Source organism: Choloepus didactylus, chromosome 7 (genome assembly GCF_015220235.1).
Source record: "Choloepus didactylus isolate mChoDid1 chromosome 7, mChoDid1.pri, whole genome shotgun sequence".
Taxonomy (NCBI): domain Eukaryota; kingdom Metazoa; phylum Chordata; class Mammalia; order Pilosa; family Megalonychidae; genus Choloepus; species Choloepus didactylus.
Window position 1 is genome coordinate 32097227 of NC_051313.1, and position 288358 is coordinate 32385584.

Here is a 288358-nt window from a genome sequence, read left to right on the forward strand (position 1 = left end):
ACGATGCCGGGTCTACATTCCTCCCCGGGAGTCATATTCCACGTTGCCAGGGAGATTCACTTCCCTGGGTGTCTGATCCCACGTAGGGGGGAGGGCAGTGATTTCACCTTTCAAGTTGGCTTAGCCAGAGAGAGAGGGCCACATCTGAGCAACAAAGAGGCATTCAGGAGGAGACTCTTAGGCACAAATACAGGGAGGCCTAGCCTCTCCTTTGCAGCAACCGTCTTCCCAAGGGTAAAACTTATGGTAGAGGGCTCAACCCATCAAACCACCAGTCCCCTATGTCTGTGGTCATGTTAGCAACCATGGAGGTGGGGTAGGTGAATACCCCTGCATTCTCCACAGGCTCCTCAAGGGGGCACTACATCGTTTTTTTTTTTTCCTTGTTTGTCTTTTTTCTTTCTTTTTTTTTTTTAACTTTCCCTTCTTTTTTCAAATCAACTGTATGAAAAAAAAAAGTTAAAAAGAAAACAAACATACAATAAAAGAACATTTCAAAGAGACCATAGCAAGGGAGTAAGAAAAAGACAACTAACCTAAGATAACTGCTTAACTTCCAACATGCTCCTACTTTACCCCAAGAAAGTTACATACTATAGCAACATTTCAGTGAACTTGTTCCTACTACATCCATCAGAAATTAACAGACCATAGTCATTTCTGGGCATCCCCAGAACGTTAAATAGCTTATCTGTTCTTCTTGGATTATTGTTCCCCCTTCCTTACTTGCTCTCTACTGCTAGTTCCCCTACATTCTACATTATAAACCATTTGTTTTACATTTTTCAAAGTTCACATTAGTGGTAGCATATAATATTTCTCTTTTTGTGCCTGGCTTATTTCGCTCAGCATTATGTCTTCAAGGTTCATCCATGTTGTCATATGTTTCACCAGATCATTCCTTCTTACTGCCGCGTAGTATTCCATCGTGTGTATATACCACATTTTATTTATCCACTCATCTGTTGATGGACATTTGGGTTGTTTCCATCTCTTGGCAATTGTGAATAATGCTGCTATGAACATTGGCGTGCAGATATCTGTTCGTGTCACTGCTTTCCGATCTTCCGGGTATATCCCGAGAAGTGCAATCGCTGGATCGAATGGTAGCTCTATCTCTAGTTTTCTAAGGAACTGCCAGACTGACTTCCAGAGTGGCTGAACCATTATACAGTCCCACCAACAATGAATAAGAGTTCCAATTTCTCCACATCCCCTCCAGCATTTGTAGTTTCCTGTTTGTTTAATGGCAGCCATTCTAACCGGTGTTAGATGGTATCTCATTGTGGTCTTAATTTGCATCTCTCTAATAGCTAGTGAAGCTGAACATTTTTTCATGTGTTTCTTGGCCATTTGTATTTCCTCTTCAGAGAACTGTCTTTTCATATCTTTTGCCCATTTTATAATTGGGCTGTCTGTACTATGTGATTGAGTTGTAGGATTTCTTTGTATATGCAAGATATCAGTCTTTTGTCAGATACATGGTTTCCAAAAATTTTTTCCCATTGAGTTGGCTGCCTCTTTACCTTTTTGAGAAATTCCTTTGAGGTGCAGAAACTTCTAAGCTTGAGGAGTTCCCATTTATCTATTTTCTCTTTTGTTGCTTGTGCTTTGGGTGTAAAGTCTAGGAAGTGGCCTCCTAATACAAGGTCTTGAAGATGTTTTCCTACATTATCTTCTAGGAGTTTAATGGTACTTTCTTTTATATTGAGATCTTTGGTCCATTTTGAGTTAATTTTTGTGTAGGGGGTGAGGTAGGGGTCCTCTTTCATTCTTTTGGATATGGATATCCAACTCTCCCAGCCCCATTTGTTGAAAAGACCATTATGGCTCAGTTCGGTGACTTTGGGGGCCTTATCAAAGATCAGTCGGCCATAGATCTGAGGGTCTATCTCTGAATTCTCAATTCGATTCCATTGATCTATATGTCTATCTTTGTGCCAGTACCATGCTGTTTTGGCAACTGTGGCTTTATAATAAGCTTCAAAGTCAGGGAGTGTAAGTCCTCCCACTTCGTTTTTCTTTTTTAAAGTGTCTTTAGCAATTCGAGGCATCTTCCCTTTCCAAATAAATTTGATAACTAGCTTTTCCAAGTCTGCAAAGTAGGTTGTTGGAATTTTGATTGGGATTGCATTGAATCTGTAGATGAGTTTGGGTAGAATTGACATCTTAATGACATTTAGCCTTCCTATCCATGAACATGGAATATTTTTCCATCTTTTAAGGTCCCCTTCTATTTCTTTTAGTAGAGTTATGTAGTTTTCTTTGTATAGGTCTTTTACATCTTTGGTTAAGTTGATTCCTAGGTACTTGATTTTTTTAGTTGCTATTGAAAATGGTATCTTTTTCTTGAGTGTCTCTTCAGTTTGTTCATTTCTAGCATATAGAAACATTACTGACTTATGTGCATTAATCTTGTATCCCGCTACTTTGCTAAATTTGTTTATTAGCTCTAGTAGGTGTATCGTTGATTTCTCAGGGTTTTCTAGATATAAGATCATATCATCTGCAAACAATGACAGTTTTACTTCTTCTTTTCCAATTTGGATGCCTTTTATTTCTTTGTCTTGCCGGATTGCCCTGGCTAGCACTTCCAGCACAATGTTGAATAACAGTGGTGACAGCGGGCATCCTTGTCTTGTTCCTGATCTTAGAGGGAAGGCTTTCAGTCTCTCACCATTGAGTACTATGCTGGCTGTGGGTTTTTCATATATGCTCTTTATCATGTTGAGGAAGTTTCCTTCAATTCCTACCTTTTGAAGTGTTTTTATCAAAAACGGATGTTGGATTTTGTCAAATGCTTTTTCAGCATCTATTGAGATGATCAATTGATTTTTCCCTTTCGAGTTTTTAATGTGTTGTAATACATTGATTGTTTTTCTTATGTTGAACCATCCTTGCATGCCTGGAATGAACCCCACTTGGTCATGGTGTATGATTTTTTTAATGTGTCTTTGGATTCGATTTGCAAGTATTTTGTTGAGGATTTTTGCATCTATATTCATTAGGGAGATTGGCCGGTAGTTTTCCTTTTTTGTAGCATCTTTGCCTGGTTTTGGTATTAGATTGATGTTAGCTTCATAAAATGAGTTAGGTAGTGTTCCATTTTTTTCAATGTTTTGAAAGAGTTTGAGTAAGATTGGTGTCAGTTCTTTCTGGAAAGTTTGGTAGAATTCCCCTGTGAAGCCATCTGGCCCTGGGCATTTATTTGTGGGAAGATTTTTGATGACTGATTGGATCTCTTTGCTTGTGATGGGTTGGTTGAGGTCTTCTATTTCTTCTCTGGTCAGTCTAGGTTGTTCATATGTTTCCAGGAAATTGTCCATTTCTTCTACATTATCCAGTTTGTTGCCATACAGTTGTTCATAATATCCTCTTATAATTTTTTTAATTTCTTCAGGATCTGCAGTTATGTCACCTTTTTCATTCATTATTTTGTTTATATGGGTCTTCTCTCTTTTTGATTTTGTCAGTCTAGCTAGGGGCTTGTCAATCTTGTTGATCTTCTCAAAGAACCAACTTTTGGTGATATTTATCCTTTCTATTGTTTTTTTGTTCTCTATGTCATTTATTTCTGCTTTAATCCTTGTTATTTCTTTTCTTGTACTTGGTTTAGGATTGGTTTGCTGTTCATTTTCTAGCTTCTTCAGTTGATCCATTAGTTCTTTGATTTTGGCTCTTTCTTCCTTTTTAATATATGCGTTTAGTGCTATAAATTTCCCCCTTAGCACTGCTTTTGCTGCATCCCATAGGTTTTGGTATGTTGTGTTCTCATTTTCATTCGTCTCTATATATTTAGCAATTTCTCTTGCTATTTCTTCTTTAACCCACTGATTGTTTAGGAGTGTGTTGTTTAACCTCCAGGTATTTGTGAATTTTCTAAGTCTCTGATGGTTATTGACTTCTAATTGTATTCCATTGTGGTCAGAGAATGTGCTTTGAATAATTTCAATCTTTTTAAATTTATTGAGGCTTGTTTTATGTCCCAGCATATGATCTATTCTGGAGAAAGTTCCGTGAGCACTAGAAAAGTATGTGTATCCTGTTGATTTGGGATGTAATGTCCTGTATATGTCTGTTAAATCTAATTCATTTATCAGATTGTTTAGGTTTTCAATTTCCTTATTGGTCTTCTGTCTGGTTGATCTATCTATAGGAGAGAGTGATGTGTTGAAGTCTCCCACAATTATTGTGGAAACATCAATTGCTTCCTTTAGTTTTGCCAATGTTTCTCTCATGTATTTTGTGGCACCTTGATTGGGTGCATAGACATTTACGATTGTTATTTCTTCTTGCTGAATTGCCCCTTTTATTAGTATGTAGTGGCCTTCTTTGTCTCTCAAAACATCCCTGCATTTGAAGTCTATTTTATCTGAGATTAATATTGCTACACCTGCTTTCTTTTGGCTGTAGCTTGCATGAAATATTTTTTTCCATCCTTTCACTTTCAGTTTCTTTGTGTCCCTGTGTCTAAGATGAGTCTCTTGTATGCAACATATTGATGGTTCATTTTTTTTGATCCATTCTGCGAATCTATATCTTTTAATTGGGGAGTTTAATCCATTTACATTCAACGTTAAAACCGTGAAGGCATTTCTTGAATCGGCCATCTTATCCTTTGGATTATGTTTGCCATATTTTTCCCTCTCTCTATTAATATCCTTTATTGTACCCATACCGAATCTCTTTAGTACTGAACCTTTCTCCAAGTCTCTCTGTCCTGTCTTTGTTTCTCTGTCTGTAGGGCTCCCTTTAGTATCTCCAGTAGGGCAGGTCTCTTGTTAGCAAATTCTCTCAGCATTTCTTTGTCTGTGAAAAATTTAAGCTCTCCCTCAAATTTGAAGGAGAGCTTTGCTGGATAAAGTATTCTTGGGGTGGAAATTCCTCTCACTCAGAATTTTAAATATATCGTGCCACTGCCTTCTCGCCTCCATGGTGGCTGCTGAGTAGTCGCTACTTAGTCTTATGCTGTTTCCTTTGTATGTGGTGAATTGCTTTTCTCTTGCTGCTTTCAGAACTTGCTCCTTCTCTTCTATGTTTGACAGTGTGATCAGTATATGTCTCGGAGTGGGTTTATTTGGATTTATTCTATTTGGAGTTCGCTGAGCATTTATGATTTGTGTATTTATGTTGTTTAGCAGATTTGGGAAGTTTTCCCCAACAATTTCTTTGAATACTCTTCCTAGACCTTTACCCTTTTCTTCCCCTTCTGGGACACCAATGAGTCTTATATTTGGACGTTTCATATTATCTATCATATCCCTGAGGTCCATTTCGAGTTTTTCAATTTTTTTCCCCATTCTTTCTTTTATGCTTTCATTTTCCATTCTGTCATCTTCCAGGTCACTGATTCGTTGTTCAACTTCCTCTAGTCTTGTACTATGAGTGTCCAGAATCTTTTTAATTTGGTCAACAGTTTCTTTAATTTCCATAAGATCATCCATTTTTTTATTTAGTCTTGCAATGTCTTCTTTATGCTCTTCTAGGGTCTTCTTGATTTCCTTCATATCCCGTACTAGGGTCTCATTGTTCATCTTTAGTTCTTTGAGTAGCTGCTCTAGGTGTGTCTCTTCTGGTCTTTTGATTTGGGTGCTTGGGCTTGGGTTATCCATATCGTCTGGTTTTTTCATATGCTTTATAATTTTCTGTTGTTTTTGGCCTCGTGGCATTTGCTGACCTTGATAGGATTCTTTTAGGGTTTGTAGACCAGTTGAAGTCCTTATCTCTAATTTATCAGATCTACAGCTTCGTGGAGTACACTTTCTCTAACTAACCAGCAGGTGGCGTCCACGAGCCACCTGTTCTCCACAAGCCAGATCTCCCCTGCTTAGCCTTTTTGGTGAGTGGGGGAGTGAGTCTTGTGGGGCCCAATTGGTGTCCCAAGCTTGCGTGTGTAGTTGGTGTTGCCTGCCCTGTATGTGGGGCATGTTTCTGGGCAGTCGGGGAGGGGGGGTGGCCCTAACAATCAAATCTCCCTGATGATCCTAGAGTTTTAAAGCTACTGCAATAGTCTAATCCTTCAGTTCAGTCCTGCCACAGTTTGTTTCTGCCACTGACCCACAAGTCTTTGGTATTGGCGTATGGCTCCTGAGACTTGCAAGTGGGCCCCTCTTCCAGGCTGTGCACCCCAGGTCCTCTGTTGAGGGATGACTGTGCTATGTCACAGGTGAGTGCCGTCCCCCCAGGGCAGTTCTGGGCTGCTGGGCTGTGTTGGGAGGCTCCCAGTCTGCTCAAATGATGGCTGAATGGGGCTCTGTTAATTCACACTGCTCCCCCTTCCCAGCTCTGGGACATTCAGCTGAGGTTGCAGGGAAGGCTAATGTCCACGCCCAGTTTTGTGGTGTGTGCCTGTTATTTGAAGCACTTCCGTCACACTGGGTTGTCTGGGGCAGCTCTGGGCTATGGGGCTGGCGATGGGCAGGAGTGTTTCCTGTCCACCAGGATGGTGGCTGTGAGCGGACACCCCCCTTTTCTTGGGAAGTTGTGTTGTTTAGTGAATTTTCTCAGCCACTGGATTATTGCCTTTTGTCTCAGAGCTCTCTTAGTTCTGCTCTTGACTTGACATGCCCAAATTTCAATTCTTTGAAGCTTTCTGTATTGAGCTTCTTAGAGTAATTGTTTTAGAAAAAGCAAAAAGGATTTAAAAAAAAAAAAAAAAAAAAAAAAAAAAAAAAAAAAAAAAAACGGCCCTCCTCAGAGATCTAATGGGTTATTGAAATGCTAATAGACAAAGCAACCAGGGCCATTAAGGAAAGGTGCCCAGGGCAGAGAGATCAGCCTTGCTTCGGGATTTGCATATGCGCCTCAAGGCCTGATCTCCGCCCTTCCCCTTTCTGTGTTCACCAGAACTCCAAAAATCCTCTGCTTTTATTTTGGAGTTTTTCGAGTTGTTTTTTTTCTATGCCTGTCTCCTCTCTGCTGGGCTGGCTGCTCTCAGAGTCTCTGGTGTCTGGCCTCAGTCTATCTATGGTTGGAGTTTGAATCAGTAGAATGAGTTTCCGGTAAGAGCAGCCACTGCAATTCTCCCTTCTCCTTCCTGGAGCTGACAGCCCCTCCTCCCCCGGGACTGAGCCTGGCAGGGAGGGGCGCGGGTCCCCTGGCTGCAAAAACTTACAGATTTCGCTGATCTCAGCAGTTCCACGTTTTCATGAGTGTTGTATGAAGTATGCCCAAAGACAGATTGCTCTGTGGTGTCCAGTCCACGCAGTTCCTGGCTTTTTACCTACTTTCCTGGAGGAGTAACTAAAACATACAGCTCACCAGTCTGCCATCTTGCCCCGCCTCCACTATCCATATATTTTTACTTTGAGTAATTCTAGGATAAATTCCTTTTCTATATTTTTTCTGTGTAGGAAAAAAAATTCAACTAATATAGGCGGTAGTAATGTAAACTTTCATGAGAACAATAGCTGCCTCTGACAAAGCAAGAAATGCTTTTGGGATGGTTGTCGCCAAGTTCTTTGGGTCTTGAATAGATACACAAGCTTAACTTTTGCCATTTTAAGCTTTCTGGCACATTAAAAAGGTAAGTAATTGATCTCTGTTGATCTGCAAAGAAAATTCTTGGCATTTCAAGTGGGGTAGTGTGAAAATAAGTAGAAGGGTAATTTTCAATATATTTTCAAATTTCTATTCTTGATTGAAGTGAGAAAATATTTACTAAATAAATGGATTAAAATGGCTTCAACAAGGATATTGTAATACTTTCTCATCAATTGAAAAGATAAATGGTTCTAAGTTCATTCATTCATTCATTCATTCATTCCATTGTTGTTTGGTTAGTCTTCCCATCTATCCATCTTCCTATCCACCATCCTCTCACAAAGTGCTGTTTGAACACATTCTCTGGGCATAACTTTGTGGGGGATATTTTAAAAATATAAAACTAATGTTAGCCCCAAAAAGCTAAATATCAATAACCTAGTTACAATTCTGACAGTTGGATTTTTGGGTAATTTTTTTTTTTAAAGGTTATAAAAATGATTTGTATGGGCCTTAAGAGAATTGCCTAGGAAATTAAAATTAGAGTTGAAAATTTAGATCTTAAAGCTCTACCCTGGAAGAGCTTGATTTAGTACGTCTGGATCTGGCAGTTACTGTGAGTCCTTGATCAAATAGCTTTATTTTTCAATGCTGGATTCCTCATCTCTAATAGCAAGATAATAAAACCTACTACTGCAGCTTATCAGGAATCTTAAACAAGATACTATATATGAGACCTTTGCAATTCCCAAATGTCATGCAGTTCTAAGGTATTAGTCATGTTTAGTGTATCTCAATGAAACAAAAACACATTTTCAGTGTTTTTTTTTTATTTTATGAAAACACCATTAAAGACATTTCTAGCGATCTGTCCTCATGTAGTCAGTCAATTTCGGTGAGCCAAGATAAATCCGTATCTATTCTCCATAGTTGATTTAAGTGTGTTGGGAGGCTGGAACTGGGGAAGGGAGGGCAGGTGAGAGAGGAGGTATTGTAATGTGGGGTGAGAAACAGGAGTGGGCAGGAAGAAATGGTGTGGGATGGTAGCTGAACAGACCTGCCTTAACACAGATTGTATTATCCAGGGGATTCTTCTGGGGTTGATCATTTTCGTCAACATGAGGGTCCATGGAAAGTTTGAAACTGTATCTTAAAATCTTACAATGTTAGCTCTAAAAGAGGATGTGCAGTCATCCCTTCCAACCCTCCTGTTTTATAGGGTGAGAGCACATCAGAGATGTTAAATGACTTGTCCCAAGACACACAGCTTGTTAGTGACAGGGGAACAGATATTTTGGCATAGTCAATTTGATAAGTCATTTTAGATCCTAAAAAATAAATTCTTGAGCTTTGATCTGTTATAACTTTTTAAATAATGTATGTGACAGAGTGTGTCTCCTCCTATACCTGAGTCACTAGGGTGTCAGCGTTCACTGTGGAGGTATGGGATGAGGTTGGGCTCAGGCATGTCCTGGTAGACCGTATGTAACCAGCAGCTGTGTGTTGACCACACTTGCTCACCCCAGAGCAGCCATCATTCTCTGAGAGCTCTTCTCTTTCCCCTGGGTTACATCTCACGTTCTATGATGTCACAATGTATATTTTTATTTACTTGCAATTAATGAACACATTTGCTTAATGAAGGAAACAACTTTAATTTTCACTTGAAATTCTAATGTGTGTCTCAGTTAACTCTAACCTTATTTGATTGGGTATATATTAGATAGCTGATATTGGGATCACAGAATGATCCCTTTGACTCAGTTCCAGACTGCTCAGAAAATCCACAATTCAATTTCTATCATTTCCGTCACTACTTAGTAATGTACATTATATTTAAAACTGTCAGGTGTCTCTGTAAAGTTGGTTTTGGCCAATCTCTTTGCAACAGACTTTTAAAAATGTATATTCATTGCTTTAAAAAATTATGAAAGTGATAGATTTATTAAAAATTCAAATAATATAGGAATGAATAAAGCAGAAAGACCATAGAAATGGTGCGGGTTTGGGGAAGCATAAGAATCAGGGATATCTGTAATAAAAATCAATGGTTACATTTTGATGGCAGCCAAGTGTTCTGTGCTAGTAATTCTAGGGCTGGAGCTGGAGCTCTCTAGCTCTCTAACTTGTAAAACTGGTCCTGTGTGGTAGGACAAGCCATACTATCCCTCGTGTAATGAGTCCCAAGATAGCCATGCACTGCAGTGAAAAGAGCACCACATTAGCATCAGGCCTGTGTTCTAATCATGCTCTGGACTGGGTGATTTATTTAGTCTCACTTCCTCTTTTTCCTTATCTGCACACGTGGATAATATCCATTTTGCGCTGTTGTGAAGATGGGATGGCGGTGTTAGTAAAGTGCTCATAAGTGGTTGCACTCATAATTGCCACATGCAGGGAGTTCTAGTTTGACCTTCAAGATGCTTGATAGCAACCCAGACAAGGATACCCAACAGGCAGCTCCGGGGGAAGTTCCTGGGGATAAACCTTAATGGGCCAAGGAGACAGACGTTGCATTGGGAGGCCACCAGCAACAGGTGAGTTCTCAGAACAGGCCTTTGAAATTTGTTCTAAAGATACGCAACCATCCCTAAAAGAAATATCAAAGACATAGTTCTCAAAAGCATCATTCATATCAGAAGAGTGCTTGTACTGCCCTGTCTATCAAACAGGAAAGTTGTTTTATAAATTTCAGGTTCTATTGAGAAACTCTCTAAGTGGGAAGTTCTCGTCCTTTTTATGGAAGAGAGGGTAATTGTGTTAACTAATTAGTGACAGCTTCACACATCTCAGGTAATACTATTTGGAGAACATATTATTTAACCCAGACAATACATGATTTTTTTTTTTTTCCCCCAAGGAAAGCAGTTTTCACAGTCCTAGGTACGTATTTTATATCTCAAAGATTCTCTGCAGCAAGTGGATGGAAGTTCTGGAGAGCACTTGGTAATATTAAAAACAAAACAAACAGTAACAACCCAGTCTAATTGTAATTATTCACTGATTTCTGTTTAGAAGACTTGTAGAATGGGCATTTTGAATCTCAAGACAAAAGTTCACAGGCAAATCAGGGTAAGGAATTTTAATACCAAAGTGTTTTCTTATTCTCTCTTTAATTAGATATTTGCTGCCTGTATGTCTGAATTTCAGCTATGCCATGATAAATATCTGAATCAACATGGGCAACTATAACACAAACTACTAAGATTAGGACTGAAGAGTCCTAGAAGAAAACATTCTACAGCATGAAGGGCATTTAGAGATCAGACTGCTTTTTATTCCCTGGTCATTGTGATCTGACACAGAAAGAAACTGGGCCTCTATCTCACTAGGTTCATAGTCCATCTATCTTTTCTTTTCTCTCCTTTGCTAAATTATCTTTCCCCAGTTGTAAAGTCTGTAGTGCCTCATTATTAACAGAAGTCGAAAGCTGGCTGGTTTGTCTGCTAAACCTTAACAGAGAAGAGTTTTCTCAACAGCTTCAGTGCTTTTTATCATGCAAAAATAAGTCTCTTTTTCTTGAAATGAGTGCACACTAAAATGGCTTCCAAATTCCAGCTCTATTGCTATTTGCAAGAAAAAAATACATTTGCCTCTAGGTTTTTTTTTTTCCTGGGGATTGAGGAAGTACATATAATTTATGAATATTAGGCCAGTAAACACTCGGTTTATGCTAATAGAGTCAATGCAAATTAACAGCGGTTGCTTTTATTCCCACTTCCCTGAGGGTAGATAACTATCTGTTAAGAATGTTGCAGAAAGGGGTCCAAGCATTCAATGAGTGGTTGTGCTAAAATCGTGTTTTCTCAAGTTTAAGAATTTTCTTGCATATTGAGATAGGCTGTACAGCATGTAGAGTAATATACTTCTGAAAATAAATTATTGCGGTTAGCTGATGATTAACTTAAAAAATAAAGAGTCCAAATTATCCATGCAATGTCCCTTTCATTCACCTGCATTTTGAAGTCTTTTCTTCAATAGAGGGAAAGAGGGGAAGTTATACTCCATGAAATGTCGTGGGTATGGATAGTACTTAAAAACTGACCTGTTCTGTGTTTCTTGGATGGGAAAATGGCTGCAAACGTTCAATTTTGTGATTTCTAAGGCTCCTAAATTGCTGTAATTCTACTGGAAGAAATGAAAAAACAAAACAAAACAAAAAACAAACACATCTTTAAAGAAGGTTTGAATCAATAACCATTGGACTGTTGGATCAAATTTGGATTTCTTGTTTTAAACCTGTGGTTGGGAGACTTCAATAGTTGGCATTGACTGTTTACCAGTATTATCAAAGTCATTAATCTCACAAGTGGTTGATTGGTTTTATCCATTTTTCCATAAAATTACAGAGTTCAAGATGAGGTTTTCTTAATCTAGTTTTTCCTTCAACTCTGGGTTTGTGGGATGTCACACTGCCATCCTGTGGACACAAGACTTTTCAGCTTTTAGCAAGGACTTAATAAATAGCTAGCACTCCACCTAAAAAATGTACAGTGCAAACACAACCCCACAGATTATGACTTTAAGATTCGTATATTTGAAAAATTCAGGTATTGTTCACTAAAATGAAACTGGCACAAGCCAGTTTCTTTAAATATAATTATCCTTTTACCAGAAACAACAAAACTCATCCCAGGAAGTTGACTTTTCTAGAATTGCCTTAAAGTTAAATCCCAGTCTAGCATATCCAGGTGTCTGAGTTTGCCTGGGACTAAAAGTTTCCCTGGGGTTCGGGACTTTCAGTGCTAAACCTGGGAATGTCTGGGGGAAACCAGGAGGAGTTGATCACTCTAAGTAGGACACACATATTGCTGTCTTGCCCAGAGCCTTTGCACTTCTAATAATTTGTTAGGTACTGATGGGATCTCACAGCAATCTCTTCTGGGCGAAGAGTAATCTGATAATTAAAAATAAATGGGCCAATGTTCATAGCAGCATTATGCATAATAGCCAAGAAATAAAATTAACCCAAATGCCCATCAACTGATGGATGGATAAATAAAATGCAATATATTCACATAATGGAAAATTATTTAACCATAAAGAGAAATAAAGGATTTCAGGGGAAGATGGCCAAATAGGGAGTTCAGGACTCAGTTCTCCCATCAAAACAACTGTTAAGCAGGCAGGAACTGTCTGAAATGACTATGTTGACACTCCAGAGGCCAGAAGAACACTGTGCAGCATCCAGGGAAGAGCAGGAGGAATTATGGTAAAGAACTGTAATTTGCTTTATCTGTCCAATGGCTACTGGCACCAATCCCAACTCTCGCAGCAGGCCACTGCGGGGCCAGTCCCGGGCTAGCTGCTGGTGACAGAAAGGAATATACAATTCCTCTTCCTCAAGAACAGGGTGGGCACAACGAATCGCTGATCATGGCTTTTGATTAGCGAATTCAGCTCTCTGGTTGCTGGCTCTGAGGGCAGCCATCGTTTCAGCCCTCCACACAGAGGGTGGAGGCAGCGGAGATTTAAAGATGCAGCACTTCCTCAGAGCTGCAGGGGACAGTTAGCTGAATGATTGCATTTGCTGGGCAGACCAGGAGAGCTCAGATTTGGGGAGTGTGCTGGTTTGTATATTTATGTCCCCAAGAAAAAGCCATATTCTTTAATGCATTCTTGTGGGGGCAGACGTATTAGTGTGGATTGGGTTGGAACCTATTGGTTCAGTGTCCATTGAGATGTGACCCACCCAACTGTGGGTGATGACTCAGATTGAATAATTTCCATGGAGGCGTGGCCCCACCCATTCAGCATGGGCCTTGTTTAGTTTACTGGAGCACTATGCAAGGTCAGACAGAAGGAGCTCATAGAGAGCTGGAGCTGAGACAGACATTTTGAGGATGGCCATTGGAAGCTGATGCAGACATTTTGGAGAATGCCATTTTGAAACGCAACCTAGGAACAAGCAGATGCCAGCCACATGCCTTCCCAGCTAACAGAGGTTTTCCAGATGCCAATGGCCTTTCTGCATTGAAGGTACCCTTTGTTGACGGACACTTTATGGTCTTTAGACTGTAACTGTGTAACCAAATGAACCCCCTTTTATAAAAGCCAGTCCATCTCTTGTATTTTGCATTCTGGCAGCATTGCAAACTAGAACAGGGAGTGTAGGAGAAGGTTTTGGTGCCCTTCCTGATTCCCTCCCCAGGGCACTTTGGAACCAGTCTGCACCCCCTTCAGGGTCCCTTGCCCTGTTTTGTCTGGGAAAGTCCTCTCCAGGGTGACCCTCCTCCCAGAATTTGCCCTCCAGTCAAAAGCAATGTGAAACAACAAAAGGAGTGGAAAAATCTATAGAGGCAGACACTCTGGAACAATAGCCTGCAAGGGTCAATTACCTGGGAGAGAGAGGTCTGTCTCCTGGGAAACAGAGGGTACAACCAAACTTCTGTAAGCAGAAGAGGAACTCCAAAACAATTAAAAAGCAAAAGCCCATGACAAGACAGAGGCCCAGAAAGACAGGGAAAATCCTCCACACAGCATTTGTCTTGGGCAGACCTTCCTGATAGGAGGGCTGAAGCTAAAGAAAATCTCTGGGTTATCACCAGCTAGTTGCAAAACCAAGAAACAGACTTCCCAGGGAGTAAATCCCGGAGTTAGCATTTTAAAATATTAAAATGTACAGTGTGCAAAAAAAGAGTGCAAGACAAACAAAGAAACAGGAAGAGGTGAACCATACAAAGGAAGAGTAAAAAGACACAGAAAACATCAATGAAGAAGATGAGAATGTGGACATACTAAACAAATTGTTTAAAAAAATGATCTTAAAAATGCTCAAGGAGATGAAAGAAAGTTCGGAGAAAGAACTAAAGGACATCAGGAAAACAATGAATGAACAATATGAAAGTCTAAGCAAAGAGATAGAAATTTTAGTAAGGAACCAAACAGAACAATTAGAATCAAAGACCACAATGACTGAAATGAAAAATACCCAGGTGGGTTTCAAGAACAGATTGGAGCTGGCAGAAGAAAGAATCAGTGAACTTGAAGACAAGACACTTGAATCAGGCTGAGGAGCAGAAAGAAAAAAGAAATATTAAAAGCAAAAATAGCCTAAGCCAGCTATGGGACACCATCAAGCACACCAGTATATGCATGGTCCTATGTACAGAAAATCCTGAAAAATCCACAAAAAAGCCCCTAGAGCTAATAAATGAATTCAGCAAAGTGGTGGGGTACAAGATCAACACCCCCAAACCACTAGTGTTTCTGTACATAAGCAATGAGTGATCAGAAGAAGAAATCAAGAAAAAAACCCATTCAAAATAGCAACTAAAAGAATAAAAGATCAAGAAATAAATCTAAACTTGTACAAGACTTGTACACAGAAAACTACAAAACATTGCTGAAAGAAATTAAAGAAGACTGAATAAATGGAAGGGTATTCTGTGATTGAAAGACTAAATATTGTTAAGATATGAACACTACCCAAATCAATTTATAGATTCAATGCAATCCCAAGCAAAATTCCAACAACCTTCTTTGCAGAAAAGGAAAAGCCAATCATCAAATTTACATGGAAGTGAAAGGGGCTCCAAGTAGCTAAAACCATCTTGAAAAAGAAGAATGAATTTGGAGGACTTAAACCTAGTGATCTTAAAACTTATTTCAAAGCCACAGTATTCAACACAGCAGGGTACTGGTACAAGGAAAGATATATAGACCAATGGAATAGAATTGAGAGCTCAGCAATCAATCCTCACATTTATGACCAACAGATTTTTGACAGCGTGTCAAAGACCACTTAATCGGGGAATAATAGTCTCTTCAACAACTGGTGCTGGGAAAATTGGATCTCCATTTGCAAAAAAAAAAAAAAAAAAAAAGAGAAGGGGAACCCTTACTTCACACCATATATAAAAATCAACTCAAGATGGATCAAAGAGCTGGAACAAAGAAATTCCTACAAGAAAATGCAGGGAATCATCATCAGGACTTTGTGTTAGGCAATGGTTTCTTAGACTTTATACCCAAAGCACAAGCAACAAAAGAAAAAAATAGATAGATGGGACCTCATTGAAATTGAAACTTTTGTTCCTCAAATGAAAGTAAAGCGATAACCTACAATGGGAGAAAATATTTGGAAACCACATTTCTGATAAAGGTTTAATATCCATTATACATAAAGAAATCCTTCAACTTAACAACAAAAAAGACAAACAACTCAATTTAAAATGGGCAAATGACATGTACAGACATCTCTCCAAAGAAGACATACAAATAGGCAGAAACTACATGAAAAGATGCTCAACATCATTAGATATCAGGAAATGCAAATCAAAACCACAATGAGATAACATTTCACATCCATTAGAATGGCTGCTTTTTTTAAAATGGAAAATAAATGTTAGAGAGGATGCAGAGAAATAGGAACACTCATTCATTTCTGGTGGCAATGTAAAACTGTGGAAGACAGTTTGGCGTTTCCTCTGAATGCTAAGTATGCAGCTGCCATATGACCTGACAATCCCACATGACACTACTAGGTATATACCCCAAACAATTGAAAGCAAGGACTGGAACAAATATTTGCACACCAATGTTCACAGTGGCATTATGCACAATAGCCAAAAGATGGAAGCAATCCAGTGTCCATTAACCAATGAATGGGTAAATAAAATGTGGTATATACATACAATAGAATATTAGTCAGCCATAAGAGAGAAGTCCTGATACGTGCCACAACATGGATGAACCTGGAAGACATCATGTTGAGTAACATAAGCCAGACACAAAAAGACAAATATTGTATGATCTCACTGTTTTGAAACAATCAGAACAAGCAAATTCAGAGTCAGAATCTAGAATATAGGTTACCAGGGTTGGGGGTTGGGGATGGGTGAGTGGCTGGGTAGGGAATGGGAAGTTAAGGCTTAAAATGTAGAGGGTTTCTATTTGGAATGCTAGAAGTGGTTTGGTAATGGATGGTAGTGATGGCTGGCACAATATTGTGAACTCAATTAACAGCACTGAAGTATATATTTGAACATGATTAAAAGGGGGAAATATCAGATTTTATATATGGCAACAGAATAAAATTTTTTAAAAAACCCATGGAACTACAGAACACAAACAGTGAACCCTAAGTCAAACCATGGACTTTAATTAATAGTACAATTATAAAAATGTGCTATCATCAATTTTAAAAAATGCTCCACAGCAATGTAAGGTGTTGGTGGTGGGTGGTATATGAGAATCCTGTATTTTATGCATGATTGTTCTATAAACCCACAACTTCTCTAATAAAAAACCAAAAAGGAATGACGTTATGGTACGTGCTGCAACATCAATGAACCATGAAAACATTATGCTCCGTAAGATAAGCCAGTCACAAAGGACCACGTATTGTATGATTCCATTTATGTGAAATGTCCAGAATAGGCAAATTCATAGAGACGAAAAGTGAGTTAGTGGTTTCTTAGGGCTGAAAAGAGGACAGGGGTTTGTTGGATGATGTCTAAGGGATGCCATGTTTCTTTCTGGGTGATGAAAATATTCTGGGATTGGTAGTAATGGTTGCAGAATTCTGTGAACATAATAAAAATAAAAATCACTAAGTTGTACAGTTTAAATGGGTAAATTGTATGGTATGTGAATTATAGCTCAATAAAATTGTTAAAAAAAAAAGTAAATGGATCCTTGGTGCCGTGTTTCCGCTGTGGCAGACTGTCAGAAAAAAAAAAAAAGAGTGGGAAAGCATTATATGAAAAATTAATTTATATGTAAAAGTTTCCATGATTTACTCCTTTCGGGTCTATAAACTATGTAATCAGTTAACTTGAAAATGACTTAAGACAGTGAGGAAGCCGTCAATTTCAGATGCAGTCTTTGCCTGTATAGAGATTTTACGATTTTGAATCAGATGCATCTGACTCCTGGCTCAGGCACTTAACTGCTCAAGCCTCAGTTTCCTTAACTGTGAAATGGGTTTGACAATAGTGTCCACTGAGTTGAGTTGTAAGGATTAAAGGAGTGGGGTCTCCGGAGTGGGCACCCCCTCTTGTTGCTGACACAAGCCAAGCCCAGCCCAGTGCTAAGTCTGGGTGAAGGAGGGGCGCCCCTCCTCTCGGGCCACAATAGGCCTTTGTGCTCCGGAGGGCAACTGTAGGCTGGACATGCTGATGAGCTCCTCTGAGCTGTACATTCATCAGAAATTCAAATCAGGAGTTGGCGACTGAGAGAACTTTCCACCCCAAGCTCTCTGGGTGAGGCAGGACCTCAGGGTGCCCTGGGTCTCTAGAAATTCTTGAGGATGATAGACAGGGTGTGTTGTTCTCATGAATCTTCTTCCTGAAGATTCCTACACTGTTCTCCCCTCATCTTTGTTTCCTGCTGGCAAGGTATCATTGTATGACCCAGAGTAGTCTCTGTAGTGCAATTAGCAACAGCTTCATAGTGTTTCAGTTGTCTTCTTTTAGCTTGTTCCTATTTTTCTCTATATCATCAGCTCACCCCTTTTTCTTTGCCTCATTTCACTAGATTTAGGCTTCATGAGCCAGGAAGCCAGTGACTCAAAGGGGCTGCCTAACACAGGGCTGGCACACAGGACTTGCCTGTTGAAGGGTTGTTTGAGGCCAGCAAACAGTGTAATTCCTAACACTCAGCCTTTGGGGTAGGGGACAGAATTCTAGGCATATTTGTCATCTCCTCTACCTCTGCCTTTTACCATTCTCCCCAGTGTTTTCCTCACTTAATATTCTCCACATCCAAAGTGTGAAGTTTGTGAGTTCGAGTCCTGGAATGACCTTAACTTAGATCTACCTCAGACTTGGCATCACCAAGTGTGTTGCACTTAAATCAGAGGACTTTTGTGGAGTTATAAATGTTAGGGGAGTTGGGACAAGGCATTTCTTGAGATGAGCTCCTGAGTGTGAGAATAAACTGCTGTTTAAACAGTTAGGTCCATTTCAGGAGGACAAAATGAAGAAGGGCTTCCAGCCACCTCTGTCCATCCTAATGCTCAGAGTGGGAGGGGAGGGGTTGGCAGCACAAAATCTAGGTCTGGTCCTGGCACCACCTTCTGCAGCTCAGAGGAAATCATGCAGATGTCACTTGCAAGGAATTCAGGGAGCTCCAGAGATGACCATTTGAGCTAAATCTCACAAATCATAAAGAACATTCAGGAGAATAGAAAATTGACCTAAGATCAAAGCAGCCCAGAGAAATTGCTAAACCTGTATTTTAGAGTTCAATTGTGCAGTTTGTTCCAAGTATTTATCATTAAAAAAATCTTTTAAAAACCCAATAAAATAAATTAGCGTTTTCCATGGATTTTCTTTCAATGACAGCTCAGTTCACACACCTCCCCAAGAGCTTATAACCACAATGAATAGTTTGTTCATGCATTTATTGAATATTTATTGAGCAGATATTACATTGAGTTATATGACTGATTTTTTTTGAAATAAGCATTTGAATATTAGCAATTTCATGTGGTTGATAACTTAGTAGCCAAGGTAGTTAGAAATCAGCAGTGAAAAATTCTCCTCTATTTAAGGGATTTATAATACAGTGTGGAATACAGGCTTTAAACAAATAATTAAGAGTGAAGGATGTCACAATCCATAAATATTACAAGTGGGAAAACTTAGCAAAAAAAAAACATGCTAAGGGTCGTGGAACCATATGCTGTAGAAACAAAATCTTGTCTCACAAATCAGCAAAGGCACCCCTGGGGCAAGTGATGTGAAGGATGGGTAGGAATGAGTCAGACTCTTCCAGGCCGGGGCAGGGGTGGGGGTGGGGATGGACGTGGGAGGCCATTTTAGTGAGGGGAAGAACCAGAAGGAGGGGGCTGGTTGGAGGGTAGTATAGGAGAAACAGCAAGGGAGATGGGCTCAGCAGGTAGACTGGGGAGAGCCTTGTAAACCACATCAATCTTAAGGATTTTAGATACATTGTCCTAAAGGTAATAGAAAGGCACTCAGTGCTTTAAGCAGGAAAGCAACTAACTTTTACACTGTGTATTGATATAAAATTCAGCAGATTGTCTTGCTAAAATTTCCAAGTGCTGCAGTAAATTACAAAGAAAAAAGTTTCCAAAATCTGAGTTGGTGTCACTCAAGTCTCAGGACTGCAGGAAACTTTGCACCCGTCCCTCTGGAAAGAGAGCACACCCCTGATGAAGGCAGTGCTTAAGACTGTGAATGTAGAGGCAGCCATCTTGCCATTATTACTCACAGCTGGGTCACTTGAAAGTCACAGACTCTCTTGTTCATCTGGGAAATCCTGACTGCTTATTTTCCAGAGGAATAGATGGATGTAGAGTTTCAGATAGAGGTGGGGGGAAGGAAGAGGCAATAGTTGTCTGGTAACACCTGAAATAAATGGCTTGGGGTGGATCAGCTATTGAGAAATCCCCTCAAAATAACTGAGCAAGAGTTTTGGAGTGAATACCTCAGTGAGAGTTCAAGGTAAATATAAAAGCAACTGGAAAGGCACAATAATGACAGCAGTGTTGCTTTGTGTTGTCCATACTCTTTATACTATTGGAACACACAGTCATCTTGGCTGCTGGCAGTGTGCTGTAGTTGGGTGTTCAATGTCTGGAACAAACCTTACTAGTTAAGTAACAGCCCTGTGGTTCTGAGGCTTAATTAGGTCCCATTCCCGTCCTTCATGTATTGGTAGAATGAGCTACCAGAAAATACATAAACCTCCTACTGTGATTTGACTCCCCATCTGATACCCATATTCGGCATCCATTAACATTTATGGATTATCTCTTAAATGCAAGGTACTTGGCTTCGTCTTCAGCAGTTAACATTTTATATTCTTCCTGTTTTTATCACAGTGTATCAATGAAGATATTGTTGACTAAGTGTCTGAACAACAAACTGAAAATGTCTTAAAACAGTACAAGTATTATATCCTTTAAAGAAGTCTGGAAGTACGTGGGTTGGTCCAGTGTTAATTCATTTGTTCATTTATTTTTTTTTTTTTTTTTTTTTTATCATCATTTTATTGAGATATATTCACATACCACGCAGTCATACAAAACAAATTGTACTTTCGATTGTTTACAGTACCATTACATAGTTGTACATTCATCACCTAAATCAATCCCTGACACCTTCATTAGCACACACACAAAAATAACAAGAATAATAATTAGAGTGAAAAAAAGCAATTGAAGTAAAAAAGAACACTAGGTACCTTTGTCTGTTTGTTTGCTTCCCCTACTTTTCTACACATCGATCCATAAACTAGACAAAGTGGAGTTTGGTCCTTATGGCATTCCCAATCCCACTGTCACCCCTCATAAGCTACATTTTTATACAACTGTCTTCGAGATTCATGGGTTCTGGGTTGTAGTTTGATAGTTTCAGGTATCCACCACCAGCTACCCCAATTCTTTAGAACCTAAAAAAGGTTGTCTAAAGTGTGCGTAAGAGTGCCCACCAGAGTGATCTCTCGGCTCGTTTTGGAATCTCTCTGCCACTGAAGCTTATTTCATTTCCTTTCACATCCCCCTTTTGGTCAAGAAGATGTTCTCCATCCCACGATGCCGGGTCTACATTCCTCCCCGGGAGTCATATTCCACGTTGCCAGGGAGATTCACTTCCCTGGGTGTCTGATCCCACGTAGGGGGGAGGGCAGTGATTTCACCTTTCAAGTTGGCTTAGCCAGAGAGAGAGGGCCACATCTGAGCAACAAAGAGGCATTCGGGAGGAGGCTCTTAGGCACAACCATAGGGAGGCCTAGCCTCTCCTTTGCAGCAACCGTCTTCCCAAGGGTAAAACTTATGGTAGAGGGCTCAACCCATCAAACCACCAGTCCCCTATGTCTGTGGTCATGTTAGCAACCATGGAGGTGGGGTAGGCGAATACCCCTGCATTCTCCACAGGCTCCTCAAGGGGGCACTACATCTTTTTTTTTTTTTTCCTTGTTTGTCTTTTTTCTTTTTAACTTTTTTTTTTTTTTAACTTTCCCTTCTTTTTTCAAATCAACTGTATGAAAAAAAAAGTTAAAAAGAAAACAAACATACAATACAAGAACATTTCAAAGAGACCATAGCAAGGGAGTAAGAAAAAGACAACTAACCTAAGATAACTGCTTAACTTCCAACATGCTCCTACTTTACCCCAAGAAAGTTACATACTATAGCAACATTTCAGTGAACTTGTTCCTACTACATCCATCAGAAATTAACAGACCATAGTCATTTCTGGGCATCCCCAGAATGTTAAATAGCTTATCTGTTCTTCTTGGATTATTGTTCCCCCTTCCTTAATTGCTCTCTACTGCTAGTTCCCCTACATTCTACATTATAAACCATTTGTTTTACATTTTTCAAAGTTCACATTAGTGGTAGCATATAATATTTCTCTTTTTGTGCCTGGCTTATTTCGCTCAGCATTATGTCTTCAAGGTTCATCCATGTTGTCATATGTTTCACCAGGTCGTTCCTTCTTACTGCCACGTAGTATTCCATCGTGTGTATATACCACATTTTATTTATCCACTCATCTGTTGAAGGACATTTGGGTTGTTTCCATCTCTTGGCAATTGTGAATAATGCTGCTATGAACATTGGCGTGCAGATATCTGTTCGTGTCACTGCTTTCCGATCTTCCGGGTATATACCGAGAAGTGCAATCGCTGGATCGAATGGTAGCTCTATCTCTAGTTTTCTAAGGAACTGCCAGACTGACTTCCAGAGTGGCTGAACCATTATACAGTCCCACCAACAATGAATAAGAGTTCCAATTTCTCCACATCCCCTCCAGCATTTGTAGTTTCCTGTTTGTTTAATGGCAGCCATTCTAACCGGTGTTAGATGGTATCTCATTGTGGTCTTAATTTGCATCTCTCTAATAGCTAGTGAAGCTGAACATTTTTTCATGTGTTTCTTGGCCATTTGTATTTCCTCTTCAGAGAACTGTCTTTTCATATCTTTTGCCCATTTTATAATTGGGCTGTCTGTACTATTGGCATTGAGTTGTAGGATTTCTTTGTATATGCAAGATATCAGTCTTTTGTCAGATACATGGTTTCCAAAAATTTTTTCCCATTGAGTTGGCTGCCTCTTTACCTTTTTGAGAAATTCCTTTGAGGTGCAGAAACTTCTAAGCTTGAGGAGTTCCCATTTATCTATTTTCTCTTTTGTTGCTTGTGCTTTGGGTGTAAAGTCTAGGAAGTGGCCTCCTAATACAAGGTCTTGAAGATGTTTTCCTACATTATCTTCTAGGAGTTTTATGGTACTTTCTTTTATATTGAGATCTTTGGTCCATTTTGAGTTAATTTTTGTGTAGGGGGTGAGGTAGGGGTCCTCTTTCATTCTTTTGGATATGGATATCCAACTCTCCCAGCCCCATTTGTTGAAAAGACCATTATGGCTCAGTTCGGTGACTTTGGGGGCCTTATCAAATATCAGTCGGCCATAGATCTGAGGGTCTATCTCTGAATTCTCAATTCGATTCCATTGATCTATATGTCTATCTTTGTGCCAGTACCATGCTGTTTTGGCAACTGTGGCTTTATAATAAGCTTCAAAGTCAGGGAGTGTAAGTCCTCCCACTTCGTTTTTCTTTTTTAGAGTGTCTTTAGCAATTCGAGGCATCTTCCCTTTCCAAATAAATTTGATAACTAGCTTTTCCAAGTCTGCAAAGTAGGTTGTTGGAATTTTGATTGGGATTGCATTGAATCTGTAGATGAGTTTGGGTAGAATTGACATCTTAATGACATTTAGCCTTCCTATCCATGAACATGGAATATTTTTCCATCTTTTAAGGTCCCCTTCTATTTCTTTTAGTAGAGTTATGTAGTTTTCTTTGTATAGGTCTTTTACATCTTTGGTTAAGTTGATTCCTAGGTACTTGATTTTTTTAGTTGCTATTGAAAATGGTATCTTTTTCTTGAGTGTCTCTTCAGTTTGTTCATTTCTAGCATATAGAAACATTACTGACTTATGTGCATTAATCTTGTATCCCGCTACTTTGCTAAATTTGTTTATTAGCTCTAGTAGGTGTATCGTTGATTTCTCAGGGTTTTCTAGATATAAGATCATATCATCTGCAAACAATGACAGTTTTACTTCTTCTTTTCCAATTTGGATGCCTTTTATTTCTTTGTCTTGCCGGATTGCCCTGGCTAGCACTTCCAGCACAATGTTGAATAACAGTGGTGACAGCGGGCATCCTTGTCTTGTTCCTGATATTAGAGGGAAGGCTTTCAGTCTCTCACCATTGAGTACTATGCTGGCTGTGGGTTTTTCATATATGCTCTTTATCATGTTGAGGAAGTTTCCTTCAATTCCTACCTTTTGAAGTGTTTTTATCAAAAACGGATGTTGGATTTTGTCAAATGCTTTTTCAGCATCTATTGAGATGATCAATTGATTTTTCCCTTTCGAGTTTTTAATGTGTTGTAATACATTGATTGTTTTTCTTATGTTGAACCAGCCTTGCATGCCTGGAATGAACCCCACTTGGTCATGGTGTATGATTTTTTTAATGTGTCTTTGGATTCGATTTGCAAGTATTTTATTGAGGATTTTTGCATCTATATTCATTAGGGAGATTGGCCGGTAGTTTTCCTTTTTTGTAGCATCTTTGCCTGGTTTTGGTATTAGATTGATGTTAGCTTCATAAAATGAGTTAGGTAGTGTTCCATTTTTTCAATGTTTTGAAAGAGTTTGAGTAAGATTGGTGTCAGTTCTTTCTGGAAAGTTTGGTAGAATTCCCCTGTGAAGCCATCTGGCCCTGGGCATTTATTTGTGGGAAGATTTTTGATGACTGATTGGATCTCTTTGCTTGTGATGGGTTGGTTGAGGTCTTCTATTTCTTCTCTGGTCAGTCTAGGTTGTTCATATGTTTCCAGGAAATTGTCCATTTCTTCTACATTATGCAGTTTGTTGCCATACAGTTGTTCATAATATCCTCTTATAATTTTTTTAATTTCTTCAGGATCTGCAGTTATGTCACCTTTTTCATTCATTATTTTGTTGATATGGGTCTTCTCTCTTTTTGATTTTGTCAGTCTAGCTAGGGGCTTGTCAATCTTGTTGATCTTCTCAAAGAACCAACTTTTGGTGATATTTATCCTTTCTATTGTTTTTTTGTTCTCTATGTCATTTATTTCTGCTTTAATCCTTGTTATTTCTTTTCTTGTACTTGGTTTAGGATTGGTTTGCTGTTCATTTTCTAGCTTCTTCAGTTGATCCATTAGTTCTTTGATTTTGGCTCTTTCTTCCTTTTTAATATATGCGTTTAGTGCTATAAATTTCCCCCTTAGCACTGCTTTTGCTGCATCCCATAGGTTTTGGTATGTTGTGTTCTCATTTTCATTCGTCTCTATATATTTAGCAATTTCTCTTGCTATTTCTTCTTTAACCCACTGATTGTTTAGGAGTGTGTTGTTCAACCTCCAGGTATTTGTGAATTTTCTAAGTCTCTGATGGTTATTGACTTCTAATTGTATTCCATTGTGGTCAGAGAATGTGCTTTGAATAATTTCAATCTTTTTAAATTTATTGAGGCTTGTTTTATGTCCCAGCATATGATCTATTCTGGAGAAAGTTCCGTGAGCACTAGAAAAGTATGTGTATCCTGTTGATTTGGGATGTAATGTCCTGTAGATGTCTGTTAAATCTAATTCATTTATCAGATTGTTTAGGTTTTCAATTTCCTTATTGGTCTTCTGTCTGGTTGATCTATCTATAGGAGAGAGTGATGTGTTGAAGTCTCCCACAATTATTGTGGAAACATCAATTGCTTCCTTTAGTTTTGCCAATGTTTCTCTCATGTATTTTGTGGCACCTTGATTGGGTGCATAGACATTTACGATTGTTATTTCTTCTTGCTGAATTGCCCCTTTTATTAGTATGTAGTGGCCTTCTTTGTCTCTCAAAACATCCCTGCATTTGAAGTCTATTTTATCTGAGATTAATATTGCTACACCTGCTTTCTTTTGGCTGTAGCTTGCATGAAATATTTTTTTCCATCCTTTCACTTTCAATTTCTTTGTGTCCCTGTGTCTAAGATGAGTCTCTTGTATGCAACATATTGATGGTTCATTTTTTTTGATCCATTCTGCGAATCTATATCTTTTAATTGGGGAGTTTAATCCATTTACATTCAACGTTATAACCGTGAAGGCATTTCTTGAATCGGCCATCTTATCCTTTGGATTATGTTTGCCATATTTTTCCCTCTCTCTATTAATATCCTTTATTGTACCCATACCGAATCTCTTTAGTACTGAACCTTTCTCCAAGTCTCTCTGTCCTGTCTTTGTTTCTCTGTCTGTAGGGCTCCCTTTAGTATCTCCAGTAGGGCAGGTCTCTTGTTAGCAAATTCTCTCAGCATTTCTTTGTCTGTGAAAAATTTAAGCTCTCCCTCAAATTTGAAGGAGAGCTTTGCTGGATAAAGTATTCTTGGCTGGAAATTCCTCTCACTCAGAATTTTAAATATATCGTGCCACTGCCTTCTCGCCTCCATGGTGGCTGCTGAGTAGTCACTACTTAGTCTTATGCTGTTTCCTTTGTATGTGGTGAATTGCTTTTCTCTTGCTGCTTTCAGAACTTGCTCCTTCTCTTCTATGTTTGACAGTGTGATCAGTATATGTCTCGGAGTGGGTTTATTTGGATTTATTCTATTTGGAGTTCGCTGAGCATTTATGATTTGTGTATTTATGTTGTTTAGAAGATTTGGGAAGTTTTCCCCAACAATTTCTTTGAATACTCTTCCTAGACCTTTACCCTTTTCTTCCCCTTCTGGGACACCAATGAGTCTTATATTCGGACGTTTCATATTATCTATCATATCCCTGAGGTCCATTTCGAGTTTTTCAATTTTTTTCCCCATTCTTTCTTTTATGCTTTCATTTTCCATTCTGTCATCTTCCAGGTCACTGATTCGTTGTTCAACTTCCTCTAGTCTTGTGCTATGAGTGTCCAGAATCTTTTTAATTTGGTCAACAGTTTCTTTAATTTCCATAAGATCATCCATTTTTTTATTTAGTCTTGCAATGTCTTCTTTATGCTCTTCTAGGGTCTTCTTGATTTCCTTCATATCCCGTACTAGGGTCTCATTGTTCATCTTTAGTTCTTTGAGTAGCTGCTCTAGGTGTGTCTCTTCTGGTCTTTTGATTTGGGTGCTTGGGCTTGGGTTATCCATATCGTCTGGTTTTTTCATATGCTTTATAATTTTCTGTTGTTTTGGCCTCGTGGCATTTGGTGACCTTGATAGGGTTCTTTTAGGGTTTGTAGACCAGTTGAAGTCCTTATCTCTAATTTATCAGATCTACAGCTTCGTGGAGTACACTTTCTCTAACTAACCAGCAGGTGGCGTCCACGATCCACCTGTTCTCCACAAGCCAGATCTCCCCTGCTTAGCCTTTTTGGTGAGTGGGGGAGTGAGTCTTGTGGGGCCCAATTGGTGTCCCAAGCTTGCGTGTGTAGTTGGTGTTGCCTGCCCTGTATGTGGGGCGTGTTTCTGGGCAGTCGGGGAGGGGGGGTGGCCCTAACAATCAAATCTCCCTGATGATCCTAGAGTTTTAAAGCTACTGCAATAGTCTAATCCTTCAGTTCAGTCCTGCCACAGTTTGTCTCTGCCACTGACCCACAAGTCTTTGGTATTGGCGTATGGCTCCTGAGACTTGCAAGTGGGCCCCTCTTCCAGGCTGTGCACCCCGGGTCCTCTGTTGAGGGATGACTGTGCTATGTCGCAGGTGAGTGCCGTCCCCCCAGGGCAGTTCTGGGCTGCTGGGCTGTGTTGGGAGGCTCCCAGTCTGCTCAAATGATGGCTGAATGGGGCTCTGTTAATTCACACTGCTCCCCCTTCCCAGCTCTGGGACATTCAGCTGAGGTTGCAGGGAAGGCTAATGTCCACGCCCAGTTTTGTGGTGTGTGCCTGTTATTTGAAGCACTTCCGTCACACTGGGTTGTCTGGGGCAGCTCTGGGCTATGGGGCTGGCGATGGGCAGGAGTGTTTCCTGTCCACCAGGATGGTGGCTGTGAGCGGACACCCCCCTTTTCTTGGGAAGTTGTGTTGTTTAGTGAATTTTCTCAGCCACTGGATTATTGCCTTTTGTCTCAGAGCTCTCTTAGTTCTGCTCTTGACTTGACGTGCCCAAATTTCAATTCTTTGAAGCTTTCTGTATTGAGCTTCTTAGAGTAATTGTTTTAGAAAAAGCAAAAAGGATTTAAAAAAAAAAAAAAAAAAAAAAAAAAAAAAAAAAAACGGCCCTCCTCAGAGATCTAATGGGTTATTGAAATGCTAATAGACAAAGCAACCAGGGCCATTAAGGAAAAGTGCCCAGGGCAGAGAGATCAGCCTTGCTTCGGGATTTGCATATGCGCCTCAAGGCCTGATCTCCGCCCTTCCCCTTTCTGTGTTCACCAGAACTCCAAAAATCCTCTGCTTTTATTTTGGAGTTTTTCGTGTTGTTTTTTTTCTATGCCTGTCTCCTCTCTGCTGGGCTGGCTGCTCTCAGAGTCTCTGGTGTCTGGCCTCAGTCTATCTATGGTTGGAGTTTGAATCAGTAGAATGAGTTTCCGATAAGAGCAGCCACTGCAATTCTCCCTTCTCCTTCCTGGAGCTGACAGCCCCTCCTCCCCCGGGACTGAGCCTGGCAGGGAGGGGCGCGGGTCCCCTGGCCGCAAAAACTTACAGATTTCGCTGATCTCAGCAGTTCCACGTTTTCATGAGTGTTGTATGAAGTATGCCCAAAGACAGATTGCTCTGTGGTGTCCAGTCCACGCAGTTCCTGGCTTCTTACCTCTGTTCATTTATTTTTATATTAAAATGAACATGTCATGGAGTGAAAACCTAAAATTGCATGAATTTTAAAGCCAAAACTTGGGAGAAAAAGAAAATTTGATCTCATGACCCACTCAAAGCTCAAGACTCCAAGTCCAAGTCCAGACTTGCGTTGCTAGACACTATTCTGATTCATGAGCAGCTCATTGAGGGGTCAGTCCCACTTGGCACTGGCTCTCCTTTGCTGCCAGAGGTTCTCCCAGGGAGAGCACTTAGAAACACAAGGCCCAGCAATCCTGAGACCATGGGGGTGTCAGGATAAGGATAGATCGGAAAGGTCTAGTTTTTTCCCCACATGTTAGGATGATTTCATTGAAGCAACTTTTTATAATTCTAGAGATCAGGGTCAAATAGTCTGAGCAGTTAAACTGATTGACCTAATGCCTTGGGTTCAGGTAGATAAGAAATTCCAAGTCTATGTTTATAAAAATGATTTTAGTTCCCAACACATCAAAGCTTAGTATATTGTTCAAGCCATGTTCAGTCTTAGATCTTTTGTTTTGGTAACTCCTTTTGAATGTAGGTAGTATATTTCACATATTCTGAGAAATACCTAATACAACATAAATATTTATTTGAGTGTTACTATTATGACATAATAATATACCTAAAACCATTACCTCCAAGAGCTTTATTGAAATCCCCAAACTGAGAAATGATTCATTACTGCAACAATTGAAATGCAATCTCCTGTAGTTCAGGGTTTCTCTCCTGTGTTTTTTTTTGGTTTTGTTTTGTTTTGTTTAGGGGTGGGGAAGAAAAGAGCTACTCTTAATTTTAAATTGATAGTGATTAATAAAATGTATTTCCTTCTTAAAGAAGCAAGACTGTTCTTTTTAGATATTCTAGTCCGAAAAGATGAAAGGAATATTGGTGACCCCCTTAAAAATTACCTGGTTAAAACCCATTAATGTTAAGGTTGTGGTTAAAATTATGGACTTTAGGGTCAGAGAGATTAGAGTTTTGTGTCCAATTCTGCCACCTCCTTGCTGTGTGAACCTGAGAAAATTTTTTTTACCCTCCTCAGGTCTCAGTTTTCTCAACCGTGAAATGGATATGCTAACAATGATTTTACTGAGTACTTAGAGGGTGGAATGAGCTAATGCACATAAACCATTCCCCAGTGCATAGTACACAGACAGAACTTGGTGTAAGTCAAGAGAAAAGGCCTTATGTCTGACTCATAAAAGTTATAATTATGTGTCAACCCAAAATTCATGGTGGAAGGAACTCACCAGAAACATTCTGAATTACGTGAATATTTCACAATAGGGAATTAAACTTTGGACATATAAATATGAAAATTAATGTAGTATATTTTCTAAAATCCTTTTGCAGACTCCCTTTTCTCAATAATGACCATCTTTTTACTAGTGGCCGAGACTGGGGCCCCTAAAGCAGTTTATCTCCCTCTCCCAGGCAGATTGTGGGCATATCACCTTCTCCCATGGTGGAGTCGCCACTGCACTCGGCCCCTCCCTCCAGCCAGTTTCTCTCCTACTAATGTTCTGATGGTTTGAAGTAATCTACTTCTCCAAGTACAGTCTTTGAAAGGGCAAAGTAAATACACATTGTTCTATTTTAGAGCAGTTTTGCAACCATTTTGCAGTTGTAAATTTTCTTTGTATGGAAGGATACAAGTCGAATCTTTGTCTGAAACATATGTCGCAATATTTGCAAATGCAGATAGGGTGATTGAATAAAGAAATGCAGACCCTTGCTAAATCTCAAGACATGGTTTCCTCATTCTCCATGCACTATGAAGTTTAAGCAGTACTTCAATCATAACAATAGCAACAACAGCTTCTAGAATAAAGCACTTCACTCTCACAGGTGATCTTTACCTGTAAGTGGTCAAAGTGCTCTCACTGAAGGTTATATTGAGAAACCTTTTCCTTCAACATAAACAGCTGAAGAATAAAAATGTGCAAATGTTTTAAAATTGTGAGCAAATAACCTTGTATTGTTAGCCAAGACTAGTTCACTGTTCCAATTAAATATCCCAACTTTGTATCTCATTAAATAATAAAAAATTCTGTGAGGATTATGTAATGTAATTACATGCAAAATAGCCATCCCACCCCCACAAACCAGAACTGCATTTTTCTTTTTAGAACTTATTATTATATAATAACTTAGCATGTGTTTTTTTTGTTTTTTTTTTTGTTTGTTTGTTTATGACTGTCCTATCCACCCCAACTCCCAATCTCAAATGAAGACACAGATTTTTGTCTGATTCACTGTTATCCCCACAGTGTTTTGTACAATCTTTTGCAAATAGGAGTCACTCAATAACTGTTTGATGAATGAATGAACAAATCATCAGGGCTAATTTCACCTCTGGTTGGAAAAACCTGAACATCTAAAATGACAAAATTCTTAACTGTGTGCAGTAATTACTGGGAATTTACTATGTGGTACTTTGAGGTTGAATCTGTTACTATCTCCATATATAGAAGAGGAAATTGAGGCAGATGGAACTTAACTCCCAAGATAACTCAGCTCCTAAATGGTGAAGCCAGGGTTGGACACAGGCTCACTTGGGAGTCTGTGTTCTAACCACTGTTCTATTTCGAGGATACAGAAAGGATAAAGACTTTGGTGTTAGAGACCTGTTGTGGGGGATAAGTGAAATCAAGTGCCTTGAAGCACCCAACACTGTATTTTACCACTTAAAAAACAATCCAGACATGTTAAGTTTTGAAAACCATTTCCTGATTAGCCAAAACCTCTATTTAACACTGCATAATTTTTGAAGCAAAGAAATCTGAATTGGAACGTTAGAGTGGATTTGTCATGTAAAGACATGCTCATCTACCCCAGGAATTTCCAGAAGACACACCTTTCAGCAGGACTGGGAGAAATAAATTTGTGAGACTAACTCCATCATCTCTGAAGAGCTCTGTGGTTGTTCTTCTCTGCAGGTCAGGTACTTGGATCCTTAAATACAGTGTGGATGATTGGACCCCGGGTTGGCAGAGGCAAGTGGCAGCACTTAATCGCCAAAGAGAAGGTAGCATGGCTACCATAATGGACAGCAGACTCAAAGCAGCAATCAAAATAGTCTGATTCACGGAGTCCTATGGTGTTGGCTATTAGATCATGGGGTACCTTGAAGTAAAATAGATGGACAGTCTGCTACATTCTTATTCAACCTGTATGAGCAGAAGAGTTCTATGTCAAGTGAGCTAAAGTCTAACCTGAATTACAAAACCAGAGGGTCACAGCCCCATAGTCAATTCTCAGACTTGAGACAGTTTACAGACCCAGAGTCCTTTGAATGGAAGAAAGACTGGGACTTCTTAGGGAAAGACCCTGTTGCACTGCCAAAAACTTATACAGTTAATCTTCCGCTCGGCCTTCCCCCAAAAGACTTACGGCCTTTTACCAGGGTAACTGTACAATGGGGAAAAGGGAATGATTAGACATTTCAGGGATTATTAGACACTGGCTTAGAAGTGACATTAATTCCAGGAGACCCCAAATGCCACTGTGGTCCACAAGTCAGAGCAGGGGCTTATGGAGGTCAGGTGATCAATGGAATTTTAGCTCAGGTCCATCTCACAGTAGGTCCCAGGACCCATTCTGTGGTTATTTCCCCAGTTCTGGAATACATAATTGGAATAGATATCCTTAACAACTGGTAGAATCCCATATTTTTTTAATGACTTGTGCAGTAAGGACTCTTATGGTAGGAAAGGACAAATGGAAGTCACTAGAACTGCCTACACCTAGCAAAAGAGTAAATCAAAAGCAATACTGGATTCCTGCAGGGATTGCAGAGATTCATCCCATCATCAAATACTTGTAGGATGCAGGGTTGGTGATTCACACCACATCCCCATTCAACTCTCCTATTTGGCCTGTGCAGAAAAGAGATGGATCTAGGAGGATAACATTGGATCATCATAAACTTAACCAGGTGGTCACTCCAATTGTAGCTGCTGTTCCAGATGTGGTACCATTGCTTGAGCAAATTGGCACATCCCCTGGTACCTGGTATGCAGGTATTGATCTGGCAAATTTCTAGGTGTCCAGTGGTGTGGGGCATGTCAAGATATTCCTTCCAAGGTAAGGGATAAGCTGTTGTATCTGGCCCCTCCTGCAGCCCCAAAAGGGACACAACACCTAGTTGGCCTCTTTGGGTTTTGGAGACAACATATTCCTCATTTGGGTTTGCTACTCTGGCCCATTTACTGAGTGACCTGAAAAGCTACTCATTTTGAGTGGGGGCTGGAATGAGAGGTGGCTCAGCAACAGATTCAGGCTGCTGTGCAAGCTGCTTTGCCACTTGGCCCATATGAGCCAGCAGATCAGGGGCAAACAGAGAAGCTGTCTTGAATCTCTGGCAAGCCCCTACAGGAGAATTACAATGTAGACCCTTAAGAATTTGGAGCAAAGCCTTGTCATCCTCTGCAGATAACTACTCTCCTTTTGAGAAACAACTTTTTGCCTGCTACTGGGCCTTGGCAGAAGTCAAGTTCTTAACCATGGGCCACCAAGTTACTTGAGTTGCCTATCATGAACTGGGTGTTGTCTGACCTGCCAACTCATAAAGTTGGGTGTGCCCAGCAGCACGCCGTCATAAAATGGAAGTGGTATATATGAGACAGGACTCGAGCAGATCCTGAAGGCACAAGTAGGTTACATGAGGAAGTCACCAAAATGTCCATGGCCCCCACTCCTGCCACATTATCTTCTCTTTCCCAGCCAACATCTATGGTCTCTTGGGGAGTTCCTCACAATCAAGTTGACTGAGGAAGAGAAAAATTGGGCCTGGTTCATAGATGGTTCTGCATGATATACAGGTACCACCCCAAAGGGGACAGCTGTAGCACTATAGCCCCTTTCTGGTACATCCCTGAAGGACAGTGGTGAGGGGAAGTCCTCTCAGTTGGGGGGGAACTATGAACAGTGCACCTAGTTGTTCATTTTGTTTGGAAGGAGAAATGGCCTGAGGGGTGTGTGTGTGCATGTGCACGCGAGCGCCTGTGTGTGTGCACTGATTCATGGACTGTTTGCCAATGGTTTGGCTGGATGATCAGGGATTTGGAAGGAACAAGATTGGAAAATTGGTGACAAAGAGGTCTGGGGAAGAGGTATGTGGATACACTTTTCTGTGTGGGAAAAAGCATGAAAATAATTGAGTCAATGTGAATTCTCACCAGAAGGTGACTTCAGCAGAGGAAGATTTTAATAATCAAGTGGAAAAGATGATCCATTCTGTGGATACCAGTTTGCCTCTTTCCCCAATCACTTCTGTCATTGCTCAATGGGCTCATGAAGAAAATGGCCAAGGTGGTAGAGATGGAGGTCAGGCATGGGCTCAACCACTGCTGAGCACCCAATTTGCCAGCAGCAGAGACAGACACTCAGCCCCCTAAATGACACCATTTCCCAAGGTGATCAGTCAGCTACTTGGGGGTGGGTTGATTACATTGGACCATTTCCATCATGGAAGGGGCAGTGTGTTTTTCTTACTGGAATAGACACATACCCCAGATATAGATTTGCATTCCCTGCACACAGTGCTTCTGCCAAAATTACCATCTGTGAACTCAGAATGTCTTATCCAACATCATAGTATTTCATATAACATTGCTTCTGCTCAAGGAACCCATTTCACAGCAAATGAAGTGTGGGAATGGGCACATGCTCTTGGAATTCATGGGTATTACCATGTTCCCCATTATTCTGAAGCATCTGAGTTGATAGAACAATAGAATGACCTTTTGGAGACCCAAATACAGTGCCAAATAGGTGGCACTACCCTGCAGAGGTGGGACAATGTTCTCCAGGAGGCTATGAATGCTCTAATCAGTGTCCACTCTATGGTGCTTTTTCTCCCACAGCCAGGATTCATGGGTTCAGAAATCAGAGTGGAAATGAGAGTGTCACCACTTAGTATTACCCCTAGTGATTCAGTAGAAAAGTTTTTTCTTCCTGTCTTTGCAACCTTAAACTCTGCTGGTCTTAGTTCCAAATGGAGGAGTGCTTCCACGAGAATACACAACAATGATTCCATGGAACTGGAAGTTGAGACTGCCATCTGACCACTTTGGGCTCCTCATGCCTCTGAATCAACAGGCAAAGGAGGGAATTATTGTGCTGTGTGGGGAGAAGGATCTGACTATCAAAGGGAAATAGCACTGCAACTACACAATGGAGGTAAAGAAAAGTTTTCCTGGAAGAAGGAGATCCCCTTTAGGAGTATCTTAGTACTACCATGCCCTGTAATTAAAGTCAATAGAAAACTGCAAGAACCCAATCAAGGCAGGACTACCAATGGCCCAGAAACTTCAGAAATGAAGATTTGCATCACCCTACCAGGCAAAGAATCATGGCCAACTGAAGTGCTTGCTGAGGGTAAAGGGAATATGGAATGAGTAGTGGAAGAAGGTAGTGATAAATATGAGCTATAGACCATGTGATCAGTTACAGAGATGAGGACTGTAATTTTTATGAATATTTCTTCTTTTTTGTTATAAGCATGTTTGTATATGTACATAAAACAAATATCTTTTCTTCCCTATCTTATCCCTTATCATATAACATGTTGCATCAACTTCATATCATAGTATTTAAGTTATAGGATATCAAATTTAAGAGTGAATATTACTGTGATGGTTAGGTTCATGTGTCAACTTGGCCAGGTGATAGTACCCAGCTGTCTGGTCAAGCAAGCACTGGCCTAACAATTGGACGTTTGTGGCTGGTTAATAAACCAACAGGCTGGTTTATTAAATTATCAGTCAATTGGTTGCAGCTGTGACTGATGACTCATTGAAGGGCATGTCTTCTGCAATGAGAGAATGCAATTGGCTGGATTTAATCCAATTAATCAGTCGAAGACTTATAAGTGAGACAGACAGACGACCTTCACTTCTTTGGCTGCCCAGCAAAGTGTTTCCTGAGGAGTTTGTTGAAGTTGCTGGTTCATTTCCTGAGGAGCTCATCGAACATGTTCGTCGAAGATCCCAGTTCATTTCCTGAGCAGTTCATCGAAGTTGCTGGTTCATTTCCTGAGGAGTTCATCGGACATCTTACTTGGAGTTGACAGTTTGCTGACTGCCCTACAGAATTTGGACTTGTGCATAACCACAGTTGTGTGAGTCACTTTTATAAATTTTATAGTCATAGGTACCTCTCATTGATTCTGTTTCTCTAGAGAACCCTAACTAATACAATTACCCAAGGACTTATACCCTATTCTGGGTAGAGTAAGTGTGTTTCTGGTAGGGTATTGTTAGATGAAAATATGAATTTTATTGTTTTATTTAGAGATTAAGTACTTTTTAAGAATATGTGTATGGTGCCAAGTTGACAAGAAGTGTATTGTGATAGAGGCTTTGGTGTCCAGGTGTCTGGTCAAGCAAGCACTGGCCTGACTGTAACTGTGAGGACATTTTGTCAACTTAAATCATCAGTAAGTTGATTGCATCTATGGCTGATTACACCTACAATCAACTGAGGGCATTGCCTTCAACAATGAGAGACATTTCATCCAAACAGTTGAAGGCTTTAAAAGGAGAAGTGATGAATTCAGCAGTCAGAAGAGAGAATTTCTACCTCTACTTCAGCCAGCCAGCTTCTTCTGGGGAATTCATTGAAAATCTTCATCAGAGTTCCCAAGTCGCAGTCTGCCCTATGGAATTTGAACTTGTGTACCCACACAGTCACATGATAAAATTTGTATAAAAATGTCCTAGTTTGCTAATGCTGCAGAATGCAAAACACCAGAGATGGATACGCTTTTATAAAATGGGGGTTTATTTCACTGCACAGCTATAGTCTTAAGGCCACAAAATGTCCAAGGTAACACCTCAGCAATTGGGTACCTTCACCGGAGGATGGCCAATGGCGTCCGGAAAACCTCTGCCAGCTAGGAAGGCAGCTGGTGTCTGCTCCAAAGCTCTGGCCTCAAAACGGCTTTCTCCCAGGACGTTCCTTTCTAGCAAGCTTGCTTCTCTTCAAAACATCACTCCCAGCTGCACTTTCTGAGTTTTCTCTCTCTGAGTCAGCTCATTTATATAGCTCCACTGATCAAGGCCCACCCCGAATGGGTGGGGCCACGCCTCCATGGAAATACCCCATCAGTTATCATCTACAGTTGGATGGGGCGCATCTCCATGCAAACAACCTAATTCAAATGTTCCAACTTAATCCCCACTATTCTGTCTGCCCCACAAGATTGCATCAAAGAATATGGCTTTTTCTGGGGGACATAATACATTCAAACCAGCACATTCCACCCCCTGGACCCCAGAAAAACATATTCTTTCCAAATACAAAATACATTCATCCTACAATGCCACAGAAACTTAAATCATTTCAGTAACAATAGTTAAGTACAAGATACCATCAAAACCAAATATAGGCGTGTTCAGTCCTAAGGCATACTTTTCCTTTAGCTTTGGATCTGTGGACTTAGAACAAGTTATATGCTTCCAGTATACAAAGGAGGGACATTCATAGGATAAACATTCCCATTGCCATAAGGGGAAAGAGTAAGGAAAACAGTGTTCACAGGACCAAAACAGTTCCTAAAACCTGCAGGACAAACTCCATTAGATTTCAAAGTCTGAGAGTTATTTATAGAACAACATTGCATCCTTGGGGCTTGAGAGAGTGGGAGTCTAACCCTTCCTAAGGGGCTTTTTGGCAGCCCTTTCCTCTCCAAACGCTTAGGTAAGCGCTCCAACATACCCACACATTGGGGAGACCGCCTTCTCGGCCCCACCCTCCTCAAACATCGGAGCTGCCCCCAGATTCCCTTCCATCTCCGGGGCACATGCTCAACCCCTTCAGAACAGTGTGGTGGCAGCCAGGCTCTCCCCAATTCCCTGGGAATGTGCTCCACTCTCTTTGGGACCTCGGGTGGCAAAACTCTTCCAGAGCATCGAGGTGGAATGCCCACCCTCGACCTCTGGGGCAAACTCACCCTTTCCATGCATGTGGGCTGCTCCACTCTCCCAGCCCAAGGCCTCTTGACTCCAGACCTCAACCTCCATGGCTCTGTCTTTGAAGAAATTTTTCCTGCAATTTGTTCCTTGTCTGTCTCCTCCACTCCAGACTGGCAGCGGCTCTTTCTATAAAGTTCTTGCAAAAATTCTGTTGGCTTTGCATGAAGCACACAGGGGTCAAAGCCATCAGACAATATGAATTTCCACAAATCCTTTCTGGATAATTCCATCTCCAATCTTGGGTTGTACTGAAATGGCGGCTGGGTTCCATGTTCGGTTACATCCTCACGTTGGGCTGTAGCTTCTGGGAATCCAACCCCTGGAAGCTCGTAATTTCCCAAGCCATCAGCTTCTGGTTTCTTTGAACCCAAGAGTTCAGTTCTAAGTTTATCTCTCTCTGCTCGCATTTTACTATAAGCTGCAAGAAGAAGCCATGGTACCTCCTCCACATGTAGTCTGGAGATCTCCTCAGCTAAGTATTCCAGGTTGTCACTTTCAAATTCTTTCTTCCATCTGACACTAGGACTCAATTTTGCCAAATTCTCTGCCACTTTAAAACAAGGATCGCCTTCCTTCCAGTTCACACCAATACATTCATCATTGCTGCTCAAGGCCTCATCAGAAGTATCTTTAGAGTCCATATTTCCACAGTCTCTTCGAAGCAGTTTAGGCCTTTTCTATCAAGCTCCTCACAATTCTTCCAGAGTCTTCCCTTATCCATTTAAAAAGCCATTCCAACATGTTTGGTATTTGCAAACACAGCAGCAAAAGCACCCCACTCCTGGTACCAAAATCTGTCCTAGTTTGCTAATGCTGCAGAATGCAAAACACCAGAGATGGATACGCTTTTATAAAATGGGGGTTTATTTCACTACACAGTTACAGTCTTAAGGCCACAAAACGTCCAAGGTAACACCTCAGCAATCGGGTACCTTCACCGGAGGATGGCCAATGGCGTCCGGAAAACTTCTGTCAGCTAGGAAGGCAGCTGGCATCTGCTCCAAAGCTCTGGCCTCAAAACGGCTTTCTCCCAGGACGTTCCTTTCTAGCAAGCTTGCTTCTCTTCAAAACATCACTCCCAGATGCACTCTCTGAGTTTTCTCTCTCTGAGTCAGCTCATTTACATAGCTCCACTGATCAAGGCCCACCCCGAATGGGTGGGGCCACACCTCCATGGGAACATCTCATCAAAATGATCATTACCCACAGCTGAGTGGGGCACATTCCAAGCAAATCTAACCAGCACCAAAAATGTCTGCCCCACACAAGACCACAAAGATAATGGCATTTGGGGGACACAATACTTCAAACCGGCACAAAAAATCTCATATTTACAGATATCTCCTGTCGGTTCTGTTTCCCTCGAGAACCCTGACTAATCCAATTGCAATTCTTCCCATTCCTAGATGAAATTTGATGTACCCTTGGAAGGCCATTTTTTAAAAGGTTGGGATTCAAAGCTAACTGATTTGGTGTTCAGAATAATTAGTCACAAAGGTGAACAATCATAAATAATGTAATTAGTCATTAGTAGGATTTCCTTTATTTTTATTTTTCCTTTTTAATTTTTTTCTCAGTGTCTGTACTAAGGCCAATATTGGAGTTTTTTCCTGTGTCACTCATGCTTATTAATCGCAATTATGACTGTACATCTCTTACAGTTTGTGACTCCATTAAAGGACAACAGTCCTGGGGCTTGGTCCTCCATGGCCAAAGTTTCAGCCTCCCTGACCTGCTCCCATCTCTCTGAAGTTCCTGCCCGGATGCTTCTCATCAGGGCTCTCCCTGCTCTCTTTGCTCAGCAGATGGTTCTTGGGCTGTTCCTTTCTTTTTTTTTTTTTTTTTTTTTTTTTTTTGTTTAAACATCAATTGTCTTGAGATTTATTTATTTATTTTTTTAATCATCATTTTATTGAGATATATTCACATACCACGCAGTCATACAAAACAAATTGTACTTTCGATTGTTTACAGTACCATTACATAGTTGTACATTCATCACCTAAATCAATCCCTGACACCTTCATTAGCACACACACAAAAATAACAAGAATAATAATTAGAGTGAAAAAGAGCAATTGAAGTAAAAAAGAACACTAGGTACCTTTATCTGTTTGTTTGCTTCCCCTACTTTTCTACACATCCATCCATAAACTAGACAAAGTGGAGTTTGGTCCTTATGGCATTCCCAATCCCACTGTCACCCCTCATAAGCTACATTTTTATACAACTGTCTTCGAGATTCATGGGTTCTGGGTTGTAGTTTAAAAGTTTCAGGTATCCACCACCAGCTACCCCAATTCTTTAGAACCTAAAAAAGGTTGTCTAAAGTGTGCGTAAGAGTGCCCATCAGAGTGATCTCTCGGCTCGTTTTGGAATCTCTCTGCCACTGAAGCTTATTTCATTTCCTTTCACATCCCCCTTTTGGTCAAGAAGATGTTCTCCATCCCACGATGCCGGGTCTATATTCCTCCCCGGGAGTCATATTCCACGTTGCCAGGGAGATTCACTTCCCTGGGTGTGTGATCCCACGTAGGGGGGAGGGCAGTGATTTCACCTTTCAAGTTGGCTTAGCCAGAGAGACAGGGCCACATCTGAGCAACAAAGAGGCATTCAGGAGGAGACTCTTAGGCACAAATACAGGGAGGCCTAGCCTCTCCTTTGCAGCAACCGTCTTCCCAAGGGTAAAACTTATGGTAGAGGGCTCAACCCATCAAACCACCAGTCCCCTATGTCTGTGGTCATGTTAGCAACCATGGAGGTGGGGTAGGCGAATACCCCTGCATTCTCCACAGGCTCCTCAAGGGGGCACTACATCTTTTTTTTTTTTTTCCTTGTTTGTCTTTTTTCTTTTTTTTTTTTTTTTAACTTTCCCTTCTTTTTTAAATCAACTGTATGAAAAAAAAGTTAAAAAGAAAACAAACATACAATACAAGAACATTTCAAAGAGACCATAACAAGGGAGTAAGAAAAAGACAACTAACCTAAGATAACTGCTTAACTTCCAACATGTTCCTACTTTACCCCAAGAAAGTTACCTAATATAGCAACATTTCAGTGAACTTGTTCCTACTACATCCATCAGAAATTAACAGACCATAGTCATTTCTGGGCATCCCCAGGACGTTAAATAGCTTATCTGTTCTTCTTGGATTATTGTTCCCCCTTCCTTAATTGCTCTCTACTGCTAGTTCCCCTACATTCTACATTATAAACCATTTGTTTTACATTTTTCAAAGTTCACATTAGTGGTAGCATATAATATTTCTCTTTTTGTGCCTGGCTTATTTCGCTCAGCATTATGTCTTCAAGGTTCATCCATGTTGTCATATGTTTCACCAGATCGTTCCTTCTTACTGCCGCGTAGTATTCCATCGTGTGTATATACCACATTTTATTTATCCACTCATCTGTTGAAGGACATTTGGGTTGTTTCCATCTCTTGGCAATTGTGAATAATGCTGCTATGAACATTGGCGTGCAGATATCTGTTCGTGTCACTGCTTTCCGATCGTCCGGGTATATCCCGAGAAGTGCAATCGCTGGATCGAATGGTAGCTCTATCTCTAGTTTTCTAAGGAACTGCCAGACTGACTTCCAGAGTGGCTGAACCATTATACAGTCCCACCAACAATGAATAAGAGTTCCAATTTCTCCACATCCCCTCCAGCATTTGTAGTTTCCTGTTTGTTTAATGGCAGCCATTCTAACCGGTGTTAGATGGTATCTCATTGTGGTCTTAATTTGCATCTCTCTAATAGCTAGTGAAGCTGAACATTTTTTCATGTGTTTCTTGGCCATTTGTATTTCCTCTTCAGAGAACTGTCTTTTCATATCTTTTGCCCATTTTATAATTGAGCTGTCTGTACTATTGTCATTGAGTTGTAGGATTTCTTTGTATATGCAAGATATCAGTCTTTTGTCAGATACATGGTTTCCAAAAATTTTTTCCCATTGAGTTGGCTGCCTCTTTACGTTTTTGAGAAATTCCTTTGAGGTGCAGAAACTTCTAAGCTTGAGGAGTTCCCATATATCTATTTTCTCTTTTGTTGCTTGTGCTTTGGGTGTAAAGTCTAGGAAGTGGCCTCCTAATACAAGGTCTTGAAGATGTTTTCCTACATTATCTTCTAGGAGTTTTATGGTACTTTCTTTTATATTGAGATCTTTGGTCCATTTTGAGTTAATTTTTGTGTAGGGGGTGAGGTAGGGGTCCTCTTTCATTCTTTTGGATATGGATATCCAACTCTCCCAGCCCCATTTGTTGAAAAGACCATTATGGCTCAGTTCGGTGACTTTGGGGGCCTTATCAAATATCAGTCGGCCATAGATCTGAGGGTCTATCTCTGAATTCTCAATTCGATTCCATTGATCTATATGTCTATCTTTGTGCCAGTACCATGCTGTTTTGGCAACTGTGGCTTTATAATAAGCTTCAAAGTCAGGGAGTGTAAGTCCTCCCACTTCGTTTTTCTTTTTTAGAGTGTCTTTAGCAATTCGAGGCATCTTCCCTTTCCAAATAAATTTGATAACTAGCTTTTCCAAGTCTGCAAAGTAGGTTGTTGGAATTTTGATTGGGATTGCATTGAATCTGTAGATGAGTTTGGGTAGAATTGACATCTTAATGACATTTAGCCTTCCTATCCATGAACATGGAATATTTTTCCATCTTTTAAGGTCCCCTTCTATTTCTTTTAGTAGAGTTATGTAGTTTTCTTTGTATAGGTCTTTTACATCTTTGGTTAAGTTGATTCCTAGGTACTTGATTTTTTTAGTTGCTATTGAAAATGGTATCTTTTTCTTGAGTGTCTCTTCAGTTTGTTCATTTCTAGCATATAGAAACATTACTGACTTATGTGCATTAATCTTGTATCCCGCTACTTTGCTAAATTTGTTTATTAGCTCTAGTAGGTGTATCGTTGATTTCTCAGGGTTTTCTAGATATAAGATCATATCATCTGCAAACAATGACAGTTTTACTTCTTCTTTTCCAATTTGGATGCCTTTTATTTCTTTGTCTTGCCGGATTGCCCTGGCTAGCACTTCCAGCACAATGTTGAATAACAGTGGTGACAGCAGGCATCCTTGTCTTGTTCCTGATCTTAGAGGGAAGGCTTTCAGTCTCTCACCATTGAGTACTATGCTGGCTGTGGGTTTTTCATATATGCTCTTTATCATGTTGAGGAAGTTTCCTTCAATTCCTACCTTTTGAAGTGTTTTTATCAAAAAGGGATGTTGGATTTTGTCAAATGCTTTTTCAGCATCTATTGAGATGATCAATTGATTTTTCCCTTTCGAGTTTTTAATGTGTTGTAATACATTGATTGTTTTTCTTATGTTGAACCATCCTTGCATGCCTGGAATGAACCCCACTTGGTCATGGTGTATGATTTTTTTAATGTGTCTTTGGATTCGATTTGCAAGTATTTTGTTGAGGATTTTTGCATCTATATTCATTAGGGAGATTGGCCGGTAGTTTTCCTTTTTTGTAGCATCTTTGCCTGGTTTTGGTATTAGATTGATGTTAGCTTCATAAAATGAGTTAGGTAGTGTTCCATTTTCTTCAATGTTTTGAAAGAGTTTGAGTAAGATTGGTGTCAGTTCTTTCTGGAAAGTTTGGTAGAATTCCCCTGTGAAGCCATCTGGCCCTGGGCATTTATTTGTGGGAAGATTTTTGATGACTGATTGGATCTCTTTGCTTGTGATGGGTTGGTTGAGGTCTTCTATTTCTTCTCTGGTCAGTCTAGGTTGTTCATATGTTTCCAGGAAATTGTCCATTTCTTCTACATTATGCAGTTTGTTGCCATACAGTTGTTCATAATATCCTCTTATAATTTTTTTAATTTCTTCAGGATCTGCAGTTATGTCACCTTTTTCATTCATTATTTTGTTGATATGGGTCTTCTCTCTTTTTGATTTTGTCAGTCTAGCTAGGGGCTTGTCAATCTTGTTGATCTTCTCAAAGAACCAACTTTTGGTGATATTTATCGTTTCTATTGTTTTTTTGTTCTCTATGTCATTTATTTCTGCTTTAATCCTTGTTATTTCTTTTCTTCTACTTGGTTTAGGATTGGTTTGCTGTTCATTTTCTAGCTTCTTCATTTGATCCATTAGTTCTTTGATTTTGGCTCTTTCTTCCTTTTTAATATATGCGTTTAGTGCTATAAATTTCCCCCTTAGCACTGCTTTTGCTGCATCCCATAGGTTTTGGTATGTTGTGTTCTCATTTTCATTCGTCTCTATATATTTAGCAATTTCTCTTGCTATTTCTTCTTTAACCCACTGATTGTTTAGGAGTGTGTTGTTTAACCTCCAGGTATTTGTGAATTTTCTAAGTCTCTGATGGTTATTGACTTCTAATTATATTCCATTGTGGTCAGAGAATGTGCTTTGAATAATTTCAATCTTTTTAAATTTATTGAGGCTTGTTTTATGTCCCAGCATATGATCTATTCTGGAGAAAGTTCCGTGAGCACTAGAAAAGTATGTGTATCCTGGTGATTTGGGATGTAATGTCCTGTAGATGTCTGTTAAATCTAATTCATTTATCAGATTGTTTAGGTTTTCAATTTCCTTATTGGTCTTCTGTCTGGTTGATCTATCTATAGGAGAGAGTGATGTGTTGAAGTCTCCTACAATTATTGTGGAAACATCAATTGCTTCCTTTAGTTTTGCCAGTGTTTCTTTCATGTATTTTGTGGCACCTTGATTGGGTGCATAGACATTTACGATTGTTATTTCTTCTTGCTGAATTGCCCCTTTTATTAGTATGTAGTGGCCTTCTTTGTCTCTCAAAACATCCCTGCATTTGAAGTCTATTTTATCTGAGATTAATATTGCTACACCTGCTTTCTTTTGGCTGTGGCTTGCATGAAATATTTTTTTCCATCCTTTCACTTTCAGTTTCTTTGTGTCCCTGTGTCTAAGATGAGTCTCTTGTATGCAACATATTGATGGTTCATTCTTTTTGATCCATTCTGCGAATCTATATCTTTTAATTGGGGAGTTTAATCCATTTACATTCAACGTTAAAACCGTGAAGGCATTTCTTGAATCAGCCATCTTATCCTTTGGATTATGTTTGCCATATTTTTCCCTCTCTCTATTAATATCCTTTATTGTACCCATACCGAATCTCTTTAGTACTGAACCTTTCTCCAAGTCTCTCTGTCCTGTCTTTGTTTCTCTGTCTGTAGGGCTCCCTTGAGTATCTCCAGTAGGGCAGGTCTCTTGTTAGCAAATTCTCTCAGCATTTCTTTGTCTGTGAAAAATTTAAGCTCTCCCTCAACTTTGAAGGAGAGCTTTGCTGGATAAAGTATTCTTGGCTGGAAATTTTTCTCACTCAGAATTTTAAATGTATCGTGCCACTGCCTTCTTGCCTCCATGGTGGCTGCTGAGTAGTCACTACTTAGTCTTATGCTGTTTCCTTTGTATGTGGTGAATTGCTTTTCTCTTGCTGCTTTCAGAACTTGCTCCTTCTCTTCTATGTTTGACAGTGTGATCAGTATATGTCTCGGAGTGGGTTTTTTTGGATTTATTCTATTTGGAGTTCGCTGAGCATTTATGATTTGTGTATTTATGTTGTTTAGAAGATTTGGGAAGTTTTCCCCAACAATTTCTTTGAATACTCTTTCTAGACCTTTACCTTTTTCTTCCCCTTCTGGGACACAAATGAGTCTTATATTCGGACGTTTCATATTATCTATCATATCCCTGAGGTCCATTTCGATTTTTTCAATTTTTTTCCCCATTCTTTCTTTTATGCTTTCATTTTCCATTCTGTCATCTTCCAGGTCACTGATTCGTTGTTCAACTTCCTCTAGTCTCGTACTATGAGTGTCCAGAATCTTTTTAATTTGGTCAACAGTTTCTTTAATTTCCATAAGATCATCCATTTTTTTATTTAGTCTTGCAATGTCTTCTTTATGCTCTTCTAGGGTCTTCTTGATTTCCTTCATATCCCGTACTAGGGTCTCATTGTTCATCTTTAGTTCTTTGAGTAGCTGCTCTAGGTGTGTCTCTTCTGGTCTTTTGATTTGGGTGCTTGGGCTTGGGTTATCCATATCGTCTGGTTTTTTCATATGCTTTATAATTTTCTGTTGTTTTTGGCCTCGTGGCATTTGCTGAACTTGATAGGGTTCTTTTAGGGTTTGTAGACCAGTTGAAGTCCTTATCTCTAATTTATCAGATCTACAGCTTCGTGGAGTACACTTTCTCTAACTAACCAGCAGGTGGCGTCCACGAGCCACCTGTTCTCCACAAGCCAGATCTCCCCTGCTTAGCCTTTTGGTGAGTGGGGGAGTGAGTCTTGTGGGGCCCAATTGGTGTCCCAAGCTTGCGTGTGTAGTTGGTGTTGCCTGCCCTGTATGTGGGGCGTGTTTCTGGGCAGTCGGGGAGGGGGGGTGGCCCTAACAATCAAATCTCCCTGATGATCCTAGAGTTTTAAAGCTGCTGCAATAGTCTAATCCTTCAGTTCAGTCCTGCCATAGTTTGTCTCTGCCACTGACCCACAAGTCTTTGGTATTGGCGTATGGCTCCTGAGACTTGCAAGTGGGCCCCTCTTCCAGGCCGTGCACCCCGGGTCCTCTGTTGAGGGATGACTGTGCTATGTCACAGGTGAGTGCCGTCCCCCCAGGGCAGTTCTGGGCTGCTGGGCTGTGTAGGGAGGCTCCCAGTCTGCTCAAATGATGGCTGAATGGGGCTTTGTTAATTCACACTGCTCCACCTTCCCAGGTCTGGGACATTCAGCTGAGGTTGCAGGGAAGGCTAATGTCCACGCCCAGTTTTGTGGTGTGTGCCTGTTATTTGAAGCACTTCCGTCACACTGGGTTGTCTGGGGCAGCTCTGGGCTATGGGGCTGGCGATGGGTAGGAGTGTTTCCTGTCCACCAGGATGGTGGCTGTGAGCGGACACCCCCCTTTTCTTTGGAAGTTGTGTTGTTTAGTGAATTTTCTCAGCCACTGGATTATTGCCTTTTGTCTCAGAGCTCTCTTAGTTCTGCTCTTGACTTGCCGTGCCCAAATTGCAATTCTTTGAAGCTTTCTGTATTGAGCTTCTTAGAGTAATTGTTTTAGAAAAAGCAAAAAGGATTTAAAAAAAAAAAAAAAAAAAAAAAAGGCCCTCCTCAGAGATCTAATGGGTTATTGAAATGCTAATAGACAAAGCAACCAGGGCCATTAAGGAAAGGTGCACAGGGCAGAGAGATCAGCTTTGCTTCGGGATTTGCATATGCGCCTCAAGGCCTGAGCTCCGCCCTTCCCCCCTCTGCGTTCACCAGAACTCCAAAAATCCTCCGCTTTTATTTTGGAGTTTTTCGTGTTGTTTTTTTTCTATGCCTATCTCCTCTCTGCTGGGCTGGCTGCTCTCAGAGTCTCTGGTGTCTGGTCTCAGTCTATCTATGGTTGGAGTTTGAATCAGTAGAATGAGTTTCCGATAAGAGCAGCCACTGCAATTCTCCCTTCTCCTTCCCGGAGCTGACAGCCCCTCCTCCCCCGGGACTGAGCCTGGCAGGGAGGGGCGCGGGTCCCCTGGCCGCAAAAACTTACAGATTTCGCTGATCTCAGCAGTTCCACGTTTTCATGAGTGTTGTATGAAGTATGCCCAAAGTCAGATTGCTCTGTGGTGTCCAGTCCACGCAGTTCCTGGTTTTTTACCTACTTTCCTGGAGGAGTAGCTAAAACTTACAGCTCACCAGTCTGCCATCTTGCCCGCCTCTCCCTTTCTTTTCTGTATCTCCATATTTCATGTCTGAGTGAGGGTTTGAAACAGCAATTCTGGCCCAAGAGGGTGTGTGCGTGACATGTAGTGGATCATGGATGGTGCCATGAGAGACAGCAGGATTCCAGGACCCCAACATCTCTGGGATGGAAAATGGCATTAAGAGCAAAGACTTGGGGCACCCTTGGAGAAGGAGCATAGTGAGAACCCGTTGTAGACTTGACATTTCTCTATCTGGAGGCTGGGAAAGAGAAGAGGCTCAGGAGCCCGACTTTACTTGTGAAAACCTCTTAGCATGGCTACTTGAGCAGTATTCCCTTCCAGGCTAGCTTTTAAAATCTTTAAGTGACCATCCAATATCTGGTCTCAATTTCTGGAAATATCTTCCATTAGGACTCAAGGTATTTTTTTTTCTTAAAGTAAAAACAGCAAATGTTTAATATACTTAACATAGCACTCAGGAGAATAAATTTATTTGCACATAGATTGTCCAACAAAACTAATGCCCATGGGCCATGGCCTTTGAATCGTGTAGGCTGTAACAGTGATTTGGTTTGTTGCATCTTGCACACCCTTCTTCTAGGCCAAATCTTTTCATTAAACTCCAAACATTTTGCAAAGGGGCTGGTGTGCCTCTATTCAAAACCTGAGGTGTGAGGCTTATTAGCATCACCCTCTGGCTGACTGCTACCCCACCCAGAGAATCAGGGCACTCACCCCAGTCAGGGGGAAACCTAGAATCCTCCAGAACACATCCATAATGTGTGACAAACATAAGTTGTATCTGAACAGGTTGTGAGAGTTCAAAGTGAGACAAGCTAAGTAAGACCATAGACTTGTTGGGAAAACAGATTGAGAAAGGCTGTCAATGATGGATGAATGTTTGGTAAATCAAAGACATCACCAGCTTATGCTGAGAGCCTTGTTGGAGAGCGTTTGGTCACAAATGCAAGGCATGTTTTGCTCCTTAGATACAGCGGGACTGTCTGCTGCAAAGGGAGCATGGCTATCAAAGCCGCCAGAGAAAGAATGGGTAAGATGAATGGAGATCAAATTCCATTATAACCAATTCCATTAAAGGAAATTTCACCTTAATGAAAATCTATTCAAGCCCCAGGCATCTGACCATAATAATCATATGGTACACAATGTCTTTTAACCAATAATTAGATTTAAAAGGCTCAAAAAATGCAAATTCTTGGGAGAGTTAAAGAAAGAATAAGGCTTTTGTTAGGAACCCGCAGTAAGAAGGCACTGACAGCTGAGAGGAATGGTGCTAGGTGGTCCCACCTCTGGGCAGCAGGATCAGGACAGGCTGTAGGGCTGCCAGCACGTGGAACACCAGTCCTACCCTCAGAGGCTAGAGGATCTGAGTAGAGACCATTCAGCCAGCAGCCAGTGTCTGGGATCCAGGTGTCAGGGAGCAGATTATTTACAAAGGTACAAACTTAGGGACGTCTAGCAGTAGTTTATTGAGCCCCAGTCTCTGAGTAGAGACTCATCAAGTGCAAGTGAGTCACAAAGTTGACTCGTTGCAGTCTTCATCTATGGAATGGGTGCCTTACATTCCGGCCAAGGGAGGAATGAGAGGCCTGATCTGGGGGTTGGGGGGAGCCAGCAGGTGGGGGTTCACCTAGGAGAAGTTTGGGACTATGAGCACAGGGAATCGGGAGCAGACAGGGAAGGTGCTGTATAATACACTCCAAGAAATCTCTAAAACTGATAATTGGAAGCAATGCACTCTCATAGTGGAGGTCTTATAGACAATATGTAAAGCAGAGAAAATTATAAAGAGAAGTTTTTTTTTTTTTTGAAAGAGAAAAATACTTTGTTATATCTCTACCCATTTCATGTTTTATTTTACATAGCTGAGACCTGTTTCGGACTATATATATATAATTTTATATGCTTCTTTTAACTTAATACTACAACATTAACATTTCCTCAAGCCATGAAAAACTCTTCATGAGGTTGATTTTTTAACTGTTAAATATACTCATATTAAGAAACAATGACCACTTAAAAATCAGCCTTCTAAAACTGTAAAAGCTGAAAAATCTTCAGACTTGGAAACAGTGGGGAAAAATGCTTTTTGAAATAATACTAATAAAAAATAATAACATCCCCTGAGCACTGAGAAATAGATAAATACTTGAAAAGAGCCCCAAAGACCCCAAATCGTGCTTAACATCCTGGTTTTATCTTTCACTTTATAAAACAAAAGGCCTGTGCGGAATGACTCAGTTTCCATCTTTGATCCTCAGGGAAGGAATGGTGCTGCCGAATGCAGAGACCAACAATATCAGGTATCTTAACTGGCTTTTAGGTGTCAAACACCAAGGTCTTAGCTGAAAATAAAATTTTAATTTGATGATAATATTGTGGGTACACACTGCAGACCACAAACTGAATTTAATTTCTGTTTTCAGCTTCTGTTCCTCTGAGCTAGGACCCTGGCTTTTGAAACTCAAAAGCCGTTTAGCTTTTGAAACTCAAAAGTCGTTTAGCTTTTGAAACTCAAAAGTCGTTTAGCTGAGTCGGCTCGAGAGCTCGCTGCAGCAAGGAGGCGTCTCGGGCTCTGCGGCCCGCCTGAGCCCGGCTGCTCCTCCGCGCTGTTGGCCGCCTCCACCCCGCGGCCGCGGCTCATCTCGCAGCCCTCACACACACACCATGACCAAGACAGACAGGAAGACCTTAACGGACAGCCTGGCCCAGCGGAAGCTCTTCGTCTGCAGCCCGACCACCGGAGAGTTCCTGGGGCGCACCGCCAAGAGCTGGGGTTTGATCTTGCTCTTCTACCTAGTCTTCTATGAGCACCTGGCTGCACTCCGCACGTTCACAATGTGGGTCATGCTTCAGACTTTGAACGGCGAGCTTCCAAAATATCGTGACCAGATTCCTAGTCCAGGACTTAGGGTTTTTCCAAAACCATTTACTGCATTGGAATATACAATCAGTTTGTCTGATTCAGGCTCCTATAAAGCATACATTGAAGACCTTACTAATTTTCTAAAGCCATATGATTTAGAAGAACGGAGGAATCTCACAGTCTGTCCTGATGGAGTACTTTTTGAACAGAAGGGCCCAGATTATCAGGCATGTCAGTTTCCTGTTCACTTACTTGAAGAATGCAGTGGTAGGAGAGATCCTGATTTTGGCTATTCCAGAGGAAAACCTTGTGTTCTTGTGAAAATGAACAGAGTAATTGCATTAAAGCTTGAAGGAAAACCAAGGATAATGTGTGTTCCCAAGGATGGAAACACTACAGTTTTATCAATTTATCCTTGCAATGGAATTGTAGACTTAAAATATTTTCCATATTATGGAAAAAAATTGCATGTGGGATATTTACAGCCAGTAGTTGCTGTCCAGCCAGTCTTTAACAGCACCAAGAAAAGGTGACAGTTGAGTGCAAGATTGCTAGGGCACCCAACCTAAAAAGCCAGGATGATCACAACAAGTTTTTGGGATGAGTTGTGTTCAAAATCACAGTGAATGCATAGTATTAGTAGAATATTTCCACAGAGTAAATTTCATGTTGTCTTGTCTTCATTTTGTATCAGTTGAACCTCCCATTCTAGAATTATGAGACCACCTTGGAGAAAGGTGGGGTGGGTACCTGACACTGGCATAACATCATAATGTGCTTCCAGATTGTACTGTTCAGTGTCCTCCAAAGCAACTGCTTATTGCCTCTGTTACCCTTTGAACCAGTGTAAGGTGTAAAGACATTGCATTGGGGACTGGTAAATACCTGATTCAGAACATGTGTAATGGGAGTCTTGTCCTGTTTTTATGGGTTTAATTGCCAGGTGTCTAAAGCTTAATGTGCTATGCTCTGTAATTATTTTATGGATTTAACACTGGTTAACTGTTGCATTTTGATGCCAACAAGTTTTAGGGATAAAATGATAAAAGAATAAATGGTACCTGACCAACATCAAGTGACTTTATAGCTGCAATAAATGTGGTTGTGTGGCGATCCTGAGGTTCTGTATGTTGGGGAGGAAAAAAGAAAATAAAAATTCATTTGAAAGTGTTAAAAAACAAGTCAATTAGTTGACATTTTGGTTCTCTGCTTTCTGTGGTATAATTCCTCCCCTGAGGCATGAAGATGATATGCACTGGGTGCAAGGGACTTAAATGGGGGACAGGGCTCTTTGATTAATGTTGCAAAATATTATCCCACCAGAGTTTATATTATTGCCTCAATGATATCCATTTGTGCTGTGGCAAATATGACCAGGCTTGTGGCTCTGAAAATGCAGTGAGACGAAGGCAGGAGTATGTGCTTGAATGTTGACATGGCCTCTTGTGCCAGTTTGGATGTATTATGTCCCCCCAAAAGCTATGTTCTTTGATGCAATCCTTTGGGGGCAGATGTATTAGTGCTGATTAGGTTGGAATCCTTTGATTGACTGTTTCCATGGAGATGTGGCTCAATCAACTGTGGGCAAGAACTCTGATTGGATAATTTCCTTGGAGGTGTTACCCCACCCATTCAGGGTGGGTTTTAATTGAATCACTGGAGTTCTATAAAAGGGTTCACAGAAGAAAGAGGTGCTGCAGCCAAGAGAGACACTTTAAAGAATGCTCAGGAGCTGAGAGTAGAGCAGTAACACAACCTAGGATCAGCAGACACCAGCCATGTGTCTTCTTAGCTAACAGAGGTTTTCCAGAAGCCATTGGCCTTCCTTCGGTGGAGGTTTATTTGTGTTGATGCCTTCATTTGGACATTTTCATGGCCTTCAGACTGTAACTTTGTAACCAAATAAAACCCCTTTTTAAAAGTCAATCCATTTCTGGTATTTTGCATAACAGCAGCATTAGCAAACCAGAAAACCCCTCTCTAGCATAATGATGCAAAAGACAGTGAGTCTGTATTTTAGGGTTTCTTTAATGACTGTAAAATTTCTTTTTCTTGGAGTTCTAGAGTGTTGACATAGAGTGCAACTGAATTTGTAATATACACTTTACATTTCTAAGGAAATATAATTTCAGATCTCATAGAAGCATTTGATGATACCAAATCTATTCTGTTGCTAACCAGTTTTAGAGCTCATTCACATGAAGCTGGGGTAGGAGATAGGGATCCTATTAGCAATTTCCCCTTTCAGGATACCACTCACTGATTCAATCTACGAACAAAGCCATTATTTCAGAATGTGATCTCTTAACTGCAGAATTGATCCCATGGTAAAGTTGATTAATTATAAGGGGCTATACAGAAGTTTCAGTCTTTTTTTGTTGGAATAGAAATTTTAATGCTTATGCCTAAAATTTTGTCCAATGACCCTTTGCAGAAGCACATATGTTTTGGTGAAATCTTGTCATATATTTAGAGTATACTGATTTGAGAGGATTTTGGAGACTGTAAGTCCTATCCTGGTGCAGAATATTTTAAAAATTTCTGTTTTTTTTAAAATTGGTGAGACATTTACATGGTTCAAAATTCAGACATTACAAATGGGTAATCAGAGAAATCTCTCTCTCTCTCTTCAAGAGACAACCACAGTTGCCTGTAAACAGGCAGTCCTCACTTCTAATGGCAGTGCAGGCCTGTGAAAATGACTGTGCAAGCTGAAATCATGCAAAGTGATCTTAATAATGAATAGGAAAATTTTACAATTGTCCCTTGCCTCTTCTAATCCTACAATTTAGGATTCAGAGCAAGCATGTTTTCCATGCCTCAGCAAATTGTCATACTCCTTTCTAAGTTTGGATCAGCTTCCAAAATTTTATCCACTGCATTTTCAATGTCATGAGATAGCTCCAAGAGGTCCTTTAAGGTGAAGATTTTTGCTGGTGTCATTTTATCTTGGACAGCTTCATCCTTATTGTCAAAACCACTTTCCTCAATTTCACCAAGTTCCTTTTCACTTTGTTCTTCTGGCTGCACATCTACAGACTGGGGAACGGCAGCAGTAGTGACATTCTCACACTCACCTGTGTCTTCTATACTTCCATTTATGTTCAATTTGAATTCTACTTCCAGTGTTATCTCTTTACATTCTTTGCTGCATTTTTATCTTTATTGGCTAATTCCCTCTTTCAATTAACCATTTTTGAAAATGCTGTTTTGCAAAATTTCACATGCAAGTTTCCACTGGGAGACAAGGAGGCCACAAATTACAGGCTTTGCTATCCGTGTGTGAACTGAATAACTGATGAGCAGTGACCAATCTCTGATGGCTTTTAAAGGAGCAATGTGATGGGTCACTGATCATGATGTGCACATGATTTGTGGACTGAAGAGCTGGTAGCTGAAGCTTGGACTTCATAATAAGTACTTTACGTAATTACCCATGGTGTAATCATCCATGGAGTACAATAAACTTGTTCACTGCACCATCATATAGTTGTGCATTCATCACTACAATCCATTTTTGAACATTTTCCTTACACCAGAAAGAATAAAAATAAGAATAAGATATAAAAGTTAAAAAGAACACTCAAATCATTCCATCCCCCAACCCCACCCAAGTTTTCATTTAGTTTTTATCCCCATTTTTCTACTCATCCATCCATACACTGGATAAAGGGAGTGTGATCCACAAGGTTTTCATAATCACACTGTCACCTCTTGTAAGCTACATAGTTATACAATCATCTTCAAGAGTCAAGGCTACTGGGTTGGAGTTTGATAGTTTCAGGTGTTTATTTCTAGCTATTCCAATACGTTAAAACCTAAAAAGGGATATCTATATAGTGCATAAGAATGCCCTCCAGAGAGACCTCTCAACTCCATTAGAAATCTCTCAGCCACTGAAACTTTATTTTGTTTCATTTCACATCCCCCTTTGGGTCAAGAAGATGTTCTTAATCTCACGATGCCGGGTCCAGATTCATCCCCGAGAGTCCTATCCTGTGTTGCCAGGGAGATTTACACCCCTGGGAGTCAGGTCCCACGTAGCGGGGAGGGTAGCACATTCACCTGCCAAGTTGGCTTAGCTCGGAAGAGGGGGCCACATCTGAGCAACAAAGAGGCACTCAGGGGGAGACCCCCTAGGCAGAATCACAAGGAGGTTTAGCCTCTCTTTTGCAGTAACGAGCTTCATAAGGGCAAGCCCCAAGATAGAGGGCTCCACATACCAAACTGTCAGTCCTCAATGTTTGTGAGAACATCAGCAACAACCCAAGTGAGGAAGTCCAATACTTTCAAATCTTCCCCCGGCTCCTCAGGGTGGCCCTGCATATATATTTTTATTCTCTGCCCAAATTACTTTGGGATGTGTTGCTTTTTCACACTAACCTATACAAACCTACCAGATGTCACTTGTATTCAAAGTTCCATGTAATTATGGTGTTTGAACAACTTGAGTGTACAAATTAAATTGTTTAGAAAGTATAGATCCTGCACCAAATAAACATCTCTTCCCTTGATCTCACACAGAAGTTGAAGTTTTAAAACAGTCAGGATCATCCTTTGCCCTTTGGCCCTTATTTGCCCTAGTTCTAACCAGATCTGCTTCATTCATATCTCTAATTGAAGTCTGGATTCTTTTTTAGCTTTTTTGCTGTATGCGCTAATACTGACATTCATATCTGCCAAGCTCTAGCTCTTGTGTCACACAGATACCCAACGTTCCAGAGACTGACCAGGTTATATACAAAGGGATCAACATCTCGGAATTTGGAGATAGCTATTACAACTCAGGAATAGATGTGACTGGTGTAAGAGCTTACAATCTAGGGACCATTGCAATAAGCATTCCCCTGATAAGTTGTGCTCTAACATTCAATTCTGAGTTTGCACATTGTAGTTAGTCCATATTAGTGAGGCATTATAATGTTTGTCTTTGTTTCTGGCGTACTTCACTCAAAATGCTGTCTACAGGATCCATTCACCTTGTTGCCTGTCTCACAGCTTCACTCCTCGCAGGTGCTCAATATTCCATTGTATGCATACACCACAGTTCACCATTCTGCTCCTCTGCTGATGTACCTTTAGGCCACCTCCACACATTGCAAATCATGAATACTGCTTATATCAGTGTGCAAATGTCCATACATGGCCCTGCTCTCAGATCTTCCAAGTACATACCCCATAATGAGGTTGCAGGACCTTATGGCCCCCACATACTTAGCTTCTTGTGGAACCACCAATCTGTCCTCCAGAAAGGCTACACCATTCTGCCTCCTAACCAACAGTAAATAGGTACATCCCTTTCTCCATGTTTTCTCCAGCACTTGTATCCCATTTATATTTTTTCCTACAATTTTGTAGAGATATATTCACATACCATACAGTTATGTACAGTGTACAATCAATTGTTCATGGTATCATTATATAGTTGTGCATTTATCACCACAGTCAGCACTTGAACATATTGATTTCTATGAAAAAAGTTTTTTTTTTTAAAAGAAGAATAAAAAAGATAATAAAAAGAAAAATAAAATGTCATACAATACAATGTAATAGTAAGGTCAGACAACAACACTGCTATGAAGAATCCCATATCTCTCCCTTATATCCCCATCTCATATACATTTAGCTTTGGTGTATTGCCTTTGGGTTACTGAAATTTGAACCATGTAGTTAGGGGTCTGATGTTATTTAACTAAACCACAGTAATCGAAATTTGTGCTTATCAGAATCATGCAAAGCAACAACTGCCTGTAAGGTGACATACGGTATTTTCCAAAAATGGCACAACAATCTCTCCGGTCCTCCCTGTTCTTCTAGAACCTTGCCATTCCCACATCAAGAGGTGAGTCTAATCCTCCTCTCTGCAGATCTGGGCAGGTTTGTGATTCTCTTGTAATCAGTAGAATGTGTCAGAAGCGACTCCTGTGCTTTTTGATGCTGGACCATACAAGACGGTACAGCTTCTGCTTCGGGAGCTGGGATGCGTTCACCAAAGCTCTAAGCCGCCATATAAGCCATCTGATGAGCCAGATACCGCTGTGCTGTGAGGAGGTCCAAACAAGCCCACGTGAAGAAACCGCATGGAGAAAATTACATGGATTTATTGATCCAGTATCCTATTATTAAAGCTTTTGTTTGTTTCCAATTTTTTGCTGGTACAAACAATACTGCAAAACGAAGTGGACACACTTCATTTTACACAAGTACAAATCTATGTGCAGGTTACCTTCTAAGAACCAGAATCAGCACACAACCTTGAAATGGGAAGGGTACTTCTTGTTCACATCCCTCAAAAATGTCAGATGAAGTGACATAGAAGAATGAACTTAGGTTTTCAAGGAAGTGTTTGGTGGGTCCATTTTGCTAGCGAAGTAAAAGTTACAAATGTTATTTGTGCTAATAAGGCAAAAGACAGCCAAAGCCACAGGAAGGAAGATAAATTTGGGGGCAATGAGAAAAACTTCTTGGGCAAGGTATTTAATTCTTTGATCCAAGTGTATTTTGTAGAAAGCTGGCCATATTCCAAACAAGAAATTGGGTGGCTGCATATTTTTAAATCTATATTCCTTAAAATAAAGAAAATGAACAAAGAACAGGTTGACCTCAGGAAATTAAAAAAAAAAAAAGATTTAAACGTCAATGTGGGGCTCAGCGTCCATTCATCTTTAAGTTGTATGCCAGTTTTGTCTATATTTACTGAAAAAAAACATTCAGCTCAAACCAAAAACTCTTTGTTGCTCATAATTAAAACCTCATGACATTAAGGAATAGCATTTGGTGTAATTTATTTAAGAAGACAAGGAAATTCACTTGGCACATTAGATTGTCATAAAAAACAAAAAACAAAACAAAAAAAACCACCACTGCACAAAAAATCTGGCTTTAAAGAGTTAATAGTCAGCAATCTAAAAAGTAGCTTTCCAGAATGACTCACTTCTGTACTTGCAGACTTCAAATTCTTTGTCTTAGGCTTCAGCTTAACTGTGTTATCTTGATGCTAGGCTAATTGAACTTCAGTACACTACTTCTCTTTCAAGGCAGCCACACTTGGACATATCTTGGAGCTCTCTGGTGGCTGGTTTCAGCTCTGTGTCTCACCAGACCTGATAAGGCAGTGTTTTAGTTAATATGTAGTAAAATTCTGAGAGTGCTTTAATAAATGTCCTTGACTTTAACTCACCCTCAGAGTATTTGTTTCCTAATTGCAGCTTTATTTGTTCTTTAGTTTTAAAATATGAGTTTAGTTTCAAAAGCTCTGTTTCCCTTTCTGCTGCATTGCTTGATTTAGTCACTTGTATTTTTCTGTAATTTTTATTATAATCATGCAGCAGTTTGCTAAAACATAGATGGATGGTCAAAACCCGATTTCTTGCATAGCTGAACCAACCCACACAGGAGTAAAGTGGTGAGCGATCCACCGACGCGTTCCAGGTTCAAGTGTGCACGTGTCACACGCTGAAATGCAATTTGCATTTTTTACTTTATTTACCTTCCATGTGAAGTGCTCTTCTAAGATCTAACCTTTAGTCAGTGAGTGACTTTCATTTATGGGAGTAAAAGGAAGTTATGAAATAGCTGTATGTGAATGTTACAAGTTATCGAGGATCTCTAAAAGGCCAAAATATTCGTTTAAAAGACAAAGATATTCTAATATGTCAATACAAAACAAAAAATCTTCTGACCACTCAGTTGAGGTGATGAAACCCAAAGAATTCATGTAGCAAAATGGAGGAAATTAGAAGAATGGCCATCTAACAATCCGTCATTGGGGAAGTGATGAAGAACATTTACTGGCTTATTCTGAAACTTGTTAAATTTGCGACTCTTGGCTGCATATGGATTTCTGTGGTGCATTGTACAGTCTTAAACAGCTGCCTAAAGTCATGTGTAGTTAACCTGGTAAGTTTTACTAGTTTAATATTTATCTTTGCAGGTGCCAGAACATGCAGAATTCAACTTGTTATAGCTGATAGAATTATTTTGTGATGTTTTCTCATGAGAAGTGTGTCAAGGCAAGAAAGATTGTTTTTCTGAAGTATGTTAGGAATTCTTATAATTGCAAAAAGTGGGGCAAGGCTATTTTATTTTCTTAAGTTATCTGTTCATAGATTTTTTTTAGGGGGGGAGGCTGGGGATTGGGTAAAGAAGGCTTAAATAGAATCAATTTTGCATGCTTTAAAAAGTCCCAATTCAAACTCATTTATTACAAAATCATTTATCTTGGTCTTGAAGTGTGAACTAGATTTGGCCACAGGGTAATGCCTTTTAATTAGTTCCAGACAGATTATATTATTCATATTGTGAATGGATGACTATTTAGGGAGTTGGATGACCAAGGAAGCAGATGTATTTGCCACATAAAACAACATTTTCATTTAAAAGCAAGACACTTGCAAATCTCTTTATTTCTATGTGTGCATTTGAACTTTTTCAGTGAGTTTTTTGATAAGGAAATTTGTGTTTTCTTCTCATTTCTGGGTGTCTTGTCTCCTATACAAATAGTATCAATTTTTTTTTTCAGTTACAGTGATTTACTTGTGCTTAGAACAGCCACTAATTCAACTTTAAAACCCAAATATCCAAAATATAAACATATATACAAATATATACAAAATATACAAAGATACACAAAATATTACAATTAAAAGTACAATCTTTTGTGTCCCTTATGTGAAAATATCCAGGGAAAGGCACACTTCTTGTATCTAAAGAGAAAGGAAATAGCATGATAGCTTACATTTGACACTATTTAGAGTTATACTTTTAAAAATAATGAAAGCACCAAATACAGTATTCATCATTGTGCTAAACTATTGGAGAAGGAATCTTGTGGTACATTAAAAAAGAAATTAACTTGCTACATTCTTTTGGTTTAATTTAAACTGCAGTGTAAAACACTCCTTAGGCTTACAATGGGTAGTAGCAATTTTGTTTCTTACAGTTTGATATTTCTTATGGATCTTTACAGCAGACTCCACTGCCATATTAGTCCAGAATTGTGTACGTCAGTGTTTTATAGTTGTGACCCAAATTGAAAAATGGAAATGGGTGTTCTTATATGTTTTATTTCTTTAAAATATATTTTTATTTTTCTCTAATAATAACAGTAAATCATCTTTGTTGTGAAATATTTATAGTAGAGAAGAAATAGAGAAGTATAAAGTTAGGAAAAAACTACAATTCCACCACTATTAATGTTTGGTTGTATTTTCTTTCAGTATTTTTCTTGCAAAAATATATACATATATATATATATTACACACAGTTGTGCACCTAGCTTTTTCACTTAGCTTTTCCCCATGCCCTTAAGTTTTTTTTTGTTTTGTTTTGTTTTGTTTTTGTTTTTGGAAACAGGGTCTTTAATATATTCAGAGCGTTCAATCATATGAATGACTACCTTAAAATGTTTGTTAATTCCCCTACTATTGATTGTTTCCATTATGACAGTCCTCATTTTATTTTATTTATTTTATTTTAGTTTTGTCTTTTGTTTTCTTATTTTTCTGTGTGGGCTCCTTGATGTCAGGGTTTGGCAGTAGCAGTAGACAGTTTGTTCCCTTGTGGAGTCGCCTTCCGTTCGCCGCCTCCAGACAAGCACACAGCTGATGTGGCGACTGCCAGAGAGACGGTATCTGCCAATCTGGCAAATGCATGTAGTAAACGTCCCCCATCTGGGCCTCCCACTTGGGGGCTGGAGGGACAAAAACGAAGTGGCTGAGCATTGGAATAGACCCATGGATCAGGGGAGGGTATTTTAAAGTGTCACATTTATTAAATTGTTTGAAATTTTCATCTGTGCCATCTTATTTACATTTGCTTTGAAGGTCGTCTTTGAGTTCACTGGGTGGTTCTTGATATTGAGGCATCTTTTCTTTAAAAACAAAATAAAACGAAACAGTTTTTTTTTCCGAGGAATGTTAGAATTGCTGGAAGAAGCACAAATCATATTTCTGTGCTTAAGCGTGGATATTGTGCATTAATTGAGGGAATGGCATGTATTAGTTGCATGTATAAGCTGACAACATTTTCAATTCTATATGCCATGTGCTGCCAAAAAAACAAACAAAAATATAAGTTAAATTTCTTCAGAACACTGAGATTGTGAGATCCTTTAAGAAAAGGAAAAAAAAATCAAAACACTTTTTCTGAGTAATACTTCTCAGCAACTGAGAAACCAGTGTTGAGAAGTACTGCCTTAGAATTATCAGTTCAATTCAGTGAAGGTTCCTGAGCTTCTATGTGTAGTCCTCTCCATGGTGGGTGAAATTGGGAATACAAAATAGTAAATGATGTAATAGCTGCCCTCAAGGAGGTTACAACATGTTGGCATGTTGAGAAGTTGAGGTTTCAAACACTAAATAATTAGAAGTTATTACAAATACAAGGTGTTACAGTTTTTACAATACTGGAGAATGATGCCAGTACATTTTTATTTTGATACGCATCTATAGTTTTGAAGGAATCAGTAGAAAGACTATTAGAAACAATAGAGTTCAGAAGTTTTTTATGTTAAAAAGTAATGTGCAACAATTAATACCTTTTTAATATATCAACTTAAAACTTTAAAACCAGATGATGGAACAAAGTCATAATTGAAAAATTCTATGAAATATCCAGAAATTAGCACAGCTTGTACTGGTGTAGGAATAGGCAGGTCATTAAAATAGAATACAGTACAAAAATAAAACCACAGATATAGGGGAGTGTGGAATATGACAAAGATGTCAATTCAAACCAATGAGAGACTAGCCATTTCGAAAAGAAAGTGAATCCTGACATCACTCCCAGATTCAAATAATTTCCAAGTGATATAAAAAAAGATATAATTTACATACAAGCAGACAAATAAGAAAAACAAAACAAAACTACATACCATGAAAATATTAGAAGAAATAGGAGTGAGTATTTTTATAATCTTGGGATAGGGAATGATTTAATAGCCTAATTCAAAAATCCAAAATCCCTAAGAGAAAATATCAGTAAACTTGACTACTTAGAAACTTAAACTATTTATTGTATGATGATAAATAAATATAATACAATAAAAACAAAGCCAAAAAAAATGAAAAAAAAATTATTGCACATGTTACAACTTTAACAACCCTTTATACATATAAAAGCATTTGCAAATCAGTCAGAATGAGAAAGCAAGCTTAGAATAGGAGCAACCATTTCACAAATGAAGAAACATAAGTGGCTACAAAGCTTGTGAAAAATGTTCAACTGTGCAATCACAGAGTTGCAAAATAAAAAGATTTTTCTTTTACCAGACTGGCAAAAATAAAAATATTTATAACAGTATTGGCAAAAGTGTAGTTAAATTGGCACTTTAATTATCCATTGGTTGGGATGAAAATGGATAGATTTCTAGAAAACAATGTATTACTAAATAACAAAGCTTAAAAGGGAAAATATTTTAACCCTTCAAGTACATGTCAAGACATTTATCTGAGATTATTGCATAGCTAATCAAAAACATGTATGTAAAATATTGTTTATAGCACATTTGTTACATATGCTGAACTATAAAAATTGATACATTATTTAATTAAATCCTCACAAAACCTTATGAATTAAATAGTATCCTATTTATGGCCCAGATGAGAACACTAAGTTTACACACTACAGGTAACTTTTAAAACATCATATCGGGAGCAAGTGGTGTATGTGGGATACAAATGCAGATCATTTCTTCTCTGTTCCATTTATTAGTGTAGGAAGTGAAGAATGAATTTAGTTCCGGCTAAAGTGGGCAGGACGGAAAAGCTGGTGCCAAGAAGTTTGTGTTAGATTCAGAGGATTTAAGACCTGGGACTGAGATTGTTTCTTGGAAGCAGATCATTGGAGCCGCTGGAGCTAGGGTGAACTGGTGGGCAGCTGCGGTCGGGGTTACTGCTTCTAGGGGGAGTGGCGGCCGGTAGCCGAGCCCTCAGCTCTCGGGGCTGCTTAAAGGTTACCGGCGGCGGGGGCTCTTTCCCGGAGGCGAGGGCGAGGCGGAGGACGTTGGCCAGAGTCCTCGGCGAGAGGCGTGCAAGGAGGGCGGCGATAAGGACAAAAACACTCTTCATCCAGTAGGGGTATGCGCCAAAGAGATTTATTCAGGGGTGATTACAGGTTATATAGGCTGGTAAGAGGGGCAGGGCTGGAAAGGAGGTGAAGTAGCCTAAAATGGCAATATTGAAGGGAGAGGGGCTAGGATTGGTTCTGAGAGGATTCAGGAGCCGTTGCAGCGGGCGGGGGTTGTTCTGGCCACGGTGCATGCGCGCTGGCGGTGGCAGGAGTGGCCTTGGCACCCGGGAGCGAGTGGGTAAGATAAGGAAGTGGGGAAAGGGCAGTTGGGAGAAAGGCGGTTTCCTCCGGCAAGCCTCCCCTGCCAGTGGCATTTTGGGTGAGGAAAAGGGAGCTGCCTTGACCTCGCTCCTCAGGCTCGGGGGGGCTGCAGAGGGCACTCACGCCCGTACCTACTACCCTCCCCAGGGGGTGATCAGGTCCCCTGGCCCAGGCCTGGTAAGTCGAGGCACAAGCTCAGTCCCCGCAATTCCCCTTTCTTTTCTAATTAGAGGAAGAGGCTTTACCGGAGAGGTCCGCTAAGGGTGAGGGAAGGGGGAGGTCAGGGAAGGGAAAAAGGGGTTGACGGTGGCTCAGCGAGGCTGTAGCTCAGTGTTGGTGTGGTGCCCGGGCGCTTGACAATGGCTCCGCTGCAGCGGGCTGGGAGAAGGTGAGGGGTTTAAAGTTCAGGGGTTTAAAGTTCAGGGGTTTAAAGTTCAGGGGTTTAAAGTTCAGGGGTTCAAAGTTCAGGGGTTCAGAGAAGCTGGAACTCGAGGTGAGAGCGATGTTCAGGTGATTGAGAAGGGCCTCGCGGTCGGCGGGTTGACCGGTGGCGTTGAGGTCGCGGAGGGTTGGCTGTCATCTTGGAGTGGGGGGCGTCAGAGGTGGCGAGTCGCTGATACTGGATTTGCACGAACGAGGAAAAAAGGGCATCTGTTTGTTTTCTTACAAGCTGGACAATTTTGCGGATGATGCAGGGTCCTAAGATGAGAGCTAGAATAATTATTAATAGGGGGCCAAGAAAAGGAAGGATGTATGGGAGGATGGGAGTGAAAAAACTGGACCAATAATTGGTGGCTTCACGATCTCTTTTACGCTTTTCCAGTCCCTCTCGGACCCTTCTCAGGCTGTCCTCGACGAGACCTGTGGAATTGGCATAAACACAGCACTCTTCTCCTAGGGCAGCGCAGAGGCCTCCTTCTTTGAGGAGGAGAAGGTCAAGACCTCGGCGGTTTTGGAGCACGACTTCAGAGAGGGAATTGACAGAATTTTTTAGATGGTAAATAGCGTTTTGTAAGTGACGAATGTCCTCGTCAACAGCCGCCCTGAGGTGAGTTAGGGCGGAGCCTTGACTGGCTAGTGCAGCGATTCCGGTGCCAGCGCCGGCAAGACCTAGGAGGGAGGCAATTGTAAGGACGGTGATGGGCTCTCGCTTTTGCAGAAGGGCAGGAGCTGCAGTTCTTTCCAGACGGAGGAAGAAGTCTTCTTCGCTGTGGTATAAGACCCTAGGGATAAGGACAATTAGGAGGCAAGTTTCTTTATATTCACTGATGATATTCGTGCTGAGACAGGGAGTAAGTCCTGTAGAGGAGCAGAGCCATTGGGAGGAGTTATGAGGAATGAGAAATTTTGCCGAGCTGCTGGGAGATGAGTAGCTGGCACAGGCAGTGAGGTCGGGAGAGTTACTGGAGCGAGGGCGGACGCACTTTCCCGTATAGGAGACTGAATGAAAGGTCAGGGGGACGGCAGAGGTATTCCAACTGCATTCCGAGGGGCTGTCTTCTGTGTTTTCTGAAAAGGAGAGGTTGGAGGCAACGGGCTCGTACAGTGAGGAAGAGGTGGAGAGGCAGAGCCAGCAGGAGGAGGTAAAATTGGGGTTGGAGGAGTTCACTGAGGCAAAGGCGGCTTGGATGAGGCTGAGGAGGGGAGAGGAATAACGAGAAGGGGGCAGAGGAAGCTGGGGTGGTGGAGTCTGAGATGTAGTTGAAGTGCGTTTAGTTGGAACTAAGGTGCGGCTGGAGAGCTGTGGAAAAAGGGGGTTAATGACTTTATTGGGACCAATGTTAAAGGGCTTTTTTATAACAGTATCTTTTTTTGGTTGGTTTAAAGCCTCCTTTCTTATGATTATAAGGGTTCCCCGATCGAACCCCGATAGCCAAATTCGGAAGCCCCAAGTTTTACCTAGGAGCCAAGACGTATCGGCAGGGTTTTGTATGGTGAGCATTAATCTTTTAGGGCAAAGGTACCTGTTGAGATAGTGATAGCCTGAATTTTGGCAAGTATACGGGATTACTGCGAGGTTTAGAAATTTGTCAGGGACAGAAGGTTTCCAGCCAGTGGCTAAAGTTTCACACCCCCAGTACGGGCAGTAATAGTCCTTTGGGGATTTACAATATGATTTTCCAGGATTTGAAGCTGGACACATATAATAATCCTGAACATAATAATCTTGAATTTTTAGGCTGCCTGGATAACCAGGAGGTTTTGGATTAGGAGGGATAAACAGATCAATGGCATAAAAGACGAAGGAGGGAGATCCCGCTGTGGTGTTGGAAAAAATTACTGTGGAGTCTTTCCAACGCGCAAGAGTCCACTTCCAAGGCTGGTGGGGATCGCCCTGGGTAGAAGAGGCAAGAGCTAACATGACCATTAGAAGGGAGGTTATGCTTGGGTGAGGGTTGAGAGGGTGTATGACATTGGTTTTTGCCTGTTTATAGAGGCGTATAATTTTTCTAATTTCTCGCCGCTGCTGCGCTCTGCTCGGACTGGGGTCCAGGCCCAGGTATACTGTTGTCATCTGGTGCACCATGCTGCGGAGACGACGGCGTTCCCGTCTCGTTGGACGCGTGGTTGCTGGTGGCGGGCCGGATTGCCCTTCCTGGGATCCATATTGGTTGTGCTGCATCATCTGGAAAAACACAAGCAAACCCGCGCCCCTGGGCGAGAAGTGGGGAGGGACCTTTCCAGGTATTATTCTCCGGGTCCTTCCAGTAAACCATCGGGGCCTGGGTGGGCCTATACGAGGGCCCCCAATGTTTATGTAGGGGCGAAAGCCCTTCCTTATTGAATGTGAGTAGATTAAGGTGAATAAGGGCTGCTATAACAAGGTCCCCTGGAGTCGCCTGGGGGAGCATTGCCCTTTCTTTTTCAATTTGTGTTTTTAAGCGGCGATGGACTGCTTCCACAATGGCTTGCCCCTGTGGATTATAGGGGATGCCGAAATGATGGGTGATGTTATATAACTGAAGAAAAGCCGCAAAAGAGGCACTGCGATAGGCAGGCCCATTGTCCGTTTTTAGGTCCCAGGGGACTCCCATGAAGAGAATTCCCTGTCTCAGGGCCTTGATACAGTGTTTGGCCGTTTCCCCGGCGAGGGGGACTGCATAGCACATGGCTGAAAAGGTGTCAATCATTACATGCACATACTTGAGGCGCCCAAAGGACGGAACATGAGTTACATCCATTTGCCATCTAGAATTAGGTTTTAAGCCTCGTGGGTTGACTCCTTGAGGTTGTAAGGGGCCTAGTGGCGCAAAGGGCGCACAAGTTGCACAATTGCGGACAAGATGTTTACAGGTATCTAAGGGGAGGCCAAATAAATGATGTAACGACGTAGCCGAAAAGTGAAACCTGGAATGCAATAACTTGGCCTGGTTAACAGTATCCCCCGGAGGGGCTGCCGTGTGGGTTAGCATAGCTTGGGTATGTTGAGTTGAGACTGCTTGGTCTACTATACTATTGCCATTAGCCAGGGGCCCCGGAAGGCCTGAGTGACTACGAATGTGGCTAATGAACCAAGGATCCTGTCGATGTTCCAGGATGCTTCTGAGGTTAGAAAGTGCTTTATCAATGGCCGAGTTTCCGGGGAAAAAGGTGGAAAACGCGAGGACTCGGCAGACCTGATACGTGTAGAGGCTGTCTGTGAAAATGTTTACTGGGTGGTTACAGTGGGCGTTCAGTGCGTAAGACACTGCCAGGATTTCCCCCACTTGGACTGAATGAAGGTTGACATAACTAAATAGGCGGGGTTCTGGATGGTCCTGTGGATAAGAGAGGAAGGCGAAACGGGTTTTGGAGGCGTCAGTAAAAACGGTGTTGGCACCCGGGATGGGTGCAGAGGAGGGGAAAGGATGGAAGGGGCTGCGGAAGGGAAGCTTGGCGAGTCCCTGTAACAGCCGATGGCTGGGATAATGACAGCTGAATTCCCCCTGAAATCCTTCTAAAAGGATTTGCATGTCCGGGTTGTCACGTATAAGCAGGCGGGTTTGGCCTGTGTCTAGGGGCCAAACAATTTTTTCTGGCGGCTCTCCGAATACATGAACGGCCAAGGTAACTAGATCTGAAGCCAGGCTGATCCAGAGCCGCACTGTAGGGCAAATTTTCCTAAGTCGACTTTTAGCGGGATGCGCCCAAAGTAGAGGGCCTTCCTGCCACAGGCAGCCCATAGGTGTGCCGGGCGTAGGGAGGATGAGTGCTATAAGATTGCCTTCCTTGGTGTTGAATCTGTTGAGACAGCAGGAAACGAGTGCCTTGTTAATTGCGGCAATGGCTTCCTTTGCCTCTTGGGTAAGCTTAATGCGCCGGGAGATTGCTAGCGGCGGGGTTTCAGGGACACTCAACAGCGTAAAGAGTGGTTGTAGCTGTGCGGTGGTGATCGGCAACGCAGAGCGGAGCCAATTGATCTGACCGCAGAGCTGTTGAAGCTCAGTGATAGTGACCCGGTCCGGTATGTCCAGCTGAGGAGCGGACGGAGCAATGGTTTTATCAATACTAAATCCTAAGAAGGTTAATGGTGGCACAATTTGAACTTTATCGGGTTGAATCGTAAGGCCGAGGTCAGCTAAATTAGTGGTGAGGTCTTTAAGGAGTAGAGGAAGTGCCTCGGCGTCCTCAGAGGCCACCAGGATGTCATCCATGTAATGGATGAGCATGGCCCGCTTTCGCAGGGGGGCCACTGCGTGATTAACATACATTTGGCAGATGGCCGGACTGTTACGCATCCCTTGAGGGAGGACTTTCCATTGATACCTGCTAGCCGCGCCCGCGTGATTGGGGACAGGAACTGTAAAGGCGAAGCGCGGGCGGTCTTGCTCATGTAGCGGAATGGAAAAGAAACAGTCTTTGATGTCAATAGTGGCTACATGATAATGGGCCGGGATAGCCACCGGATGGGGGAGGCCAGGCTGCGGGGAACCCATGGGAAGAATATGCTTATTGATTTCCCGCAGATCATTGAGGAGCCTAAATTTCCCTGTGGCCTTTTTATGAATAACAAACACTGGCGAATTATAAGGACTAGTAGAAGGCTCTATGTGGCCAGCGTCCAATTGTTCTTGTACGAGGGCTTGGAGTACTACCAATTTATGCGTGGGAAGGGGCCACTGCTCCACCCATATAGGTTCCTCAGTATCCCACTGCAGAGGAACGGGCGTTGGAGGTGTTAAACGAGCAGTGGCGCACATTATTGGGGGGGCTGCGCGGTAAGCACTGCCCCAAAAGCGGCAAGGATATCACGGCCCCATAAAATTTGGTCTATGGTGTGCAGAAATAACGGGCGGAAGGTGCCTGAGTGGCCCTCTTCCTCTTCCCACTTAATGGGTCTCATGGCTTGAAGAGAAGTAGAGGTACCGGTGGCTCCCACTACCGAGGGACCATCAAGAACCATGCACATGGTGGCATACTGAGCGGGCATGCAAGAGATTTCTGCCCCTGAATCGAGCGTGCCTGTGTACCATTGCCCTTCTATTCTTAACTTACGAGTAGGTTTTTCTGGAGTGATGGGGACTGTCCAGAGAAGCGTTTTATTGTTGGAGCATTGGTTAGTTTTATTGGAACCGGCCGGCATGCTGCCTCTTAGGGGCGGGGCTGAGGCTTGCCCCGCTTGGAGTTTAAAGCTTGCCCAGTGCTTTGGTGTTGACTACCGCCAGGGCACCAGGGATAGCAGAATTTTTTTAAATTTTTCTCGTTAAGGTCTCTGTGGCTGTTTTTGCAATCGCGCGCCCAGTGATAACCACGTTGGCAACGCGGACATGGAGTGGAAGGGGGGCGCCCATTGCGCTGCATGTGAGGCGGGCGTTTGACCTCCGCATTGGGGCACTCTCGGGCAAAATGACCGCTCTGCCCGCACTTAAAGCAACCGGTGGTGGCGGCTAAGGCAGCAGTGACAGCACCAGAGACAGCTTGGGCTAGGGACGCAGCAGCTGGGTCAAAGGCGCTGCAGGCGAGAACCCAGTCATTAAGTGTTTTTTTCCCGCAAGGGGAGAATGGCTTGCTTACAGGGGGGGTTAGCCCCTTCTAGAATGAGTTCACGGGTGAGAGCTAGCTGGGCTTGAGGGTTGGTTACTTTTCTAGCACAGGCTTCTTCAACCCTGGAAACAAAGGTGGCGAAAGGTTCGTTTGGCTCCTGGAGGAGCTTGGTAAAGTTGTCAGGTCGACGGGCAGAGCAGTTGGCAAACGCGCGTAAGGCGATGCCTCTGAGGACAGTCCAGAAGGCAGCAGGGGCATTAATATAAGCAGACGCATTTAGAAACGCTCCAGTGCCCAAATAGGCTTCGGGGGGATGATAGACTCCAATGGCTGCATCTTGCTCACTTTGCTTAGCTGCTTCTGCCTGGAAGTGAGCACGCCAGTCAACAAACTGACCGGGGTTAAAAATTGAACGGGCAAGCGAGGCCCAGTCTTGGGGGATGCAATAGTTCATGGCGAGATCCTGTAGTATTTGGGAAGCATATGGGCTACCTAACCCGTCCTCCTTGACGGCCTTGCGAAGCTGCTTGATAGTATCTAAGTCAATGGGATACCAGTCATGCGGCCTCTGTGGGGTGGGGGCAAGGTTAAGAGGAAAACAGCGAAAAGCACGAGAGAAAGGAGGACACGCTTGCAGAGGACTTGGCGCGGGAGTGGGGGTAGGGGGAGCGTTGCCCCAAGGGTTGCCTTGAGGTGCTGAAGGCAGCCAGGGGTTGTTAGTCGGCAGGGTGGAAGGAGCGGCGGCAGCTGCCGGTAGCGGCTCCGAGGGGGATCTCGCCGGAGGGAGAGGCGGGAGTGGGAGGCCCCAAGCGTCGCAAGATGGCGGCGCGGTAGGCGTGGCTAAGACACAAGATGGTGGATCAGCCCCGCCCTGTGAAAGGGTGGGGCCCAAGGCATAAGATGGTGGACTAGCTCCGCCCTGTGGAAGGGCGGGGTAAAGCGCATGCGGTTTCCGGTCCAGCTTAGGGCTGATGTCATCGCCGGAGCATTTCCTCCCCTCGATGGAAGAAGAAGGAGGAAGTTCGCCATCTTGGCGTGGCGCAGTGTTATTTTGCTTTTTGGGAGTCACCTCGAGCGCGTTGTTAATCTGCTCGACTAAGGACTCCGTGTCCGAGTCATGATTTGAATTAGTATCGCTATCTGAGTCTGTTGGCTGGGTTGATAGGGCCTCTTTGGATTTAACGGGGCCTCTATCAGGGGGGAGGGAGCCTTGAAGGCAGGAGCGGATGGTTATCAAGGTGGGGAGCAAGCCGGGAGGGAAACGCTTGCTCTCATGTTCCATGGCATTAGTGACTCGATCAATAAGGCGATCATAAGTAACAGGGTCCCAAAGATGGCAAGTGGTGAGCCATGGGTTAAAGGGCAGCAGGAGATCCCAGTATATCTGCAGCTGCCGGACAGACACTTTACAGCTATGCGTGTCTAGGAGACCCGCTAGAGCACGAACTTGAGGTGCCTGACATGTAGATATACGATTACCCATAGCTGAGGGGAGAGGAGGGGGAGTTGCTCCCGAGCCGGGCCTGCCGGCTGGCAGGGAGGAGAAGGAGGAGTTGTTTATCGAGCAGAGAGAATGAGATAAACTGTGGCTGCAAGGCCGAAGGAGACGGCGAGAGCGGAAAGCAGTGCCCTTTGGCAACGAGAGCAGTCAGGGGGGGCAGTTGCAAAGAGGCACACGGCACCAAATGAGGAAATAAAGATACAAAGAACTACAGCAAAGTAATGGAGGGGAAGAGGGAGAGTGTTAGGAGGAACGGGGGTCATAGAAGTGCGCATACAAGAGGACGAAGAGAGCGTGGGGGAAGGGAGGAGTTCCTACTGGATGAAGAGAGCGTGGGGGAAGGGAGGAGCGGCTTCGGAGCAAGAAACCTCCCACGGCTCCGGAAGCGGCGAGGGAGAGGCGGCCCTACCTTGCAGGCGAGGAAACGGGAAGCTGGAGGGGCGTCCGGGCGAGCGAGTGACCTGCCAAACTGTCGTGTGGAGACGTTCCTCACACGGGGCACCAGTTGCGGTCGGGGTTACTGCTTCTAGGGGGAGTGGCGGCCGGTAGCCGAGCCCTCAGCTCTCGGGGCTGCTTAAAGGTTACCGGCGGCGGGGGCTCTTTCCCGGAGGCGAGGGCGAGGCGGAGGACGTTGGCCAGAGTCCTCGGCGAGAGGCGTGCAAGGAGGGCGGCGATAAGGACAAAAACACTCTTCATCCAGTAGGGGTATGCGCCAAAGAGATTTATTCAGGGGTGATTACAGGTTATATAGGCTGGTAAGAGGGGCAGGGCTGGAAAGGAGGTGAAGTAGCCTAAAATGGCAATATTGAAGGGAGAGGGGCTAGGATTGGTTCTGAGAGGATTCAGGAGCCGTTGCAGCGGGCGGGGGTTGTTCTGGCCACGGTGCATGCGCGCTGGCGGTGGCAGGAGTGGCCTTGGCACCCGGGAGCGAGTGGGTAAGATAAGGAAGTGGGGAAAGGGCAGTTGGGAGAAAGGCGGTTTCCTCCGGCAAGCCTCCCCTGCCAGTGGCATTTTGGGTGAGGAAAAGGGAGCTGCCTTGACCTCGCTCCTCAGGCTCGGGGGGGCTGCAGAGGGCACTCACGCCCGTACCTACTACCCTCCCCAGGGGGTGATCAGGTCCCCTGGCCCAGGCCTGGTAAGTCGAGGCACAAGCTCAGTCCCCGCAGGCAGCCTGAGCTCCAAAGTGAGGAACGTGCATTTGGTACAGATTATGGGAGGCCTCCCATGCCAGAGTTAGGAGCACAGGCTCTGGAGGCCACCTCTCTAGATTCCAGTCCCAGCTTTTGGACAACTTACTAAACCTCAACTATAAACTGGGAGAACCTACTGTATAGGGTTGTTGAGATGAATGAATGAATAACTCACTTGAAAAACACCTAGAAGAGTGCCTGGACCATAGAACAACTCAGTAAATGTTAGCTTTGCTGACAATGAGGAGGAAAATGGAAAATGAGTGCAGATTAGGGAAGAGTGTTGAAAAAAAATCTGCTTGCTCAGATTTGCCTTGCCCGTGACCACTTGAGGGGCACTCCTTTCAGCCCGTTACATTTAATCTTGAGAACTGCCCAAAGTAGGACTCAAGACTGGTATAATGCGACTTTATGGTCATCAAGAAACATCTCTGGTGTCTTATTGTTTAAAATAGAACACAAAAATTACACAGTGTCCACCTTTATTCATTTATTGTTCTTTTTTTTTACTTTTCAAAGGACTTTTATTATGTTGTCTTGTGATATCTGAAACCACCCACATGCAAGAAAATGCGTTCTAAAAAACACGTTACTGATCAGAATACCATAAATTAAGGAGGTGACCAAAAATTAATATTTTCATGGAAAGTAAACATTTTACTTTGTGTAAGATAGTTTCCCACATCCAAGAGTTATCTTTGAAGTAAAATTCCCCAAGGATTTTTTTAAAAGTAGTCCAGTATTTACATGAGCATGAGTTTTATCTCCATCGTCTTTACAGTGTTTTGCCAAAATATACTTATTTACCTATTAATTAAGTAAATTTATCTATTTATTGTATTTATCTATTAAATGGGGTAACAATACCTATGGAACCCTCGGTAGTGAGAGTAACCGTCTGCGATCAGATATTCCCGGCCCTCCCAGTCAGCTGTATAACTTTGGGCACATAATTGTTGTCTTTGAGGCTCAGGTTCCTAAATTCTCACAGAGGGTCAATAGTGACACAGACTCCTAGAGCCGAGGACCTCTGAGCTACTGCTCCTGAGGCAGTAAGGGGAGTGCCTGGCCCATTAACACCCAAAGCGTTATTTAGTTGGACACCTTCGTTTCATGATAAAGGAATTTGAAATCCTGTATGGGCTAAGTGACTCCCATCTGTTTCTTACTTTCCTTAGAACTGGGCACCTTGCATAGATTATTTCCTTTAATTTTCACAATCTGTGAGATATGCTATTATCCTCATCTCAAGGATGATGAATGAGGCTCAGGAAATGTAGATAACTTCTCCAACACCACATAAATCATAAGTTGCAGATTTACGATGCAAAGTCAATGTCTTTTACTCCCTTTGAGGTTGACTAGGCTCCATCTACCACGGCAGGCAGGGTCTTTCTTATCATGCTACCTGACATTCTAAGATGGTAGTGATTTTAAGACAAGAGTGGGGAGAAATACAAAGGGAATGTACGAGGGTGATGCATAAGAGGGAAGGAAACTTTGACCTCTTTCTACATAAAGGGGCTTCCAAATGAATAGTAAGACTTGTAGGTACCAGCAGGAGCTATAGATTCCAAAATTTAGTCACTCACAGGAGAAATTTGTCATATTCTCAACCATCAAGGGACAGGACAAAACTGCCCGTGTCCTAGACCATCTGTGTTCACCCATGACTAGAACCTCTCCAGCCAACCTGATTAGAAAGAGTAGGGATGTAGAGCAATGTCAGAAGGACAAAAGGAAAATTATGTTAAGAAAAAGTTGAACCTCATTTCAAAAATGGATATTTCCAAATGTAAGAACAAAGTGTGCTCTGAATCCTGGATGCCTCTCCCTCCATCATGGCAACCAAGAAGGGGCCTCTCTGGATTCTCACAGAAACACATTCACAGAGGACAGAGGTGAAAGCACCCATCCGTGAGGTTCAGAGAGATCCAAACTCTATTTACAATGAAATATATATCATTTACAAATATGCTATGCATTCAACTGAGGAATGGGAAACAGAGAAGGCAATGTCCAATCCCATTCTGAAAGACCAAGGTGATGGGACACTGTAAGGTGTTTTGATAGAAACTCCAGGTATGTTGGTTTTGAAAATTTCAGGGCAAAAATATGTGCCTGAATTGGATGGGTCTCATCCTTCTTGATGCATTTTGATATTCTACTCCTGTCACTTTTTGGTGGGTGCAACTGCCAACCCCATTCACAAAGGAGAGGAAAAAACTGGACGAAATCATAGGACAGGTTGCATCAAAGGCTGCATCATCAGGCCAAGACCTTCAACTTTTCCTGGGTGATACGGTTTTTCTCTGCCTCTTTTTTTCTCTCCTTTGATCTTCTCTGCTTTTCATGTTATCACAACTTTTTCCTTCTTTCAATGGGTTTGAGGACAGAACTCCAAAATCAAGGTGCCTGCAAAGTCCTGCTTTCTCCTCAAAGTCTGTAACATTCTGGTGCTGGCTGCTTGGGGTTCCTTGGCTTGTATCCCTGCCTCATTTCTCATGATGATGTCCTCTCCTTTCTCTCTCCACCATAAAGGCTTTTTTTTAAACAAATTTTTTTCAGGGGTAGGAAAAATTCAATCATGAATTCACTATCTTCCACCTGAATTTAAATCATTGCAATGAGGGAAGGGGGACAAAAAGCTTCATTTTGAACAAAATCTTGGAAACAGAGTACTATTAAGCACTTGGTTATACAATGTATCTAAAAGATACCATTCTTATTTGCTATGTTCTTACTATCTAAAAGCAAAAACATAACCATCTTTCTCCTTTCCCTACAAATGTTAAGTGGTGAGGGAATGGTGATTAGGGGAGTCTTCCCTCACACATCACATGAGAGCAGTAAAAGGCAACATCTGTTCTTTGGTTCCAGTGGCTGATTACTTCTAAGATAAATCCCCACAATCTTAGGGCACTGGGTGGTGCTTCCAAGGCACAAGTCTTCTGGAACTAAGTGGAAGTGGGAAAAATCATGCATTTTTTCATTCGATAAGTATTGTTGAACACCTGTTATCCACCAGATGCTGTTCTAAGTGCTGGGGATAAAATGAAGAATAAAGTGGACCTTGCTTCCATGGAATGGGGGGAAAGTACCTAGGGACTTTAGTGGTGGAGTGTCTTCTCTCCACTGCTGAAAAGTGCAGCTGTTTGGAAGGTTTAAACCACTCCCTGAATCCCCTTTGGACTTTCTAGCGTTTCTTGGGACATATCTTGCCTGAAGGGACAGATGCCATGTCCTTTGTTGGATTAATTGCCTCTCCAATTCAATGGGTTCTGATTCAGCAAGATTTTGAAGGGGAGGTTCTGATCAGTACCTACTAGATTTACTAGATACATTCGCTTAGTTTTCCCCTGCTTACAATTCTATTAGGTCATATCCATGGAACAATATTCAGAGACATATCTGATTATGCAAGGCCTACACTGGCATTCTTTGTCAGCTCTCGTGTTTGTGAAGGGCTCCACTCAAATTATAACTGGGAAGATGATGAGTGGGTATATAGATTTCTTTTTCCATTAGACCCCATTTCTTTTATTTTCCCTTACTACAAAAATGTTCTTAAAATTGGTGAATATGTGAGAAATAAACAGAGTAATCACATAATTTAATATATAGTATTCTGACTTTGTTTCTCTGCTCTTAATAAGACTGCTTTATAAAAAGAAAAGTCTGAACACTACTCATCTCTAATGCAGAAGTCTGCCAATGACTAATGCCACAAGTTGATGAATTCTGCTTGAGAATCTCTCAACTGTCCTTAAACCACCCCTTAAAGCCACACTCTCCCCTTCTCCTTTGGATTTTCTGCAGAATTCTTAGGTGCTTACAACCATAATTTGCACTGGCATTTTGTCTGACTTAGTGACTGATTTATTTTTTTAATTCATTTTTATTGAGATATATTCACACACTATGCAGTCATACAAAGTATACATTTAATTGTTCACAGTACCATCACATAGTTGTGCATTCATCACCAAAATTAATTTTTGAACATTTTCATTACCACACACACAAAAATAATAAGAATAAAAATTAAAGTGAAAAAGAACAATTAAAGTAAAAAAGAACATTGGGTGTTTTTTTTTCTGCCCCCATTTTTCTACTCATCCATCCACACACTGGACAAAGGGGAGTGTGGTCCATATGGCTTTCCCAATCACATTGAGTGACTGATTTTAAAATATTTGTTACCTTACTTTACAGTTAGAAAACACTGAGAAGGCCACACTATTCCAGGAAGCTCTTTAAAGAAAGGTGTGGTGGTTACGCTGAACACAATGCCGAAAGCTGGTGTTTATTACCCCCTTCTTCATTTCAGGGAAGGCAACTTGAAATTGGCACACCATATAATCTGAGTGAACCGGTGAGTAATTTTTTCCCTTGTCAAGAACTTTACAGTGTTTGCATCAATAAAAGAGGGACAATGGTCAGGTTTTATTACAATAAGAATAATTGCTAATTTATACTTGTTGAAATAAGGTCAACCTAAAATCCTGAAAAGTCTGAATTATAGCGTATTTAAAAATAAAGTCAGTGGCCCCTTGTGTTGAGGTAGAAAGAGCACAGAACCAATATAAGTCTGTGATTTTCGACTCTACATAGCTGGGTGGCTTTGGGAAAATTGCTTAATATTTCTGAGACTTAGTTTTCTTATGTGTTCTCTGAGTGAGTTGGACTAGACAACCTCTAGTGTTTCTTCTGATGATTACGTTTTATGATTTTATTACTTTTCTGCATATGTATTTATGTTTCCAACAAGAGTTTTGTGACTGGCCACTCAGTGTACAAGTATGAAGCAGACACTGTACCAGGCATTAGAAATTGAAGAATGAATAAAATAGGGTCATTCTGGTGGGGGGGTAGCTACATACATAAAACCGTGGCCAGCATAGAGGGGTATGTGAGGGGCAAAGAGAATACGCAAGAGGAAAAGCACTTCACCTGCCTGCTTGACCTTTGAATGAAACTTGCAAGATAAAGAGTGTTCTAGAAGGCCTAGAGGGAGCCCCTGTGGCACCGCACAAAGGTAAGAGGCAGCCTGGCTTGTTTAGGACACTGAGAATATTTCAGTTTGCTTGGAAAGTGGGGCATGCGTGTGGAGGGTGCAGAGGTGGGAGAAGAAATTGGGAAGTTAGGTGGGAGCCAGGTCATAAAGTGCTCTGCATACCGTACTTGCTAATTTAGTCTTGATCCAAAAGGTGATGGAGAGACACCTAAAAGTTTTAGGTAAGAGAAAGGTGTGATCAGGTTTTGTTTTTTTGAAAAAAGAGCACTCTAAATGTGGAAGCAGGAGAGGGGTCTCACAAGGCTGTTGGCAAGAAAGGGGTGAGGACAGAAGAAAAGCAGGGGCCAGTGGCTGAGGAACCCAGAGGAATTTCAGCTAATGGAGAGGTGATTCAGTAGGACTTGGCAATGGGTTGCTCAGGGTGGCACAGGGAGCGAGGAGAGGGGCGGGTTGTGAGAGAAGGAGAAGATGCGCTGGTTCCTGGGCTGAGCAGCTCAGAACTTGTAGCACATTAATGGCAAACGAGGAGAAAAAGAGCAGATTTAAGGGCAGAAAATGAGGAATTTATGGTTTCACATGCCACATTTCGGGTGTTTATTAGGGACTTAAAGGGAGGTGTGTGACAGGCAATTGGATATCAAGGTCTGGAGCTCAGAGGTCACCTCAGCTGAAGTTACAAATTTGGGAGTTGTTGAGGCCTTGGGTAGGTGTAGCTGAGGTAGTAGAAGAGCTCGCTCAGGGAGAACTTAATGAGCAAGAAGAGAAAAGCAGAAGAAAGAACCCTGATGCATAACGGGTGGGAGAGGCTAAAGGAGGCAGCAGAGGAGATTGAGAAGGAACTGAGGAGAGAAGGGGATCCAGGTGTCACCGTGGCCCATGGAGGAGACGGTTCGTACCAGTCTCAGGTGCAGACAAGTTAAGTAAGGTAAGGAGAATCGGGTCTAGTTTGCCCAATAGCAGGTCAGGGGCCGCTTTGGGAGAACATTCTCAGGGCATTGTAGGGTGAAAGCCAAATCCACGATTGAGTAGTGGACTAGGAGATCAAGTACCAAACACCCGGATGTGAAAAGGAGAGAGAGAGAGAGAGAGAGAGAGAGAGAGAAGAGAAGAGGAGAGGAGAGGAGAGGAGAGGGGAAGGGAGGGGAGGGGAGGGGAGGGGAGGGGAGGGGAGGGGAGGGGAGGGGAGGGGAGGAGAAGAGAAGAGAAGAGAAGAGAAGAGAAGAGAAGAGAAGAGAAGAGAGGAGAGGAGAGGAGAGGAAAGAGAAGAGGAGAGATATAGGACACAGGAGAAATCTTTAAGATGAGAAAGATGTTTGATATTTCAAACCAGGCTAACAGATGTTTGCTTTAGGGAAATCTTATTTTCTTGGGAGATAGTTTATGGATAATAAACATTTTAATAAATATAATAATTATATTGATGTAGGTATTTCTGAAAGTGATGGAAATATTTCTTCTCTTAATAACTTTAAAATTCTTTTTTACATATTATTTAAATTGTTAAAGATTGTGAACTGCTTGGGGATAATAGCTGTCTTCTTTATTTCTGTGTCCCCTGAAGTGCTTGGTACATTCACTCTCTGGCACATGGCAAACAATAATTGTTAGAGAACGAACAGGTGTGCATTGCTCCTCAAGAAAGTCCTTACTAAGGAAAGTAAACTTCACCCAATCAAGGCTCATGCCCTCAAAATCCCTATCAGTGAGGCTTTACCTGTTGGACTTCATCAGAATTTTTAGGCTTCCTTACTTTTGGAGTCCCTACCTTGCCTTATAGTAAATATATTTAAATGCTCTCCTATCCCATATTAAATATAATTTACATACAATTAATAAGAACTGAGTTGAGTTGTAGATAATTAGTTGAAATAATGTTATGTTTGGCAGAATTTAATTGTTATGACTCAGCAGTTTTCTTTTTCGTTGCTGAAGCTCATGTTTTCTTATTCATCTGAATCATTTTCATAGGCCCTTGAAAAAGTCTAAGTATAGGCTCTATATTAGTAAGTGTTCTCTAGCAAAACAGAACCAACAGGAGATAATCTGTAAATATGAGATTTTATGAAAGTGTCTCATACAGTCGTGGGTGTGCACAAGTCCAAATTCCATAGGGCAGGATGCATGAGTCCAAATTCTGTAGGGCAAGCAGCGAGCTGGCAACTCTGATGAAGGTCTTTGATGAATTCCCCAGGAGAGTCTTTGATGAACTCCCCAGGAGAGGCTGGCTGGCTGAAGAAGAAGTGAAAGTTCTCTTTTCTCTTAAAAGCCTTCAACTGATTGGATTCTCTCATTGAGAAAGACATTCCGTTAGTTGATCACAGATGCAATCAGCCACAGATGCAATCAATTGATTGATGATTTAATAAACCAGCCTTCTGGTCTATTAACCAGCCAGAAAATGTCCTTGCAGTAATGGTTAGGCCAGTGCTTGCTTGACCAGACAACTGGACACCATCACCTGGCCAAGTTGACACATGAACATAACCATCACAAGCCCTTTTCCTATAATGCCTAAAATGACTAAAAGATCCTGAGTTTTACTAACATATTCTCAATCTGCATTTTATTTATGTAGAAGGTAATAGGAACCATTCATTTTCTCTTTGAGGATATGCCTATGGACTTGTGTAAACCTGTGAGAGAGCTCTTGGTTCCCCCATCTGGTCCCTCACTGTCTCCAAAGGACAGTGGCCGCCTGCAGACAGTGGATGTTTTTCTGAAGAGCAGAATGGAGCTGGTACCTGGGCAATGGCAGTTGCCATTTCCAAGGCTGGGTTATCTGGGGCAGAGAAGCCAGTGTTCCTATGCTCCCAGTGGATAAGTCACTGTGCTATAGGAGGGAAGATACTTTCAGTCTTTGAAAGATTGTCCCCTCCCATTAATTTGAGAGCCATTTTTAATGAGAAAGCAATCTTCTGTGATTTCCTTTGGCTTTGGAAATAGCAATTTTGCCTTGATGTGGATTTGGAGGCTCCTATTAGGCCCAGTTGAATTCCAAGAGTTGTAGCTGACTGCCTCTGCTGCAGCCCAGTCCTGCTGCAGGGTCTAGGACTCACTGCTAACCGGATAAGCCTGGTTCTCAAAGTCCAAACATGCTCTCCTTTTTGTGCTTTTGTCCTCCTATCCTGATAACAGGGCTTTTAGTTTGTTCCTGAAATGCAATCCCCACCTTATATGTCATTTGTATGATGGGAACCCTACCTGTACAAAGAGCCAACTTTCCTCTTACCAGACCTCTGACTTCCTCCTTTCTGTAAAGCAAATGGAACCCTGTGGCTAGTTGACAGCAGACATCCCTGAAATGTTTATCCATTTATGTTTTGCTTGTTTTGTGACAGACACTTCATGGGCCTATGATGCACTTGATGCCAACTAACAACCCACTGGACAGTGTGCACCCTGAGGTTGGGTGTTCTCTAGGTTTGAGGTTCCAGAGCTTAACAGAACCCGGAACAGGGCTTAATTCCACTCATCCCCTCCCCACTCCCCTGCCCGGCAGTGAACCACACCAAGTCCTCTTCTGTCTGTTAGAATCCCACAGGTCCTGGGCCTCTGGAAGCCTCAGCTTCCTTGGAAGATTTCTATTCTAAAACACAGGGCTACACTTTTGGTAATATTGCAGTTTCAGGAGACAAGAAAGAGTCTCATTTCTTCAGCTTAACATTTTCTCCTATTGATTCTTGCAGTGCATCCAAGGATGTCATTTTTGGGACTCTGCTGATCAGGAAAAGTGTGCTTTAAAGTGTGTAAGTATGAATTATGCTTCTGCTTTGACATGGATACTTCCCTCAAGACAAAACTTCTCTAAGAGGATTCCCATTGAAATTGCCTTTGCTTTTTAATGAGTTTGTTTGACTCTAAAGGGGAAATATGGCAGCCTGAGTAATACATAGCAATAGAAAAGAAATAGAGATCACTCGATGACTGCACCTGGAGGCCAAGCAAGCCTTGTGCAAGCCATGGATGTAGCCTGGGGTGGCCAGCGGAGCCCAATTGCTCTAACTGTAAAGGACTTTTTGTAGATTGAGGAATGTTAGGTATTTGTTAAATTTCCCAGGCTTGTGCTTCCTGAGTTTTATTTTTATTTTTTTACTTTTTATTTTATTATTTCTTTAATTTAATTTAATTTTTTTTTTTTTACTTTTTATTCCCTGAGTTTTAATTATCAGGGTATCTTATAAAAATGCAGATTCTGACTCAGTAGAACTTGAGTAGAACCTGAGATACTGAATTTATGACAAGTTCCAGGTGGTGCCTTTGCTGGTGGTTCGAATAGCGGGGCCCAAGGTCATTTTCAAAGCTTCTCTGTAGGGAACATGGTAGCACTCTAACCCGGAGGTCACAACACCCGGGTTCACCCCATTTTAGTAGGAAATACATCCCCAGACACTATTTTTCATTTTTAATTTATCCTGGCCTTGCCGCTTATTGCCTGACTTACTCAAGGTTCTTCACCCTTTGATACTTTAGTTTTCTCATCAATAGATTAGGATAATGGAATCTTCCTCCTATGGACAATGTGTGCATATTATAAGTACCCTTATCTTGTGGATAAGGATTTTGTCATTTACAAGTGTGTACTTTTGTTCAGGTTGTTTAGATAAGCGGTTAAATCATTAAGAATCATTGTAACATTAGGTAACACTAATATCTTTTCTATTAAAAGCTGAATTAGAGTGTTGAGACTTAAATGAGGGCAGTAACCTCTCCTTTTATGTAGACCTAATAGTTTTCCTTATATAGTATGTGCTCACAGATCTCAATTATGGAAGTTACTTATGCCCACTCTCACATTTGAGGCTGTGTGCCTCATAGAATGGAAGTTACTAAAAGATGGGGAAAGGTATGTGCCCCTTCTAACAGCACTTTACCTCTCCTTGGTAACTTCACAAACTGCAAGTTAGGTAAATATGTGTCTACTTGTGTATTCAATGTCTCTTGCCCCAAAATGTAAGCCACATCGGGGCAGGGCACTCTGTCTTTCACACACTGTATCCCTGCACCCAACACAGTGCAGCACCTTGCATGTTCTCAGTCAGTTCTTGAATGAATGAATGAATGAATGGGAGGCACCATTTGTTGTCTGGCAACAGTCCAGGAAGTGGGATGGGCACTGCGGTGGATGAGAAGAGGAACTAGCTGGCCTTTGCTAGCTGGAGCTATTGGCAGTTTCCATTTCAGGTTTTGTGTCCCCTGGGTGTCTGAAAATACCCCTTGACTCGCTAACCTGGCCCGTTGCAGATTACCTCTTAGTTGACTGGGACTTCCTGGTAGCCATCATGCTCCTCCATTTTTCCAGTGACACAGACAACAATATTTACAGTTATTGTCCTGGTGGGCGGACAGAAGGCCCCAGCTCTGGGTGCCCTTGACTTTGGATTGTATTTTCTTGTTGGTTGTTTGTCAGTGGTGGGGCAAGAAATGAATTTGGAAGAAATGTATAGCTGAGTGTCATCAAAATTGTTTACACTTGAAGGATTTTAAGTAATTTTACTTTCCTTTTGTTTCCTATGCAGAATGATACCTTTGCCACCATTTGTGAGGTGAGTTGGCAATCACTTACAAAGATGTCATCAAATCTCAAGTCTTTATCACTTTTTTTTTAAACAACTTTTAAAATAAGACATTAGGTATTCTTATGAAGAAACTTGAGTCATTCTCAATGTGTAGAAATATTCTTCCTAGAGGTACTATTTCACTGGATATAAAAATGACTTACAATTCTATTTTTGGCACATATTTTTGCTACATTCTATTACTTCTATTACTCTAATCTGGTTCCTGGAGCCTAGGATGGAGAGGAGAAAAAGCATCTAGGGATACCCTTATCTCTGCTGATTTCATTTTCATCCCCACAAATTATAGTGCTTATCGTTAAATACAGTACATTACAAGAGAACCCTTTAATTTTAATTTTCTTCTTTCTTCAACAAAATCCTTTGGCAACATCTTGAAACACAGCTATTTTTTTTCCTGCCATGAGAGCTAACATGAGACAAAATAGTAAGAGAAGTGTTTGCCCTTGGCGAAAAAAGTCCTGTCATTTACAAGTGACCCTCGCTGCTTCCGGCCGCCCAGTTTGATGCATTGTCCCTTTGCACTTGATTTCCTTTTCTTCTTCAGAAAAACCTTAGCTTTTAACCTTTTCCTATTCAACTTTCAACTAAACTTAGCTGTCCCAGGCCCCATCCCCTCAGAATCCATCTTAGGTTACCTGACAATAGGTGCTTATGAAGACACTACATTATTTTCCAGTTTAAAAACTATGTTTTGTTCTATTTAAATGCCTTTGAAACCAGAGGACAGAACTCTCTATCCTGCCTGTGCTGGATCAGAAAATGGGGGAAGGAGTCTAAATTATCATCCATTAGTTAAGTAGAAGCATTCACTTGTAATGGAGAACACAAATAAGAACAAAAACTACCAAACTGGAATATTTTCTCAATAGTCATAGTCTGTGGTTATTTTGTACGAGTGATTTTTTTTCCCTCAGGAGTGGGTGGAGGTGGGGGTTGGCTAAGAAGAGATAAAAAGGAGGGGAAAAGTTGCCCCATATGTAAGTAGATAATTAAAGGTCTCTCTTGATTGAGATAAAAAAAAAGAACAACTTTCAAAGAACAATTTTATGTGATTAAAGCAAAATTACCCTAAAGAACAGCCCCTAGGAAGATTGTGCCAGTGTCAGGAAAGCCAGGGAAAACTAAAGCCTGGGAATGTGTAAGTAATGAAAGCTCCTGGCTCCCTTAATCACTATGTTGCCCAGATATCTGTGATTATATAGTGCAAATATTTTCTCAGTGTTATGAAGTATAATTATTGTCTTCTTTTCTTTTTATACTTGCTATTTTGATAAAATGTTACACTTTAAAGCAGAACTGAACAGTAATATATGTCATATTTATATATGTTTATATATAAATTCAGCTGACCACACCTTTAGGAAATTAAACTCTTCAACCATTAATGCTTCAACCTAGGAAGTTGGGAAGTTTTGTAGTTAACAGCCCTTAGAGGAGATAGTCTTGGAATTGAAAGCTTGGCAAAATAATACTTGGGAAAATGATGATAGCCAGTGAGATGGCTTATCCCTGATCATTTAAAACAGAAATTATATCATCTCATTCCTGAAAACACCTTTATGGCTTCTCATTGCAGTTTGAGAAAAATACAAACCCCCGAGGTCTCCCGGCTCCTCTGCCTCCCCGCTGCCTGGCCTCAACTGGCAGCACTCCTCCCTCATTCTCTGTGCTTCTCCCTCTTCCTTGAGTATCTAGGCACCTTCCTGCCTCAAGGCTTTTGTTCTGGCGATTCCTTCTGCTCCTCCCCAGAGCTCTGCAAGCCCAGGTCCCTCTCATCACAGATCTTGGCTTGAGTATCCTCCCCGCACAGTTCTGATTACCCTAACTAAATCTCCTTCCTGTCCAGTCGTGCCCTGTGCCTTTGACCTGTTTTATTTTCTTCATAACACTTATCATTATCTGGATGGATCATATTATTATTAATCTTGTTACTTGGTTATTGTCTATCCCCTTCTAAGAGAATGTAAGTTCCACGAAGAAAGGGAATATACCTGTCTTGCTCATTGCCATATTCTTAGATCCTGAACAGTGCTTAGCACAGAAAAGGCACTCAATAAATATTCTTTGAATGAATGAATTATTTTTTAGGAAACAATGCCACAATGTATATGGAGAGGCTGCTCTAGGGCCACCTTGGGAGGCACATGGGGTGTGTACTCCATGTGTTAAAGAAGAAAAGGCACTGGCAGCCCCTGTGCCCAATCTGTGAAACACAAGGGTAGAGCCAGAGGGGCAGTTCTAGAGATGGTGTTACTGCTGTGGCCCCAGTGGGCACATGGCTGAGAGCAGAGACAGCTGGCTGCTCTAGCCCCTGGGAAGACTGAACTTGGCTTCCGCAGGGGTAATGGCAGCTCAGGAGCTGGGAATATGCTGGTAAGGGCCCCGCTGAGGGACTCCAGTCTCAGATTCTGTGAATGCCTGAAAGCCAACCACCTCCAGATTCTCTGTATGCAACTCTCAGCCTGCAAAACGCTGACTTCTCATTTGAAGTCCAATGTTAGATTGCCTCCATGTGGATTTCAGGATTGGATTTAAAATGAGAGAGAGACAGACAGACAGAGAGCAAAAACCTAGTCAATAGCTTTGCCTCCATTTGAGATGACAGACGCTCAGAAAGATGGGAATGTTATTATATATTTTCCCTGGAAAAACTCCAGGAAAAATAAACCCACAATTTCCTCCTGATGGTCAGAATTAGCTAGATCTCCACATAAATATTTTTCCATCTCCTTTCCCCTTCCTTGAAAAATTATCACATTATGTAATAATTTCTCTGCTACTTGTCTGTTTATTCTCCACAGTTAATAAATGTCGAACATGTTGTACCGAACCGTGCAAAGAGGAAGTGAAAAGTATAATAAACCCTTAAGTTAAATAAGTCCAAACTGAGGTATTTAAATTAATCCTTAACTAAGCAAACTCTGACTTATCAGGTTCCACTTCCTTTTAGTGCCCAGATCAAACATTAGCGGGTTACTATTTGAAAGTTACAGCCCTTCCCATCCTGGAATGTTAGGGCAAATGCATTGTGTCATGGTTTCCACTATTATCATGAAAGACAATAGCATGTTTTCCTAGGTATTATAGTTATAAATTGAATGAGAGTAGGAAGATTGATCACCTTGTGCTGAAGATTTACGAGTGCTTTTTCTCTGAGTTTTTTTGTTTTCATTACTAATGCTAATGCATATGTTAAGAGTTTTAGGAAATTTGTGTCAGTCATCAAAATGTTTACCGTTTTTGGTTAATGAGGCAAAATGTTAATCAACATTAAGTTTACGAAAACCCTAAAATTCAACATTGGTATTAAAACATCCCTTAAAAAGTTCAGCCACTATAAAATTTATAGTCACTTTAAATTTCCCAAGGAAGTTATGCATATACAAAATAAATAGGCAATCCTTAAGCATCGTTTTTGGTTACAGCCATAGTTTATTAGCTCATCAAACATTTGACCAAGATGGCAAACATATAATTGCATTGTTGAGCTGAGTGTTTTTGAAAACTATGGGATCCAACTCCATTAGACGGTCATGAACTCAATTTAATGAGAATCACATTAAAGTAATTAATATCACTGAGCTGTATATTTGAATGTGGTTAAAAGGGGGGAGAATTTTAGGTTGTATATATATTACCAGAGTAAAAATTAAAACAAACAAGCAAATCATGCACTTTAGTGCCTAAAAAGCAAACCACACTATTCTATCAAACAAAAACCAAGGATTACTATACTACTCAATACTGTAAAACTAAAGTAATTTTTCATAATCATATAACATGAGAGAATTCCAGTTTGGAACCAAATACTGTGAGATTCTTGTGTAAATACTTATTCTTTTGCGATGCTGCTGTTATTAAGAAATTTTGCCCTGTTTTTGGCAGCTATTCAACCTGTGGCTAACAATAACAAAAAAGAGTGAGATTAAACAAAATGAAACGGAATAGAATGGAATAGAATCTAACATTTAAGAATGCAACTCAGGTATAAGGTTTTTTGGGGGAGGGAGGATGAAAATTTTCTAAAATTAAATTGTGGTGATGATTGCACAATTCTGTGAATGTTCTAAAAGCCACTAAACTGTATTTTTTAAATGGATGCATTTTATGGTATTGAAGTATATCTCAATAAAGCTGATAAATTGGAGGGAAAAAGTAAGTACGGTTTCAAGAATCCTTTTTTTCTTTTCAACAAATATGTATTCTAAGTATATGTACTAAGTTGTTTTGTTCAATGTATTTACTTTGGGGGACATGGTCAAACAAGTCTGAAAAGTGCTGATCTAATCCCGTGAGCAAATGGGAATGTTATTAGAGTTGAAATAATTGATACACAGGTATTCTTAAGCATCAGCCATGCAGATTACAAAATTTATGTGGGCTTAATGAGGCCCAGTACAAAGGCTGCGCTAACGGCATGCTACCCGCCTTCCATAGCGAGAATCCTGTGAGGTTGGCTGCAGCAGTGCTGAAGGGGCATATGAAGAGGAAGTACTAGGTAAGAAAACACATGTGACTTTTATTGCATAATCTATACCACTCTAGGGACTTGTGCTTATTTAAGGATAATGAGCCCTATAGTAAAATGTCTAGGCTTCTATATCTCAGTATGATGCACACACACACACACACACACACACACACACACGGGAAAAGTAAGTACTACTGCAACATTTTTTTTTCCTTTTTCAGCAATTATGTGTGGACTAAGTTGTTTTGTTAAATGCATTTTTTACTCTGGGACATGGTCAAACAAGTTTGAAAAGTGCTGACCCAGTCTTTCTTTTTACAGAGAAAGGGATGAGGAGACAGGTCAGTAATTTTCAACACACAGGGCACTTCTTTTTTTTTTTTACTGTTAATTTTTTTTCCTTTGCGTCAGAAAATCAGTATGCGGTAGATCCAAAAAATAAAAAATGGCAAAACAACAATACAAATATAAGAAAAATAAACTTCAAATAATCATCTAAATAAAATTACAAAAAATTAATACATAAAGCCCAAACACATTTTATAGAATTTTAAATTCTATTTTACATTCATAACAAAATAACAATGTAAGACAAATAAATTTATTTAGAGTACAGAAAATATCATAGTGAGAATAGAGTTTTTTTTTTTTTTTGCGTATCAAATATTTTCTTCCTTTCAAAAACATGGAAAAAAATACTAAGAAGAGATGCATCGGGTAAATTGGAATGTAAATAGTTAAACTTATTTCAGCTTATATATTCAGAAGAAAAACATCTGCAAAAGGTTGAAGAATGATCAATACCATTCAATAGATTGTCAAAATCCTGAGGCATTTGTTCCTACACTTTATATACATGCCGACCTTTGCCAGTTGGAAACTTTTGTCAATAAATAGGTTGCAATGAAAAAACAAACAAAAGGAATGAGAGTAAATGCTTGGTTTATTTTATTTGTTCCATCTTCCTCCTTCACTTGAATTTTACTTTACTGTTTCATGACACTACATAGGGATTATATAAACTAGTTCTGAGTATGTGACTATTTGATACAGGCATAGATCATTTTAAAAAACATGGAAAATACTGGGCTTTGCGTGAATGTTTGTTTTGTTTATATATCTTCTTACATTAACCATTTACTTTGTTTCCCTCTCCAAAACAAAGAGCTTAATTGCATTGAGGAAGCTTATAAGAGAAATAGGAGAAGTAAGTTTTTCCTTGGAAATGGCCCCATGACTCTCATTTAAAATTAATAGCATAAAAGAATTTAGCTTCTTACAGAAACTAAACATGCACTCCTATATTTTTAGGATGAGTTTGGGATTTCTTACCACTTAGAAAAAAATATTCCACTTCTCCTAAGACATAAAACTGTTAATACCTGTAGAATTTAATAGAATGTCAAAAAAATGGGTATTTGATCAACTTCTTTGTGTACTTCTTGAATTCCTACTCCACACAGGCCATTTTGATGTGAGAATCAACCAGACTCTTCTTTCAGAGCAAAAGAGGGGAAATGTTACACATGACTGATGCTTAGGATCAGAGTTTGCCTTCATATTAAGTAGGTGCAATCACTTCTATCTTAATGAGGGAGCTGACTTGACGTTCAGGGAATGCCACTGTTTTAATGAATGGAAAGAATAGGACTATTTTATTTAATGTGCATTTCATTATTCAGCTAACGGTTTTTCAACAGAGTGCTTATTATGTTCATGGCTCACTGCACGACTCTGGGAAGTTGGTAAGAGGTATAGAAGTAATGTATGCTTCTTGGTTTCAGATTTTGAGTAAATAGGGGGCTTGGGCATATATGTCTCTGGCTCTCTATGCCTGGAGTGAGAGCAGACTGGGTGTGTCTAAGTGGCTTTGCCCTGGTGTGTTGATTGCTCTGGAGGACCAATGTTTTGATATGTCATAGCTTGGATGTTAGCAGCTCTCTTTTCCAGAATTCCCTAGGCAGAATTCCCCTGCCACTGGGAGATAATTTGCTCCAGATTGGGAGATGTGAGGCTCTTCCATAAATTGTAGTCCTTGTTTCAATGGCTTGCTCCTTGCTCTTAGTGGCTCCTGGAAATTGGGAGGATCTTGTCTTGTTGTCCTGATTTGCTTCTGCCCTTTAGTGCCCCACAAATGATCCTCCACGACATTTCTCTGGAGAGGTGGTGCTATTAAGGTTTTTTATTCTTCTTTGTAGTGAGAGTTAGCTGTGGATAAAATTTACATTTGGTGGTTTCCAAACTGTGGTATCCCAGGGCTCACATCAATCTCACAGGGACCCATGGGGCATTTTCAGTTTTAGAGGCACACAGGGCTACTAGACATCCATGGAAATAGTTCATGGGATAACTAATAGATTGTGTTACATTCCTTTCTATGATATTGCCTCTTTGCCAGGCTAGGATTTTGGCGATTGCTGTTTTAAAAAAAAGCAGGTATTACACAACACTCAACATGGAATAGGAAATGAAGATGGCAATGTTCAATCTGACTCCGTGGTTAAAGAAGTTGTGCAGTGCTCTACAGGCAAACAGGTCCCATTAGTAGGTAGTTGTAGTTATTTAAGAATGAAGCAAATATATTGCTTTTTCTTTAAATTTATGTTATTTTTCAAACATCTAGTTATTTAAGAATGAATCAAATATATTGATTTTTCTTTAAATTTATGTTATTTTTCAAACATCTAAGTTGTTAGGACATACATGCTTATTAAGTTATAAAACTTAAAAACTGGATCTATTAAGTATTTCTTTTGGCTCTGGGACCCATGAAAAAATTGAAATAAAAATAGCTAATATTTTTTAGGTATTTATGAGTCAGACACTGTTCTAGGTAATTTATAGGTATTAGCTCTTTTTGTCCTTCAAGGTATAAGAACTACTATTAATCTCATTTTACAGATGAGAAAATTGGGGCACAGAAGGTTTAAATACTTGCTTGGGTTCGCATTGCTAGTAAGAGATGTAATTGGAATTACAAGCCAGCTTTCTGAGTCTAGAGCCCTCTTTTGTGCACTCTGCTATGTACTGAAAGTAGTGTGTAGCTCAGTCTAGCTTCTCTTCCTCATTGGGTTTATTCTCCCTTTGATATTTTAGAATAAATCTGCTTTACCTCTGTTATTCCATATGTATCACCATGGCTCTGAAATATTTGTGCACATTTAGCTATGACATTTACATTTAACTGTACTTGTGTAACTCTGGTTCCTTCTACCCAGTCTTTTTTAATAACTCCTGGATCTTCTTCCTCAAACTGCTGACAACTCCATCATCGAATTCTTCAAGGTGCCCCCAGCATACTCCAATCCCTGCTTGGAGGGTTTCGTGCCATAAAAGGGAAAAAAAAGTGGAACTGTGCTTTGCTTGGATAGTTGTAATAGCCAAAACTGAACCACAAATTGAAGCAGAAGCAGAGGTGGTGTCTCCATGGGCGGAGCCCTCAGATGACAACGGCTTTCACTTTTCTGGTCATGGGCTTTTGTTAGCCCAGATACGATATCTGTAGTGATCGGAATTGCATCGACTTTTCTTTTAACCAGAAAGAGCAAGGTTGTGGGAGTTTGTATTTAACCATTTTAAGCTCCCTACCAAAATCTCCACACTTTTCCAACCAGAGTGTGATTTATCTCTCTGCAAAGAGAGCCGAAGCATTAAGTTAGTCACAATTTTGGAAAAATAGAAAAGGTAAAGTAAGATAATTTTTGTCGCAGTGATACAACACCATTCAGAAATATGGCACCTCGTGCAGTGCCTGGCAAGCAGCACCTAATACACAGGTGCGGTCAGTTGCAATGTCTGTACTGATTAGAAGTCATGAAAGATTTTGCAAGAGAAAACAGCTGAATGTAGGGAGTCCTTTGGAGTGAAGGAGGTAGCTTACTCTGTACATACAAAAATAATTTGTTGAGAATGTGGGCTGTAACAGCAAATTTATGGTGCAAAATTTCAAAAATATCCTGGGATACATGTTCTGGGGCAATGGATGTCTCTGCTGTGCCAGAGACAGCTCTCAACACCCATGCCCACTGCCTTAAAGGGAGTGGTATCATAAGAGAAAACTGGACGGTTGCAAAACACACCATGTCACCTGCCTGTAGGAAAGGCCATATTCAGAGATAACAGTGAATTCTGTGTGGGGGTTGGGGGATGTGGGAAGCTTCCAGACACACTGGCTGATTTTTAAGATATAGCAAGCAATTGAACGCATGAATCACTTATTGTTCAGGCTGGATATTGTGGCAATATGTAACAGGATGCTGAGAGCACTAGATGAAATGCACATTCTCTCCTGCTTTGGTGGACAGCGGTGCATGGTGAATGAATTCTTGTTTTCTCCCCAGAAAATGCAGACCTTCCTACTGCTCCTTTTGCTTCTTCTATTGGAAGCCACCATGTGACATTACGATGGAATGCTGCCAACATCTCTGGAATAAAATATATCATTCAGTGGAAATATACGCAACTTCCAGGAAGCTGGACTTACACTAAGGTATGAAAAACTGTCTGGGTACGTGAACACAGACTTTTTTTTCCCCAAATTATTAAAAGTGCTTTATTACTACATAAAAATATAGGCAAAAAAAATCATTCTATAGAAGTTTCAAGCATAAAATGAGTGACTGGGTTAGATGAATTTTTTTTTTTTTTTTAATTCAGTTTTATTGAAATATATTCACAAACCATACAGTCATCCATGGTATACAATCAACTGTTCACAGTATGATCATATAGTTATGCGTTCATCACCACAATCTATTTCTGAACATTTTCCTTACATCAGAAAGAATCAGAATAAGAATAAAAAATAAAAGTGAAAAAAGAATACCCAAACCATCCCCCCATCCCACCCTATTTGTCATTTAGTTTTTACTCCCATTTTTCTACTGATTTTTTTTCAATTTTTTAACTTTGTTTATCAAAAAATTAAAAACAAACAGGCAAACAACAACCAAAAAAACCCCACAACATTTCAAACAAAGCAATGGATTAAGGAAAACAAATAACCTAAAATAACTACTTTGCTTCCAATATGTTCCTACCATACCCCAAGAAAATTAATAAACCATGTCCAAACAGAGGAGTAAGAAAAACAAATAATCTAAAATAACTACATTGCTTCCAACATGTTCCTTCCATACCCCAAGAAAATTAACAACCCCTAAGAAAACAAAGGAATAAGAGAAAAAAAAACCTAAAATAACTCTATTGCTTCCAACTTGATCTTACTATATCCAAGAAAGTTTACAAACCATAATCATTCCTGAGCATTCCCATAACATTGAGATTACCCTCCATAGTTTATCTGTTCTTATTAGATTATCATTCCCCCTCCACTAATTGGTATCTCTAGGTCCCCTACATTCTACAGTATAAAACATTGTACATTTTTCACAGAATTCACATTAGTGGTAACATACAATATCTCTCTTTTTGTGCCTGGCTTATTTTGCTCAGCATTATGTCTTTTTTTTTTTTTTTTTTTTTTTTTTAATCTTCATTTTATTGAGATATATTCGTATACCACGCAGTCATACAAAACAAATCGTACTTTCGATTGTTCACAGTACCATTACATAGTTGTACATTCATCACCCAAATCAATCCCTGACACCTTCATTAGCACACACACAAGAATAACAAGAATAATAATTAGAGTGAAAAAGAGCAATTGAAGTAAAAAAGAACACTGGGTACCTTTGTCTGTTCGTTTCCTTCCCCTATTTTTCTACTCATCCATCCATAAACTAGACAAAGTGGAGTGTGGTCCTTATGGCTTTCCCAATCCCCTTGTCACCCCTCATAAGCTACATTTTTATACAACTGTCTTCGAGATTCATGGGTTCTGGGTTGTAGTTTGATAGTTTCAGGTATCCACCACCACCTACCCCAATTCTTTAGAACCTAAAAAGGGTTGTCTAAAGTGTGCGTAAGAGTGCCCACCAGAGTGACCTCTCGGCTCCTTTTGGATTCTCTCTGCCACTGAAGCTTATTTCATTTCCTTTCACATCCCCCTTTTGGTCAAGAAGATGTTCTCCGTCCCACGATGCCGGGTCTACATTCCTCCCCGGGAGTCATATTCCACGTTGCCAGGGAGATTCACTCCCCTGGGTGTCTGATCCCACGTAGGGGGGAGGGCAGTGATTTCACCTTTCAAGTTGGCTTAGCTAGAGAGACAGGGCCACATGGGTTAGATGAATTTTAATTCTGCTACTCTGCAAAATGTTAATGCTAAACCTATTATTTTAGAAGAAAAATGTAATATTGGACATAAATAGTATTCCTTCAGCATACCATTTATCCCTGTGCTCATGATCTGCCCACCCCACCTAAAATGATTCCAGTTAGCGTGGAGGGTGGGGACACAATTCTCAGAGATCTTTAGAAGTGCTGTGTAGGGTTCAAGTTTTGGAAAGCATGAACAAGTTCAGAGTAATATTCACAAGACACCAAGCATATTAACATAGAAAAACTAAAGTGAACTTGCCTAGAGGCAGTTGCCAAATAATCAAATCCACACATTCTGCTGTTTTGAAGGAGAGAATTTCTGTGTGAGTTATGCAGATTGACATCTGGATGCTCAGCTCTCAGCTCCCAGCCTCCATTTTATCGGGCCTGGTAGGCTCTGGGTGGCCCAATATCCAAAAGGCCCTCTGTCTTCTAAAATTAATCTGTGCAGTGGTGACTCTATAAATGCTGATTGTTGATCCCCTCATTGATCTAGGCAGTATCGAAGCTCTCATATTTGGTTGAGCCCCTGCATCCCTTCACTGAATATATTTTCCGAGTGGTTTGGATCTTCACGGCCCAGCAGCAGCTGTACTCTCCACCAAGTCCCAGTTACAGAACACATCCTCATGGAGGTATGGCGTGTACACGTTATTTATGAAGCAAGGAGATTCATCTAAGATGTTGATTTAGTTTCTTTCTGTTTTAAATAATGAAATATGATTATTCCTTCATTGATTGGTCCTTTCAACAACGGTGTACCTACTGCGTGCCGAGTGGTATTCAGGAGACCTCCGTGATCTGAACAAAGATCTCTGCCCTTTGGTGGAGGAAAGGGACTCTAAGAAATAAACGTAATAGCTGAGGAAAGCGTGTTGTGAGAGGTGCTGTGTACTGTGGTAAGAGGACTGTCCTTTAGAGGAGTGGGGGATGGAAGGACAGGCAGTCGCCATATTAAATAAGGTGGTCACCATGGGCTCATGGAGATGGGGAGGTGAAACTGGAGCAAGGACTTGAATGAGGCGAGGAAGCTAGACAGGCAGATACTGAAGATGCAGCCTTCCAGCAGAGAGATGGCCCGTGGGGAGCCCCTGAGGCCAGAGCGTCCATGGCCTGCTCAAGACATTCAGGAGGCCCATGTGAGTTTACTGGAGGGAGGGAGGGATACCAGTAAGAGGCGGGTCAGAGGACTCATCTGGTCTTTGTGGGGTGAATGGGGAGTGACTGCAAGGTTTGAACTGAGGAGTGACATGGCCTGATGTACTTGTTAAGGATCACACTTGTGGTCACCTGATGTACTTGTTAAGGGAGGAAGATGGGGACCATGGTAGTAATCCAGACAAGGGATGCCCAGGGGCAGTTGTGGTGTGGTTCTATATTTATTTCTTGACATATTTTTTAGTCTTTCAGTTGCTCATATTATAAACTTCTACATCTGTTTTACAATGAAATCTATAGAAAGGTTCACCTCCTTTCTTGATGTTCCTCAAAAGTTGGTTATTTTCATCTTGTACTTTTAACATCACTGAAGAGAACGTTGTGAACTTTTTTCCCCATTCATTCAACAAGTATTTTTAAAGCACCTATTACATACCAGCCACTATTCCAAGAACCCAGGATGGCAAAGTGCCGACAGTCATGGGCTCCATTCCAGCTGGGGGAGACAGTGAAATAAGGAACTAAGTAAAATTATTTGTTGAGGATTTTGAGGGGACCCCATAAATAGCATCTCTTATTCTAGCCTGAGTCCTAAACCAATGAGAGATAAAACAAAGGATCAGCAGATGGGAGACAGGAATCCATTATTCTGGATAAAGACTAAGTTGGATGATGTAGCTTAGTGTGAGTCAAAGTGGGGTGGAATTGCCAACTCCCTACTCCCCAGCTTAGCCTCAGGGAAAGTTTGAGTCAGAGGAGCAGCTGTTGCTGCTTCTTACTGATGTGGATAGGGAAGGAAGGATAAAGATCCTAAATCTCCTCTTTCAAGACCTCGAATTACTACTTCCACGACTAGAGCATCGTGGCTCAATGGCTACTGTCTCCAAATAGGTACTTGCTTTCCTCCAGGGGGAGAAGGAGGGGCAGGGGGAAAGATAAGACTGCTTAGGGAAAATCCATGTGGGATGAAGAGGCATTTCCCCAAACATTACAGTGTAATTTCAGGTAGGAGTAAGTGCCAAGAAAGAAAATAAAGTAGGATAGAGTAGGGACATTTGTCCAGAGCCTCAAATGATGCAAATCCAGATGCTTGGCAAAGCCTGTGTGTTTTCCAGGAAGAGGGAACAACAAGGACACGGGGCTTGCAGGGGGAATGAGCTGGATGTACTTGAGGAATAGCCAGTGTGTCGGGATGCAGTAAGATAGGTGGAGAGTGGGAGGAGATGGCAGCCGGCAGGTAGCCAGAGGCCCCACCACTTAGTGCTGTGGTAAAGGGTGTAGATTTTATTTTAAGTTTTAAAGCAAGTCTTTGGAGAACTTTAAGCAGGAGAGGGTCTGATTCGAATTTTTAAAAGTTCACTGGCTTTTGTGTAGAGAATAGACTGGGAGTGGAAGGTGGGCAAGGATGGAGGCAGAGAGACCAGCCAAGAGCCCAAGCAAGTGAAGATGTTGGCTGTCATAATGGCTGTGATAGGGTGGTCGTGGTGGAGTGGGTGGAAAGATTCGTGATCTATTTTGAAGATAGAACTGATGGGTTGTTGATCACATTTGGTGTGGAATGAAAGGAGATCAAGGTTGATAGCCTAGAGTTTCAGTCTGAACTCATGGATGGTACTATTTACTAAGGGAAAGAAGGCTAGGGGGTGAATTTTTGAGAAAATCAAAAGTTCTGTTTTAGACAAGTGGAATTTGAGATGCTTATTAGACATCCAAATGTAGTTGTCAATGAAGCAATTAAGTGTATGAATCTGGAACTCAGGGGGGAGGTTGGAGATACCCAAAATATCAGTGTAGGAGTTATCAACATAGAGATGTGATTTCAAGTCACAGGACTGGAGGTGACAAACTAAGAGTGACTGTAGGTTATAAAGAGGAGAGGGTCAGGGTGTTAGCCCTGGAGCACCCCAATATTTGCTGGTGACAAGGTGGAGTAGGAATCTGGAAATGGATGTACTTGAGGAATGGTCAGTGTGGCTGGATGCAGAGAGAAGGTGGCCAGTGGCAGGAGATGAGATTCGACAGTAGCCAGAGGCCCCATCACGTAGGGATACATAGGCTGCCACTAAGGAGCATAGTGATGAAAGTGGTTTAAAAATGTTGGTGATTGAATTTGTAACAGTCCCATGATCTCTGGAAAACAACAAAATGCTTCTTGCCTGATAAGTCCTATGCTTCACCATTTTCCCAGCCTTTCTTCAGAATGTCACCCAAAAAATGTAGCTTTAAAGGAGAGCTGCTCTCTTCCAACTACTTGTGTATTCTTAGAGTAACACTAGTTGTAAACAAATGGCATTGTTCTTTTGTTCCATATATATTCATGGAGTATCCGCTAAGTGCATGGACTCTGCTTTTAAGAAGCTAACTCTCTTGTAGAGGAGAGAATGCATATGTTTGAATAACTACAACAAGATAATACGATTAAAAACACAGAAGCAGCACAGATACATTACTATGGAAGTTCAGAGGAGGAAGATATTTCTGGAATGAAAGATCAGAGAAAATTCCTGGGAAGAAGTTTCATTTTGACTGGGTCTTAAAGGGTAGATTGATTTGGATGTGAAGTGAGAAGAGGTCAGGTGCAGGAGTACAGGTGTGGAAATGGGGCTCCTGGGCACATAGGGGAAAAAGTGAGTGCACCATTTCCTGGAAGCATAGGATATATGGAGAGAAATAGTGGGAATAATGTTGGGAATGCAGATCAGGACTAGATTACAAAGAGTCTTGAATGTCAGATTAAGAAGTTTGGACTTGACTTGTTAAGCAGTTAAGAGCTATGGAAGGTTTTAAAGCAGAGAATTAATTGCATCAGATACTCTTAAAAAGATAATTTTGGCAACTACACGTAGAATGGATTGAGGGAATGAGAGACATTGACAAGTATAGAGGTAGTGATACTAATCAGGAAGTTAGTGTTGATTTAACATTTTAGCAGAGATGATTTTAAAACATAGTGTATTAAATTGGAGAATTTTCTGATTTGTTCTATTGGGGAGATAGCTTCCACACCAAGAAGAAGTTCAAGCATAGGAGTCTTGCAGCGAGGCAAATACCTAGGGAAGACACTAGGAGAATTATCTGGTACCTTCACCCTAAGAGTTGACTGAGGTGACCCAGGAGGACTTGCTTGAGGCTGCATGTTGGATGCCACTACCCCACAGCTCTGGAGCTGCTGCTGTGTGCAGAGAGCCTCAGGGTGAACTAGGCTTTGTACCTAAGCAGAACTGGGCAGCTGATGGAGTTGTTTGGGAATTTTTCCCTTTCCCTGATTAATGCCCTCTCCCTGCATGTCAGATCTCAGGGTATGTGTGGCCACTTCCACTGATTATGCCATGGCCATCCTTGCTTAGATCCTCGGGTCAGACACTGGCCTAGGGCCGTGCTTGGAATGTTTTAGATCAAAGAGGAATACATGGATCCTTCCTAACTCAAAGCAATGCCTCATGTACTCCAACAGTACCGGAACATTTCCAGTGCCAGAAGATACCTTGGTCCAGGGCTTGAGGCTGGTCAAATCAAAATAATTAAGTTGGTTAATGTTGCTTTCCATTTCTGGCCTTTCTTCTGGATGCACACACCTACATGCTCTTCAGGTCTTCTAGATCCCACACTGGATGTCCTTCCCATGGATAACATCTTACACTTTATATTCTCTCTTGCTTTTCCACCTCTCATCAACATTTATAAACTTAACTGTTTTGTGATCCATTGCCTCACAGCCCTTTTCTCCTTTAGCTACAGGAAAATACATGATTCCAGATGCTGTCACTGCCATTTAATGGGGGTCTTTCTGGAGATAATTTCCTAAACAAATGGAATGGTTGTTAGGCATGAAATACCAGTCTTTCCAAGAAGATTTTTTTGGTGAGAAGATCTGGACAATCACATCATGGCATGTAGGTGGCATTTAACTTGCTGCAAGTGGAGCAGATCATGTCTGGGCACTGAGCCTAGGTTTTTCAACACCCCTATCCTGAATCAGTGAGAGATGATTCCTGCTTCCCTGCTCACCAAGGTGACTGAGAGCATGGCGCAAAGGAGTGGCGTGATGACGTTTGTGTTTGCCAAAGATGAGTCCGAGAGTTGGTGAGGAACTGGATCAGAGAAAGTTTGAAGGACCGATTAAGGGGAATTTTGAAAATTCATGCAGTGTGAGGGTGAACGTTCTCATTTCTCCCAACTCCAGTGAGTCAGTGGTGATGCAGATTTTCCAAAAGTGTTCAGAAGGAGGGAAGTCTAGTCAAGAACAAAGTGACATTGTTAACAATGTTTCTTTATGTGGAAAGAGCAAATAAAGAATGTGGTTTGTGGGGGGAAGGGTATGAAAAGTAGGTGGAGACATGCATAGGAAAATTCAGGAGACAAGAAAAAGGACTGAAGGCAGGCGGTCAGATCATTTGGTTCCTTTCCATTCTTTGCCACCCAGGTAGCTTCTAAGATCTGTGAGAAAATGCTTAATACTTTAGTGCGTGTTTCTTTAATCCTTTTCAAGGGAAGTGGGGGTTGCTTTAGCCCAGTCAGCCTGGATTCTAAGGGGACCTTGGGAGCTGGGGGTAGGAAGGTCTAGTCTGGGCAGATGCCAACAAGAGGGAAGCGGACTGTTCTAATTCAGGCTTATCTAAACCCATATCTGCAGCTGAAACCAGTCAGGCCTCAGTACCCTAGCAGCAAAAAGGCCCCAGGACTGACTGCATTCAACTCGGTTAATCATTGACTCCAATTCTCCTCCTAACCTCTTTTCATCCCACATTTCAACCTATTTTGGTCTCCGGAGATTTTTGACTCCTTTTTCCCTAGAACATTTATCCTATTAGCACACATTTATATTTACTTTCATTTCATAAATTGGAAGTGAGGAAAGTAACATTTGAAAGATTCTCTTGGAAAAGCAGCTAACATGTCATTTAAGGATCAAGAGTTGCAATGTATCTTGCCACTTTACCTCTATAATATATTTTGAGTGTTAACAAAAATAAGTCATTTCTGTTCACTTTTTGGAAAACAAGACTTTGTCCTAGCCTATCTCAAAAAACATAAATCCTGCGTGTTTTTCTGCTTACTCTGTCAACATTATCTCTTTCAGTTCCTGAAACTGCTCCTTTCATTAGAAATATTGAAAGCTCAAGTCCCGACACTGTGGAAGTCAGTTGGGCTCCGCCACAATTCCCAGGTGGACCTATTTTGGGTTATAACTTAAGGCTGATCAGCAAAACTCAGAAATTAGATTCAGGGACACAGAGTACCAGTTTCCAGTTTTACTCTACGCTACCAAATACCACGTACAGGTAAGAATTAAGTGGTGCAGAGGACAATATAACCAGCATGAAAAAAAAATTTCATTATTTAAGAAATATGAGTAATAAAACAACTTAAATATATTTTGAGACGTGCCATTGACTCTGTGTTGGTGGGTTGAAGTTACTGTGATTTTCCTCAAGCCTATATGCTTAGCAGATGGCACCATGATAAGCAAAACATTCTCAAGTGTTTCTATGGTCTTCAGGGGGTCTTTCTACATATGCGCTAATACAGACATCATCAACACCATGAAAATAATTTCTTTATTTAAACTCAACAGGGAAAACAGAAGGGGGTCAAATACTGTTCATGGTATTCTTATTAACCATTAGGGGGACAATTTTATGATGTTAGCTTTTCTAGCATTTACTAAGGCCTCTTTAGATTAAGGGAGGAGTGGGGTCATCCAGATAGCAGAGTTCAGCTTTTGACCTCTGTGACCCTGAACTGTTTTAGGGGGAATGCAAATAAGGATGTGATTTATGGTTATTTTAGTGCCGGGCAGTGGCTCCAAGTAACTAGACACACGCATTGCCATATGGTCCTTTAAATAGAAACATTATTGCTCCTATTTTTATCTCATATTCACACCATGCCAAGTGAAACACATCTCTCCAATTGTTTTTGGAATAGGTTTTCTATTGCAGCAGTAAATGAAGTTGGTGAGGGGCCGGAAGCAGAATCTAGTATTACCACTTCATCTCCAGCAGGTATGGCCCAGGGTCCTCCTTCTGTTTCTCAGATACTGATAGGTGGCAAGGGTGGGTCCAGCCCTCAGGTCCTGGGCCATCTGGTACACCTCTTCTGCCCCAACAAAAACTATCTTCTGGGCACTTGGTAAGCTTTCAGTTTTAAGTGAATCTAAGTTTTTGACAAATGGAAGTAAGTGGTTAGATGGAAAGTTCTCACATAGAATTTAGGAATTTAATAATTAGAATGAAAAAGTTGAGGGACTTTAAATATGGCCTCAAACACATCCTTGATTTCAGTTGAAATTACTGGTGATTGTGACTCACATCTACACACTTTGGGGACACATTTAACCTTTCTGCCCTAACCATTCTTTTCTTACATATTTAATACATATTAGATATCTCTTTTTCATCCAATCTCCTTCAGTTTTAAAATATAGTCGGACTTTAAGAATTTGCACTTTACCATTCTGAATATTCAATCTACCAAATTAGCTTTTCTTATTATTACAATTGTGAGTATCTTTTCTGGCTTTGGCATTTTAGCAGTTGCCTTGAGAGATCGAATATTCATTGTATGAAGACTGAGTGAGCAAAATAATATATGAAAATGCTTTCTAAGAAGCACTGGAGATTCTTTGGGAAAGCTAGTAAGAGCACTTTTAATAACACACAAGGATTTGGAATTCTACATATCTGGTTTCTGTCTTCACCCAAACCCCATTTGCCAATCTACACATGCCTAAGCCAGTAGGTATAATGCCATCTATCACCAGTCTTTAATTTTTTGGCTCTAGGAAAAGAGAGGTATTTTTATTATGTAGGAAGCATGTCCAAAGGGCAAGTTAAATATAGACAAGGTTAAAGTTGTTACGACGATTAGTGCATAGCATTTATTAATTGCCTCCAAAGTGTTCACCAACACACCCTGCATCCATCTCCAACTGAATGGGACATCAAGCAGAGTTCTGTAGCCCTCATATTTTGTTCCTCTAAGGAGAGATATTGAAGGCAATACAGAAACAGTCAATGTCTGTCTGTATGTGTGCGTGTTATGCAACATCCCACCCCGGCCTGGGTTGACCTTCTTCCACCAATCAAACTGATGGCTGAGGATAATGAGCTGAGTGCCTACTGGAGCAAGGCTGTTGAGAACAATATCTCATGTGATGCTATTTTTGGGGGTAAATAGGGCATAATTCCTACTTAATTATCACTGTACTTCCTGCTTCCAAGCATGGAATAATGTGGATTATGCCACAGATAAAATGTCCCTGTGCCTTCTGAAAATATCTAACCAACCTCTTTCTAGCCCCTTGGGGTGGTATTGAAAGGATGGTATTGGTCTCTAGTGTGTCCCTGTGCATATGGTTGGTCTATGTGTCTCCAAATACTGTTGTTTTTTTAGTTCAAGAAGAAGAACAGTGGCTCTTTTTATCCAGAAAATCTTCTCTAAGAAAGAGATCTTTAAAACATTTAGTAGAGGAAGCACATTGCCTTCATTCAGATGCCGTACATTATAATATTACAGGTCAGTATAAAGAGAGAAAAGTTTCCAAGTGCAAAAAGAAAGATCCATGTGGGCTTCTATTTTAATCTCTTTATTAAAAATTAAAGAAGTAAATTCTGTTTCATGTGAGTGTTTTTTCTTGGTTGTTATATAATTGTGTATATGCATTTGCATGACTTTTTCTAGGAATATCAATTAATGGCCACCAGCAACTTGTTTATTTCTCTGAAAGAAATCTCATATGGGTAAAAGCCGCTGCCAACATGTCTGATGTATCTGACCTGAGAATTTTTTATAGAGGTTCAGGATTAATTTCTTCCATCTCTGTTGACTGGCTTTATCAAAGGATGTATTTCATCATGGATGAACTGGTTAGTCTGAGAATTTAAAGTGAATGACTGTATATTGATATATCGATATACACATGCATATCTTGGGATATTTACAAGTTAACTTAATTTTTTCTTTCCTTCAATGAACACTCATTGAGTAATCACTGTGCTTCAGACACTAGGTTAGCAATGAATCATAGATTAGTCTAAGGAGGCCTAGAGTTTACTCAGTATGCAGTCTGACTCGTCTTTAAATAATCTTTCTTTGTGATTTTTCAGAGACAAGAGTCAACCAAATTTGGCTTATGATAATTTCTCTTCCATAAGATAGTGGTGGTACTTGTGTTTTAAGATTGCCAATCAAGGTCAAAATCAGCTACCAGCATTTTAAATAATGTTAACAAACAGGGATAACTTCAGCAGGTCGCTGAAAATATGGTTATTACTGAAATCGTAGAGAAGGCGTAGCATTGATGTGTTTCAGATTCTGTGTCCTTGGAAGGTATAGGCCTATCACTGTAAGCAAAGGCCACTACTGTGGCTGGAGCTACTTAAGTATTAAATATAGTTGAGTGTCTCCACAAACCAGAAGGAGAGGCACTTGTACTTTACTGATGTCTATAGGCTATAAACTCATTAAACTAGAGGATATAAAGCTGCCTTTTAAGAACTTTTTAAGAGTTTTGTGTGTCATTTAACATTATTGTTAACAGGAAAATTATTCAGCGACTAGCACAGTTCCACACACAGAAGAGAGGGTTCAGGATATGCTGGCACATCAAGTATAGATGGATGCTAATCCTACTGATGTATATTTGGTTCTCTAGGTATGTGTCTGTGATTTAGAGAACTGCTCAACGATTGAGGAGATTAGTCTTCCCTCTAATATTGCACCTCAAAAAATTGAAGCTGATTCATATAATGGGTAAGTGTTTGACTTGTAAGTATGAATTCTCTTCTCCATTTGGCAAAATTCTTTGGTAAACTTGCTTGTTAGTGTAGCATTATCTTACCAGACAAGCCAGTCTATGTATGTTATTTCAGGTAAATTTAACTTGATCCAGGTAAAGTTTTCACACTCTAGAGCTAGGAGACAATTTCTTTCAAACTTGAACTAAGCCTTCTGTAGTTAAGTAGTTTTTCTCTCTCCTTCATAGCAAAATATGGGCATTTGGGGAAGACCTCTTGCCTGGGACTCAGACACCTGGGTTCTACTCCTGGATTTGTCATGGTTTTATGGTCTGACTCGGGGTCTCATGCTCCACCCCCCCAACTCTCTCTGTAAGTCCTTCCTGCCTCCATCCATTTCTTCCCTTTAGTCCACCTTTTTTTTTTAATTAGAGAAGTTGTAATTTCACAGAAAAATCATGCATAAAATACAGAGCTCCCATATACCACCCTCACCCTTTTCTTTTGCTGATCAGCTCAGCTCCAGTTTGTCCCTCTGGTCTGTTTCTTATAGCTCTCAAGGGGCTGATACAAAGAGAATGCTGCCGGGATCCACCTCATAAGAAAAAAATTGATAGTTAGTAACAAGTAAAAATTTCAATGACCTCCCCTCACCATGGTCACAAATGAAATGGACAGATTTTAGCTCAGAGGTCCTGCTAAATACAATAGGCCCTTGAGCAAGAAATGTCACATCTGTGACTTTTGTTTTATCCATATGTATGGAGTAAACACTAATACCCAGTTGGGTTATTTTGAAGATGAAATGAGATATTCCCTGTGAATGTGTTTTGTGAACTCCAAAGCATTCCATGAATTTAAAAGATGAAAAAATAGAAAGTTACTTTGGGGGTATTATTCCTTAAACACGACCAGAGAGTAACAGCTTAATAGCTAAAAAGCAAGACCAATTTTTGAAGGAATAAACCTTTTCTTTTTCCTGTAGGAATAAAGTTGTTTTCATTTTGAATGCAAAAAGAAAAAGAAACAAACAAAAAATACAGCTTGTAGCACTATTTTTCATGAATATTTTGAAAAATGGATTGCTCGTTATTGATTAAAAATCTAGCTTTTCTGTTCATTCTCATTCATAATTCACTACAGATTTATTCTAACCTCTTAGGTTTGAATGAATTACTGAATTATAGAATATTTCAAAAGAACCCTGTGATGTATTCTCGAACTCTCTGGATCTCATTTTCCCCGTTTGTAAAAGTCTAAGTCTATGAAATGTAACTTGGTTGCTGACAATTACAGAAAACGGCTCATTTTGAGGATGATGAACTTCACTCACTGAATCGATCATTCAAAATTTATCTCAGTGAGATACCTTCCATGGCTCTTTCTTCCATTAGAATAAAATTGATTCACAGCCAGATTTTAAAATTTGACTAAGAATGATCGTGATAATTAGTATTTATTAAGCATGTTATATGCATTTCTAAATACATTATTTGCAATAATTCATTCAATCCTTGTTCAATTCTGTGAGGTAGGTACTTTTATTATCCCAATTTTACAGATAGAAAGCAAAGCACAGGAATATTTGGTAATTGCCTAAGATGGCAAAGCTATTATGGGATGGAACCACGATTTGACTTCTTGCTCAAATAAACATTCCTGTCTTCTAATCTCCTCCCTGTTCAATGATAGGAGAGTTTCTGTAAAAATCAGCATGTATCTTTCAGGAACACTTTGTAAACAGTGTTCTGAAAGTACTCAGGGTGTGTGAAAAGTTTATTCTCATGCTTTTAAAAATATTTTCCTTTATGCTGTCATTTTGCACCATTGAATTACTGACTCATTGAGTGTGTCCCTATTAGAAACCTCTTCCCTTCTTCCCCTCTGCTCCACTTTCCCTATCTCCCGGACCCGGCAATCCCCACACATCCCAGCATTCCTCAACTTCCTTCTCTCTTTCTCTCCCCTCCAAAGGGGTGGTGGTGGCATAAGGCTGATACTCTTCCCTGCTTCAGGACAAGAATTTTAATCTTGACCTCAGGTCTTTTTCCTTTAATCTATTTGGAATTTCCTCCAAATTCCTTTAAATCAGAAAGGGAAATAAAAGCAGCAAGTTAAGGGCCAGCTACTCCTGCTTTTTGCCTATTACAACTCTCCCTTAAGAAAAAGAACATAGGTTTCTATCCCAAAATGGCATTTATATCTCAGGATATTATTTCACCACCATAGTCTTGAGAATATTGATAAAAATTTGGAGTAGTCACCAAGGGGAAAACAGCAGGACTGAACTAGGGCAAGGAAAGCTTTTTGGCAGTTGTGATGACCATCCATTTGAGGTTGAAGACCACAAAATTCAAGGGCTACCAATCCATGGGGCTGTCAAAATTAAGAAAGATTTACTAACCAAAAGTATACTTTCATTAGCATCTGTCTCTAATGATCACAAATTCTAAAGTAGCCACATCCAAATGAATAGTTTTAGTTAAAATTCCATTCCCAGATTTGATTTCTCAATGAAATATTTTGGTGGTATGCTTTCTTTTTCATTATTAAAAATCATCTGCATCATTATCATGAGGCCTAGCTTCAAATCAGGTGTGTTTAATTCTTCCATTGACTCTTTTTTCCTCATTGCTGTGTGGTCCCACCCACCAGCCTTGGCCACTGTGGGGTATTTCTTCATGGTGTGTAACATGGTGGCCCTATTGCCTGACTCAATTGTAAATATTTTTTAAAAAAGTGTAGTCCACTGTACATACAGAGTAGTTATGCTGTAATATTTTTAGCAAAATAATACCTGTGTCATTAAAGTATATATATGGTTTAAATGTTTTGCTTTCTCCCCATTCACAATGCACAGGAAAATTTATTGCCTGAATTAGACCTAAGAATTTGTACATTTTGCAGAAAACTATTTTATAGTAAATAACATGGTTACCCACTTAATTTTAAATACTATGCTTTCCTTTAAGAGTAGGCTTCCTTGAGAAAATCTTTCAAGACCCATTCTGTTCTTAAATTCTATAATTCCTTAAAAAGTCATTTAAAACCTCTGAGAATTAGGAGGTTATGTTGAAATTTTCCAGTGTTCCAGCTTGTAACCTAAATGAATGGGGGCATATCTTTAGTCATTACCATTATTCTTTTGCACCTTGGGAAACCGTGTATTCAGAGATTGGGAGGTATATGATTCAGGTTGGGTAACAGGGAAGGTAGTTGGCTAACGGGTTAGTCATCTGCCTGCACTGAATCACATTGCGCTTCTTTTGTTCCTGTGTCAGGTACGTCTTTTATCTCCAGAGAGACGGCATTTATAGAGCAGATCTCCCTCTGCCACCCGGTCGGGACTCTGAAGCCGTGCGTATTGTGGCGAGTTACACCTTAAAGGACTTTGTGGTGAAGCCGCAGTCCAAGAGAATCATTTACTTCAATGATACTGCCCGAGTCTTCATGTCAACGTTTCTGGATGGCTCGGCTTCCCACCTTGTCCTACCTCATGTCCCCTTTGCTGAAGTGAAGAGCTTTGCTTGTGAAAACAGTCACTTCCTTGTCACGGATGGCAAGGCCGTTTTCCAGCAGGACTCCCTGTCTTTTAATGAGTTCATTGTGGGGTGTGACCTGAGTCGCATAGAAGAATTTGGGTTTGGTAACTTGGTCATCTTTGGCTCATCCAACCAGCCGCACCCTCTGCCAGGTCGCCCACAGCAGCTCTCCGTGCTGTTTGGCTCCCACCAGGCCCTCGTTCAGTGGAAGCCTCCTGCCCTCGCCATAGGAGCCAGTGAGTGCGCGGTCCCCAGGGGGGTTATTGGTCTCGATGAGGGGGAGGAAGGCTCGGATTGCTTGACTCGTATTTTTTTAATTCAGTTTTATTGAGATATATTCACATATCTTACAATCATCCGTGGTGTACAATCAACTGTTCACAGTACCATCATATAGTTGTGCATTCATCACCCCAATTTATTTTTTGAACACTTTCCTCATACCAGAAAAAGTAAAAATAAGAATAAACAATAAAAGTAAAAAAGAACACCCAAATCATACCCCCTGCACCCTATTTTTCATTTAGTTTTTGTCCCCATTCTTCTACTCATCCATCCATACACTGGATAAAGGGAGTGTGATCCACAAAAGGCTTTCACAATCACAGTGTCACCCCTTGTAAGCTACATTGCCATATAATCATCTTCAAGAGTCAAGGCTACTGGGTTGCAGTTTGATAGTTTCAGGTATTTGCTTCTAGCTATTCCGGTACATTAAAAACTAAAAAGGGTTATCTATATAGTGCATAAGAATGTCCACCAGAGTGACCTCTTGACTCCATTGGAATCTCTCAGCCACTGAAACTGCATTTCGTTTCATTTCTCATTCTCCTTTTGGTGAAGAAGATGTACTCAGTCCCACGATGTTGGGTCCAGATTCATCCTCGGGAGGCTTGACTCAATTTTGAGAGCTCACATGTGATTACTCAAACACCCAGAAACAGCTATTTAGCTTAAAAAAAACCAAACTCTTAGGTATTTGTTCTGCATTTATTAGTTTTGCCTTGGGAGGACTTCTGTATTTCCCATGTATATTCTAACAGTTTTAGCACTTGAGTGTTTACTAGGAGCCAGGCCCTAAGTGTTTATATTAGCCAGAGGACAGAACACTTGGGTCCTGATTCTGTATCCATGGAGAGCTTGCATGAATTTGAGCAGTTCCCTAAATCTCTGAACTTGACTCTCCATCTCCAGAGAGGCAGGGTATGTGGTGGGTAATCAGGTGGGCTCTGGATGCAAATTCTGACCTTGCCATTTAGCAGCAGAATGATCCTAGGCCTCAGTTTCCACAGCTAGAAAAATGGAAATGTTAATTATGCCTTTCTATGGGATTGTCATAAAGATTAAATTAAGATATATATGTGGAACACTTAGAATAGGATCTAGAATAGGGTAGGCAAACTTGTTCTGTAAAGGAAGAGCCAGAAGTAAATATTTTCAGCTTTGTGGGCCATATGGTCTTGGCCTCAACTCCTTAATTCTGCCTGTGTACTGAGAAAACAGCTGCAGACATTTTGTAAACGAATATGCTTAGCTGTGTTCCAATACAACTTTATTTTCAAAAATGGGCAGCAGGCTGGATTTGGCCAGTGGGCCAGAATTTACCAACCTATGGATTAGTAAATAGTAAGTTGTCAGTAATTGCTGGCTATTTTTAATTTTAAGACAAAGTTAATTATTCCTGATTGCTATATATGCCAAAAATGTTTGAAAATGAATAGGTGAATTTTTTTAATTGTTTGAGCTACTTGGAGGAAGGGGCCCCAAGAAGCCCAAACAATATGAAAACCCATTATTATAAATAGGGTTTCATCATTAAGCATTTGTTTTCTAAGAGCCTGGCTGTACTTTGTGGTGTTATGGAGAACCTCACTGGCAATTCTATGCAGCCACACCTACAGCTTTGACCAAATGACAGTGTCCTCCTAGTTGTTGGGAAAAGTGTCTTCTTTGATGGAGTAAAATGTGTGGTATGGGAAGAATGGACATTGTCCTAGCCTATCAAATTTGCCATATTGTCAAACTAACCCTGGTGATGAGGGGGGCAACAGGTATTACTACCAATTACCCTCCCGATCAAGGTGAGGCTGTAAATGAATCTATTGACAGTTCTTTGTTTGTCCCTGCTGATGTTGTCCTGTTTTTATATTGCTTAACTCTTCTAATTAGGCCCATCTGCCTGGCAAAACTGGACTTATGAGGTGAAAGTGTCAACCCAAGACCTTCCTGAAATCACTCATTTTTTCTCTAACATAAGTGGGACCATGCTTAACGTACCCGAGCTGCAGAGTTCTACGAAATACAAGGTTTCTGTGAGAGCAAGTTCTCCCAAGGGCCCAGGCCCATGGTCGGAACCCTCAGTGGGGACCACTCTGGTGCCAGGTGAGAAAATGTTCTTGATTTAGGGAGCGATTATGACAAAAAGAGGCTTATTTTATGCATTCTATAAAACGTCCAACCTCAAATATGGTAAAGAAATTAGAATTGAGGGTATATTGACTTCTTGAATATGTGTTTAGTATCTGAGATTAGGAAAGCAAATAAAGCAATGTCTGATATTTAATGTATGTCTCTAACCTGGTGTTTTAAATGTTCTGAGATATTTTTTGAGAAAATAATACAACTTTTCTTCTTTTTCACGGATTTTTTCCTTCTCATGGTTTATTAAAGAATAGCACCCCTTGAGCTCTGATGGTCTTGGTGAGAGAAGTTGAGGGGGTGTGAATTGTGCTAAATTCCATCCTCTTGGCTAAAAGATAATGGAAAAGTAACTGTACCATTTATGCTACTGATCTACCATGAACACTTCTGGGTGCTCCAAATGGGTCTTGGCTACCAGTAGCCAAAGCAAGAAAAATTCTTTCACGACCATGACAGTGTTTGAGTGGCAACATCATCACTCATTTCTCTTCACATTCAAAATAAAAATACTTACTAAAAAATCAGAAAGTGTGTGTACTGTGATAGATAATTCTATAAAACTGATACAATTACTTATATTTCTCCACAGTATTTTTCAAAATGTTGATATTCCTTTATTTTATAAAGGAAATCTTGGGGCATAAGACATGTACCTGAAAAAAATGTGCTTCCTGTGATATATTTTTTTAATTTATTTTTTACAAACCAGCTACAGAACCACCATTTATCATGGCTGTGAAAGAAGACGGGCTTTGGAGTAAACCATTAAATAGTTTTGGCCCAGGAGAATTCTTATCCTCTGAAATAGGAAATGTGTCAGGTAAACACCAAATCCTTTGTTCCCTTGGATGACAGGTTTCTATTCAGAAGATATCCCAAGTTAGTCAATAAGTCAAAAGAATTGAGCATTTTTGCTGTTAGGTCAATAATGCAAGGGAAAAAATATTGACTAAACTCTACTGCCAGTGATGCTATTTAGAAATATAACTTCTCAAATATGAATGCTATTTATTTTTTCACAAAAAGCAAGGTTATTGACTGATTTATGCCTGTTTCAGGGAGGCTTTGATATACTTCTATTGTGCTTTAGTCTGTCACTGTTGTCTCACACTATAGCCTACCAAGTTCCACTAAGGTGACTATAATTAAGTAATTTATTGTGAGTTTTTTCTTATAAGACTGGTGCAAGGAACTGCTGCATAAAGTTTTAAATGAGGTGTATGAAAGAAGGTGTTGACAAGGAGGATTATTGAGTAATGAATGGATAATCTTGCTTAGATGATACTAGAATGAAAAAAAATTCTTCCTTCTAGGACAGTATAACAGTGATCTTGCTTGAAAGTGACATCTTCTATAGTTCTCTATTTTATCTGTTTGTTTGGCCATAAAAGTTCAACAGTATTTCTGACAATATAAAGGGTTGGACTTAGGAGACGGTGTGGTGCTAATGGAAAGAATACTGCTTTGGAGATGGCTTGGATCTGGGCTATCCCTCTCTTCAGCTATGAGGCCTTATACAGTCGCGAGGTCTTGAACTGAATAAACTCGCTGAACCTCAGGTTTGCCATCTCGACAATGGGATAATTCTTACTCCAGAGTGTTGTCCTAAGAACTAAGTGAGATATGTAAAGTGCCTGGGAGAGCGTCTGGCACAGAGGAGATGCTCATTCAATATTAGTTCCCCTTTCTAGCCCCAGGAACTAATATTTTGAAAGAGCTTTATTGGAATATTCTTGACCTACCCCTGATGTTCTCGTGAATATCTATGTTAGTATGAGCTTAAAAATGTATTGAGATGCATGTGTGATTTTGACTTATGTTTCTGTTGGCATACATGAGAAATAACTGTTCTTAATTCACTTTATTTTGAGACATGGATTGGTATAACAACAGCCTCTACTACAGCGACATGAAAGGTGACGTTTACGTGTGGCTGCTGAATGGGACAGATGTCTCCGAGAATTATCACATATCCAACATTGCAGGAGCTGGGGCTTTAGCTTTTGAGTGGTTGGGTCACTATCTCTACTGGGCCGGAAAAACATATGTGGTAAGTATATTCAGCATTCTGGATTGTCAGAAACAATGGCCTCCCACTTCAGTGATTTGCGTATCATTTTCATGATTTCTTTTTCCATGATTTTGTATACCACCTGTGCTATCATTTATTTAATATTTATCTCTAAACCTACTCACTTCTAAAATCAAATGCATTTATTTGTAAAGGAAATGTCATATCATTGTTTGATGTATTTGTTATAAATTTTCAAGAACATCTTAAAATAAATACATTAAAAATGCTCACCTGTGGGGTGAGGGTCCTGGCAGGAAGACAGCCTGCTCCAAAGACATGATTAAAGGAAACTAAATGAAGGGATTATTTACAAAGGCAAGATGGGGCTAAGGAAAACCAACAAGGAATGGGGAAGAATCCATGGGGCTAGCAAGTGTGAGAAGATATAACTGCCCCTAGTGAGGAGGGGTATGGGAAAGAAGGAGAAGAACCTGTGACAGCTGTGGCTGTAGGAGAGAGTTGCTGACGTGAACTGTGACCTTAGGTATACCAACCCAGCCGTTGTCAAAATACATGGTCTGACAAGGAGCAAGCTGGTTGAATGCGTGCTCCAACCCCTCTTTCCTCCTGCCTTCTGATCTCCTGCAGGGCTTCTGTTGGTCCAATCCCATTGGAAGCCAAAGAGCATGGGCACCCAGTCATTGCAGTCCACGGACTTCAGACTCCAGGGGCACGGAGTAGGGTGGGGAAGGGTGGACGGTGGACCCGAGGGCAAAAGGAAGATATTCAGTGCAACAGTGGAGTGGCACACTGGGAAGGGAAGGGTGGTTAACGATGAGAACACTTGCCTGATGGATCAAGGAATTTGGTACTGAAATCATTGCCTAATCAGGAGGGAACTTATTATCCATGCTTTATTCATTCACTGATAATTTACTTACTACAAATGTGCAGAGAGCCTTCAGGGTAGGGATAGAGAATATAAAGGAAATAGTAGACATGTTCTTGCTCTGTAAGAAAAAAGGTTTAATTGAAACATAATAATATAAAATTGGCATTTTTTTGCATGTAAAATTCAGTGGCTTTCATTGTATTCAGAGTTGTGCCTGCTCTTTTGATAAGATAATAAACATGTGAAATGATAGAAGAAGCATACAAAGCAGAGTACTTAGAGGCAAAGCAATGTGGTACAGGCTCAATTCATAAATGCCAAAGATATGCAGGCAGAATGAAGCTGAGTGGGGTTAATCAGAAAATGCTCTCTAAAAAAGGATAAGTTTCAAAATAGTTTTGGAGGAGAAAATGGACACGTGGATAGAAGTACTGGTTTTAAGTATTTGCTCTGTCTTTTACAGAACTATTTCACTCAAGGGGAAGTTAATTGGGCTCTTTGAGCTCAATTTACTTGTGAAAGAATAGGGATAGAGATCCTTTATAGGCTAATGGGAGGGTTACATGAGTTAATACTTTAAAGATAAAAAAAACAAAAACAAAAACAAAAACAAAACAGACTTATCCAGGGGCAAAATACATACCCATTAATTGCAGTCATCTTTATTTGGGAAATATTCTGGTAGAGAAGAACAAGGAGAGACATCATCATTTATGAGGCTGTATACAAGTCCTTGGGAGCCCAATCAAATATATACGAATACAGCAGTGATTAGATTGCCTGCATGTATGATTAGGTACAGCAAGTATTTTCAGAATAAATCTACTTCCTTCTCTGTAGAGACCCTAAACCTCATGAGGGCAGGAGCCCCGTCTCTTTATTTTTTGTTTCCAGGGCTTAGCACGCTATCTGGCACGTGCATGGTGCTATAAATATTTGGGGTTGAATGAATGAGTGAATGAGTGCAGCAATTTGCTAACTATTGCAATGAACTATTCAGAAGTAATGATGTCATTTGGAAACATTAACTAACCATACTACTGTGTTTTACAGATACAGAGGCAGTCTGTGTGGACAGGACACACAGACATTGTGACTCACGTAAAGCTGCTGGTGAATGACATGGTGGTGGATTCAGTTGGTGGATATCTCTACTGGACCACACTATATTCAGTCGAAAGTACCAGGCTAAATGGGGAAAGTTCTCTTACACTACAGGCACAGCCTTGGTTTTCTGGGAAAAAGGTGACCAATTAAAAATAAGATCGGATCATTTAATAATACCAAATAGTGCTTTTGTTTAGTTATGATAATACCATCTCTGCTTATTGTGAGTAGTTAGGGTTGAATCTTGTTATAGGAAATACTGTTTCAGTAAGATCTTGGTATAACCCAAATTTCTTTAAGCCCTATTTGATTTTCATATTCAATTTAATGAATCAAAATATAAGAGATTTTTTTTTGTAGTTTATTTTATCTTGAGTGGGCTCAAACTTAAAAGCATTTCAATTTCTTACTGCTTTTACAGTATTAAGGACTTCTATTGGATGTCTTGGAGCTTTTTGTTGGGTGGTGATTAGGTATTTTAATATTTTCTCTTAGTCTTGGAAACTGCTCTACAGACTGTGGCTCCCCTAGGAAAATTACTTGACCCTACAATCTGAAAAATGGGAATAATAACAATTATCCTACTTTGTAGGGCTATTGTGAAGATTAAATGAGATAATTTATGTAAAATAGTGAGAATAGTTCTAGGCACAGTGAGAATACTCAGTAAATTTAGCCCTTTTCATTGTAACTCAATTTGAAAAATACACTTAATACAGGCGTGTTCCTAAAACTAATGTTATTTTTACCTCCTCAACTTCTAGAAGCAATGTTTATTTATCTTGAACCTGTTTAGTTACCTTCTAGCTATCCATTTAAAATACTGAATCTTATTTTTTCTGATGTAATAGTGATATATGTACATTGCAGAAAGTTTAGAAATGATAGAAAAGCATTATAAGAAGAAATAAATCATTCATACTACTTCTACCTAGGATAGCCCTTGAATTATTTTTCCTCATATTTCCTTTTAGTTTTTTTCCTGTAGATAAAGATAAAATAGGCATGACACAGACAAGTCAGAACAGTAAAAATTATATTTACATATACTGTATAGAATTATAGTCCATATATGCAAATTGAGTCAATTGATACCCAATTCCATAGGAATATGGTCTATAATTCCTAGTTTATTTAAAGAGACCTAGTTTTGGGTATACAAGTTATAAAACAAATATTTAAAAGAGATAGGAATTTATGCACCTTATCCAGAGATTAATCATTTCTGTCAAATAATTAAAAAGTCTCCCGTGTCTGTTTTAGAGCTTCTTGAGTCTGAGTCCAAAGAATTCTCTTTTTAATGCCTCTATATAAATGTTGGAGAAAGCACTTTCATTTCTGTAAAACCACATTAGAGACATTATCTCAAGTGTAAATTCCTTTCCACCCCAGGGCTTTGTCAATAATCCCCCACTGCCCTGTCTTGTCTTTGCATTCTCTTACCACCCAGGAAGGCTCTGGAGTGGTCTTGGATGGGCATTTTCCCTAAATGAGTGAGTCATCAGACTTCTTAGAGTGCCTGGGGAAATACACCTTTCCTTAAGTTCCCACTCCAAATCCTCTCACAAGCTGGAGAATGTTGTGGCTGCTTGTGCAAATCTGTGTTCTGGTTCCATAGTTTGATGTCTTATCCATCTGCCACCATTAATGCTAGAGGGTGTTTTGAGGGCAACACATTTTGCACTGAACAAGGCTCTCCATCTTGCTGTCATTCATTTATATGTCACTCCCAGATTTATCATGGTGTCATAACATACTTCTCAATCAGCAGTTATAATGAAATACAGTCAGCCAATTATTTATAGAAAGACCTAACAATATTTGCATGATGAAAAGGGAGAATGAGGTGAGGTGATTAAGATACTTTTTACCACATCTGATGAATCCGTTGATAGTATATTTTAACATAGCATTAAGCTTTAACATAAAGGTTTTAGTTTAGACCAAAGGAGTTATTTCCAAGGATTGGGCACTATTAGACATAGAAACAATGGTTACCAAAGATTTATGGAAAACCCTCTGACTCTGTACAAACATGGGCTTGACTGACTGATGCAAAGGAATGGGATAAAGGCCCAAAATCTGAATTTTACTTATGGTTTGAAAAGTTCTTTATGTTCCAGCAGCAGAAGACTAGTAGAATCTCCTTTTTTTAAAGAGAGAAAATAGAGTCAATCTTATAATCTAGAAAGCTTCAGTGCATCTCATTTTGAATTACCAAATACAACTTGCCTGATTTCACCTGATTGAAAAAATAATCAATAAATCTCTGTTAGCCTGAGGCAAGGGCATGATTCCGCTCTCCAAATTCTGGGAATGACTAGAATAGACTTTTACTTTCTGGGAAAGGAGAAGGTGAGCCCGCTTGCAGACAGAAAACTGATTTATTTGACGAGCGAAGGGTTCTTAAGTTTATGTGCCTCATGATTGTATCTTTGTAGCAGGCTTTGGGGAACCTGTCTGCAAGTATTATTAGTTCTTGGGCACCTTTTTGCGGTCTTTTCACATTTTTCACTCACCCGTCACTTCTGTTTGAATGCTGCTGCATCTTACCAAAGATGTATCCATAGTCCTTAATCCTGTGTGAAACCTCTCAACCTCTAGGGCTGCTATGGAGAGAATCCATGACTCTGAGGTCAGACTCTGGGCCATCTCAATTTATTTGAAAAATATCTATAAACCTGAAGAAAGCAGAAAAGGTCCCTTGGAGAGTAACTTCTATCTCATGCACTCTATTTCATAGGAGAAGCAGTCCTCCCTCAGACCTCCCCTAGACAACTGAAGATAAAGATATGGATTGTAACAAAAGGACGAAGTAAGAATAGTTAAGATGTGCTTTTCATATGCCAATCGGAAGTAGAGCTTTATATAAACAGGACTCTATCCAATTGTAACACATAAATACCCTGCATGTATTATATTTTTAAAGTGAACCAGGGTGTTTTAGATGCAATTAACAGAAAATATAACTCAAAATGGTTTAAAGCAGTGGTTCTTAGACTTGGTAGCACATGGGAATTGACTAGGAGTTTAAACAAAAATACTGGAGATAGCATTCCACTGCCAGAGATCATAACTTAATAAGGGTATGGCCTGGGCATTGAGGTTTTAAAAACTCCACAGGTGATTCTCATGTGCAACAGTGTTTGAGAGCCACTGGTTTTAACAGTAGTGGAAGTGATTGGCTTTTGTGGCTGAGACGTGCAAAGTTATGGGGAGCTTCAGGAGGGGCCTGATGCAATGGCTCCGAGCGACAGGGACCCGGCTCTGCCACTTCAGTGTTGACCTTTTAGAGCATTAGGGCCATTCTGCTTGCAATCCCAAGGTGACTGCCAGCAATTTCTAGGGCACATGCATCCAGGTTTAAATCAGCAGAAAAGAGAGAGTCTACTTCTCCAATGGCTCAGACATCTTGTTATTTATTTCAGCACAGACTATCCAGGGCAACACAGTCCCCACCACTCCCTGTTCTACCCCCCTCCAAGGCAAACATCCCGAGTCGGGGGCCATTAATTCCTGGGCTTGCTCTCTAGTTTTCAATGCATTTAGCCCTTGGCTCCTGTATATGTTAATTGTTGGGCCCTTGAAGATGTATGCATTTGTGACCCCTACTTTGGAAATTGGCTTTCTAATTAAATGCCAACTCTTTAACTGTTGTTGGAAAAAACATCTTTTGGTATAAACATTAACATCAGAGATTATTAAATGTCTGACTTTTAGGAATTGTAGACATTTCTAAATAGCTCATTCAGTTAGTCAACAAATATCTATTAAGCCTCTGCTGTGTGCAGGCAAACAGGAGAGACACACGCCATGCCTATGTAAGGCTTATGCTACCTCATGATGTAAATTTTATGTAAAATGTAGGGAGGAATGAAGAAAGAAAATATTAAATTTTTCCATTAATTCATTCAACAAATTTGTATTTAGCACTTACTATGTGCCAGGTAGTGTTTTAGGCACAAGAGAGGTGGCAGTGAACAGATAAAGTTACTGCTCTCCTAAAGCTTACATTTTATTTAGGAGACAGACTCCAAATAAGCAAGTACATATATATATATATATATATATATATATATATATATATGGTATGTCAAGGGATGGTAAGTACCAAGCAGAAAAAAATAAGGCAGGGTAAAGTAAGAGATAGTGATGTTGGTGGAGGGGGAGGTAGATTTTAATTGGGTGGTCAGAGAAAGCCTCTCTGATAGGGACATTTGAGATAGTGATGCCTACATCTAGTCAAGGAGAATCACAAGTAGAGAGAATAGAAAGTCCACAGACTGCTTTGGTGTTCTCATAGTAACTCTATGGCCAAAATAAAAGCAGGGTTTTCCAGTTCTCCTACACATGTGATTTCTATTTATCAAGTTATCAAGCAAAGACCTTCTTGCCCTCCACTTGTATGTAATCATTATCTGAATGACATAACCTCAAGAAATAAAATAATATAAATGCATAGAGGGGGAAATGTAGATAACCAGGGAGGAATTTGTCATCTGTTGGGCTCAGAATGGGCAAATAAAAACAGATGTGGAATATGTAGGAATATGTATTTTTTCTAATGTTATGTGTTATTAAATTTACTACCAGGCCTGCCTAAATCTGTAGCTTAAAATCCTGAATTAAACATCCATTGTAGATGGATCTAACAGTGGCAAAATATATTAAGTAAGCTTCAAATTAAATAAGTTTTAGGAGGTTGGTTTGAGAATCTGACTACCATTAGAATACATTATAGATGGTTTCTTTAGGAAAGTGTGTTCCAAGTTCCAAACAACTTGCTCACTAACTTTTGAAATAATCACCTGTTTGTATTATGGCCCTTGCTCACGTGAAAGGTGTCTTTCCTTGGCTTCCTCTCCTCTCTCTCTGGAAGAGAAGGCATTGCTTTCTTCTGTGCAAGACAGAAAACCCTGCCTCCAATAGCAGTGAAATGTTGTATGGGTTCCTCTTCTCTCCAAGTCCTTATTCTGTTCTTTTAACTAAAACTTATTGATTTGTCAAGCATTTTGCTGGGCAGTGCTTCTCACACTTTAGCATGCATCAAATTTACCTGTAGGGCTTGTTAAAACTCACACTGCTGGCACCCCAGAGTTCCCAGCCCAAGAATCTGTAGGTCTAACAAGTTCCCAGGTGATGAAGATGCTGCTTGCCCAGGAATCATACTTGGTTAACTACTGGTGCTAAGTACATAAAAGTGAGTAATAGATAGTTTCTGCCTTTGAGGGATTTTTAGGAAACCAAATGCATATATTCAAAGTACGTAGTCATAGGCATAATGACATAATTTCAAATATTTAGCCAAAGGTAAAAATCACGAACATTTATCATCCTAAAGAGAATGTTAAAGAGAAATCTATAGCTTATGTGCGACTTTTTCACCAAGGTAAGCTTCAAACATGCCTTTGATTCATTTTCTTACCTGATTTTCTCTTTAGGTAATTGCTCTCACTTTAGACCTCAGTGATGGGCTCCTGTATTGGTTGGTTCAAGACAGTCAATGTATTAACCTGTACACAGCTGTTCTTCGGGGACAGAAGTAAGTAGTATTCTTCAAAAGTGACTGGTTGAGAATCAAAGGAAAATGACTCACCCCTCCATTATAACTGATAATGTTTGAGGATTCATTTATCCTTTCAATACGCATTTAATAATTACCCACTGTGTTGCAGGGATTGTGCTTGATCTTAGGGAAAGCAAACTAAGACCAAGTCATTCCTTCAGAAGATTTTATATTTTAGGAGAAATACAGATTTGTAAACAACCAATTATAATAGGACATGGCAAGTGCTGCAATGAGGTATGACAGTGTAGGTGGATGGTTCTGTAACAAATTATATATAATCCCTTCAATTCAGAAAACCTTTAAATTATTTTAAAAGTTATTTTAACCATGGAAATGGATGACAATTTAAAAATAATTTTATAAAAATCAAGATACATGTGCATGTGTAAACAAACCAGATATCACAGAAGGGCCTGTAATTAAAATTTGTAGTTCCCTTTCCCTGCCACAGTCTTCTCCACCATCAGGTCTGATTCTTAGAAGCAATCACTTTTGGTGGTTACTTCCATATCTCTCATCTTTAGATATTTATCTGCTGACTTCCGGGCATGATAGATAAGACCTCAGCTCAGTTTCCCCAGCCTTCCTTTCCCTTTTCTCCTACAATTACAGTACTTTTTTTAGTTTCTTCATTGATTTTTTTATTGTAACCTTACAAAAAAATTTCACATTATTTCTTATTCCTTATGCTGTCTGGAGACAGTATCTCTTTTTTTTAATTCATTTTATTGAGATATATTCACATACCATGGAGTCATACAAAACAAATCGTACATTCAATTGTTCACAGTATCATTACCTAGTTGTGCATTCATCACCAAAATCAATCCCTGACACCTTCATTACCACACACACGAAAATAACAAAAATAATAATTAAAGTGAAAAAGAGCAATTAAAGTAAAAAAGAACACTGGGTGCCTCTGTTTGTTTGTTTGTTTGTTTTTTCCTTCCCCCGTTTTTCTACTCATCCATCCATAAACTAGACAAAGGGGAGTATGGTCCATATGACTTTCCCAATCACATTGTCACCCCTCATAAGCTACATTTTTATACAATCATCTTCAAGATTCATGGGTTCTGGGTTGTAGTTTGATAGTTTCAGGTATTTACTACTAGCTACTCCGATTCACTAGAACCTAAAAAGGGTTGTCTATATTGTGCATAAGAGTGCCCACCAGAGTGACCTCTTGGCTCCTTTCAGAATCTCTCTGCCACTGTAGCTTATTTCATTTCCTTTCACATCCCCTTTTTGGTCAAGAAGATGTTCTCTATCCCACAATGCCCATAGACAGTATAACTGCCCATTTCTTTTCCTTCCACTCCTGTTCTCTACCTTCTGTCTTCCAAATTCCATTATTTACAGTCTGTTCTGTAATGATAATTGATTTTCTTGTTTTGGGAAAGTAATAAATTGCAATATATTATCATGACACCATTAGATTTTAGAAAATGAATTATTTTTTTTTTTTACAAATAATAATCACGTTAAGAAAAACTTGGAAAATAGAGAGAAAAGAACATCCCAGGTTCTTTTTACCTAAATGCAAGCACTGACACACTGACATTGCCAAGTTTTTTCCTCTAGTAATTTTTCCTATGCTCTTTTTTTACACTTTATTTTTTTAGTTAGTAATTGCTGATTACTAATATAGAAAAATAAAATTTATTTTTGTGCATTTACTTTGTATCTTGCTACATTGGTAAATTCACTTGTATATTCTAATAATTTTCCTATAGAATAATTTTAGTAAGGTTTATAGTGATCTCATAAAATGAGCTAGGAAATATTCTTTCTTACTCTATTTCCTGAAAGAGTTTGTATAAAATTGCTGTTAGTTTTTCCTTAAATATTTGAAAGCATTCATCAGTGAATCCATCTGGTGGATTAACTAAATAGTCTTTTATATTTACTTACCTAAATGTTCTTTATTCCTTCCTGTAGATCTTAACACAAGTTTCCTTAACACAAGTTTCTATCTTAACACAAGTTTCCTTCAGTCTATAGAACTTCTTTTAGCATTTTTTGTAATGCAGAGTTGCTGGCAATGAATTCTTCAGCTTTGTTTTTCTGGAAATATCTGTTTTTCACCTTCATTTCTGAAGGATTTTTTTTTTTTTTTTCTGGATATAGATTTCTAGGTTGATGCTTTTTTTTATTTATATACTTAAAAAATGCATTCCATTGTCTTCTGGATCCCATTGATTCTGAGGAGAAATCACTTACCATCCTTACCACTGTTCCTCAATATGCTACATTTATATTTATATTTCCTCTTTATCTTTGGTTTTCAGAAGTTTGACTATGACATGCCAAAGTGTGTTTTCCTTTGTGTTTATACCACTTCTTATTCCCCTAGCATCTTGGAAATGTGATTAGATGTCATTCATTAATTCTGGAAAATTCACAGTCATTATCTCCTCAAGAGATAACGTGCTTTAATCTCTTTTTCTCTTCTCGTTCTGGGACTTTGATTATGCATTATTAGTCCATTTGGTATTATTGTACAGATCTTGGATTTTTGTTACATTTTTCTGCTCCTTTTTTTCCCTTTATATTTGACTATGGATAATTTCAATTTACCTGTCTTCAAATTCACTTTCTTTCTTCTATTCCATCCAGTCTGCTAATAAATCTGTTGAAGGCATGTCATCCTGATATTGTGTTTTCATTTTTAGAATTTCTATTTGCCTTTTTTTAATAGTTTCCATTTCTCTGCTAATATTCCCCATCTATACATATATCTTGTTTGCCTTTTCCACTAGATCCTTTGAAACATTAATCATAGATATTTTAGAGTCTCTTTCCCATAATCACAAGATCTGGGTCTTCACTCATTCTAGTTCTACTGGATATTTTATTTCTTGACAAAGGGTTGTATTTTCTTGTATTATCATTTGTCTTATAATTCCTGATTATATTTTGAACATTGGTAGAAAAGAAAGGTAGAGACTGAAATAAATACTATGCCCCAAATGGGTTGAATCAGTTTGGTCTGTAGTTGAGCTGAGTTTAGGATTTGCTGTGCCCTTAGTTATTTTCAGTGTGCCACAGGCTTCAAATTCCTCCAATGTTGCTCTGCCACTGCTTTGTGTTTCATTTGAGGCCTAAATACAAGAGTGTTTTTCTCAGTACTCCTGCTCTACCTCAGCTTTCAGCAGGTCCTGAATACCTGAACCACAGAACCATCTCTCTCCACCCTTCTGCTCCTCCACCAGTTGCAGTTTGCTGTTGCCTGGCATTAGGCACAAGTTCTTAATGTTCCCTTATCAATATTAGGTATTGTGCCTTGGAGATGGGGCTTTCTCAGCATTCCTGCCCCCCACCCCTTAATGACAAATAAGCTCTGCTTTGTTTCAGTGCCAGATTCTGGAATTAGCAATTTCCTTTCTCCTGTATGAGACTTCTGCCTCCTATCAATACAGGGTTCAAGTGGGCAGGTTTGTTTCCCACTCTCAGTAGCAGATTGCTTCTTCCTTCCCCCAGTGGCAGTGGACTTCTATCTGGTATTAGTTCAGGTCTGCAGCATGGACAGGTTTCTCTAGGTTCTCCTGGTCTACCCTCAAACTTAGGCAGGCCTCACACACCTGCCGTACAGAGGGGTTCTCTCTCAGTCTCTTTCCCTTTCTCTAACTTTTCCATGAGCACTTGCTGGAGACCAATGGAAAACAGTTGGTGCAGGGGACTGGGCTCACCTTGTGTCTGGTGCTCCCAGAAATTCTAAACTGTCATGCTGGGTCACAGTTGGCCTTTAAGAGTTCATTAAAATTTCAGTATATCTGAACTTAAAATACAGGACATAAAATCGTTACAGCATAGCATTTAGAGGAAGAATTTAGAGATCATTTCATTTCATAGATGAGAAAGCTGAAACCCAGAGATGTGCATAAATCTGCCAAATGTCACATGGTTAATCAGAGGGAGGGTCGGGAAAGGATTAGACTTAAACCTAAAGGTCATGCTCTAGGACAGAAATTCCTAGATTGGGTTCCTAGATTGGGTCCATTATTGGATTCTTGGGTCCTCAGGGAGTTCTTGGAGAGCTTCAGGTCATGTGTGAATGCACTAAAATTTAGGATCAATACCTTTCATCATATTTCTAAAGGAGTCTGTGATTTCACGAAGACCAAGAACTCCTGCTCTATGAAGACAATGTCAAGATTGCTTTTAGATTAAAAAATGCATTTAGTGTTATAGATGGAAAAACTCTCAATCATGGAAACTTTTAAAAAGGAGTATATTATGTGCATATATATGTATATGTGTTTGCAGATATACATATATACATATAATGCATATTTACATATAATGCATATAAACATACCTACACACAAAAAATCTGATTAACTAGTTATTTTGCATCAATTATGGCACAAGGCTCTGGCTAGTTTCCCACCTGTGAACCATAGAAAACTGGCCATTCCTTTCCTTAGAATCTTAAGGTATTGCAATCTGTTTGCCAAAGTATCTGTCTGCAGTGAGGTATAGAGGATGTTTGAAGGGACAGTGTTCTGAAAGATCACAGTCCATTCTCTGTGTCCAAACATCTCAGAGTCAGTTAGCTGCCATTCTTGGAGAACCCAGCTCCTCAACATCCACTGACTCAATATCATTGGATTGAGCAGGTAGAAGAAGGAATTTTCTTGATGTAAACAGTCTTAAAAATGCCTTTCTTCATTTCAAGATTAATAATACTTCCTCATATGTACGCAGTATGGACTACAGCAGCTCTTGGTGAGGTGACACAAATAATCAGCATATTTTTCTCTCTGAGCAAGGCTCACTTTTAATTACACCAGGAAAAAAAACCTTGTACATAGAAACAGGGACTCCAAGCCATCTTACAAGCAGGAAGTTTTTCCTAATATCTAACCAAAATTCCTTCTTCTACATTTTTAGTTTTCCTTTAGTCTAGATTGAGGCTATTGAATACAAATAAAACACAAGCCACATATGTAGTTGTAAATTTCCTAGTTGTCTCATTAAATAGGTAATAAGAAACAGGTAAAATAAATTTTAATAATATATTTTATTTACTTCAATATATTGAAAATATTATCCTTTCAACATGTAGCCTACATGAAAATCATGGAGTTATTGTACATTTTGTTGGAATTAATTCTTGGAAAATCAGTGTATATTTTATATTTATAGGGTCCTCCATTAGGATGTTAAATTTTTATAGGAAATATTTTATCTATATTTAGATTTCATAAAATTTATAGCTGGAAAAGTAGATTTACATACTCAGGATGTTCTAAAATACTTAAAATTTTCTAATAACCAAATCAAATATTACTTTTTAAAATTAACTTTAAATCAAATTAAATAATATTAAAAATTCAGTCCCTCGGAATAGCTAGAAGTAAATACCTGAAGCTACCAAACTCCAACCCAGCAGTTTGGACTCCTGAAGACAATTATATAATAATGTAGATTACAAGGGGTGACAGTGTGATTGTGAAGACCTTGTGGATCACACCCCCTTTAGCTAGTGTATGGATGAGTGGAGGAATGGGGATAAAAACTAAAGGACAAATGGGGTGGGATGGGGGGATGATTTGGGTGTTCTTTTTTCACTTTTATTTTTTATTCTTGTTCTGGTTCTTTCTGATGTAAGGAAAATGTTCAGAGATAGATTGTGGTGATGAACGCATAACTATGTTATCATACTGTGGACAGTGGATTGTATATCATGGATGATTGTATGGTGTGTGAATGTATTTCAATAAAACTGAATTTAATAAAAAAAAAAAATTCAGTCCCTCAATCTCACTAAAGGTTTAATAGCCACATGTGGCCAGTGGCTACAATATTGGTCAGTGCAGACCTAGCTTGTACTGAAGCTAAATCAGTTGTTTGCTGCCACTCTGAGTATTCTGAACTTCAGAACTATAGTTGAGCTGCCCTTCAACCTGCTCTTCCCTTTCCTAAGTACACTGATTCCCTTTAGTTTATAAGAGAACAAGGCTACCACCAGTATGACAACGTATCTGACTCGGAGTTGAGAAGGGTACAACTGTCATACAAGTTCAGGCTTGTTAGATCTGCCCTGGTAACATTGTTCCAAAGGAGCTCCAGCCCCCTTGCTAGTCCCTCTGTCTGAAATGCTCCCCAAACTGAAACTGCCTTGGTTAATTCCTATCCAGTCTGCATGGCTTAGTGTAAATACCACTCCCTCAGGGAGGCACTTTTGAAACTGACCAGAATAGGTTAGGAGTCCTTAGGAAGGAACCCACCCTACTTTCCTTTCCTTGCATTGCCATTCAGCATTGTAATGATTTGCTAATTACCTGCCTTTTCTGATAGGCTGTATACCCTATGAGGGCAGGGACTGTGTCTGTCTTCTTTACCACTGCATTCCCAGTGGATAACACAGAACTAGACATGTAACATTTGTTAAATGAATCAATGAATGAATGAATAAATGAGTAAACCAACTTTTAGTAGAGTAACTCCAGCTGACTGCTATAAGCATCTCATATATCATGGAAAAGTTTAAAGTGCAAATGCCTTTTTGTGATTTTTGGGGTGAGCTTCAATTCAAGTCTAGCTTTACTTGTTGTTGAAGACTGAAGAATTTGGAATACTTACCTCCTAAAAGTGAGGAGGCAGTGCTGAAGTTGTGTTGAACACCAGAGGTCAAGAATTTGGGGGTTAACTCAAGCACGCTGACTTTTATAGGAGAGAGGAGTTTTCAGCTGGAAACTACAGGAAGCTCAAGCCAATGGCAACCAGGGAATATCCAGGCTAGCCCTGCAGGGAAACTCTCTGTTCTGGGGACTTTTAGGGAGGAATGCTGAAACAATCAAACCAAAAAAACAACCCTGTGAGCAAGGCTGGCATGGGCACATTGGAGCATATGGGTGGTCTAGGGTGTCCTGTTGGGTGACCTTCCTTCCAGCTGGAATTTGGTTTTGCATATCTCACACAATCACTGGAAAGTTCTAGTGAGGAATAGAAACAACAAAGTGCAAAATTAGACAACTGAGTAAAAGTCCAAAGGCAAATCAGATGCTGTCTTCACATTCGAGTAGGTATGGATAGACAGCATTTTATTAGAAAAAAGGGGCTATAGTAATAATTTCAATGAATAGACTTCTTTATAAGACTCACAATTCCCAGCTATGGTCCTCTGAGGTAAGTTCAGTTTTCTCAAAGGGGTTATTGTAAAATTCTCAAAATAAACTTTCATTGTTTTGATTTTACATGGCCTTGTGAAAAGAAAAGACTATCAACACTTTTAAAAGATTCAGAGGAAATATAAAAAAAAAAAAAAAGAGAGAAAAAATCAAACCACTACTCCAAAAGGTTGAGAATCATGAGAACGTTTTACAGGGTGCTAGGTAACTGTACCAAGTAGAAGATGTTTAAAGTATCGGTGTAAAATTCCCTACCACAGGGGAAAAAAATCTCTAAAAGAAATTTAAATAGTCTGATTATTTGAATTCCTGAGGCTGAAAAGGAGTGTTTTGACTAAGCTACAGAAGCTGATAAGCATCACTGAAGAAAGGATGGGGGAGCCTTCCTTAGTAAAAAGCAGGCGAGAACAATGGACAGAAGGTAAATCAGATGACCGACTAAAAGTAAAAGGGAGGCAGGACCCAGGAGGAGAAACCGAGGCATCTTCTGGCTTGATTTCCACTGTTCACCTTGTTAGGCCAGCATGTCTGTGAGGGGGTGCTGTGAGTCCTAGAATTGACCTGTTCATCTCTTTATTTTCTGAGAAAGCTGTGATGAAATGAGATCAGCCCTCCTACCCCCGGATGCAGAATTATTGGAATTGCTTATATCCACATTTTACAGATGGTTAAGTGAGAGGTTGAGTCATTTGCCTCATCACACACTTAAAAAGATTTAAGTTGTCATTGCATGCACTTCTGCCTGCTTCTGAAGTAGGCTGCCTCCCGCAGCCCCGAGACTGTGAATTTTTTTAATTCACAAAGGAGTATGATACTTCATAGGAGCCAAAATACCCACGAGGGCCATGTAGGCTACACCTTCTTGCATCTGGATCCACTGAGTAGGTGTGAGGCCGTTGCCTGGAGCTTGAGGACCGTAAGTGAAGGGGACGGGTAGACCGGAAGGGTGCCCTCCCCTCCCAGGCCTGTGAGACCTGACAAACGCTGCTCCTGAGAGAAAGTATTCCTTGTCCCTAGTGACCAGAGTCCTCATGGCCACCAGATTCGGGTACCATATTTTATTCCTAGATATTCTAGATATTCTAGATAAATGTCCCCAAATTCTTGCTCTTTGGTCATCTCCTTTTTTTTTTCTTTTCAAATCTCTCAGACATAATAAACTTCCTTTTCTTAGTTACAATAACATTCCAATCCTAAATCTTAATATCTCTCTAGTGTGGTTTACTGGATTTTCCTTGTTTGATCTCAAAGCCCTTCTACTCCACAATCTTAGCCTCATGTACAGACGGCAAATGCATATGGCAGGCATTGGTTTTTGCTGGTTTCATTACTGGATGTTAACTTTATTTCCAAGGACCGTAAGTTCCTTGCCTCATTTCCTTCTTCTGCAAATACAGGCATTATAGGAGCATATGGGATAAGCCAAATATTTGATCTCTGTGCTAAGGAAGTCACACAAATTCAAACTGTGCCTTTGATTTAGGGTATTATCAAACCAACAAATATTTTTTAAAAATCTGTCCCTTCTTTATCACTCTTGCTATTGCAGCATCACACCAATGATAAGAGAAGCCCCTAGAAAATTTGCTTTAGATCTACTTTAAGAAAATTGTAAAAAAAAAAAAAAAGGCAACTTAATATGAAAGTGAGAAAAAGGATACTAATTGTTGCAAAAAATTTTCTCTTTAATTTCTTATACACAAACACACATGTACTCATAAAACACACATTCTCACCAGTACTTGCATTTACCGATCCTTCCCCCCAACTCCAGATACACTCACTAATTGGTGTTACGTTTTAGCAGCATTGGTGATACGACCATCACAGCATTTGCAGCCTGGAGTACTTCTGAAATTTCCCAGAATGCACTGATGTACTATAGCGGTCGGCTTTTCTGGATCAACGGCGTTAGGATTATCACAGCCCAAGAAATAGGTCAGAGAACCAGCGTCTCTGTTTTGGAACCAGCCAAATTTAATCAGTTCACAATTATTCAGACATCTCTCAAACCTCTACCAGGTACAATGTTTTATTCCTGCCTCCCCGCTTCCCACACACATCTTCTGTCAAATAAATGTTTAGATTGGGACTTATTCTGAAGAATTATGCTTTAAGAGATGAAAAAGGCTTTAGTGATGTCTCTTAATTTGCTTAAGGTCAGTTTAATCTTAACCTAAATTTACAGCCTGGAAAAGTCAGAAAAAGATGATTTGGGGGATGTTTCAAAGGAAAGGGAAATTTTGTTTTGGTACTAATTATTAGTAATTTCCATTAATTTTCCAGGATTTCTTTCATAATTGATACCTCTAAGTCCTTTCTTCCCCAATTAATTTTTTTCTTCTATCCCATAGGGAATTTTTCCTTTGCTCCTAAGGTTATCCCAGATTCTGTACAAAAATCTTCATTTAGGATTGAAGGAAATGCGTCAAGTTTTCAAATCCTGTGGAATGCTCCCCCTGCTGTGGGATGGGGTGTGATTTTCTACAGTGTGGAATTCAGTGCTTATTCTAAGGTATGGCATTGCTTCTAGTAACTTCCAGTTCTCAGACTGTACTATGAGTCAGCCTTGACCACACTGATCTTCTCTCAGCCAAATCTATGTCTTTTGTTGTTCCCATAGCATTTGGTTTAGTAAGGTGATTCCTAATAAAACATGTTTACAGCTAGTTGCTGACCACTATGTTGTTACTGTTAACTTAACTGCTATGGTGGGCACTATTTAACTGGTCTGTGTGGTAAAACATGGAATTTTCCAAAATTAGCATTTTCAGAACTGCATGCTTTCTCTTTTCCATGTGAACCACAATTAGGGGAGTTTAGTTAATTAGGAATAAAAGACTACGATTCTCATCGTAAGAAAATAATGTCTTGTGCTTGTATTTTAGTTTCTGGCCACTGAACAACAGCCTTTACCTGAATTTACTGTGGAAGGGCTGGAGCCCTATGCTTTATTTAATCTTTCTGTCACTCCTTATACCTACTGGGGAAAGGGCCCCAAAACATCTCTATTACTTCGAGCACCTGAAGCAGGTACAGGGGTTAAAAATCTCTCTTAAAAAAAAAAAAAAGATAGAATCTTGCTTTCCATTAACTGGAATGGATGTATAATAATATTTAAAAATAATTTCCAGTTCTTTAGATGTATATGGATACACAGGCAATGACTTTCAGAGATTAGAATTGCACTGTTAAAATGAATCTGCTTAATTTCTTCCTAAAAGAATATTTCAAAGATTTATTAAAGAATGCTTCACTTGATTTTAATGATAGAGAAGATGCAGATAACATGTTTCCGATAATTCGTGAAACCTTTCATAAGGAAAATGTGCAATTAAGAGCAGAGATGGTTTCTTGGATGCAGGCTTATTAGGAGGTATTGTCACAGATGGTAACTCAGAGTCTTCTGTGGGTGATAAATGACATCCAAATTTAATGTTTCTTTAAAAAAATATTTTTAAAAGGTTGCTAGTCATATCTTTACATGTGTATATAACTTCAAAGTGTACAGAGCACATTTATATGCATGGTTCCTTTATTAAACACTTATTGTATGCTTACCATGTGTCAGAAACATCATTTCATTTGATCCACACACAGCTCTGGGGTAGAGAGGGCAGATGCTATTATCTCCATAATGCAAATGAGAAAAAGGAAGCTCAGCAATTTTCCCCAGTTTAAAATTGCTCGGCAAAGGCAGGCTGAGACTTAATCCAGACTTTTCACTACAGTTCAATCAAATCTCCATTTGGTTATTTTTGCAAATGTTGGCAAACAATAGTATGGTATTGAGTTAATTTATGTAAACCTCCCAGCACCGGACCTGGCAGGCATTAAAAGCTCAGTAAACATAGATACTCATTCACCATTGCGTTTCATGCTGTCAAACTTCTTTCAACAATGTTGATCCATGAGCACACAGCAGGAACATATGGTAGAGGCTGGGTGGATCCTGAAGCAGTTAGCACTGGATCAGGTATGCCCTGATTGAAGTTTCCTTGGGGTGGCAGCTTTGGGTGGATCATTCTGCGGAAATGGATTTGACTACATCCATTGAGGCTGCATCAGGGTCAACAGCACTCAGCTCCCTGATGGGGACAATGGGGAAGAATGATAAGATTTGGTGTTTGCCCTCTGGAAATTTGCAATATATTTGGGAAATTATTTAAGTTGATCAACATTTATTAAGCACTTACTGTGTGTCAATCCTATACTAGATTCAGGAGGATTTAATGAGGAATGGAAGAGAAGCTTTCTCTGATGGAGTTCATAAAGGTTGAGGAGAGAAACACACAGTTAACAATAATAGAAAAAAGACAGTGATAAGAGCAGCAATGGCAATATTATGAAGCCTTCATTCTTTACCAAGCTGTTTCAGGCATTCTTAGGAAGGGGAGATGGACAAGGACTACTGGTATGGCCAAGGAAGGCCTTTGGAAGAGCAGAAACTTAACCGGGCCCTGAGGGCTGGAGTGAGAAGAGGTGTCCCATGCAAGAAGTACCAATGTAAGAAGGCCTGGAGACTGAAAACTGGTGTGAGTGTAGAACACTGAGAAGCAATGTGATTGTAATGGGGAACCTTATAGAGAAGTCCTAAGAAAGAAGAAGGGCATCTGGGGTGCAATAACATCAAAATCAGGCAGAGGAATTTCTCTTGATTAAGGGAACTGGAGAGACTAAATTGCTTGATTTAGTTTAATCTGAACCCCAAACTGTAGTATCAGCTTTCCCCAACCTTCCTGCCTCCTGGAACGGGGGTCCGGGGTGAGAGGGCCTGGATCCCTGATAGGCTGTGTTTTGCACCCTGCACTGGCTGCAGGCTGGCTAGAGTAACTGCCTTCCTTCCTGCTGACTGCCATTCCCACCTCCAGCTAAGTCAGTCTGTTAGGATGAGACTGAATATTGCATTTTCTAAGGAGAACCAGTCACCTTCCATCTTCACAGGGAATAGATGAAAGATATGGGCTTAAACTTGTGGTAAGAGGGATTTGGGCTGAAAAGAAGGAAGTCTTATCTGTCAATGAGATTTGCTGTAACATCAAAATAGGTTCCTGAAGAACTCTTCGGAATATTCTTTCCTGAAGGGCTTTCAGAACTAGATAGATATACCTCAATATCTGGAATGGGACATATTTATTGCTCATTTGCTCCACACCCTCATCATGAGTGGTAAAAGCCAGTCTTATATTATTTTCTGCCCTATCTGTGCCTCTGCTTTTCAGTTCCATCAGCACCAGAGAATCCCAGGATATTTATATTGCCAAGTGGAAAATACGGCAACAAGAATGAAGTTGTGGTGGAATTTAGGTGGAATAAACCTAAGCATGAAAATGGTGTGTTAACAAGATTTGAAATTTTCTATCAAATATCCAACCAAAGTGACACAAACAAAACATTCAAAGACTGGATTGCTGTCAATGTCACTCCCTCAGTGATGTCTTTTCAACTTGAGGGCATGAGTCCTGGGTACATTGTTTGCTTCCAGGTATGAGAGTGAAAACAGGGATTTTGGGGTCTTCATAGTGCAAAACAGAAGGCTAATTGAAGGGACAGGTGAAGAATTCTGGAACCCACTCTGTCAATCATTTGAGGTACATTGTGATCACAGGAGTCAATGGACAGCAACAGTTCAAAGGCGGGGACCAGGGACAGCTAGGGCAAAGGACAGCCTGACAACTCTCTCACATTCACAGTACTTTCTAGATTGAGTCACCCGTTACTTTTGGACACTATTACTATGGGTCATGCCCTCTGGAAGGTGCTTTCATATTCATTATCTCATATGCTCACACTGTGAAGAAACACCCAAGTCCCTGGGTTTAGCAGTCGATTATCAAAACCACATGACTAGTAAGTGGTGGGTCATAATCTGACTTCTAGGGTCCTTTCTGAGTTATCATCTGGGTGCCCTGACTTGGAGCTGTTAATGGAAATAAGAGCTGAGGGTCTAAGTAGTTGATATTTTACAATTTTTATTGGCTGGTCCCACCTGGCTGCCACTAAAGGAGAAAGACAGAAAAAATAGAAGTCAAGAAATAAAGCTTCAGTTAACTCCTTTTTGATATTTTAAATTTTGTATAAGATAACTATGATAGACATATTAATGTTTTTTGTGTCATCAGTAAATAAAAGGTTGATGACCATGTTGTATACATTCCATTTCTTTTTTGGGAAAATAGGATTTGGGGGGTGTTATACAGACATTTCCTGGAGAACTGTTATCTTTTTTGTAAAGTTCTAATTTCATAATTATTTTGATCACTTGTCAGTTCTACATATAGTAATCAAAAAAGTTGTAATTAAAAGCTAAAAACAGTACTCATTCCTACTTTTTGAAGAATTATGTGTGTTCTGGTTAAATAAACATTCTGGTTAAGTGTCTCTGTCTACATGTATATGTAGTTCTAAATTTCCGTCACCATGGAGCCATGCAAAGTGAGGACATGTTTATGATAGGCACGAGTTTCGGTATTAATATGAGCTCATGCAAGGTGAAGCCTGCCTATCATAAACAGATTACTAAAGAGAAGATTGTAAAATATATTTAATGCATAAATATAATGAAAATATCCAATGTTTTGTTGAGAGAGCACTTGGGTCTATCTTTCAGAGCCATTATTAGGGATGTCATTTGTAGGCTGGTGAACATATGTAAGGTTTGGAGGTCAAATTGATTTATTATATAATAAAAGATACCTAATAAAAATTGTTTAAAAATTTGCTATTAGGATGTGGCATGGTGCAATGGGGAGAAAAATATACAGACCTCAGGAGATTCAATTCTTATATCAGTGTCAACCTGTTCATTGCAGACAAGTTAACTACTTTGATTATGGTCCTCGTTGAGTTTCTACTCTTAGTGGTTTTGAGGATCAGAAGAGATAATGTATGTGAAAGTGGTTTGAAATGCACAATTTGCTTTCAAATGTAAGGTCTAATTATTGCTTTTTTTATTAATGTCCTTTTAAAAAAGTACAGTAAACTTAGTTATTTGAAGCTTCTAGTTGTCTGAGTTCAAGGTAAGTGGAAGTTTACCATAATCTTTATAGTTCTTTTTCTGTTACATGTGCTATGTAATTTAATTTTTGAAATATCTAAAGACCTGTTTTAGAAATTCAATTTTTTTGCAAAGATATTTGTGTCATATTTTGACCCTTCTTTAGAGAAAAAAACAAACAAACAGTAAAAACCAACATGTGTATGGAGCAATATTTTTTCTTCTAGAGATTTATTGTTATGCACTTAGATATAAGTAGTTATTCTGTTTGTCAGGAGTGCAAAATGAAACATCAATAATTTTTCAGTCTCAGAACTTAGCTATTGCCACAGAAGACACAGCTGAGTCCAATTTTTGGTTTCCTTTTCTTCCTTCAGATTCGAGTCTTCACATCCAAAGGGCCAGGACCATTTTCTGACATAGCAAAGTCCAAAACATCAGGTACTTGTTATCTAAAATATGTGCAAATAACAAACAGTGTTTTAAAAACATTTTTCCCTGTTGGTATCCTTAGGTTTATGAATATTGCTTTTGAGTTGACATTAAGGACAAATATAATAATCAGTTTTTACCATCACAAAAACATGTTTAAACACACTTAGGGTCCATGGGCCTCTTGACTGAGCATGGTGAAAAAAATGGATAGTAAGGGGGACATGGATTTCCAGACTGCCTAATATTGAGTCAAGAGAGTTTGTCAAGTTAAAGTTAGTTATCTCATATATATTGTTTCCTTGTTTTTCACTTCCAGCAATTGACCCATTTCCATACCTCATAACTCTTTTTGGCAACAAGATAGCTGTTTTAGATATGGATCGAAATCAAGTCGTGTGGACGTTTTCAGCAGAAAGAGACATCAGTGTCGTGGGCTACACGGCTGATAATGAGATGGGGTATTATGCCCAAGGAGACTCTATCTTCCTTCTGAACCTGCACAGTCATTCCAGCTCTGAGGTATCTCACTATGCAATTCTTTCAAAACAAAGGAAGTGGAACATTTGCATGTCTCGCTACTTGTAACTAAGATGAATGGCCAATCGTTGAACCACTGAATTAGAAAGATTGAAAAGAATGGGTGTTTTATACCTAGTCATGAATGAATAGATTTTGGGCAAATGTCATTCAGGATTAATTTAGCAAACAGCAATTAGATCCTGGGATATAGAGGTAAAAATCAGAGTCCTTGCCCTTAGCAAGCCCAGTCTAGTACTAGTCTAACACTAGCAAGGTAGTATCACATAGTAATTAGGAGCATGAGCTTTGGAATCTGACTAGAATCTGATTCTGGCACTATTACGTACTAGAAAATGTGACCACTGGCATGTGATTTAACCTCTATGGTTAAGTAGTATCTGCATCGTAGGGTTCTTATGAGGATACATAAGATAATCCTTGCGAGGCATTTAGCACAGTGCCTGGCATTCACTAAATGTTAGCTAGTGGAGAAGACGCCTAGTACAGCTGCTATGCTGAGACCAGGATGTGGTGGAATCACAGAGAATGTACACTTCATCAAGCTTGGGGTGGTGGTGGTAGAAGAATGGAAAGACATCTGGGGATGAGCCAGCTGAAGGTGGGAAAAGCAGTGGGGGCAGCAAGTGCCAAGGCAGGGAAACAAGAGATCCATAGCATGTTCAGGGAACTAAAAGAGAGGAAGCTCGGAATAGGGGGTAAGGGTAGGGGTGGAGCAAAACTGGAGAGATAGGCAGGAGCCTGAACACGATGGGCTTTAGTTATTGTGCCAAGGACTCAGGTGTCAATCTGAAAGCCAACACCAAGCCATTGAAGAAATTTGGTGGGTCATTACATGATGAGGTTGTGCTTTAGAAACATGTGTCTGGTGGAAGTGTGAAGAATGACTGAGGGGGCAGGGGTTAAGTTTGAGACAATTGGGCTGTTGCAGAAATAAAAGGCAAGAAATCTCAAGAGGCAGTGAGAAAGAAGATGTTTAAAAGGGGGAGATATTTAAAATGGACTAATTTGGTATCTATACTAATGTGAGAAAGAAGTCGAGTATGAACTACATTTGTCAGGATAGGCTCCTTGGGTGAGTGTTTGAAATTCACAAAAACGTAAAATGCAGGAGAAAAAGAGCTTTTGAGGTAGGGTGATGAATTTTGTTTTCTAGGTTTCTGTTTGGGGGAGTCATTCAATTTGAAGAGGTACAAGAGGCAGTTTTGACATTTGTGTCAGTAACTCATAGAAAGAATCTTGCCTGAAGACATGGATTTGTAGCCCTGGTCTGTGAACTGTAGGTGAAGCGATGGTAGTAATTGAAATTATCTAGGGGGAAATATACAGTGTGAGATGAGGGCTAATGACAGCAGTATTTAATGGTATACAATCCAGAACTATGGAAGTTTTGGATTATATAGGAGAAGTGCAGTAAATAAGCGATATGGGTAATTACAGAAAAGTCCTCAAGTTAAAAATCAAGCAAAGTAATGACTACTATCTTCTTGGCTGTATTCTCTACCTACTGTTAAGATTTTCCAAGATGCACTGGTTTTTGATATCACAATGTTGACAATTGACTGGATTTCAAGGCACCTCTACTTTGTGCTGAAAGACGGAATGCAGATATTTGACGTTGATCTTGAACACAAGGTGAAATATACCAGAGTTCTGAAGATTGGCAGCAGGAATTCAACAATAATCTCTTTTTCTGTGTATCCTTTCTTAAGGTATGTGATGTGTATCTGTTTCTATCTGAAATAGGCATAGACATAAGAAATGTAATGCCTTTAATTTACTATTAGAAGTCAATGATGGGAAAACAAGGTGCTTGGCTCACTATATTAATTTATAGCAAATAATTCTCATATTATGAGCCTACAGCTGCAAATATGTAAACTTAATTGTCACCGGCAATTTGGCTAACCTAAAGCGAGGCTAATACCTAACAGGAAACCAACAGCAGGTTTTTATGTCAGTTACCACTTGTTGAGGACAGGAAGGGGACTGAGACAGTGGCAGGAGATTAGCAGGAGACAGACAGGCAGCATTAGCACGTCTTGCATAGCAAGAGCTATTCTTGGACTCACCCATCTTAATGTGCCTATGTCCTCGTAAGATGAGTACTAAGGCCTCCATTCAGTAACTGTAGCATTTTCCCAGGCTGGAAAGATATATTTTGTTGGTGCTATAGGCATGGTTATGGGCTATTTTGAAACCGAATTGTTAATGAGCATAAAGATGCAGAAAAACTTGAGAGGAGGGGAATGAAAATGGCTTTGATTAAAAGTATGCAAATACCTTTCATATTTACAGACATTAACTGAGCCATTTAACCCAGTGCCTAAAGTCACTGGAGTCCAGAATTTTAGCTGTAAAAACATTCTTTGAGAAATCACTGGAGTATGCTATCACTTAGACGTCTTGTGATCTCCGCCACCTCAGAAGAAATTTATTGGACTCAGACACAGGTTCTCCAAAGGCTGCATTTTCTCCCCCCAAACATTAGGAATGATTTCTTGGTTGAGTCCATTGGAAACTAATATTTTCAACGATGTGTTTTACTTATTAAGTTGGAGGGATTTTTTTTTCCTTATAGTCGCCTGTATTGGACAGAAGTTTCCAATGTTGGCTGTCAGATGTTCTACTACAGTGTTATCAACCACACCTTGCACCGCATTCTCCAACCCACAACCACAACCCATTGGAATGGAAGGAGCCAATGTTCTTGCAATGTGACTGAATTTGAGTTAAGTGGATCAATGACTATTGATACCTCTGACCTGAAGAAACCATGCATATATTTTGTCAAAGGGCAAGAGATCTGGGCCATGGATCTGGAAGGATGTCAGTGTTGGAGAGTTATCATGGTACCAGTGATGCTTGGTAAGATGCTGATGTGTATGTAGATCTTCATTAGCAGTGATGGCCCCTCTTGTCTCATTAAATGTTATATTCCATATACCCTCAAAAGAGTATATGCATGGTATTTGCTCTGGACCATGACGAGTGTTCCTGCAGAATTCAAGTGAAGATGTTTCCAGGCAAATTGCATATAGGCATTCACATAATGCTCTAAATCTGTTTTTTATTATTTTGTAATTAACAATAGTGCTACAATTTATTGAGCTTTGCTATATACTCTGAGCATGCTACTAAGTGCATTATCTCTTCATAACACTCTGATGAGTTTGGCGCTAGTATCCTTGTTTTAAAGATGAAGAAACTGAGGTAACTTGTTCAAAGACCACAGTCAGTTAGTACAGGAATTGAAATTTGACACTGGGCCTAACTCAAACTCCATGATCTCACCAGTACCCTACTTTACTTCTGCTTTGATGATCCCCCTGAAGCCATATTCAGCATGAGCCTATCAGCACTTGGCAGATCTACTTGTCAAATGTACACACTTGTGGAGGAAGTGTTTGGAAGTCTAAAGCAACTTGGAAGTCTCCTGATTAGGAGTCTTCCAACAGAAAGAAATATATTCCTAATACCCCATATATTTCTAATAGTCTACTCTTCACTCTCCAGTATGGTAACTGCTAGTCCCCCATGTCACTTTTTAAATTATAACTAATTAAAATTAAATACAATTTAAAATTTAGTTCCTCAGTCACACTAGCTACATTTCAAGTGCTCAAAAGCCACAAGTGGACAGTGAGTACTCTATTGGAAAATGTGGTTGTAAAACATTTCCATCATCTCAGAAAGTACTATTGGGCTGTGCTGGTCCATCTAGTGAAGTTTTGAAATTGCAGATATATATATGTGCAAATATGGATTTGTTGACATGTCATCCAGAACCTTTTAAAAATAGTTCCAATGTACTCTCAATGGGTTTAAGAGTGGAGATAATGTTTTAAACTTCTCTTACTAGGAAAATTACTTGTTTCTGTTGAATCTGATACACAAGAATTATCTAATGGGCCATTTTCTTATGGGTATAGAACTGGTCAATCTTTCATTAATTAAAATCCATGACCTGAGAGATCATTTACCTGATATGATTTTGGAAAAATCCCCTCTCCAAACAATCTTGCCTGAACACCTCATTTTATAAAAATTTCACTATTTTATAAGGTAGTCTAAGTTTTTGATAATTTTGAGTATTAGATTTTTTCCCCTTATCTTTATCCTAAGTCTCCTCCCTGTTCCCCCAACCATTAGTTCTAGTTCTGACCTCTAAGTTTATGAAAAAAATAAATCAATCACCTTTCACATGATAGCCATTCAGTTAAGTAGAGATAGCTGTCATAGCCCATTCTGAGCATTTCCTACACTCTCAATGTGCCAAGGTCAGTGCATTGGGCTCTGACTTCCTAGATCTCTTACTGCAGCTAAAAGTGGCACCAGCTCTTTGGTGCCCGCCATTTGAAAAACCCCTAGTCTTTTTCACGTTAACTATTAAAAGTCTGATTATTTCATTTGTTAAATTATAGAGTTGATTTTAAACTTGAATTTAAGATTTCACATTTGTTCCTATTAAATTTCAATCCATTTCCTGATTATGTTGAGTTAGTTTTGAATCTCACCTGTAAATGAATCTACCAGTGACAATGATAATTAAGCATTTTCTGCTAATTTGATAAATGATGCCTATGCTTTCATCCCAAATCATTGATTGAAAGCATTGAGCAAGACACTGAGCCCAGTGCCTACTATCCAAGGCTTGCCTTCAGATTGATATTGACCTGGAATTGCATAGACAGATTTTAAATCCCAGCTCTGCCCTTTACTATCTTTATGCTCTTGAGTGGGTTATTTAACTTCTTCAAGCCTCAGTCTCCACTTCTACAAAGTGAGGCTAATATTCCTAGAATTTACCTTATTGGCTTGATGTAAGGCTAAAGTGAGAAAATACTTAGCCTAATGCCATAAAACTTTTTCATATTGAAACAATAGAAAGATTCACAACTTAGCAGCTGTAATACTGAAAAAGGATTTAACCTATGTTTAGAATAGAAAACTTAAGATACATGTATTTTGTTCTTTATTTTACTGTATATTTTTAATCAACAGGAAAAACTCCTGTTAGTTTAACCGTGGGTGGAAAGTTTCTATATTGGATTGTCACAGAAAAGGACAGCACACAGATTTATCAAGCAAAGAAAAGAAATGGGGCCATCCCCTCCCAGGTGAAGGCCCCAAAGAGTGAGCACATCTTGGCTTACAGCCCAGTTATGCAGCCTTTTCCAGGTAATAAAGTCACATTCGTGATCAGCTTGTTCCCCTCAATGTAGGGTCAGAATATCTCACAATGTCTCCTCCTCCACGCTGTCCTCCATCCTCTTTGTGGTGTTCTCAGCATTGTTCCAAAGTCTGTCAGTCTTTAGTGTGCACTGTGCTTGCTGTTTCTTCTAGATCAAGAGTTACCTGCTGTTAACACTGGCTGTACGCAGCTTAGGCTATGGTAGACGACTTTAGACTTGGGAAATCTCATGTCCTGTCATCACCTCTCCCTGTCCTTTTTCTCTTCTTAGTCCCGTAATTTTTTTCTGTCTTTTTTCTCCTCTGATGGTATTTTAGGCCTCCCAGTGGTACCAAAAAACATTGCATAAAACTTCAGGTCCTTTTCAAGGTAAAGTGCCATAGGTATTATAGTATTATGCATTTCTGAAACATTTAACATGTGTAAATCTGTGCTACAATTTGTTTTAGGTTCCTATCTTTTTCTTTTAATGTGTCACCAACAAAGTATTGAGTCGTGTGTTCCTAGCTTCACCTTCCCCAAAAGCCCTGTGGATTTTATTGTGTGGTTTTGCACAAGGCAGTGATTTTTAGGAATGCATGTATTGCATTATTGCAGAATTGACTATATTTTCTGTGTGTCTCAATAAAAAATGTTTGAAATAAAAAAATGAACAAAACAAACCCCCAAAAATCATTGCATAGTCTCATTGGTGAGCAAACCTAAAATGATTTGAGTCCTTTTTTAAGTTCTTTCTGCCATTAAGATACCAAATTCATTCTTAATTAAGTATAACTTCCCTAGAAATGGACAGAAATGAATGTAACAAACTCTTTTTTGCTTAAGTAAATTGTCTTAAAACATGTAAATTGAAAACAAATGGGAGAATTTATAAATAAGTTTAGTGTGTATTTTTGTAAAATAACGAGTTTTCCCATTTTGGGAAATTGATTATAGATTTAAAATGTCCATGCCATAACTGTGTGAAGTTGAGCAACACACATGCACATCTCTAGAATTAAAAGCCTTAAAATCAGAGCTTTTATAACTAAAGCTAATTTAAAACATAATTAATAGAATGCTGTCATTATTTTCTCCAAAAAAGGGTCAACTTTATTTTGCTACTTCTGAGTATATCATTAAGAGCACTTTGTGCTCCATCTGCTGGAAATCTTAAGCAATTACATTTTATCTTTTTTTTTTTTAACATGTGCAGCTCTGTTTTTTAAACATTGTTTCCTGAAGTTTGGTATTCATATTTGAAATTCTGAACTCAGGCCAATGTTATTTTCCCTAATTATGCAAAAGCCTAGCTAAATCTTACTAATGATAATAATAATAGCTACCATTTATTTACAATGTTCACCATGTGTCAAGGATAGAGTGATATATATACATATATATGTTTACATAGATATACATATTTACATACACATGTAAATTTATTTAATTTTCACAATGTATATGTAATTTTATTTAATTATCTATCCTGTGAGCTAGATAATTACCCTTTCTTTATAGAAGACGGTTTGAAGTGTAGACACCTAGAGTAACTTTCCTAAGGACACAAAGCTAATAAGTGAAGGAGCTGTCTTGATCAAATCATTTAGACATTTGCTCCCTAATTTTCTTACTTGTTAAATGCACGGCTTGTATTTTTGATAATTTGATAGCACAAATTAATAACAATCAACAACATTTTGTAATTACCTAATATGTGTCAGGTACTCTCTTGGCCTTTGAATGCACAAAGGTGAATTAACCCCAACCCCAGCCCAAGGAATTCACATTCTGATGGTGGATAAAGACAAGAAAGCACCAAAGGGAAAAACACAAAAGCAAAAGCCAGAGTGGCTAGTGCTATGTAGAAGAAAGCGTGAGGCACGGTGGGAGCACAGAGGAGATGCACTTCTGTGGTTAGGGAGGCAGACGGGGCTTTCTAGAAGAGATGATGCATACACTGAGTCTTAAGTTGGAGTTCAATTTGTCTGTCAGTGGGGAAGCTCATTCAAGCCAGAAGAAACTGCTGTGTGAAGGGCTGAAGAGGTGAAAAGTCTGACACAGTTCGCAGGCAGGCCAATGTGGAAAGAGTGAAGGATGCTTTCCAAAGTGCCATCATGGACCTGGACTTCTGTTTTCCCTCAAACGCCTTTTGCACGTGTCTTTTATTCAGTTTCACAAAATGGCTGCCACATCTCTAGGCATCACGCCTGAGTTCTGGACAGGGAAGAGGGCTCAGGCAGAGGTGTGGCCAGCCAATCCGCTCCTTATTTCAGTCAGACAACAGCATTTCTGGAAGTCCCACTTTACCTGATGCCCACTGTATATCTAATTAGCCAGAACTATGTTACGTGCCCATCCTGGACCCCCCAGTGCCAGCCAACCTGAACAATATCAGACCCCCATGAACTTACAGAAGAGGAGGAGGATGCTGGGTAGAATCTAGGGGTGTCAGCCACACACAGTATCGGAACACAGACATTTTACACATATACATATTTTAATGCAGTTTTATTGAGATGTATTCACACAGCATACAAATCATCCCAAGTATACAATCACTGGCTCACAGTATCACCACATAGTTGTGGATACAATCCCATGATCAATTTTAGAACATTTTCATTACTCCAGAAAAGAAATAAAAAGAAAAAAGAAAAACCAAATCCTCTCATACCCCTTATCCCCCCCATTATTGACCTACAGTATTGGTGTAGTGCATTTGTTACTGTTGATGAAAGAGTAATAAAATATTACTGTTAACTATAGTCCATAGCTTGTAATAGGTACATTTCCCCCCATAAATCCCTCTATTATTAGCTCCTTCTAATAGTGTCATATATTTGTTCATGAAAGAGCTTTTTTATATTTGTACAGTTAATCATGGGCATTGTCCACCACAAGATTCACTGCATTATACGTTCCCATGCTTTAACCTTCAACTTTCCTTCTGATGACATACATGACTCTAAACTTCCCCTTTCCACCAAATTCACATGCTATTTTAGCACTGTTAATTATTCTCACAATAACATGCTGCTGTTACCTCTATCCATTTCCAAACATTTAAGCTCAACCTACTTAAACATTCTGCACTTATTAAGCAACCGCTCCCCCTTCTTTAGCCTCATTCTATATCTTAGTAACCTGTATTCTATATTTTAAGTCTATGAATTTACATATAATACTTATATCAGTGAGATCATACAATATTTGTGCTTTTGTTTGACTTATTTCACTTAACATAGTGTCCTCAAAGTTCATCCAAGTTGTTGCATGCTTCAGGACTTCATTCCTTCTTATTGCTGAATAATATTCCATCATATGTATATACCACATTTTGTTTATCCACTCATCTGTTCATGGACACTTGGGTTGTTTCTATCTTTTGGCAATTATGAGTAATGCAGCTTTGAATATTGGTGTGCAGATGGGGACACAAACATTTTTGCTTCTTCAAAAGCAGCATTGTTTCAAAAGTGTTTCATATTTATTCTTTCAAGCAAAATCTATGTATGTTTCATAAATTTCTTCCTAACCTTTGATATCTCTTGATCTTAGATAAATCTGCTGTTTCTATCTTACACAGTCATGTGTATGTATGTAATCTTTGTTTTCCTATTATTTTAGATAAAGCATTTCTGTCTCCAGCTTCAGATGCTGAGGAACCAACTATACTTAATGCCACTAACACCAGCCTCACAATTGAATTACCGCCGGTCAGGACCAAGCTCACGTGGAGTGGCATCACCAGCCCCACTCCAACATACCTGGTATATTACAGAGAGGTTAACAGCAAGAAAAACAGCTCTGACTTGAAATATGGAATGCTGGTAAGATTGGTCTTTGTCTTTTCACAAGATGCCCTTTCTTGAAATAAAATTTTCTGCCACAGAAAAATATTTTATGTTCTGAAATGCACTTCTAGTATGCAACTTTTTACAACTGATGATTCATCAAAACCTATTATGTTCTAGTCTTCCTGTCTGGGAGTAAGTTAAGCTTCAAGGTAGTATGATATATGAACTCTGGCCATTTGATGCATTGCCAAGGTAACCGTTTCCTAAGTGTCCTGAAGACACTGAGCCTGTCCCCTCTTTTATTCTCTAATTATCCCTAAAAAGTGATAGAGAGTTGTTTTTGTGGCTTGTCCAGCAGGTTGCAGATTGAGGGGTAAGCAATGAATTGGATAGAAAAATATTATCCTGTACTTTCTATAGCATTTATCTCAGATAAAAATTGTACATTATACTTTTGTGTATCAATTCCTGTATGTTGTGAAATGCATTATTATGCAGGGGCTATGTCTGCATTTTTATCCATCATTATATCCCTAGCACCTAGCACAGTGCTTGTCAATGTATAGGCATTCACTGGATATTTATTGAATGGATTGAATAAATGAATGGGCACAATTTGTTCATCATTGGCATTACTGCTTCAGTTTTCCATGTGGTGGAATCAGATAGAATCAATATTTTGCTTGGTGCTTGGCTTTACCTAACCAATCTAAAAAGTGAAAGTGACTATCACTATTGGACATTAAGGACTATGTGCTTTGCCGGAAGGTCCACATGATTCTTTGTTACTTCCTTTATTTCATCTATTTTAACCTTTCTTCACATATTTCTAAAAAGAGTCATTCAGAGACAGGTGGGATCACTTGGCTGTCCAAGGTGTGGCCTGTGGCATCAGATGTCTGCTATCGGAGCTAATTTACCTATTGTCTTCACCTTGATTAATATGGACCCAAGGCAGTGGTTCTCAATCTTGACTGCACATTGGAGCTTTTAAAATCTCTGGTCCCAGACTTCACACCAGACCAATTAAATCAGAATCATTGAGGGTGGGACCCAGGCATCAGGATTTTCTTAAAACTTCCCAGATGATTACAAATTTCAACTAAGTTGAGAACCATTAGGCTAAGGGAAGTCTTTTTTGCCTATCTTAAACTTTTTATCTAAGAAGGATTAAATAATGTAATTTAATCTTTTTTTGTATTTCCTTATATGTCACATCTTTACAATGCTGTCTTATTGAATCTCTAATACAATATTGATAAAACAGTGTCCTTTTCTGGGAATTTTGTTTCCTATGTAAAATGAGTCATGCCTCAAAAGTGACCGAGGGCTGTCAATTGTTTGGTATTTATTTTTGGAGATAATAAACAAACTCAGGTCTGGGCAGATTTGAAGAGTGAATGTTGTCATTTATGATACAGAATTTTAAAATAAATAAATTAACTTTTTTAGTCTTTTGATTTTTTTCTCTTTGATTAAATAATTTCTCCTCCAGTTGTACAAAAAACAAGAATCAGATATTGATTGTTAAAAATTAATTACAGGAATTTCAGGAGAGGATAGCCTTTTTTGAAGGTTTACAACCATTTTCAACATACATGATACAAATAGCTGTAAAGAATTATTATTCAGATCCTTTGGAGCAGTTACCTCTGGGAAAAGAGATTTGGGGAAAAACTAAAAGTGGAGGTGAGTTATGGGCATGGTGTGTGTGTCCAGAGTGGAATTTTTTTGTATGTCATGCATGTGATGTGTATGTCTATATTTAGCTTTGTTTCCTGAATTCTAAGCAATCTTTAGTATGTGCTCTTTTTAAAGCTTGATAAGAAAAACGTATTTATAGAAACATGTTTTAATGACCTGCCCCTTATTCTAACTCCTCAAGATGAGGAATAACACAGCATCAAGATGAAACATCAAAATCAGTACTTTTGGACCAAGAAACAAGTTCTCGTTTTCGCCACAGAGTGCCACTCTCCTCCCATGTATCCTTAGGTCTCAGTACACATGGTAAAGTATAGGACAAGCGAACTTATTCATCGAGGCCACTGAAATTTAAAGTAATATAACATTGTTGCTGTAAGGAAAGCAGATCTAGAATCTAAAAAGGCGTTTTAGAGGTGGCAATTATTATGAGGTGATGCCATTTCTTTTGGGTGTGGCTGATGACATTCACAAAACTCACTGGAATTGGGTTATTCATCATCGTCAGCCCCATCCTTGAGCAGGAGTCAGAGACTGATTTGGTAATTATGCAGAAATAAGTGTGAGCCGTTCAGGAAGCCTGTTAACAAATGAAAGTCTGGCTTTCCTTCTGAACAGCTGCCATTCATTCTGCTCACAGGATATGATTACTTCTCAACCAAGACTTCATGAGTTCTTTCCACCTTTCAGTGATGCTGCCACACAGTCATTCTCATTCCTTGCTATTTATTTCAGTGCCAGAGGCAGTTTGGCTCATTAACATAACCGTGTGGTCAGACACCAGCCTCATTATATCCTGGAGAGAATCTCCCAAGCCAAATGGACCTAAAGAGTCCATACGCTATCAGTTGGCCATCTCACATCTGCCCTTAATTCCTGAAACTCCTCTAAGACAAAGTGAATTTCCAAGTGGAAGGCTCACCCTGCTTGTTACTGGACTGTCTGGTGGAAAACTATATGTAATAAAGGTATAGTGAGTATATTGGGCACATTTTATTGCCATTAACAAGCATAAGGCTCTGAAAAGGCTAAGCAGTTCTTTTTTTTTTTGCAAAAAGGTGCTGGCCTGCCACTCTGAGGAAATGTGGTGTGCTGAAAGTCATCCTGTCACCGTGCAGACATTTGACACCCCAGAGAAACCTTGTGCTCTTGTTCCAGAGAACACAAGTTTGCAGTTAGAATGGAAGGCGCCACCCAATGTTAACCTCATCAGATTTTGGTTTGAACTACAGAAGGTAGACATTATCATAGACTTTTTAATGAAAATCTTTATTTTATGATATAGAACTTGAAGGGCCTTTTCATATCCGTAGAGCATTTTCTTGCATAAACAATAGATTTTACAACGTTCATCTATTCAGACTTGGCATGTAAAAGCAGTGAGCTCTCTAAACTAATTTCTGATGGAAAGAATTCCTACAGAGATTAATTTTCTCTTAAAAGGCTCCTTGTAAAAGAGTTATGTCTGGTTTACTAATTTCATATTTTTACTTAGTTTAGTTGCTATCTGCCTGGTTTTCTGGTTTAAAGTTCCCAGCTGTTTGATATTTTCTATTACACACACACACACACACACAAAGAGAAAAAAAGGAAAAAAATGAGGTAGAATAAAGTCAAAATCTTTTATAGAAATGTCTTTTCAACATATTTGGGGGCTAGGGAGTAATAGCAGAGAAGGAAAATGTAAACCAGTTTGTTCTAAATTTGTTTTACTGATCTTGACTTACAGACTCTAAGTTGCTCTTCATCCAAAACTCTTCTTGCTTTAATCAACATAAAGATATCCACTGAAGTTTAAGACATCAATAGACTGATTCACAGTTAAGGAATGTGTGCCTTGACTTTTAAAGTGCTACTCCTTTGAAAGAATATGTTTTTATGATTGCTAAATGTCAGTTTCACTATTATACAGTATAATTATGTGTTTGTACATTTGTGCATATATGGGCCTATTCACGTGAACACATTTGTAAAGATTTGTTAAGAATATTTTGCTCAGTGATAACATAAAAACAAATCAGTATAGTCATGACCTTACTGTTTCTTTAAAAATGAAGCTTCATTTTTAAAAAATTACTTAGAGACACTTTTTATGATCATGTACTTGATAGATAAAAACTATGAAAAATATGAAACAATATTGAATATTGAGTTGATAAAACTCAAGGCCATAGTTTAATTGGATTTCTTCCAGTGAGCATGTTTATTATGAATTGTTGCTTATTTTAAGAATAGCTGCCTTATAAGAATGCAGTGAAATTGGAGAAATTGGAGAATTGCCTTTTTTTTTGAAAAATTCAAGTAAGCTTAATGCAGTTCACTCTAAAGTCAAGGGGGAGGATGTAAAGTTCATTTTCTAGATCAAAGAAACAAAACGACAAAGGACCTTAGAGATGACTCAGTGGCCTCTCATTTTACTGAGGAGGAGTTGGAGACCCAGACATGGACTGTGATGAGCCAGATGTCACACAGCCAGGCAGGAGTAGACCCCAAGGGCTGGCTCACCCCTACAGCACTCCTACTTGAGTGATGCCTGTGGAAGGAATCACAAGTGGGTCATTGAGTCACCCATCCCACTCCCCAGAGTTTGGGGAGTCCTGGTCCAATCCTTCATGACTTTCATCTAGTACTATTCATTTCTCAATTTCCTCTGTTCTCATGCTTGCTCAACACAGGTTCCAGATAAACTGTTTAGAAAATGATGAAGCTGTTAATGTAAGATATAATTTCCATCTGTGTAATCACCTACAAGTACTAACTGATGAGCACAGAAGGATGTGTTTCTGAAAGGGTTGATGAGTGACATCTAGTCAGAAATCTGTATATCCTTAAGCAACTTGAACCTACCACATAATGTCAGAACAGCTGGGAATGATCCTATAAGTTCATATTCCCCTTTGGTTTAGATGCTGAAATTCTGGGGTGGGAAAGTAATGTGGGTGAAGGTGTGCTTTTTAATTAAGAAATTTTTAGAAAGGGAAGAGGGAGAAAATGATAAACTTTCAGGCCCTGTCTTTTCCATCCCAATTTCCTCATCTGGAATATAAGGGAATTAGAGAGCAAGGCTGAGTTTCTATTCAGATCTTAAACTCCATAGGATATTTATCACAATGGTGTATAGAAGAAGAGCCCATTCAATTTAAAACTGGGGAGAAATAAGTAATTTTTCTTTGGTAAATTTTTTTTCATGGAAGTCCATTAAAATGCTGTTTTTCTTAGTTGTCCAGGGTAATCCCTACTGGAACCAAAAATTTCTGAAGTTCCTGTATCTGAGACCTCCTGCTCCTCCCCCTGCTGCCAATAATTTGAAAATCCGTCTGCAGTAGCCTTCACCCTTGCACTTGTTGGCCTCTGACAAATGGAAGGCCCCCACTCCCTTGTGATTTGCTGGGATAGCCCCTGGCAATTTTCCAAGTTGGTGGTCGGCCAGAACATTAGTTGATGTAGTGAGGCCAGTCTCTACAGTTTTCCAGCAGCCACTGATGCCCCTTTCTCTCAAAACTCTTGGTCAATCACCTCCCTGACATTTCTTGGAGCACTGATAATTCCTGGAACCTGGGAAATGTTTAGCCACCTACACTACTCACCTAAGGGAATTTTTACACTGATAATTAAAGAGACAGGAACAACAGGGTTAAAATTGGGGGTCCAGGAATTAACCCCGCTCTCTCTCTTTCAAGGGAAATTCAGACCAAATATTATGGATCTGGTGCACCTGTTTCATTAGGCCATATGTGGGACTGACACATTTATGAGTTTAATGCAGGCAGTGTCCCTGACATTGACATTTCTATTTTTTTTTCATTCCTTTCTTTTCCTTTTATTTTGTAACATGGTGGTCTGCTTCCTAAAGGTACTATAGAGAATCATTCCTAACTGAATAGAAAACTAATATAAAGTGCTCATCCAATGAAATGATGTGACCTTGATAAGTGCTAAATGAAAAAGGAGATGTAAAGTTTATTTATGGAAACTGACCTTCTAAGACTCTCTGCTAGGGAAAACACACCAAGAACCCTTGACAAAATGCCTTATCCTCTATCTTTTCCTATTTGTGTATTAAGTGAAAATAAAATGCCATATTCAAAAGTCATTAAGCATCCACATACACAATTTTTTTCAGCAATGTCATAGAGAAAGCTATAATTAGAGACTCAATATCCAAAGTGGAATGAAAATAAGCTTTTGTGTATTTAACTCCTAATCTTGCTGCTTAGTAGCTGCATGCTGGTAGGCAAAAATTTCCTTCCTTACAGGAATCTAGGCTTCCTATGTATGACAAAGGAATACTGTCTGTGTATCTGAAGAGGGCATTGGGAGAAAAACACAATGTTTTTAACTTTTTTTTTTTTTTTGGAATAAAGGACAAATTTATTTACTTTTTAAGTCTTTGTGATGGGAAAAAGCTATTTAAAAAAAAACACGTTTTGGATAGGAAGATGTATTCGAACCTGTTAATTTTGAGGCAATGACATTTCTTTTTTTTTTTTTTTTTTTTTTTTTTTCATTTTTGTTGAGATTGTTCAGATACCATACAATTATCCAAAGATCCAAAGTGTACAATCATATGCCCCTGGGTACCCTCATACAGCTGTGCATCCATCACACTTAATTTTTGTTCAATTTTTAGAAACTTTTCATTACTCCAGACAAGAAATAAAGTGAAAGATGAAAAAAGAAGAAAATAAAAGGAAACTCTAAACCTCCCCTATCCCTAACCAACCCCCCTCAATTGTTGACTCCTAGTATTGATATAGTACGTTTGTTACTGTTTATGAAAAAATGTTGAAATACTACTAACCGTAGTATATAGTTTGTAATAGGTATATAGTTCTTCCCTATATGCCTGTCTATTATTAACTTCTAATTATATTGTCATACATTTGTTCTGGTTCATGAAGTGATTTCTAGTATTTGTACAGTTGATCATGGACATTGCCCACCATAGGATTCAGTTTTATACATTTCCATCTTTTGACCTCCAACTTTCCTTCTGGTGACATATATGACTCTGAGCTTCCCCTTTCCACCTCATTCACACACCATTCGGCGCTGTTAGTTATTCTCACATCTTGCTACCAACACCCCTGTTCATTTCCAAACATTTAAGTTCATCCTAATTGAACATTCTGCTCATACTAAGCAAGAGCATCTACATTTCTTCCACAAGGCAGGAGGGAGAGTCAAAGAAGGTAGAGAGGCAAAAGAAAGAGGAAACAACAAAAAAAAGACAGCTAGGAAGCAGCAAAAGGAAAAATAACCTTAAATCAAAGTAGAATAAAGAATCAGACAATACCACCAATGTCAAGTGTCTAACATGCCTCCCCTATACCCCCTCTTATCTGCATTCACCTTGGTATATCACCTTTGTTACATTAAAGGAAGCATAATACAATGATTCTATTAGTTACAGTCTCTAGTTTATGCTGATTGCATCCCTCCCCCAATGTCTCCCCATTTTTAACACCTTGCAAGGTTGACATTTGCTTGTTCTCCCTCGTAAAAGAACATATTTGTACATTTTATCACAATTGTTGAATACTCTAGATTTCACCAAGTTACACAGTCCCAGTCGTTATCTTTCCTCCTTTCTTGTGGTGTCTCACATGCTCCTCATCTTTCTCTCTCAACCGTATTCATAGTTACCTTTGTTCAGTGTACTTACATTGTTGTGCTACCATCTCCCAAAATTGTGTTCCAAACCACACACTCCTGTCTTCTATCACCCTGTAGTGCTCCCTTTAGTATTTCCTGTAGGGCAGGTGTCTTGTTCACAAAGTCTCTCATTGTCTGTTTGTCAGAAAATATTTTGAGCTCTCCCTCATATTTGAAGGACAGCTTTGCTGGATACAGGATTCTTGGTTGATGGTTTTTCTCTTTCAGTATCTTAAATATATCACACCACTTCCTTCTTGCCTCCATGGTTTCTGCTGAGAGAACTGCACATAGTCTTATTAAGCTTCCTTTGTATGTAATGGATTGCTTTTCTCTTGCTGCTTTCAGGATTCTCTCTTTGTCTTTGACATTTGATAATCTGATTATTAAGTGTCTTGGCATAGGCCTATTCATATCTCTTCTGTTTGGAGTACGCTGCGCTTCTTGGATCTGTAATTTTATGTCTTTCATAAGAGATGGGAAATTTTCATTAATTATTTCCTCTATTATTGCTTCTGCCCCCTTTCCCTTCTCTTCTCCTTCTGGGACACCAATGATAGGTACATTATTGTACTTTGTTTCATCCTTGAGATCCCGGAGACGTTGCTCATATTTTTTCATTCTTTTCTCCATCTGCTCCTTTGCGTGTAGGCTTTCAGGTGTTTCGTTCTCCAGTTCCTGAGTGTTTTCTTCTGCCTCTTGAGATCTGCTGTTGTATGTTTCCATTGTGTCTTTCATCTCTTGTGTTGTGCCTTTCATTTCCATAGATTCTACTAGTAGGTTTTTTGAACTTTTGATTTCTGCCGTATACATGTCCAGTGCTTCTTTTACAGCCTCTATCTCTTTTGCAATATCTTCTCTAAACTTTTTGATTTGATTTAGCATTAGTTGTTTAAATTCCTGTCTCTCAGTTGAAGTGTACGTTTGTTCCTTTGACTGGGCCATAACTTTGTTTTTCTTAGTGTAGGTTGTAATTTTCTGTTGTCTAGGCATGGTTTCCTTGGTTATCCAAATCAGGTTTTCCCAGACCAGAACAGGCTCAGGTCCCAGAGGGAAGAAATATTCAGTATCTGGTTTCCCTGTGGGTGTGTCTTAGAAAATTGCTCCACCCTTTGATGCCTCGGGTCACTGTGCTTTTCTGCCCAGCAGGTGATGCCTGTTAGCCTATAATTCTTGACTGGTGTGAGGAGGTGTGGCCGTGTTCCCCCAGGCTCTGGGGTCTGGTTCTGAATGGAAAGGGCCCCATCCCTTTCCTCCTAGAGAAGACAGACCCCTCAGGTGGAGGTCATTAGCATTTCAATGGTCTTGCTCTCTGCTTGTGGTGTCTCCACCCTTTCCCGAGTCACAGCCCTGGAAACTGAAAATGACTGGGGCTTTCTCCACTGAGCCAAAAAAGAAACAGATAGTCCCCTTCAGACCCAGTCCAAGGGAACCCTCCGGCTCTCCCAGGTCAGTCATCACCCAAAGCCTCTGTCTGTTTTTTGGGGCTGCGTACCTGTAGTGAGCAGTTCACACTCGCTACTTAAAACCCCAGTTATAAGCTGAGCTGTATTCGCTTGCTGGGAGAGAGCTTCTCTGTGGCACCACGCGGCTCCGCAGCTTGGGCTATGGGGGAGGGGGGTCTCCCGACCTGGTTCCGCAGGTTTTACTTACAGATTTTATGCTGTGTTCTCGGGCATTCCTCCCAATTCAGGTTGGTGTATGATGAGTGGATGGTCCCGTTTGTCCCCCTGCAGTTATTCTGGATTATTTACTAGTTGTTTCTGGTTTTTTGTAGTTGTTCCAGGGGGACTACTTAGCTTCCACTCCTCTCTATACCGCCATCTTGCCCGAGTCCCCCAATGTTTTTAATTTGCAAGTCACTGTTGACTTCTTCAAATAATTTATATATAAAAATATTATTTTGACATTCACAAACCCCCAGAATTGAAAGTATCATTGTTTTGATCCCTCAAAGTCCTTCAGCCATGAATATTGATTAATGTAAGTGTCTTCCATTAGGGAAAGCAAGAAGTCACAGCTCTGAAACTTCACAGATGATTTATAGCCAGAGGTGCCTGTCCTACCTTGGACTTATCCTGATAACTGTCCCTGAAGTCAGTTATAGATTGACATAAAATAGAAAGTGGCTGTAGGTGGTGGGAATAAAATTTGGTATCAAACATCCATAAAGAAGCTCTTATTTTTAAGAGAAAGTAAATTTTATTTGAATCTTAATCACTTCCCATAGGCTTGTGAATGTCTATGTTTTCTTAATGAAGCAAAATTGCTAATCGAGGCTTTTTTTCCTAGTGGAAATACAATGAGTTTTACCATGTTAAAGGTTCGTGCAGCCAAGGTCCTGCATACGTCTGTAACATCTCAGATCTACAACCTTATACTTCCTATAGTATCCGAGTAGTCGTGGTTTATGTGACAGGAGAAAATAGCACCTCACTCCCAGAAAGCTTTAAGACAAAAGGTGAGTATTAACATACTCAGCACTCAGAAAACTGCACCTTACAAGTTCTTTTCTCATCACTGAGCTTACTAACCCAGGAGGATGATTTTTTTCTATTTAAAAAAAGCAGGGGGTGTGGTACTCTAGATTTCTACTCCTTGAGTTTGAGTGAAAAAAAAAATCACAAAGAATCAGGAATCTATACAGGTAGTGCCTTCTAATAAGATAATACTGACCTGGTCTTGCAGAATCCTGAGCTGGATAAAATTATTTCTCTTTCAGTATTCTTATTTTCTGTTTTTATCTGACATTTTGCAGTGAGAATTAAATGAAAATGGAGTTACTGAGTGTTCAACAAATACTGACTTAGTGACTACTATATTCTAGACACTAAGAATAAAAACTCTGAAAAATACGTGAAGTTGACTAATGGTTTGAAAGGTATACCGTAACTCCACGTCAATCCTGATAAGAATCAAGGGAAAATGCTCCAAAATTTATGATAGTTTTCTTTATTTGAATTTGTCATTTATTTTGTGTCAATTTAAGATATTTCGTTAATCCTGTCACTAATTCATCATCCCATACTAATAAAACTTCTGATATAATTTTAAAAAATATGTATTCTCCCTGATACATTCCAGAGTATTTGGGGAAGATAATTAAAAATATTTGCAAAGTCCCTTGAGGGACTGGAAAAAAAATATGAAACTAATAAACTTCCCCACCTGGGAAATTCCTGATATTCTCTCAGGTACTAGGGACTCCCAATTTAATAAGCCAAGCCCTTGATCTTTAGATTGGTCCATATGATACTTAGTTCTGTAAAGGTGAAGCTGAGCCTACTTATAAGTACACCTAAGAGTCACCCCCAGAGAACCTCTTTTGTTGCCAAGATGTGACTTCTCTCTAAGCCACACTCTGCAAATAAAATTCATCACTCTCCCCACTATGTGGGACATGACTCTCAGGGGTGTAAGTCTCCCTGGCAATGTGGGACATGAGTCCCAGGGATGAGCCTGGCCCTGGCATCATGAAATTGACAATGCCTTCTTGACCAAAAGAGGGGAAAGAAATGTAACAAAATAAGGTTTCAATGGCTAAGAGATTTCAAGTAGAGTTGAGAGGTCATTCTGGAGGTTACTCTTTTGCAAGCTTCAGTCAGGTATTGCAAATTGCCACAATATGCCAAGCCCCAATCAACAATACTCCTGAAGACCCTAAAGAAAACCCAGGGCTCTAAGACTCTATAAAAGTTTTATTTATTAAGTGTATTTCTCAGAAACTTAAAGCCTCCAGATTGTTCCTATGTCAGATAAGTCCTAAAATTTAGAGGTACCAGTCTCTCCCAGAACACCAACCAATTGCATCCTCCCATCCCTCAATGTTGACATCCCTTTACAACATGAAGAAGTTAGACTGGTTATTGCCTAAATATCCATGAAGATTGAAAGAATGATCAAATGACAGGGAGGAGTTATAACAGAGAAGTTAGGATTAAACAAATAATTATGACTACTGAATCATTATGTAGATATTTCTTTTTAGTTTTTAGTGTTTTCAAACAGCCAGAAGGAAACTCCTGAAAATGAAGAACTGTAGCTTATTCTGAAATTTGCTCTATAACTACTTGTTAAACTGTACTTTGAAATTTGTCACTTTTCTGCATATATTTTATATTTCACAATAAAAATATTTTTAAAATATGTATTCACCTGAGAATATTTCTGAATGTGTCTTTTATAATTTCTTTCACTAATATTTCCTCTTAGTGGACATATGCTATAGAAAGATGTCAATGCAGAATATTTTATACTTCTAACAGATCAATTGGTATTTTCTTTTGTTCCTAAAGCTGGAGTCCCAAGTAAACCGGGCATTCCAAAATTAGTAGAAGGGAGTAAAAATTCAATACAGTGGGAAAAAGCAGAAGACCATGGAAGCAGAGTTATGTACTATATCCTTGAGATCAGGTATGTCTGTTTACAGAAGTGCTTTGTAAACCACAAAGAACTAATTATTTAATTGTAAAGTACTATTAGGTCCAAATTGCCAATACTTATGAAAGTGCATTTATAAAGAAATGCAAAGTATTTTTAGTTTCAGAGCCTTGAGGACATCATACTGTTCTTTGCTCAGCTCCTAGAAGTCAGCTTTGGCATGCCTGTTGTGAGTCAGATCACATCCTTCTTCTCAGAAATCTGCAACTTTATGGAGATATCCATTCATTGGCTCATATAACTAATATTTACTTAATACTTACTTTGTTCAAGCAGAGATGATATTTGATGTTAGGAGATAGTATGCATGTGAATTTCTGATGATAATTTGTTTTAGCAAGATGGATAATGTCTAGTAAGAACCAGCAATGTACTAGGCATTTTTCAAAATGTAAAATTAGATCAAAGTCCCCAAATAATCTGAAGTGTCTAAGTCACATGGGATTCTCCATTCATTGTGAGAGAATTACAGTTTGCATCGTGATTGCAGCAACTGAAAATGTGCGATCCACGAAAAGGCTGCAGCTGACAAGCACGTGAAACCTCAGATGTGACCAGTATGGGGAGCTGGGTGAACTGTACTGGCTCAGATGGACTGCTTTCATGCCAAAGTGAGAGGAGAATTCCAAATTCCAAAGACACTCCCCTCACAGGACTATGAAGCCATCTTTTAAGAAGCTCCAAGGACAAAAGTCATTTCCATAATTATAGTCCTGGCAACTTGAGCTTTAGATCTATTTTTGCTTCATCTTGTTTGGCATTCCCACAACCTTAGCATTTTTTCCTGCTCATGTTAGAGAATTACCTTGTCCGTATTTCCAATTGAACCTTCTCAAAATTTCTGTTACAATTCTTCTTGCAGCGTGAAATAGATTCTGACCTGCAGACCTGGCTTGGTGGCCTGTGACTGTCATAGTGTTCACCAACGAGGCCACACCATGGTCCCTTTTAGGAACCCATTAGTGTGGCTGTTTTCCTCATCAGTAATACCTTCGAGGCACAGCTCCATCTAAATACCTGGCATACTCTCCTTGCTCCAGGTCTCCACTGTCAAGACATAGACTGTGGCATAAGAGAATAAATTGTACCTTCTCAAAGTGAGTTCTTCAGTCAGGACTTTCTAATTAGTCTCCATGCACTTGCTGATGTTACAGTAGTTGTGGCAGTGCAAAGTATATGGGTGTGGACTCTAGACGGACCATGTTTAAATCCAAGCTCTACTCCTTTCATGAACCTGTCAGCTATAAAATGGGGATGATGATACCTCACCCTTTAAGTTGTTGTGAAGACTCAATTAAATGAAACTACATAATGGCACCAGTGTGGTGCACTGTAAATAGAAGGTGCTCAACTGATGTCAGAATCCTCCTCTCTCCTCCTCAATGGCCATTTTACAAATTTCTAAGGGCCTCTTTCTCCTGGTTTGGGTTGAACAATGAAATTGCCAATGCCTAACATGAGATTTCACAAAACGTCCCAAAACACTACATACAGCTGCCCTCAGGGATGGCCCTTCAGGACCTTTAGCTCGTGCTACAAGTTGGGCTGACTCAGCTGCCCCAGTGCTCCTGCTGTTCTTGCTCATTCCATGTCCCACATGAGGCTCAGATCTCACTGTCCTTGTTGCAAGAGCAGAACTGGCTTCCACAAATCCTCCTAAGCTCACTATGGGTTGGTACCAAGTCCTAAAAATGTTGCAGTCTGAAAAGTTCCATTTCTGAAAAGTTCTGCATTGTCAAAGAGGGCATAACTGGAAGACCCTTAGCTTGCCAGACATACCAGCTACATCCAGTACATCTGTACATCCAGTACACTCTTGTACATTTCCTATGTTCCATATGAAGAACAATGTGGATTTACTTTGAGGTAGAGTGTAGACCAATACAAAAGGAAGAACTGAAACTTGGAATCTCAGGTGTAATGATAACTTTGGTAGCTGAAATAGTACATCTTCCCCACCAATTTTATACTATGTACTTTATCCAAATATGGTATAAGCAAACCACAGATGGCATAGAAGACTAAGAACTAAAAAAATAAAAACTTCCCAGTTAAAAATGATAGAATAATTGCCTTATGAATTTGGAATTCTGAACAAGGTTTGCACACTTTAATAGTAGGAAAAGGATTTCAGCTATCTCTTGGCTATTGATTATTCACAATTTTCTTGGTGGGCTGAGTTGCTTGGCTCTACACATCGCTGGGATGACTTTGTAAGGCAATGCTGTGTTCTGCAGCCAAATCATGTGAATGGAATGAGATCAAGGGTAAAGTGTGCAACAGGAGAATCTCTGGAGTTCTGTCATTAAAATGATTTATGAGTATCTAGAAATAACTCACATATCGTCACATTTATTTTCTGTATTTACTGTGTTACTGTTTCTTTTGCAGAAAGGGCACTTCAAATGATTCACAGAACCAGAATTCACAGTGGAAGGTGGCATATAATGGATCCTGCAGTAGCATTTGCACATGGAAGTCCAAAAACCTGAAAGGAACATTCCAGTTCAGAGTAATAGCTGCTAATAAGCTGGGGTTTGGTGAACATAGTGGAATTAGTGAGAATATTGTACTAGTTGGAGGTATGTTACTATATCTGTTTATATACCAAGTTGTTACACAAAGGTTCAATGATAAAGATAAATGCATTCTTAACTTTAGCAATGGATAGGGTGACCATCTAACTTACTGTCCCACTATTGGACTATTCAATTCATGTGATATCATATTCCCAAAATATCATTATCATAAAATCATTTTTCTGCCTATTTATCTCAAGTCCATGCTCCTAAATAGGCCTCCAAGGCTGTCCACAGACTGGTATTTTCCTTTCCTGACTTATTTTCTTGTCCCTGGTACTCTCAACTTACACAAACAGGCCTAACACTATACTTTCTCTCTCTCTCCAAGTCTACCTCTTCCATTGTGTATCCTGGTTTAGTTTATAATGCGTCATCTTTCCAATCACATAAGCTAGATACCTCAGTGACGTATTTGATTTTACTCTCTATTCAGTCACCTAATTGTGTTGATTTAGGAGTTCCCATTTACTATTTCCACTTTGGCTTTCCAAATTTAGCTGTCATTTCTCATTGTGCTTTGGTTCCCATCACACTGCTGCCAGTTAATCCAGCTGAAGCACAAGTGGATCACTCAGCTCCCCTCTGAAATATCCACAGTGTCTCTACGTTCACTACCTTCAGAATCAAGCACAGACACATTCATGTGGCATTTAAGGCCTTCTGTGGTCTGTCTCCCAATTGTGGTGCCTCTCTCTCAATATTTATCCCTGTGGTGTAGCCATGGCAGGTGGGTAAACAGCTTTTAGGATACTAGATCCTCAGCCTGGTGTTTCCCTCAGCCTAGAATGCAGGTTTCCTCCACTTACTGTGCATTCCGTACCTGGGATTTCCTTCCCTTCACTTTCTGACAGTTGAAGGTCTCCTCATCCTTCAAGGCCTAGCTTGAAGGAACCCATCATGATGCTTAACTGACGCTCCTTACACAAAATGAATTACTGCATTTGGCACACACACAGCCTGTTACTCCATTGTAGTTAGTTCTCTACATCACGATTTGGCAAACTTTTTCTGAGAAAGGCCAAATAGTAAATATTTTAGATTCTGCAGGCTACAGATGGTCTTGCTAGTGTATTCTTCTTCTTTTTTTATAACACTTTGAAAATGTGAAAATTATTATTAGCTCACAGGCGGTACAAAATCAGGCTGTGGCCAGATTTGGTCCATAGGCTGTAGTTTGCCCAGCCCTGGTCTACATGTCTGTCTCATCTACCCAATTGAAACTGCTTAAGAGAAGGTACCATTTTTTTTTTTTTTTTTTTTACTAGGGAAAATACTAAATGTTTTTTATTTTATTTTATTTTTTAAATTCATTTTATTGAGATATATTCACATACTGTGCAGTCATACAAAACAAAGCATACCTTCAATTGTTTACAGTACCATTATATAGTTGCGCATTCATCAACAAAATTAATTTTTGACATTTTCATTACCACACACACAAAAATAATAAGAATAAAAATTAAAGTGAAAAAGAACAATTAAAGTGAAAAAGAACACTGGGTGCCTTTTTTTTTTCTTTTCTTCCTCCATTTTTCTGCTCACCCATCCATAAACTAGACAAAGGGGAGTGTGGTCCATGTGGCTTTCCCAATCACATTGTTACCCCTCATAAGCTATGTTTTTCTGTAATCATCTTCAAGATTCATGGGTTCTGCATTGTAGTTTGATAGTTTCAGGTATTTACTGCTAGCTATACCAATTCATTAGAACCTAAAAAGGTTTGTCTATTTTGTGCGTACGAGTGCCCACCAGAGTGACCTCTCGGTTCTTTTTGGAATCTCTTTGTCACTGTAGCTTATTTCATTTCCGTTCACATCCCCTGTTAGGTACCATGTTTTTATGTTTATATCCTCATGTTTAAACACATGGAACTACATGTGTATGAAGATGTTATGGTAGAAATAATAATCCCAGTTATATAATATATGGAGACTGAGCCTTCTTTGTCCTCAATTCATTAAAAAGATTATAATGTTTCCTCATTTTAAAGTAGAAGATTGGATGTGTGTAGTGTGTTGGTAGACTAGCTCTCTGGGAAAAAAAAGTAGCCCTAATTTTGATTTCCCAAGGTATATATTCTTTCACCACAGCCAGTTTCAGGTAACTTAACAAGAAACTGTGTGTGTGCTCAGGTACAGCTGGGTCTAGCTTTAGTCTATGAATTAATTTTTTTCTGATTTATTTCCTTAGATGCTTTTTGGGTTCCAGAAACAAGCTTTATATTTACTATTATAATTGGAATATTTCTGATTTTTACAATACTGTTGACCTTTGGTAAGTATCATAGATTTTTTTAAATAAGTAATAAGTTGTTTATTTAATCATGCTGATTGAGTTATCTCTTTTGTATCTAATCTCCTACATGAAACATGGCCTGATAAAATAAGGAAAGTTCATAAAATTCTCAATGTTACTTTTAGCTGCATTTTCACAACACTAATTTCTGTGATTTTTTCCCTCATCTCAAGGTAAACTATTTTGTGAAAAATATATGTATATTTACATTTCATGGTATGTCTTAGATAAAACTGTTTGCAAAGGCACTAACTTTTAGCTTTATTTTTAAAATATTTGTTTCTGATCAGCTATATAACAAGTGTTTTGTGACTTATGGTTTTGAGATAAATAAGAGAAAAATAACTCTGGGTACAAAAAATCTGAGGGATTAATAAGAAGCCAGTGAAAATTCTTGGTCAGGATAGATTTGGTCTCCAGGCAGACAACTTGGGTTTGGAATGAGCAGGGCCTCTTTTGCAGAAGATCTATGTCTGGCTGATAGGATCCACTTTGCTTTTATACATCTGGCCTGCTTATTTCAAATTCCTGCTCATTTATTTATAAGCGACCAGAAAAACGGAAGGATTATGAGTCAGTAGATAGAAAGCTATCTATTTCCCACTCTTCACTTTATACCAATGCAGTAGTTCTAAAAGCCCTTAATTTTTCTTTGTGAAAGATTTAATTTAATGATGAGAAAATGCAATGACAACCCCAAAAGGGATGGTCAAATATTGAGCCTATCAGATGGCCATACATCCTGGTTTATGCCTGATGTTTCATCATAAATTTTAATAGCACCTTCTTGCAATCCCAATATGTTCTGACTTGGATATTAGGATATATGGTCACCCTATCTATTGCTAATGTTAAGAATATCCAACACACTGAAACGTTACAAGAAAGGCATGATACTAGAAAAGAAAGCCCAAGCATACGTTCAGGAAGTTGTGGCTTGTTGAGTTCATAAATAAGTTACAAGAGAAAATGTAAGGGTAAGTTACAGACTTTTATAAAGTTGAACTCTCTCAGGATAAAGAAAGCCAGTATCTCATTAAGTGTTTTAAATCGTTATTCTCCCCCCAAGCTGATTGGAGTCCTAAGCTATTAGAGAGCATGTTGAAATTGGAATTGAGATTTCTTTTCAAAGGTTGCACTCACATAATATGTGGAACTCATTCAGCTAACTTGGAAAGCTAAAAATTTCAGCTGACGCTGCCAGGATTTTAACCTGTGGTTCCAGGGAGTCTAAGTATTGCACAGCTGATGTTTGTACCACTAAGCCAGCCCCTCCAGAATTACGCATTTGACTGCAGTGTATTTGGCAGTTGGCATATAGGCTTGACTGCTTGTCTGCTTTCCTACTGGGAAGAAGTATTACATGAAGAATCTTTCATCTGACCTTTGCTTGCCTACTTGCACATCACCATTGTTTAAATCCATAACTGTAGTGGATGAATATGAGATAATTCCAGACAACCCTTTGTGCTTTCAAGACGTCCTATGGATATCTGACTTTCTCGGGACTGAAAGGTCTTTATTCTGTTTGGAACTCATGGATTTCTGAGTATAGCTAGGCTTATTCGGTTCTTTTCTTTTAATAGCGAGTGCATGTGGTTTTACTAGTAGGAGTATGTGAGTGCATGAGAAAAGATTGAGTTATTAAAATTATAAAAAGGAGCAATTATTTAAAAATACGTTATTTTGCTGAGGACACTCACCAGTCATACTTATGAAGTTGAAACAAGGGTTTAAAAGTAATCATCAACAGCCTTTGCTTTGGTGAGTGGTCATAACTAATGTACAATCAGCCTTCTGTTGAGAGTAGAGCAGTAAAATACAATTGTTGACCTCAAGGAGCTCACCAATTAATGACACAGGTAAGACATACTTATGTGAAAAAAATAAATAGCAAGATACGTGTTAAACGGCAATAAAAGGCAATAATATACGAAGTGTACAAGATGGTGACATGGGAGAAGTGCCAAGAGGCACAGCTGATACTATGATTTCAGAGATGAGAGATCAACAAGGGGTCGTGGTAGTCTTAGAAAGTGCTTCTGATGACATGGGGCTTAAGCTAGGCTGTTAAAAATGTAGAGAGCATTTCAGGTTTGAAAAATTGCTTTAAAAAACGTTACTTAAGACATTTCCCTGTGTGCTCCCTCAAATAAACATTCACTTGAATAAAACTCTAGCCTTTTGGATACAGAAGCTACTATGAAATAAAGATCAATTTTTATTGATCATCTTCCAAAGCATCCTTGATATTTTAAACTTCTGAGCCAATATTCTAGTATAGATGGGGAATCTTACTGACATAATTGTATTTTAACCTTTTAAAAACCACTTTTTAAAATTTTAAAACAGTATCTGTTCATAGTATAAAGAGTGCAATAAAAATCACCCATGATTCCACAACCAAGGAGGATCACTACTAACATTTGGTGGATTTCATTCCAATTACTTTTCTCTGTATTTGAGTATGTGTATATAAATAAGAATAGCAACTGATATACACTCTTATACTCTAGGCTTTTTTTTTAACTTGTCATTACACTGAAAACATTCTCTCAGGTCTACCAGGGAGAATAACCAGGCCATGTCTGGATTCAGAAATAAATTTATTTCACTAATAATCAGTGTGCAGATTTGTTTGGGGTCATCTTGACTGTAGTTCAGGTGATTGTGAAAACTAAATTCTACTAGTGAGATATTTTAGCTTGTTTATAACAGCAATAAAAAATATAGTAAACTTTAAAAAGTTAAATGAAAAGTGGTGTGGTATAAGTTATATGTTTTTATGTGACTTTGTATCTAGACTTGATTAGTTTTTCTATAATGGGCATATTTTTCAATTAAGTTTTGTTATTCTACCAATAGCATTCATATATATAAACATTTAAGAGATATTGTTAAGATTTCCTAAAGAAAAAGCATCATTTTCTTTTGCGAATTGTGTTCTTTTTTCTTTATAGTTTGTCATAGAAGATTAAAGAATCAAAAAACTCCCAAGGAAGGGCTGTCGGTTCTCATAAACAAAGATAAAGAGTTGGCTGAGCTGCGAGATCTGGCAACAGTAGGACTGGCTAGTGCCTGCTATGCTATACAGTATGTAACCCCGGCCGTCATTCGGAGCACCCAGGGAGAGGGTGGGCGGCTGGAACCAGGGAGCCCAGGCTTCCCACTTTGCTCAGGACTGCCCTGGTCCATCCCATTATTCTGGCATAATTATTAATTGCATCTCCTTCTACTCTCAAATGTACATGGTATGGATGACAAATTATATGACTATCCTATCTTAAGGAAAATAAAGAAACATCAATTGTGCTTTCTAGTGGCTTATCATATAATTCAAAAGCAAATGAAACAGGAAGACAAAGACTAAACTGAGGGAAGTAGATGCCCACCTGGTTTGTTCAGCTGGCAGCAGCGTTTGAGAAAAGAGGAATTCCAAGAGTCTCACGTTGGTTCCATTAAGTCAATCTTATTCCTTTTTCAGAAGTGGTATGGTGATTGCCCCACAAAACTTCTTTGAGCTAGATGAGTTTTTGAACATCTGTTGTCATCAACATTATTAAATAAAATATTTAAGGGTCTCTGGACAAGAGACTATATTATGGTCTATGTGAAATGAAATTGTATAGACATAGACCTTGCTTCTAGAAATGTATAATTCAAGACAGAAAAACAAAGAGATATCCTAAATCAGCTCTTCAGAGGAGACTTTTCTTTCTTTGAGAAAACACTCAGCATACAAGTAGTCAGGAGTGCTTTTAGCTGATAAACCCAGATACATATATTTATTACCAGAGGTTATAGGTAGTAATTTACAGTAGCATTTTATACATATTGAAAACCTGAAGAATTTAAGAGCCAATAACTTTTCACAGAACAAGGTAGTGTAAAAATCGTGAGGCAACACACACACACACACACGCACACGCACACACGCACACACGCACACACGCACACACGCCTGGAAGCTAAGTGACCTGCTCTGTCTGGGTAACAGTGGTAGATGCAAAGATGTAAAGCTGTGAGATTTCTGTTTTTTTGCTCATACTCTTTCTCTTTCAAACACAAACTTGTAAGCCTTATGTATTTGGGAGGAACAAAAATATTGTTATTTTGCAGTACTCTTCCAACCCAAGATGAGATTGAAAGTCTTCCTACCTTTCCTCGTGAAAAACTGACCCTCCGCCTCTTGTTGGGAAGTGGGGCCTTTGGAGAAGTGTATGAAGGGACAGCAGTAGATATCTTAGGAGCTGGAAGTGGAGAAACCAAAGTAGCAGTGAAGGTAAGGTGGATTCTTGAATTCCTTGAAATGTTCCATCATCATAAGACAGCTGGATTTACAGGGATACACTATGAGTGATGTTAATTGAAAAGAGAGCTGGTAGACTGCAGAAGCCTACTCTTGGCTACAGAAATCACAATATTTTCTGTTTCCTACACAGGTTCTGTAATCCATAGAAAATCTTCAGGGTTTATGCTAGCGCTCAGGCCGCTAATTAGCTAAGATCTAGCATACAGTTATTTCACTTCAAATATATTACAAGAGAACTGGGTTTGTAAAATACATTCTCAAGCTACTAGACCAGGGCTAGCAAACTTTTTCTTAAAGGGGCAGGTAGTAAATATTTTCAGCTTTGCAGGCCATAGGATGTCTGCTGCAGTTACTCAACTCTGCTATTGTTTTCTGAAAGCAGATATGAGCAATACATAAATGAACAAGTGAGGCTGTGTTCCAATTAAACTATTTACAGACACTGAAATTTGAATTCCGTCTCACATGTGTCATGAAATATTATTCTTTTGGCTTTTTTTCAACCATTTAAAAATGTGAAAAATGTTCTCAGCTAACAGAGTGTAAAAAAAAAAAAATAGATGACAAGTTAGATTTGGCCCACAAGCTGTAGTTTGCCAACTTCCATATAACAGAATTGTCCATCAAAATATATTTACTGCAGTTTTGAAGAAGCACTGGATATAGTCTCACATTTTTTGGTAAAAATGTATTTTGCTAGAGGGATGATGAATTTTTTATATAATTGATCAATATACTGAGCCCTACTTGTTAGAGGTCTTTTGCTTTGAGGTTGGGCCATATGACTAAAAATGTTGGCAAAATTCTCTTCACTTCCAAATCATATCATTTAAAACTCTTTCAAATTATTATAAAAGTATGTTATCTCAAATATGACTCAAGAAGATTTTTTTACTTGCTCCAACCTCAACTTGCTTAAACAAGTGTTTATTTTTCCTCATATATAAAGATGCTGGCTTTGGTGCAGTGTTGTGTCAGGTCAGAGGCAGAGTCTGAAATTCTCTTGGTTTTCATATATGCTTTTTGCTGCATGTTCCCAAAATGGCTGCCAAAGCACCAGGCATCACCTCTATATTCAGAACAGGGAGAAGGGGGAAGGATGGTGCAATAAATATATGTTTTGCAAAGCAAACATTCTCCACAAGCGTCTCTCCCTCATCAGTTTTCCCCTTAACATCGCATTGACCAGAACTGAATAATATAGGCATCCCTGTCTGTAAGGGAGGCTGGAAAAGCACACCACAGGATTTTCATGATTTGCTTTTACCAACTGCCTGGAAATGGTCACCTTGCTTCCAAGAAATAAATTGTTAGCAAGCAAGCAGGGGGAACCAGACACTGAGTAGAAAACATCAAAAATTAGAAAACTGGCCTAAAAACTAAATGTGGTCTCTTTTAAAAATGACTCATTTGGTGGGACTTCTTGTAAATATTATTAAACCTTTTATCTAGCAGATTTTCCCACTTGAATAATTACAGTAACAGCGGCTAACATTTGAATAGGTTTACAAAGCATGTGTCAATGAATTATATATATCTCTAGCTTTCAGGGTGAATATTATAAAACAAAACAAGGATTGTCTTCATTAACCTCCTGAGCTCACAGAAATATCTGCTACCCTAATTCCTGGCTTGTTTTTATGTTGCACAGACTTTGAAGAAGGGTTCCACAGACCAGGAGAAGATTGAATTCCTGAAGGAGGCGCATCTGATGAGGTATCAGGATAGCTCTGAAATAATTTTCCTTTGGTGTGGGTAGGAAGCATTTATATCTACTCATTGGATTTTTAACATTCAAAATGACTTGACATAATAGATCATGCCCCCAAACAAACATGGCTGAAGAGCTGAAATGGAAATGTGACTGTAGCAGCATGTATCCTTTTGTAGCCAGTCCTCTGAGCCAGGGCAGGCAGTCTTCAGGCAGAAGGTCCTCTTTTCTTTCATTTTCAATAAGGCGTGAGTATTGCAAGTGGTTTCTGAAGCTGTTCAGCTTACACATGCTTGTGTTCTTCTAAATGTGTGATAGTGGGTCAAGTAGAACTGCTGTGAAACTCTCTAGTATGGTGTACTTCTCTGCAAGGTGTCAATGAGTTTACGGCCATGACAACTCCCCAAGGGCATCCTAAACAGAAGACCTGAGGCAATGGCCAATGGAGGTTCCCTGCTGTGGGTTCCAGTCATTAGGTTGGGGGTATACTTGTTTTGAGGTCTTGAAAAAACAGTGCAGTCAAACCTGGGTGTCTGCATTGCATCTCTGAAGTGGACAGAATAATATTTCATTCCCGTGAGGACGAAGAACATGTTTTCAAATAATAGTCAAAATCAATTTCTGTTCCAAAACATAAAATCCTTTAAAAAAAAAAAACATTATTTCTTCTAAATATCAGCCAATTATTCCATATGCATTGGCCACTAGGGGCTGCCATATTACCTTCTTGAGGCAAGCTCACAGACTATCTCAGTACCTGCAAAATGAGGCTTTCATTTAATGGGGGTGGGGGGTAGGGGGGTAGGAGGGAGAAAGTTAAGGGTTTTGAAGGACTCTGTGGGTAAAGAATTGCTCTACTCCATAAAGCCTCCCCCCACCCCCCGCCCCAACCTGCTGGGATTTCTGTCTCTATTATGTGATCCCATCTGCTTCTTTCTTTTAGCAAGTTTGATCATCCAAACATTCTGAGGCAACTTGGAGTTTGTCTGCTGAACGAACCCCAATACATTATCCTGGAGCTGATGGAAGGAGGAGACCTTCTCACGTATTTGCGTAGAGCCCGGAAGACAACAGAAGGAAATGGGGTTTTGTGATGCAAAATGCCTTATCATTACCTATTAATTTTCCTCTTTGCCCTTCTAAAATCCAAAGTATTAAAATTAAATGGGATGCAGTTTTGGCTAATGATAGAACCTTAGAAGACTACTGAGGAAAGAATTCTCACATGTCCTTTGGACTGGATTAAGATAATTAGAAAACTGGCTTTATCATTTGGGCATTTTCTGGTGATTTGAACCTGTTTTTAGTGTTTGGAGGGAAAATAGGTCCCTAGCTGCCACAATCATATTTTTCTTGAGAACAGGGATTGTGTGAATTTGAAAAAGGCACACATTTCTCTGTACTCAATATATGTGTGTGTCTGTCCCAAAGTGATATTTCCAGCCCTCATCTCTTTACTGAGTACTAGCTTCATCTTCGTATGTTCCTATCCAGTTGATATATCCTTGGATTTTAATAGGCATCTTAATTTTATTTTGGCTAAAATATAACTCTTCATTTCATACATTGTCCCCCACCCCCAACGCCATCCATCCAGTTTCTTGCTTTTCTTTGTCTTCATCCACACCAACACATCCATCATCTCTGCACAACATGCTGCCCCCATCCATCTCCTCTTCTATCCCCAGTAGCAGGGAGGGACAATGTGTAGACCCTGGGAATATGGGATGGGGAAAGGGGTGAGAGCCCCTGCGTGGGCCTGTTTTGTACTTCGTATGAGAAATAAGACAAGGAACTAAGATTTTCTGACTTAAGTGTTTCAAAGCATAAATGCATCACCTATGGACTAAAAAAAGTGTTTGGGGTTTATTTCTATCAAAGTAATACATTATAGGGCTGAAAAATGAAATTATCTGACAAAGTTTATCATGAAAAACAGGAGCCTTGTGCTCCCGCTCATCGCCATGTCCCTGGCCTGCACATTTTTTTTTCGGTTTCTACCTCCATGTTCCTAGACACTCTCTTACACTGTGCACATTAATGTTTCAATTTGGGGAAAAATCTATTGTCTGCCTTCTGTGGAAGATAAGGATTTAACTCCCTTTGATGTTCTCATTCACTCGCCCAGGCCCACCAGCACTGAACACAGGAAAACTTTGCTTTCCTCATCCTCTGACACAATTATCACAATTTTGGGATAAATTAACATTCAAGGTTTATATTATTAGAATTATGTCATTATTATTTGCAGCTGAGTTACCCAAATGCTATGATTGGGTTTTCTTTCTTGGGCTAGTTTTAATAAATGCTTCTTATTTTACATTAGCTTAGTTTTCAATATACCTAAACTCTCTGACAAAATGGTAACACTTTTCTCAGTATGATCAAATACACAATTTTTTTCCTTGAACCCTTCTTTCCTCAAGGCTGTCTGCACAGCTGGTCTCATAGGACTTTCTTCACATTTACCCTGGTAATTTCCTTCAACTCTTCTTGGACCTTTTGTTTCCTCCATCCCTTGATGTCTTGTTGCTTATTTTATTCTTTTTGGTGAGGTATCTTTTGCATTATGTCTCCGAGAAAACAGGCACTTGAGCCAAAATCTGCTTTTCTCTTTTCTCTTCTTTTTAAGATGCTCCTGCCTGAAAATGTCCTTGATGCTTCTCTCATGCTTGATAACTTGACTGGATGCTGGTTTGGAAAGTCTTTCCCTCAAAAATAAAGCCACCACACCTTTGTTTCCAAGCCTCTAGAGTCACCATTAAGAAGTCTTATGCTATTCAGATTTCTGAACTTATTATTGGGGACCTGCTTTTTGCCCAACTCTCTCTGGAAAATTTAGGAGCTTCTCTTTGGAAATCTTTACCTATTTCACTCATTGTTCTGGGCACTTGGTCTGGAAAATCATCCCCTCAGGTGTGGGAAAATTTCTCATATTATTTCTTTGATAATAAATAAAACTCTTTGTTTCCTCTGTTTCCTTTTTTTCTAGAAATCCAAGATAGTCAGACAGTGGACTGCTTTGTTTTATCCTCTTATTCTATTACCTGTTCTCTCCTGTTTTCTAACTCTTTGTCTTTTTGCTCTCAATTCTGATAGATCTCCTCAAGTTTAGCATCTAATCTTTATAAACAATTTAGAATTTCCACTATCATATTTTTATTTTTCATAGACATGCTTTGACTGCATTTAAAAATGGTATTCTGATATTTTTTCTCATAGATGCAATATCTGCTCATCTTTATGAGCTTTCCAATTGCAGTTTTAGAAGTGTTACTTTGCTTCCTGCATTGTCTTGATTTCCTTTTCTCTCTTTGTTTTGGATTTTGCTTTTTAATGGGAGAAGCTTTTCATGAATGTTTCAGGGTTCTTGATTGGTCTTCAGTTTAATAGTGGAGCTTAAGAGGCGGAGAGTCACCCATGTGTCTGTGGAAGCTTCTTTCTGGTTGGCAGGGGGTTCCCTGCTGTTCCATTGGGGGCCGGGGGGAGGGGACCGTTGATGACAGTACCTGATCTTGTCTCCCGTGTGTCTGTCTCCTAGAGAAGAATCTTTTGGTCTCCTGCCCTGGCAGTTCAGGCAGCAGCGAGAGGGAAGGGCTGGAGGTCCCCAGGCTCACTGTATGAACTCTTATTTAACCCCCTCTTAACTTTCGGCCCAGTGCCTCTGTCTGCCTGGTTATCTTTGACAGTGGAGTTTTTCTGGTTCAGTTTTTTATTTGCTTATTGCACAGAAAAACCTCTTGTGTCCTCCTGGGGTGAGAGATCTAGGATCTACGTAGCACTTAAATATAATTGTAGCCATTCTTCTTGCTTCCAGTTCTTCCCTTCACCTCTGCATTCAGAGATAAACTGCTACCTCCAATTCCAGAAACTTTATAGGGTTCTGTAGTGAAAAACTACTCAATTCCCAGCTTGGGTTCTAGCTCTCTCGGCTCTGCTAAATCATTACTTCCCCACCTTCTTTTCTTCTTCCAAAATTTCCAGTCTGTGATCATCTGCCCTCCTGGTGTATGTGTCCTTGCGAGATTATAAAATTTCGCCTGTCACTTTAGTAAAGTTTGGGGAAGAGCAGAACTAAAAATGCATACATTCGACCCATCATCTTTAATAAGAAAGTTTACTTAGATTTTTTTTTAGGGATTCTTTTTGAGGGGAAGAGGGGATGATGACAGACTGAAAGCAAATACGTATCTGTCTTATCGGAATCATTCCTACCCATGATGAGAGTGATCGTTGTCAAGTGCACTTGTGTACCTCCACTGCCTTTCCTGCTGCCTGCCCAAGACAGCACCTGTGGTTCTGTCTCACTCACTCCAACCGCATGGGGCAGGACGCCCTTGGGTGCTGAGAGCAGGATTCAGGTCCATGGCCCACAGCGGAACATCAGAGCCATTACGACCACCTCATACTAAGCTTATTTGGAGCCCACAGTCTCTCCTCGGGGTGTGCTCAGAGGCAGCATCCCAGAAGACCAGGTAGGAGCAGCCTCCTCCCCACAAGTCGAGGCTGGTGAGAGGGAGAGACTCCTAGAGGACCTGTGGAGATTGTGCTGTTCCTGATGAGAAGATTTTCTCCGTTTCCTGTGTGCAGGCAGAGAGGGTAGTGAGGGAAAGATGCTTTTCTCATCTTGAATCCAAAGATCAGGGACACCAGCAAGAAGAGGGGACTGGCAGCTCATTCTCCACAGAACCTGCAGATGGACCTTGTGGGCTGCTAGCTTGGAGGAGGGTGAGAGCCTTCTTTGGAGAACAGGACATATTGTCCTGAAGTCCAGGAATGCACCTGAACTATGAGACGGTGCCAAGGTCTGGTCTAGAGATTTTCCAAAGACAAGAAAACCATGGAACAACCTGCTGAAAAGACTGGAAGGGGCTGTGTGGGGACTCTAGATGTTCCTGGGCCTTCATATGAAAGAGGTGAAGCTAGGAAAAGGGCAGCAGCTTTTGGGCAGCCAACAGCTGGGCTAAGCAAAGGGATTCCAACCTGGAGAAGAGGTTGGAGGCCTATGGCTACCCCTCTGAGGGACTCCTCAGTGACTGAAGCTGAGCTTGACTCTAAGAATGTCATGCACACGCATGGCTAGAGACCCCTTCATCATCGCAGCAGAGGCCGCCAGCCTCAGGGGGAAGCAGTCTGAGGAGAGAGATTACGGACACTTTCCAGCCACCAGCTTGAGGCCTGTCACACATGCCAGTGGTACTAGGGAAAGCGGGTCTCATGGGTGGGGTGACCGTACAGCCCTGGTTTGCCTGGGCCACTCCTGTGTTATTAATAGTGCCCCCTTTTCTCCCCGGTGAGCTGTTTTAGACAATAAATTATATGGTCACCCTACCCATGAGGTCTAAAATTTGAAAGGAGGAGAGTGAGGAAATTCCAAGAGAAAAATTGGGTTGAGAAATGCCTCTGGGCCAGACAGTGTCCCCACGGTAGCTCCAAGGCCCACCACCCTCGGGAAGTCAGATGAAGAAGGGGAAGAGAGGGAAGACCTTTAAACTGAGGTTAAAGACTGACATTTTTTTTAAAAAAAAGACTGAATTTTTAAAAAAGGCAAATGGGACTGTCTTAGTACCAAATGACAAAAATATCATGAAACCTGGCCAAGATGTCATTGAGGGACTCAGCACCCACAGGGAAAGGGAGGTTCAACATAGCAGAGTTGAAAATTTATTGGGAAAAATAGAGCTGTTTCCTGTTTCTCTCTCCATGAGTTGAAACACTTGAATCAAGTGCTCACACCTGCCACAGTTCTCTCTGTCCTTTCTTAACCACTGCAACTTACACGTCTCTTTCCTACTGTGGCTTGGAATCTCTAGAAGAGAGATGGGGGAAGAGGAGGATGTGGGTTTCTCTGTCATCCATGGTTTTCTGCCTGCCCTTTCTTATTTGGGTCTCCCTTTGCCCTTTCTTTTTCCCTTTCCTTCCTTTTTTGTCTAATGTCCTTGCCCGGTTCACCCCACCCCTGCCTCCAGACTGCTTTGCTGGCTTGAGTGCATAAGGATTAATGCAAGTAGACCCATTAATCTTAGTCCAGTCTTTTCATTTGCAGGAACTCAGTTTCTTCATCCATAAAATGGGATAGTGAATCAAAAGATTTCTAATACTTCTTTTAACTTTGACATTCTAGGACTGTATTAAGATAGAAAAAGTAATAAACCCATCAAATACAAATCCATAGTGGTAACTATAATGCTATAGCTACAAAGTAGGATTCTAGGCCAACAAGTTGGGAAGAATAGAGTAGGTTTTTCCAAGAACCAAGCAGTGTCCCATTCACAGGGGAACTAGTGATCCAGTCAGCATGTCCAACAGGAACTCAGACACGGGCCATGAGACAGGTAGCTCATGGACCCCGACAGGGATGGGGGGGCGGTTGGGTCTTGGGAGCCTAGTTATCAGACCTAAGTGTGCTTGCACAGGACCATGGCAATGTTGAGTCCCAGAACATCAGGGATAGTCCTAGTTTGGGGACAGAGTTTGCTAGGAGAGCAGCACTTACAGCACCCATCTATGAGGAATCAAGGGATTGAAAGTTGGCAATTACATGAAATGCTCAGTGAAGGATGAGGGTGGAGATCAAGGGTAAAGAGGACATTCCAGGAAAAGGACAGCAGGAAAGAAGGAGAGAGGTCGAGAGCTGCACAGCAGTGTAAGGAATGGCAGGTGTTTCAATGTGACTAATGCACTAAATGTGAAGAGAAACAGTGGGAAATCAGTGGATGGAAAGAGAAGCTGGTGAATGTGGGGAGTGCTCGGGACACGAACTCAGGAATTGTCATGAACTCCAGGGACAGCGGGCCACAGCAAAGAGAGCTAATGAAAACTGTTCTCGGAACAGTATGTTGGAAAACAGCATGGGATGCTGGAGACAGGAAGTTTGGGATGGTTTAGGTTTGGGATGATAAAGGCCTGAACTAGGGTAACTGCAGTGAAATGGAAAGGGGCAGGCAGATTCCAGTATATGCAGATAGCGTCAGGGCAGGAACTTTGAGCTTTTTCCATACAGGACTAGTAAGAAATTTTACCTTGCTTTTTTTTTATCTAGAAATCATTGTAACTTGTACAGGTTCAACTGTATACTTGCACCGGCTCTCTTAGCTGAGAGGAGTGATCTGTAACCTTGAAACAGAGTATTGCTAACAATTTCTGTGGGGCCCATATAAGGAACAAGCTCATTGTCATGACTGACATTAAAGTGTGACATTGGGTTAATAATGGAAGTAGCTAGTACTGATTAGATCGTCATTATTATTACTTTCAAGAGCTGCTACTCTGTATTAAGTGCCTGTTATGTACCAGCCATACTACATACATTATTTTGAATCCTGCAAGGCTAGTATTAATATTAATTTGGCAATGCTGCTTAGTGAATTAAGCAACTTGAGCAAGATCACATAATTAGTAAGTAGCAGAACTAGGGCATCTGACTTGACGCCTGGAGATCTTTCCAAAGATCCCACTACCTCTGCTTACTAAATATAGTCTGTCACTTATTTTTGTTTATTTGTGTAAAAAGCATATAAATGTATACACATACACACATATACACATGTACATATGTACATACATACATATATGCATATACATGTATTTTGTACAAATTGGAAAAGTGCCTATAATTTTTCCTTCATTTCTTACAGTTTCATGGTCCATTGCTCACCTTGGTTGACCTTGTAGACCTGTGTGTAGATATTTCAAAAGGCTGCGTCTATCTGGAGCAGATGCACTTCATTCACAGGTATGGTAGCATTCTGAATATGAGGCTATTATGATTTTGGCACAATAATCACCTGTAGTTTGGGTAAAACATGCAAGATAATAAAACATTTTAATTCCTTCAAAATAGCAGTAACTTCTATAAAAAGTCTCTCTTTTCTGCACATCTTCTAGTGCTGCTGGTCTAAACTCTGGAACTTTATTATTATTATTATTAAATAGAATTTCTGCCATAGGGATCTAGCGGCTCGGAATTGCCTTGTCTCAGTGAAAGACTATACCAGTCCATCACGGATAGTGAAAATTGGGGACTTCGGACTTGCAAGGGATATCTATAAAAACGACTACTATAGAAAGAGAGGGGAAGGCCTGCTCCCTGTTCGGTGGATGGCTCCAGAAAGTTTGATGGATGGAATCTTCACTACCCAATCTGATGTATGGTGAGCTTAACATGACACGGAGAAATGCCCGCAGAGCTATCAAATGACAGAGCCAGTGAGGTCTTAAAAGGTCATCTAATCCTGTTTTTCATGGGAGAAAAGAGGTTAAGTGATTTCCCTCGAGTTAAAATTAAAGCTGGTGGCCAACAGGGGACACTTCCTGGGTCTCAGTAGCTTACCCAATCCCCCCATCAGTTTTAATTCTTTATCTTACTAATGTGCATGAAATAGTTACATTTATATCAAGTATTTTATTACACTCCCAAGATGTAGAAGCATATGACTAATGGAAATTGGTATTTATGGATTCATGTCCAAGTTTGTGTCCAGATGCCTACTATTGGGGGATATTTGGTGATTAATTTGTGAGTAGACTTTAAATCACGGATCTCAAAGATTAGGATGTTGGGGAGGTTTGTACATCTCTTTATTACTTGAATAAGTCCTCTCATTTTTGCTTCTTGACCCCAGACTTTTGATTAGAGCTGCTCAAATACAGAACTGATTTGTTCAGTATCATTTACACTGGACTGGCCCTAGGCAACACTGGAAATGAGATCAAACTGGTCCTCAGTGCTGCTGGTTTTATGATGTCTCCCTCTCCATGTTGACTAGTGCTCCATCCCCCTCAAACTCAGGAAAAAAAAATGGTGAAAGCCTTCATACTCACCCTGCAGGTGTGTCTGCGTATGGATGCTATCAGAGCCTTAGATGATGGGGTCTGCTGGTGGAGTTTCAGGAACAGAGTGTGTGTATGTGTGTGCATGTGTGCGTGTGTGTGTACACAATGCACATCCCCACTATGCCTTCCTATCACCCTGAAGGTAGGCAGCTACCTGTTTGACTTTTTCTGAAGATCAATCTCCTTTTATGTCACCCGTTTGCCTTTTATGGGGTTACTAATGACAATCACCAAGTAGACCTGATAGCCCAGGAATAGCTATGCTGGAGAAATTACTGTAAATCTGATGTTTTTAATAAGTGTAATGAAAACGAACTCTTTAATATCCTCAGGTCTTTTGGAATTCTGATTTGGGAGATTTTAACTCTTGGCCATCAGCCTTACCCAGCTCATTCCAACCTTGATGTTTTAACCTATGTGCAAACAGGAGGCAGACTGGAGCCACCAAGAAATTGCCCTGATGACCTGTAAGTTAATTAGGTTATCACAAGCACCCAGAAAACAAAAACAAAAATGTGTGCAGATGCAAACTTATGCCTCAATGGTATGGTATTTTAAAACAGAAACTGGAATGTATGTATTTGTACATTCCATGTAAAATGTAAATGGTTTGTGGTATTCAATTTACTAAAAACACAATGGTTTCTTTTTATCTATATATACCCATATTTCATTCAGAATCAAAATTTAGAAGTTTAGGCTATATTTATACTCCCAGTTCAGTTAATTCTAATAAATGAAAACTATATAGATTTGTGTATATATGTGCACTCACATACTCATTTTATTTTGGGAGTTCTGATATGGCTAATATTTTAATCTGCACATTGAAGATTTTATTAAATAGGAATCTATTGTTTAAAAGTTAGATGGCCTATGTTGAAATAACTGATATTGATTGATGGGCTATAGTGCTCCTAAAAATTACACAGGTTGTCACCTGTTTATAAACTTAATGCAAAATGCCTATGTATTAGTGACTTAAGTTGATCCTGGCCACTACTGAGACTAATACATTTGTGATCCTTAGGAGAGCAGTCTAATTTTTGGTCTAATTATTATTTTTTTAAAAGCCAAGTCATTATTCAGAGTATTAATCTGTCTCCTTTGAACAAACTCAAAAAAATGGTAAGTTGAAACTTTTTCCAAGAGGTGTTTTACCCAAAAAGTTTCTAAAAGAATAAACAATCAACAAGTACGAATTTGTCAATTATGGGCCTAACACCTTGCTAAGGACTGTACGGAATACAGAGATATTTAAGCCAGGGCACAGCTCTTCAGCATCTCAGAATGTATTTTGAAAGAAAAGACGCACACATGGGACAGTTGGATCACGAGCCAATATGTAATAAAGTGCTAAACTGCGTGGTACAGACAAGTGCAAAAGGAATTAGCAGTATGCGGATGCACACCATGGTTGCACTGCCTTGACTGCGCTGTGTTATTTAGAGGATTATTCAGACTTGAGCCAAAAGATGATTAAGAACTGGGCATCTTTGTTCGATGATCTCCTGGGGAATGGTTTTGTATTTAAATCTTCCAGCCAATAGAAGATTTGAATCACTACTTGTTTCTGAGTTAGCTCTTACAGCCTCTAAGGTATTTACAAGGAGATTAGATATATACAAACCTGATCAAGTTTGATGACAGTGCCCAAAAAAATGATTCATGATCTGGGGAGATGGAAAAAATTCTGTAACTTAAGGGTAAGAAAATACACAAAACTTGAGAACCTTTGAGCTTGAGGAAAAATATTAAAACATAATTAAATATGAAATACATAATTTTTATAAAACAGCAAACTAATCACTGTTTTACATCTCTTAAATATCTGCCGAACTCTCAGAAATTTGCCTCAGAATTTCAATGGCACAACATTTTTATTATGCTGTTAGAATTTCATCGGGCCTATTTTGCCCCCTAAAGGGGAATGTGCCTCATCAAATTCATGCAATTTGGGGGGTGGGGGGTAGGCACCACAGTAATCAATCAGCGATACACTTTGACTGATGTGGACCCTGTGTTTGTTTTGTTTGGGGGAGGGAGGTAAGTGATTAATAAATTGCTATATTGTGGAGCAGAAAAAGGTAAGCATGTTGAACTTCGCTGCAGCCGTTGGTGTCCAAAATTTCAGCAAGGGGAGGAGGGAGTGCTAGAAAAGTGCTAGAAAAGTATCCATGATTGTGAGTGGAAAAAGACAATTTTATCTTAAATAATTCACCAGTTGATTACATTATTGCTCTAATTTTTATAAAGATGTAGTTTTGGGTAAACCCCAAATTTTCCATTGGTGGTTTTGAAGTCCATTTGAACATGATTAATAAAAAATAAACATTTCTTCAAGCCTTCCGAGGGCTGCTTGGCTCTGTGGAGCCCCAGGAAGGGTTAAAGATCCATTTCCAACCAGGAAAACAAGCTGTGCTAGGAAATGGAGCTCTAAAAGATGCCATTCAATCTGGCCAGGGCCTTAACTTGTCACGATAAAGATTAACTACTCTACTTAGAGTACAGAGGGAGCTGACTTTTATTTCAAGCAGTTCTCTGAGATCACAGGCCCAGCTTAGGGGGCTGAAAGTCTGCACTGAGCCAGGGTGCACCTTTTATTCACTGCTTAAATACTCAGCACCTGGCTGCACTCTGGGTCAGGTGAGTCCGTAGATGGCTACGCCATGCTCAGCTATTAATGGAATGTCGGGGCTCAGAGCATTCCTGCCCATCTTTCCATAGCCTGGGATGGAGGATGGAAAGTCCAGCCGTCAGTCTTCTCTTCATTCTTTTAGTTTGCACAACCGCCACACCACTCCAGAGAAGAAACAGGATCAAAGGGCAGTCTGCTTCAAGTGAGGGCATTATCACAGTGGCAACTGGGACTGCTGGAGATTCCCTTTAAATACTGGAAGCATCAGTGGGCAAATGGGGAGGCTCGCCATCTTATTTTTATCCCTTGAAAAAATATGTACCCTTCTATGCTAATTGGGTAGCCCCTGGATTGTATATAATGAATAAGGGAGTCCTTGAAACCTGTATTTTATGTGTTTTAAGTACTTACGGAAACCCTCTTCATTCTGAAAGATGCGATGAAGTTTTCATTGGTTGATCTTCAATTGCTTTATGAATTCAAGGACATTAACAAAGACCAATATTGAACATAGCTAGTTAGCCCAGTGCTATTTTGCAAAAAAAAAAAAAGGCAAAGAAGAGTACATTTAGCCAAATGAGCAAGTGTAATGAGTGAGTATTTTTCTAGACCTAGAAAAACCAGCCCAGGTTAATTTTAACAAAAATAAAGGACCTATCATAAGTTTATTTAGAGTAATCAACTTGAATATTTGTAACTATAACTCAGCACACGTATATATTGCGAGTCATTGAATTGTGACAAGTGAACATGAGGTATCTCCTACGCCAAAGCAGAACGTTAGAAGAAATATATGTTTTTTTAGGATTATTAAATTCTGAAAAGCCTCCTCATTTTATTCCACTGCCAAGTTACTGCTGTTGAAGAGCACAGGTTATACTCTACTTTAAAATGACAATTCAGTCCTCATTTGTCTCTGAATGGTAGAACAGAAAGGTTTTATATAGTAATAGGTCATGTGTTTTTGTTAACAAAAAGTTAACTAAAGAATAATGATTGGGTTCAATGTAAAGTAAAGCCCCCATAGACGGAAAAAAAAAAAAAAAGAGGAATAAGTGATTAGATGAATTGCATAAATTAAACAAGAGGCTGAACTTCTGGCGGGTAGCTGGAGGGGCGAGGGGCTGGGCGGCTGAGCAGCAGCTGTGAGGATGGCCCGTTGCTCTCCTTCCTCCCCTCCTTACCCCTCCTCTTCTTTTTCCTCTCTCTCTCTCTTTCCATATAATCTTCACTAAGTGTTTTGAATCCTTCATAGAATGAGGCAGGTTACACATAAATAAAATAAGCAAATCTTCATAGTTGAAACAGGACAGAGCTTAAGGATGTCTGTCTACTATTTGGCAATATCTTCGTATATCAACTTTATTTTCAGAAGGGATAGGCTTCCTGTGGAGAAGTATAACACTTTACTTTCTCCTCTCTTTCTCAAGTCTTGGGAAAACTTTAGGCCTTGATATCCTCCTCTCTAAAAGGGGAATTATGGTATCTGCCTCCTAGGTTTTCTTTGAGGATGAGAGAATGCATTTAAAGTGCTTAGGAATTTGCCTACCATACAATAAGTGCTAAGTGATTGTTGGCCAATATGATATCATTATTTCTTTTCTAAGAAACATTATGCCTTCAGTTCTAAATGTTTGGTGGCAATGCACTTGTGCTTTGAACATTTGTAAATTTGATATTATATGAAGATACAAATGGTCCTGTAGCTACTAAATGATTGATTGTGAATGAATTAATTGGTTAGTCATTCATTTTGAGCCTACCAAGTTCTATGTTAAGATACTGTGAATACAAGAAGGAATAAGAATTTCTTCCCAACCTTAATCAACTCAGTCTAATGAAGGAAACAAAAATGTAGACAGATAACTTCGGTATAACATGCCTTCCAACATGAGATAGGATAATAGGATTGGAAGATCAAGATGAGGGAGGAAAGCTGCAAGGAAAAGAAGACACTTGAGTAAGTTCAGAAATGAGTCAAAGCCCCTGGGCAGGCCAGGGGAGAAGTTTCCAAGGAAGAAGTGGGCCCTTTTAAGGTCTTTTGGGGTGGGTTGTTGGTTGATGTGCCCTGAGAGCAAAGTTTGTGGTGCAAGTGGCAGATAAATGTTCAACAAACTTTTGTTGAATGAATGAATGAGTGAACACCATTTAAGAGTGTTACATAAACGGCAACCATTAGGGAAAAGATCCATTCAATCAGTGTACTGAGGGAAATGAATCTTTTCATTAAATGCCTGTGTGATGAAGAGCAAGAGCAAATTAGAATTGAACACGATTTCTATCCCTGGTTCTCTCATTAAATTTCTGTGTGACCTGGAGTAAATCTTAGATTTTATTATTTTTTTAAGATATCAATGTATTTAAATATGAAGTCTTTTTCACCTCAACTTATTCAATATTTTTTTTATAACCATTAGTTCTCATGTGTGTTGAATAGACGTTTTTCAACCATTTATTTATCCACCAATTTATTTGGATTAATATTAGCTGTTGAAATAATGTCAGCTTTTCAAAAGAGAGATGTTAGCTAAATAAAGATAGTAATATTGCAAGCTACTATTAAATAAGAAACCAAAGCTTTTGTTTTGGCTCATTCATATTAAGTATAGAAAACTGACAACAGCTCACATTCTTTCACATCTAATATGACCTTACCTGGGTTATCAGTAATGATTGAATAGTGATATCCAGTCATCATTTGCTTTCCCATCTTTATGCACAAATCCAGGTGGAATTTAATGTCACAATGCTGGGCCCAAGAACCTGACCAAAGACCTACTTTCCATAAAATTCAAGACCAGCTTCAGTTATTCAGGAATTTCTCCTTAAATAGTATTTCCCAATGCAGTGACAAAGCAAATACCTGTGGAGTTGTTAATGAAGGCTTTGAGGGTAAGTCTGATTCTTCTTCAGAATTTTCTGCTTTTGTCTTTAGTGTTAACCAGATGAGGGTAAAATGGGATGTACACAGAAGGCGTGTTACAGCGGGTAAGGAGAATAATTACAATTATTTATTATATGCCCCTTTGAAAATTATTTTGAAAGCAAGTGCCTTGCACTAAATTAAAACAAAAATAAAAACAAAAACAAAAGGGTGGTGGTAAGGTGAGGATTTACAATCTAAGATAGTCAGGAGGAAAAGTAACAGGTTAGATGATATTTTCATGGTCACCCCACCCCCACTTTGTACTTCAAGTGCAGAGTTGAGTTAAGGATATACTCTTAGCTTGTGGTACATTATCAGTATTGTTCTATGCAGGACTTCCTTCATTTTGCTTGTTTGTTTAGTCCATTTATCCTCATATTCTCCTAGTCTACTTCCTCCCTCCCTCCCCCATCGACAACCATTATAATGTCTTTAAAGTGTATCTTTTTATTTGTATGTCTTCCTGCAAAATGTATATCGTTTTGAATGCATGAATGCTACTGTTATGTAATACTTCTTCTTTTCTTTTTTTATTAAGCACTGCTTTTGAGATCCATCCATATTGCTTTGTATATATTTAATCCGTTTCCTCTAACTGCTAAGTAATTTTGCTATGATTATTACAGTATGCCATGCTTTGCAAAGGACTACTATGACTCTACGACTGTTCAGCATTGTGGTAAATAAGTCAATAATCCTCTGGAATCATTCTACTGTGACAGACTAGGCCTTTTAGTTTGATGAAGAGTACCAAACAGAATTAAAACACCATAGTAACTTTATTCATTTCAAAAATCATATTTACCAAGTGTTTGCATAATCGGCTGCAGAAAAAATGAATTTTAAAATGATCCTCTGCAACTCCTCTAGAACTCATTCCTGTTATTAAAATTTCACACGGCCCTATGTTTGATGGTTCAAATGCAGATACTCTTGTTTAGAAATGAACCTAGAAAGATGGACCACAACTCAGACTCTTCAAATGAGGCCTTGTGGTCTTTGCAGCGACTGACTGTGAGGCGGGTGAAGGCTGTCCTGGAGTCAGCTCTCTGCTGCATCCCTTGGCGGGGCCCTTACTTCAGTGCTGCATTTGACCAATAGCAGGGAAAAAGAAGCCCAAAGACGAATGTCTGCTGTCTTGTTTGCAGTGTGTCTGGCTGCCTGTTATGACTAACTTTGGGGCCATGGTGTGAATGGAGATAAAATCGAGCATGTGATTCTTGAACATTAATAGTTCAGTGACAGATTGGAAAGGGCTGTGTTTACCTTAGGCATCCCCGGTAGTGTTCATCAGAATAAGCCTTATTAATAGTCACGTTTTGGGCTCCACCCACTTTCTCATCATGTAACTTGTGAGAGTACCAGCAGCTCCTCATTTTGGAGTTATAACCTCTGTAGCAACATCCTTCTGTAGGGTTCTATGCAATATACTTGCCTCTCTGAAGCTCACACAGGATAAGAAAAAACATATTCAAGCCATTCTGGTTACTATTAAGCCCTTCTCATTTTCCAAACATTTACTTTCCTAAATATCTAAAAATCACTGAAAGAAATTTGGGGAAAAGAAAGTTTATATTATTTCAACAGACATTTATTGAATTTTGGGTGAGGCATTGTGTTAAATACCTGAATTGAATGTGTTCTGTTTGGCAGCTTTAAAGAAAAAGAAGAGGCATGAGTACTTCTTTCCCTTGAAAAACTATTTAATTTTTTGCAGGTAAAGTTTAATAGTGAGATCTGCTTTCACAGGTGATTTTGAAAACTGTCTTGGTCATAGGACAATATTTCTATCCCTAGGAAAGCTGGGTGGCCAGTCCACTGTTACATACAACTGTTTTTCTCAGTCCATTTGAACCTGCTCCTGCTTGGTCTGCCTCTTATTTATCTTAACCTCATGTATGGAAACTTTAGAAGAGCCACTGTCCGGGGTGGCTTGCCAATATGTAAAATGATACCTTTTGTTCCTAAAATAGATAAACAGCAATAACTGGGTTGAATGGAATCATCTGAAGGGGCAAGCAGAATGTAGTTTTGCTTACCTGGAATTGAAAACATGGTTTTCTTATTAAATCACTGCTAGTATCTTTGGAAAGCAATACTTGACTGATTAGACTCAGATTCAGTCATGAATATGATTTTTAGAGACCTCATAAAATTATGCATGATTGTTGTCTTTTTTAAAGGTTTTAAAAAAGGATTTCATGTTATTTCACATGAACCATAAAATGGGCTCTGTTTTTCCTTTTAACTTTTCCAGTAATTGGTCAAAAGAACTGCTCTTGCTGTATTATTTTCTAACTGTGTCTATATTTTACAGATCTTTATTATAAAAGTTACTCATGTTTATTGTAAAAAATAAAAACATAAAATTTATCTAAATAGAGTAAAAAGTAAAAGTCCCCTACTTCCTTCCTATCTCCCTCTCCAGTGCTAGTCAGAGTTAACAGTTTAATTATATACTCCTGGATATTTGAGTATATACTTCTAGATATTTTATATGCATATATAACCACTTAAGAAATGTTCATTTTTATACATTTGTATATGTACCAACAAATTTTATACGCACACATATATGTACACATACATATATATAGTAAAAATATATATTTTAAAGGAATTCTTCTTTTCCATATATTGACATTTTCCCATGTTCCTATATAGATTATCCCATTATTTCTAATGGTTTCATAATAATTCATTGTATGGATGCATGATAATTTATTTAACAATCCCTCATGTCCGTCATGGGATAATTCCCGTTTATTGCTGATATAAACAATGTGGCAAAGGCATTCTTGTACAACTTATCTTTGCATACTTCTGCAATTATATCTATAGAGTAGATTCCCAGAAGAATTTCAGGGTCAAAATATAAACCTGTTTTAAAATTTAATAGCTGTTGTCAAGCTGCTCATTAAAGAAGTTGTGCCGCCAAAAGTGCAAGGGACTTCATATTTCTATATACCATTGCATCATGGGCTATCATCAGTTTTCTTAATTTTTGCGAATCTGATAAGCAAGAAATGGCATCTTTGGCTTTGTATGCTTGTTTGCATATTTTGCTTAGTACATTTCTCTTTCCATGAACTGCTTGCACTTGGTAGTTCCCTTTAGAATCATGTAACCTTACATTTGCTATGTTATCTTACAGTAAAGCTGCCAATTTTAGATAATTTTGTAGTAAGCAGCTAAAGAAATGGCCAGACCAAAAGCTCTGCATCTTACCGTTGGGGAAGTTATCCTAAACTCTCTTCTGTGATCACACTGCAGTCAGTGTTTGCAGAGTGGAAGCAAACAGCCCAATCATCATAAAATACAAATAGAAATTAAGCGTGGTTGAAATTGACTTCAAGAAAAACAACATTCATGTGCATTGATGCATCTACATGCTGAATTTAAGAAGGGATTTCTATGTTCAGAAAATTTTCAGTCATATAAAGTTGGCTCATTAAAACAGCATGCTTATAAAAGCATATCAAGTCATAATATAGTAATAAATTCTCTTAAGGATATCTAGTAGCTATTCTTAATTCTCCAAAATAACCCAGAAGCTGCAAAATGGATCTCACTGGGAAAATGAGACATACATCTAAATATGAACACTATTTGAGGAAGCATTCTTATAGATATTAATAGCATTACACTGAGATGTTTCTGTTTATCTGAAGAGGCAACAATGGTCTGGGCAGTTTTTAAGCTTTTTAAATTTTCCACTTTTCAGTAACTTCTTTTTTCTATTTATAGTCATATATGGGCTCAGCTTAAAAAGTAAAAAGAAACAATTAATATCACCTTTAAATTAACTGGACATGTTTATACATACCACCATGTTAAAAATATATACCATATATTTGCTTTATTGAGGCAAAGGAAAAGAAGGCCAGATAGATAAATCCAAGTAGATTTAATCCACAATTATAAAGGTGGACTGTGGTCTGGCTCTCAATTTCCTCACAGCTAACGAAAAGAAGGAAGTCAAGTCAGATACGATACTCATACCCATTTCTGAGGAGATTGTGACAGTGGGACATAAGAGAAAATTCTTTCTTGGAATCTGATAGAGGCAACAATGAGCAACATGTAAGACCCTCAACAATGTCTCTGCAGTGAAGCAACAGTGAGCTTTCAGGCGTTATTTCAAACCATTCTCTGGAAACCCCCGTGATGTGAGCCTCTGACCACTAGTTGCAATCAGTGATGAAATTTAGGGAATCTAGAGGAATGAGAGGGCTGTAGATTCCCTGGTCAGTTCTCCACTAGTTTTTGTGTTTTTTTTTTTTTTCCTTATTATAAATGAGCTTATGTTTAAAGATTTGATGCACAGATGATTTTATACTACACTTCCTGCCAGAAGCCTGGAGACAAGCATTCTATGTTGTCATCGAGAGCAAATCCCTGTTCTGAGGGAGTCCAGAGGAAGGTGGCAGAGTGAGAGTCTAGTGAAGCCAGCTACAAGAGGAGACTTCTAAGCTGAATTCCTAAGGGAAGTGGGAAAAAAGTCATTCTGGGATAGAAGGAGCACTGTGGAGGAAGGCAGGGAGTTACAGAGAATGGTGTTCACAGAACTGCAAGTAGTTAATTACACATGCGGGCCAGCAATGGCAAGCAATGAAATGGGAGGGATACTGGTGACACTAATCAAGGAAAGAAATGAACATTAATGAAAGCTGAATTAAAGTATGGTGACAGGTGTAATGGGGGGGTTCTCTCTACACAGAGATTCTATAGAGGTAGATGCTGTAGGATTTGGTGACTAATTGGGTGAGGAAGAAAGAGGAGTCAATGGTGAATCCCAGTGATTTGTGAAATTAGGTGAAAAGCAGTTTTGTTCTCAAAGATGAGAGTAGGAGAGGAAGGACAGCTTTGCATGGCATTTGTTTGAGATGGCTACGGAAGAAGTCCAGGACACATTCAAGACAAAGGCGTGCAGCTCAGTAGAAAGATCTGGCTTGTAAATATAGGTAGTTGAAGTCAAGAGTGTAGATAAGGTCATTCAACTAGAGAGTACAGAGTAAGAAGGGAGGCAAACAGTCAGCAGGATCCAGAGAAAAGCCAATGTGTGAGGGACTGGCAAAGAAACCTGGTGGGCATTGAGAGAAGCCAGAAAGGGAAGAGGGAAGCCATGAGGGAGTGTTGTCATGGAAACCCAAGGGAGCAGAGAGACTCAAGAAGGAGGGAGTGGTTAAATGCTGCAGAGCGTGGAAGAGTGGAAGAGTGTCAGAGCGATGCAAGGATTTTAAGATCAGCCTGCATTTCAAAAGTCAACTCTTAGCTCATAGAATCCTTTTCTTCTAATGTGTGCAGATGTTTCATAGAAATCACAGAGCCTGTCATAATGGATGTTAGAGGGCCTGATAGCTCAGTTCTACCTCAGGCTCCATCAGAAATCTTTTCACCATGCTGCATTACTTTGTCATCTATGAGGCTAGGATACTCAACCAACAATGCCCATGCTAGATACACAGAACAAAACTCTTTTTGTGACTTTCAATTGCAATACTCCTATTTTTAGCACTTTTTTATGTGCCACTTACTGTGCTATGTAGGTTAACGCACAAAATCCTCAGAAGAACCCTATGAGGTGGGTATTATTATTAACACCATTTTACAGATGAGAAAGCTGAGGTAAAGGAACTTGCCTTGGTCATATGCCAAGGTGGGGCTAGAGTTTGGCTGTGCCCTGGAACCCGTGCTCTCAAGCTTTCACTGAACCATGGCTACCATCAGGGGCCTGCAAACACCCCTCCCCAATTATGCTATGGACAGTGTAACACTCAGCTAGTCATCATGAAAGGACTTACCACCTATGACCTTCTAGAAATGGTATACTAATTTTCCCTGATTATAACCAATTTATTTAGGTGCCAAGTTGTTGTTAACTGAATTAAAATTCTGAATAATATTCATAAAAATAGAGAAAACATGCACATGCAGAACAGTGGTGCAAGGATATAATCAAACAATAATTTAGACAGAAACAAGCAATTCGATGGTTTGATAGAAGTAGTTTGGCTTGCATGAAAGGGACCGTTCCACTATTTCTGTCTTTTGCAAGTATGCAAACTATGCTTTTCATTCTCTTTCTCCATTCTCTTTCTTCATCCTGCCATTCTTGTTCAGCCTAAACTTAATTACTTTTCTAATAAAAGAGAGTGTATTTAATAATAGTTCGATGTTTTGCAGACAGTGGGTATATTTAAAAAAGCAGTTAAGATTTCTGTCTTCATTGTTATTGTTGGAGACATAAATGAAAAGAAGAAAGCCATTGGAAGGCCTTTCTTTTAAAAAAAAAATATAAAGGATTTTAGGGCTACAAGGAGCGATAATACCATGCCTATCCTATGGTCCTACTGACCTAATGGGGTGAAGAAGGGATGGAGAGAGATTAGTAAACCATCTGGGCATCTAGTAAAAATATCCCAGTGACTTCATCCACACATTTGGGTAAACATCATCTCATCCGTCCCAGAGTTCTACAGGAAACAAATCTAAATGCTCCTCTGCTCTTCTAAACATAGCCAGGCAGCCGGCATATGTCTCGTCTGTAAATACCCAGTCTTACTTGGAAGTCTTGATTTTAATATTTCCTTCTTAAGGAGAGGTGGCTGTCTTTGTTCAGGATCTCTGCTTTGAGGTCTGGCCTGCAGGCTTTCTGCTAATAGTTTATAAGCAAAAACAAACAAACAAAAAAACCAAAAACACGCCCCCATCCCTACCCTCTGGTTTCTCTAAGCTCTTTATGCAACAAGATGTACTAATTGCTGAAAGCTTGCCAGGGTCTAATTACTAAATATTGCTGTAAGTGTTACCAACCAATGAAATAGTTAGCTAATGATTTTCTTTTGACAGCACCAGAATTTGTGAAAATAATTTATTTGCCTTATATCAAAGATTATTTTTCAAACAACTCAACAACTGCAGAAAAAAAAATTAAATTGTGCTTTGGGAGGACATTTCCCTATATGCTATTTAATGGCTATGAAGCAGCTAGACCCATATTGCAGATTTAAGATTTTGTTGGAATTCTTATTTTCCTTTAGCATAATCCCTTCAAGGCTTTAAAGAACGTCATAATTTCCTTAATAATCTGGGCCACTGGACAATTTTAAGGCATCTTATTTTTTTCCTAAAAACTTGTGATATTTTCTATTGCTATTACTATATGTAGCAAATATTCTTACGCATTTCTCAAGGCCAATCAGTACATATTAACAATGATCTTAAAAGGCAAATCCTTCCATCTGTCTTGCATAGATCCTTCCAAAGCTGTTCTGTGTGTGAGTGTGTGTGGGGGGAGGGGAGCGGCGGTGATATTTTACAACACTATCAGACTACCCATGTGGTTTGAAATATGTGATGATGATATTTGTACAGTTAAGAGGAAGATGAGATGATGCTGAAGAACCCACGAGCCTGTAGCTGGGCAATCTTGTTCTTCAGCAGCTTGGGAAAAAGAAATGTGCACCTACTGATACAGAGCAGGGATGGTAGTTCATATACTCTTATAATAAAATAAGCTTGCAGTTCAGGTTTGGAACTTGATAAAGAGATGGATGTGTTCAATTCCATTGGGAGGAAAACAGGTATGAAGTTGAGGAGTGTTAATTGCATTTCCCCTTATTTCCATTTAAATTGATTCTAAATAAACCAAATGTGGTGACCGTCAGGGCTGGGCACAGAATCCCTGCACACCTCACCCCCGTTCAGGGTACACATGTGGATACTCTCATGCTGAAAGGGCGATGAGAAGAAAGGGAAGGACCAGCATCATCATCATCCATCTACTGAAATGTTTCTGATCTTAGAATATGATACTTTTGAAAAGACAGTAATACTTGTAGTCACTCATTTTTCATCCAGATAGTAACACCCAGTGATTGGAAAGTGTTGACAGAAGCAAACAATTCCCACATGATACATTTGTTAAAAATTATTCATTCTTCTGATTCCGTAGAATTTTGTGAAATGTTTCAGAAGCTCTGCTAATATGTTTCAATAAGAATTCTCACACCATCTTATGTAAAAAGATCAGCCTTTAAGTAGTCAAATACAAAACCATAGGTGCATGATATGATTGCCAAGAAGGGCAGTTACCCTCTGGCTGTGCGTTTTCCTGCTGCCCCTCACCCCTGCACCCCACAGAGGTATCCAGGCTTTGGGCTTCCCAAGGACCCCTGTGGAGCACACTGCCCAAGAAGCTCCTCCTCCCAAGCACCTCAACTCTGTTCCTCCTCGGGAAGGTTGACTATGAGAACACAGACCCGAGCAGACAGTCTATGTCCAAATTCCAGCTGTGTGACCTTGAGCAAATCATTTAACTCCTCTGTGCTTCCATTTCCTCATCTGTAAATGGGGGATATTACACCTACTTAATAGGTGAAGAATGAGTTAATACATGTCCAGAGCTTTGAATCATGCCTGGTACACAGTAAGTACTCTATAAGTATTAACAACTACAACATTAATAATTATTGGCATTATTATTATTATATTTCATGTCATTTTCCTTCTCCATCGACCTGCCATCAAAATTGGCCAGGTCTGTATCCATGCCCCGTAAGCCTTTTGAGGCAGTGAGCATACTATTTTTACTAAATTAATTGCCAATATGCTGGTAGCAGTCTCGCATGCTCCTTGTCTGAGCCTCGCATGCTCCTTGTCTGAGTGGGACAGGAACGGCTGCCGAGGCCGAGTTGCAGGCTGCCTCACTCTTCCTCACGCACCCAGCAGGCTCTTGTCTCAGGACTCTGGTCTTCCTCGAATGTTCTTCCCAAGGTATCCACCTGGTGAATTCCCTCACTTCATTCAGGTCTCAGCTTGCATCTCACCTCATCAGAGAGTCCATTTCTGCTCACCCCTCCTAAAAAGCAGCCCCTCTCTGCCACCCCCATTCTGTGCTGGTGCCTTCCTCTGCACAGGGCTTGTCACCGCCTGACAATATATATATTTAGTGGGTTACTAGTTTATTGTCTGTCTCCCTCCATTAGAATGTAAATTCTAAAGAGCAACAACTTTGTTTTCATTATTGTCTCATGAGTGCCTTTGCCAGGGCTTGGCATGTAGGAGGCATTCAATAAATATTAATAGGTGATTAAATTACTTAATCTAAGGGAATATAACTTTAAAGGCAGCTATTTCACCTGGTGTGGGGAGGAAAGAGCGAGTATTTTAGACAGCAAGGACCACCCTGGGGCCACTTAATTCCTTTCACACAGACCTGGGGAGACAGTTAATCACCTCTGGAATCCCCCCAGCCGCCATGGTTCTCTTGGAATCTATCTGCTTATGTGGCTGCTCCTCTAGGACACTGCGATGGCCTCAAGGACACGGAGCATGTCCTAGTTACCTCATTATGCCCAGCACTTAGCATATCAAGGGTTCTCATACACAGGTTTTGAACAAATATGTAAAGTGGTTTTGTGTCAGTGTTGTGAATTCTCCTGTAGCCTGTATATTACAAAAAAGGAAATCTAATCGATGATAGAATGACTTTTTATTTTTTCACAGATGAAGATGTCAATGTGAAGTGTTTGAATTCAGATGATGTTATACCAATTGCTTTAGTGGAAACCAAGAATCAGGAAGGTTTAAACTACATGGTACTAGCTACAGAATGCCACCAAGGTGAACAAAATTCAGAGGGTCCTCTAGGCTCCAAGGGATCTGAACTTTGTGGTCTGGGGAAAGAAGAGAAGGAACCACATGCAGACAAAGATATCTGCCAAGAAAAACAAGTGGCTCCCTGCCCTTCTCCTGGCACGCCTGGAGGCCTGAACTATGCCCGTCTCACTCACAGTGGCGACGGAGAGGGATCTGATTAATGGCTGTGGTTGGAAAACACAGACTTGAGCTGAACACTCCCATTAAGTAGTTACTGAAAGAAAACCCTGGTAGAATGATAGATGTTGTGGTGGTCTTCAACTCTGAATTAACACTGGAAAGTTCTTGACTTCTGATGTTGATTCCCAGAGCCATTTGGTTTCAGTTGTGACAATCCCCACACCAATTACAGTCGAATTAGAAGGTGAACCACAAAGCATTTGGAAAGCTATGGAGACTCACAAGTCTGGAAGGGAAACACTGCTCTCTCTACCCTGAGGTCCCTTGGCCCTTGCATACCTTTCAGTCTGGGCTATAACAAAAACATCTTGGTTAGAAGCAGAAATAGGTCTATTCAGGGATCCGAAGGACGGGGGTGAGAGGCATGGTCAGGGGTCCGGCTCCCAAAGGGGACAGAGGAAATGACTAAAAACTACACATACAGAAGGAACAGCACCTACAACATGAGGAATCATTTGGAAAGCTATTACTACAAGAAAAATATTATCTTGAATCACTACTGTAAAAGAGTTTGTATTTTGCAGGCTTGGATCAATAGCTTAGTCATGTTGAAATTAGGACCATGACAATCTCTAGGCCTTGAAGTTTAGCCCTGCACGATCTTTGGGTTGTATAAAATGCACTCTGTGACTTGTGTGCTATTATGGAAACGAACCAGTGTGTAAGATTGTTTTTATTTGCCATATTCATTTTATCCATAGAAGACTTAAGATTGCCTTGAGCATCAAATTGTCCTTAATATTATATATATACAATTATACAATACTAACTCAAGCTCTGTGATTTTTAGTAAGCACACAAAATAATAATGAGAAATATGTATTTTTTTTTGAATCTTCACACACACTTATTTGAAACCAATAAATTTTTTTTGCAATTACCCATTTAAATCTTAAAGCCTCAACTGCTCTAATGGGAACCTATTGAAAGCATTCCTTGTGATATTTAGGTGCAGCATACAGGATGTTGAGTAGATATAAGGAAGAACATTTTTCTAGTGACATTTGCTAAACACTTTTGTGGAAGAGGATCACGGATCAGCTTCCACCTTGCATAACTGAGTTAATCTTTTAATTTGCCTACTGCCTGAGAACCTGAACAGATGAGTGGCTGAATGGTGAAGCCCAGAGGGAAGTCAGTGCATTGGTTCTGCAATTAATGGCTCCCACGAGAGGCCCAGCATAGTGGCCACTCTGCCACATCTGACACTCCTCTGAACAGGGCAGGGTATTGTCTTCCTGATCTTGTGACTGTCTAACGGGCATTTATCATTCTTTCTGATGGCCCATCATACAAAACCCCTTCCTGGGTTGGGGAATCCCTCCATCTTTAAAGTCTGGGTGGGAACCATATTCCTTTCTTCCCCTAGAAACTCTTGCAGCCATGGGGCAGGCATGTGATCACTCAGACACGTCCATCCCAGGCTTTTAATTGTGTGCTAAGGATGTAGAGAAGCAGGGACCACGGCCAGTCTTCCAGAGTGATGGTGGTGCCTGCAGAAGTCTGGCTTCTGCAGAGGTCTGGGTCCTACCGTGGTGCTGGAGGTGCCGTGGCAGCTGGGGTGGCCAGACTGGAGCAGTTCTGCTGTCTGCTTCTAGCCATTACTCCCAGTTCCAGCTCTGTGGCCTCTGAGTCAGGTTCTCAAGCCCTCCTAGGGAGTCTGTGAGTTACCCCTATGCTCTGTGAATAAATGCTTTTCTGTTAAAACTGCTGGAGTCAGTTTCTATTGCTTGCAGCCAGGTTCTCTGCTCTGCCAGTGTCATGGACCTTTATTTTGGAATATGCAGAGAAATCAGAGGCATATAGAAGTGGATTTGCATTACAATACATTTGCATTACAGCTCAAACAGAGAATTTATAGAATATGTGAAAGAAACAGCCTATAAAATTCATCATGTTTCTGCTAAGAAGTTAAGGCAAATTAGCTGCATTTTAATAATTCATAATGAGTAATACTGTTAGAAAAACTTAATGCAAAATAAAATAGACTGGCTAAAATCTCATATGTAAAAGTTGTTACAGATAAAAGTAATTGATAAAATACAGTCAGTTGGCAATATCAAACACTACCTAAATTAATTCTGGAGAAACTAGGTTTTGTTATCAAGAGGAAAAATATTGGCATGGGTTAAAAGTGACACTTGTTAAAATGTGTTATTTTCTAAAAACTAACACAAAGAAATAAGAGTGAACCATATGGATGTTTAGCAAAGGGAAAAACAAGTTCAAAACTCCTCCCTGAGATGGAAGGATGGGTGGCACGTACGAGGAAAAGCAGGAAGGTCAGGGTGGCTGGAGTGAAGTGGTAGAAAGCAGATCAGGAAGGCCTTATTGGCCCTTGTCTCTGAATGGGATGGACGGATATTGGAGAGTTTTGGATATAAGGGAGATGTGATTTGACTTAGGCTTTAAAAAGATCATTTGGATGTTGAGTGTCAGACACTGGAGGATGGGAGTGAGCAGGGAAGCAGGTGGTTATTTCAATTAACCAGGCAAGAGAGGATGATGGCTTAGAGCAGGGTGGTATCAAAGAAGGTGATGAAAAGTGATTGATTCTGTGTTTCTTTTGGAGGTTTTTGAAGATGGCTTGGATATGGGGTGTGAGAGAAAGATTAAGATTTTTGACCTGAGCATGAGGAAAAAAGGAAGTTGACATTTACTGAGATTCAGAAGACTGCAGGGGGAATGATTCATTTTGAGGGGTGGGGTGGCAATCAGAGCTTTGGTTTGGGAGATTCTGAGAGGATTATCAGAGATCTAAGGGGGATGTTGAGTATGCGGTTGGAGAGAATCCCTTAGAGAGGGGTTCAGGCTGGTGAGTCATCAGTCTATAGATGAAGCTGAGAGTAGCCTCAAGATTGGTTAAGCAAAATCAGAGGTATGTATTAATAACAGAGGAAGTTCAAGGACTGAGGCTAAAATCACTCTAATGTTTAGAGGTTAGGGAGCTGAAGAGCAACTACTAAAGAAGACAGAGAAGGAAGGGCCAGAAAAGTAGTGGAAAAATCAAGAGAGAGTGGATCCCTGGAAGCCAAGTGAACAAAGTATCTTGAGAAGAAGGGAATTATGAACTGGGTCAAATACTATTGTCAGATGGGGTAACCATACATCCTAGTTTGCCTGTATGGTCCCAGTTTATGCCTTTGTCCTGGAGTAACTACCAGGGTCCCTTTCATTCTCAAAATGATCCTGTTCAGGCTATAAGTTATATGGTCAACTGTGGTTCTCTGGGGAGCAACTAATTGATAACCTCCAGCTGCCATATCTTCATTCATTGTGACACTCATGCCAGGCACACATCCCCTTGGCTGTTCCCAGCCAATGAATGAGCACACAGGGATGCTAGAAATGGGTTATTCCTGTCTGGCATGGAAATCCTCTAACAGGCAATTTTGGCATCAGTTTGACTGAAACTTTCCCAGAACTGCACTGTAATCTGAAGCTCTTCCTATCCATTCCTTCTTCCCCTCTCTCCTTTTACAGGGGTCAGACCTGCTTTGCAGTCTGAAGGTTCTCCTTGCCTGCTCCTGCTCCCTCCATTTATCCTTCTCTGTCATTTTCCAGGATAAATCTCTTGCACATCAAATCCATCTTGGTGTCTGTTTCTTGGAGGCCTTTAACCAATACAAATAATACCAGGAGTGGTCCAAGAAAACAGGTAGCAAGATAGGGCTTTAGGTCTGGAACATTCACCATTCAGTGGCTAAGAAGAACTAATCCTTAGTGGTGCGTGGGCCACAGATCCTCCCAGGCACAAGACAGAAGCCCAAATCCTAAAGATTTCAACAGTGTTGACCCAGGAAAATGTTCTGGTGGAGGGGTACACTCTTGCCAATGCATTCAGGTATTTGAAAGTTATGGAGGGACTACTGCCAACAGTGGAGTTGACTGGTTGTTACTAGGTTGTACTGATCACTTGTAGAGCGATAAAGAGAAGTGAAGGTTGGTAATGGGCTCATGTAGGAGAGGCTCTCACAGAGCTGGGCTTCTTAATATCCCTAGGCAAGATGGAGCCCTGAAATACTAGAGGCAGGTGACTGCACTTGACATCAGAAGTCAAGGTACCAAAATCACCACAATAATGGAGAGGCAATCAAAAGGGCTTGACCATACCGAGTTGTGGAGGTGGTTAATAAAGCATGTTGTCCTTAGGACAAACTAAGTGGGCGGCCAAGGCTTAAAATCTACAACGAGGAGAAGGCAAAAACAGAGGGGCAGGAGGCTGATGGTGGTCATTCCAATAAAGATCATGAAGCTTCCAAATTATAAGGGTAAGTGTAATATTTTTTCTGGTCGCAAATTATACTCAGAGACTAAACTATGCACTTCAAAAATAAATGCTGGTAAGAAAAATTTCTCATCAGAAACTAGATCATTAGAATCATGCAAATATTGATTAGGAATAAAAAAATGTTAATTTTTTTAGTTTTGTTTTCCAAGGTTTAGCTGGCTTTTAACCTAAATTTCTTGTATGTAATGACACTTAATATTTATTCATTTTTGCTTTTTGATAAGAAATGGAAATGATAATAGAAGAGGTTAGCTTGAGCAAAATTTCTTTAGCCATTTTAAAAATACTGGGAGATAAAAAGAAGTAGAGCTTACTAGGAGACTCTAAGAACAAAATTAAGGAATAAGAAATATGATGCTGCTATTTTCCTAGGTGAAACAAATGCAAATGCAATCCAGTAAGCCAGAAGAAATCTGCATGTCTTAATTTTTTTAAGAAGAGCTTAATTCCATAAGAGTACACTGGAAAACTCATTAAAAATACTCTAATTTGGGACAGACAGGACACTATTGTGGAGAACTTTAGATTTTTCTTGTTGGGGTAACCTTGTTTTTAAAAGTGAAGAATTCCAAATGAAGGGTTAAATGTTTTACTAAAGTATTAATATTCATTTTAGGCAATTACATATATATATAATATATATATATTTCACTAAAGGTTAAACATTAATTCTCCAGCAAAGTATTCTACTCTTTCCCCCTAATGAAGAATTTGGCTATTTTCTTGAAGTGCGCTTGAAGTAGCAGAATCGCCTCTGCTAATGCTCAGTGGTAGCCCTTTGCCTGGACTTGTGTTTGCTGAACTAGAGGTCAGGGCCCGAAACAACTGTGAGCTGTTCTTGGAGGCTGCCTTGCCTTTTTAGGTTATGAGGGTCTCTCTGTATTTAGGATACTATGATTGACAACTCCACTCCAGCTCCAATTAGCACCCTATAATTTATTAGCTTCTGCTTTCAGATTATGCATTAACTTCACAAATATTTCAACCATGGAAACAGTAGCTATCAAGTGTCTTTTTCATGATCTAGCCCTCTGAGGCCAGAGTTAAATACAAGGAAATAGCAGTATAGTTGATCTGTCAAGTGAAAATAATCATTTGTTCCTGTGCCTGCCTGAAGGCCCCATGTCTGCTTTCTCTTTAGGCTTGCTTCAAGGGTGTGGCTGTGTGTGACATACTGGCGAACAGTTTCTAATGTGTGTATAATTTATTTGTATTATTAGAGTTTAATCTATTTATGGGAATTGAGGGAGAGCCCCTGTACAGGAAATGTGCAATTTATGTTTGCTTAACCCTGATCCTTGTGTAAATGGCAAAACTTCAGTTACATACAAACAGCAACTGTGATAATGCTACTGTCTTTAGGACATTTACTCCTTTATTCCAGATTTTAGGAATATATAGGAAGTCCTAAAATTATAGCAAGGAAGGATGCAATATACAGAGCAAAGGCCTTGACATGTACAAGCAAATTGTGAACTATTTACATGCAAATTGTCAACAAACTGTTAAAGCAATTGTTTAAAGGAATCTTACATTTTTCAGTTCCATTCATTTCCAAAGGTTTTTCAAATATCTTTCAATTACTCTTCCATGCTTTGACACCAACCTAATGAAGAGCATTAACAAAGGCAATTTATGGAAATGGCATTTATATGGAAAGCAGTTTGTCTAAGTTTTATTTTTTTTTTTTCTTATACCTCCAAAGTAACCCATCACCAAGTGCTTACAAAAAGAGCTTCTTTGTTTATTTTGATAGAATGTGTATTGGTACAAGCACATCAGTGCAGAGTTTGTGATTCTAATCAAAACAGAGGTTACAGTTCCCCTAAGAATTGTTACCCTAGATGCAAAAGGGCACAGAAAATACAGTACTTACCCAGAAGGAGTGGCAAGAGAAGCTTCCAGTCAGGGAGTCTGAATCTCAATATCCATCACCTCTACCCTCCTTCCCATCCAAGCCCCAATCAATCTTAAGTCATTGCTATAATTTGCCACACATTGAACTTCAAAGGGGAAATGAGAAGGGATGGCAACTCGTATTAAACTAAAGGAGTAGAACAGATAGAGTTCCCTGTAGCTGGATGACGGAGTTCTCAGCCAGGGGCAATCGGCAAAAGGATTACTTGGTGGCGTAGAGCTGTCTCTCCCCTTTTCATCACCTCTCCCCCAGCTTAGGCCAAGTGCAAAAGGAAAGCTGTGGGTGAGGACACCAGTGCCAAGGGATATGATTAGAGGAGAATCTGGCCATTCTCTCAGAGACCCCCAACCAGCTATAATACATGCTTGCCTTTTCTCAGGCCATTGCTCATGTCCTTGAATATCATCTTTTCAATTGCTAGGGCCTTCTCTAATCTGCGTGGTTTAACTAATATTAGCAAGGCAGGTGTGGGAGTTCATATTTTGCATGACTTGGTGGGCCTAAAGAATGTTAGGACTATCAGTCCACCAAAGTTTTCATTGATGCTTGCTTTACACAGAACCAAATCACTAGAGTCCCAGTTCATCTCACATTTCTACTTTAGGAAGGTATAAAATGGAGGGAGATGCTCTGCTTTGTGTGTCATACGAGCCAGGGTACTGGAACCTGGCTCATCCATCTGGACGGTCTGTTCAGGACTGCCTCAAAGGCCAGTTCCAGTGAATGAGTCTCTCACCAGCAACCTGATATTCAGGTCAGATGCAGCTCGGGAGAGAGGTTTCAGTAATCAGAACCTCATGGCTGGGAAACACTCCCCATGGGTTCTGATCATAAATCTTGTGATCACAGAGCTTGTGTCCCACCTAACACAGGTGGGGCACAGGTAAAGAGCCTCTTCTGGTGGTGAATGGAGAAGATATCTAGCACAGAACACTCTGCTCTGCTTTCCTCTTCAACTTCATGTTCAGTGGCAAATTCTGAACAGCTCAATGGGAACTTAATGAATTTTATTTATGCTTGTATATACCAGAGATTCATGCCAGTGGAACATGGATTAAAAAAACCAACAGAGAAGTCCAAAGTTAACTTTAGTTATTGCTTCAATGTCCAAAACTCAGCCTAACTCTTACATGACTTGATTCGATTGGGTGTGAAGAACCTCAGAGAAGTGAAGGCTTTTAATATTGAAAGTAATTAATAACAGATGTAATAACAGGTTTTTTTTTCCTAGAGCAATAAATAAATCTGTATCTGGCTGATGGTCTATAGGTAATGCCATTTGATGAAGGGGTTTGGACAATGGCCCATGATAGTTCCTTTGAGACCTGGGATTCTGTAAGTTCTACAAAGTTTCGGTCTTTGCTTCCTTACCTCTTTTATGTTCCTTACCCATCAATTGTGGTGGAGCAAATAAGTCCAAAGATGACCAGTACCAAGACAAACCAGAGCCAGACAGGAAGTTATGGCTGTGGATGAGCATGCAGGTGCTGCACCCAGACCCAAAATGCCCCCTGTGTTTGCCTCCTGGCTCTGCCACTGACAAGCTATGTGACTGGACAAATTCTTTCCCCTCTGTGTGCCTCTGTTTGCTCATAGGTAGAAGGGGATCAACATAATCAATATCATACAGAATTGTTTTGAGGCTTAAATGGGTTAACCTGTATCAAATCCTCAGATCACTGCTTGGTGCATGATACACAATAAACATTTGTCATTATTATTGTCATCACAGCATAATTGTATGATACCTTCCACCTGTGCAAAAATGATAATGTCAGTCTTATGATGATCTATTTACTTTCCCAAGATGAAAGAAAGAGGAGATGGATGACTCCACTAAGCTCATGTTCTGAGTAAGACTCCTTAACTGCCCCCCCCAACTCTTGAGACTATTATCCAAGATAAATTATATGTGCCGCTCATGTTATGATGAAGGTCAAGATTTGGATGAATATTTTTATGCTTCAACAATGTACAAGGGCAATTTAAACAAAACACAAAATCTGTCTCTTGGGCACTTTAGTGAAATAACACAAAAACTTGTGGCATCAATAAAACAGAGATAATCTATTAATTTCTTAACAATAATCTCTTTTTTGTCTAAGTGGTAGATTTCTTAGCAAAGCTTATTAAAATATAAAATAACAGATATTTCAAAAACATGCTTTAACAGCTGATTCCACTTTGTCTAAAGAGTCTAGAATTCAAGAAGTAATAATAATTCCCTCCTGCAGAAGAATCTGTCTGATAGAATAGTCTACAGGTAGTTCTTTCTGTATGGTCTCTGCTTCTAAGTTGCTGAATGCTAACAGACAAGCCCTTGGCTTCTCTGGGCCATGATTTTCTCTTCTGTAAAATAGAGGGATGATACCTAACATCTTATCTCTGGTGTTGCTGGGAGGTGAAAAGGAGCTAACAGATCTCATAGCATAGCAAACACTTTGGAAAAACAGCAGCACTATATATAAATGCAAGTAATATTACCTACTGACATCAGAAATCATTTTATTCTACTAGAGAAATACTTAGACATTTATTGTCCTTTTCTGAAAGAACACAGTGAACTTGTAGTAAACAGACATCTTTAATGTTTGTTTCTTCTTCCTCATCACCTTCAGCTTTGTTCACACACAAGCCCCTTCCCTTGCCCCCCACACAAAAGGACCAAATCAGAACCATAGAGACTGAAAAAAATATCTGAGGTATTTGAGACTCCATGGGCATTTCCTTCCCTTGTGTCAAGTCCTAGTTCTTCTCCATGGAGCTATTTGAGGTCTCTTGTTACTTTCTTCATCCAGAGGTGGATAGAGGGAGGGAAAGAATTTGTGGAAGAGAAAGCAGTGGAGGGTTTCTTCTTTCATCATAAAATGTTCCTTGTAAAAAATATGATATATATATATTAAAATATATCCAGTGCAATTACAATTGTTGTGCCAAACACTGGGAAGTGCCACCTTGGTCGATGTATTTCTGGAGTTTTAAACAGTTGTCCTACAACAGCTGCATTTCAGTAAGACTTGGGCAGGTGGTTTCAGATAAGCCACTTGCCACTCACATTCAGGCTGAGGCTTCCATTCATAGGCCACAGGAAAAAGTGGGTCTTTGTGTCTGGAGTGTGTTGTTGAGAGGAAGTGGGCAGGAGAGCTGGAGGCTACACAGTGAGGAAGAAGGACTTGGCTTCTTTTTACTTCTCGACCACAGTCTTAGAAGCAAATACAAATACCTGTTTTAAGGTCTGAAGATACTGACATCAGTAGTGCTATTATCGCACCACTTAATGAAATAATTCACATCAGCATAAAAAATATTCACACCGAAAAGTCTTTATCTGTCCCCCTTTCCAAGAAAGCTTATGATAACACATCACCTGACTAAGGGATCTCACCACAGATATTTCCAGTGAGTTGGCCAAAAGTCGTTAAACATAATTCAGAGTTTTTGGATCTGTTCTTTGGACATAAGGCGACAGATCTGTGGATGTGTTTTTTTGGTTTTCCCAATACACCAAGAAGTGTGACGTCTCCGCCTTTCCCCATGTCCTCATCCATGAAGTGGGAGACACAGATGCTAAGCCTCCATGGCTGGTCAGAAAGGCAGGGGAAGGGGAAACCCTGGGTCAGCGGATCAGCTCAGGAGGGACGCACCACAGAGGGAATAACGACGAGCTGCAAACCAAGATCAGAAGCTGTTACAAACCAACTCGATTTCAGCTCTGCGCGTCCCCAATCACACTACGTAGAGACCTACGGGGAACAAGGTGGGCTGTCTAAAACCAGTACAGATCCTTGCTTTTGTCCTGAGGCTGCAAACCTGAAAACAGAGAAAATAAAACAGAGAGGAGAGAGAAAAAAAAAAGAAAGAGAGGGAGAGAGAGAAGAGGTGGGGGAGGGAAGGCACAAGATATTTAAGGAAAGAAAAACACTGTTTTATTGTGAAAGTCAGATTTATCTAGGAGCGGGTGAAAGTAAAAGCAAAGCAAATGGAAATACCAAGTCTTAATCCGAAGGAAGGGAGCAGTGGGCAAGACTACAGGGCAATGATTGCATTTATTATATAATCTTTTTCCATTTGCACTAAAAAGAAATAAAAGAAAGCAAGCCAACAAACCCTTATTTGAAGGCACCTTTCAAATTCTACTCTTAAATCAGAGCCCTAACATCATCATTTAAATCATATTCTTAAGTAAGTTTTACGTTTTTAAGAGACCTACTTAATTTGGCCATTAAGCTGACATAAGAGTCACGTTTTTCTTTGCTTATATCTGTCACCTAGTGACAAGACTCCAAACTGCAGAGGCTTTTAAATTACACTCTCAGCAGGTATTCTAGATCAGCGCTGTCCAATAGAAATACAATGGAAACCACATATCTAATTTTAATTTTAGTTCTAGCAGCGACACTGAAACAAAGTTAGAAACAGGTGAAATTACATATTTTATTTAACCCGATATAGCCGCTCTTCCATAAACTGAACATACTTCAACATGCAATCAATATAAAAATGTGAATGAGATAAAATCTGCATTCTTTTTTGTACAAAGTGTTGGAACTCAGGGTGTATTACACACTTACAGCACATGTCAATTCGATCTAGTCACATTTCAAGTGCTCAATAGCCACATGTGGCTAGTGGCTACAGTACTGAACAGCGCAGAGCTAGAACCTTTTCCCAAATTTGATTAATAATAATAAAAAAAATCGTCCGCAATATTTAAGTCAGACTGAGCAGGCTCTTACTTTCTCACCCCTCCCACACCGATGGCACAGTGTCATCTATCTGCTGAAACACAATCCCGCCATGCAGACCCTCGGGTCCCAGGGTCGCAAGGGTCTCAAAAGCAAACTAAGAGGGTCGGGCATAGGGTAGGGGTAGCCCAGAGGAGACGGGTTCCCTCCTTCGCTTACCTGAGTCCACGCTGAGGCCCAGGCCCGGTGTCACGTCCCCCGCGGGACTTGTGAAGGGGCCCCCGGGCGCCGCCCAGGCGGCGCCAGCAGGCTCGCCCTTGGCCGAGAGCTCGCAGGGTGGGCTGCGGGGCGCGGACTGCGGAGCGGGCGCGAGGCGGCCGGGGCGCCCCGTGGCGGCGGGCATCAGCAGCGGCGCGTAGCGCGGGTCGAAGTGCGGGGCGTACACCTCATGCACTGCGGCGGGCCGCGGGTAGGAGGCGGCCTGGGCACCGAGGGCACCGCCCAGTGCGTACGGGTGGTGCGGGTGCGCATGGTGCGGGTGCGCGTGGGGCCACGGCTCGGCAGCGCCCTGGTGCAGGTGGCCGTGCAGCGCAGCCGGCGAGTAGGGGTCCGCGGCGGCGAAGGGCAGCTCCGAGTGCGCGGCGGCGAGCGGGCTGCTCAATGGCGCGGCCACCGGCGCCGGGTACGCGCTGTTCCAGAAGGAAGCGGGGAAACTGCGCTGGCTCATCGGGAAGGAGCCGTCTGCAGGCCGCGGAGAAGAGGGGAAAAAAGCAAGAAAGGAGCGCATCACCGTCGGCGGAGGGAGGCTCGCTTCCTTGGTTTTGGCAGACGCGTCCCCAGTGAGGAACCCGGGGATGGACGGGAGAGGAAGGGCGGAGAGACCGCCCTCACCCCCGCCCAAGGTTTCGGGCCCGAGCATCCCCGGCTCCGGCTCCGGCTCAGCTCTCTCGACGGCCTCGAAGCAGACACGGCCTCCCTTCTCCAGCCCGCAGCTTCTCCTCAAGCTAAAGATGCCTCTTGGTCGGCCTCCTAGTGATCTCACTTCCCCCTCTCGCGTTTCAGCTTCCCTTGCTCCGGAAAACGTGCCTCTCCAGGGCCTCTGATACACTGGAAGTCCATTGGCATATTTCAAAGTCTTGCTATTATTAGCCCCCTTTCTAGAAACCTTTTTACAATTTTTTTTTCCCCAAGAACTCAAGCAAAAAAGTAGACATATTAAAAGGGAAGCTGTATTATTTTCACAAAGGCATGAAGGAAAAAGACTTTTATGTTGTTTCAATTAACAAATACTCTGCATCAGAAATTCCTGGATCTCCAAGAATTATTATTATGGTCAGTATCTGTGTTGATCCCTCGTGCCTCGTATTATTTTAAGAAAACAGCATTTAGATGGAATTTGTTGCCTTTGGTAGAGAGGAAGGGAAAGAAAGACATTTAATTCAAGGAGCCTTTACTGAGCACCTGCTATGGGGAAGGCTTCTGCACCATATACCAGAATTTAAAAGGCTTTAAAAAATGCATTCCAAGTTGTGAACTTCTTGTTTTTAAAAAAGCTTCTGCAACTGGAAAATAAAAAGAGCATTCTGCGTTCAAATCTAATGTCTTTGTATCTTGTCTAGGCAAGGCTTGTGCCAACTGTCAGAATAAAAAAAGGGGGGGCATCATTTCCAACATATAATACTTATTTTCTTTCCCTTTCTTTTTTCTTTTTTTCTTTCTACAACAAAGTCTTCATTTCTCAGCATTTCACACCCAAACTCTAAGTTTAGTGAGAAAGGTAACCAAATAGCTATCTCCACCATGTCTTGTTAAAAGAGAGAGGTTGAGATTTGGCTTCAGAATACAGGGGAGATTTAGTTGACCTTCCAAGAAATCATTGTCCCAGGGTAGCATAAAGCAGTGCCTTGTGGGAAGGGGTAGAAAAACAGAGGATGGGTTTTAGGAAAATCCTTAGGATGCTTTGGCTGTTTTTTTTTTTTTTGTTTGTTTCCTTGTTACTCTACTTGAAAATACTTTGCTTCAAGTTTTCTCAAGTACTTGGAATCTGGCAAACGGCACACATAGGTTTTAGAAGACATTCTCCAGCAGATTCTGCCTGCAGTGGGGTCTAGGGGTTTTCCCTCTGGGCAAATTTTCGGTCACTGGGAAAGTGCCCTGAAGGTTGTTTGGAAGATGTTGCAAACCTCACAATTCCATAGTACATTTATATACCATTGTTATATTTGAGTCTTACAACAACCTCTGGGGGTAACTAAGAGGGCAAGCAGTCTAATTTTAGAAACCAGTAGGTAGAGCGACCTCAAGGAAATTAAGAGACTTGCCCAGGGTCATATTGCTAGAAGTGGTGGAGCCAACAAGCCAACCCAGACCTACCCAAACCAAGTGTTTTTTACAGATCACTGCTCTCCTTTGCCTCTCCAACAGGTCATGTGCTCCTGCCCTTTGTGCCTTCCTTTTCCTTAACCTCCCCAAATGCCCTCCATTTACTCCTTTTCTGACACGTAATGTTCTCTTGGCATCTCCTTGGGCCCCTATAGGTGAACCCCAGACTAAGAGGGCCGCCCATCCGCCCCTGCCCGCGGGGCCGCAGACTCACCCCGCCAGGGCCCGGAGCTCCTCGGTGCTTTGCTGCTGCTACAGCTGGGGGAGTAGCTGCTCGGCTGGCTCAGGGCCCTGCTGAAGTGCTCATCCACTACGGAGCTGATGTCTCCCTGGAAGTAGGTGAACAGGACGCAGCGGGAGTTGATGTACTCCGCCTCTGGCGGGCGGTCTTTCTCAGGGCTGCCTTCCTCCTCTTTTATACTGGCTGGGGTGTGACTGGAAAACGAGGAGCTGCCGCTGCCGCTGCTGCTGGGGCTGGCGTTGCACTCTTGGGCTTCCTGCATTTTGGAGTAATAGGCTAGTTTCTGCTCAGAGAGAGAAAGAATAGACGTCAGTTTCAAAAGAGATGGCCAGTTGGGGTCAGACCGCATATCCTTCAAGGTATCCACGGAGAACGTCGCATCTGTGCCTAAGGTTTGTGCTCAGGGCATAAAAACAGGAATGGGCTGGGACACTCAGTTCACAGGCCTCCCACCCTGCTGAGAGGCAGGTCGCCTTCGTCTGTGCCTCTGTCTCCCGATGTTGTGCGGGGCCACGGGAAAAGCTTTCCGAAAACGTTAGGGTGAAGGGCCCCGTACACACTTAAGCCGCCAGGGTATGAGTTGAGTTTAAAGGGCAGAACCGGAACTCAGGGTAGATATATTTTAAACATCAGGCTCCAAGGGTGAAGGGCACCCAAGCGTAGTTAGGGCCTGAGAATCCAGGGCAGAAGCACAAGATACAGAATTAAGCACCCTCATGATGGAGCAGGAAAATAAAGTCCACTAGAAGCAACCGGGAATGTAAGGAAGAATTGTCCCAGAAAATGTGAAGTAGTTCCTCCTAGGAAGAAGTCCTGAGAGGGTAAAATTATGGGATAATTCTGTGACTGGAGAAATGGGGATCATTTTAATAAATGAGGGCTGACATTTGTTTGCTCACCCATAAACTAGCCATTTAAAAGCATGTCTCGGTTTTTAAAACACTTTTTAAGTAAGGAAAAACCAGAGGGACTGAGCATTTCTCCCCTTACCAAGTCAACAAACACTGAGGAATCAAGAGGTAAAAAAGGAGCAGAAGGAAGAAGTTTAACATCCTGGCTGTGAGGTTGGGTTATGACGATGTAATTCTAAAACCAAATGTTAACTGCTGAGAACGTTTTCTTAGAAATGACCAAGGGACCCAATGCAGTGTTCAAGTGTTATGCAGGCAGAGATGGCCTTGAATGCTACAGATTGGGCCCGGGACAGGGAGAGAAAGGACCAAACAAACAGAAAACCAATCCACCTCTCTCCCCATGAGAGCCCCAACCTGGGGTGGAGCTCATCTCGAGGCTAGAGCCAAAACACTGGAGTTATTTAGTAATATCACCACTTCCCATCTGGCTTACAATGAGGGGCTCTGGTGATTCCTAAAATTAACATGGGGACTAAATAAATTCCATGTTGGAAAGTTTTAAAAGGGAGGAGAAGAGAAAAAAGCCCAAAGCACCTCCCCTTCCACCATTAATTCATTTCAGAATTTCCTAGTAGACATTCTGAATTTGCAAGCAAAATTAACTAAAGCATGGACCCAGGCGTCAGGGTATATTTCATTCTCCCCAAAGCAGAAATTCAGGCCCTCACCTCCGAATCCTCACCTCCGTCGGACCCCTAAGGCCTACCCCTCTTGTGTGTGATCTTGTTCTTTCCCTGGACTACTGTTCTCAGTTTCTGCTACCTCAGCTGAGAAAATGGAAAGAAAAACTGTTCCACCAGACGCAGCCCGGAGAAAAGAGAAATCGGCAGGATAAAAGGAAACATGAATTTGCGAAACAGGACTAGGGTGGTCTTAAAAATGGACTTGTCTGAGGCAAGGCTACTCGGGCTCGAGAAAAGCGAAGCGCGCTTCTGCCGGATCATCATATCCCAATAATATTCACCAGAACTTTTCAAAACGAAGATTACAAAACCAATGCGCTCTGCCAGGGGCTCTTTGTAAGGAATTTGATGGTTGTGGATTTAATTGGCCTGATAGCCAAAGAATTGAAACGGAAAAGAAATTATTCCTTAGATAACCCAAGAAACGTGGGTCTTTGCATCTCAGACAAAACGATAGAGACAGGCGTTTGCTTCTGTCTTGTCAGTCTCACCTTTAAGACCAATATTTGTTTTTTTCTGCGTGGGCTTTGGCCGCACGTCGCCGCACCGGACTCGAAAGAACCAAGAGTCTAATGGACTCGAAGAAGAAACTACAGCCCGCGCCAGCCTCATCCGATTATTCCCGGGAAGCCCCGGGTGCGCATTAGCAGGGTTTAGCTGCTTCCGAGAGGCAAACGGGAGAGATAAAGGGGTTAGCTAATTGCACAACCAACCCGGTGGCAGCGCGCGCAATCCCGCATCCGGGCAGCGCCACAGACCTCGGGGTAAGGAGGGGCTGGGGAAGTGGGGAACGCGCAGCTGTCCCCGAAGCTCCGGCCGGAAGCAGACACATACCTGGTGATAGGGGGTGTAGGCGGCTGCGAAGTAAGGCTGCGGAGGACCATAGACTTGGTACATAACATCCAGACAGCTCATGGCTCCCCACAGCGGAGACGGCTAGGTGTTTTATCATCAACTCTCGTACCGCGGAGCGCAGGGATGCTGCATGGACAGCGTTCAGAGCCGAGCTCCCGAGTCATCGGCGGCGCAGCGAGGGGCAGCGCGCTCCGCGGCTCGGGATCCCGCTCGCTCACTCCCCTCTCGCCCCTGCAATTCTCGTCCCGGCCGCGCTCGGGGACAGAAGCGCCCGGGCTCCCGCTAGTGGACATTTAAACCCCACGGCCCGCGGGCGTGCTGACGCCATGCAGAGGCCGCGAAGGGGGGGCGGCGGCGAGGGGCGGGGACCCGGGCCAATGGGGAGCTAGAAACGCGGGTCCCAAGGGCCGCGGGTGTGTTTCTCCCGGCCCCCCTGCGCCGCGCGGGTGACCCCCAGTGCCGCGAACTGCGCGGCCTGGAGCCTGGAGTTAGAGACTACGCACCGCGAGGAGTAAGGGTTTCCCAGGCTGAAACAGGACACACACACACACACGGAGAGAGGGGGAAAATGTGGGCTCTTACACCCTGAGAAAGTTGGTGTGTTGTGAACGGTCTCGTGAGAGAGCCCCGGCTCCACACTGGAGTGACTGTGTGTGTGTGTGTGTGTGTGTGTGTGTATGTGCGTGTGTCCGGGGATGGCGAGGTGGGGCACCGTCTCTGCTCTCGGGTCCTGGTGATGTGCCCTGGGGCACGTCGCTGTCCCCAGGAATTCCCGAGAGCAGCCGAATAGTCGCAGGCTGGATGTCCATGGAGTCCGGGGACTCCTCCCGGGTGCGGAAGGGCTCCTTCTGCGGGGAAAGGCCCACGGGCTGAGCCAGTAATCGCTGCCCTGATCCACCGCCTTTGCGCCCCCTCCGGAACCCGTCTTCCTGCTGCCGGCTTCCCGCACCCTATTCCGTCCTTTTGGGCCTTTCCCTTCTGTCCTCTTGGGTCCGATCCCGCTTTTGATTCCCTCGACCCCAACCCGCGCCATCCGCGTCGATCGCGCCCCGCCTGTGGCTCCTCCGGGTGCGAGCTGCTTTCGAGGAGTCCGGGAGGTCTTACCCAGCCCGGGCCGCCCGGCTCTCCCGGCAGGGTCTCCTCGGCTGGCATCCGTTAAGGTTTCGGTAACTTTGTGGGTCTAGGATTCGTTTGCTCTAAGAAGAGGCTTCGTAGGAATTGCAGGGGGTCGGAGAGAACATTTGCGCCCCTTCAGCTGGTAATTCAGCAGCTTCGGGTTCCTCTGTTCCTTCTAGAGCCGTGAAAGAGGATGCTCTTCAATTGTGAAACTCGCACGGCTGTTCTCTCCCCAGCCCAGGGAGCCCTCCCGGCTCTGACCTGCTTTCCGCAAAGCTCTCCATCCTCCCTGATCCTCCCCCGAACCCGCGGAGGAGGGGTGATAAACTGGAGACCTCCGTCTTTAGCGTTTAGGAATAAATCGAGGCAAGGCTCTCTACGGCTAGGTCAGGCGGCAGAAGGCCGCTATGGGGAGGCTGGCGGGCCAGACTCGGAGGACGGGGGCAGAGGTTGGGAACACTGAGGGCCCAGACACGAGGAAGACGCAGCACGGAGTACTGGTGCAAGCGAACTCTAGTTATTACCCAGTTTAAAGACAATAAAAAGGCTGGCATCGATTTTCACGCTCTAAAACACGAGGTGCGAGTAAATGCACCCTTCAAGATATAGTCGTTTTTAAAACGTGGATAATTTAAGCCAAATTGTTTATGGATTGAAGTTTTGGTTTTGCGCGATTTATAAACGGGTAAATGGCTCCATGTTCTCAGTTCGGTTTATAAATGGTGAGCCGTCCTGTGCGATTCGGGAGTTTCCCCAGTTAACCAGAATGGAATCTATTTTAACGAAAAATTAAAATTTAAAATAAAGATCGCCACCCTCCAGTCTAATTTTATGCAGACTCTTGTTGTTGGTGGTGTTTTTGTTTGTCTGTTTGTTTTTTAGGTACCAGACTGCCTTGTGGCTGAGCCCCGATGGCTCTGCAGCCCCCGACCCTCCAGGCGCACAGGTGAAGCAGAGCATCCCCTCCCACCCCCGCGGAAGTTTCCAGGAGGGAAACAACAGCTACCTGCATTCCTTCTGGGAGCAGAAGAGCTAGCCGTCACCTGAACAACGACAGTGTGCCTTCCTGGATACCCGTGGGCGTGCAAGGCCTCAGTCCCCGCACCTCCCGGGTCAGGCCTGTGGACCTCGCAGACTCAGGGTGCCCGCCGATCCCAGAACAGAACGCGGCGGGTCGGCGACGCATAGGGGGTCCCCCTCCACTGTCCACTGTCCATCCTTGGACGCAGAGGTTCTGCTTTGACCTCTTCCCGCCTAGAGCATCCCTGGGTCGGACATCCGTCTCCCGAGCGCGCTCGTTCTCCAGCATCCGACGCCGGAGCGCAGCCGGGCTGGACAGCAGGGTGCGTGGCCTTCTACGATTCGCGGGAAAAGCATCGCAAGGCCAGCACCAGATCACAGGGCTCGCCAAGGCTCGGAAAGTCGACTCTAGTCTTCGCTACCTCCCAGTAACCACCCCCTAATGCCAATAGCCGCTCACTTTGACATTTTTATTTGCCTGGCTATGGAACCAGGAGAATTTCGTTTTCCCCACAAATTCGGGAGAAATAACGGGAACCTCTCTGAATCCAGCAAGGCCTAGCAAAATGTTGCTTAGTTTTGAAAAGGATTGCAGGTGCAATCCTTTCCCACATTTTAAACGAGGAAAATGAAGAGAGATGTGACTTCAGTTGCCTAAGGCTGTTTTCTGTTCTCCCCAATCTCCCTTTAAACCGTTGTAAAATAGCTTGGTAAAGCCAAGTGAAGGTAGTAGGTGCTCAGGAATTTAAAGGAACACAGGGAATTGGGTCAGTGAGCATCAGTCATGAATTAGGAGGAAAACATTCCCCTCCCCCCTATACGAAGCAATAGAAGAAAAAGAAGCATTCCGGAGTTTTCAAACTCGCCCGAAAGATTGTAGCCTGTTCAGTCTTTATCTCTGAAAAGCTGTCCTTTACATGAGGGTGGTATTTGTCAACGATGAGACCCAGTCTTGTTTCTATTTCTGAGTCAAAAAGTAAAACATAATTTAAACACCGTCAAAGAGCTTCGAAAATGGGCTACAGGTTGAAGGAGAAAACCGGGAAAAGTCTCTCTCTCCCTTCCTCTCTTTCTCCTTGACTCTTTTCCTCGCCCCCATTTATTTTAGGGGAAGAGACTGAAAACCAGTTGTGTCCAGGAACTTGGGTCCCACGGACAAACGGATCAACACCCAGAGAGATGAACCCTTACCAATTGCAGCTAACTGCATCTAATCACTTTTAATTTCCTAATTGGGCAGAGGGAATAGCAGAGCTGTTTTTGAGAAATGAATTCCACTTTATGATAGACTCATGGCAATTTATTGAGCTGCTAGGAAACAGTTTACCATATAAAAATAAAGTTAATTCCACCAAAATTTCCTTTTAATACTCTACTTCAAGTCTGAAATCCTAACAATATCTACAACTGTGAAAACAAAGTTAATAGATGAGGCTAAATGACTTTTGAATGAGTGCATGTTTCAAGATAGCACTGTAATGAAATACTTTGTTTTCTTTTCAGAAGGATTTGTCTCTTTTTTTAACAGGCTAGCTGACTTCGTTACCTTCTGAATATTTCTGTCTGCTTGCATCACCTTATTCTGAAATTTGCAGAGGTAGCTTTAAAGGAAGAACGTATGAATGGAACTGATGTGGAAAACTGACCTTCAGCCAGCCAGTGTTGCCCTCATCCATGATTTATTTGTATCATGAGTGTTGGCATTTTCCCATTTATTCTAATTTTGTGCTGCCTTTTTCTGACAACCAAAGGTGATGATTGTGATGGTAATCTCATGGAATCCCCCCCCCCCCCAAACCCATCATCCTTGTCTGAGCAGAGATGTTTTACTGAGCAAAGATGTATTTTGAATTAGGAGAGTAGCTGAGAAGCTTTTGTGATTCAAGCTATTAATAGTATTAGTTGAAAACATATCTGCAAAAGACAGCTTTTCCAGGCACTGTTTTTTACTTAGCAATGATACGCTAATCTGAATGGTGATTTTATTTTAAGGAAACAGAGAAAAAAAACCCTTGCTCTGAAACCTCACTACAAACTAAGTGGAGGAATTCGTTTGATTTAGGGGGGTGGGGACTAAGAGAAAGAGGGTTCCCTTACTCTTAACGGTGCTATAAAATAAATATTCTCCATTGTCTGCACTAATGAATAGATGAGACTATTTTGAAATTATTGACGTCTATTTGGTTATTATAAGAATGTTCAACTTTTTCTCCTTTATGTTTTTAAAACTATTTTCATACATTATGCACAAGTAAATTTTAGCTCAGGTGAAATAGTCACAACTTTCTGAATTCAGTTTTCTCTCAAATTCATGTTGACATTTATTTCCAGTTTTAAGATTGAGAACTATGTTTAACACCATATTCATCTTTTAGAAATGAGTTCTTTCTAATAAGTCTTTATGAAATGGTTAGTATAAAACTATATTACATAATTTAAATTCATATGATCCAAATCATTTAAAATGATAACATGCAAGTATGTTATAGTAACATACAAGGGAGATTTGAAATAGATGTGTACCAAATATTTTGACTTGTTAGATTTTTACAAATCAGGAAAAATCAGAAGGAAATTCATATTCTCTGATACTTACTTAGATACAAAGAGAGAAGTCAAAAAGGATATACCAATTATTTCTTAATGGGAAAAACTTGTTTTTCATCTCTACTTTGACTGGAAAACTCCCTCTAATTGCATCTTTAATTTCTGATTGTAGCAGGAACTTTTTTTTTCTTTAAAGAAACAGGGTCTGAAGATGAAAGCCTAGAAACTAAGCAATCTGTGCAGCTCCTTTTGTAAGATACAGGGACATAGAGGAATTTGCAGATTCAGAAGTTTGAAGTAGACTGAAGGATTTAAACTGTTGGCTTAGATATTTGACAGTATTGGTGTTGATCCATCCCCAAACTTCTGTTTACACACTTTGTTTCAGCAGGATGCTAAAGGGATTAAAAGGAAACCACAGCAATAACAGATAGAAGGTGAAGATATCCATCTGAGTATGGCATCCTGTCACATGCTTCAAGAGTTCTTGAAACCACTTCTTAGAAACTCACTCAGAAGTTTCTCTTGGCATGCATGGAAGAATTTTTTGCACCCATTCCTGCTCTGGCATTGCTCATCTGTAATTCCTTTGGTTATTGTGACTAATTTTTAAACAAATTTCCTGACGGCATAAGTAAATACAGTTTAACTATGCCTTAGATACATCAGGCTTGCCAGTGCATCAGGGCCCTTAGTCTAGTGGAATCCAAAGCAGACTACACCTTTTAATTTTATTCTTAAGTTAGTTCCATATACTGTGCATCATATTTGGAGGCAAAAATCCAGGTGGTGACTATGAAATTTAAACCTTACCAGCCGGTATGTATTTTTATCTTTCTTTATAGAGGCATGACCAATCAATCTGTAAAATAATCCAATGCTTGACATTATCTTAAATTTAAAAAAAAGTTTTTAAAAATTGAAATGTGAATTTTGAAGAATAGTGTATCTTCTTATATGCTTCTTGCAGGTTATCACCACATAGTGAGTCAAAGTGGAAATTTGGCAGTTGTCCAGTTGATTTGAAACCATAACCAGGCTAATGTGACAATGTAAGAGAGGAAGCTGGAAAATGCAGGTCTCAAAGTGGATTTTCAGTAAGGAAATGTCTTCCCACATTAGTGAATTAACATTTCTACTCCTAAGCACATTTATTCATTTTCCAGCATACGTGTGCTCAGACTGTGGCCATGAACTAAGTAATGTCTACTGGTTTTTGAAAATATTTTAAGACAGTGATTCTGAAATAATTCAAAATAACCACATATTTTTACTTCTTAGCTTTCTTTTATTTCTCTTTGAGTACTCAATGGCAAAATAAATTTGAAATTCTTATCAGTATCATCTATCACTTTGTTTCTGGGTGTATGAGGGATTGGCTGTTGCAAGCAGTGACCTTTATTATTTTTGGTAATGAATATGGTAAAATAGCCTTTCAGTAATGCAGCATGATAACTCCATTACTAAAAAACTGTTGTTAGAAAAATGGTCTGTAAATTGTGCATTTAAAATGGAGTGCTAAATTGAGCAACCATACCAACAAGTTAAATGGAAGCAAATGTCCAAGAGTTTCTCACCGAGAGTTATTTCAGCAAAAAGAAAACCCTAATAGTATGTGTCAAAAAGAAGACACGTCAAAGCACACACTGTCAAAGAGTTGTATAGGCAAGTACCTGGAGAGCTGCAGATAATCCCCAGCCCTGAAAAGGAGAAGGGACAGGGGAAAGATCATGTTGGTAGCACAGGAGGTGGCAGAGAAGGTGACTATCCCTGGGTGTCATAGTTCTAAATGGTCCCAGACTTTGGGAACTCAGCCCACTGGCCTCACATCATTGAACATTAGCCTGCCTGCTCTGTGAAAGCAATACAGCCTCAACCTGACAGCATTATCTTAGCAACTTTCTTAAGAATGGAGGAGGCTGAAGAGTAGAAAGGAAAGAGTGATGAAATGAATATCAAGAAACTGGGCACTGAGCTGGTGTGTGAAGTGTAATCACCCCCGAAGCTGTCAGTTTGTTCACCTGTGCAGGAAGGAGATGTATTAAATGATCACTAAGCATGTTTATGGCTCTGAACTCTGATGTTGGAACAAATTCATTTTTGATGAGGAAACAGTTTATAATGTTTGTAAATGTTTTGATATGAGGGTTGTTTCCAACCTAAGATCTTTATCAAAGAATAGTGCAATATGAAACTTACTTGGAAAGGAATAATTCTGTGTTCTGTATTTTTAATAGGCAGGAACCAATTGTTAAAGGTTTGGCAGAAATAGTTAGCCAGAGATCCTTTGGAATTCCAGGGAAATGTAATACAGAAGAGAGCTGAAACTTCTGAGCATCTGGTGAGTTAAATTGAGATCTTTGGTATGCAGTACTGGAAGCCAAACTGCCCATTAGGTTTGCTTTCTGTGGGCCTGAGTTAACACACGGTATGTGCATCCAGTTTCTGCATCTTGGAAATAAAAGTCCAACATTTGGAACTTTTATGAGGCTGAGACCAGAAGGTAACCATTCTTTTATTTGATAAAGTTGGGGCTTTGAAACTAGAACTTTTTGCAATTGTATCACATTATATATAATTACTGTATATTTTAGTGTACAATATATAGCTTATTTAATAAAGGAAATAAATTTTCTAGAATTACTAGTCATAACTTCTCATTGGGTGATTAGTATCCTCCCAGTCCCCCTACCCAGGGCAGGCAAATGCTTAAACAGTAGATTACTGAAAGAAAATGAGAAGTAACTCACACTGCTGTATTAGGGTTCTTAGTTTAGTTAGGAATTTTGCTACTCTGTTTATCCTAAAGAATATTTGAAAATCCCTTCTTGTAAATGGCATTGACTTTACCATTAGATTCACCCCTTTGGTTTCAATAAAGACATAATGAAGAAAATGGAGAAAGAGATAACCAGAATACATGATTGGACCCCAATACAAAATCAACATTACAAGACAAAAAAGAAACTCAGAAGGATGAGCAGGGCTGGAGTTGTGGGCTTGCTGTTCTCTGGGCTGGGATCTGGCAATCGGGCTCCTGGCTCCTGCAGGGAAATAGAACTAAATGTCCTGAACTAGAGTCACTATGGAAAACCAAGGCTTGCCCTGGATGCTCATTCCCATGAATAAAGACTGAGAAAATGGCTTGTTGATCTGCTGCCCTGGCTACCTGTTTATTAAAGCTCTCATTCTGGCTAGGCTGGAGGGAAAACACAGCCTCATGGCCAAGAACTAGGCTGCCCAATCCTCCGACTCTGTTCTTGGGTTTGTATTATCCCTGCTAGTGCAGTGGAGCAAGGCTCTGAAATACAGTCATGAGAACAGGCTGGGGACTGAGAGGTGTGTGTAGGTGGTGGGATGGGCAGGTATAAACAACTGCAAAAGTGTTAGCAAGGAGGTATGGGAGTAAATGATATATACTAACATACATGATCATTATTTGGTCAGAACTCACAATGTGAGGGAAGAATACTCTCCAAAACACCAAGAATGTGCCTGCAAACAAAACCTTTCCAAAACACATGAAAAAACAAAAACAAAAACAAAAACAGAAAAACTAATGCTAAGAAAAACAGTCAAGAAGATGAGCAATTAAAACATAAATTCAGTTTGGGTGACATTGATTTTGAGGAATAGTCTGAAAAGAATTTAAAATAATTAAGTTTAGGATATTCAAGAGTCAAGTGAAGGAATAAATTACTTAAAAATGTACAAAAATTTATGACACAGAAAGACAGGAATGAAAGAAAAAGAGGTTATGAAAATGAACCAATCAGAATACTTAGAATGAAAATATTGTCGTTGAATTAAAAGTTCAGTGGAGAGAATAACCTCCAGATGGGACTGTAGATTGTAATACAGCACTGAGAAATAGACACAGAATATAGCAAAGAGAGATAAATAAGCATGAAGGAGAGATTGAGATGTTCCACTACATGTCAAACAGGACTGATGAAAGAGGAAAATAGAGGGAAGGGCCAAGAAGCAAAATTTGAAGACAGGTGATTAGGAATTTTCCATAAAGTAGGAAAAACACACATGGGGTCCTGAGATTGAAGGCACACTCCAAGTGCTGAGTAGTTTAAATAAAGGTAGATAACCTAGATAGATCCATTCTAAACTGTAAAACATCAAGGATAAAGAGAAAATCTTAAAAGCCTTGAAAGAGAAAAGAAAGATTTCAAAGTAACTACAGTTAGACTGATGGCAGACAATCAAGTAACAATAGAGGTTAGAAGACAGTGGATTAATATGCTCTAAAGTCTGGCAGAACAGACTTCACCTAAACTATCATAGAGGAATGAGATCAAATGGAAAAAGATGTAGATATCAAGAACTACTTGACCCTTACTAAAGACATCTTTAAAAGATATTATTTAACAAGGAAGAAGGAAAATTCAGAGAAAAGGCATGGGATACAAGAAACAATGGTGAGAACAGAAATTGAGAAATTATGTCAGTGAATTTGTTTAACTAGTAAAGGTAAACAACAAAACAAAACAAAAACCAGCTTTATTGCACATCCTACAAATTCTGACAATGAAATACCACTGTAACTTAATTGCAAATATTTTGTTATTTCTACTATTATTTTCCCTTTAATATGTGAGTTAATTAGGAATATATTAAGTTACTAAACATATATTTGTTTTACTACTCTTTTACTTTTGATATGTAATTTGGTTGCATTACAAAAGGATGGGATATGTATGATATCAGTTATTTGACATTTGAGATTTCCTTTATGAAATATTATGTGGTAATGCTTTTAGTAATGTTCCATGTGTGTTTAAAAATAAATACTTTCCATTTTCTGGTATACTGGTGCAGAATATATCATCTATCTATCTATCTCTATATCTATCTATCTATCTATCTATCATTATCCTCTATTTATCCATGCGGAGTTCTATGTGTACATATACTCAATGACACATATACTGGGATATAGATGATTTCAACAGCCAAATTAGTATGTTTAATTATATACAAGTTATATTATTGCATATTTCATATGTGCATACTTTATTTGATATTATGCCCCTTATTTTATATGTCTTTCTGACTCAGGGAAGTCACGGCATTTTTTGGGCTCCCTACCCCCACTTCTAGCAGCCTTACTCTTAGGTCTCATTGACCTGGAATGATCGTGTGGTCATCCCTAGTTGCAAGAGAAGCTAGATTGCAGGAAACAAGATTATTATCATTGGCTTAGACCAATCATGATCCTTTACTTGAGGCTGGACACACTGCTGCTTCCAACAAAATGAAAAAAGGGAGGAATGTTACTGTCTACACAACTAAGAGTATTTTATATAAAATAAAGAGACATTTAAGAATGATACTATTTATCAAACATTTATTCCATTCAAAAGACAACATATGCATATTGTTCTGCAGACAAGTTTTACAAACTCTTTAAGAAATTTATAGATTTTTTCTTATACAAACCGTTTGAGAGAAAAGAAAAAGTTTTGATACTAAAACTGGACAAAGAGTAACAAGAAAATAAAATTATTGACCAGTAACTCTTGGAATCATTGCTGCAAAAATCCAAGTACAGTACTATCAATTTTATTTCCATGGCATGTAGAAAAAGATATACTGTGACCAGGTGGTGGGTTTTGTCCTAGGAATCCAAGTTTAGAAAACCAATTAATTGGAATATTCCATATTAGCAGATTAAAAGAGAAAGCCATATGGTTATCTTAATGGATGTAGAAAAAGCATTCAGTAAAATGTAACCCTCATTCATTGTAACAAGCAAAATAGTTTGCGTTGTGGTTTGAAAACTGTATGTACCCCAGAAAAACATGTTCTTAAGTATAATTCATTCCTGTGGGTGTAAACCATTGTAATACTATTACTGGAGTCCTTTATAAACAAAATGAAGAGAGGGAGAGGGAGAGGGAGGGAGGGAGGGAGGGAGAGACAGAGAGACAAGCAAGAAGCAGAAACCAACGAAACCTGGAAGAGGAGGGAGGGATGAGCAAATGCCACTATGTGCCTTACCTTGTGGCAGAGGAGCCAAGGATTGCTGGCAGCCGGAATTCAGGAAGAAAGCATCACCTTGATGATGCCTTGATTTGGACATTTTCCTTGCCTCAAACTGTAAGCTAATAAATTCCACTGTTTAAGCCAACCATACTGTGGTATCTACTTTGAGCATTCTAGGAAACTAAAACATATGGGAATTTCCTTAGCTTGGTAAAAGGTAGCCATCAAAAGCCTACTGCAAAAATCACACATAAGAAATAAATTTCAGAAACATTTGCATTGAAGACTTGACCAAGGTAAGGATGCCTGCTATCATTACTTCTAGTCAACATTTTACTGGTGGTCCTAGCCAATCTAATAAGATAGAATAAAAACACACAAATATAATTACTAACAGAGATCAGCAAGATTGCTGGGTGTAAGAGCATGACTTATAAAATCTGGTAACCTTACTATACAGAACTAATAACCAATTAGCAAATATCACAGGAAAAGAAGATCCCATTGTCAAACACTTTGAAGTATGTAGAAGCAAATACAACAAAATATATTCAAGATTATGGGAGAAAATTACAAAATATTATAGAAGACTACAAAAAGACCAGAATTAATAGAAACACATACCACAAAATAAATGAGAACACAGTATTATAAAAGTAGCAATAATCTCACCAATACTCAATCAATTAAGTTCAATCTAATCAACTTCCCCATGAGGTTTTTCATCACTTGACAAGCTGATTCTAAAATCTCTTTGGAAAACCAAAGGGCCATAGATACCTAAGACAATTACAAAGAAGCACAAAATATGGAGTGTTGGCCCATGAGGCACTGAGATCTTTTATAAAGTAATAAAGTAATAGTAATTTCTACAAGGTGATATTTATATTAAAGATGAAAGAGTGGAAGACTAGACAGCTCTAAACCATATATATATATATATATCTATATATATATATATATATATGGAAACAATAAATGGCAGAGAAAAGACAGGTTATTAAATGCAGGTGCTAGAGTAATTGTTTTCAATATTTAAAAATAAATTCGATGCTTAACCCGTACTTTGTGCAAAAAAAAAAAATCCTCATTGGATTTATTTTATTGCAAACCTCTAAAACTTTAGAAGAAAGCAAAGGAAAATATCTTCATTTCCATGAGTTAGGAATGGATTTTTTAACTATAGTAGAGAAAGGAGATTAATAACTTTGACTTCATTAAAGTTAACACTTCAGTTTCATAAGATGCAACCAAGAATATAGAAAGACCAGTCATACTGTGAGAGTATATTTTTGATGTATATCCCCAACAAACAATTAGAATCCAGACTAAGAATTCCTACCAAATTTTTTACAAAGCCAACTCATTAAAAAAACTGCAAAGAATATAAACAGCCAATTCACAGAAGAGATGAACAAAATAACCAACAAACGTGAAAAGATGATTAGTCTTATTACTAACAGTAATCAGAGCAACGAACATTAAACCAATAAGATACCCTTTAACAATCATCTGGATTGGAATAAAATTATAAAGTCTAACAATATCAAATCTTGGCAAAGATGTGGATCAAAGGAAATTCTCAAACACTTGTGATGGAAAGGTAAATTGGTACAGTCAATTTTGAAAGGACTTTGGCAATATGTATCTTGAAGATTCACATGCAAAACAAAACAAACAAACAAAAAACAAAAACAAACACATTTACAAAGGCAGAATGAATGAATAAATAAATTGTGATATATGAATACAATATAATACTCTACAGCAGATAAAATTATTGAATTATAGCTGCATTCATCAGCATAGTTAAATCTCAACAATGCTGTCAAAACACAAAAGGAGGTTGCCAAATGACAGGTTGTCATGACAGTGTCTATGTAAAGTTTGAAAACCTGTGAAACAATGTCAAATATTATTTATTGTATATACATAGGTAGTAATTGCTTGAAATATGCAAGGGAAAGATAAATGCCCGTTTCAGAGTAATGACTATGTCTGAGAAGAGAAGGGAATGAGGGATGTAAAGGGGATTTTATGTTAAAAAAAAAAAAAACTAAGCAAAATATGGCAAAATTTGGTAGGGCTAGGGAGTGGATAAAAGAGTGTTGCATTGTATTCTCTTTATCTTCCCTTTGAAATATTTTACAACAAATGTTACAAACAAGAAGTACTATGTGCTGTTGAGGCATCTTTTGGCTGCGTCCTTAATGTGATTTTTTTCATCACAACTATCTTTAATTTTTCAGAGATGGATAATGGATATCTCTGGCTTGGAGTTTCTGAAGACTTACATCCTGCCAATTTAAACCATACTGGCACATATAAATTGGTTAGGAAGCAGAAGAATTAGTTGAATTTTCAAGTTAATCAATAAATTAATTGATTTATCTTTATTTTATTGGAAAAGGATAATTAGGCTAATGAGTTCACTTGATAAGAACTTTTACAGCTCAAACAACAAGAAAAATGTCAGTGGGATATTATAAATTGTCAAGGTTCCATATATATTTTCATGTTACTGACATAATATTTTAATAAAGAAAATGATAACATTTTTCAATACTTATGTCATCACTTTAGATAATGTTTTTTTCAATCTTTCTAACAACCCTATGATTCTTTTAGTTTTCTATATCAGGGAGCTAATGTTTAAGAGTTCAGTGATCTTTCTGAGGTCCCAGAGACAAAAAAACTAATTCTTGTATTCGTTTTTTTAATGCAATTTTATTGAGATATAGCCACATATCATGCAATCATCCAAAGTGTAATAATTGTTCACAGTATCATTATATAGTTATGCATTCATCACTACAATAAATTTTTGAACATTTCCATTACTTCAAAAAAATAAAAATAAAAATAAAAATAAGAATAAAAATAAAACAAAAGTAAAAGAGAATGCCCAAAACATCTCATACTCCTCCCCACCCCCACCTCCATTATTCATTTACTAATTGTTCCTCTTTTTTTCTACTCATCTGTCCATACACTAGATTAAGGGAGTGTGAGCTAAGAGGTCTTTACAATCACACAGTCACACTGTACAAGCTATATAGTTGTATGATTAGCTTCAAGAGTCAAGGATACTGGATTGTGGTTCAACAGTTTCAGGTATTTCCTTCTAGTTATTCTAATAGACTAAAAATTAAAAAGGGATATTGTGATGGTTAGGTTCATGTGTCAACTTGGCCAGGTGATGGTATCCAGGTGTCTGGTCAAGCAAGCGCTGGTCTAACTGTTGCTGCAAACACATTTGTGGCTGCTTGATAAACCAGAAGGCTTGTTAAATCATCAGTCAATTGGCTGCAACTGTGACTGATGACATCAATGAAGGTGTGTCTTCCACAATGAGAGAATGCAGTCAGCTGGATTTAATCCAATCAGTTGAAGTCTTTTAAGCAAGACAGATAGAGGACCTTCACTTCTTCTTCGGCTGACCAGCGAAGCGTTTCCTGAGGAGTTTGTTGAAGTAGCCAGTTCCTTTCCTGAGGAGTTCATCGAACACATTCGTCGTAGTTGCCAGTTTGCTGCCTGAGGAGTTCATCAAACATCTTCATTGGAGTTGCCAGTTTGCTGCCTGCCCTATGGAATTTGGACTCATGCATACCCACAGTTGCTTGAGACACTTTTATAAATCTTATATTTATAGATATCTCATTGACTGTGCTTCCTTAGAGAACCCTAATACAGATATCTATATAATGTGTAAGAGTAACCTCCAAAATGACCTCTTGAATCCATTTAAAATCTCTCAGTCACTGAAAATTTATTTTGTTTCATTTCTCTTCCCACTTTTGGTTAGAAAGTCTTTCTCAATCTCACTTTACTGGGTCCAGGCTCATCCCTGGGAGTCATGTCCCACATAGCGGGGAGACAATGAGTTTACCTGCCAAGTGGGTTTAGAAAGAGAAAGGCCACATCTGAGCAACAAAAGAGGTTCTTTGGGGGTGAATCTTAGGCACAGTTATAGTAGGCTTAGCCTCTCCTTTGCAGGAACAAGTTTCTTAAGGGCAAGCCCCAAGATCGAGGGCTTGGCCTACTACAATGGTAGTCCCCAGTGCTTGTGAGAATATCAGGAATTCCCCAGGTGGGGAAGTTTAATATTTCCACATTTTCCCCCAGGCCCTCAAGGGTGCTTTGCAAATACTTTTTATTCTCTGCCAAAATTACTCTGGGATGTATCAGGGGCTCACACTAATCTGTACAAACCAACCAGATCTTACCCCCTATTCAAGTTTCCGTGTAATTATGGTGTTTGAATAAACTGACAATACAAGTTAAATTATATGGCTTGCTACAGAAAATATATATTTTTTCACCAAATAAATATTTTTTCCCTTGGTCTTCCACAGAAGTTGAGGTTTTAAAATACAGTCAATATCATCTTTTTCTCTTTAGTCTGGTTTACCTTAGTCCTAACCAAGTCCGTTTTGTATATATCTCTAATTAAAGTCTGATCTCTTTTTCAGCTTCTATAACATTTGATGTATGGGGTAATGTTGGCATTCATAGCTGCTGAGCTCTCACTCTGAGTGTTAGGTGTCACACAGGCACCTGAAGTTCCAGGGACCGATCAGGTTATACACAAAGAGCGCAGCATCTCAGATATTAGAGATAACTGTTACAACTCATGAGTAGCTGTGACTGCTGTAAGAGCTTACAATCTAAGGACCTTTACCACAAGCCTTCCCCTGATAACCTATGCTCTCAGACTCAATTCTCAGTGTTTGCATATTATAGATAGTCCATATTAGTGAGGCATTATAATATTTGTCTTTTCAATTCTGGCTTATTTCACTCAACATACTGTCTTCAAGATTCATTCACATAATTGCATACCTCACAACTTCATTTCTTCTTGCCACTGCTCAGTTTTCCATTGTATGTATACACCACAGTTCACCATTCTGTTTATCAGTCTATGTACCCTTAGGCCACCTCCATCCATTGCGAATCATGAATACTGCTGCCATAAACACCAGCGTGCAATGTCCACTCGTGTCCAGGCTCTCAGTTCTTCCAATTATATACCCAATAACGGGGTTTCAGGACCATATGGCAACCCCAGGGTTAGCTATCTGTGGCACCACCACACTGCCCTCCAGCCAGGTTACACCATTCTATTTTCCTACTAAAAGGGAATAGGTACATTCCTCTCTCCTCATTTTCTCCAGCACTTGTATCCCACTATTTATTTTGTAAATGGTTTTATTCACACACCATGCTATCCATCTTAAGTCAACAATCAATGATTCCTGGTAAAATCACATAATTATGCATTCACCACCACAATCTATAAGAGGACATTTCCAATTCTTATGCATAGAAAGAGGAAAAGGAGAAAAAAATATGAAGAATAAAAATATAAAAGATAGAAAAAAATTAAAATAAAGTCAAATACAATGAAAAGTTCAGACAACAACAATACCACCAAGAATCCCATATCAATCCCTTATATCCCCCTCTTATAGACATTTAGCTTTGGTATATTGCCTTTGTTACAATTAATGGAAGCATCTCACAATGTTACTGTTAACTGTAGACTCTAGTTTGCATTGATTGTATTTTTCCCCTATACCATCCAATTTTCAACAACTTGCAATGTTGGCATTCATTTGTTCTCCCTCACTTAAAAGCATTCTTGTATTTGTGCATTTAATCACCATCATTGACCACTCTAGGTTTTGCTAAATTATATATTACCAGTCTTTATCTTCCTTTTTTCCTTCTGGTGTCATACATGTCCCTAGCCTTCCTCTTTCAACCATACTTATATTCATCTTTGTTCAGAATACTAACAATATTGTGCTACCAGCAAACACTATTAGGCTATCCATTCCATTTCTGGATCTATACAATCAATCCTGTTAACCTCTGTACTGCTTCAGCATCAAATGCCCAATCTCTAATCTCTTTCTGTCTTCTGATAAACTGTGTTCTCCACTCTCAAATTTAGCTCATCAATGTTAGTACATATTAGTGAGACCATACAGTATCTGTCCTTTTGTTTCTGGCTAATTTCACTCAATGCAATGTCTACTGTCTACCGTTTTGTCTTTTGGATTTTATATGTCATGTCTTATTTTATTTTTATTTTGTTTTCCTCTCTCTTTCTACCCTTACTGACAGTTTTCATTTCTACACTCTTCTCCAAACCTCTTTCCTGTCTTTTTCTATCTGCCTGTAGTTCTTTCTTTAGTGTATCTTGTAGCACTGGTATCTTGTTCACATACTCTCTCAGTGTCTGTTTTCTGAAAATATTTTAGTCTCCCTTATTTTTGAACGACAGTTTTGCTGGATATAGATTTCTTTGTTGGCACTTTTTCTCTTTCAGTATCTTCAATATATCATACTACTGCCTTCTTGTCTCCATGGTTTCTACTGAGAAATCCACACATATTCTTATCGAGTTTCCTTTGTATGTGATGGATCACTTTTCTTTTGCTGCTTTCAGAATTCTTTCTTTGTCTTTGATAATCTGATTACTAAGTGTCTTGGAGTCAGTCTACTCAGATCTATTCTATTTGGGTATGTCGTGCTTCTTGGATCTGAAATTTTATGTCTTTCATAAAGGAAGGGAAATTTTCAGTGATTATTTCCTCCATTATTGTTTTAACCCTTTTTCCCTTCTCTTTTCCTTCTGGGACACCCATAGCACATATAATCATTCGCTTCATGTTGTCATTCAATTCTCTGAGACCTTGCTCATATTTTTCCATTCTTTTCCCTATCTGTTCTTTTGTGTTTAGGATTTCAGATGTCCTGTCCTCTAGTTCATGAATCCTTTCTTCTGCCTCTTCAAATCTGCTGTTGTATGCCTCCATTGTGTTTTTCATGTCTTCTAGTGTGCCTTTAATTCCCATAAGTTCTGTCAATTGTTTTTTCAAACTTTTGAGTTCTTCCTTATGTTCACCCAATATCTTCTTTATATCCTTCATCTCTTTTCCCATAACTTCCTTCTATTCATTGATTTGATTTTTGAATTGAATTAGCATATTTGTTTGAAGATCTTTAATTAGTTGATTCAACTCCTGTATCTCATTTGAAGTATAAGTTTTCTCCTTTGGTCCATATCTTCATTTTTCCTAGTGTGATTTGTAATTTTTTGTTGTCTAGGTATCTGGTTTCCTTGATTACCCCAATCAGATTTTCCCAGGCCAGATGGGTCCAGGTCTCAGGAGGATGTCATAATCAATATCATGTTTCCCTGAAGGTGAGACCCAGAAGACTGTCAGACTTTCTTCTTGTGTGGCCCTTAGACTCTGTGCCTTTCCTATCCTGCCCAGCAGGTGGCACTTGTCAGCCCTCAGCTCCCCACCAGCATAAAGACGTGTGGTGCCTTTAATTCTTGGTGGACCCTGTCCTGCCCAGGGGCTGAGGGTGTCAGGAGCCAAGCTCAAGCTGTTTCTGTTTTATTTTCTGGCCCCCCAGACCCTGGGGTCTGAGTTCTCTGAGGGAGGGCCATCACTCAAGTTGGGTCCTGTTTTCTTTTTTCTTAGGGAACTATTTCTGAGACTTGAGTTTTTCTTTTGACTCTTTATCTTAACTTCACCCTTGCCTGGGACAATGCTGACAATTGAAAATGTCTGAGGCTTTCTCTAATGAGCTTCTGAGAATGAGAGGAAAAAAAAAAGGAAAAAGGAAAGAAGTCCCCTTTTCAGAGTCAGTCTCCAGCCCTCCAGTTCACCAGGCCAGAACCGGAGTTGGTACGCAGCTCTGTGTTCCCCTTTTCTTGGGAGACAGCCCTTTTCCAGTATTCTGAGATTAGCCAACTCAAAGCCTATGTTTTTATTTATTTGTGTATTTTTTTTTCCATCAGCCCTGCCTCCTCTCTGCCAGGAGAAGCCTCCAGCTTCCTTTCCTGCTTGCTCTGGGTTTATCTCTGCTCATAGCTTGTATTCAGTAGTCCAAATTTTTAAAGTAAAACTGCATTTTGAGCTTGGTTGTTCTATATTCCCTTGCTCCTGGCATGGACTGCTTCTTTTTCCCACAGGGAAGTGTTCCTACTTGTCTGCTGTCCTGGTGGGGGATGGGAGCCATTTCCACAGTTTGGGGAGCTTTACTTAAAGTTGTATGCTACAATTTCAGATGTTCAGCCCATTCCAGACTGATGTATGATGTTATCTGGTCACAGAAGTCCCCCTAACATTTGTTACAGATCATTTCCTAGTTGTTCCTGGCTATTTACTAGCTGTTCTAGGGCACTAACTAAATTCCACACCTCCCTGTGCTGCCATCTTGCCCTGCCTCTCTATATTTGGGTTTTCCTGCCTCCAGTGCCCTTGCTTTAAAAGCTGGATGGTTTCTTACTCTGTGTGACAAGAAGGAATGGTTTACAGTTATGTTTTGTCCAGGGAATTGCTCCATAAATGTGCTTGAAGATCTTAAAGGTGGCATAATGTCCTATTATTTATTTAGCAAGACCAGGGATTCAAGGGTATATTAATATCTTGTATCTTGCTTAATATTGAATTGTGTAAGTAACTTGAAGACACTATCTAGATTTCAACATGTTTATCAGAACAACTGCCTTTGTATTTATTTCCTTCTTACATGTAACAAGTATCCCTCATTATAATCAGACAAGGAGAAATTATAAATTTATAAATTAGCTCTACAATGTGAAGTTAGAGATTATAGCCATTTTGCTTTGGTTCAATTTGAACTAGATATTTTCATATTTTGCAAACAATAGTATGGGTCAGAGTCCCATAGGACAACAGTACAATTCTTAGTCAAAGTCCTGAGCATTGTAGAAATGAAGAACTGACCTGCTAAATTCAGAAATTTAAGAGAGTGAGAACAAAATCTGATTTTTTAATAAAGCATTTCCTTGCTATTGCTATCTTTAATGGGCATTTTTTTTTTAAATTCAGTTTTATTGAAATATATTCACAAACCATACAGTCATCCATGGTATACAATCAACTGTTCACAGTATGATCACATAGTTATGCGTTCATCACCACAATCCACTTCTGAACATTTTCCTTACATCAGAAAGAATCAGAATAAGAATAAAAAATAAAAGTGAAAAGAGAATACCCAAACCATCCCCCATCCCACCCTATTTGTCATTTAGTTTTTACTCCCATTTTTCTACTGATTTTTTTTCAATTTTTTAACTTTGTTTATCAAAAAATTAAAAACAAACAGGCAAACAACAACCAAAAAAACCCCACAACATTTCAAACAAAGCAATGGATTAAGGAAAACAAATAACCTAAAATAACTACTTTGCTTCCAATATGTTCCTACCATACCCCAAGAAAATTAACAACCCCTAAGAAAACAAAGGAATAAGAGAAAAAAAAAAAACCTAAAATAACTCTATTGCTTCCAACATGATCTTACTATATCCAAGAAAGTTTACAAACCATAATCATTCCTGAGCATTCCCATAACATTGAGATTACCCTCCATAGTTTCTCTGTTCTTATTAGATTATCATTCCCCCTCCACTAATTGGTATCTCTAGGTCCCCTACATTCTACAGTATAAAACATTGTACATTTTTCACAGAATTCACATTAGTGGTAACATACAATATCTCTCTTTTTGTGCGTGGCTTATTTTGCTCAGCATTATGTCTTTTTTTAATCTTCATTTTATTGAGATGTATTCATATACCACACAGTCATACAAAACAAATCGTACTTTCGATTGTTCACAGTAACATTACATAGTTGTACATTCATCACCCAAATCAATCCCTGACACCTTCATTAGCACACACACAAGAATAACAAGAATAATAATTAGAGTGAAAAAGAGCAATTGAAGTAAAAAAGAACACTGGGTACCTTTGTCTGTTCGTTTCCTTCCCCTATTATTCTACTCATCCATCCATAAACTAGACAAAGTGGAGTGTGGTCCTTATGGCTTTCCCAATCCCCTTGTCACCCCTCATAAGCTACATTTTTATACAACTGTCTTCGAGATTCATGGGTTCTGGGTTGTAGTCTGACAGCTTCAGGTATCCACCACCAGCTACCCCAATTCTTTAGAACCTAAAAAGGGTTGTCTAAAGAGTGCGTAAGAGTGCCCACCAGAGTGACCTCTCGGCTCCTTTTGGATTCTCTCTGCCACTGAAGCTTATTTCATTTCCTTTCACATCCCCCTTTTGGTCAGGAAGATGTCCTCTGTCCCACGATGCCAGGTCTACATTCCTCCCCGGGAGTCATATTCCACATTGCCAGGGAGATTCACTCCCCCGGGTGTCCGATCCCACGTAGGGGGGAGGGCAGTGATTTCACCTTTCAAGTTGGCTTAGCTAGAGAGACAGGGCCACATCTGAGCAACAAAGAGGCATTCGGGAGGAGGCTCTTAGGCACAACCATAGGGAGGCCTAGCCTCTCCTTTGCAGCAACCGTCTTCCCAAGGGTAAAACCTGTGGTAGAGGGCTCAACCCATCAAACCACCAGTTCCCTATGTCTGTGGTCATGTTAGCAACCATGGAGGTGGGGTAGGCGAATACCCCTGCATTCTCCACAGGCTCCTCAAGGGGGCACTGCATCTTTTTTTTTTTTCCTTGTTTTTTTTTTTTTTTAACTTTCCCTTCTTTTTTAAATCAACTGTATGAAAAAAAAGTTAAAAAGAAAACAAACATACAATAAAAGAACATTTCAAAGAGACCATAACAAGGGAGTAAGAAAAAGACAACTAACCTAAGATAACTGCTTAACTTCCAACATGTTCCTACTTTACCCCAAGAAAGCTACCTAATATAGCAACATTTCTGTGAACTTTCTCCTACTATATCCATCAGAAATTAACAGACCATAGTCATTCCTGGGCATCCCCAGAACGTTAAATAGCTTATCTGTTCTTCTTGGATTATTGTTCCCCCTTCCTTAATTGCTCTCTATTGCTAGTTCCCCTACATTCTACATTATAAGCCATTTGTTTTATATTTTTCAAAGTTCACATTAGTGGTAGCATATAATATTTCTCTTTTTGTGCCTGGCTTACTTCGCTTAGCATTATGTCTTCAAGGTTCATCCATGTTGTCATATGTTTCACGAGATCGTTCCTTCTTACTGCCATGTAGTATTCCATCGTGTGTATATACCACATTTTATTTATCCACTCATCTGTTGAAGGACATTTGGGTTGTTTCCATCTTTTGGCAATTGTGAATAATGCTGCTATGAACATTGGCGTGCAGATATCTGTTCGTGTCACTGCTTTCCGATCTTCTGGGTATATACCGAGAAGTGCAATCGCTGGGTCGAATGGTAGCTCTATATCTAGTTTTCTAAGGAACTGCCAGACTGACTTCCAGAGTGGCTGAACCATTATACAGTCCCACCAACAGTGAATAAGAGTTCCAATTTCTCCACATCCCCTCCAGCATTTGTAGTTTCCTGTTTGTTTAATGGCAGCCATTCTAACCGGTGTTAGATGGTATCTCATTGTGGTCTTAATTTGCATCTCTCTAATAGCTAGTGAAGCTGAACATTTTTTCATGTGTTTCTTGGCCATTTGTATTTCCTCTTCAGAGAACTGTCTTTTCATATCTTTTGCCCATTTTATAATTGTGCCGACTGTACTATTGTCATTGAGTTGTAGGATTTCTTTATATATGCAAGATATCAGTCTTTTGTCAGATACATGGTTTCCAAAAATTTTTTCCCATTGAGTTGGCTGCCTCTTTACCTTTTTGAGAAATTCCTTTGAGGTGCAGAAACTTCTAAGCTTGAGGAGTTCCCATTTATCTATTTTCTCTTTTGTTGCTTGTGCTTTGGGTGTAAAGTCTAGGAAGTGGACTCCTAATACAAGGTCTTGAAAATTTTCCCCTACATTATCTTCTAGGAGTTTTATGGTACTTTCTTTTATATTGAGATCTTTGGTCCATTTTGAGTTAATTTTTGTGTAGGGGGTGAGGTAGGGGTCCTCTTTCATTCTTTTGGATATGGATATCCAACTCTCCCAGCCCCATTTGTTGAAAAGACCATTATGACTCAGTTCAGTGACTTTGGGGGCCTTATCAAAGATCAGTCGGCCATAGATCTGAGGGTCTATCTCCGAATTCTCAATTCGATTCCATTGGTCTATATGTCTATCTTTGTGCCAGTACCATGCTGTTTTGGCAACTGTGGCTTTATAATAAGCTTCAAAGTCAGGGAGTGTAAGTCCTCCCACTTCGTTTTTCTTTTTTAGAGTGTCTTTAGCAATTCGAGGCATCTTCCCTTTCCAAATAAATTTGATAACTAGCTTTTCAAAGTCTGCAAAGTAGGTTGTTGGAATTTTGATTGGGATTGCATTGAATCTGTAGATGAGTTTGGGTAGAATTGACATCTTAATGACATTTAGTCTTCCTATCCATGAACATGGAATATTTTTCCATCTTTTAAGGTCCTCTTCTATTTCTTTTAGTAGAGTTATGTAGTTTTCTTTGTATAGGTCTTTTACATCTTTGGTTAAGTTTATTCCTAGGTACTTGATTTTTTTAGTTGCTATTGAAAATGGTATCTTTTTCTTGAGTGTCTCTTCAGTTTGTTCATTTCTAGCATATAGAAACATTACTGACTTATGTGCATTAACCTTGTATCCCGCTATTTTGCTAAATTTGTTTATTAGCTCTAGTAGGTGTATCGTTGATTTCTCAGGGTTTTCTAGATATAAGATCATATCGTCTGCAAACAATGACAGTTTTACTTCTTCTTTTCCAATTTGGATGCCTTTTATTTCTTTGTCTTGCCGGATTGCCCTGGCTAGAACTTCCAGCACAATGTTGAATAACAGTGGTGATAGCGGGCATCCTTGTCTTGCTCCTGATCTTAGAGGGAAGGCTTTCAGTCTCTCTCCATTGAGTACTATGCTGGCTGTGGGTTTTTCATATATGCTCTTTATCATGTTGAGGAAGTTTCCTTCAATTCCTACCTTTTGAAGTGTTTTTATCAAAAACGGATGTTGGATTTTGTCAAATGCTTTTTCAGCATCTATTGAGATGATCAATTGATTTTTCCCTTTTGACTTGTTAATGTGTTGTAATACATTGATTGATTTTCTTATGTTGAACCATCCTTGCATGCCTAGAATAAACCCCACTTGGTCATGGTGTATGATTTTTTTAATGTGTCTTTGGATTCGATTTGCAAGTATTTTGTTGAGGATTTTTGCATCTATATTCATTAGGGAGATTGGCCGGTAGTTTTCCTTTTTTGTAACATCTTTGCCTGGTTTTGGTATTAGATTGATGTTAGCTTCATAAAATGAGTTAGGTAGTGTTCCATTTTCTTCAATGTTTTGAAAGAGTTTGAGTAAGATTGGTGTCAGTTCTTTCTGGAAAGTTTGGTAGAATTCCCCTGTGAAGCCATATGGCCCTGGGCATTTATTTGTGGGAAGATTTTTGATGACTGATTGGATCTCTTTGCTTGTGATGGGTTGGTTGAGGTCTTCTATTTCTTCTCTGGTCAGTCTAGGTTGTTCATATGTTTCCAGGAAATTGTCCATTTCCTCTACATTATCCAGTTTGTTGCCATACAGTTGTTCATAATATCCTCTTATAATTTTTTTAATTTCTTCAAGATCTGCAGTTATGTCATCTTTTTCTTTTTTTTTTCCCCAAGAGTCATTTTATCCATCATTGTTCATATAAATTACTGCTCAAATTTAGTCATAATCCCACTTAAATTCTCCTACTTAAGGACTAAATTGTAAAGTTAGCCTTCAACAACCACTTGCATATAATTAAAAATGGGAAGGTCAGAGAAAATGGAAATGGCTAGCACGTGGAAATAAAGACATATATATGTATATAACAAGCAAAAATAAAATACACATTTTTTGTAATTGGTCATGAGGGCATAATTGACATCTATGGTTTCTTTCTTCCATTATCCATTCTGTATTCTCCCTGCCTTCAGCCAGAACTTCAGATGATTTAGGTTTTTTTTTTTTTTTTTTTTTAATCATCATTTTATTGAGATATATTCACATACCACGCAGTCATACAAAACAAATTGTACTTTCGATTGTTTACAGTACCATTACATAGTTGTACATTCATCACCTAAATCAATCCCTGACACCTTCATTAGCACACACACAAAAATAACAAGGATAATAATTAGAGTGAAAAAGAGCAATTGAAGTAAAAAAGAACACTGGGTACCTTTGTCTGTTTGTTTCCTTCCCCTACTTTTCTACACATCCATCCATAAACTAGACAAAGTGGAGTTTGGTCCTTATGGCATTCCCAATCCCATTGTCACCCCTCATAAGCTACATTTTTATACAACTGTCTTCGAGATTCATGGGTTCTGGGTTGTAGTTTAATAGTTTCAGGTATCCACCACCAGCTACCCCAATTCTTTAGAACCTAAAAAAGGTTGTCTAAAGTGTGCGTAAGAGTGCCCACCAGAGTGATCTCTCGGCTCGTTTTGGAATCTCTCTGCCACTGAAGCTTATTTCATTTCCTTTCACATCCCCCTTTTGGTCAAGAAGATGTTCTCCATCCCACGATGCCGGGTCTACATTCCTCCCCGCTAGTCATATTCCACGTTGCCAGGGAGATTCACTCCCCTGGGTGTCCGATCCCACGTAGGGGGGAGGGCAGTGATTTCACCTTTCAAGTTGGCTTAGCCAGAGAGAGAGGGCCACATCTGAGCAACAAAGAGGCATTCAGGAGGAGACTCTTAGGCACAAATATAGGGAGGCCTAGCCTCTCCTTTGCAGCAACCGTCTTCCCAAGGGTAAAACTTATGGTAGAGGGCTCAACCCATCAAACCACCAGTCCCCTATGTCTGTGGTCATGTTAGCAACCATGGAGGTGGGGTAGGCGAATACCCCTGCATTCTCCACAGGCTCCTCAAGGGGGCACTACATCTTTTTTTTTTTTCCTTGTTTGTCTTTTTTCTTTTTTTTTTTTTTTTAACTTTCCCTTATTTTTTAAATCAACTGTATGAAAAAAAAAGTTAAAAAGAAAACAAACATACAATAAAAGAACATTTCAAAGAGACCATAACAAGTGAGTAAGAAAAAGACAACTAACCTAAGATAACTGCTTAACTTCCAACATGTTCCTACTTTACCCCAAGAAAGTTACATAATATAGCAACATTTCAGTGAACTTGTTCCTACTACATCCATCAGAAATTAACAGACCATAGTCATTTCTGGGCATCCCCAGAACGTTAAATAGCTTATCTGTTCTTCTTGGATTATTGTTCCCCCTTCCTTAATTGCTCTCTACTGCTAGTTCCCCTACATTCTACATTATAAACCATTTGTTTTACATTTTTCAAAGTTCACATTAGTGGTAGCATATAATATTTCTCTTTTTGTGCCTGGCTTATTTCGCTCAGCATTATGTCTTCAAGGTTCATCCATGTTGTCATATGTTTCACGAGATCGTTCCTTCTTACTGCCGCGTAGTATTCCATCGTGTGTATATACCACATTTTATTTATCCACTCATCTGTTGAAGGACATTTGGGTTGTTTCCATCTCTTGGCAATTGTGAATAATGCTGCTATGAACATTGGCGTGCAGATATCTGTTCGTGTCACTGCTTTCCGATCTTCCGGGTATATACCGAGAAGTGCAATCGCTGGATCGAATGGTAACTCTATATCTAGTTTTCTAAGGAACTGCCAGACTGACTTCCAGAGTGGCTGAACCATTATACAGTCCCACCAACAATGAATAAGAGTTCCAATTTCTCCACATCCCCTCCAGCATTTGTAGTTTCCTGTTTGTTTAATGGCAGCCATTCTAACCGGTGTTAGATGGTATCTCATTGTGGTCTTAATTTGCATCTCTCTAATAGCTAGTGAAGCTGAACATTTTTTCATGTGTTTCTTGGCCATTTGTATTTCCTCTTCAGAGAACTGTCTTTTCATATCTTTTGCCCATTTTATAATTGGGCTGTCTGTACTATTGTCATTGAGTTGTAGGATTTCTTTGTATATGCAAGATATCAGTGTTTTGTCAAATACATGGTTTCCAAAAATTTTTTCCCCATTGAGTTGGCTGCCTCTTTACCTTTTTGAGAAATTCCTTTGAGGTGCAGAAACTTCTAAGCTTGAGGAGTTCCCCTTTATCTATTTTCTCTTTTGTTGCTTGTGCTTTGGGTGTAAAGTCTAGGAAGTGGCCGCCTAATACAAGGTCTTGAAGATGTTTTCCTACATTATCTTCTAGGAGTTTTATGGTACTTTCTTTTATATTGAGATCTTTGGTCCATTTTGAGTTAATTTTTGTGTAGGGGGTGAGGTAGGGGTCCTCTTTCATTCTTTTGGATATGGATATCCAACTCTCCCAGCCCCATTTGTTGAAAAGACCATTATGGCTCAGTTCAGTGACTTTGGGGGCCTTATCAAAGATCAGTCGGCCATAGATCTGAGGGTCTATCTCTGAATTCTCAATTCGATTCCATTGATCTATATGTCTATCTTTGTGCCAGTACCATGCTGTTTTGGCAACTGTGGCTTTATAATAAGCTTCAAAGTCAGGGAGTGTAAGTCCTCCCACTTCGTTTTTCTTTTTTAGAGTGTCTTTAGCAATTCGAGGCATCTTCCCTTTCCAAATAAATTTGATAACTAGCTTTTCCAAGTCTGCAAAGTAGGTTGTTGGAATTTTGATTGGGATTGCATTGAATCTGTAGATGAGTTTGGGTAGAATTGACATCTTAATGACATTTAGCCTTCCTATCCATGAAGATGGAATATTTTTCCATCTTTTAAGGTCCCCTTCTATTTCTTTTAGTAGAGTTATGTAGTTTTCTTTGTATAGGTCTTTTACATCTTTGGTTAAGTTTATTCCTAGGTACTTGATTTTTTTAGTTGCTATTGAAAATGGTATCTTTTTCTTGAGTGTCTCTTCAGTTTGTTCATTTCTAGCATATAGAAACATTACTGACTTATGTGCATTAATCTTGTATCCCGCTACTTTGCTAAATTTGTTTATTAGCTCTAGTAGGTGTATCATTGATTTCTCAGGGTTTTCTATATATAAGATCATATCATCTGCAAACAATGACAGTTTTACTTCTTTTCCAATTTGGATGCCTTTTATTTCTTTGTCTTGCCGGATTGCCCTGGCTAGCACTTCCAGCACAATGTTGAACAACAGTGGTGACAGCGGGCATCCTTGTCTTGTTCCTGATCTTAGAGGGAAGGCTTTCAGTCTCTCACCATTGAGTACTATGCTGGCTGTGGGTTTTTCATATATGCTCTTTATCATGTTGAGGAAGTTTCCTTCAATTCCTACCTTTTGAAGTGTTTTTATCAAAAACGGATGTTGGATTTTGTCAAATGCTTTTTCAGCATCTATTGAGATGATCAATTGATTTTTCCCCTTTCGAGTTTTTAATGTGTTGTAATACATTGATTGTTTTTCTTATGTTGAACCATCCTTGCATGCCTGGAATGAACCCCACTTGGTCATGGTGTATGATTTTTTTAATGTGTCTTTGGATTCGATTTGCAAGTATTTTGTTGAGGATTTTTGCATCTATATTCATTAGGGAGATTGGCCGGTAGTTTTCCTTTTTTGTAGCATCTTTGCCTGGTTTTGGTATTAGATTGATGTTAGCTTCATAAAATGAGTTAGGTAGTGTTCCATTTTTTTCAATGTCTTGAAAGAGTTTGAGTAAGATTGGTGTCAGTTCTTTCTGGAAAGTTTGGTAGAATTCCCCTGTGAAGCCATCTGGCCCTGGGCATTTATTTGTGGGAAGATTTTTGATGACTGATTGGATCTCTTTGCTTGTGATGGGTTAGTTGAGGTCTTGTATTTCTTCTCTGGTCAGTCTAGGTTGTTCATATGTTTCCAGGAAATCGTCCGTTTCTTCTACATTATCCAGTTTGTTGCCATACAGTTGTTCATAATATCCTCTTATAATTTTTTTAATTTCTTCAGGATCTGCAGTTATGTCACCTTTTTCATTCATTATTTTGTTTATATGGGTCTTCTCTCTTTTTGATTTTGTCAGTCTAGCTAGGGGCTTGTCGATCTTGTTGATCTTCTCAAAGAACCAACTTTTGGTGATATTTATCCTCTCTATTGTTTTTTTGTTCTCTATGTCATTTATTTCTGCTTTAATCCTTGTTCTTTCTTTTCTTCTACTTGGTTTAGGATTGGTTTCCTGTTCATTTTCTAGCTTCTTCAGTTGATCCATTAGTTCTTTGATTTTGCCTCTTTCTTCCTTTTTAATATATGCGTTTAGTGCTATAAATTTCCCCCTTAGCACTGCTTTTGCTGCATCCCATAGGTTTGGGTATGTTGTGTTCTCATTTTCATTCGTCTCTATATATTTAGCAATTTCTCTTGCTATTTCTTCTTTAACCCACTGATTGTTTAGGAGTGTGTTGTTTAACCTCCAGGTATTTGTGAATTTTCTAAGTCTCTGATGGTTATTGACTTCTAATTGTATTCCATTGTGGTCAGAGAATGTGCTTTGAATAATTTCAATATTTTTAAATTTACTGAGGCTTGTTTTATGTCCCAGCATATGATCTATTCTGGAGAAAGTTCCGTGAGCACTAGAAAAGTATGTGTATCCTGGTGATTTGGGATGTAATGTCCTGTATATGTCTGTTAAATCTAATTCATTTATCAGATTGTTTAGGTTTTCAATTTCCTTATTGGTCTTCTGTCTGGTTGATCTATCTATAGGAGAGAGTGATGTGTTGAAGTCTCCCACAATTATTGTGGAAACATCAATTGTTTCCTTTAGTTTTGCCAGTGTTTCTCTCATGTATTTTGTGGCACCTTGATTGGGTGCATAGACATTTACGATTGTTATTTCTTCTTGCTGAATTGCCCCTTTTATTAGTATGTAGTGGCCTTCTTTGTCTCTCAAAACATCCCTGCATTTGAAGTCTATTTTATCTGAGATTAATATTGCTACACCTGCTTTCTTTTGGCTGTAGCTTGCATGAAATATTTTTTTCCATCCTTTCACTTTCAGTTTCTTTGTGTCCCTGTGTCTAAGATGAGTCTCTTGTATGCAACATATTGATGGTTCATTTTTTTTGATCCATTGTGCGAATCTATATCTTTTAATTGGGGAGTTTAATCCATTTACATTCAACGTTATAACCTTGAAGGCATTTGTTGAATCGGCCATCTTATCCTTTGGTTTATGTTTGTCATATTTTTCCCCTCTGTCTATTAATATCCTTTATTGTACCCATACCGAATCTCTTTAGTACTGAACCTTTCTCCAAGTCTCTCTGTCCTGTCTTTGTTTCTCTGTCTGTAGGGCTCCCTTTAGTATCTCCAGTAGGGCAGGTCTCTTGTTAGCAAATTCTCTCAGCATTTGTTTGTCTGTGAAAAAATTTACGCTCTCCCTCAAATTTGAAGGAGAGCTTTGCTGGATAAAGTATTCTTGGCTGGAAATTTTTCTCACTCAGAATTTTAAATATATCGTGCCACTGCCTTCTCGCCTCCATGGTGGCTGCTGAGTAGTCACTACTTAGTCTTATGCTGTTTCCTTTGTATGTGGTGAATTGCTTTTCTCTTGCTGCTTTCAGAACTTGCTCCTTCTCTTCTGTGTTTGATAGTGTGATCAGTATATGTCTCGGAGTGGGTTTATTTGGATTTATTCTATTTGGAGTTCGCTGAGCATTTATGATTTGTGTATTTATGTTGTTTAGAAGATTTGGGAAGTTTTCCCCAACAATTTCTTTGAATACTCTTCCTAGACCTTTACCCTTTTCTTCACCTTCTGGGACACCAATGAGTCTTATATTTGGACGTTTCATATTATCTATCATATCCCTGAGGTCCATTTCGATTTTTTCAATTTTTCTCCCCATTCTTTCTTTTATGCTTTCATTTTCCATTCTGTCATCTTCGAGGTCACTGATTCGTTGTTCAACTTCCTCTAGTCTTGTACTATGAGTGTCCAGAATCTTTTTAATTTGGTCAACAGTTTCTTTAATTTCCATAAGATCATCCATTTTTTTATTTAGTCTTGCAATGTCTTCTTTATGCTCTTCTAGGGTCTTCTTGATTTCCTTTATCTACCGTACTATGGTCTCATTGTTCATCTTTAGTTCTTTGAGTAGCTGCTGTAGGTGCTGTGTCTCTTCTGGTCTTTTGATTTGGGTGTTTGGGCTTGGGTTATCCATATCGTCTGGTTTTTTCATATGCTTTATAATTTTCTGTTGTTTTTGGCCTCGTGGCATTTGCTGAACTTGACAGGGTTCTTTTAGGATTTGTAGACCAATTGAAGTCCTTATCTCTAATTTATCAGATCTACAGCTTCGTGGAGTACACTTTCTCTAACTAACCAGCAGGTGGCGTCCACGAGCCACCTGTTCTCCACAAGCCAGTTCTCCCCTGCTTAGCCTTTTTGGTGAGTGGGGGAGTGAGTCTTGTGGGGTCCAATTGGTGTACCAAGCTTGCGTGTGTAGTTGGTGTTGCCTGCCCTGTATATGGGGCGTGTTTCTGGGCAGTTAGGGAGGGGGGGGGTGGCTCTAACAATCAAATCTCCCTGGTGATCCTAGAGTTTTAAAGCTGCTGCAATAGTCTAATCCTTCAGTTCAGTCCTGCCACAGTTTGTCTCTGCCACTGACCCACAAGTCCTTGGTATTGGCGTATGGCTCCTGAGACTTGCAAGTGGGCCCCTCTTCCAGGCCGTGCACCCCGGGTCCTCTGTTGAGGGATGACTGTGCTATGTCACAGGTGAGTGCCATTCCCCCAGGGCAGTTCTGGGCTGCTGGGCTGTGTAGGGAGGCTCCCAGTCTGCTGAAATGATGGCTGAATGGGGCTTTGTTAATTCACACTGCTCTACCTTCCCAACTCTGGGACAATCAGCTGAGGTTGCAGGGAAGGCTAATGTCCAGGCCCAGTTTTGTGGTGTGTGCCTGTTATTTGAAGCACTTCCGTCACACTGGGTTTTCTGGGGCAGTTCTGGGCTATGGGGCTGGCGATGGGCAGGAGTGTTTCCTGTCCACCAGGATGATGGCTGTGAGCGGACACCCCCCTTTTCTTGGGAAGTTGTGGTGTTCAGTGAATTTTCTCAGCCACTGGATTATTGCGTTTTGTCTCAGAGCTCTCCTAGTTCTGCTCTTGACTTGACCTGCCCAAATAACAAGTCTTTGAAGCTTTCTGTATTGGGCTTCTTAGAGTAATTGTTTTAGAAAAAGAAAAAAGGATTAAAAAACAAAACAAAACAAAACAAAACAAAAAAAAAAACGGGCCCTCCTCAGAGATCTAATGGGTTATTGAAATGCTAAGAGACAAAGCAACCAGGGCCATTAAGGAAAGGTCCACAGGGCAGAGAGATCAGCTTTTTTTCGGGATTTGCATATGCGCCTCAGGGCCCTTCCCCTTTCTATGTTCACCAGAACTCCAAAAATCCTCCGCTTTTATTTTGGAGTTTTTCGTGTTGTTTTTTTTCTATGCCTGTCTCCTCTCTGCTGGGCTGGCTGCTCTCAGATTCTCTGGTGTCTGGTCTCAGTCTATCTATGGTTTGAGTTTGAATCAGTAGAATGAGTTTCCGATAAGGGCTGCCACTGCAGTTCTCCCTTGTCCTTCCTGGAGCTGACAGCCCCTCCTCCCACGGGACTGAGCCTGGCAGGGAGGGCGTGGGTCCCCTGGCCGCAAAAACTTACAGATTTCGCTGATCTCAGCAGTTCCACGTTTTCATGAGTGTTGTATTAAGTATGCCCAAACGCAGATTGCTCTGTGGTGTCCAGTCCACGCAGATCCTGGCTTTCTACCTACTTTCCTGGAGGAGTAACTAAAACATACAGCTCACCAGTCTGCCATCTTGCCCCGCCTCCTAATGGGCATTTTTAATATACTGTTAAGTTTTGTCTGTTTATGGACTTCATGTAAATTGAGTCATACTACATATATTGTTTCAAGGGCCTGCTTTTCACTCAAAATTTTTTTTGACCTTCGTCCATCTTGATAAGTATAGTTGGAATTCATTGATTTTCATTGCTGTACAATAGTATGTTGTAGATAGTAAAACTAGAATTTATTCATTCAGTTGTTGATGGGTATTTGAGTTGTTAATAGTGTTTTAAGAAATTAAAAAAAAATGAAGCTATGGACATGTCTCCTGGATGTATGTACAAGAGTTTTTGTAAAGAATGTGCATGGGAGTAAATTCCTAGTCATAGGGTTTACATGTTTAAATTGACCAAGGAATGCCAATTTTTTCCAAACTGATTGTACTTCTTTATACTCCCACTAACAGGGGATGAAAGAGTTCCCATTTCTACACATCCTTGCCAGCACATGGTCTTGTTGATATTTAAATTTGGCCAATATGTTATGTGAGTATCAGAATTTTATTTTCATTTTCATTTCCCTAATTACTGATGACTGGTGACAACAAGCCATTAATATTGCCTCTTCCATGAATTGCCTGCTCATGTATTTTGCACAATTTTGTATTTGGTTACTTGTTTTTTTTCCTATAGAGACATAGGAGTTTTTTATATATATATGATGTAAATATCATCTCCTGTTATATGTGATGTAAATATCATCTCCTGTTTGTGGCTTGTCTTTCCACTCTACAGTTTCTTTTGATGACCAGAAGGTCTTAATTTTAATGTTGAAAATATCATCATTGTTTTCCTTTATGGTTTTTGTTGCTGTGCTTTACTTATTACATTTTTCTCTCTCCTGAGATTGGAACAATGTTGTTCTATTTATCTTCCATACATTTTGGTTTTATCCCTTTTACATTTATTTCTTTAAATCACCAATATTTAATTTTTAGTAGATTTTTAGTAATATGTAAGGTAGAGATTTCATTTCCTATTTTTCCATATGGATAATCAGTTGTCCCAGCAACATTGATGGAGTAGTCCATACTTTTCCCACCAATCTGCTGCTCTGAAAAAATCAAGTTTCTATATATGCATGCATTTGATTTTCGATTCTCTCTTTGGTTCACTTGATCTATTTCATCTTTTGCTAATACCACATTCTCTTAACTAGAACAGCTTTAAGTCTTTATATTTGTTGTGTGTCCATACCTTATTCTTCATCTTTAGAGTATCCTGGCTATTTTTGGCTTTTTGAATTACTATATACATTTTGTAATGGAATTGCCAGTTTCGATGAAAAATCTTCCAAATCAATTTGGCCATAAGTGATATCTTTTGTCATTTTATCTATGCAAGAACATGAATTAGCCCTCTATCCATTTAGGTCTTTTAAAATGTCTTTCAAGATGTGTTCCTAGACACTTCATGTTCTTTGTTGCTCTTGTGAATGGCATCTTTTTGAAATTACAATTTCTAATTTATTATTGCTATGAAGAGAGATGCAATTCTATGATTTTTGTATCCAATCACCTTGCTAAACTGCATGTAAATACCCACAATTCACCTATAGATTTTTTGTATTTCCTATATGGACAGTAATATCAACTGCAAATAATGACAATTTTCCTTCTCCTTTTTTCTTTCCTTACTTAGACCTTCTGTTTCTTTTCCTTTTCTTTACTATGATGTCTGGGAACACCAAGACAATATTGACTAGAAATAGTGATAGGTGACATCCTTACCTTATTTCTGATTATAAAGGTAATATTTCAGATATTTCATCATTAAATACATAAATTTCTGCCAAGTTTTTGCAGAAGCTGTTTATCAGAAGTTTCATCTATATAGTAGTTTGCTAAGAGGTTATTTTAAAAATTATGATAGTTGTTGAATTTTGCCAAATAACTTTTCTGCATCAGTTGGGATGACTAAATGAATTTTCTCCTTTACCTTTTAATGTGGTAAATTATATTAATTGACTTCCTAATATTAATCAATGATGGTTATGATGTCTTATCTTTTTCAAATTTCTGGATTTGGTTGATATCTTGTTTAGAATTTTTTCATTTATTTTAGTGAGTGAAATTGTGTTATTTCCCTTTCTTGTAGGGTCCTTAGCTGGTTTTGTTAACAAGATTATGTTAACCTCATATAAAGAGTTGGGGGATGCTGTCTCTTTTTTATTTTCTTAAATAATTTGCTCATGATTGGATTTTCCAGCAATATTGCTTGCAGAGGCTAACACCAAAGCAGCCAAACCTATTCCTAAAGTAATTTTCCAAGACATCGTATGTGCCTGCTTAAAAGAAATGTAAATCTTTTCTTCTTTAGAAGATTAGAGTTTCAGAAACTTAAAGCAGCAGAGAAAGTATATGTGTAAGTTGGATCTAATAATGTCTGTCTTTTCTTTGCTTCTGTTATCTGAATTCTTCCTTATGATCTAAGTAGTTCACATCTGTATTAAGAGGTAATTCACATTTGTCTATGAAGTCTTATAAAAGTTAGATTTAGGGAAAAAGGAAAAAAAGTCTTATAAAATTTGGATACTAATTCATCTCTCTTAACTGATCAGGACTCTTGGGAAGTGTCCAGCAATTTTAGGGAAAAAAATGCCTGCTAGTTAAAATTTGGGAGTTTCCTTATTGGGAAAAGTGGGTAGACCTGCAAGCTCTTTGAGAAAATTGCTTGGGGAATAACAATTGCACCTTAAGTCTTCGACTCTCAGCTGCTGGGAAAGGAAGGAAATCTACTTTAGGGTAGGTAATCAGATACATTTAACTATGAAATTCAGGGTACGCAGAGGATAATCATGTTCTCCAAGAACAAGTGTTCTTTGTTTAACTATTGCATAGTTGAAGCCCACGGTTGTTAAGTTGGTTCACCATACCAATTTATCCCAATGGGTTATCATGGCAAACAATTCAGGAAAACATTCCCCATAAAACCTTTATTGTAAAAGTTCAGCTCATTCACAACTGCCAGACAATTAGGTTACTGCTTGTAGTAACTGCTCATTTATGTTTTTCAGCCTATAACAAGGACTTTGAAAACATTTTACTTACATTCCATTTTTACATAAACAAGATAGGCTTCAAGTGAGAGGCCTTTCTAGTCTGGGTTCAATTTGAGACATAAGTGTACTTCAGAATATAAATGGAGTGGTATAAATAAGTGAAGCGTACAAGAGTGATCTAACCTGTGTTTGTATTTCCAGTCTAACTGCTGAGGTTTGTCAAGAGAGTCTCAAGATATACCAATTACTTCCACTTACTCTTGACTTCCAACTTGCTGTTATAAGCTAACAATATATCACATCCTGTGAAAGGAGAATCAAAAATTGGAGTGGCGAGAAATTGGAGAAAAATCACCTACCAAGTCTCAGCATTGCAACATTTCTTTATTTTTTATTTTTCTTGGATACGTGAAAGCAACTGTTTATTAAGGTATAATTTATATATAGAAAATTTCACCTTTTTCAGTGGATGGTTTTATGAATTTTGACAAATGCAAACAGGAGTATAATCCCCATCACGATTAAGATATAGTCCACTTCATCATTCCAAAAAAAAAAAAAAAACAAAAAACCCCACCTTTATCCTCTAGCAACCACTGATAGCTTTTCTGTTGTAGTTTTGCTTCCTCCCTGCCCAATGCCTTATGAATGGAATCATGCAGTGTGTAGCCATTTTCCATGGCCCCTTTCACTTAACAATCTGCATTTGAGATTCATCCAAGTTGTTGCCTGTATCAGTAATTTGTTCTTTTCACTGCTGAGTAGTAGTCTATTCTATCAAAAGTTGCTTATCCTCCTGAAACTATCAAACTACAACCCAGAACCCATGAATCTCGAAGACAGTTGTATAAAAATGTAGCTTATGAGGGGTGACAAGGGGATTGGGAAAGCCATAAGGACCACACTCCACTTTGTCTAGTTTATGGATGGATGAGTAGAAAAATAGGGGAAGGAAACAAACAGACAAAGGTACCCAGTGTTCTTTTTTACTTCAATTGCTCTTTTTCACTCTAATTATTATTCTTGTTATTCTTGTGTGTGTGCTAATGAAGGTGTCAGGGATTGATTTGGGTGATGAATGTACAACTATGTAATGGTACTGTGAACAATCGAAAGTACGATTTGTTTTGTATGACTGCGTGGTATGTGAATATATCTCAATAAAATGAAGATTAAAAAAAAAAAGTTGCTTATCCTTTCATTCATTGAAGGGCATTTGGTTTGTTCCCAGTTTTTGTATATTTTCTTTTCATTTCCACTTTTTGAGATCAAGAAGTAAGCTACAATTTATACTAGAACAAAATTATCTGACAGGTTGTATTCCCAGTCACCTAGTGAGTCTCTGTCAGGCCTGAGATGTGAGCTGCCCACAGATATGGGGCTGAGTCTTACTTTCACTTCTGCTTTCCTTTGGTTTGCTTATTAAGTTCTAGAATTTTTATATTATGCTGCACTTGAGACTGTCTTTTCAAACTTTACCCCAAATTCTCCAAGTCACCAATACTCCTTCGTTATATGATTTCATCTCAGAACTCAGGTTGAAATAATATATTCAGTGATGTGAGTATTTGATGAATTTCTAGGCCTCTCTCTTGCTCCCTCTAAGCAGATGCCATCCATTTATTCATTTCTGAGGAAATTGCATCAATACCTCATCTATCTATCTAACATATCACTTATTTATGTTTATTATCTATCATTATATCATCTATCCAGCTATTTATCCATTCATCCATCATCTCTTTATCTAACATCTATTTAATCTATCATCTATCTATAACTATATATATCTCTATCTCCCTATCCAGCATCTGTCATCTATCATCTATATTATCTACCATCTAAATCAATTATCTCTTTATTGTCTATCTATATATCTATTACTATCTATCTTTTTCTCAAAGAAAGAGATGGCTGTCATTCTCTCCAAGGGATGCCTTCTCTCGTCCTCACCATCCTCACCACTCTCCAACTCCTTTAGTACGTTGTTTTATAAATCATCCCAATTTTCCCTTTCACCCTTTTTTTCTCCCTCTGATTATTGCTTCTCTTCCTCCTGGAAACATTCTGGGCCTCATCACTAAATACTACTAACCTGTCTAGCTTCCTTCCTCTCTCAGGCAGCCAGGCCTGATGGGGGCTCAAAAGCCCCAGAGCCTGTGATGTACATAAGGGGGTGCACTAAGGGCACTAAATTAGTTGATCTGTGAGTCAGCATTCTGAGGGGGAAAGGAGGAAAAAAGCTAGGGAGAGTATCTATGTGATTCATCAGTCTAACCCAGCCCCCAAAATGGAAGAACCCAACTCACTCCCTTGAGTAAAGCTGGTTCTATTCTTAATATTTTCTTAATATTGTGAGGGCTGGGGTGACAGCACAAATGGAGGCCCACATTCCAGTTATCCAACCATGAAATTGTTAAAAACCAAGATAGCAAACTGTTAAATAGAATAGGTTCTATTCTCATACCTTGAAAATATTCTTTGTAAGAATGAATTAAAAATTTGTGTGGAGCTATATTTATGACTTAAATTTGGCTAAAAGTAAAGGCACATGTATAGGTGTTCTGTTGATGAGATGATGATGCTTGGATGAGTAATGCAACAAAACATGTACTTTTCCTGCCTTTATTTCAGCAAAATTACTAATTATATTGTTATTATGAAGATTTAACATTATTTTCCATTAACATTAATGTCATCTAAACCTTCCTCAAGTCATTATAGTTCTTTGACAGATTTTATTAATTTCAATTTGGAGAAACTTTGTTCTACTCAGGCAGTAGCAACTGGAATTGTCAATGGTAATCTTAAAGGAATAATTCAATTTAGAAATGAACATGAATTTTATGTATCAGGTTTAAACATTTTTATGAGTTAGCACCTGAGAAATTACTATTATTAAAGAAAATATTACAAATTACTTAATTTCACATTAGAAGTTATCACTTACATTGTGATAGTCACTCTCTCTAAAAGCAATATGTAGACTCATAAAGAATTTCTTAAGTTTTTTTCCTTAAAATGTTTTGATATCAAGATATTCTAAAGAAAATAAGAAATAGGAACATATTTATTCTGGTTTGCTAATGCTGCTGTTATGCAAAGTAGCAGAAATGGATAGGCTTTTATAAAAGGGGATTTATTAAGTTACAAGTTACAGTTCTAAGGCCATAAAAATGTCCACACTAAGGCATCAACAAGAAGATACCTTCACTGAAGAATGGCTGATGGCATCTGGAACACCTCTGTCAGCTGGAAAGTCACATGGTTGTCATCTACTGTTTCTTTGCTCCCAGGTTGCTTTCCAAAAATGGTGCTCTGCAAAATATCTCTGTGTTTCTCTTAGCTTAGCATCTCCAAATGTCCTTCTGTCTGCATCTCCAAGCATGAGCAAGCATCTCAGTCTCTCCAGGAATCTCTCTCAGCTGCTCTGAGCTCCTTCCATCTGTGAACTCTCTTATAGGACTCGGGTGATCTAATTTAGACCTACTCTGAATGGGCAGGTAATATCACCATGGAAACATTCAATGAAGATGTCACACCTTAATCAAAAAAGATTCTCAATCTGCCCCCACAAGATTGCATTAAAGAATATGGCTTTTTCTGGGGAACAGGATGTATACAAACCGGCACAATATTGGTCAACTATAACTTGATCTTTTGTGGACAGATAATAGTATAAATAGAAATTCATTTCAGAATTATTTATATATGAATCATCTCCTTCATAGTCTAGGGAACTTCTTCTATGTTCTAATTTTCTTATAATTTATAGGAAGATTACTTCTGTAACATATTTTATATGTGTTTCTTTTGATTTAAAAATTATCTTTAATCTTTAAAAAAGTTTAAGAAATCCTTTAAAGAATGAAATTGCTAAAGTTATATTTGTTTGTTTCTTTGATGATTTTTCTAACATTATTAATAGCAAACAACAGTTCATACCAATAACTGAGGTTAGCACAAATCCAAAATAAATTTCATTTCCTGCCAATGTCCATGATTCACTCTTTGAGGATTTTCTGTGGTTTTGCTTAACTCTCCTAATGCATCTCATATTTTGACCAAATTAAATTTAATTGTTTTAACAACATTTAGTCAGCATTCCTGTCTTGTGTCTGAAAGTGGTTGTAATGTCACACTTGATATGTTTCATCAAGATACTCCATCTTTGAGCAGATCCAGAAATGCTGTATATAATTTTTGAATTGTTCCCAAAATGTCATCACTATCTACACAGTTGAGGCCATGTCACCTACCAACAAATCTAAAGTAGGCATTGCCCTTTGCAAAAAGAATGTTTTCTGGTTTCAGCCAAAATTCCAGCTTGTACACCTTTTTTTTTCATCAACAAGGTTAGTGTCATTATCCTAGGATTGCCTTCTAAAACTTATAAAATTAATGCCTAATAATGAAAGTTATTTTTTCATTCTTAACATAAGTCAAAACTTTTGCTTCTTAAAACGTGTTAAACCAAAGAAATGCTAATTAATTGTGCCATTTTTGTTTCCCTTTCTAGTAGTTCAACATTATATAAAATCAGTGTTAGTTTTTCAACATAGTTTTGACCCTGGTAAAATCTAGTTTTAAAATTTTAAAAAATTTTATCTGTGATTATTTTCTTTCATTTTATAACTACTAAATTAATGATAACCCTTTGAAATCTCCATACTAGAAAATTATCATTTGCTTTATTATTAATCTCTTACATGAAAACATGTAGATAGTTGGCCATTCTAGCATCAAATTTTGAATTCCTTTTTACTAACCCTAGAAAATTTCCACTGTTTTCTGCATACATTATACTGATAGTTCTTGATATTTAGCTAAATAATGTTCATATAATATTCTTTTAATAGTGTTACACTAATGGTCTATACTGACCTTTAACTTCCTTGTTGAATCCACCATTTGGCTGTTTAATCAGTTCCTTTTTCATTTCTAGAAATTGCATATGTGCCTCTTTGCGTGTGCAAGTGATGCTTTATGTTCTTTCAGTTGAGAACTTGAGTGTTCCCAGTCAAAAATGCCTTTAGTGGACGAAGCTGATCTTGAAGATTGGTTGTGAAACATAACAACAGAATACTTTGTCTCTGACCTTTATTGTTATTCTTCTGTCTGGAAGGCTCCTGCAGTCCTCATCAGCATTACTGCCCATTTACTTTAAGCCTCTGAACATTCGCTCTCAGATATTTTTCCTGCTACCAGGTCTAATCCCACCCCATCTATCTATCTATCACATTGTTTCACTTTATTTTTCTTTATACAATTTACGACTGCTTACTTATTATGCATCTCCCCCATGAAAGAATAAGCTCCATGAGGACAGGGCCCTTGCCTGTATTTTTAGTACCTAGAACAGTTCTTGGCCTATAGTGGGTGCATAAATAACTGTTGAATGAATGTCTCCTCTGAAACTTCTTTCTTTAGCTCATCAATGAATTTTTTTGGTCTAAAATCAAAGACCATTTATTATTTCCTATTTTCTTAGTTACTCTATAGATGTGATTCTCTAGGAGTGGTCCTTAGGCTAGCAGCCCCAGCATCACCTGGGAACTTGAAGGAAATGCAAATTCTAGAGCCCTATTTTAGATCCCTGAATCCAAAATGCTGAACATGGGGTCCAGTGATCTGTGTTTTCACAAACCTTCTAGGTGACTTTGATGCATGCTACAGTTTGAGAATCACTGCTCTAGGTACTATAGGAGTTGGTGTTGTGAATTACTTTCTTTTAACTTTACCATCCCACTGTGATTTGTATTAAAGGCGCATGAATGCAAGTATTCTTTTTTTTGTTGTTGTTAAGTATGGACAATTTCTACTATATTGATCAGCCGTCATCCTGGAATATTCTTTTAGTCCTGTTTAAGAGTCAGACTTTTGGCCAATCTTTGGTTATACTTGAAGGATTAATTTAGAATTATAATCTCCTGCTTGTTGCTAATAAGGGAGTAAATGATACAATAGGTTCAATAGACTTTTGTTTATTTCTGGTCACAGTACAGAACTCCTTCAGAGCTACGGTTCTTTTTTTGTTGTTGTTTGTTTGTTTCTTTGTTTTTTTTAATGCCTACTTTTTTTCTTCTTTCACTTTTTTGTTTCAGTTTCTGCAACTTGAAAGAAAAATGAATTTAAGGGTGGGAGAAAAGTCTGTCCTGGGATCAAGTTTGGGAAAGAACCAAAGTTTTCATTGCTTTGCTAGCAGAGATAGTAATTTGGATCTTAGTGTAGTTTCCGTTTTTCCACATTCTTAATGGTCTAATCCCATCTTCCTAATCTTTCTGAAAGTTACCTAAACAACCCAATTTTTTTCTCTTCTCTTTTAACTGATGTATTTTGTCAGTTGTGTGTGTGGTTGTCAGTGCTCTCTGGGATTTATGAATTAAAGTTTCTTAAGAGAGCTGTGAAAATCTGTCCAAGCTTCGTGTCCAATCCAAATCTCTTAATTGATGTGGAAAGTCAAAACAGCAAAAAGGATTGTCTTCAAAATAATGAGATACTGATTAGGTGTGCTGTTTTACTATATTCAGTTTAAGCTAGCAATAAAGTCCTTTATCTTATGTAGTTTTAAGCCTGTGGTAAAGAGGTTTTATTGTCATTTATGCCATTTTTGTGAAAAGGGGATAAGGATAAAGAAAGGGACATTTAAAAGCGTGGCTTCTGAGGAAGTGGAACTGAAAACACGGCATTTATTGAAAGCTGACACTAGTTTGAGGATGGCTAACTTTCTGCTGTGTCTGTTCTGCATATCTAAATGTTTTTCTACACGAATTCTGCTTTTGAGTGTTGTACAAGAATCATTTTCTACGGGCTAATAAAGTGAATCATAGTGCCTTTTCTAGACATTTTAAAAAATGTATTGTTCATTGCAAGCACAAAAATATACTTTTTAGATCTCCTTGGCATAAATTAATTGACTCCCTTGTCCATTTTTCATTTCCCAAGGATTTGAGAAAAGGTTACCAAATCTCAAATGAGAGGGGATGTTCTTCCTAAAGGGGCTGAAATCATTCAGCCACTCCAAGTTTTGTTAGTCAATGGACAGATTAAAATTAAAGGAATAATCACACACACACATATACACACTGGTAGCACGGATGAGAATTTCTTCATGGAAGTGACCTCATGGCAAAAGCATACCCCAGACGAATTTCCCAGGTGCTGTATATTATGTATTTCACCTTGTCTTGCTTCTGGATCACAGCTGACTGCTGTTACTTGAGTTGTGGACAGGGCTGATGTAATGTGACCCATGAGTATGGAAAGAGTCCTGGACTTGGAAACATAGCGTCAGAGGTCAAGTTCCTCCTTAGTCTCTTTTGGCTCCACAATCTGAGCCTGATCACACTTTTTCTGACCTTCAGTGCTTTCTTCTCTAAAATGGGAATGACAACACATATTATTCTTATTTTCTAGGTTTTGTCTATGATCAGATGAGTGTAGGAACATGAAAAATCTTTGTAAATGTTGTGCATTGTTTAGAAGGAAGATATTCTTAGTGTCATCACTATTAATAACCATTAGGCTTTAGGGAGACAAGAGATGAAAACAGTGATGGGGGACAGCCCTGGAAGACACACACACATACACTCTGAGCATAGAGATGATCTGAGCAACTTTGAGAGGATTTGAAGAAGCATGGAATGGTTCCATGTCTCATCAATTCATTCTCACTTTCTTTACCTGACATTTCATTTATCCTAGGGACCCAGGGCCCCTCACTGTACTCCCTGAATTAATCTTAAGACCCCGAGGAAACTTCGAATCTCTTTTGTCCTGCCACATCACTTTCTCTTTTGCAAGACATCCCTATCACTCTCCCAAAGAGTACATTGTGCAAAGATGTTAAAACCTTGATCTCCCCCAGTGAAGGGATGGGGAAAGTGGCTGCACATTGCAAAATGCAAGGCATCTGCAGAGAGTGCCCAGAGGATGTAATGTGCTCCGGTGACCAACTGGCTGACTGTATCTTGTTCTCTCATTCTTTTATTCCCTCCAGACATCCTTGGTTTCTTGTCCAGGCCTGAGTAGTAGTAACTTCTTCATCTGGCACAGTGAGGGGAGAGGGAGAGTGAGGGCCTTCCCAGGTCACACTGCCCATGCCCTGTTTCTATTGGCTGGAAGAGATGATGGACACGCAGCAGATGCTGCTGTCAGCCCAGCTCCATCCCTCAGCCTCCCCATTTTATTGATACTCACCAGAGGCCAGTCAGCTGTTCACTGGAGAAGTCCCTGGGACAACATAGGCCTCTAATCTAGGAATATTGGTGCTTTCAGAAGTCAACAGCTCCCTAGCCCCTTGCACAGAATACTAACATCCAGAGAGTCATCACCTCAAAACCCGAGGCTAGGAATACCGCTGATCCCAGCCCCCAAATCTGCACTCTCAGAAAAGCGGCTGTATAAAATTCACTGGTCTCTCCATTCCGGAGTCTCTGGGAAGTCCCAGCACCAACTGATGTTTCCTCTTTCCTGTGCCACTACTTTCTTATCAACCGCACTCTATTTAACAGATTTAGTGAATGTACAGTCCTAGACGCACCTGATAAGCGCCACTTTGTGCAACTTTAACCGCAGGTTAGTGCTGACCAGGCTTCAGGAGGACTGGGCCAAAACCCTGGAAGTTTGCTCAATTTTGCAGGCCAGCAAAAGCGTTTGAGTCAGAAATTAAGGCTGACCTTTGAATTAGCATTTAGCACACAAATCCCCGATAAATCTGCAGCACTAGGACCTAGCTTGTGCATTGTGTCTGTAGGTTGGGGGAAAGTGGGGCTGGAGCTAGACTGCTTCTTCTGTCAACCAGACACTCTTGGATTCAGGTCATGTGCAAGTGCACAAGAAGCCAGCCCTATACGCGTGCTCTTTACTGGACAGCTGAATGGTCTCGGAAGCATTTCAGTTGATGATCTCTTTAGGCTGAAGGTAGAGCCTGGGACGGAGGGCAGCAGCTGCTTCTGTCCATCACGTCCCGCTGGCCAATTGGAAGAGGGCAGGACCTGCCTGTGGGCGGGGTCAGCTGACTGCTGAGAGGCAAACGAAGAAATTCCTCAAGCTTGCAAGAGAAACCCTACAATGTCATGATGGAACATATGAATATATCAGTCTTTTGTTAGGACAGATACTTTCCAGATTCAGAAATATCGTGTCTGTTTACAATGTGTCGTTGCATAGTAATTTTGTAACTTATTATCTGATTGCAGGGTTCAGCGTCAGTGTGTTATATCTGGAAAAATGACATACTCATGGGCTGCCTAAATATATCCTTAATGCTGAGGCTTAGAGATATGAAACAAATTATTACTAATTAAACCTGACTGGTAAAACATTATAGAATCAATTTAATGAACTGTAATTAGGCTAGGAAGCAAATATTTAAAAATGGCATATCAATAAAACTTTTCTTTCTATCAGTGGCATCTCCAGAATGTATAGTTATATAGAAAATAGCAGTGCTAGGAATTTCAGTGCTTGTCTTCTTCCCCTAATTTTCCAAACAGTTTGGAAACCATGAAAAAATGAAAGCATTACATTTCAATTGCAACAGTAATGTCATATGTGATATCTTTGAAGTATATGAAGATATATGAAAAAACTTTGTGCTCACTAATAATAAAAGAAATGCAAATTAAAACGGTGTAATTTTTGCTTATAAAACTGGAAAATATTTTAAAAATTATACTAATGAGTGCTTTCAAGAGTGTAGTGAAATGGTGGAAATAAATTAGCAAAACTTTTATGTAGGACAGTTTAGCAGTAAGTATCAAAAGCCTTACAAATATTCTGAATTCCTCTACCAATATATATTGATGAATGGCAACACCATTTACTCCCAGGCTAAAAACAGGGACTGTTCTTTAAAGACTTTGAACTTTCTACATGGGAAAATGTAGGGTTCTGAGTGTAGGAATTAGTACCCCAGAATAAATCCTCCTTATTTTGACATCTGGGATGAGAGGTACCCAGACTGCCTGTGTGGACCTCCTGAGCACCGCAAAGAGAAGCCTGCCATTTAATATCACTACTGGCTTGTGGTCAACACTCATATTTAGGAGAAAGTCCTGCTGGGGAAATGGACTTACATAAGAGCAATAGACTCTGATGCTAATCAACACAATCTTCCATTCTTAAACAACCAAGGAGCACTGCATTTTTAAGGAAAACCAGCAATATATTTAAAAAAGCACCCAAATGGACCATTAGGATCACTCAACTTAAAGGAAACAGTTAATTCCAAAGATAACAAGAATATTTTAAAAAGTTTAATTAGTATCCTATGAGAAGGTCAAGAACATCAAATTGCAATATAAAACAAGAATGGGTTACTACGCAAGAGGAGTAATCAGAGAATATAGATGTAGTGGATGCTGTTGGTGTACGACCAAAGATTCCATCTTGCAGGACTGAAAAACTTATTCCTCGAGCTGCAGGGACTATTGATAGCCAAACCCTCTCTGAGACTTTTCTCAGCTGAAGAGAGTTATCTTATGCAGGATCACAATGGGGTCCTCTTTTCCAGTCAGTCTACTGGTGAATCAGATCCAAAAGATCATTTTTGGGTCAGCTTTTCAGTTGCTGAGAAGACAACTCTGGGACAGAGATTTTTATTCAGGAATTTACTGGGTTCAATAACTGTGAGGGTAGGAAGGAAGCAGGAATATGTAGAGGGAAAAAGTGAAGTGATATAGTTGCAACAGAGACCTCAGCTGACCCTAGAGGGAGCTCTGGAACTAGGATAGCCCTTCAAAGATGTCCCAAATTTCAGGGAGAGAGCTGGATCTTTATACTCCTATATTGTCTAGTCTTTGGATACAGAATGCCATGGAAGCATGAAGGTATGCACTGCTGAAATCATCACCAATGGGGACCAATGAGAAGCTCAGTTATGGCTGTCCTCCAGAGGTCAAGATTGATTGTAGAAGATGTTATGTTAGAACTTGACTCACTGATAGCAATGGGGATGAAAAGATACCAAAATAATAGAGGCCAGGTGATGGCACTCAACCATCAGAAGCAAAGTGGGTAAATAATTGTAAAGAGCAACAAGTTTAGAGTGGCTGTTAGAGGGGCCTGACCTGCAGAAAGTTATGAAGGTGCTTAATAAAACATGGTATTTCTAGGAGCAAGACAGATGGGCAGCCACAATGGCTCAATCTATACATCCAAAAGAAATCAAGTATAGATGATCAGGAGGCTAAGATGCCCCAATTTAAATATCAGTATCCTTTGCTGAGTTTCTTGTCATGAGCTGGTTATCATACAGAACTGGAATCCATTGTATTGAGGAAGAAGTCAAGTCGCCAGGAGTCAGGGCTCTGCAACATTACAGCAAGTGGTTCCTCAATCTTTCCTCAAAGGAACTTATGGTCATTTATCCATGTAACCATAAACTGGAGAAAGGGAAATATGTACATTTTTTTAAGAACTGTTGAGCAGAGGTTCCAAGTGGACATTGATACCAGGGCATTAGAAATATCATCATGGATATTATTGAATGGAAGCTCGATGATAGTCCCATTCCTATAAGGTACAATTAGAATTACATACAATTGTAAGAGGTTCCTTGGCCTGTGGGGTAGGAGCTGTCATTGTGGACCAGGCTAAGCAGAAGCCTCTATCCAAGAGGGAGAATGGAGACATTATTGCCACTTTTGAATAACCTCTTTGAAGACCTAAAGGACCAAGGGGGTGGTGGTTTCCATCACATCCTCATTTACTTCACCAGTCTGGCCTCTACAAAAAATCAGGTGGCTCCTGGGAAATAACAGTGTACTAATGGAAATTTCACCAATTAATGGCCCAATTGCAGCAGTAATGTCAGATGTGATATCTTTGCTAGAGTAGATTAACACAGCCTCAGGTACATTGAATGTGGTCATTAATCTGGCAAGTCTGATCATTTCCATCTCTATCGGAAAGAATGATGAGGAAGGACAAGAATGTATGATCTAGCCCTGGGGCTATGTTAACTATCCTGCTCTCTGTTCCAATATAGTCTGAAGGGACCTGGATCATATCATATCCCACAGAATATCACATTAGTCCATTATATAGATGATATCAGGTTAATCAGATCAGATGAGCAGGAAGTGGCAAGTACATTGAAGATTCTAAGTCACATATGCCCCAGAAGGTGGGAGATTAACCCTATGAAGATTTAGGGACATGCTGCATCATTGAACCTTTTAGGAGTCTAGTGTCTGGGGTTTTCTGTGGCATATCCTCCAAAATATGGAATAAATTATTGCATTTCATACCTCCCACCATGAAGAAGGAAGGACAATGCCTTGAATGCCTTTTAGGTTTATTGGGAATACTGCTCTGATCCACATGTTAATGACACAAAAAGCTGCCACCCGTAGCATTCTGGCACAAGATGATGCCATCAGTAGTGAATGGAGAATCAGATATCTTTCAAAAAGCAACTTCTGATATGCTACTGAGCCCTTGTAGAGAGAGGGCAGCTGACTGTGGGACATTAAATGGCTATGTGGTCAGGACTGCTCATCATGCGTTAGGCTTTGTCAAATTCACCAAACTGTAAGGTCAAGAATGCCTAGCAGAATCCATCATAAAATGGAACTGGTACAACTGGAGTTGGGCATGAGCAGGACTAGAGGGCACAAATAAACTGCCTGATCAGGTATTTCCAACCTCTGTCCACCACTGTTGTACTGGTGGCTCCTTTTTGCTCATACCTATGTTTAGAAGTGGGGTGGGGTGCTTAACGACCATCTGATAGATGAAGAAAAAGGTTGAGTTCAGTTCATGAATATGTTGGCACTCAATATGTGTGTGCAAGCCAAAAACAGACTACAGCTCTATTCAGAGGGGGCCATGAAAAATAATGGCAAAGGAAAATGCCCCCAATGGGAGGAACTTTGAGTCTTCCATTATTTTTTGGAAAAATAAATTTAGTACATATATGGATTCATGATCAGTGGTGGGTAGCTTGGCCACATTGGTCAAGAGCCTGAAAGGTGAAAGATTGGAAGATAGAGATAAGGAGTTCTTGGAAGAGGCAAGTGGATAGACCTATAGGAGTGGGCATGAAATGTAGTCTTTGGATCACATGTTAATGTCCTCCACAGAGCATCTTCCCCAGAAAAGGCACTAAATAACCAAGTAGAGACAATGATGGTCTATTGACATTAACCCATCTCTGTCACTAGTTATTACGTTCATGAGGTAATATATGAAACAGCCATGGAGGCAGGGATGGAAGCTGTGCATGGGCCCAACAACATGGGTTCACTCACCAAGGCTGATCTCCCTGTTGCTATTGCTGAATGCCTAAACTGCTGGCAACAAAGAACAATGCTGAGTTCTAGATATGACACCACCTCTTAAGCAGACCAATTGGTGGCAAGTTGACTACATCATACCCACACTTCCCAGAAGCAGTAGTAATTTATCTGAAGTGGAATCAAACTCATATCCTGAGTATGAGTCTATTTTTCTTGCCCATAGCACCTCAGCTAGCACCATTTCCTGGTATTCTCCATAACATAGAATAGACCAAGAGTCTCATTCTACAACAAAGGACATGCAGCAATGGGCAGTGGAATCTGCTGGCCCTATCACATATCACACCATCCAGAAGCTGTCAGACAGAGAGGAAAATAGAATTGCTTGTTGAAGACACAGCTGAAGTGCCAGCTTAGAGAAAATAACTTGTGAGGATGTAACACCATACTTCATACCACGCACCCTCAATCAATGACCCTCATATGGTTCCAGGAATAAATAGGTTCAGGGACCAAGTGGTAGAAATAAGAGTGAGCTTACTGACATCATCTCCTAGTGATTCATTTGAGGAATTTGTGCTTCTTCTTCCCATCCGTGTTCTGTGGGTTTGAGGGTCCAATTCCCAATGGTGAAAACATCTACCAGGATACATAAGAAGAGTCCCATTAAAACTCAAACAATAGCTGCTCTCTGGTACCTTTATAGTCCTTGTACTAAGAGACCAAGAGCCATAGAAAGGAGTCCCTATATGGCAGGGTTGACCCTGATCATCAGGCAGAAATAGGCTGCTGCTAAACAGTGGGGATAGAGACAAATATGTAGACATCCAGGTGATTCTTTTGCATCTCTTATTACACCCCTACCCTATTCTGATGCCCTGAAAAAGGCACCATGAGCAGGAGCTTAGACTTCTCAAGGATTAGGGTCTGGGTCACACTGCAAGTTAATCTACCTATACCAGCAGAGGTCCTAGCCAGGGGGAAGAGACACCTGGAGTGAATGTTGAAAGAGTAGGGAGATGAATAGAGGGTATGCACTTTAGACACATGGCTTGGTGGGAGATGGGGTCAGGGATCATCCAGGTAACCTTTGCCTCTGCTTGGTCAGTTGGATCCTTCTGGGTGACCCGACTCTTTTCCCTGCACAAGACACACACATGTCTTTCAGTGCTGCCATCTCTTTCCATCCCATGCTCGCCAGCCCTCCTTTAATCTGCCTTCACACATTCCATGGGGTCAGTGCACAGCTCCCAGGGCTCCTTCAGCATCCGGACGACCAGAAGGTTGTTGCCAAGCAGAATATACAGGGTACAGCTGTAACCAACTGCCCAACTCAAGCTCATTCACAGTATTTCTTGGTTTGCCAGGATTATCAGTGGGGGAAGCAATGGTTTCTCACTTTCTTACAAAACTGATGCATCCTGTTGACCTGTTATGAGGATGCTATTTCTTTTCTATGACTTTAATTTTACTAAAACACCATGAAACAAACATTTATTCTATTTACATTATTTGCAGAATAATGATTAGCTCTGAAGTCACAAAAGAAATAAATAACATTGAACCCCTCTTAGATAGTAAGACCACATTTTTGGTTTGGGCTAGGCTTGTACTCATGTACTAGATTTTTATTCTACTTAGTCAAGTGTCCTGAAGTGAATTGTATAGGCCTGTTCAAGTTCTCACTTCTTGCACAAGGAGGTCACTTTAAGTCAGATAGAACTAGAATCATATTCTGGCTCCACCTGGTAGTAGTGCTGTGAAAGGTGGTCAATTACCTCATGTCTCTGAATCTCAATTTCCTCATTTGTAAAATGGAAGTAAAAAACAAACAAGGAGTTGTATATGAGGGGGCTTCTCAGTGTATGCAACAAGGCCATTGCCCAGTAAATGTGAGGGTCCCTTCCTTATAAATCAATGTCTGTTATATGGGCTTGAAATGTTGAGTTGAACTTTATTTTAATACTGAAAAAAGTGGCTAAACTGGTCAATATGTATTTCTTAAGGAATAAGGCCACAAGGATGGGCACATTGAAAAACAGACTGGTCCTTTGGTACTTTCTATGCTAAAATAGTTTCTGAGTTATTTGAACTGTTAGTAACTGAATGTCATTGGTTGTGGAGAACTGGCCCAGGACTTGATGAAATAATTCCATGGGCCTCATTTTCTTGGTTTGTTCATATAGGGCCACATGTACAATACTCTGGTATTATCATTTCCCAAGAACTTTATGGTTAAATGACTAGGGAAGGTCAGATTTTTAAAATATCAAGCATGGTGTCTTTTTCATAGTAGATATTCAATACATTTTGTTGAATGATGAATACAGAGTGATTTTCAGTTGGAGGCTGTGACTCTGTTTCTCTGTTTGCAGCCTGGGAACATTCACTGAGGAAGGGATGGTAGGTAACCCAAGAGGCCCTTTAAACATCTTTCTTTAGTGATTGAGGGCTGTTGACATTTATTGGGTGCTGACTGGGTGCTAATCACCTCACTCATTTACATCCTCATCTCTTTCATTTCTCCCAACCCTGCCTCCTCATGAGCTATTCCTGAACCAAATGAGGGCTTGTAAAATATACACAGCTTGTAAAATATACACATTTCCCAAGGCTAGCCAAATTTTCAATGATGGGAGCATGGGGGACTGGGTGGGGTAGTATACAAAAAAGAAACACCAAACCAAACCAAATCACACTTGAGCACTGTGAGACCATGACCGGAGAAGTGGTAAGGAAAGTGAAGGCATGTTTACAGACGCCAACTATGTACACGTGACCTCAAGAGTGTACCACCTAGTGTCCCCTTTTAGACCTTAGTCCTCTTGATCTCATAGCTTTAAAAAGTACAAATGAAATAATAAATGTGGACAACTTGAGGACCTGAGGGCTCGGAAGGTGAAAATGTTAAAATGAATCTGACTCTTTCCTCTCCCAGAAGCTTGCAGAGATCAGTCACCACCTTCTGGGGAGATCCTTCTAGAGCTGAGAAGTGCTGGCTCTGGAAAGAGGGAGCTCAGGGCTTAAGGTCAGCTGCTTGCTGGGTGGTCTTGGGTAACTAGACTTCCTCAGTTGCAAAATGGGGATAAAATCTACCTTAGAGGGTTGTTCCAGGATTAGAGATAATGTTTGTAAGTGCCTAACACATATTTGGTACTCAAAATACTGTGGCTATTTCATGAGTCTGTAATCATTCCAAATCCAGTCCCTTGAAACCATTTGCCTAGCTTATATAGCAGGTTTTTAGTTGATCTATCTGCTAGTCTTTACCAGATTTGACATCAGAGTGGCCTTTCTAAAATTTAATGTCCCTTCCCCACTTCAAAATCTTTAATGACTCTTTTGTGCCCATAGGATGTATCATGAGTTCTTTCTTAAGAGGGCTTTTGCAGCTGAAGGACAAAGGAAGCACTGGACACATTCTGAGAAATAAGCTTTTTTTTTTTTTTATCTTCATTTTATTGAGATATATTCACATACCATGCAGTCATATAAAACAAATCGTACATTCGATTGTTCACAGTACCATTACACAGTTCTACATTCATCACCTAAATCAATCCCTGACACCTTCATTAGCACACACAAAAATAACAAGAATAATAATTAAAGTGAAAAAGAGCAATTGAAGTAAAAAAGAACACTGGGTAACTTGTCTGTTTGTTTCCTTCCCCTATTTTTCTACTCTTCCATCCATAAACTAGACAAAGTGGAGTGTGGTCCTTATGGCTTTCCCAATCCCATTGCGAGACATAAGCTTTTATTTTGGGGCTTACCTACAGGGTGGGAAGTCAGTCATGTTGCCCTGAATTCAGGAGCTGCTCTGAATGAATTCAGGAGCTGCTCTGAATGGCAGTGGGTTCAGAGCTCAATGTAAAGATACTCCGCAAAAGCAGGGGGTGCCAGGGAGTGGTTTTATAAGGGTTAGGACAAAGACTTTCAAATGCGTATGAGAACATAAGCACGGGATTGGGGGTCTTGTGATGTAGGGAGGGATTGATTGTAGTGAACAGGGAAGCGGGGAGGATTATAGATTATCTTGTAGATAATAGTACCTCAGGGAGTTTCAGGGAGGAGGTATTTCCAGGCCGGAGGTAAGCTATAGATTACATTTAGAGCTGGAGGCCTGATTTTACAAGGAGAGTAGGTCAAACCTTAACTGACTTAGGTCATGCAAGCTGCTGTGTGCACAGACTTCAAGGGACTTGGGGAAAGCCCTGGGCCTGGGGCTCCCACAGCTCCCTTTCCCACCTTGCATTCCATATCACCAGGGTGGCCTTCTTGGGCTTGCAAGTTTGTTCTGCAGTCACAAAGGACCCCTGCTCTCAAAAGGGGCCCCATGCTTATTTTAATATCCTGCTGTGGACTTTTTGCAGTTCTTAAAATTTTAATCTTTGAATCTGTAGTTTTTGGTGAAGTTCAATGGGACAATGGAGCATGCGTATGAACAGAGGAGGTACCCCTGCAGCAGCAGCATATATTGTTAACTGCTCAGGTCCATTGCTGTGGGCCTGGCTGCCCTGCATGCAGGTGCCTGGGACAGTCTGCGATGCCCTGGGTCCCCAGCAGGGAAGCTAAGGCTGGAACCTGGTCCCAGACTGGTGGTGGCAATGGCAGGGCAGAAGCAACAGCAATGGTGGCCCTGGAGGAGAGGAGGAGCTTTGCATGGTGTCAACTCCAACTGCACGGGAGGCTGGTTTGCCAGTCCATCCCCGGACTCCAACCCTGTGGCATCTGCACAAATATTAACTCTTTGGCTCAATTGCAGTGTTTGGAATTGCCTGTGGGACAGAAACTGCTGTTGATCAGAAAGTAAAGTTTGTCAGTAAATTATTACAAAATAAAAACTCTACACATGGACATTGCAATAAAGCATATAAGGGAGTTATTTGAATTCATCAAAAAGTTTAGAACCTTTGAATTTGCAAACTTCTGCAGCATTGCAAAGCAAATATCCACAGGCTTACAAATAGAAACTAAATGTAAAGATTGTCACATTTGACAGAAAAGAATGCTATTTCCATACGAACCACTAATAAGAAGGGCAATTTTAAAATTAAGTTTCTTTGTGTGATTGAAGACAGTGATAGAAGGCATAAACAGGTATTTTGAATTATATGCAAATATTTAAGAAACTTTTGATTTCTTTTAAGACCTCTGAAAGTTCCAGAAAATGTTAGAGGAAATCTGAAAAGGCCATAGTATAAATTTACATTAAAATTAAATTCAGATTTACATGAAATTGATTTTTATGAAGGGTTAAACTTAAAAAAAAGTTCTAGAAGAATGTCAGCTCTAAATGTACTAAAATGTGTACTATGACATAATTTGTAAGAAATATATCCTAATGTTACAACCTATAAAAGCTCTTAACAGTTCCAGTAAGTTTGCATAGGCACAAAGATTTGCCTGAAGATTAACATTTAATAGAAGTTATTTGTGATTTTTTCATTTGCCGAGAGTGACTGACATTGTTTTCAACTATATCATTTGAAAATGAAGCTGCTAAAAGCATATTTTTAAAAATTCAGCTTTATTGAGAGATATTCACATACTATACAATTATCCATAGTGTACAATCAACTGTTTACAGTTCGATCATATAGTTGTGCATTCATCACAATCAATTTTTGAAAATTTTCATTATTCAAAAAAAGTAAAAATAAGAATAAAAATAAAAGTAAAAAAGAACACCCAAAACATCCCATTCCCCCATTCCACCCTATTATTCATTTAATTTGTGTCTCCATTTTTCTACTAATCTATCCATACTGGATAAAGGGAGTGTGAGCCACAAGGTTTTCACAATCACACAGTCACACCATGTAAACTATATAGTTATACAATCATCTTCAAGAATCAAGGCTACTGGGTTGCAGTTCAACAGTTTCAGGTATTTCTTTCTTGTTATTCCAATATGCTAAAAACTACAAAGGGATATCTATATAGCACAGAAGAATAACCTCCAGAATGACCTCTTGATTCCATTTGAAATCTCTCAGCCACTGAAACCTTATTTTGTTTTATCCTTTTCTCCCTTTTGGTCAAGAAGGCTTTCTCAATCCCATGATCCTGGGTCCAGGCTCGTCCCAGGGAGTCATGTCTCACCTAGGGGGAGGGCAGTGAATTCACCTGCAGAGTTGGCTTAGAGAGAGAGGCCACATCTGGGCAACAAAAGAGGTTCCTGGGGGGTGGCTCTTAGGCACAATTATAAGTAGGCTTAGCCTCTCCTTTGTAGTAACAAGCTTCATAAGGGCAAGCCCCAAGATTGAGGGCTTGGCCTTCCAAATTGGTAGTCCCCAATGCTTGTGAGAATATCAGTAATTCCTTAGGTGGGGAAGTTTAATATTTCCACATTTTTTCCCAGTCCCTAAAGGGGGCTTTGCAACTACATTTTTATTCTCTGCCCAAATTACCTTGGGATGTATCAGGGCTTCACACTAACCTGTCTAAATCAACCAGATCTCACTTCCCATTCAAATTTCTGTGTAATTATGGTGTTTGAATAAACTGATCATACAAGTTAAATTATATTGTGTAAAAATCATACATTTTTCTGACCTAATAAATGAATTTGCAGAAAAATGCACCAGAATATGGTCAAGGAAAATATCACTTTAATAAAATATTACTATTCATTGTATTATGTAAAATTATGACATGAAAAATATGTTTTTTGCAATTTATAAGTTTATGTTGTTATTCATGAGTCACTATAATCCCACTACTTTTTTTTTTAAGGAAAAAGCATTATATATTAGTACCTTTAGCTGTACATTTTCCCTTGCTTTTTGAAAAACTAGGGGTTTCATATTCTCATTTTGTATTGGGACCCACAAATTATGTAGCCAGACCTGCTCACTCCCCTCTATCATCACTCACTTCTAGGCACCTCAACACATTTCTTTCCACTATTTGAATCCATGATATCCTTCCATCTTGGCATTCCTTTGGTTAGAATTCTCCTGTTTAGAGTGCCTTTCCTGTCCCTTCCACTTAAAAATTCCTACTCACCCATTCACACTCAGCTCCTCCCATAACGATTCTATATTCCCGTAGTATTTTTCCCATGCTTGTTTGCAGCCTTATGAATTTGTGCTATCATTAGTTGTTTCTGTCTTGTCCTTCTTCTAGTTTCTGATCTCCTTGAGGGCAAAGATTTTCCTTCTTTGTTACCATTTCTCAGTACCTAATACTGTACTTTTTCGTATTTTAGGAGTTTAATGAATACAATTAAATACAGAATATTGAGGAGAACAACAGTCAACAAAATCAATAACGAGATGTGGATAATTTGGCTGAGGCACTGACCCAGGTTTCTCCAGCTGACCTGGTGGCCTTAGCAAATTTCCCTGCTGTCTCATTGCTTTATTCCTGGAGGAAGTGTCACAGAATGTAAGACCTGAAAAGATACATAGAAGTTAGCCAGACAACAGGGAACAGGGATTGGAGAGCAACATCTAAAGCAGAAGGGTGCCGAGGTTTGGCAGCAGGAGAGATACTGATGAGTTCCAGGAACTGAAGGGTTTTCTTCCTGAAGGTGCATCCTTGTTCCAAGAAGATGACTTTCACACAGGAAGAAGGAATGCTTTTTGGCCAAGAATCTTGAGTACCTTGTCTCTCCTCCCGGGACTTCCTGTGAGCTCTTTGAATCCATCTCTAGGTCAATAATAAAAACAATCAAAAGATTTAGCATAATGCTTAGAACTTTCCTTATTTCTTAAGTTTGGATCATTAGATTTGTCCCTGGTTCATCTCCATCTACCAGCTCACTAACTAATCAGTGATGTTACTGATTGGGTTGGCTACCTCACTGAATTAAGTAATTTGTATCACAGAGGTTTATTTACTGGAGCTTGGGATACTTGGGTCTATAGTCAAATTGGTCAAATCAGAAACAGTTAACAAGGAAGAATCATAGCAAATACATTTCTGCCATCACTGACAACAACTTCTTAAGGTTCATGCCCTTGCATATAAATGGGAACCCAGGTCTGGTATTTTAGATGCAAGGTGAAGGTCATACAGCCCCCTAAATGAGACACACAGTTAACATGCCTTAGGCGTTTCCATAGGGTAAAATGTTATACTAGAGTCCAGAAGTTTAAGTATACTTGAAAATGTCGTTGGGTGTAATATATATTGCTTCTTTGATTTTAGCAACTTTACGTACTTAACAACTATGAAAAATCCTTGAAAAATAACTTGGGAATTTTATATTGCACTTGCAGTCCTTCTCCATCTTTTTCTGATCCTTGAGACAGTTTCATTCTTATATGCTCTTTCTTAAGTCTCCTAGGGAATTGGTGTTATAAAAAAAAAATAAACAAATTCATAAATATGCTATTTTTACTCTTAGCTCTATTGACTATCTTAACTCATGGCAAAGTTTCTATGAAAGGGGAATACTTAAATGTTCAGATCAAATTTAGATATATGTAAAGCACAACAAGATGCATTTATAAGCTTATGAGTTTTCACAATAAATGTCCTTCTATTACTAATAATAATCAGGGGAAGGAAAGAAAGGAATGAGCGGTAGACTTCATACTTCATACACACACACACAAAAGATGAAATGAGAAATAGGGAGAGAGTGGTAGAAAAAAAACCGGGAGGTCATTTCCTGTAGTAAAAAATGTTATATGCTGAGGGTGTCAACTAAAAGCTGTACTCTGTGAAATTTTAGAAGTTATTAATGAAATAATAGTATAGCAAAGTGAACTATGTTAAAATATTTCTTCTAGTCATTCCAGAATTCGTGGTTGGCATGTCGAGGCTGGTAGATCACACACTTCTGACCATAGCTCAGACTGCTTGGAGACACGGCCTCCTTGTTAGTTTTGGATGACAGCTCACTGTACAGGAGAGATCCACTTGTAGAGAAAGAGAGAAGAGGGAGAGGAAGATTTAGCACTACATTTTCACAGGGCAAGAAATTCCACCCTAGCTCCAATGGGTGTTGGCCCATTGCCTGGGATCTTGTGAAACACATGACCATCACTCTTCTGCCTATTTCTGGCCTGGATTTGGAGCTTGGTGCCTAAGCAAACCTAAGTTGTAGCTAAATTTAGGCAGCCAAATTGTGACAAGACATACTTGTCTTCAACAAAGAGGAGATGTCTATTCAAGAGAAATTGGATCTATCTATGGGCCAATTCTGTCACATGCATCTTAGCAAACTGTTTCTATTATGCAGAATTTGAAATAAAATAGACCAACTAACTAGACTGCATTCTGGCTTTCCAACATCTAGTATTGCCACAGCAGCTCAGTTCTGTCATGAAAGGTCTGGTCTAGCTGGAGGAGAGTTTAAGGAGTAGCAATAATATATCAAACTATTGATATAGATGGTGAATAGCAGAACATACAGATATGACTGTATCTTTTAAGTAATATAATTTTACTATTTCAGAGGTGTCAGTGTTTGGAAGTATTTTGCATCATGGGAGGAATGTATTTGGTAGTCTGAGAGTTCAGGTATTTTCTTTCAGTTGACATGGATCTGCTAGAGGAGGGATTGGCATAAAACTAAATCAGAAGACAGGGACAATAATTCCTTACATTTATGTAATATTTTTACTCTTTTTGAAATATTTTTTGCACATTTTTTTCAATCATATCAATAAATATTTTTTGGCTGCCCACTTTATGGGTATAGTATGGTGGGAGATTCAGAGATAAATGCAAAAATGTCTTTCCTATCAAGGAGCATACAATCTATTTTCAGGGACAAGATATAAACGAAAGAAAAATTAAACAACAAAAATTCAATAGCAGTTTGAGATAGTAGTAGAAGAATTATTTATGAAGTAGTGCATGATTAACTGTCACATGTCCTCTACAAAGGAATTTAGAGAAAAATAATCACTTCTCTTTTCAGTGATTATGGAGATGAAATTTTCAAGAATGTGTAGATGGAGATTGGTAGAGAAAGAGACTTGAAATCAGGGAGACTGAAGAGAAGATGCAAGGAAAGGAAGGCAAAGACATTTTTTGATAGAACTTGGGACTTGTGTATATGTAAGTAGTTGTCTTCACATAAGGCATGTCTATAAGAGATACATAGCTCTATAGTTAATTGAGAGATGAGCCAGAGAAAGTCTGAAGACAGCTCATTGCTATCGGTGGAGGGTCCTCAGCCTGGGCAACCAGACTCTTGGGCTGTTACTTTTTATCACACAGTATTTAAAACCAGGGCCAAAGAAATAAAAAAAGGAAACAAACCCAATCAGCCAAATAACACCTCCTTTCTCCCCCCATATAATCACTTTAAAGTTAAAGAACACATTCTCCTTGGTAATTCTAGGTTGAGTCTTCCCTCTCAATCATAGCTATGATTCATGGGTTTTTTCTTGGTTGCCTCTAAGGCTTCAAGCATTCTCTATCATTACATTTCTAGCATGGGCACCCTTCTGTAGTTGCCCAACACTTCTGTTCCATTGGAACTTTCAGGCAGAAGATACTTTCCACCTGCAATAAACTATTTCAGTATTTCACCAATTAGAGGATTTCATTCTTGCTCAATAGTGATCAATAAGGAAAGAAGGCATTTAAACATATCATGTGTTCTAGTTTGCTAATGCTGCCAGAATGCAAAACACCAGAAATGTATTGGCTTTTATAAAAGGGGTCTTATGTAACTTATAAACATTATAGTCTTAAGGCCATAAAGTGTCCATCAACAATCGGGTACCTTCACTGGAGGATGGTCAATGGCGTCCAGGAAACCTCTGTTAGCTGGGAAGGCACGTGGCTGGTGTCTGCTCCAAAGTTCTGGTTTCAAAATGGCTTTCTCCCAGGATGTTCCTCTCTAGTCTGCAGTTCCTCAAAAATGTCACTCTTGGTTGCTCTTGGGGCATTTGTCCTCTCTTAGCTTCTCCGTATCAAGAGTCTGCTTTCAACGGCTGTCTTCAAACTGTCTCTCATCTGCAGCTACTCTCTCAGCTTCTGTGCATTCTTCAAAGTGTCCCTCTTGGCTGCAGCAAACTTGCTCCTTCTGTCTCAGCTTATATAGTGCTCCAGTGAACTAATTCAGACCCACACTGAATGGGTGGGGTCACACCTCCACGGAAATTATCCAATTGGTGTCATCACCCTCAGTTGGGTGGGTTGAATCTCCATGGAAACACTCAAAAGTTTACCATCTAATCAACACTGATACATCTGCCCACACAAGAGTACATCAAAGATAATGGCATTTTGAGGGACATAATACATTCAAACCAGCATGCCATGTTTTTAAAGCCCCTTTAAGTTCCGAAGTTGTATGCATGAGGAAATACATAGAGAGGAAATCAAAAAAGGTTTGGCCAGGCATCTTTCATTAATCAAAATTTTATAGTTTTATTATATACCCAGACTCAAAGAAAAATATTTTTATTGACAAATATATATCCCAGATTCCACTAAACTGCCTTTTGTCAAGACTGCAGTAACTTTGTTGCTAAACCCAATACACACATTTCAATCCTCATCTTATTTGATCTCTCAGCAGCGTTGAACTGATGATGCTTCCTGGAAATGTTTTTTCCATTGGCTTCCATAACACCACACTCTCTTAGATTTCCTCCTATCTCTTGACCCCTTCCTCTCAGTTTCCTTTACAGAGTTTTCTTCTACTACCTGTGCCTTAAATGTTGGAATTCCTTGGAGTTCTGTCCTGGGAATTTTCTCTTATAACCCTATAAACTCTACTGGGAAAATCTCATCTATTTCTATTTTCAAGTTAACTTCTACATGCCTATAATTCTCTTATGTGTATCACTAGTTCACCTATTGGTCCAGTCTCAGAATGTCTGATGTGTATCTCATCATGACCCTCTTTGCTCTTTTTCCAGTGTAACTTATCTCTTGTATTACCTAAGACCCAGTCACCTAAGACCCTCTACCAGGATGGAGCATTTGTCCTCATTGGCTCCTTGTCTCTTCCAGTCTTGTGGGGAGGAAGCAATCTAGCATAATACCATCAATACCTCTGGGAGGGATCAATATTAGTAAGGGAGAGTTGGGTTTGTCTTGTAAGTTCTCTATGCTGAAGTTCTCTATTGCTCTTCCAGGACAGAGATAAAAGTAGATCTTTCCAGTCCTGACAGAAGGGGTTGGAATCTCACCTATGTGAAGAGAGTCTGACTGTCAGAGGAGGAAAATAAGGGAGACGAAGTTCTGGGCATTTATCTGAAGCAAATTCTGCTTCAATATAAACAGTTAAGAAATGTTTTGCATATTTTGCATCCTGCTCTAGATGCCAATCATATGACTAACTCTGAGTAAGTCTAGTTTCCTTCTGGTAATGGACTGAGAGTGCCTGACTTTCCAAACACCATGGGGTGTGAAAGAGCACCATTACACTAAAAATCTCTGGGCCACAATTGATCTTTCCTTCATTCTCATCTCAGGCATCCAGTTGGCTGCTGAATTCTCTCAATTCTTTCTCTTGGAGATCTCTGAATGAGTTCTACTTTCCAACATTCACACTACCAATCCCTTAGCCTATGGCAACATTACCTTTCATCTGGATACCTACCACAGCTCTTATCCTGCTTCTCGACCTTCACCTTGACCCCCACAAATCTGTCCTTCACGTGGCAGTCACCACCTTGATCAGGTTATTCCCTGCTTGTAAATGTTCCTTGGCTTCTCACTCTCCTGTGGATCAAGACCATTCTGAACTCCTTTTAGATTGTCAAAAGCACTCTGCCTCTCTCAGAAACTTTAATCAGTTTGGTTTTTCAACCCACAAGGCAATTTCTTCTCTTTTTACTTTGCTAACTCCTGCTCATCTGTCAGGTACTTTTCTGTAATTGCCCTTGAGACTTCCGTGATGCCTCCTACTCCTTCCACGACATGGACATCCCTGTTTCCATAGCAACTTGTACCTCCCCTGACATAGCACCCATATTTTAAAAAAAATATTAATTTTAAAAATAATCTTCCCCAGTAGCCTATAAACTCTGTGATGTTAGGCACCATGTCTATCTTGCTTGCTATAGTGTTAAGCACAGTTTCAGAGTCACGAAATGAACACTTGTTCTACTAAATCCAAGGAATACCCTACTAGATACACTACCAACAAAATGTAAACCATTTTAGATGATCTTTGAGATACTTTATAATGAGTTCTATAAGATCATTTAACCAATTGCACAATAATTCAAATAATGTCATCTAACACCCAACCGAGTAAACTCCTTCTGCTGATTTTACATGTTGGCTGCCACACTCAACAATTGTATTCTTTTATTCAGACTACTGCTTCTAGGTACTGAGGATACAGAAGTGAACCTGACAGGTTCTTCAGATAGTTATTATCTGAGCTTTCATTAGTCTCTCAGTTTGCCAGGTCAGCTGCAACAAAGGACCACGGACCAGTGGCCTTACACAACAGAAATTTATTGTCTCACAGTCCTGGAGGATGGAAGTCTGAAATCTAGGTGTAGATAAGGCCAAGCTTCCTCTTACAGGAGAGAATTCATTCCATGCCTCTACTCTGGTTTCTGGAGGGTAACTGGCAATCCATGGTGTTCCTTGGCTAGTGGCAGCGTAATTCAATCTCTGCCTCTGTCAAACGGTGCTGCCTCCCTCCCTCCCTCCCTGCTTCCCTTGCTTCCTCCCTGTCTCCTTCTCTCTCTCTCTCCCTCTGTCCCCATTCCCCCTCTCTCTCTCCCTCTAAGTTTTCTCTCCTTATAAGGACACCAGTCATATTGGCTCATCTTAACTAAGAACATCTTCAAAGATGTTATTTAAAAATAAGTTCACAGTCACAGGGCCAAAGGGTCGGACGTGAGCATGTCTTTTGGGGGACACAATTCAAACCATAACACCGGGGCTTCCATTCTAGGGGTCTAGCAGATAATAAACTAATAATCATAAAAAAAAATGTAAAACACAATAGGGCACTATCATAGAGAGAATGGTATAGATCTGAATGACAAAGGGTTTGGGGAAAGCCTGAAAAAGGAGACTTAAAAATGTAATTTTTTCAAGGTCGTATAGTTCACAAGTGTCAAAGCCAGGCCATAGGACTAGGGAGGCCTCAGTTTCACCACCAAGCTGTGCTTCACCATTGGTGTTTGGCCCTATCACATGTACCTTCTTCACCCTTGGGACCAGGGCCGTTGGGTGAACCTTTAGCTGTTCTCTGTCCCTTTGAAGTGAACTGTGACCCCAGATTGCTTCTCATTTTCCCACCCTTTTGTTTAAGTTTGCTAAAGTTGCCAAAATGCAGTATATCAGAAATGGGTTGGCTTTTACATAAGGGATTTATTAACATACAAGTTTACAGTTCTGAGGCCATGAATGTCCAAGTCAAGGCATCAACAGGCAATGCTTTCTCCCTGAAGAGTGGCCATCAGACATCCTCAGGGCACATGGTGATGTCTGCTGGTCTCTCCCTTCTCTCCCAGGTTTCATTGCTTCCAGCTTCTGGCTTCAGTGGCTTCCTCTCTGTTTCTGTGGTTTCTCTTTATTTTCTGTGTATCCTTCTCTCTCAGCTTCTCTGGCTTTTCTCTTTCCACTTCTCTGTGCCTTTTTTTTTTTTTTCTCTCTCTCTCTCTCTCTATTTCATGTTCATGTAAGAAGATTTAAGACCCACCTGGGGCATACCTCAACTGAAATAACCTAATCAAAAGATCCCACTCACTATAGGTCCACACCCATAGGAATGGATTAGCTTTAAGAATATGGTCTTTTCTGGGGTACATACAGCTTCAAACCATCACACCTGTCATCCTTAGTCCTTAGAGTTCCCATACCATTACTATGCTGGAGTTTGGCAAGGACTGTTAGAGAAAAGGAATCTGGTTAATTGAAGTCTCATGGACTTGTGAGTGTTGCTCCTAACCAAAAAGGGTATTTTTATTATAAAAAGAGAATTTAATTCAGGATATGTCCAGTGTTTAGAAGTTTTCCAATGTTTGACATCAATAATCTCATTTAAACCTCACTTGGCAGTAAACTTTATTATATCTACTTTATAGCTCAGGAAGCTGCAGCTAAAAGAAGCTAATGTTGGGAATCCCAATAAACCTCTTACTGAATAGAATTTCAAACAAGCAGAATGCAGAGAATATCTTCCTCAGGGTAGGAAAGTGGATTTTTGTGGTTCAGCCTGTTCTATCCATGAATGTGGTAGCTCTGATGGGCCCATCCTGTTTTCTGCTCTCAGAAGATCCCATCTTCTCCAGTCAGACTCATCTCCTCACTGATCTCCACATTCTTTGTGCTTGCTCTCCTCTCCTGCCATTGATCATGCTGCTTCTGCATCACAGAAAGCTCACCCCTATCTTCACCACTTTCCCCAAACTCCGTTTTCACTCAAGGCCCTGCCCAAGCACAACCCCCTTGTGAGCCCTCCCAACCATGGCTGGATGGACTAGAGTCCATCTGCTCGTTGGTGCTCAGGCCCAGCTGCTTAGTAAGTTATTTTGAGTTTCAGCTTTCCTCCTGCTTATTCTTGCCCTCTTGTCTCTATCCTCATTTTCTTATTAAACTCTTCATTTTGAGTCCATACCACATTGACCAGCACTTGGTTACAGGGCATTTGGTTGTGATCTTTCCATGTGTCATGTCTTCTGGTCTCATTCTCCTAGTTCAGCTGTAAGTGATTCTTTGTCCAATAGTGGCAGTTTTGATTTCAGGACCCCTTTTCAATCTTAAAAGTTAATGAGATTATGGGAACAGGGGACATGACTGGTTGATGTTCTTGAAGAGGCTGTTGTCTCTGGGTTTTGGGACTTAGCTGGCGTAGGAGCTCTCTGGAGGATTTCAGTTTCTGAAGAATAAACTTAGTGAGTAAAACTTTAATAGAGTCTCAGATAGGGATCTGGGTATTCTTTAGGGTTTGGGGACTACTGTTGACTTGTGCTTATCATAATGTGGCCATTTGGAATATCTAGCTGAAGCTTGCATAGGAGTAATCACCAGGACAGCTTCTTGACTCTATTTGAAATCTTGTAGCCACTGAAACCTCATTTGTTGCCTTTTTTTTTCCCTTTTTGGTCAAAAAAGCATTCTCAACCCCCTTGATGCCAGGGTCCAGCTCATTTTCAGAATCTGTGTCCCACATCTCCAGGGAGACTCACTCACCTGGGCAGTCCTGACCCTTGTCTGGGAGAGGGTGATGAATTTATTTGCAGAATTGGGCTTAGAGAGAGAAAGTCCACATTTGAGCAACAAAAGAAGTTAGGGAAGACCTGAAATGGTGGAAGTGTAACCCATAACATTCTTTGAAATTTGCTGCATAGCTACTTGCTAAATTGCAATTTGAAAGTTATCACCTTTTTATATATATGATACATTTCACAATAAGGAAATAACTAAAACTATGGTACTATAAACCATAACATTCTTGGAGATTTCCAGTATAACCACTACTTGTTAAATCATACTTTGAAAGTTATCACCTGCGATGGTTAGGTTTATGAGTCAACTTGGCCAGGTGATAGTATCCAGGCGTCTGGTCAAGCAAGCACTGGCCTAACCATTACTGCAAGGACATTTGTGGCTGGTTAATAAACCAGAAAGCTGGTTTATTAAATCATCAGTCAATTGGCTGCAGCTGTGATTGATTACATCAATGAAGGGCATGTCTTTCACAATGAGAGAATTCAATGAGCTGGATTTAATCCAATTAGTTGAAGACTTTTAAGCGAGACAGATAGAGGACCTTCACTACTTCTTTGGCTAACCAGTGAAGCATTTCCTGAGGAGTTCATTGAAACTGCCAGTCATTTCCTGAGGAGTTCCTCGAACATCTTCATTGGAGTTACCAGTTTGCTGCCTGCCTTATGGAATTTGGACTCGTGCATACCCACAGTCACGTAAGACACCTCTATAAAATCTTATATTTATAGATATCTCTTGTTGATTCTGTTTCCCTAGGGAACCCTAACTAATACAACTTGGTACTGGGAGTGGTTCTTGAGAAACAGAATCTTAAAATGGGCTTTTACAATTGGTTTTCTACTCTGGATTCAAAGGCTTAGAGAGATTGAAAGAGTGGATTTATCATGGAAGACCTGCTCACACACCCCTGGAATATCCAGAGGACACAACTTTTACCAGGACTGTGAGGAATAAATTTGTGAGACTAGTTCCATCATCCCTGAAGATGTAGTTGCCCTTCTCTGTGGATCAGATATTACTGTGGGAACTGCTGTCACTGAGCTGGAATCCTGAAACACAATGGGGATAATCAGATCCCAAGTCAGTAGAAGTCACGTGGCAGCAGTTAATTGTCAAAGACAAGGTGGGTGTGGCTATCACAATGGAAAACAGGCTCAAGGCAGCAGTCAAAATAACTTGACTCAGAGAGACTTATGGCATTGGCTAGTAGATCATGGAGTACCTAGCAGTAAAATAGATGGGCAGCCTACTAAATTCTTGTTTGAGCTAGGAAGGGGCGGTTCCTAGGAAGAATTCTAGGTCAAGTGAGCAAAGTCTACTTTGAATTATAAAAACAGAGAGTCACAGCCACTTAATCAATTCCCAGACTTGAGATAGTTTACAGATCCAGAGCCCCTTGAATGAGGGGAAGACCAGGTACCCTTGGGGAAGGACCCTGTTACACTGCCAAAAATTTATAGTGTTAATCTCCCTCCCAGCCTTCTCCAGGGGGACCTATGGCCTTTTACCAAGGTAACTGTGCATTGGGGAAAAGGAAATGATCAGATATTTCAGGGATTATTAGACCACTGGTTCAGAAGTGACATTAATTCCAGGAGACCCAAAACATCATTCTGGTCCACCAGAGTTGGGGCTTATGGAGGTCAGATGATTGATGGAATCTTAGCTCATGTCTGTCTCACGGTGGGTCCAGTGAGCAGGTCTTCCATGACAAATCCACTCTAACATTTCAGTCTCTTTAAGCCTTTGAATCCAGAGTAGAAAACCAATTGTAAAAGCCCTAGACCCATTCTGTGGTTATTTCCCCAGTTTTGAAATGCATAATTGGAATAGACATACTCAGCAACTGACAGAATCCTCACATTGTTTCCCTGACTCATGGAGTAAGGGCTTTTATGGTGGGAAAGGCCAAGTGGAAGCTGCTGGAACTGTCCCTCACTAGCAAAATAGTAAACCAGAAGCAATACTGGATTCCTGGAGGGATTGCAGAGATTAATGCCACTCTTAAGGACTTGAAGGATGCAGGGGTGGTAATTCCCACCACATCCCCATTGAACTCTACTATTTGGCCCATGCAGAAAACAGATGGGTCTTGGAGGATGACAGTGGATTATTGTAAGCTTAATCAGGTGGTGGCTCCAATTGCAGCTGCTGTTCCAGATGTGGTATCATTGCTTGAGCAAATCAACACATCCTCTGGCACCTGGTATGCAGCTACTGATCTGGCAAATGCTTTTTTTCTCAACTGCTATCAGTGAGGACCACCAGAAACAGTTTGCATTCAGGTAGCAAGGCCAGAAATTTACATTCACTGTGCTACCTCAGGAGTGTATCAGTTCTCCAGCCCTATGTCTTAACATTGTCCACAGGGATATTGACCATTTCTCCCTCCCACAAGGCATCACTCTGGTCCATTATATTGATGATATCATGTTGATTGGACCTAGTGAGCAAGAAGTAGCAACTACTCTAGATTTGTTGGTAAGGTATTTGCATGGCAGAGGAAGGGAGATAAATCCAACAAAAATACAGGGCCTTCCACCTCAGTAAAATTTCTAGGTGTCCAGTGGTGTGGGGAATGTTGAGATATCCCTTCTAAGGTGAGGGATAAATTGTTGCATCTGGCCCCTCCTATGACCAAAAAAGAGGCACAATGCTTAATTGGCCTCTTTGAATTTTGGAGACAACATATTCCTCATTTGGGTGTGCTACTCCAGCCCATTTACTGAGTGACCAGAAAAGCTTCTAGTTTTGAGTGGGAACCAGAACAAGATGAGGCTCTGTGACAGGTCCAGGCTGCTGTGCCAGCAGCTCTGCCACTTGGACCATATGATCCAGCTAACCCAATGGTGCTGGAAGTGTCAGTGGTAAATAGAGACGCTGTTTGGAGCCTTTGGCAGTAGATTCTTCCTATAGGAGAATCACAATGCAGGATTTTGGAGTAAAGCCTTACCATCCTCTGCAGATAACTCTCTCCATTTGAAAAAAAGCTTTTGGCCTGCTATTGGGCCTTAGTAGAGACAGAACGCTTAACTGTGGGCTGCCAAGTTATCATGAGACCTGAGTTACCTATCATGAGCTGGGTGTTGTCCAATCCACCAAGCCGTAAATTTGGGCATGCACAGCAGCACTCCATCATAAAGTGGAAATGTTATATATGAGATAGAGCTCAAGCAGGTCCTGAAGGCACAAGTAAATTACATGAGGAAGTGGCCCAAATGCCCATGGCTCCCATTCCTGCCACATTATCTTCTCTTTCCCAGCCCACAGCTATGGCATCTTGGGGAATTCCTTACAATCAGTTGACTGAGGAAGAGAAAACTCAGGCCTGGTTTACAGATGGTTCTGCAAGATCTGCAGGCATCACCCAAAAGTGGACAGCTGCAGCACTACACCCCTTTCTGGGATATCCCTGAAGGGCTGTGGTGAGGGAAAATCTTCCCAGTGTGTGGAACTTTGAGCAGTGCACCTGGTTATTTACTTTGCTTGGAAGGAGAACTGGCCAGAGGTGCGCCTGTATACCAATTCATGGGCTGTTGCTAATGATTTGGCTGGATGGTCAGGGACTTGGAAGGAACAGATTGCAAAATTGATGCCAAAGAAGTCTGGGGAAGAGGTATGTGGATAGAACTTTCTGAGTGGGCAAAAAACATGAAGATATTTTTGACTCATGTGAATGCTCACCAGAGATTGACTTCAACAGAGGAAAATTTTATTAATCAAGTGGATAAGATGACCTGTTTGGTGGATTTCAATCAGTCTCTTTCCCCAGCAACTCCTGCCATTGCCCAATGGGCTCATGAACAAAGTGGTCATTGCGGTAGGGATGGAGGTTATACATGGGCTCAGCAACATGGACTTCCACTCACCAAGGCTGACCTGGCCACAGCCACTGCTGAGTGCCCAATTTGCCAGCAGCAGAGATCCATAGTCAGTCCCCAATATGGCACCATTCCTTGAGGTGATCAGCCTGCTACCTGGTCTTACCATGTTCCCCATCATCCAGAGGCAGCTGGGTTAATAGAACAGTCGAATGGCCTGTTGAGGACTCAGTTATGGTGCCCACTAGGTGGCAATACCTTGCAGGGCTGGGGCAGTGTTCTCCAGGAGGCTGTGTATGCTCTGAATCAGGGTCCACTCTATGGTGCTGTTTCTCCCATAGCCAGGATTCACGGGTCCAGGAATCAAGGGGTGGAAACAGGAGTGGCACCACTCACTATCACTCCTAGTGATCCACTAGGAAAATTTTTGCTTGCTGTCCCTACAAGCTTAAGTTCCGCTTATCTACAAATCTTAGTTCCAAAAGGAGGAGTGCTTCCACTACGAAACACAACAATTCTATTGAACTGGAATTTAAGACTGCCACCTGGCCACTTTGGGCTTCTTATGCCTCTGAATCAACAGGCAAGAAAGGGGATTACTGTACTGGCTGAGGTGGTTGATCCTGACTATCAAGGGGAAGTAGCAGTGCAACTACACAATGGAGGCAAAGAAGCGTTTTCCTGGCATACAGGAGATCTCCTAGGGCATCTCTTGGTACTACCATGCCCTGTGATTAAAGTCAATGGAAAACTGCCACAACCCAATCCAGGCAGGACTACCAATGGCCAAGAAACTTCAGGAATGAAAGTCTGGGTCACCCCACCAGGCAAAGAACCACGGCCAGCTGAAGTGCTTGCTGAGGGTAAAGGGAACATGGAATGGGTAGTGGAAGAAGGTAGTGATAGATATGTGCTATGACCACATGACCAGTTACAGAAATGGGGACTATGATAGCATGAATATTTCCTCCTTGTTTTGTTATGATATTTAAGTTAAAGGAAATTAATTTTAAGAATTAATGTCACCCAAAGACTTGCACGCTATTCTAGAATTATTTAGTGTGTTTCTGGTTGTGCACAGGACAGTGGAGTATTGTAGGCAAAATATATATCTGTTATTGCTCTCTACTTAGAGATAAAGTATGATTTAAGGCAATGTGAATAACTGCCAACTTGACAAGGGGTGAACTGTGATGGTTAGAGTCATGTGTCAACTCGGCCAGGTGATAGTACCCAGGTGTCTGGTCAAGCAAGCACTGGCCTAACTGTTACTGCAAGGACATTTGTGGCTGGATAATAAATCAAAAGAGTTGTTTATTAAATCATCAGTCAATTGGCTGCAGCTGTGATTGATTACATCAATGAAGGGCATGTCTTTCACAATGAGAGAATTCAATCAGCTGGATTTAATCCAATCTGCTGAAGATTTTTAAGGAGACAGTTAGAGGACCTTCACCACTTCTTTGGCTAACCAGCGAAGTGTTTCCTGAGGAGTTCATTGAAGCTGCCAGTCGTTTCCTGAGGAGTTCATTGAACACCTTCATTGAAGTTGCCAGTTCACTGCATGAGTTCCTCAAACATCTTCTTTGGAGTTGGCAGTTTGCTGCCTGACCTACGGAATTTGGACTTGTGTGTACCCACAGTTACATGAGACACTTCTATAAATCTTATATTTATAGACATCTCTTGTTGATTCTGTTTCCCTAGGGAACCCTAACTAATACATCACCTTTTTGCATATATGTGATATTTTATAATAAGGAAATAACTGAAACTGTGGATCTGTAACTCATAACGTTCTTTGAAATTTGCTCTCTAACTACTTGTTAAATTTCACTTGGAAAGTTATTACTTCTATGTAAATATGTTATATTACACAATTAAAAAAAAGAAAAAAAGTTGATGAGAACTCCAAGCACCTTCTGTTCATGTGGTTATATCTATTGATATTTATTATAGAAATTAAAAGCCAAATTTAAAATATATTAATTTATTAATTTATTCAAAATAAGTCCATTACATATGCAACATATTTTTAAATAAAATATAATTGTATTTTCCAAAACAGAGTAATTTTTTTGAGAAGAGTGGCATTGTTTTACATTTTTTTGGGTCTCTTTAGTATCTGGCTTAAAAAAAGACAGCTGGAGTCTCATATCTACTTCCACATTCACTCTGTTAAGAAGTCACACATCCTATGTCCTCTTGAAAACTCCATTGTACACGTGTGAAAATAATTATGAAAAAGGCATATAGCATCTTAATAACATTATGAAAATAGCTTTGACTTCATGGGCCCCCTGAATGGTTTGGGGAATGCTAGAAATCCCGAAGCACATTTGAGAAACTCTCTTCCATTTACTTCTCTTATATTCTCCCAGAGAACTGGGCTCAGAGTAAATATTCAATATATACTTGCTTACTCGTAGAAACTAAAGTGAGGCTTGACTTTTTTTCTGTTTGAAATTTTGTTTATTTAGTCATTCTTACACAAAAGATACAGAAATCCATCAGTTCCCAGTAAATTCACTCACAATGGTTAACTTTGCGAAGCAATGCAATGTATGCATGTGGGGGGGTGGGGAGAATACAAAATGCATACATTGCTCTGTGTCATGTGAAGATGGCAGTGCATACATGAACAGAAGAAAGCTAGAATTGCAGGAATTACAGGAAACCAAGGGAATGCAGAGAGGGGTGGATATGTAGCCAGTGCTTGGTATGTTACTATAATAGGTGCTTAGTCAGTGTGATTTCAGGGCATGGAGTTGGAGTTGGTTAGATCTAATAGCTCAGGAAGGACACACTTCCATTTGTGAGGCTCTGATGGAGCATGTGGGTGATAATTTACTCTCCAATTACTCATAGATCCCAAATGATTTGACTTGTGATTAAAGTATTTTCAAATTTTGTATGTCATAGTTTGTAGTATCTAATAATGCTTAGTAAGAGGCATAGAGAGATGGCAAGAAATCAGGCACTTCTCAACCCCCTTACAAATGGTCTTTGCAGAAGAGCTTACAAATCAGATTCGGCCATGAGAGAGGATCACATCACCAGAGGGTAATGGCATTTTGACCGTGAGATCCGTGTCTTGGGGGAAGTCTCTTAGCACAGACTTCTGGCAAGTGAGATGAGGGATTTGCTAACTGATTAGGTTGCTTCTAGGGCACTTTTCTGTAAATTCTTATAAGCAGGAGCTCCATACTATCTTTCCCTCCATTTGCAGAGAAGACCTGTGAAAGTAAAGACCCTCCTTAAGCTTTCAAAAAGTTTACAGAAGTGACAAATGATTCCCTAGAGTTCCAAGACTGTAACTTCAAAAATGCCAGAAAAGACTAAGGAAAATCGAGGCACCAATGATGTTGGTAGAGAAATCTGTGGTCAATCCTTCTGTAGGGTCACAGGAGAGAGGGTAATTCCTTGGATAAAAATCAAACAGCTTTAATAGGAAGAGCTGGAGTGCTACATGTTGATGGAAACTCAAAAATTTTTCCTGGCAAGGATGCATGTTTGGTTTTTTATAAAGGATGCAGAACTAGAATGCAAGTGATTATCTCTCCTGGGGAACTACCCTTGTGTTGCTCAATTGGGGCATGACCTTGACACTTGAGAAGTTTAGCCATTCTGCTATTTTTCTGAAGCCAGCTGTTAACACCAGAAGTGTCTTGGAGAAGAAGTGAAATTTAAGGCTGGCAAGAAGACAGAGGAAGAGGAAAAGGTTTTGTGAACATCTTATGACTTTATTTTACATGACCTTTTACTGGGCTAGAAATTCAAATATAAAGGATAGTTAGATGACTCCAAAACACCGTTGAGAAGCAGAAAATTTATTAGCCATCTAGTCATTCTAATTTGACTGGCTTTTACCGTAGTGACCTTTTTGTCCCCTCCACTGCATTAACCTAATTATGTGTTGGTATCAGCTGGATATGACCTTAGGATATTAAGTATCACTAGCTGATTTCCACAGAATTCCTTAAAAGAATTTAAATTCAGTAATCCATGGCAGGATGGACACCAATATTTTCTTGGCATCGTACACAATAGACTTTTCACTGTTGTTCTTTAAAGAAATGACAGAGAATTCTCTTCTCTGGTTTGAGGTTTCAAGGAATTTCTGAAATGTGTTCTTTGAGTCATTAAGAAATTGAAAAACTAGAACATGTATGTAGAAAATGAAACAACCTTCTCCCCCACCCCACCTCCAAACCAAACAATGAAGGACAGCTGCTGACAGGGAGGTCGGATTAACAAAGGAGCAAGTGTACGAAACGCAGTGGTATTTGCTCAGACACTGAGTTTCTTTCAGCCGCTCAGGCTGGCTGTGGTGGCAGAGCCATCTGTCCTATCGTTTTGCCCTCTGTAGTCAGCCATTAATTTTCCACAAGGACTCTCAGTGACAGCTCCCTCATAGTGACCATACTTGGACACGGGATGTATGACATGCTTTAAGAAAGTAGCTTCAAAAAGTCAAAGCTTATGACCCTGAGTCTGTGTAGAAAAAGTAGAGAAGCCAAAGGTAAATGAAAAGTAGAGATGCTGACTTATTGGGGGGAAACCACTATTTTTACTTGTATTATATCTTATCTTGAAATCCCATGTTGTATGAGTATAATGCTCAATTTACATATATTGGGACTGGTAAACATCAGAGCAGTTGTCTGAGTAAATGCATAAGAGATGTTAATGGGTTGTTTCTTGAAGTTAGAAAAAGGATAAACCATAAACTCTCCTGCCTCTTACTTTGAGATCATTTTTCTTTTCTCTGACAAGATTCATAAGATCCTCTTCTATCTACTTCTATGTATTAATATTCTCTCTCTCTCTCTTTCTCTTGCACGCTCTGTCTCCCTTTCCCTCTCCCTCTCTGTTGCAGCTGTTTGCTCTGCCCTCAATAGAAATAATATCCATAAAAGAGCATTCACAAATATTCATCAAAATTGTCATGGTGTTTTCCCCTGCTTGCACTGATGCTAGAGAGTACTCAGGCTTGGTTTTTAAAACTCTTAAGTTTCATGAAGTAAGATTTCAAAGATACATTTAAAATAATCTCCTCTCAAAGTTATTTTGATAAAACAGCATGAGGAGAATAAAAAAATAGAATAAATAAATAAAAATAAAAATAAATAAATAAATAAATAAGAGCATGAAGTTATTCTGAATATTCCTGGATAACCAACATTCCATTTACGGAGTATTCAATAACCTGTTACGAATTGTTTTTGGTTGTACTGGAATTTTGAATTTTCTCCAGTGCTGCTCATAGTAAGTGAACTATTGTTTCCAAGCAAGAAAATCCTTTATGGTTACAGGATACAAAATGTAGAAGCTTGAGCTAGGACTTCTAATTCTATTTTTGCTCTGTGGGTGTGCTGTAGAAGGACAAATTTTGTATGCATAATTCATATCATTTGCAGAATGTCTTCCTAAGGACCAGGATAGCAATCTGGCTAAAATCCATGCTGGGGAAATTGTTTACTAGTCAATATGCAATAGCTGGTGAGAAAACAATTCTCAGAACAAAGATACAAATTCAGACCACTGTTTAATATAATATCAGCAAACCACAGGGGTCTTAGAGGACAAGGCTGACAAACAAATGAAAATTAAAAGTTTTAAAAACAAAAAAACAGATTAGGAGAAAATATTTGTGATACAACAAAAAGAAAAGAATAATTCCCTAAATATGTAAGTGCCTATAAATATTTAAGGGAGAAAAACACAAGAAAGGACAAAGAATATGGTTATGCAAGTCACAAAAGGATAATAAAAGGCAAAAAAAAAAAAAAAAAAAAAAAAAACCCCACAAAAACCCAAAGGTAAAATTTTTGCCTATTAGTTGACAAGTACTAAATGCTGAGTATGGAGAGGGTATGGGGAAAACAGCAAAATGCGTTATGAGCGTGTTCTTTGGTCCAACTGTACAAAGGCATACCAATTATGAAAGAAAATCTTTGAGGCAATTGGAGAAAATTTCAATATGGTCTGGGTATTATATGGCATTAAAGAATTACTGTTAATATTGTTAGGTGTGGTGATAGTTAATGGGTGTGTTAAAAAAAGTTCTTATCTGTTAGTGGTACAAAATGAAATGGTTGTAGGTGAAAAGGCATGACTTGCTCCAAAATACTCCACAATAAAAATGGTGTATGTATGCGATCAGAGAAACAAAATTGGCAAAATGTTGATAATTGTTGGGTAATAGGAATATGTGGGTTTATTATATTATTCTCTCTACCTTTAGTATGTGTAGACGTTTCCATAACAAATAGGAACAAAATGTACATTTGGTTGTGCAACTAAAAAAAATGCAAAAAATAGAGAAAATTTATACCAATTATAATCCCATCTATGAAAAACTATGGCTCTTAGAGTGTTTAGTCATATCTATTTACCTATTATCTCTCTCTGTATCTATCTATCTATCTATCTATCTATCTATCTATCTATCTATCTATCTAATTTTTAATTGTATAAAAAATGGGTAGAAGTACACAAACTAAACTGTTAGCAGCCGTTACTTTGGAGAAGATAGTAGGATAAGGTGAAGTGAGGGGGTATTTCAAGTTTATACTCATCTGTATTGTTGGAAATTTTTAAAATTTGAGGGAGTGTCACATATAAGACAAGAATCAGTTTAAATTTCAAAGTCTATAGTAGTTTTTTTTTTCCAGAGATGCACTACCATTTTAAATCTCTTTGAGTATGTCAGTCATGCTTATTTTAAATTATTTTTTTTTCATCCTATTTTATTCATAGTCTGTTTATTGTAGTATCATTTCCCCTGGATTATTAGTCCTTTGTGTTTTCTTCAAACACTTGGTGTTTCCTGGTTGTACACTTGACTTTGTACTTGACAATTATTCATGTGTCCACAGAGCTTACTTCTCTATTACGGAGGATTTGTGGGTGTGGCAAGATGTGGCGTCTGGGTGTGCATGTATTCCTTGAATGGGAGCAGCCTGTTTCGCTGGGTGTAGCTGCTAATCGGGGCTTTACCCTGCCTGCCTGAGTTAAGTTACCACACTTATTTTTATTTGAACTTTGTATTAACAGATATATATTAGCTTGTGATTTTAAAAAATAAGAAATATGAATTTTAAAACATTATAAAGTATTTCTAAGATGCAATGTCAGTGTTTTATTGCAATAGCTAACTTTTTATTGCCTGAATCTGGCCAATGCGTCTTTAAGTTTATACTTACGGAAAATGGTTGGGGCATATTTACCTCTCAGAAAACATGGTGACAATTGAGACTGTTCACCCTCTAGTAGGAATATATCAAAACATGTTTGCATTCTCTGTAATCTTGTGATTAAATCTCTGTCTTTTGGTGGGCCTGTGTTTCTGGGCTGTGATCTCTCAATAAAAACATGAGAACCTTTACATATGCCAGGAAAAAAAAGAAGCAAGGTTTGTAAGTGGGTGTTAATATTGTAAGTCCTTCCCATTCTTCAATGTTGCTGGTCTAGAGCAAATTCTTTTTTTTTCTTTTTTTTCAACATTTTTTTATTGTGAAATATATACAGAAAAGTGATAAATTTCAAAATACAGTTTAGCAAGTAGTTATAGAGAAAATTTCAAAGTAAAGTATGGGTTACAGTCCCACAGTTTCAGGTATTTCCTTCTGGCTCTTCTAATACACTAGTAACTAAAAGAAATATTTATATAATGATCATGTGTCATAATCATTTGTTATATCCTAACTTCTCTATAAAAACTTCTTCCTCTCATTTGATCATTTTCTCAGTCTTCAAGGGTATTTAAGCAATGACCATTCTAACTTCTTCATGTTGAAAAGGGGTGTTGACATTGTGGGGTAGGGGAATGCAACTGATTGATGTTCTTGGAAAGACTGGTGCCTCTATGTTTCAGGGCTTATCTGACATAAGAACAATCTGGGGACTCTAAGTTTCTGGAAAATGAATTAATAAGTCAAACTTTTATGGAGTCTTAGATAGAGCCCTGGGTTTTCTTTAGGGTTTTCAGGAATACTGTTGGTTGGGGCTTGACATATTATGGCAGTTTGTAATATCTGGCTGAAACTTGCATAAGAGTAACCTCCAGAATGACCTCTTGACTCTATTTGAAATCTCTTCACCACTGAAACCTTATTTTGTTACATTTCTTTCCCTCTTTTGGTCAAGAAGGCATTGCCAATCCCACAATGCCAGGGTCAGGCTCATCCCTGGAAGTCATGTCCCAAGTTGCCAGGGTAACTTACATCCCTGAAAGTCATGTCCCACGTAGGGAGATTGTGAGTTTATTTGCTGCATTTGGCTTAGAGAGAGAGAGGCCACATCTGAGCAACAAAAGAGGTTCTCTGGGAGTGACTCTTAGGCATGTTTATAAGTAGGCTTAGCTTCATTCTTACAGAAAAATGACAGATATACATAGCCACACATAAAGGAAAACCTAAAACACCTTATATCACTTATCTCTCCTAATTATTTACCCCTAGTACTGGTGCGGTGTGGTACTAGTAAGGTATTGCTGTTGAGTATAGTCCATAGCATGCATTAGGTAATTTTTCCCATATCCCACTCTATTATTAACTCTTTGTAAAAGTGTCATACATTTGACGTAGTTCATGCAAGAACTTATTTAAATGTGTAGTATTAACTGGTGAGATACTTGGCTTTAGACAACTAGGGCAATTCTTACTCAAATTTTTTTTCAACAATGCAGGAACAAATACACCAAACTATCTGATTGAACACCTCTCTGAAAGGTCAAATAACTCCAGGGTTCTTAATGGTAGCATACTCAGAATATTTTAAAAGCATGATGTTGAGAGGAAGGTAATAAGACTAAGACAGGCACTGTAATTCTTTTTTTCCTTCTAAAATGTGGTAAGAGATACATAATTGTTTCTACTTGATTTATGTGAATAATTTTAAACAGGAACAAATATAAATATGAGTTTTCCTTAACACCACTTAAACTTGCTAATTTAAAGAAGACCTGAAAAAATCACTATTGTTTGCTTGACTGATAACTTCTAGAGCAGAGATGATCAAAATCATTTTATAGCTAGAGAATCTGAGGCTCAGATAGAAATAGTCTTCTTAGCAAAAATACATGCAACAAATTAGCAATGTTCCCTTAAAAGTAACTTGGATTCTAGATGAACAGCTTTTATTATATTCTGGACCCAGTTTATTGATGTATTGATTCATTCTTTTATTCATTTAACCAAAATCCACTCACCCGACCACTGATGAAACAGCATACCTATAATTAGTCACAATTTAAGTCTGTAAACAGTACTTTTGCAGAATGTTACTGTTAAGGAGTGATGTTGGATGACACAGAGTTGAACAGATTTTTTGACTGCAGGACTTTTCAGAGCCTTTACTCAGCTAATGTTCACTGTGACTATCCAGTGGGGATAATAAATCAAATTTCTCCAACTTACATAAAACAAATTAGCAATGTTGCCGGAAAATAACTTGGATTCTAGATGAATAGTTTGTTTCCCTAAGGAAAAACTGTGCACTTATGTTCTGCAGAACACACTTTGGCATTGCTGGATAATTTAAGAATTACTTCCTTGCTTGTTTTCTGTCTTGTGTAATACGCTTTACTTTTTTCTTCTTTGATACTCCAGTAGTAACATGTAAGGAGAATCAATAACTTTCTCTATGATTTGTTTCTGTAAATAAGCCTTTCTTTAACCTATCAAATAAACACAGTATGATAGTAATACATAGGAATACTCATACAGAAATTATTATGAAGTTAATGTATTTCTAACAAGCAATTCTGGACTTTTTCTCCAGTGGCCACATGAGGGAGCTAAAAAGAGGCAAAGATGTAACAGGGAATTTTATCCACTTTTATATACTTTTGTATACCATCAGCATGAGTGATTCAATGGTAGATGTTACTTTTTTTCAAACACATATTGTAAAGGTCTATTAACAGTTCACTCTAATAGAGAAGAAAAGCATCAACGAAACATCAACTCTACATCACCACAGAAATTCAGATGTGTGTGATACTTTTATCAATGGACCAGAGGTGAACTGGGTATAAACCTTCAGAAAAGGAGCCCTTGTGTACATTTATCTGAGAATTGTGAGAATTTGTGTCTCAATATGATAGGAGAAAGAAAGATGATATTTTAAGACATTTCATTATTAATATTTGATACATAAAATGAGTGTAATATATATGTAATTAAGCATAATTAAATCAACTTTTTTGAATCTAACTCCTAAGGTAGGGAATATAACAATTAAAGGTACAAGTGTGCATTTTCCAAATCCCCTCTCTGCCTCCCCCTCCTCAGAGGTTAACAGTATCCTGGATTTTGTGTTTATCATTCCTTGTCTTAAAAATAGGATAGTTTTATCACATATATACTTTTTCCTAAAAATATGTTTATTTTTATTTTTTTAATTCAGTTTTATTGAGATATAGTCACATATCAAACAATCATCCATGGCATACAATCAGCTGCTCACAGTGCCATCATGTAGTTGTGCATTCATCATTCCAATCTATTTTTTGAACACTTTCCTTATACCAGAAAAAGTAAAAATAAGAATAAACAATAAAAGTAAAAAAGAACACCCAAATCATCCCCCATCCCATCCTATTTTTTCATTTAGTTTTTGTCCCTATTTTTCTACTCATCCATCCATACACTGGTTAAGGGGAGTGTGGTCCACAAGGTTTTCACCATCACACTGTCACCCCTTGTAGGCTACATTGCTATACAATTGTCTTCAAGAGTCAGGGCTACTGGGTTGCAGTTTGATAGTTTCAAGTATTTACTTCTAGCTATTCCAATGCATTAAAACCTAAAAAGGGTTATCTGTATAGTGCATAAGAATGCCCACCAGAGTGACATCTCAACCCCATTTGGAATCTGTCAGCCACTGAAACTTTATTTTGTTTCATTTTGCATCCCCTTTTTGGTCAAGAGATGTTCTCAATCCCATGATGTCTGGACCAGATTCATCCCCAGGAGTGATATCCTGAATTGCCAAGGAGAGTTACACCCCTGGGAGTCAGATCCCATGTAGCAGGGAGAGCAGTGAGTTTACCTCTCAAGTTGGCTTAACTAGACAGAGAGGGCCACATCTGAGCAACAAAGAGGTACTCAGGGAGAGACTCTTAGGCACAGTGATAAGCAGGTTTAGCCTCTCCTTTGCAGTAATGAGCTTCATAAGGGCAAGTCCCATGATAGAGGGCTTGGCACATCAAACCTCTAGTCCTCAATGTTTGTGAGAACATCAGCAATAATCCACGTAAGGAAGCCCAATACCTTCGCATTTCCTCCCAGCTCCTCGGTGGGGGGCGGGAGGACACTGCATATATATTTTTATTCCCTGCCCAAATTACTTTGGAATGTGTCACTGTTTCACACTAACCTATACAAACCTACCAGGTCTCACTTCCTTTTCAAATTTCCATGTAATTATGGTATTTGAACAAACTGTACAAGTTAAATTATTTAGGAAATATGGAACTTGTACCAACTAAACATCTCTTCCCTTGGTCTCACATGGAATTGAAGTTTTAAAACACATTCAGTATCATCCCTTACCCTTTGGCCTGATTTGCCCTAGTCCTAACCACATCTGCTTCATTCATACCTCTAATTGAAGTCTAGACTCTTTTTTGGCTTTTTAAATAACTGCTATATGCGCTAATACTGACATTCATATCTGCCGAGTTCTAGCTCTGAGTTTCAGGTGTCACACAGATATTCAAAGTTCCAGGGATCAATCAGGTTAAACACAAAGGGATCAGTGTCTTGAAATCTGGAGATAGCCATTACAATTCAGGAATAGATGAGACTGCTGTAAGAGCTTACAATCTAGGGACCATTACAATAAGCCTTCCCCTGATAAACTGTGCTCTAGGATTCAATTCTGAGTTTACATATTGTAATTAGTCCATATGGTAAGGGATTATAGTGTTTTCCTTTGTTTCTGGTGTACTTCACTCAAAATGCTGTCTACAGGATCCATTCACCTAGTTGGGAGTCTCCCAGCTTCGCTCCTCCTTGCAGTTGCTCAATATTCCATTGCATGCACGCACAATGGTTCACAATTTTGTTCCTCAGTCAAAGTACCCTTAGGCCACCTCCGCCCATTGCAAATCATACATACTCTCTCCATAAACACGAGTGTGCAAATGTCCATTCATGTCCCTGCTCTCAGATCCTCCAAGTATATGCCCCCTAATGAGGTTGCAGGACCTTATGGCACCCACATACTTAGCTTCTTGAGGAACCACTCCACTGTCCTCCAGAAAGGCTACACCCTTCTGCCTCCTAACCAACAGTAAATATGTACATCCTTCTCTCCATGTTTTCTCCAGCACTTTTATCCCTGTTTATATTTTCCTACAATTTTACAGAGCTACATTGACATACCATATAATTATCCACAGTGTACAATCAGTTGTTCATGATATCATCATACAGTTGTGCATTTATCACCACAGTCAGCACTTAAACATATTGATTACTATGAAAAAAAGCTTTTTTTAAAGAATAATAAAAAAGATAATAAAAAGAAAAATAAAATATCATACCATACAATTTAATAGTAGGGACAGACAATAACACCACTACCAATATCCTATATCCCTCCCTTATATCCCCCTCTCATACACATTTAGCTTTGGTATATTGCCTTTGTTATACTTAATGGAAGCATATTACAATGTTACTGTTGACTATATACACTCCAGTTTGCTTTGATTATACTTTTTCACTAATACCCTTTCCAACACTCTGCATGGTTGACATTCATTTGTTTTCCCACATGCAAGAACAGTTTTATATTTATACATTTAGTCACAATCATTGACCACTCCAGATTTTGCTAAGTTAAACAGTCCCAGTCTTTATCTTCTATCTTTACCTCAGGTATTATACATGCCCCTAGCCCACCTCTTTCAACTTTACTCATGGACATCTTTGTTCAGTATACTTAAAATATTTTGCTACCATCGCACAGTATTATGCTATCTATTTCTGGATCTATACAGTCAATCCTGCTGAACATTCTGTAGTCCTTCAGTATCAAATGCCTGATCTCTACCCCCTTTCTATCTCCTAATAGCCTGTCATCAGCTTTTACTGCTCAAAGTTTGCTCATTAATGTTAGTTCATACTAGTGAGACCATACAGTATTTTTCCTTTTGTTTCTGGCTAACTTTGCTCAACGTAATGTCCTCAAGGTTCATCCATGTTATTATATGTTCCATGTCTTTGTTCTGTCTTACAGCTGCATAATATTCCATCGTGTGTATATACCACAGTTTGTTTATCCACTCATCCATTGATGGACATTTGGGCTATTTCCATCTCTTGGCTATCATGAATAATCCCGCAATAAACATCGGTTTACAAATGTCTGTTTGTGTCTTAACTTTCAGTTCCTCTGAGTATACACCTAGTAATGGAATAGCTGAGTCATATGGCAAATCTACACTTAGCTTCCTGAGGAACCACCACACTGTCTTCCAGAGCGGTCGCACCTTTCCACATTCCCAACAGTGAATAAGTGTGCCTTTTTCTCCACGTCATCTCCAGCACTTGTAATTTTCTGTTTTTTGGATAATGGCCACTCTGGTAGGTGTGAAAAGATATCTCATTGTGGTTTTGGTTTGCATTTCCCTAATAGCCAGTGAAGTTGAGCATTTTTTCATATGTTTTTGAGCCATTTGTATTTCCTCTTCAGTAAAGTGTCTGCCCATGTCTTTTGCCCATTTTTAAATATGGTTGTTTGTCTTTCTGTTGTGGAGTTGTAGGATCACTTTATATATTTGGGATACTAAACCATTATCTGATATGTGGTTTCCAAATATTGTCTCCCATTGTGTAGGCTGCCTTTTTACCTTTCTGACAAAGTCCTTTGATGCAAAAAAGTGTTTGATTTTGAGGAGATCCCATTTGTCTATTTGTTCTTTGGTTGCTCGTACCTTGGGTGTGAGGTCTAGGAAACCACCTCTTATCACCAGATCTTTAAGATATTTTCCTACATTTTCTTCTAAGTGTCTTATGGCATTAGTGTTAATGTTAGGCCTTTTATCCATTTTGCATTAATTTTTGCATAAGGTGTGAGATAGGAGTCCTCTTTCATTCTTTTGGAAATGGAGATCCAGTTCTCCAAATACCATTTTTGAAGAGTCTGCTCTGTCCCAGTTGCTTTTGCTTGATGGCCTGATCAAAGATCAATTTTCCATAGATGTGAGGGTCTATTTCTGAACACTCAATTTGACTCCATTTTTCAGTATATCTATACTTATGCCAGTACCATGTTGTTTGAGCACTGTAGCTTTGTAATATGCTTCAAAGTCAGGTAGTGTGAGACCACTAATAATAGCTTTGCTATAGATTTTTCTGGATTTTCTGCATATAGAATCATGTCATCTGCAAAGAGTGAAAGTTTTAGTTCTTCCTCTCCAATTTGGATGTCTTTCATTTCTTTTTCATGCCTAATTGCTCTAGCTAGAACTTCCAGCACAATGATGAATAACAATAGTGACAGTGGGCATCTCTGTGTTGTTCCTGATCTTAGAGGGGAAGCGTTCAGTCTCTCCCCGTTGAATATGATGTTAGTTGTGGGTTTTTCATATATTGCCTTTACTATATTGAGAAAATTCCCTTCTATTCCTATCATTTGAAGTGTTTTCATCAAGAAAGGATGTTGAACTTTGTCAAATACCTTTTCTGCATTGATCAAAATGATCATGTGGTTCTTCTGCTTTGCTTATTGATGTGGTATATTACATTAATTGATTTTCTTGTGTTGAACAAGGCTTGCATACCTGGAATAAACCCCACCTGGTTGTGGTGTATAATTCTTTTAATGTGCTGCTGGATTTGATTTGCAAATACTTCATTGAGGATTTTTGCATCTATACTCATTAAAAAGATTGGTCTATAATTTTATTTTTTTGTTGAATCTTTGTCTGATTTTAGTATTAGGGTGATGCTGGCTTCATAGAATGAGTTGGGTAGCTTTCCCTCCTCTTCAATTTTTTGGAAGAGTTTGAGCAGGATTGGTACTAATTCTTTCTTTTTTTTTTAATTTTTTTTTAATTTTTTTATTTTTTTTAGTATGTAGCCTGTTTATTGAGATTGTTCACACACCATACAATTATCCAAAGATCCAAAGTGTGCAATCAATTGCCCGCAGTACCACGATACAGTCATGCATCTATCACAATTCATTTTTTTTTTCAATTTTTAGAA

General features: G+C 39.6%; 3 protein-coding genes across 8 annotated transcripts; 2 read left to right on the top strand and 1 right to left on the bottom strand.

The window, feature by feature from the left end:
* Positions 1–49591: 49591 nt before the first annotated feature.
* Positions 49592–50323, top strand: LOC119540921 (sodium/potassium-transporting ATPase subunit beta-3-like). Its single transcript, XM_037844823.1, has one exon. The coding sequence runs from the start codon at positions 49592–49594 to the stop codon at positions 50321–50323; it is 732 nt and encodes a 243-aa protein (XP_037700751.1).
* A 6947-nt stretch (positions 50324–57270) lies between these two features.
* Positions 57271–190243, top strand: ROS1 (ROS proto-oncogene 1, receptor tyrosine kinase). Of its 5 annotated transcripts, none has more exons than XM_037843311.1 (44): positions 57279–57689; positions 75106–75150; positions 79479–79538; positions 81309–81335; positions 85809–85869; positions 90183–90331; positions 92564–92702; positions 98306–98507; positions 99154–99230; positions 100621–100743; positions 100909–101093; positions 101882–101979; positions 105245–105741; positions 107675–107887; positions 108636–108746; positions 109798–109976; positions 111886–112077; positions 117381–117481; positions 126455–126672; positions 127005–127165; positions 127539–127683; positions 129873–130135; positions 132025–132088; positions 132399–132601; positions 134135–134331; positions 135201–135487; positions 137624–137800; positions 141423–141625; positions 143137–143281; positions 144032–144264; positions 144355–144531; positions 151244–151412; positions 153247–153364; positions 155783–155973; positions 158167–158250; positions 161232–161364; positions 162391–162553; positions 164235–164299; positions 165238–165367; positions 171932–172029; positions 172244–172447; positions 173462–173596; positions 178496–178659; positions 188204–190243. In XM_037843311.1, the coding sequence occupies exons 1-44, from the start codon at positions 57567–57569 to the stop codon at positions 188515–188517; spliced, it is 7023 nt and encodes a 2340-aa protein (XP_037699239.1). In that variant the 5' UTR covers positions 57279–57566; the 3' UTR covers positions 188518–190243. The 5 variants fall into 5 exon arrangements, with proteins under 5 accessions (XP_037699241.1, XP_037699239.1, XP_037699240.1 ...); XM_037843312.1 differs by having other exon boundaries at positions 141444–141625; positions 165238–165379; XM_037843309.1 differs by having other exon boundaries at positions 57567–57689; positions 165238–165379.
* Positions 190244–197711: 7468 nt separating this feature from the next.
* Positions 197712–204565, bottom strand: VGLL2 (vestigial like family member 2). 2 transcript variants are annotated; one of them, XM_037844508.1, is made up of 4 exons: positions 204485–204565; positions 202027–202336; positions 199650–200171; positions 197712–198410 (listed from the first exon to the last, which is right to left on the bottom strand). In XM_037844508.1, exons 1-4 carry the CDS (start codon positions 204563–204565, stop codon positions 198370–198372), a joined length of 954 nt encoding a protein of 317 aa, XP_037700436.1. In that variant the 3' UTR covers positions 197712–198369. The 2 variants fall into 2 exon arrangements, with proteins under 2 accessions (XP_037700436.1, XP_037700438.1); XM_037844510.1 differs by lacking the exon at positions 199650–200171 and having other exon boundaries at positions 198370–198410.
* Positions 204566–288358: the final 83793 nt, after the last annotated feature.

What these genes read in the sequence shown, in the direction of transcription:
- ROS1 (XM_037843309.1), top strand. Translation starts at nt 57,567, where the DNA reads ATGAAGAACATTTACTGGCTTATTCTGAAACTTGTTAAATTTGCGACT. An exon ending in CGTACATTATAATATTACAG is followed by an intron (nt 100,744 to 100,908) that starts GTCAGTATAAAG and finishes GACTTTTTCTAG; the next exon opens with GAATATCAATTAATGGCCAC. An exon ending in CTTGGTTTTCTGGGAAAAAG is followed by an intron (nt 112,078 to 117,380) that starts GTGACCAATTAA and finishes TTTTCTCTTTAG; the next exon opens with GTAATTGCTCTCACTTTAGA.
- VGLL2 (XM_037844508.1), bottom strand. Translation starts at nt 204,565, where the DNA reads ATGAGCTGTCTGGATGTTATGTACCAAGTCTATGGTCCTCCGCAGCCT. An exon ending in CCTACACCCCCTATCACCAG is followed by an intron (nt 202,337 to 204,484) that starts GTATGTGTCTGC and finishes CTCTCTGAGCAG; the next exon opens with AAACTAGCCTATTACTCCAA. An exon ending in GAGCTCCGGGCCCTGGCGGG is followed by an intron (nt 200,172 to 202,026) that starts GTGAGTCTGCGG and finishes CGCGGCCTGCAG; the next exon opens with ACGGCTCCTTCCCGATGAGC.
- LOC119540921 (XM_037844823.1), top strand. Translation starts at nt 49,592, where the DNA reads ATGACCAAGACAGACAGGAAGACCTTAACGGACAGCCTGGCCCAGCGG.